General features: G+C 36.9%; 1 protein-coding gene and 1 pseudogene across 1 annotated transcript; one reads left to right on the forward strand and one right to left on the reverse strand.

The window, feature by feature from the left end:
* Positions 1–8,632: 8,632 nt before the first annotated feature.
* Positions 8,633–232,368, reverse strand: ADAMTS20 (ADAM metallopeptidase with thrombospondin type 1 motif 20). Its single transcript, XM_066258150.1, has 39 exons — positions 232,033–232,368; positions 231,075–231,436; positions 199,840–200,002; positions 171,068–171,327; positions 163,285–163,368; positions 162,401–162,525; positions 161,035–161,075; positions 136,750–136,855; positions 134,771–134,917; positions 133,163–133,304; positions 131,226–131,330; positions 125,672–125,817; positions 124,276–124,457; positions 124,045–124,181; positions 120,910–121,027; positions 118,468–118,563; positions 115,514–115,680; positions 115,231–115,360; positions 102,779–102,905; positions 101,006–101,216; positions 100,724–100,888; positions 99,919–100,083; positions 98,244–98,363; positions 97,506–97,613; positions 96,583–96,747; positions 95,964–96,254; positions 94,924–95,085; positions 93,072–93,248; positions 66,628–66,795; positions 57,496–57,669; positions 57,250–57,420; positions 32,918–33,118; positions 32,097–32,226; positions 31,794–31,888; positions 31,615–31,709; positions 30,961–31,094; positions 27,223–27,314; positions 11,122–11,226; positions 8,633–9,410 (listed from the first exon to the last, which is right to left on the reverse strand). The coding sequence occupies exons 1-39, from the start codon at positions 232,121–232,123 to the stop codon at positions 9,321–9,323; spliced, it is 5,748 nt and encodes a 1,915-aa protein (XP_066114247.1). The 5' UTR covers positions 232,124–232,368; the 3' UTR covers positions 8,633–9,320.
* Positions 232,369–241,741: 9,373 nt separating this feature from the next.
* Positions 241,742–241,874, forward strand: LOC136327739 (U2 spliceosomal RNA; annotated as a pseudogene).
* The last annotated feature ends 46,484 nt before the right edge of the window (positions 241,875–288,358 follow it).

The following is a 288,358-nucleotide window of genomic DNA, read 5'->3' on the forward strand; positions in this document are numbered from 1 at the left end:
ATTCTTTAATGGTATTAAGCAAGGGTTCATGAGTAGGAAATGCAGTCTTTGTCTGAAAATGACATTGTATCACTTTTATTGTTTATATGAGTGTATGATATCAGATTAAACTTCTTTTCCCTGTGCACTTTGAACTTGGTGGTGTGTTTGTGGTTCTTGCTGTTCTGTGTTATACAGCATCTTTGCAAGTCTGTAGTGAGGGAGAGATCTGTATTACCCCAGGCCCACAGAGCAGCTATACCTTTCTAATGCTTGAGCTACTTTGAGGTTTTTTTTCTTTCCATACAAAAACATAATTCATAAAGTTGCCTTTATTTACTCATGTGATGAGGATGTGAGCAGGCTTTGTGTGGTCTTTCTCTATGGCACCATCCTGAGCCTAGATGACACTGACTAGTTACTTCTTTTTGTCTTTTGTATCCTGAATCAACCTGAATCATAGTGCTGTTAGACCTAAACTTACTTTGTACTTGGGCAGCTTCAATACTAGAGAGTAAACATGGTGAGAGGTGGAGGGTGCCTAATTCAGGTGTGATCCTAGCACTTCACAGAGTGCCTAGAGCATAGTAGGATGTAAGAAATGTTTCTTGAATGAAAAAATATTGAATAAATAACATGTTTGCAGAGTGGGAAATCTTAGGTCTACTGATGAAATTTGGTGGTAGTTCAGAGAGTTTCTAGACTTTCTTATTAAGGAGGATAGAATAAAATCTCTATGATTGACAATCATATATTTAACTCAATAAAGAGAAACTATTTATAACTTTCTCTATATTAACAGTAATACTATAATTAACATCATAGCACTTTATGAGAAGCATTTATATTTGTATTTGATATATATTCTCAAATGTAATGGTGAAACAGCTGTCCTTGTAACTGATAGTATTGGTAGCAGGCATGTCACACTAAAAATGTACAGTCAAATATTGTTTTTATTTTTAAACAAGACTCCATGTTTTTAACTTATTAAAATCTATTTAAGATACCCATAGTTGTGAAGTTCATGTCTTTGTTACAAACTTTTATTTAAGAAAAACTCTAAAAGACTCAAGAAAACTATGATGTCCAAGAAAAGAAATTTTTTTTATGTGGATTATGATTTGCCATAAGATTAGAATTAGAAACAGACCTCTGTCTGTACACTATTGAGAGAACTGCCTCTAGCAAAAATGAACATAGATTGATGTGAAGTAGGGCCTGCATAATAATCATTTTCTTGTTTTGTAACTTACTTCAAAATAATGTTCTGGTTAATTAAAGACAAAGTATTAGAGTACATGTGGTTGAAGCCAGGAAAAAGGTCAGTACCACTCCAGTAGTTAGTGTGTTGAAGACTTGCTGACAATAGCAATTCATCGGACTCTTCAGCTTGCTCTACTGGGACAGGATGCTGCCATGAGAGCTCCCACCGCTGCCTCTGGGCCCCGGATGTCACCATACCCATTATCACCATTGGTCAATAGTCTGGATTCCACAAAGCCTCTACTTCTTAAAGTCATTAACTTCTGACTAAAAGATGGTGCTTCTAAATTGAGGGAGTCAAGGTCATATGCCCGTATCATAGCCACAAGAAGGGTCAAGAAAGCTAATATATTAGTTTCAGTCTCTATACTGGGCAACATGGTTCAGCTGATAAGTTGGAGTATTCATGAAACACAAGATAGGTTTGGAGTCTGTGCACCAGAATAAATGACGATTATTTTCCAGTATATCCCTAATGAAATTTTAGAGTAAACTCTCTTTGCCCTAAATTCCATGCAACTTTAAAACTATTTTTACTCGCACCCCTCCCTAAATCCCAAACCTAGGATTTTCCCTCCCTATACCCCAAAGATACAATGCTTTGAGTGTTGGTTCTAACAAAAACAAAACAAAACAAAAATATCTCCACTACTTACCACTTCAGTAGGTTCTGAAAAACAATTGACCAAACTACATACTATGTGATTGCAGAGATTGTGTCTACTTGCTTAACTGTGAAGGCATAGTGTCTGGGCTGGTGTTAGTTTCAATAAATATATGCTGAATAGCTTTGGGAAATTCAACTCTGCTGACTTAATTAGGCCACTAAGCTAGAATCTAGAAAGCTCCATTGTTCCTGGCTAGCTACACCTTTTTAAGAGAGAGCAAAGAGATATCCCATCATGGGATAAATGTGATAAATTGGGGAATTATACGAAGAATTTTGAGTAGGGAATGGTTTTTTTAATTATTATTTAAGTGTATTGGTATACAATATTATGTTAGCTTCAGGTGTACGAATAGTGATTTGACATTTATATACCTTATGATGTCATCATCATACTAAGGCTAGTAATCATTTGTCACTATGCAAAGTTATTTGACTATATTCCCCTTTACCTTTTATACCCATCCCCCACCACCTTCTGGCACACATTCATTAATGTTTTGTTTTGTTTGTTTATTTATTTATTTTTGGATTCCATATACATGTGAAATCATACTATTTGTCTTTCTTGGTCTGACTTGTTTCACTTAGCATAATACACTCTAGGTCCATCTAAGTTCTCACAAATGGCCAAATTCTATTTGTATTGCTGAGTAACATTCCATTGTATATATGTACCAACTCTCTTTATCCATTTGTCCATTGAAGGGCACCTAGGTTTTTTCCATATCTTGGCTATTGTGATTAATGCTGCAATTAACATAGGGGTGCACATATTTTTTCAAATTAGTGTTTTGGGTTTCTTTGGAATAATACCCAGAAATGGTATTGCTGGATCATATGGTATTTTTATTTTTAGTTTTTATGGGGAATCTTCATATTGTTTTACATAGTGAATGACTGCACCAATATATACTCCCATCAATAGTGCCCAAGGGTTCCCTGTCTTCCACATCCTCAAAACAGTTGTTATTTGTTGACTTTTTGATAATAGCCATTCTGATTGGTGTGAAGTAGTATCTCATTGTGATTTTCTTTACATTTCTCTGATAATCAGTGACATTGAAAATTTTTTCATATGTCTATGGCCATTTGCATGTCTTTTATAAGAAATGTCTATTCATGCCCTCTGCTCATCCTTTGATCAGATTGTTGATTTTTTTTAATGTTGGCTGTATTAGCTCCTTATATTTTGGATATTAACCCTTTATTAAATATATATATTATTTGCTAATATATTCTCCCATTTATTATGTTGTCTTTTTGTTTTGTTGATGATATCCTTCCCTGGGTGGAAGATATTTCAGTTTGATATAGTTCCATTTGTTTATGTTAGTTTTTGTTTTTCCTGTTCAAGGGGACATATCCAAAAAGACTGTTAAAAGTGATATCAAAAAGTACTCTGCCTATTTTCTTCTATGAGTTTTATAGTTTCAGGTGTCACATTTAAGTCTTTAATCCATTTTGAGTTTATTTTTTGTATCTGGTGGAAGAGAGTGGTCCAGTTTATTTGGGTTTTATTTTTTGCATATATCTGTCCAGTTTTTGCAATATCACTTATTGATGATACTGTCTATTCTCCATTGTATATTCTTCCTTCCTTTATAATAGATTTATTCATCATAAGAGTGAGGAGTGATTTCTGGACTTTATATTCTGTTCCACTGATCTATATGTCTGTTTATGTAGCAGTACCATACTGTTTTGATTATTATAGTTTTGCAATATAGTTTGAAATTGCTGATAATTTTTTTCTTTATGTACATCAATAGTTTCTCTATAAATATGCTAGCTTTTTTGTTTTTATTTGCATGCAATATATTTTCCATGTCTTTCAGTGTTTGTGTTTTTCAATGAAATAAGTCTCTTGTAGGCAGCAGATAGATGAGTCTTTTTTTTTTATCCATTTGGTCACCCTGTCTCTTTTATTTGGAGCATTTAGTCCTCTCGTATTTAAAACAATCATTGATAAGTACATACTTATTGATATTTTGCTAGTTGTTTTTCAGTTGTTTATATAGTTCATTTCTGTTCTTTTTTTTTCTTCTCTTGAGCTCTTTCCTTTTGGTTTACTGGGTTTGTTTGGTATTTTGTCTGGGTGTGTCTTTTAACCTTTATCTTAGCTTTTAATTGGCTGAGTTACCATGTTAATTCTGTATTTGCCTTTACCTGTAAGATTTCTTTCTCTTGTATTTCTTTATATCTATTTATGGCCTTTTCTTTCCTGCATACAGAAGACCCTTTAACATTTCTTATACAACTGTTTTAGTAGTAAAGAATTACTTTAGTTTTTGCCTTTCAGAAAGAGTAAATGCTTTTCCCAAGGACACAAAGCTTACTTAGGTGATAGAGCTGGAGTTTACAACCCCAGAACCTACCCTCTACTGCTATATCACTTTCAAAGCTACTTTGTATATTAAAATGAGGTAATGTAGTTTATTTGGCACTTTCTACTAAGCAAAACATATTCACAATCAGTAGCTTATTTAACCTCGTAATTTTTATTTTAGGAAGGTAAGCAAGGCAATGATTTTTCTATCTATTTACAATATTGATGTTCAGATTGTGTGTTTTGTTATGAGAACTCACAACTAGAAAATGTTAGGGTACGTAAAAAAATCAGATCTTCTTAATTATAAAACATTTGGCATTAAACTGTGAAAGAAGCATATCTTTGCTTTGTTTGTCAAATTGAACAATTTCTGTATAGTAAAAGTGAAAGCAGAATGGTGATCTACACCCTCCAAGAACTATTTCTCACTCACATTGAATACTGAAGAGCTTTAATTATATAACAAATAGTTACTGCAAAGTAATATACCAGACACAAATTATACATATAAACTTTTAGAGCTGAAAGATACATTAGAAGTTTGTTTGTTTTTCTTTCAAATCTCTAATTTTACAGCTGAGGAAACAAACCTAAAGTTTAATATTACACTATTTAATATTAATGCTTGGTCTTGAAAACTGGGCATCCACAAGCATTTGCTCCCAATTTAATTTTCCTATATTTAGATCATAAAGATTATTCCCTCAACTTTTCTATTTGTTCCTGGAGACCAAGGAAGGATTTATATTGTTAAGGATGTTCTTAGGTTGAAGTAGTGAAAAGATCACATGTATGTTTGTACAATATAGACATTAATGTTTTAAATTGAATTGAGAAAAACTCAAACACAGATTCCCTGTTGCATTGGAAGCAGTTGCTCCTCAAGCTTTTCAGGAAATTGCAGAAAAAATTATTTTCCATTTTTTTTTCTTTAGCCCACTGAGGAATGGTTAAGAGGAACCAGCAGATGCCACTGTTGTCAGTTGTAAATAAATTTTTCTGTTCCAAATAAAGATGAGTCATTTCAGAATAAAATGTGGCAAGTATAACAAAAATAATCATGTTATCTTAAATAAATGACAAAACTAATGCACAATTGTATCTTATTTATCTTTAAACAAAACATTTAATTAGGCAGTTTACAACTAAAAGTCAAGCTAAATTATTAGAAAAAAATAATGAGTGAGTCATCTACGTTTAAAAATAATTTTACAAATTAGAATGTTGAGTGATAGCTATATTCAACAGCAAAAATACATCCTATCTGATGAGTGGCATCAAGGAATAAATAAAAATCAATTTGGTTCCTTATTAATTATTGTGGCACCATCAAGCTTTGGTATTTAGCAAAACTATATTCAATTATGAATGAGACGTCACTGCAAAATTTGTTTCTATCTTTTATTACCATCATTTTTTGTAGGTGTTAAGTCTTTTTGAAATAATTTAAAACATACATATTAAAGTAGACCAACAAAACTTACTCCCTGAGAAGTATGCATGTTGGCTATTGTTGACTTCTAGTCCAGCCTCACAAATTCCACTCTGGGGCATGACTGAACTCTCCAGGAATACCTGTATCTTCCTGAACATATTCTTAAGATGACTCTTCATTTAAACATTTAAACACACACACACACACACACAAAAACAAACAACCCATAAATCCCACCAAGTAGCTGTAAATTGTGGTTCAAATTGATGTTTTAATATATCTTCTTATGGCAGTGAATCCTAAATATTTTCATTTATTCACAATATTATATCTATACTGTGTAGACCACAGTCTGATAGTTGCTGTGAAAGATTCAAAGTAAAGTCTAGTTCCTGTCATTAAGTGAAGAATATGGTTGAGTAAAAAGAAAGACTTTGCATCTGGACAGTTGTGCACTGTGCTAAAAAGTTTTTGCCGTTACATAAAATGATCTTTAAAATGATGTTTCATAAGGTTGTTGTAAAGATTAAATTAAATAAGAATGTAAAGTGTCTCTCAGTATATGGCATAAAATAGAATCTAAACAAGTGCTAGTTTCTACTCAAATAACTGTCTTGCAGAACAGGTAAGATGCGCGGTCAAAATCCTAATTACTTACACTGTAGAAAACAATAAATGACGTAAGAAGAAATACAGTACCTGAAGAATTAAAATATTTCAAGTAGAATGGGTCACGAAATATTATGGAGGTCACAATGGTAATACTTGAGAGAAATCCAAGTATTTATAGTGTAGAATAATGTGAGGTCATTTAAGTTAGAGAAAGAGTGGGCTATAAGACAAGAACCAATTAACCATGGCACTTACTCCATCATCATTTCTACCACTGGCCTATCAAAAAGAAATTGTGTTTCAATCTATTTAGAAATTAGGTTTTGAAATTTTAACACTGTACCAGGAACACCTTTTTTCTTAAATACAGACTAAAGAATTATGGAGTAAAGTTTATAGGCTGACTACCATGAGATACTCTCAAATTAAGAATAAATATATGTATGCATATATATTTATATATAGACAAATAAACACATATAAAAACAGAAAGTGAGAATCATGTAACAATGTCACAAAATGATAAAAATTCTTGATTCCAGCTAAAAAACATATGGTAGCTATTTGTACTATTCTTGCAATTTTTTGTAAATTTTAAATGATGTCACCATTTATAGATAAAGTTTAAATATATGAAGGTGAATTAAGGACATTCTGATAAATGGAAGCTGGATTTGTGCCAGCAGACTCACACTATAAGAAAAAATAGCATTCTTCAAGCTGGAGAGAAATAATAGAAATTCAGATCTAAAAGAATAAAGAGAGCAGGAAATTATAATTATATGGATATATATACATATATATTTATACATATAAAGAATAGTTTTATATTACTTTAAAAGGCACTTGACAAACTATATAAAAGTGTGTTTGGAGTTTAGAACATTTGAGATAAATTGTGATAGGTTAAGGGTATAAATATATTGCAATCCCTAGAACAATGAACTACCCATAAACTGTATATGTATGGCATATCTTCCTGCTAATATTTGGTCATGTAATTTGATTTGGCCAATTAAATCAATAGATGTTGGTAACCCTTGTATGAACAGAAGTTTTTAACAGCATTGCGAGTTTTTGTCCTCCTCCTGCCCATGTTCCCTTTACCATCAGAAGGGTAAACACCAGACAGCTTTTTCCATCCCAGCTGCAATAATTTGAATAAAAAATTCCTTAGAATTTATAAAGTCATTTTAGAGTTAGACACTTTTTGGTAAAGGATTCTTTTTTTTTTTTTCTGAAGTTGGAAACGGAGAAGCAGTCAGACAGACCCCGCATGCGCCCGACCAGGATCCACCCCGCTCGCCCACCAGTGGTTGATGCTCTGCCCATCTGGGGCATTGCTCTGTTGCAACCAGAGCCATTCTAGCACCTGAGGTAGAGGCCACAGAGCCATCCCCAGCGCCCGGGTCATCTTTGTTCCAATGGAGCCTTGGCTGCAGGAGGGGAAGAGAGAGACAGAGAGGAAGGAGAGGGGGAGGGGTGGAGAAGCAGATGGGTGCTTCTCCTGTGTGCCCTGACTGGGAATCGAACCCGGGACTCCTGCACACCAGGCCGACACTCTACCACTGAGCCAACCAGCCAGGGCCCTTTTTTTTAAAGAAAGAAAATGAAAGCAACGTACTAGTATGTCACACAAATATATTTATTATTTGTTTATAAATTTAAAGACTTTAATTATGATTGAAAACATTTCTAGAAAATGTTACACATTTCATATTAATGTTTGTAACTGTTTTAAGGCACATAGTGCAAAATACTTTATTTCTGATACAGAGGTCCCTAAATGTTTAACCATATTGGCATAAAATTTCTTTAGTACCTTAGATGGTACAATATACCACTAATAAATGTTTGGAAAAAAACTTTGTGGGTAAAATTAATGTACTCTTACTGGCAAAAACTATTAGTAGATTCAGTTTTGATTTACAGAGTAGGGTTCCATAGAAAAATATTATTTGACTCTGATTAATTTAAAACTACATTATTCTATAACACAATTATTCACCTGAAAACTTCAATACCTGAGAATTTGTTATAAATATTTAATTTTGCTATCTTCTCTGTTCTGGATTTGTGAAACCTTAAATATAAAATATCTTGAACATCTCTACTAAAATGTTTGCACCTTTAAAAATAATTTTGTTTATTGAATCTTCAAAATTTTAATAATTCTCTCTTCTCTATTTGATCAGTAAAATACAGTACAAACATTTGAGAAATAGATTTTTAGGAGTAGATATATACATATGTAAGAGTTATAAAGACATATAGAACCTAAACATATAAAAATAACAAATGGCTCTTATAAGTACAATTAAATTAGAGGTAGGTGTTTTAAGTCAAATTCTACTATATTATATCTTCTTTTGTATTATACCCACAAAAGTTCTTTAGTATTTAACCCAAGCACTCATTTTTAATACAAAGTTATACCACATTTTTAGGATTTTTAAAATTTGAAGCACCACAATCCACAATTAAAAATTAAAAGAAATATAAAACAAGGTATCTATGCTGTATCAGTAAGTATAATGGCTATGTGTGTTTTGAAGTAACTACTGACTTAATATTTACCTGAAATTAAATAATGTTTATGGTAGTTTTAAATAAGCTCATTTTCATAATTTTTACTTGCTCTATTTTAACAAATAGAAGAAGCATTTCATTGTACAGTAGGCTACTGAGTAGAGATTTATATGTGTAATTTATAGGTATAATTGTGGTCTCATCTAGGCTGGTAACTGCAACGTTATCTTGGCATAATCCATTCAAACATCCCTGTATATTCTACCATAAATTTGTCCTTTAAAAAAATATCCTGATTAGAGTAATATATCTTAAGTTAATTTTGAAAGCCATAAAAATTTAGGCAGAGACTTGACTACCTAATGAGCACCCTGAAAAAGAGGCACAGACATTTTAGACATGGAGATCTCAAAAAATGAAGAGTAAAGAAATGAGCACCAGATATGTGCAGGTTCCAAAGGCTAGCAACTCTTTGGGACGTGCTTCTCACTTCTGAATGGTCAGATTACTTGAATTGGGAGACCAGTAGTCAGGTGAGGAACACACTTTCCACAAAACCCGCCACATCTGCCATAGATCTTGGTTCCATCCTGCAAATAGGAAGAGGCAGACATATAGGAGAATCTGACACCAGCTGGTATCTGCATGTATAAAGCAGCAAAAGTAAATGCTTTGAATCATGTGGCTGAAATCATTAGTCAAAGTTTACCATAACAATTACATTTAGGGTCAAAGATTATGGCATTTCAGGATTGGTTAAAATTGTTAGTTATGGCAATAAGACAACCAATATTCCTATTAGCTTTTTGATTGTTTTAAACCATGCTATAGTTTATACAATTTATCTCAATCCACATATTTTTCATCCAGGTATCTATTTGCTTTAGTGAGTTTATTTGTATAAACAAAATTTATAAAGTTGTTATACAAACTTGACTTTAACTGTATACAAGTCATATTCTACCCCATTAACTTCAAACATCATATTGGAGCCTACAGAAAAGTATAGAAAGGGGGAAAATTGGACTGAAGCAGTAATTATAATTAGAAAAGAACTAAAAGAGAGACGATTTTTGGAAAGCAGAGGCATTCACTGAGGAATGGATGATCAGAGGTGGGGGCTCAGGATAAGAGAGACTTTCTTTAGTCCAGAAGCCAGGGGACTGAAAACATTTTGATAGGATGCAGCAAAAATAGTTTGAATCCTGTAGTTTTTGGAAAGTAAGGTTATTTTGTTGTTGCTGTTTTTGCGGTTTTTCTTTTAACCTAAAGAGGGAGGGTTCCTGGAACATTTTGAGATGAATGTTTTAAGATCAGGGGCTTTTGAAGCTGACTTCTATTTCAGAATATTTTTTAACTCTCGAGAATCTGATAAGCAGAAAAGAAGGAAATGGTAGTAAAAATTCCAATTTACATACATTCCTACCTCAATTGTTTAAGTAAAAACTTAACCTTGATTAAATTTACTGGCAAATGAAAACATGTTTGCCTTTCCATCTGTATATTTGGGTTTCAGTTTTACACCGGACATCAGATTTCAGGAAAGATTTTTCATGTGCAACATTTTGATTAATGTGGAAATTCTCAGTTAATTAAATAATTAATCTTTAGAATAGAAATTAAATAGAAGCAAAAGGAATGATTGTATGAGATATTCATAACTACTGGTGACCTCAGCCAGAGTTCAATCTTTACATTTAACTAAAAGATATCTAAAAGCTGAACAAACTGTGTCAGAATATTTCATTGAGCTCTCTATATTTACACTTATTCAGGATATCCTTAATTAATATATTCCCATTTTCTACAATAATAGATTAGACGTAAATATACCAAAAATAAAAAGGCTTTTGTTTTAAAAGCCTACCACTTATTCATCTACAAAACAAAAATTAAATTCTTTAATTATTAAATTACAAATAGCTTTAGCACTATTCCATCATTAAAGCAAAGCAGTAAAGTAAATAAACCAAAAATTTACCTCTCACTTTAAAGGTTTATGGATTTCAATATTTCAAGGTATAGCTAAAAGCACTGCCTCCTTCTAAAGTACATGCATTTCAAGTCATTAGCCCCAAACTTGAGCTAGACACAAGCTATATATCCTGGTCTTGGTATTTCATGTTTAGATACTATAACCCATATAAGAATTGGTATGTACATAAAGCCTATATATGTACATATTCTATATACCTCATTAGTCACTGACCTCATGACTCTAAATATAAGGGAGAGAATCTTTAATGCAAGCTCACAGCACAGAAGTATTTCAAACAGGCTTTTTGGTCCAGCAAGACTTACTTGTGATCTATGGATAACGACAGAGGCATAGCTTCCCTGAGCAAGCCACTTTGCTGTGCTGGATATCTTCATCCCAGTTCCTGCCAGATTGATGCTGAACTGTCCCTGGGTTGTAAACAAAACAAAACAAAACAAAAATAGATGGAGTTTATAAAATATTTAAGACTGTTCTTGGTTGGAAACACCTGAATGTGAATTCTATAAGAAAGAACTTAATTGCTTTTTAAAGGTCTTCTTTCTTAAAATGAATGTGTATTGATACAACCTTGCTCTAAAAAAACGAACTGGCTGAATTTTTTTTAATTTGATTACAAATAAGTCTTCTCATACAAGAGAAGTGAATTAATACTACATAACACTGTTCAAAAGTAATTTGGTCCAACCTTAGGATGCTAAGACTTGCCAGGTAGAGAGCCAATGTTCCTATAGCAATAGGCAAGTCCTGACAGAAGGGATGTTCATAGGGACTAATATTTGACTTTAACATTTCTCTGGCTTCAGTTTTTGAATTCTAGTTGCTAACTTCCTTAATAAGTTACACCTGCTTAATGAATTTTGTAGAACTTCTGTTATGGTGCCTTTTGTATTAACAGTATTACTCCCTAACCCAGTACACGAAACAACTATGTGGTATTATTGTTCCAGCTGTTACATCCTTTTTAAGTACTTGACATTTAAGTGGATGTGATGCCACATGATTTACTCACATGGTGTGTGAGCCCCCTAGTGGCGTTATGAGCTAATTCTTTTCAAGACAGAACCGTTGAAGTCAATTTCAGACTATCTCCATTAAAACTTAAACTTTAAATATCTTAACTGAGAAATGCATGACTAAAATGGATACAATTTGTCCACATTTACATGATCTTATAATACAGAAGTCCACATTGAAAAGTAGAAGTACTTAATGCTAATTATGTCCACTGCCAGTGTTCAATATACGTACAAATTCAGAGATATTAAGACATTCTTAAATCACATCACAATATCCCATGGCTAAGGCTTATATGTCTTGAGCAAGACTGATAAACACTGAGGGTTATATTATGTGAATGAAAATATTACCTTGTCATGAAAGCAAAGACTAAATGCATTTTAAATATATTTATAATATGAATTATTACTATTGCTAAAAATTACATATCAATTAAGTTGATTAATTTAGATTTCTGAACAATCTTATTTAAAACAAAAATAGAGATTCAAATACATTTTAATATAATGATAACATATGGAGAATTTTTACCATGACAGAAATAATTTGTTTTAGATAAATTCCAAAGAAAATATCTTATGACATATATAATTTGGTTATGATATTTAGAATATGACCTGCATGTTTGCTTCATTGCTGTATTCTCAGAACCCAGAGGATGGACTAGGTGCATAAACATTGTTTTTGAATGGCTGAATTAAGTGCAGCATTAAAAATGTAAATACATACACATCTAAACCTGTCATACTCCGCCTGACCAGGTGGTGGCGCAGTGGATAGAGCGTTGGACTGGGATGCAGAGGACCCAGGTTCGAGACCCCAAGGTTGCCAGCTTGAGTGCGGGCTCATCTCCTTTGAGGAAAAGCCCACCAGCTTGAACCCAAAGTCGCTGGCTCCAGCAAGGGGTTACTTGGTCTGCTGAAGGCCCACGGTCAAGGCACATATGAGAAAGCAATCAATGAACAACTAAGGTGTTGCAACGTGCAATGAAAAACTGATTGATGCTTCTCATCTCTCTCTGTTCCTGTCTGTCTGTCCCTGTTTATCCCTCTCTCTGACTTACTGTCTCTGTAAATAAATAAATAAATAAATAAACCTGTCATACTCCATAATGAATGACAATAACACTAGATATATTAAAATTTTATACTGATAAATAGAATAAGAACTATTTCTAAGGATACACCCTATTATCTGATACCTTGTCAATCAGATACAGGCTATGCACTGTTTACCTCCATCTAATATAAACTAATAAATAGACTTCTCTCCAAATAACATGTATTGAAAGCGGAAATATATTCAGTGATGTAGGTTGCCTATCATCAGTCACTCACTGCGTGTCCAGATAGGCCATGTAGTGTTTTCAAAACCAAATACTTGATTCTTCTATTTATTATCTACTTTCCTTCTCAAGGTTGCTTTGGAGTATTCAAATATATAGACATTGTCAGTGAAAGGAAAAAAAGCTGACTACTAAGAGACTTAGGTCATCATTAACACAGATGAGCCTAGAAATAGGTGTTTTTCCATTTCTCTGGACTAATTTTCATTAAATTATGTCCTTGTTAAAAAGTTAAAAAGCCATATCATACAGTTTCAAAGAAATGGTAAAGCACTTCACCTAAAATTTGGGATGCTATTGCGAGAAGTAAAAATTCTTTTCATCATTCAAAAGTAACTAAGTGTCAGACAAGATGTCAAGTACTGTGGGAGTACAGAGGCAGAGCTCAGTATAAATCTGATAGTGAAAAACATTGGTGGTTGCCAGGGGTGGTAGTGAGGGTGGAGGAAATGGGCAAGGATGGTTAAAAGGCACAAACTTCCAGATATAAGAAATAAATTCTGGGGAAGTAATATTCAGTATGATAACTATAGTTAACAATACTGTATTGTATATTTGAAAGTTGCTAAGAGAATAGATCGTAAAAGTTCTTGTCACAAGAAAAAAGATTTTATATTTATGGGAGGTGATAAATGTTAACTAAACTTACTGTGGTAATCATTTCACAACATATGCATAAGTAAATCATTATGTTGTACACCTTAAGCTACTAAAATGTCATGACAATTTTAGTAAAACTGGAGAACAATCAATCTGATAATGGAATAGCATATGTGTATAAATAAATGCAGTGTAGAGCAGTCCAGGTGCCATGAAAAGGACACTGGTACATTCCTACAAAACTTTAGAAGTAAGAAATGATTGAATAAATGTATTAATTACTTCCATTTCAAATACTTTATTTAATATTAAAATGTATACCTCTTTCAACCTAATCTTTAACTTGAAAAATTATTTCAACATAGAAACTGCTTTAAAAATGATTTTTTTTAAAAGTAGTATGAAATTTACCTCCTCTCAACATTTTTAGAAGAGGCCACTATAAAGTAAAATTTTTAGCATTGTTAAAATGTTCATACTACCCAAAACAATGTACAGATTTGATGCAATTCCTATTAAAGTACTGGTTGCATTTTTCACAGAACTAGAATAAATCAAAAATTTATATGAAACCAGAATGAGCCTGAACAACCAAAGCAATCTTGAGAAAGAACAGCAAAGTTGGAAGTGTCATACTACCTGATATCAGACTAAACTCCAATGATACAGTAATCAAAACAGTATGGTACTAGCATGAAAACAGACACATGAATCAATGCAACAGAATAGAGAACCCAGAAATAAACCCACAGTTATATGGTCAATTAATGTATGACAAAGAAGGCAAAAATATACAATGAGATAGTCTCTGTAACAAATGGTATTGGAAAAACTGGACATATACATACAAAGGAATAAAACTGGGTAATTTTCTTACACTATATATAGATATATATAAGAATAAACTCAAAATCAATGAAATACTTAAATGTAAGACCCGAAACTATAAAACTTCTAGAAGAAAACATAGGCAGTAAACCCTTTGACATCAGCAATATTCTTAGGATATGTCTCCTCAGGCAAAGGATACAAAAGAAACAACATGCAGATGGGACTACATCAAACTAAAATTTTTGCACAGTGAAGGCAACCATTAACAACAACAACAAAAAAGACAACCTAGTTGTTGGGAGAAGATATTCAATGATGATATATCTAACAAGGAGTTAATATCCAAAATAAACTTGTACATCTTAATGCCAAAAAGAAAAAAGAAACACAAACAATCCAATTTTAAAATGTGCAGAGGAACTGAATACACATTTCTCCAAAGAGGACATACAGATGGCCAACAGACATATGAAAAGATGCTCAACATTACTAACCACCAGACATATGCAAATTAAAACCACAATGACATATTACCTCATACCTGGCAGAATGGCCATCATCAATGAATCAAAAACAAATGCTGATGAGTTTGTGGAGAAAATAGAACTATTGAATACTGTTGGTGAAATTGTAATCTGATACCATCATTATAGAAAACAGTATGGAGTGTTCTCAAAAAGTTAAAAATAGGACTACTATATGACCCAGCAATTTCACTTTGGGTCTTTAACTGCAGAAAGCCAAAACACTAATTCAAAATGATTTCATGCACTCCTACGTTTACTGCAGCATTGTCTACGATAGTCAAGGTACATCGATAGATGAATGGACCAGGAAGAGTTGGTACATACAAACAATGGAATATTGCTCAGTCATAAAATAGGATATTTTGTCATTTGTGACAATCTAGACGGACCTAGAAGAACAAGTGGAGTAAGTCAGAGAAAAATAAATGCCATATAATTTCACTTATATGTACAATCTAAAAAACAATAAACAAATAAACTCATAGACAGAGAACAAATTGATGGTTGGCAGATGGGAGGTGGTTTAAAGGTTAAAAAGGGTAAGGAGATTAAGAAATATAAATCGCCAATTATAAAAATAGTCACAGGGATGTAAAGTATAGCACAGGAAATACAGTCAGTAATATGTAAATAGACGTCCCTCGCCAAGTCTCAGTTCACTTTTTGTGGTCTCACTGTGTCATGGATTTTTAAATTGTATATATCTCATTTTGTATCACAGATTTTTCACTATATCACAGGATTTTATGTTATATAGATATTTTATAGATTATTATTTTAATTATTTTTGCAGTAAAATAAGCATTTTCTAGCCTAAAAAAATAAAAACAATATAAAAATACATTAAAATATTAATTGAAACATATTAAAAGAATATTAAATCAAAATAATATATGTAGCATACAGCAGATGAGTAGACAAAGATTCGCACGTGTGGAAAATGCAGCTACAGCCGATTCCACTTGACTAGTTTCCCCACGTGAGATCATACACGGCACACTATTGGCTGATGGGTGGGAGGCGACCAACCAGAGCACCGTGTTCTGTACATATGAATAATAAAATAAATAAATATAAGGTTGCTACTTTGTGGGTTTTCGCCTATTGCAGGGGTTCTGGAACCTGACCCCCGTGATAGATGAGGGACCACTGTACTAGATACAGTGTCATATGAGAACAAGACTTACTGGTGAACACAATGTAAGGTATATAAACAGCTAATCACTATGTTACACTTGAAACTAATATAATATTGTACATCAATTCTAACTATAAATAATAAGAATTTTAAAAGTAGAATTCTGTTAGCCAATTATAAAAAAAATTCAAGGAAATAAAGTATTTGCATTTGAGCAAGTGGCTGCATCAAAGGAAAAAGTAGTTATGGATATAAGCTAGAGGAGAAATATACAGGTTAGATGCAGGTTTAATGTTCCATTTCTTTGCTTAATTGTTGGTTCGTATGTACTCATTACATCATTATGTTTTACAATTTTAAAATATGTTACACATATTTTATTCTAAATGGGATCTAGACCTTTAGAGCTAATGTAAACAATTGATTTCAAAGATTTATAAGAAAAAAATATATTTAAATAATTACTCAAGATTTTTAAAAAGAATAATGTTGAAGGACCAACACTACCTTATTTTCATACTCATTATAAAGGTATCATAATCCAGACAGTGCTGTTGGTGAAAAGAGAGACATACAGATCAACTTAAGATAATAGAGAGTCTAAAAATAGGTCCATAAAAATATGTCACTTGATTTTTGGGAAAGGCAACTAAGGGGAGAAAACATTGCATTTTCAACAAATGGTGTTAGGATAATTAGATGTCTGTCTGCAAAAACGTTCTCAGACTTCACACTCAATCATAGGTTTAAATGTAAAACATTACCATAAAAATTTTTGAAGAAAACAAGAGAAAATTTTTGTAACTTTGAGTTAGTCCTAAATATGATACTAAACATAACCCATAAAGAATAAATAACAAATTAGACTTCATTAAAATTTGAAATTCTTCCTCTTTGAAAGACACTTATGAGGAGGAAAAAATAAGGTTTAGACCACGAGAAAATATTTGCAAATATTATACCCAACAAATAAAATCCTCTCAACTAAACAGTAAGGAAACAACCTGATTTTTTAAATGGGCAAAAGACATGAACATACACTTAACCACAGAGGTTATATATGAGATGGCAACATAAGAAATATGCTCAATACCATTAGCCCTCAGTGAAATGTCAACTAAAACAATGAGATACCACTGAAGATGGGGAAACAAACAAAAAATTTGGCAATTTCTTATAAACATACACATACCATCTAACCCTACAACCTTGCTCTTAGGTGTTTATATTAGATAAATGAAAATGTATGTTCACACAAAAACCTGTACACAAATGTGCATATCAGCTCTATTCATAATCTCCGAAAACTATAAACAACCCATTTTCTTCCCAGTGGAAGAATGGACAAACTGTAGGACCACAATATAACATCCATATGGTGGAATTAAAAAGGGTCAAATTACTGATACACAACAACACATATGAATCTTAAAGACATTATGTTGAATGAAAGAAGCCAATCCCAAAAGTTTACATACAGCATGGTTCTATTTCTATGACATTTATATGACATTCCAGAAAAGGAAAAACTGTAGTAACAGAGACCAAAGCAGTGTGTACCAGGATTATGGTGTTGGTAATATAAATCTGTACATATGTTAAAACTGTATACCAAAACTGCAATTTTACTGCATGTTATTTTTTAATTATTTAATGTGAATGGGTATAACATCTATTTAAAGAAAAATATTTTCCCATCAGATTGTAAACAACACCCAACTGCATGCTATATGATAGAGACACCCTTAAAAGAAAGTGATTCAGGAAGGCTATAGAAACATCATAATAGAGAATTATAATATACCACTTTTAGTAACAAGACAGATCAGTGGGCAAAAATAAGGAGAAAGATAATCTAAATAACATAATGGAAAGCATAGATATTATGGATCTCTTTATATATAAAACTCTACACCTGATAATAAAGAATACAGGTTCAAAATACCTAACAGTGGGCTCTGAAGACTCAAAATGATTGCTGGCCATGATCTACCAGCACTGGCTGAATATGCCTATTTCTCTTGCTCTTATGTAATCGATATTAATTACAAAACAGCTAAAAAGATACACTTTTAAAAAAAATTGTAGCTCTATAAAAAACACCAAACACTTTACTTCACTTTTTATATATGTATTCTGAAGTCAAATCACACTCTTTAAAATTCATCTTATATTGCAATGTGGCAAAGTTTATTTTCCCTAAAGAGTGCCATATGTGTCCCTTCTCTTTTTAGCATTCATGTCCCGGGGTGCCCTGTCATATGCAAACACACAGGATGTGGTTTTGATGAATCCCAAATAACAGAATAAGTTCTTTCTGTGACATCAAACATCTGGAGAGTTTTCATGCAAATGTTGTGTAACTTAACACAGAATCTGGTTTATATATTTGACAGAACATCTTTAAGAATACATGGCAGTGTGTATTTTTTGTAACAGTAACCTCAGGCAGAATACAGAATGAATGAGCATAGCTCCTTTTGGCAGCGTATACCTATGCTTGATAAAATCTAATTTTGGAACTAGAGCTTTATACACCACAAATGGCTAGAGAATTATTGAGGGAGGCATTGCACCTTGTTGGGTAGAGAGGAGTATTTTATTACTGTACTGGTTCTGCTTCTGACTTTCTCAAGGATCTTGGACAGGTGTTAACATAGAGTGTCTGTTTCTCCAACTATAAACTATAATTATGTAGTTTATAACTAGATAACTTTTTCAAGATATTGTAGGGGGAAAATGCAGTTATGTGAAAATTGAAGAAAAAAAGTTAGAAATTAATGGAAATAGCTGTCTTAATTAAAACCTGATTGTCCAGGACCTCTCATTCAGATTACATGTACATTATAAAATATTCTGTTTATAATAATTGGCTTCTGTTAAGATACTACCTATAATGAAAGTTTACTAATGAGATAAAAGGAGTTTTGATTCCACATAACAGTTATGATTTACTTGTATACCAGTCTCCTGTGAATTTTATTGATGTCTCATTGACCAGATATTACTCGATGCAACATGTAATGAAAAGGACCACAGTCCCAGAACTTGGTGACATTTTCAAAGTGATGGCACCTGTAGATCTTGTAGCTGATGCTTCATATCTTTAGGTGGCATTCTCAATCTACTTCTCTCTAATTACATCAAGTAAATGACCAAAAGGCATAAATTAGAAGGAGGAAGAGATGTTGGATTAAGTGACTAGAATTGACATAGGTTGGTCAATTCTGAAAAATGAATACTCTTCATTTAAGAGGTCAAAATGAAAGTTATTTTAAAATATCCATATGTGAAGTAAAAGATTTAGAATGCTATAAGTTTTATATTATCTATCCTTGACTTTAGAACAGGTGTCCAACAACATGGATGGACCTTAATAATGTTATACTGAGTAAAATAAGTAAATCAGAAAAAGCTAAGAACTGTATGATTTCACACAAAGATGGGATATAAAACTGAGACTCATGAACATAGATACAAGTGAAGTGGTTACCAGGGGAGAGGGCAATGTAGTGGAGGGGGTGGGGGAAGGGTGTAAAGAGGGAAAAATATAAGGTGATTAAAAATGATTTGACTTTGGGTGATGGGTACACACCATAATCAACAATTCAAATACTATAGAAACATTTACCTGAAACCTATGTGCTCTTATTGATCAATGTCACCCTGCTGAAGTTAATTTTCTAAATAACTTAAAAAATAAAAAAAAAATAGAACAGGAGTCCAAAGACAGACAGTATAAGACTTCAGAAGGGGGAGTTTAGAGTGGGAAGGACAGTCTTGGGAAGGGAATTGTATAGAAGATGTAGATCAGAGTCACCATCTGGAAGGCACATCAATCATCTGGTAGACCAATATAACTGAAGTAGGAAAGGAGAAAAATGGACATGAGTAGAGATAACTAGGCTCAAAGATTGATATTCCTCTGCAAATTAGCTACCTTTAAAAGTGTAGCCAGTTAAACAACCATAACTAGTAAAAATCATAAGATAGAGTAACCATTTAAAGTCTCTGGAAATTGTCCTAAGGTTACATAACAAATGGAAAAATATTTATGCAAAAAAAAAATCTATGAACTCAAGGTGAAAACAATGAGCCTCTGTTACATTTGAACAATGACCTATGCTCTCCTCCCCACCCTCACCTGGTACACAACATGATAGTTACACTGTGTATGTGTGTGTGTGTGAGACAGAGACAGAGAGAGTCAGAAAGAGGGACAGATAGGGACAGACAGACAGGAAAGGAGAGAGATGAGAAGTATCAATTCTTCACTGAGGCACCTTAGTTGTTCATTGATTGCTTTCTTGTATGTGCCTTGACTGGGGGGCTACAGCAGACTGAGTGACCCCTTGCTTAAGCCAGCAACCTTGGGCTCAAGCTGGTGAGCCTTCCTCAAACCAGATGAGCCCGTGCTCAAGGTGGTGACCTCGAGGTCTCAAACCTGGGTCCTCTGTGTCCCAGACCAATGCTCTATCCACTGAACCACTGCCTGGTCAGGCAATATAGTTACACTCTTGATGGGTGCAGCTAAGAACACAGGACTTTATTTCCCCTGATCCTTATTAGAGCTAAGTGTTCTCACCGGGAGCAGCAAGCCACCAGCACTTCTCATACCGACATGCTACAGAACATCTATTATAGGCAAAAATGACCAAGACTCTGAAGCTCTCTTTTGCCATTCAATCCTTACTCAGAATAGAAAAGCTACCACAGGCATAGAAGGCCAAGAACAAAAGGTCTGAGTCATTCCCATTTAATTAACTATTAGAGGAGAGACTCCATGTTGAGAAGGCCAAGCCAAGAATACCAGGGGCTACTGCCATGACCTAATATCCTGCTTATAGAGTGGGGGTGTTACTGAGAGGTAGGTCCCACCTCTAGATACACAGAATCGGTCCAAATTGCTTCTATGGAGGAGAGTCGAGTTGTAAGAACAGACAGTTCCATAGCATTTCCTAAGGGGACTGAGTTTATTTGGGACAGAGCATGGGGAAGTTTAAGCCAAAAGGTGCTATTGTAAATGAGATTTTAATGGTGTACAGTTAATGGAGCAACAAGAAAAGTGGTAGATCATATTAAAATTTAACAGAGAGAAACAGGGAAAGGGACAGCTAAAAAGCCTTCCTCTTAAGGTCTGACGTGACTCTAAAGACCGGCCTCTAAGACCAATCTGGCCAAAGAGCTTGAATTAAGATCAGCTCATGGAGTAGTTTAGCATAAAACAATCATACAGCAATTAGTGAAAACTAAGAGTTAAGTGCAATATCCACAGAGGCAGATCACATAGAAATTTAGCAGGGAGTCAGGAAAAGTAAAAATCAAAGAGAGCCCAACTAATTTAAAAACAAAAAAGAAAACCTGTCATTCCACAAGAATCATGGTGACCATGTACATGCCCAAAGCTGCACCTTCTGAAAAGCAATAACAGAGACTGCACACATCAAAGGAAATAGATGTCATTGAAACAGTCCAGCCAAACAACTAAATAAAAATAAGCTAACAAAGAAAAAGTCCTAGAGGATAGGAAAGACTTAAGTGTCTATTGTTCTAAAATATATTATCTAAAATGCCCAATTTTAAACAAAGAGTTATAAGACATGCTAAGGAACTAGAGAGAATAACTCAAATATAGGGTAGAAATACAACAGAAACAAATTTTGAGAGGCTTCGGATGTCAGACTACACAGATAAAGACTTCAAAGCAGCTATTATAAATATGTCCAAAAAACTAAAGAAAACCATACTTAAAAAAGTAAAGGAAGGTGTGATAGTGTCTCATCAAATAGAAATATCAGTGAAGGGAAAGAAATTATACTTACAAGAGGAGCTGAAGGACAATTCTGTCTGAGTTAAAAAGTACAATAACCAAACTAAAATTTCACTAGAGAGGCTCAAACAGTAGATTGAAGTTGGCAGAAGAAGGAAATCAGCAAACTTAAAAAAATATTAATAGTGGTGATACAATCCCAAGAACAGAGAAACAGAGGGACACCATTAAATGCACCAATATATGCATACTCGGAATACCAAAAGGAGAAGAGAAAAAGGAAGGAAAAGTGTATTTGAAGAAATAATGACTAAAAACTTTCCAAATTTGGTGAAATGCATTCATCTATACATCCAAGAAGCTCAAGAGACTCCAAACTGGGTAGACAAAAGAGATCCACATTCAATATGCCACAGTAAAGATGTTGAAAGAAAGAGAAAATCTGAAAGCATCAAAAGAAAAATTACCACATATATGGAACCCCAATAAGATAGTGTACTTCTTTATTTAGAAGCCAGAGGATAGTGAAATGACAGGTTTAAAGTGCTGAGATAGAAAACCTATAAATCAAAAATTTTATAACAAGAAAATCAATCTTTTAAGAATGAAGGCAAAATAAAGACTTTCCCAGGTAAGCTAAAGTGAGAGGATTTGTTACAAGTAGACCTGTTTTACAAGACATAATAAAGGAAAAATTTTAAGTTGTAATTAGGTAACACCAACTATTAGTACAAATCAACACAAAACACCAAAGACTACTGAAAGGTAATTATATATAAGCAACACTATAATTGCATATTTCACTTAACTGACTTAAAAAGCAATATTACGAACCAATATGTACATAATTATTACGAACAAATACGTACATAATTATATTATTGACCTACAATATCTAGAAATATATTTGATCATAATGGCACAAAGGAAGCAGGTAAAAACAAAGTTGTTTTAGAAAAAGAAAATGGCACAGCTTATATCAACTCTACAGGAAGAAATAAAGAGAATCAAAATGTTAAATAAAAAAGATTCATTAAAAAACTATGGATATGTAATTTTTTCATCTCTCAACCTCTAAAAAACATAAATTCATATATACAGTATTAGTATAAAAATGTACTCAATTTGTTGCATATGTACAGAGTATATGTTTAACAAACATAATACAAAAAAGGGAGAGGAAATAAAGTATATATAAGACTAATGTTTTGATATTTCACTGAAATTACATAGTAAAAATCTGAAGAAGATTGTAATCAGAGTTAAATTGCAAGCCCTCAAACAATCATTAAGAAATCAATTCAAAAAATAAAAATTATTAAGGAAATTAAAATATTATACTAGAAAACATTCACTGAATAAAAAAACAGTAAAGAAGGAACAGAGAAGCAAAAACAACATAAGACATATAAAAAACAAAAATTAAAAATGGCAAGTAAATATCCAGATACATCAATAATGACAATGAACAATTATAAGGCAGAGATCCAAGAAAAGGCTCTCTATAGGACATAAAGATACAAATAGATGCTATCCAGAAACATACATAGGTTAAAAAAGTAAATGTGATGAAAACATATACACCATCTATTATAAGCAAGCCAAGTGGCCATTTTAATATCAGATAAATTAGGTTTTAACATAAAAATGTTGCTACAGTTAAAGAGGAACGTTTTATGATAAAGGAAAAATACCTTAGAAGATTATGACAATTATAAATATGTATTCATGTACAACAGAATCCCAAAGTAAATGAATCAAATACAAAGTAAATAAAGCAGTAAGACTGAAATGAGAAACAGACAATTCAACAATAATAGTTGCAAAGTTCCAGTGTGTAAAACAACTAGGCAGAAGACCAATAAAGAAGTGGAAGAGTTAAACCATACTTGAACTAACTAGGCCTGACAGACTTCACCCAACAACAGAATATACATTCTTTCCAAGCACATGTTGAATGTTTTCCAGGATAGCCATATGCTATGCCATAAAACAAGCCTCGGTAGATTTAAAAGGATTAAATATTACATAGTATGTTCCAACCACAGTGGAATGAAAGTAAAATCTAAAAAGAAGGAAATTTGGGAATTCACAAATAAGTAAATAAAACACCACACTCTTAAATAACCAATAGGTCAAATAAGATATAAGTAATAGAAAATATTTTAAGATGAATGAAAATGGACACATAATATATCAAAACATCATGGATGCAGCAAAAATGGAATTGTGTAGCTGTAAATGCCTATACTGAAAGAAAAAGGAAAGATCACATAATTAATAACATAAGCTTTCCCCTTTCACCTAATGACACTGGGAAAAAAAGAACAAATATAAAGCAAGCAGAAGAAAAGAAATGATAAAAAAGAGTGAAAATTGATAAAATAAAGACTAGGTTAATAAATAAAATTTAAAAATCAAAAGCTATTTTTTTAAAAGAACAAAATTGACACACCAAGAAAAAAAAAGCAGAGACTCAAACGATTAACATCAGGAATGAAAGAATATGATTGCAAATCTTAAGGGATATATGAGAATTATAAGAGAATGATATGAACAATTGTATGCTAACCAATATGACTTTGATGAGATGGAAAATTCCTAAAAAACAAACTACCAAAACTGACTTAAGAAGAACTAAAATGAATAGATCTACAATAAGAGACTGAGTTACTAATTAAAACAACTTGCACAAAGAAAAGTTCAGGCACATATTGCTTTGCTGATGAATTTATAAAACATTTAAAGAATTAATTCTTCACAAACTTAAAAAAAAAATAGGAGGGAAGAAATGCTTTTTTATTCATTCTACAAGGCCAGTATTTCCCTGATATCAAAACCACACAAGAATAGTACAAGAAAAGAAAATTGCAGACCAATATTTCATGACTACAGATGAAAATTTTCAACAAAACAAAATCTAGCAACATATAAAAAGGACTATACAGCATGACCACATGATATTTCCCCCAGGAATACAAGGTTGTTCCCAAATACGAAAGTCGATCAGTGTGATACATTATATTACAGTTCTATAGGAATGGACAAGAACCACAGGGTCATCTCGACGGTTGCAGAAGAAGCATTTCACAAAATCCAACATTCTTTCATGGTAAAACCACTTATAGAAGGAATAAAAGGGCACTTTTTCAACCTCATCAAACACTCTCAATTAACAGACTTTATGATAAAAGGACTAAATGCATTTCCTCTAAAATCATAAGGACAGACTGTCACCACTTTTATTTAACATTGTACTCGAAGTATTAGCTCGGGCAATTAGGCAAGACAATGAAATAAAACGTATTCAAATTGCAAAGGAAAAAGTAAACTCTCTTCATTTGTAGATAATGGTATCATTGTATATATAGATAATCCTAAGAATTCCAATAAAAAACTATTGCAACCAGTAAATGAATTCAGCAAGGTTGTAGGATACCAGAAAAATTTATAAAAATATAGGTAAATTTTAGTGATTTATTTGTGCCTCAGATTTGGGGCCTCTTTGTGGGCAACCCGCCTGCCAAAAGCCTTCTTTACCTTGAGCTGGAATCTATGACCCTTATGATGCCTCCTGAAGTAACACACACTGACTTCACTCTTGTTTTATGGAGCTTTTTAATAATTTAAAGATAGTTAGCTTGACCAGGTGGCGCAGTGGATAGAGCATTGGACTGGAACACAGAGAACCCAGGTGCGAAACCCCAAGGTCTCCAGCTTGAGCATGGGCTCATCTGGTTTGACCACAGCTCACCAGCTTGAACCCAAGGTCACTGGCTTAAGCAAGGGGTCACTTGGTCTGCTGTAGCCCCCTGGTCAAGGCACATATGAGAAAGCAATCAATGAACAATTAAGGTGCTGCAACGAAGAATTGATGCTTCTCATCTCTCTCCCTTCCTGTCTGTCCCTATCTGTCCCTCTCTCTGACTCTCTCTCTGTCTCTGTCACATACACACACACACACACACACACACACACGAAGATAGTTATAACCTTCTACTCCTTTTCTGTTCACCTTTTTTATTTTCCTTATGTGATATAATTTAAATCCTCTTTTTTCCCTCTGGTTGCTACCTACTCCTAAAGTAAGAAATTCATTTTCCCAAAAGAAATTTTTAAAAATAAATATAATATTTCATTTTCTCATTTGACTTCAATATTGTTTTTTTGGTACCTTATATTAGATTGTTTAGAAATCGCCCCATACTGTACATGACTTATGATGAACTCGTGCTTAAATAAAATGCATAAGTGTTTCTTATGGCATTGTGAAAGTCTATTTGCATTTCTAGACCCAAAACATGTATTTATTCCAATTATATTTTCTTTATTTGATTCAGCACATAGTTCAAGTATATTTTACCTCCTTTAAGTCATCCTCTCTAATATAGAAAATGCCCTAACATAGGCATACCTCCTGTGTCATATAATGAAAATTGTAAATGGGAAATTCCAAGAACAAAGGAGTAGGACAAATTATTAGCTACTATTCTTCAAAATGATATCAAATTATAATTACTACCTCTTTTGCATGATTTTTTAAATTAGCTAGAAAACTACCTAATGATGTAATATTCATGTAAGCTTTACATCTTTCCATCCTATCATAAAAATGTCCATGTGGACTTAAAAAATCTTTTTAAAAATGAGTTAGTACATTTTTTCTAGGAAGCATACTCTACTTTGGAAATCACTGGTGACATAAAAGGGTGTATGTAGACAAGTCCAGAAATAAAGGATTAAACCACAAATAAAGAAATGGAAATCACAGATGATAGAAAGTTATTCTGGGACTGTTACTGACCCATGTCACTAATATAACTGGTGTTAGCAGCAGTGTAGAAAGTCACATGTTTGTGATCCATCCCTACATACTCATTCATTTCCATGGACTAAGTGGAAACATTAAAAATAAAGCATCATGGAAGAAGAAATAGGATTTGAACAACATACAAGTCTTGTTATTACACCTTTCAAACAAACTCAATACTGACCCCTCCAAAAAATGCCTTTCCTCCAAAGCTAACTATAACTTTTGAAATAAAGTTTATATAGGAAGTCCGTGTTTTCTGTTTATTTATGTTTCTTGCAATATTCTGATCAAGAAAATGAAAGAAGAGAAATAGTATCGATTTTTCTTTCTCAGTTCAGGAGAAATAAACAAATATGAAGTACCTGTGGGCACCTGGCAGCACTGTAGCAGTCTCCAGCTGTGGCAAACGGAACTGCTTTCCCAAACATTGTCTGAGCAAACAGGAGGTCTGTAGCTGGAATATAGGAAATACAACTCTTTAGCGCTGAGACACTGTATGTTTTCCGACCTTCAGTTCAAAACATGGTGTTCATATGCTCTTAGATACATTTATATAATTCAAAATTTTAAGCAAAAATGCTGTAAAATCATAGTACATAAAATAGACCAGGCTCTCAATAAATAAATTTTCTTTAATATAAAAGTATTCATTTCATAAATTGTCCTTAAAAAAAATGGCAGGCGCAACTTTAAGTAAGCCAGAAGTGTTTTAAACTAAGTAAGTGCTTTATTATGTTTTATATCATAGTGAATATCTAAAATAGATAAAGTGAGGTCAGGAGCAAAATTACAAAAAAATTATTTAAATGTAAATAAATTATTACAAAGTAACCCACAACTGTTTATAGACTACACACACACACACACACCTTAACAATCAGCTGATCTAATAATCACTTATTCATGCTTGAATCAATAGTATCCCAACCAATGGTTAGTCAGTGGCTCTCACCTCCACTAATGTTTCGAACCCCCTCACTTTTTAAGAGGACTACAAGACTATTGCATGCTACCATGATGGCAATCCCTAAAGGCAGCAATTACAGAAATATGATTATATCTCCAAGGACAGTTTCCAAAACAATAAGGCTTTCTATGGTATGCTGGAGTCAGCTATTACCAAATCATGAGAACCAATTGTGGGTGTCTCTTCCCAACTCCGTATACAATGAGCCCATGTTGGTAACTAAAAATTGGCCATGGTGGAAATTACATACACCATGGAAATTGGCATATACTATAAATCAGACTTCTTTTTCCCAGTTAAGAGCTGGTTGTTAAGTATTTATCCACACAGTACTCTTTTGTATGGCACTTATGATGGGTAGGGCTGGGGCAGCAGAGACCCAATTTTTAGATCATCCTTAATATCTCTTCCATCATTATCTGGATGACCCACAAATAGCTTTGACATTACATATCCAAAGTACCAACATTACATACCCAAAGCTAAACGCATTATATTTTTCTCCAAACATTTTGCTCCTGATGGATTTCTCATCTCACTGAACTATATATATCATCATACATTTATTATTTTGGAAATCTTTCTAAATATTCCATGTTACTAATCTTCTGTCAGAAAATCCCACGAAGTTTACCTCTTTAATACTTCCTAACCATGTTCTTAATTTAGGCCCTCATCACTTCCTATATGAATTACTGCATTAGCTTCCCGATTATGTTCAAGTAGAACAGAAAGTGCAAAGGTGAGGTCATGGTTGATGTGTTCAAGAAACAGCAAAGAGACAAATGTGTCTGGAGCTGAGTGTGCAAGAGGGGAGTGTGCAGGGAAGGAGCAGACAAGTAATGGAGGTGAGAGGCCATGATGAGTTTTGTTGACCGTTGATAGGATTCTCGATTTTACAGTGAGTTAGAGAGGAAATGTTTGGGGAGTTCTGAGCAAAGTTCAGGGTTGTTAAAGATCAAATAATATGTTTAAAAAAAGAAGAAATGAGATGATGTATAATATATGATGTGGCTTATGTTTCTGTGGAGAAGAGAATCTAGGTCAGGAGGCAAAGAAAGATGAAATGGAACCTGAATGCTATGAGAGTAAACAAGAATACCAGCCAGCAGGTATAATAAACCAGGTGAAAATATCTTGTGTACTTGGACCAAAGCACATGAGGAAGTGAGAAGTGAGATTTGGTGTCTTAGCTAGAGCTGCCCTAACAAACTACCATAAACTGGGTGGCTTAACAACAGAAATATATTTCTCACAGTTCTAGAAGCTGGAAGTCTGAGACCAGGGTGTCAGCACGGTAACATTCTGATGAGAGTCTCCTTCCTGGCTAGCAGATGGTCGTCTTCTTGCTATATCCTTACTTGGCACAGATAGGTATCTTTTCCTCTTTCCGTAAGAGCACTAGTTCCAGCATGAGCTCATCTAGCTCTAATTACCTCCTTATGACCAAATATCATCACAAGGGTGATTAGAGCTTCATCATATTAATTTTGGGGAATATAATTCAGTCCACAGCAGCCTGTGTGTTGACGATTCACTGGACAGAATGTGACAATGGATTGCACGAAGGTATGAGACAAAGGGAGGATTTAATGATGTTACTAGATTTAAGCTAGAGTAACTAGAAAATTATAATTGCCACTTACTGAAATGGTAAAAAATTAGGATAGAATAAGTAGTTGGAGGAATATACTGAAAGTTCAACTTTAGATAACATTGAGTTTGAGCTGCCTATTAGACATTCACATGGATATGCTGAACAGGCTATTTAATACTAGAATTTAGGGTAGCAGTCCAAACTGGAGATAAACATTTGGGACTGTCATCCAATGGGTGGTATTTGAAATGTATAAATTGAATAAGATCCCTTAAGCCTGACTAGGTCCTGAAATTCTCTGATATTCAGTGTTGTGAAAAATGAAGAGTAATTAGCCAAGTTGAGAAACAGAATGAAGAAAGAATGGCCAAAAAAGGAAGAAAATAATGAGAGTATGGTATCCTGAAAGCCAAATGATGCTGATGGGTCAAGTTAGATGAATGGTTTAGAGATTATGTATTCATGTTTTCATTATAAAAAACATTTTTTGTTTCTTTTTATGACTTACATACTGTCTTAGGCATTGATGATTCAATTGTGATTTAGAGTTTCTACTTCTAAAAACAAGTTCTTTGCCTTTTCCTGTAGATATGTGACCTCCAGGATGGCAGGGTGCTCAGTGTATATTAGCTTTCATAAATGTTTGTTGGTTGGTTTGTTTTTAGCAAGAGATACAGAGACAGAGGGACAGATAGGGACAGATAGACAGGAAGGTAGAGAGATAAAAAGCATCAATTTTTCATTGCGACACCTTCATTGTTCATTGATTACTTTCTCATACGTGCCTTGACCAGGGGGGCCACAGCAGAGCGAGTGACCCCTTGCTCAAGCCAATGACCTTGGGCTCAAGCCAGAGACCATGGGGCCATGTTTATGATCCCACACTAAAGCCAGTGACCCCGTGCTCAAGCTGGCAACCATGGGGTTTCGAACCTGGGTCCTCTGCATCCCAGTCTGACACTGTATGCACTGCGGCACAGCCTGGTCAGGCCATAAATATGTTTTGACTTGACCATAAGTTGCTTCCCAAAAGGCAGCAGGTCCACAATCTGAGATCTCTGAATGGGACTTTAACCAGCCACCATGCCAGTTATCAACTGGATGAAACTAGGACAAGTCACTAAACTTCTGTAAATGCATTTTAATTGCATCAACTATAACGAGTAAATTTATGGGAAAATACTTGACAAATTATAATTTGAAATTACTTTAAACCCTGCAAAAAGTTTATATGGTTATATTGAAATACTAACTTTATTCTTAATGTAATTGGGGATTTTAAGGTAGAGGGTCATATCTTAGAAGGACACCATGTATCTTACCACTGTCAGTACCACTACATTTTTATTAAAGGTCCCTAAGGTTTATGTCACTGTAGAGAAAGTATGTAGCTAATAACTTAAAAAAACAACTTACGTAATTATTGCCCAATGATAGGCACCTTGCTATAGCATATATTATATATGCCAGCATATTGTTGGACTTTCATTAGCAAAGAGAGGCTTTTCATTTCACAAATAGAGATTCAGCACTTACTTTTAATTTGCATCGAAGTAAGATCAATTCTAATTTTGCTGAAAACAGTATGTCCAGCAGCCAGGTAGTCATTTTTACATTCACAGTCTTGCCTCCTACTTCCATTAAAAGGACACTCATATGGGTTTTGTAGTCTGTAACAACATTAGAATATTTTTTAGCACTAGATATAGCTACCAGCTCACAATGTAGGTAAACTTTGAAAGTGGAAGATAAAACATACACTCTTCAATATGGCAGTCTCTACAAGTTCAATGAATAAGAAAAACTCACTCAAGGTTAACACATACATTATCAATGAGAAATTCAAGAGCATTGAAAAACAATTCAACTCTAGTCCTCCTAGCTTTTGTTACTGAAATATGATTTTTATGAAAATGCACATAGGTCTTAAATTCTCTCCTCTTCTTCTCCCACTGCTCATTAACAGTATCATTCTTAGTCTAACTCTCTGTGAGTACATGTTAATACTCAAGTATTTATGTTTGAACAGACATGGTCAACATCTAACATAAGTCCTAATATGCTCATCTGCTTCTAAATTACTTGTCCCACTTGTGAGCTACTCAGGTATCACTCTGAATGCTGAAACATCTGATTTTCTTAAAGGACCATAAAAAAAAATGCACTGATAAGCCAAAACACATCTCATACCTAAAACCATACACTTCAGAAAAGTTGTCTTCTTCACCTTTGACCAATGATATATATTCCTTGGGGTTCTCCAAGTTCATACCTGCACAATAGACCTATAAAGGGAAAATGCAAACACCTAGAAAAGCTTTTTCAAAGGCAACAATATTAAAATTAAATGGGAACTGTTTTCATAATACCTTTATCATTCTCCCCTCAATGTTAAGGTAATAGTCACCATCCTTGGTAATGTTGTTTTTCCCTTGGAGTTCTTTGCAGCTGATAAATGTTTCACCTTCAAGGACAAGTGAATACAACTTAACAATAATGAAAAAATTACATACACAGCATGAATTTAACTCAATCACACAAATATTATACTCTTAAAAAATAGGCACTTCATTTTGTGCATGTGACTACTACAGATGTTTATTTTCAAATTTTACTTAAAACTTCTCAGGAACACTTAGGTATTAGATAGATTTTTAAAGTCTATTACTTACACTCATTGACATAACATTTCTTTTGCACATCTGGCTTTAAACGCTTTAAACATAAGTCACTGGACAGACCATTTTCAGCCATGCATTCCACTCTTCTCTCCATTACCCCAACTCCACAAGTCACTGAGCACTGCAAACAGAATAAAATTTGAAGGTAAAGTATATAACAGATAATAAAGCCAGTAAATTCATATTTCTTCTCAGGCTAGCTCCTTTCAGAACAAACTGATGATCATTAGTGACTAGACCTACTGCAGATACAAAAGTACCGTAGAGATTGGACGGTCACAGGTGGGAGGAATCTTTAGGCATTAGCCTGAATCTGTCTTTTCTCAGTTATTGGCTCCTTTTTATTTACTTTGTATAATTATATCAATAGTATATTATAAATGCTTGATAAACATTAATGTTGGTATTTAAGGCTACTTAGTTTTTTCCTGTTGTTATATGCTTTTTGCAAAGCAATATTTACTTGCTTTCTATTCATTACATTGGAAATGGAATATAGTGCAATTAATTTTTATTACATATTAGATTTATTTACTTCTTCACTTAACCAATAATTTTTTTTAAGTATCTACTCCAAATGCAAGCTACTGTGTAAGGCTCTTTGAGAAATAGACGTAAGTTGCAGTAAGCATAGTAAGTTATAGTAAGCATAGAAAAAGAGCTAAGATATTTATACAAATAACTGATGAAATGGTTTTTAGGCAACAATGGTATGAAACAATTCTGGGAACTAGTTAGATATGCAGATACTTAGGCATCCCACACCTAGAATTCTCATTCAGAAGGTTTTCAGTTCATAATTATATACTGACCTTGCTCCATTTACCAACTTTCCAAGTGGCCATATGCAAACAGCTCTTAAAATTGCATTTGTAAACCTGAGGTGAAGGCAGAACAGGACATTCTCGATAGTCTATAGGCCAAAGCTGTTGGAGCTTATATAGCTCAGTAGAACGAATCTCAATGCAATATGTAACTCTCTGTCGGTAACTAAATCCACAGTTACCAGCACACTGAAAAAGAATTACAAGTGGAGACAATATTCTTAACTTAAACAGGGCCTAATTTTACCAGGTATATGCATATACATACATACATATATATACACATAAATATATAAATATAAATATGCACATACACATAATATGAATGTTATCCCCACAATAATACTATTCATTAGCTTCACTTACAGATGAGTAAACAAAGGATAAGAGACACTAGATAACTTTCCCAGAATTGTACCAATAAATGCAAAGATTCATATGTCCATAGCCAGGCTAGATTGTCTGTTTGTGGTGCCTGTGTCTTTTTTTACCTATTATCCTATTAAGTCCATCTGAATTGAATGAAAATTTATATCCCAAAAGGCACAGCTTTGGAGAAACAAAAGCTATGTAAAGGTTCTTACCTGAAATAGGGTACATTTGTTAGGGAACAGCAGAGTACTGACCAGTGAGTACATACACGTGAGGACACCAACTGAGGCCAAGGAATGAACCAATCAAAAGACATAGAAGTTACTCCATCTGGTACTCACATGGGATCAGATATAGTCTGGTCCCTCTAGTCCAGTGGTCGGCAAACTCATTAGTCAACAAAGCCAAATATCAACAGTACAACAATTGAAATTTCTTTTGAGAGCTAAATTTTTTAAACTTAAACTATATAGGTAGGTATATTCCTTATCAAGGTAGTGCCTGCACGTGGTATTTTGTGAAAGAGCTGCATGTGGCTTGCGAGCCGCAGCTTGCTGACCAGGGCTCTAGCCAAACTGGCAAATCTTATATACATATATTCTACAATCTGTAGCATACTCAGAAGGGTCTTGGTACCATAAAGGGGAATAAATTAACCCTAGGCTAAACAAGGCACTGATATCTGTAACAAACCTAAAGATTAAGACAAGAAAAGATCAAACTGCTTCCAGACAGAATAACTACATTCTAGAACAAAGATCAAAATATATGTATCAAAAAAAATCCAGTAACTGAAAAGATAAAATTCATAATGTCTGACATGCAATAAAAAGTTAACTGGCATACAAAGAAGCAAGAAAATATAGCCCATAAAAAGGAGAAAAATTCATCTACCAAAACACACCCAGAGGGGTGAGTAAATTGACAAAGGACCTCTGAAAATTTTTTCCTTCATAAAAGCAATGAGAAAACTGGCAAGATTTGTCAGAATTAACTTTTTCAGAACTCTGGAAATTAACCAAAGGCTTGAAGCAATCTAGGAAGCATTTATTCAATAAACAAGGCTGGATCTCAGAAGAAGGAGCTTGGTCATGGTTTAATTTGTCCTATGCCCATTCTCCCTCACCAGCTCCATAGTAGCTTTGAAAATCAAAAACCCTGCAAATATGGTGGAACCAGCAGCCTGGCAGCCACCACAGGGACAGAACAAGGTTGGACATCTTTCAAAGGTTCCATTGCAGAGACATGTCTTTATTTGAACTGTTTGGTGGATTTTTAGATGACCCCACTCGCAAGGCTGTCTTTATTCAACTTAACTAGAACTTACCCACTATTAAAAATCTTTTTTCTCCAGGGACATTTGTTGAATTGTTGAATTAAAGACCATTATTTAATTCTGCAGCTTCCAGAGGAGGTAGATCACACTTGGGGAAAAACAATAGGCTAGCTAGCCAAAAATAGAACTTAAAAGGAAAAGCTGGGGAATGAGATGTTCATGAGAGCTTTGAAAAGCTTCAATATATTCATAGGACGCTATAGAAGGCCAGGGACAGGCATAGGGTTGTGTACATGTCCAGGACTGTACACATGCTCAAGAAACCTCTGAAAATGGCCTCCTACACTTTCACCTCTGGCCAAAGTCAAGGCTCTGTATAAGTAGGACCTTAGGTTAAAGAAGAGTTGTCACTTGCCTGATTGATTGATAAAGGTTCCTACTCAAGCACACAGAAGCACCCGGCAAAGGTTGGAGATCATTGGCTCCAGGTAGCTAAGGGAATCACTGTCCAATCATCAACTGAAAACTAATCAAGCAGAGCCTCCAGTGACTATGTATGATAAATAATTAAGTGAATTCCAGAAAGTTACTAAACAAACAGACAATAACAAACAGCAACAATATTAAATCCTGGGGGTTGGGGGGCATAATCTGCATAGACCCCTAACAAGTAGAGATTGAATTCATAATCAAAAAGCTTGCCCTGGCCCATTGGCTCAGCAGTAGAGCATCGGCCCAGCATGTGGAAGTCCCAGGTTCAATTCTCAGTCATGGCACACAGGAGAAGCACACATATGCTTCTCCACCCTTCCCCCTTCTCCTTCCTCTCTGTCTCTCTCTTCCCCTCCCACAGCCAAGGCTCCATCCATTGCTGCAAAGTTGGCCCGGGCACTGAGGATGGCTCCATAGCCTCTGCCTCAGGTACTAGAATGGCTCCAGCCACAATGGAGCAATGCCCCAGATGGGCAGAGCATCGCCCCCTGGTGGGCATGCCAGGTGGATCCTGGTTGGGCACATGCGGGAGACTGTCTGACTGCCTCCCTGCTTCTAACTTTGGAAAAATACAAAAAATAAAAATCAAAATTAAAAAACTTCATAAAAGGAAAAACCAGAGCTTCACTGGTGAAGTGCACCAAATGCTTAAAGAACCCTTTTTTCAAAACTCTTCCAAAGAAAGAAGAGTAAGGAACATTCTTAATTCATCCTATGAGGCCAGTATTTCCCTCATACCTAAACCAAGCAAAGACATCATGTTATAGTAATATGTTATAGTAATTAAATATATAAAAATAATTAAAATATGGAAGATATATAGAAATGTTAGGATATAATACTAAAAGCAATTAAGGAAAGTGAATAAGGCTATGCCATCTGGAAGGAATTAATCTAGTATGTACAGATAACATAGGCAGACTCTGTCTTTTGCTCAGGGCCCAGTTATTGTGTGTGTAAAGTTATATATAGATAAAAAGTGGTTTGATGTCATCACTCTGTAGGTTAACATAAACAAGAAGCTTCCCTAGGAACATCTTAAAAGTGGCTTGATGTGACATTTTGGTAGATTACCATAAGAAGGGCTCCCTGTGAGGAACTTCCAAAAAGCTGGTTTGGGGTGATAATTCTGTAGATTGTCACCTATTTCTGGCATAGGCCAGAAAAACTACTAAAGCTAAGGGGCTCACCTGCTGTGGTAGTTGCCCAGACTCCAACCTTGAACTTGGTCTGTCTCCACGCTGCTCTGACCAAGGACAGCCAAAAGGAGCATGATGACAGGGGCCCTTTAAGCTGTACCCAGGCAAGCCAAAATGATTTTTGAGTAATAAATTGCCTGTGTGAGTCTTGCAACTAACTTGTGTGTTGGTCATGTCTTTCCTCTGGTGGCAGTTGGTCTCAGCACTGATAAGCAGAATCCTCACAGCCACCTCAAGAGTAGTCTCAAAGAGGCTGCCAGCCCTACTGTTAAGCTGGAGTGTCCCACTGTGCAGGGAAGTTGAATTGAGGATGACTGATCAATTTAGAGCCCGGGCTCTACTGGTATACATCACATAAAAACTACAGACCAATATCTCTTATGAATATAGATGCAAAAATTTCCAGAAACACACAAAAAGGATTGTACACCATGACCAACTAAGATTTTTTTTACAGGAATGTAAGATCATTTCTATATGAAAATGTAAGATTATTTTCTATATGAAAATAAATTAATGGAATGCATTTATTCTTCTTATAGAATAATAGGTGAAAACCACATCAGGATCTCAAGAAATGAAGAAAAAGCATTTGATAAAATACAGCACATATCATGAGGTAAACACTAAGCAAAACAGAAATAGAAGGGTACTGATTAAGGGAATCTACAAAAAAAAAATCTATAATTAACATATTTACGTGTGAAAACTGAAAGCTTTTTTCTAACAAGCAGAAATAAGACCAGAATATTTGTTTACACCACATCTATTCAACATTGTTTGATTAAACATTGTTCTAAAGGTTCTGGCCTGGGCAATTAGGCAAGAAAAAGAAGTGAGAGGCACCTAGAATTAAAAGAATTAAAATTATCTGTATTTGCAGATAGCATACTTTTGTGTTCAGAAAGTTCTAAATAATCCACACACAAATAAGAATTAGGTCCAATAAATGTGTTCAACATGCAAAAATCAATTCTATCTCTATTTTACATTAGCTGTGGCCAATCATAAAATGAAATTAAGTGTATAATTCCATTTATAAAAGCAAAAAGAACTAAGTATTTAGGAATAAACTTAACAAAAGAAGTGGAAATTCATTTGTACATTTAAAACTATAAAACATCCTCTCATAGTATACCCATGCCAGAGTAAACTGCAGCCTTGAACCATTGCCTGGCTGCCTTACCTGTGGGCTGTGAGCACTGAAGAGGTTGTACAGTGTAAAAAAGAAAAAAAAAAAAACTACAAAACAACCTTGAAAGAACTTAATAAGACCTAGGTAAGCAGAAAGACACTTTATGTTCATGGATTGAAAGACTTAAGACCTTTTTCAAATTGCTCAGGATCCAATGCAATCTCTAACAAAATCCCAGCTGGCTTTTACACAGAATATGACAAGTTGATGCTAAAATTAATCAGGAAATGTAGGGGACAAAGAATAACCAAATAATCTTGAAAAGGAACAACAAAGTTGGTTGCCTCACACTTCCTGGTTTTAAAACTGACTATAAAACTACTGTAATGAAGACTGTGGTAATGATATTAGGATAGAAATATAGATCAGGAATTGAACTAAATTTAGAAATAAACCCATATATTTATGACCCATGATTTTTGACAAGGATGCTAAGATAATTCAATAAGGAAACAGTCTTACACAAATTGAGTTGAGATAACTGGGTAGCCACATGCAAATTGTTAAGTTAGATCCCACCTCACATCATATACAAAAATGAATTTGAAATGTATCAAAGACCTAAATGTAAGAGCTAAAATGATAAATTTCTTAAAATAAAATATAGGCATGAATTGTGACCTTTAATAGTAGTTTTTTCAGATATGATACCTAAGTACAAGCAACCTAAAACAATAGGTAAATTTGACTTTATCAAAATTAAGAAAATTTGTGCATAAAAGACACTACCAAGAAAGTGAAAGGCAACCCACAGAATGGGAGAAAATATTGCAAATCAAGTAACTGATAGAACTTGCTACCCAAAAATCTATAATTACAACTTAACAATAAAAAGATAAATCACCCAACTTTAAAAAAAGGCAAAAGATTTGAAAAGGTATTTCTCCAAAGAAGATATACAAATACCTAAACAGCACATAATAAGATGCTCAATATCTTTAGTTCATAGATAAATTGCAATAGAAACATACACCATTCACACCCACTCAAATGGGTATGCTCAAAATGGTGGACTCTAACAAGTGTTGATGAGGATATGGAGAAATCTGAATCCTCATACATTTCTGGTGGGAATGCAAAGTGGTGCAACAATTGTGGAAAACGGTTTGGAGTTTCCTCAAAAAATCAAACATAGAACTATCATAGTACCTGGTAATTCCACTACTACTAGCTATATGTTCAAAAGAATTGAAAACATATATGCACACAAAATCTTGTACACAAATATTCTTAACAGCATTATTCATCATAGTCAAAACATAAGCCAACCGAAATGTCCATCAACTTAATGTACAAAATGTATTATAGCCTTCCAATGGAGTCTACTCATTCACAAAATGGAATGAATTACTGATAAATTCTATAATATGGATGAACTTTAAAAATATTATGCTAAGTGAAAGTTGCCAGATACAAAATGTCACATATTATATAGTTCCATGTATACAAAATATCTAGAACAGGCAAATCCATAGAGGCAAAAACCTGGTTATCTGGGGTTGGGGGAAGGACAAAATGTGGAGTGACTACTAATGGGTATGAAGTTTCTTTCTGGGGTGATAAAATGTTCTAGCATTAGATCATGGTAATGGTTGTACAACTTGTAACTATACAGTGGTACCTTGACACATGAGTTTAATTTGTTTCATGGCCAAGCTCATGACTCATTTTGCACGTTTGTCAAACTGAATTTCTCTGTTTAAATTAATGAGAATGCAATTAATCCATTCCAGCCCCCAAAAACCATACTAAATTTTTATTTTATATGCTTTTAAATAAGAAAATGTACTTTATAAATAACAAATACATTATACACACACACACACACACACACACACACACACACACACACACACACAAGAGAGAATGTAAAAAAGTAAACTGGTTTATAAAGTGTATTTACCTTCAAGGTCAGGTGAAGATGCTGGTGGAGGGGAGGAGACTGGCAGAGGAGGTTTTCATTTCATGTGATATCGCTTAACATAACTTACTCTCTACACACTTAACACTACATTTAATTGCAAAGTTTAACTTACACACTACTTATGATATGTAACTTTATTGCTAAACTTAATTGCTATTTTTTTTACTTTGCTTAATTATCATTGTGTGGCTTCCTTCTCCTTCCCTTTCTCCTTCTCTGCTATTTTTTTTTAATAAATTTTTATTAATGTTAATGGGATGACATTAATATTTCAGGGTACATATATTCAAAGAAAACATGTCTAGGTTATCTTGTCATTATTATGTTGCATACCCCTCACCCAGAGTCAGATTGTCCTCCGTCACCCTTTGTCTAGTTTTCTCTGTGCCCCTCCCCCTCCCCCTAACTCTCTCCCTCCCTCCCTCCTGCGTCCTCCCTCCCCCCACCCCTGGTAACCACCACTCTCTTGTCCATGTCTCTTAGTCTCGTTTTTATATTCCACCAATGTATGGAATCATGTAGTTCTTGTTTTTTTTCTGATTTACTTATTTCACTCCGTATGATGTTATCAAGATCCCACCATTTTGCTGTAAATGATCTGATGTCATCATTTCTTATGGCTGAGTAGTATTCCATAGTGTATATGTGCCACATCTTCTTTATCCAGTCTTCTATTGAAGGGCTTTTTGGTTGTTTCCATGTCTTGGCCACTGTGAACAGTGCTGCAATGAACATAGGGCTACATGTGTCTTTACGTATCAATGATTCTGAGGTTTTGGGGTATATACCCAGTAGAGGGATTGCAGGGTCATAAGGTAGTTCTATTTGCAGTTTTTTGAGGAACCACCATACTTTCCTCCATAATGGTTGTACTACTTTACATTCCCACCAACAGTGTATGAGGGTTCCTTTTTCTCCGCAGCCTCTCCAACACTTGCTATTACCCGTCTTGTTGATAATAGCTAATCTAACAGGGGTGAGGTGGTATCTCATTGTAGTTTTGATTTGCATTTCTCTAATAACTAATGAAGCTGAGCATCTTTTCATATATCTGTTGGCCATTTGTATCTCTTCCTGGGAGAAGTGTCTGTTCATGTCCTCTTCCCATTTTTTTATTGGATTGTTTGTTTGTTTGTTGTTGAGTTTTATGAGTTCTTTGTAAATTTTGGATATTAGGCCCTTATCTGAGCTATTGTTTGAAAATATCAGTTCCCATTTAGTTGGCTGTCTGTTTATTTTGGTATCGGTTTCTCTTGCTGAGCAAAAACTTTTTATTCTGATGTAGTCCCATTCATTTATCTTTGCCTTCACTTCTCTTGCCATTGGAGTCAAGTTCATAAAATGTTCTTTAAAACCCAGGTCCATGATTTTAGTACCTATGTCTTCTTCTATGTACTTTATTGTTTCAGATCTTATATTTAGGTTTTGATCCATTTTGAATTCATTTTAGTACACGGGGACAGGCTGTAGTCGAGTTTCATTCTTTTGCATGTGGCTTTCCAGTTTTCCCAACACCATTTGTTGAAGAGGCTTTCTTTTCTCCATTTTGCGTTGTTGGCCCCCTTATCAAAGATTATTTGACCATATATATGTGGTTTTATTTCTGGGCTTTCTATTCTGTTCCATTGGTCTGAGTGTCTATTTTTCTGCCAATACCATACAGTTTTGATTATTGTGGCCCTATAATATAGTTTAAAGTCAGGTATTGTAATGCCCCCAGCTTCATTATTTTTCCTTAGGATTGCTTTAGCTATTCGGGGTTTTTTATAGTTCCATATAAATCTTATGATTTTTTGTTCCATTTCTTTAAAAAATGTCATAGGAATTTTGATGGGAATTGCATTAAATTTATACATTACTTTGGGTAATATGGCCATTTTAATTATATTTACTCTTCCTATCCAAGAACAAGGAATATTTTTCCATCTCATTGTGTCTTTCTCTATTTCTCTTAGCAATGTCTTGTAGTTTTCGTTATAGAGGTCCTTTACATTCTTTGTTATGTTTATTCCAAGGTATTTTATTTTTTTTGTTGCAATCGTGAAGGGGATTATTTTTTTGAGTTCGTTTTCTAATATTTCATTGTTGGCATATAGAAAGGCTATGGACTTTTGTATGTTGATTTTGTATCCTGCGACCTTACTGTATTGGTTTATTGTTTCTAGTAATTTTTTTGTGGAGTCCTTTGGGTTTACGATGTATAGGATCATATCATCAGCAAAAAGTGATACCTTTACTTCTTCTTTTCCGATATGGATGCCTTTTATTTCTTTGTCTTGTCAGATTGCTCTGGCCAGAACTTCTAGCACCACGTTAAATAAGAGTGGAGAGAGTGGACAACCCTGTCTTGTTCCTGATTTAAGGTGGAAAGTCCTCAGTTTTACGCCATTTAATATGATGTTGGCTGATGGTTTATCATATATGGCCTTTATCATGTTGAGATATTTTCCTTCTATACCCATTTTGTTGAGAGTCTTAAACATAAAATTGTGTTGTATTTTATCGAAAGCCTTTTCTGCGTCCATTGATAAGATCATGTGGTTTTTGTTCTTTGTTTTGTTGATATGGTGTATTACGTTAACCGTTTTACGTATGTTGAACCATCCTTGAGATTCTGGGATGAATCCCACTTGATCATGATGTATTATTTTTTTAATATATTGTTGTATTCGATTTGCCAGTATTTTGTTTAGTATTTTAGCATCTGTATTCATTAGAGATATTGGTCTGTAGTTTTCTTTCTTTGTGCCATCCTTGCCTGGTTTTGGTATGAGGGTTATGTTGGCCTCATAAAATGTGTTTGGAAGTATTGCTTCTTCTTCAATTTTTTGGAAGACTTTGAGTAGAATAGGAACCAAGTCTTCTTTGAATGTTTGATAGAATTCACTAGTATAACCGTTTGGGCCTGGACTTTTATTTTTGAGGAGGTTTTTAATAGTTTTTTCTATTTCCTCCCTGCTGATTGGTCTGTTTAGGTTTTCTGCTTCTTCATGACTCAGTTTAGGAAGGTTGTATTGTTCTAGGAATTTATCCATTTCTTCTAGATTGTTGTATTTGGTGGCATATAGTTTTTCATAGTATTCTACAATAATTCTTTGTATATCTATGATGTCTGTGGTGATTTCTCCTCTTTCATTTTGGATTTTATTTATTTGAGTCCTGTGTCTTTTTTCCTTGGTGAGGCTTGCCAAGGGTTTGTCGATTTTGTTGATCTTTTCAAAGAACCAGCTCCTTGTTTTATTGATTTTTTCTATAGTCTTTCTGTTCTCTATTTCGTTTATTTCTGCTCTGATTTTTATTATCTCCTTTCTTCGACTGGTTTTGGGTTGTCTTTGTTCTTCTTTTTCTAGCTCCTTAAGGTGTGAAGTTAAGTGGTTTACTTCGGCTCTCTCTTGTTTGTTCATATAGGCCTGAAGTGATATGAACTTTCCTCTTATTACTGCTTTTGCTGCATCCCAGAGATTCTGATATGTTGTATTTTCATTTTCATTTGTCTGTATATATCTTTTGATCTCTGCACTTATTTCTTCTTTGACCCATTCATTTTTTAGAAGTATGTTGTTTAGTTTCCATAATTTTGTGGGTTTTTCCTCCTCTTTTTTACAGTTGAATTCTAGTTTCAAGGCTTTATGATCAGAAAAAATGCTTGGTACAATTTCAATTTTTCTAAATTTGCTGATATTGTCTTTGTGGCCCAACATATGGTCAATTCTTGAGAATGTTCCATGTACACTAGAGAAAAATGTATACTCTGTTGCTTTGGGATGAAATGTCCTGTAGATGTCTATCATATCCAGGTGTTGTAGTATTTCATTTAAGGCCACTATATCTTTATTGATTCTCTGTTTGGATGACCGATCTAGAGCCGTCAGCGGTGTATTGAGGTCTCCAAGTATGATTGTATTTTTGTCAGTTTTTGTTTTAAGGTCAATAAGTAGCTGTCTTATATATTTTGGTGCTCCTTGGTTTGGTGCATATATATTAAGGATTGTTATGTCTTCTTGATTCAGTGTCCCCTTAATCATTATGAAATGACCATTTTTGTCTCTGAGTACTTTTTTTGTCTTATAGTCAGCATTATCAGATATGAGTATTGCTACACCTGCTTTTTTTTGGGTGTTGTTTGCTTGGAGTATTGTTTTCCAGCCTTTCACTTTGAATTTGTTTTTATCCTTGTTGCTTAGATGAGTTTCTTGTAGGCAGCATACAGTTGGATTTTCTTTTTTAATCCATTCTGCTACTCTGTGTCTTTTTATTGGTAAGTTTAATCCATTTACATTTAGTGTAATTATTGACACTTGTGGGTTCCCTATTGCCATTTTATAAATTGCTTTCTGTTAGTTTTGTATCTTGTATGATTCTTCTCTTTTGTTTTTCTATCGTTTGTTTTTGTTTGTTTGTATTCCATACTTCTTTCTTCTGTTGCTACCTTTTTTAAGTCAAGTGTTTTTGTGGTGGTTTTTTCAAGGGTGGTTACCATTAAGTAATGAAAAGGGTACCTACCATATTCATTGTAGTACCCTTTCTTATGAGTATTTCTGCGCTTCATCGTCCTTTGCTACTGTTAATCTTCATCCTTTCTCCCCCTTTTTTTCTTTTGTTGTCACAGTTTAAGTTTGGTTTTATTGTTTTCTTGGTGGAGCTGTTACTTGTGGTTTTGTTTTCTTTTGTTCTTTGAATCTGGTTGGAAAACCCCCTTTAGTATTTCCTGGAGTGGGGGCTTTCTGATGATAAATTCTCTCATCTTTTCTGTATTTGTGAATATTTTTATATCTCCTTCATACTTGAAGGATAGCTTTGATGGGTATAGTATTCTTGGCTGAAAGTTTCTCTCTTTCAGGGCTTTGAATATTGGGGTCCACTCTCTTCTAGCTTGTAGAGTTTCTGCTGAGAAGTCTGATGATAATCTAATAGGTCTTCCTTTATATGTTGTATTCTTCTTTTTCCTGGCTGCCTTGAGAATTTTTTCTTTGTCATTGGTTTGTGTCATCTTCATTATGATGTGCCTTGGAGTGGGTTTGTTGGGGTTAAGAAAACTCGGTGTTCTGTTTGCTTCTTGAATTTGAGGCTTTAGTTCTTTCTACAGGCTTGGGAAGTTCTCATCTATTATTTGTTTGAGTATATTCTCCATTCCATTTTCTTTCTCTTCTCCCTCTGATATACCTATTATTCTTATGTTATTCTTTCTGATGGAGTCAGACAATTCCTGTAGGGCTTTCTCGTTTTTTATTATTTTTGAGTCTCTTTCTTCTTCTCTCTGTTGTGCCTCAAGTTGCTTGTCTTCTATTTCACTAATCCTATCTTCTATCTGGGCTGTTCTATTAGCTAAGCTTGTTATCTCGTTTTTCAGTTCATGAATTGAGTTTTTCATTTCTGTTTGATTTGTTTTTATAGTTTCAATTTCCTTGGTAATATATTCTTTGTGATCGTTGAGTTGTTTTCTGATTTCCCTAAATTGCCTTTCTGTGTTTTCTTGTATATCTCTGAGTATTTTTAAGATTTCTATTTTAAATTCTCTGTCATTTGGCTCCAAGGCTTCCAGTATGTTAAATCTTTTCTCCATAGATCTTTCCACATCTATTTGTGTTACCTCTCTATCTTTTGTATCCATAATATTCGATTTCCTTTTTCTTATTGGCATCTGAAGGTGGTCTTGTTGATATTGTTAATTAGAATTAATAAAGAATAAAAAGGGGGAAAAAAAAAAGAAAAACACTCCACACTCAAAAAAAGTAATGATTTATTATTTTCCCCTTTTTTCTTTCTTCTCCTCCCCTCCTCTCACCTCTTTAGGTAAATATTGTGATGACCTGTGAATTATATTATGCTAAATGGAACAAAAACTGCCTATAACAGAGGGCCTGATTTGGGGTGAAGAGTTCAAGGGGCAAAAAAGGGAGTAGGGACCTACTAAATGCAAAAAAAAAAAAAAAAAAAAAAGGAGGATATCTTAGACAAGCATAAAATGATTTGCTTGTAAGTGATGGTCGACTAAGAGATATAGTGAGAGGGATAAGAGGGAAACTGAAAAAAGGAGAGAAAAAATAATATTTAAAGAAGAAAAAAATAAAAATAATAAGTAAAAATCTGTTGTATTAAGTGGAGTGAAGACTAAATACAATGGAGACTTTGGGTTGGGAGGAATGCTAGTGAGTTAAAAAGCAATGTAAAAAGTACCCAAAATGCCACAAAAACAAACAAACAATGGAAAACCAAAAACAAAAGCAGAAAATAAAAGAAAAAAAAAAAGAACAAACAACAACAACAACAAAAAAAAACTTGAGTCCCAAATTAAATAATTTGTTCGTGATTGAGGATTAAATGAGAGGAAAAGTAAAAGGAGAAAAGAAGGAACGAATAGAAAGGAAAAAATAAGAAAAAGAGAGAAACGAAGGAAGAAAAAAAGGAAAGGGGAAAAAAACAAAAAGAAATCAAAAGGGGAGAGAGTGAGAGTTAAGGGTTTTGGAGTGTAACCCTAAGGGAGAGTAAGGATGAAGAAAAGAAATAAAATGTAACACTCATGGGTAGTGTAGTTCAAGAAAAGGGTAGCATAAGATGGGCAGAGAATAAAAGGACCGAGATGGAGGAAATACAAATAAAGGCAATAAGAAAGAAGAGAGAAACAACAACAACAAAGAATTAGTGGAACAAGTTATAAAGTCTGTGGATTTTTCTTGATATTGAGAGGTTAACTTCTTCCTTTTTCTTTTCTCTCCCTCTTCCTGGTCGGTGACTCTGTACCCCAGGTTCTGCCCCTGTGTCACGCTTAGGTAGGGATTTGCAGTTGATGGGATTCTATGGCAATGTCATATAATTGGCTTTAGTCTCGCTGGTAGTCAAGGCTTGTTGGCGTTTGTAGAGTCCAACAATGAGAGAGAGTTTGCTTTCCTGGAGTTTCTCCCCTAGTCTCCCCTTTCTGAATTAGCAGCCTGGTGATCCAGCTATGAGGCTGCCACTGCTTCTGTCTGGGGAGTAAGAGGCTCAAAGAGCTGGGAAATCCCCACTCTATCCTCACTCAGCCCAAGGCTCTGGGTAAGGCTCTGGCAGTCAGAGCCTCCAGCGTAATCAGGTGGGGCTGGGAGTCAATTGTTGTCAAGGTGACTGTTCAGTGCCTACCATTCAGTTGGACCACTCAACCCAGGCTTTCCACACTTTGTAGCCTGTTTTGGCTGGAAAGAAGATGCACTATTCGCTGCTTGCTATATAGATCTTAATATCTGCCAAGTCCCTCTTGTTAGGTATATCCCTGAATATGGAGGCTCTGTCAATCAGATATTGCCCCCGCCCCTTTAGCGAAAGGCACTGAAAAATGTTATGCCTCTTGTCTTGGATCACTGAACTGGGAGAGATCTTATCAATTAGAGCCCCGTGGGTGCGTAGATTTCGTGGGTTAAGCTAATTTCAGTGATTGGATCCGCAGCTGTGCTCCAGAGAGTATTTCAGGTTGCCTGCGCGCCCCTCGCCCAACGCTTGATTGTTAGCTCGAATGGCTGGGTGAGGTGCCCCGTCCACGGAGAGAATCTCCTGACTAGGAAAGACAGGTTTGGCACCCCTCCCGGACTGTGGCACGGGGCGCGCGCGGCTTCTCAGAGCACGCCGGTGGTTGCCGGCACTCCCCGGGACGCGGGGGCTCGGCGCGCGCGGCTTCTCAGAGCACGCCGGTGGTTGCCGGCACGGACGTGGCGGCTCGGGGCATGCGCGCGCGCTCGGCTTCTCAGAGCACGCCGGTGGTTGCCGGCACGGACGTGGGGGCTCGGGGCGCACGCGCGGCTTCTCAGAGCACGCCGGTGGTTGCCGGCACTCCCCGGGACGCAGCGGCTCGGGGCGCCTGCGTGTGCGCGCGGCTTCTCAGAGCACGCCGGTGGTTGCCAGCACGGATGTGGCCGCTCGGGGCGCGCACTCGCCCGCGTGCGGCTTCTCAGAGCACACCGGTGGTTGCCGGCACTCCCCGGGACGCGGCGGCTCGGGGCGCCTGCGCGCGCGCGGCTTCTCAGAGCACGCCGGTGGTTGTCGGCACTCCCCAGGACGCGGCTGGTGGGGGGGGCATGCGGCTTCTCAGAGCACGCTGGTGGTTGCCGGCACTCCCGGGGACGCGGCACGGGCAGCTGCACGTGTGGGTTGACTCACCACAGGCGTATTCCCTCCTCAGCAACAGTCCTTTTGCTTTCAGTGTGTGTGTGGAACTCCGGGATGCTCCTAGGATAAATTTTTCTGTTTCTAGTTGACAAATTTGTTGAGATTTTGGGGAGATCTGTTGGACGCGCTGCTCACGGCGCCATTTTCATGACGTCACTCCCTCTGCTCTTTTCAAAACTTTTTGGCATGAAAACACCTTCTCCAACAACATTAGCATAACAATGAGCCTCCCTGAGCAGGAAGGTAATTAGCAATTGCACAAACAGCTGCCCAGAGCCATTTTTAACAATAAAAGTGAGGTATCTCAGAAAATACAAATTTTACAAACTCAATTGCCCAACAATCATCATTTTCTTCACTGACATTTGGCCTTTTTGCCACACTTTCCTTGCTTTCACTTTGAGGCCATTTCAACAAAAACCTTGTTTCTTCCTCCCCTTCAGAACGTTCAGCAGGCCATCTAGTGGAGGGTGGCAGAAGCTCGTGATTCAAATATCTGCTCATGACTTAAAGGAAAATCCCACAAGTGACCGCTTGTCTCTCAAATTGCTTGTGATTTAAAGTGCTTGTGTGTCAAGGTACCACTGTACTAAAACTCCCTAAATTGTAAATACACATGTTTAGGGTTAGAATTAGGACAGAAGAACATTTAAAAGTTATTAATAACTCCAGTTTGTTCAAAAAGTTAAGTAAAGTCATGGAAGATATAAAAAAAGTCGAAATCAAATTTCTAAAGATGAAGATTACACTGAGATGAAAAATACACTAGATGAAGCATAATGGCAAATCAGACATCACAGAAGAAAAGATTAGTGGATTTAAAGATGACTATATAATGAAATATTATTCAATAATAAAGAGAAATACATTATTGATACATACAACATCAAAATACTTGTACAGACAAAAATAGTACATACTGTATGATTTTATTTATATAAAACTCAAGAATATAAATTAATATAGTGACAGATAACTAAAATAAAAACAGATTAGGTTACCTATGGGATGAGGGAGGGAGAAGGAGCAGGAGGGCAAAATTACAAAGCAACACAAGGAAATTTGGGGTGGTGGTGATAGAGATGCTATTTTAAATAAAGTACTGACTTTATGATGTATTCATATTCAAAACCTATCAGGCTATACAGTTTTAAATATGTGCAGCTAGCCTGACTTGTGGTAGTGCAGTGGATAAAGCATCAAACTGGAATGCCAAGGTCACAGGTTAGAAACTCCAGGCTTCTGGATCAAGGCACAAACGAGAAGCAACTACTAGGAGTTGATGCTTCCTGCTTAACCCCCCATTCGCTCTCTCCTTTCTCTAAAATTAATAAAATAACATCTTTAAAAAATAATTTTTAAAAATGTATAGCCTATTTTTTGTCAATTATACCTCAAAAAATGTTTTTAAAAAGCAGGCAACTCGAGAGTGATGTCAGAGAAATAGCGCCGTGAGGGGTGCTCCTGATATCTCCCCTTGAAATTTCAACAAATTCAATAACTAAAAACAGAAAAAAATCTCAGGAGCAACTGAAATATAAACACATCAGACAAAGGTATGATTGGGCATAAAGGTGGCTGAATATATAATCCACTCTGAAGGAAATAAGATGGAGAACAGAGTACTCCGCTTTCTTCACAGATCTGAGGAAGGGCCACTTTCGTCTGGAACTGAGAGAAATAGAGGATCTGGGTAGAGGGAAGAAGCTGGGATAGGGTGGATGATCAAGCAGAGGAGAGAGCGCACTGGCTCGGCCTGAGATCGCAAACATGGGGCCTGCATAGGTGGCAGGCTCTGACAGAGGTTGCCTGTGTGGGTTGCCCATGGAGGCCAGCGCTAGAGTGGCTTTGTGTGTTCCCAGGTCCATGATCACAGGCAGTGTGCGAGTGGCTCCACCTGGCGCCTCTGGCATGGGCACGCGCATTCACAGGCTGTAGAGCTACACCTGAGGTTATCAGCTATGGACATCTGCGTGGACTATAGCCAGAATTTCTATGTAGTCCTGGCTCCCCAACCAGTAGCACAGAAGTGCACAAGAGCTGGGATCCCTAGCCCTGGACCTTTCCAGGTGGGGCACCTCCTCGAGCAGATACAAAGTGCATTCCTGCATTTCCAGCAGGAATGTTGACTGAGATCACAGGCATTGTGCGCCTAAGTGGGCGGGAGCAGATCTCCTTGTGCACTGCAGAAGTCAGGGCTGGGCGCACACGCGGATTGCTGCAGGCTACCAAGCAGGGCACAAGGGAAAAGCCTGTGAAGATTAGACCCGCAGAGCGCTGAGGCATACTAGACATGCCCGGGGGCCCTTAAAAAGTCGCTTGATCTGCAATTGGCAACCAGCCTGCCGCACGCTGAGATGTACTAGATCTGTCCACCGGCCCTTAGAAAGGTGCCAGACCTGCAATCAGATCCCAGCCCTGCCTGCTTTTTGCTGGTGGCTCTGGTTGGCACAGCCTTACCCGGAACTGTGCTTTGAGTGGTACTGGAGGAAGGACCTGGCTGCTCTTGGAGCCTCTTGCTCTGCAAGCAGTGGCTGGGGCAAACCTCACAGCTGAGTCCCTAGGATGCTAGCTCAGGAGGGAGAGACATGGGGAGAGGCACCTGGAAAACTGAGTCTCCCATTGTTGGAGCCTCCAAACCCTAACAATCCCCGCCTACCAACGAGACTAAGGCCCAGCCTATGTCATTGCCATAGTGACACAACAGCAAATCTCTGCTCAAGAGCCCCACAGGAGCAAAACCTTTAGTACAGCATCACTTACCAAAAATAAAAAGAAGATACATCTCAAAACCAGGAAAAATTACATTTTTTATAACTTTCTTTTTTTTCCATTTTGGTCATTTTACCTTCTTTCTGTTTTATTCTTTCTTTTTCCTTTTGAACTTCATTATTCATAGATGTTACATTTTTCATTTTTCATTCTTGTTTTTTTAATGAGGGTTACATTTCAAACACCTTAACTTGTTTTTTCTCTTTTTTTTCTTTTTCTTTATCTCTCGTTTGATCGTCATTTATCAAAAATTATTTTATTTTAGGTTCATATTTTTCTTTGTGGCATTTTGTGTGTTTCTTACTTCATTTTTAATCTGTAATTCTCCCTAAATTCTGGCTCTCTATTCTCTGTAGTTTTTGTTCCACTTACCATAATAGAATTTTTATTTATTCACTGTATTTTTTCAATTTTTATTTTGTTTTTTAAATTATCTCTTATTAGAGTTATTAACAATACCACTCTTAAATGCCATTAAGGAAAAAGAAATCAAATATCATGGATACAAAAGACAGAGATGTAACTCAGATAGATGATGAAAAATCTCTAGAAAAAAAATTCAATTGCTTGGAAACCTTGGAGTTAAATAATGGAGAATTAAAAATTGAAATTCTAAAAATACTCAGGGAAATACAAGAAAGCATGGAAAGGCAATTTAGAGAGCTCAAAACACAATTCAAGGAACAAAAAGAATACATCCACCAAGGAAATTGAAACTATAAAAAGGAACCAAAAAGGGATGAAAAACTCAATAATACATGAACTGAAAAACAAGGTAATAAGCTTAGCTAATAAAACAAGCCAGATAGAGGAGAGAATTTAGTGACATAGAAGATAGGCAACTAGAGACACTACAGAGAGAGAAAGAGAGAGACTCATAAATTTTAAAAAAGCAGAAGCCCTACAGGAATTGTCTGACTCCATCAGAAAGAGCAACATAAGAATAATGGGTATATCAGGAGAAGAGAGAGAAAATGGAATGGAGAACATATTCAAACAAATAATAGATGAGAACTTCCCAAGCCTGTAGCAAGAACTGGAGCCTCGAATTCAAGAAGCAAACAGAACACTGAGTTACCTTAAGCCAAACAGACTTACTCCAAGACACATCATAATGAAATTATCACAAACCAATGACAAAAAAAAATGCTCAAGGCATCCAGGGAAAAAAAGAATACAACATATAAAGGAAGGCCCATTAGGCTATCATCAGATTTCTCAGCAGAAACTCTATAAGCCAGAAGAGAGTGGACTCCAATATTTAAAGTACTAAAAGAGAGGAACTTCCAGCCAAGAATACTATATTCATCAATGTTTCCTTCAAATACAAAGGAGAAATAAAAATATTCACAGATACAGAAAAGATGAAGGAATTTATCACCAGAAAAACCCCACTTCAGGAAATACTAAATGGGATTATCCAACCAGATACAAAGAACAAAACAAAACAAAATCACAAGTAAAAGCTCCAATAAGAAACAATAAAAACAAGATTAATCTGTGACAACAAAAACAAAAAAGGGGAGAGGACAAAGATTAACAGTAGCAAAGGAGAATGGAGTGCAGAAGCACTTATATGATAATGTATTACAATGAATATGATATATATATTCTTTATTACCTGATGGTAACCACCCCTGAAAAAACCACTACAGAAACACATGGCTTAAAAAAGAAGAAACAGAGAAAAGAAGTAGGGAATACAACCAAACAAAAACAAATGACAGATAAACAAAAGAGAAGAGCCAAACAAGATACAGAGCTATCAGAAAGCCATATATAAAATGGCAATAGAAAACCCTCAAGCGTCAATAATTACATTAAATGTAAATGGATTGAACTCACCAATAAAAAGACACAGAGTAGCAGAGTGGATCAAAAAAGAAAATCCAACTTTATGTTGCCTTCAAGAAATATATCTAAGCTACAAGGATAAAAACAAATTCAAAGTGAAAGGTTGGAAAACAATTCTCCAAGCAAATAAAATCCAAAGAAAAGCAGGTGTAGCCATACTCATATATAACAATGCTAACTACAGGACAACAAAGGTAATCAAAGACAAAACAGTCATTTCATAATGATAAAGGGGACATTGAATCAAGAAGACATAACACTTCTTAATATATATGCTCCAAACCAAAGAGCACCAAATATATAAGACAGCTCCTGACTGACCTAAAAATAAAAACCGACAAAAATACAATCATACTTGGAGACCTCAATACACCGCTGACAGTTCTAGATCATTCATCCAAACAGAAAATCAATAAAGAAATATGAGCCTTAAACAAAACACTAGAACAATTGGATATGATAGACATCTACAGGACATTTTATCCCAAAATGCCATTTTTCTCTAATATAAATGGAACATTCTCAAGAATTGAGTATATGTTGGGCCACAAAACTAACATCAACAAATTCAGAAAGATTGAAATTATACCTAGTATATTCTCTGACCATAAAATTTTGAAACTAGAATTCAACTGCAAAAAAAGAAGAAAACAACACCACAAAAATGTGGAAATTAAACAACATACTTCTAAAAAATGAGTGGGACAATACAACATATCAGAATATCTGAAATGCAGTAAAAGAAGTAATAAGAGGGAAGTTCATATCATTATAGGCTTAAATGAATAAACAAGAGAGAGCCCAAGTGAACCACTTAACATCACATCTTAAGGAACTAGAAAAAGAAGAACAAAGGCAACCCAAAACTAGCAAATAAACGGAAATAATAAAAATCAGAGCAGAAATAAATGAAATGGAGAACAAAAAAACTATAGAAAAAATCAATAAAACAAAGAGCTGGTTCTTAGAAAAGATCAACACAATTGACAAACCCTTGGCAAGACTCACTAAGGAAAAAAGAGAAAGGACTTGTATAAACAAAATTCAAAATGAAAGAGGAGAAATCACCACAGATATCATAGATATACAAAGAATTATCGTTGAATACTATGAAAAACTATATGCCACCAAATTCAACAATCTAGAAGAAATGGATAAATTCCTAGAACAATACAATCTTCCTAGACTGAGTCATGAAGAAGTAGATAACCTAAACAGACCCATAAGCAGGGAGAAAATAGAAACAACTACAAAAACCTCCTCAAAAAAAAAAAAGTCCAGGGCCAGATGGCTATACTAGTGAAATCTAACAAACATTCAAAGACTTGGTTCCTATTCTACTCAATGTCTTCCAAAAAATTGAAGAAGAAGCAATACTTCCAAGCACATTTTATGAGGCCAACATAACCCTCATACCAAAACCTGGAAAGGACAACACAAAAAAAGAAAACTACAGACCAATATCTTTAATGAAAAAAGATGCTAAAATACTAAACAAAATACTAGCAAATCAAATACAACAACACATTAAAAAGTAATTCATTATCATCAAGTGGGATTCATCCCAGAATCACAAGAATGGTTCAACATACGTAAAACAGTTAACATAATACACCATATCAACAAAACAAAGAACAAAAACCATATGATCCTATCAATAGATGCAGAAAAAGCATTAAATAAAAGACAACATCATTTTATGTTTAAAACACTCAACAAATGGGTACAGAAAGAAAATATCTCAACATAATAAAGGCCATTTATGGCCCTGGCCGGTTGGCTCAGCGGTAGAGCGTCGGCCTGGCGTGCAGGGGACCCGGGTTTGATTCCCGGCCAGGGCACATAGGAGAAGCACCCATTTCCTTCTCCACCCCCACCCCCTCCTTCCTCTCTGTCTCTCTCTTCCCCTCCCGCAGCCAAGGCTCCATTGGAGCAGAGATGGCCCAGGCGCTGGGGATGGCTCCTTGGCCTCTGCCCCAGGCGCTGGAGTGGCTCTGGTCACGGCAGAGCGATGCCCCGGAGGGGCAGAGCATCACCCCCTGGTGGGCAGAGCATCGCCCCTGGTGGGCGTGCTGGGTGGATCCCAGTCGGGCGCATGTGGGAGTCTGTCTGACTGTCTCTCCCCGTTTCCAGCTTCGGAAAAATACAAAAAATAATAATAATAATAAAAAAATAAAGGCCATTTATGTCCTACCATCAGCTAACATCATATTAAATGGCAAAAACTGAAGACTTTTCCTCTAAAATCAAGAACAAGACAAGGTTGCCCACTTCCTCCACTCTTATTTAACATAGTTCTAGAAGTTCTAGCCAGAGCTATCAGACAAGAGAAAGAAATAAAAGGCATTCATATTGGGAAAGAAGAAATAAAGGTTTCACTTTTTGCAAATGATATTAATCTGTACATCAAAAACCCAAAGACTCCACAAAAAGACTATTCGAAACAATAAACCAATACAGTAAGGTTGCAGGATACAAAATTAATATACAGTAATATAAATTGCCTTCCTATATGCCAACAATAAAACATCAGAAAATGAACTAAAAAAATAATCCCTTTTAGGGTTGCAACAACAACAAAAAATACCTAGGAATAAACATAATAAGAATGTAAAGGATCTATATAATGAAAACTACAAAGCATTGTCAAGGGAAATTGAAAAGGATACAATGAAATGAAAAAATATTCCTTGTTCTTGGATAGAAAGAATAAATATAGTCAAAATGACCATATTACCCAAAGCAATATACAAAATTAATGCAATTCCCATCAAAATTTCAATGTCATATTTTAAAGATATGGAACAAAAAATCATCAGGTCTATATGGAACTCTAAAAAACCCTGAATAGCCAAAGTAATCCTAAGGAAAAAGAATGAAGCTGGCGGCATTACAATACCTGACTTCAAATTATATCACAGAGCCACGATAATCAAAACAGCATGGTATTGGCAGAAAAAAAAAACATTCAGATCAATGGAACAGAATAGAAAGCCCCAAAATAAAACCACATATATATGGTCAAATAATTTTTGATAAAGAGGCCAACAAGACACAATGGAGAACAGAAAACCTCTTCAATAAATGGTACTGGGCCACTTGCAAAAGAATGAAACTCGACTACAGTTAGTCCCCTTGTACCAAAATTAATTCAAAATGGATCAAACACCTAAATATAAGACCTGAAACAATAAATTACATAGAAGAAAACATAAGTACTAAACTCATGGACCTTGGTTACAAAGAGCACTTTATGAATTTGACTCCAAAGGCAAGGGAAGTGAAGGCAAAGATAAATGAATGGGACCACATCAGACTAAGAAGCTTTTGCACAGCTAGACACAATTGACAACAAAACAAACAGACAGCCAACCTAATGGAAGATGATATTTTCAAACAACTGCTCAGATAAGGGCCTAATATCCAAAATATACAAAGAACTCATAAAATCAACAACAAACAAACAATCCAATAAAAAAATGAGAAGAGGATATGAACAGATACTTCTCCCAGGAGGAAATACAAATGGCCAACAGATATATGAAAAGATGCTCATCTTCACTAGCTATTAGAGAAATGCAAATCAAAACTACAAGGAGATACCACCTCACACCTGTTAGATCAGTTATTATCAACAAGACAGGTAATAGCAAGTGTTGGAGAAGCTGTGGAGAAAAAGGAACCCTCATTCACTGTTGGTGGGAATGTAAAGTAACACAACCATTATCGATGAAAAGTATGGTGGTTCCTCAAAAAATTAAGAATAGAGCTACCATATGACCCAGCAATCCCTCTACTGGGTATATACCCCCAAAACTCAAAAACATTGGTATGTAAAGACACATGCAGCCCCATTTCATTGCAGTATTGTTCACAGTGGCCAAGACAGGGAAACAACCAAAAAGCTCTTCAATAGAGGATTGGATAAAGAAGTTGTGGTACATATACACTATGGAATACTACTCAGCCATAAGAAATGATGACATCGGATCATTAACAACAACATGGACCTTGATAACATTATACTGAGTGAAATAAGTAAATCAGAAAAAAACTAACTACTGTATGATTCCATACATAGGTGGGACACAAAATTGAGACCCATGGACATAGACAAGGGTGCATTGGTTACCAGGGGGGAGAGGAAGGGAGGAAAGGAAGGTGGGGAAAGGAAGGGACATAAAGAAAACCAAATAAAAGGTGATGGAGGACAATTTGACTTTGGGTGATGGGTATACAACATAATGAAATGTCAAAATGATCTGGAGATGTTTTCTCTGAATCTATGTACTCTAACTGATCAATGTGACCCCGTTAAAATTTTCTAAATAAAAAAAAAATTAGGCAACTAGACACTTGAATCCATGTTAACAAAATAAATTAAAATAAAAAAGAAGCCCTGGCCGGTTGGCTCAGCGGTAGAGCGTCGGCCTAGCGTGCGGAGGACCCGGGTTCGATTCCCGGCCAGGGCACATAGGAGAAGTGCCCATTTGCTTCTCCACCCCTCCGCCGCACTTTCCTCTCTGTCTCTCTCTTCCCCTCCCGCAGCCAAGGCTCCATTGGAGCCAAGATGGCCCGGGCGCTGGGCATGGCTCTGTGGCCTCTGCCTCAGGCGCTAGAGTAGCTCTGGTCGCAATATGGCGACGCCCAGGATGGGCAGAGCATCGCCCCCTGGGGGGCAGAGCACCGCCCCTGGTGGGCGTGCTGGGTGGATCCCGGTCAGGCGCATGCGGGAGTCTGTCTGACTGTCTCTCCCTGTTTCCAGCTTCAGAAAAATGAAAAAAAAATAAAAAATAAAAAAAATAAAAATAAAAATAAAAAAGAAGCAGGCAACTCTGTTGGGCCAGTTTGCCAAACTGTTCCTGGTAGCTGGTTTCACAGTTGGACTAATTGACACTTCAAGACTACACTTAGTTTACCATCCATGTTGCTCTTATTCTATTTGTACTATCCAACTCTCAGTGGTTTTGTGCCTTAGATTAATACGCATACTGTTATCTGCCCACATATTCAAATTAAGACTCATTTTTCAACTCTGTGAAATTTTAGACTCAGGTTTTCCCAGGAGCAAATATTCTGCACTTCCTTTCTTTGTCTTACCTGCGATGAGTCTCCTGTCATCACAATATACTTGCAGGGAAGGTTCTTGCACTTTTTGACTGAAAGAGGTCTGGTTGAAGCATCACAGAAACTGTCATTCACTTGAATGTTTTGGGCATTCATGCACTGCACTTGCCGATGGGTCTCTTTATTCTTACATGATGTTAAACACTAGAAATGCAATGACAAAATGTGTAACACATAACTTTATGCAGTGTCCTTGAATGTTTCCTTGCCAATACTCACATCTGACCACTCTCCTGCCACCCACTGGTACTGGGTGCAGTCCTGACGCCAGCACTGCCTCTGAAAATAAGGCCGGGCAGACCAGTCACACATTTCTTCAGCCACCCGACCAACACCTCTCAGTCTGCAATACACATTCCTCTGCTGGACTCCAGAGCCACAGGTCACAGAACACTACAAAGAGGCCCAAATGATTTGAACAATTAGCTAACAAATATTAAACTATGTCAAAATAGCAAAACAGTGTCATGACAGACTTCCTTGTTTCATTAAAACATAGCTTGATATTATCAATATATCATGCATTAGGTAGGAAATACATGCAATAAGCATCTTTAAGATTGTCTGGTGTGAAGCATCTATACAACAAATAGGTTTTATTTTGCAATACGTACCTAGTCAAATCTTTTGAAGACTATGACAGGCTACATGACATGTTATACCAAACACCCAGCCCAATTAATCACATGCTCTTCTGACTTAAATGTACTTAGTATCTATCTATAAAACAACACAATAAATTTATTTTACTACATGGCTTTTATCTTTTTTTTTTTTTTTTGTATTTTTCTGAAGTTGGAAACGGGGAGACAGTCAGACTCCCACATGCACCCGACCGAGATCCACCTGGCATGCCCACCAGGGGCGATGCTCTGCCCATCTGGGGTGTTGCTCTGTTGCAACCAGAGCCATTCTAGTGCCTGAGGCAGAGGCCATAGAGCCACCCACAGCACCCGGGCCAACTTTGCTCCAATGGAGCCCTGGCTGTGGGAGGGGAAGAGAGAGACAGAGAGGAAGGAGAGGGGGAGTGGTGGAGAAGCAGATGGGCTCTTCTCCTGTGTGCCCTGGCCGGGAATCAAACCCAGGACTCCTGAACACCAGGCTGATGCTCTACCACTGAGTCAACCAACCAGGGCTACTACATGGCTTTTAAACATTACTTAGATCCTTACACTGTACCGATAACCTCCCTTAAAGAAACACTAATTTCCAAGACTGTGTTGTATTCATCTTTATACCTGCAAGACCTACTATACTTTGGGGATCTATATAGTTATTTGCTAATTCATTGGTTCCTGATTGTATTTCAATGGACAAGTTTTGAGAGGTTGGTTGTGTAAACAAACTTAGACAAACTTGTCTCAACTGCTCCAGGTCTCATTTTTCTTACTGTACAATGAAGATCTTGTGCTATTTGAAAAATTTTATAGACCACGTCCCAGACATTTATTTCTGGCAACAGTTCTACAATGGAGGCACCAACCAGGGTTGAGGACCTGAGAACCAGAGATGTTAAGTCACTTGCCTCAGCTGCTGCCTCTAATTTGTGGTGAAGCAGGTTAAAGCTCCGTTCTCTCTGATTCTACACTTTGAGGCCTACCTGGCTGCCCCTGGTGATAGGAAGGGAGGACATGGCAGTCTCAGAGGGCTCTTTCAGATCTAAAATGCCAGTTCATATCACAGCTTGACCACAACCAAGCTGCAATACCAACATTAATAACGTGTGGAGAACATCCCATGGTATTTATTTGATTTGTGAGTTTGTTTTTATTTATACTCTGTTATTCCAGAAGGGATTGAAAGTCACATTGAGTGGTATTCTGGGACTCACCATTGTTGTCAACTGTGGTATTTATAAGGGTAAAAAATACATTCTTCACTAAGTTTTCTACGTCTACAGGAGTTCCAGAGTAAATAATATGTTTTTCCACAACAGTAAATATGATATATATCTGCAGAATATGGTTTTACCATGAATGAACATTAAAATCCTATAAAAGCTAAGTTCACCTGGTAGACTCAAATTCTTCTCACAGACTGTTACAATATTTTTATTCTAAAGGCACTTTAAGCCTGACCTGTGGTGGTGCAGTGGATAAAGCGTCGACCTGGAAATGCTGAGGTTGCCGGTTCGAAACCCTAGGCTTGCCTGGTCAAGGCACATATGGGAGTCAATGCTTCCAGCTCCTCCCCCCCTTCTCTCTCTGTCTCTCTCTCTCTCTCTCTCCTCTCTAAAATGAATTTAAAAAAAGATTCTAAAGGCACTTTAAAATTGTTTTCTACCTTGTGTGTATAAGCAGAAACTGACTTGAAAGATATTTTTTATTTTTTTAATCCATGAAGAGTATTGTGCATATCTACACAGCTTATGTTCACTTTCATTTTATGCTTCCACAGTCAAATTGTGCCAACTCATTGACTGTTTTCACAAAAAAACACAGCTCCTTTATACTAAGACAATAATAATATATTGTGTGCTTTGAGTAGGACACAATATTAAGTAGACTATAAAATATCTGTATGTAGTTGAGCTTATCTGAGCCTCTTGTGAAAATGTTTAGAGTACAAAATAAGGTTCCTACAAATATTTTCCAGGATAATTTAAGCAATATAAATTATATTTGGAAAAATTTCTGCCTTAAACCTGAAAAAAATAATTCACAAAACCCAGCTTAGAAAGTTTTATCAGACAACGTAATTTTCTATAATTCCATAAACGATGACGGCGTATTGCTCCTTTGATCACGCATTTGATCATGCATTTAGAAAAATCCACTGAGACTCTGCATAGCTATGCCTGGTGGGCCTCTTCCCAAAAAGGAAACAAAATTGACTACTGTTTTGTTTTTTTAGAGATAAGAGTATAGAAGTATGATGCAATTTTAGATTTGGACAGATAGTTTATGACTTAAATGAAATACATACTGTATTTCTTATCCTGATCTCATTGATAACCCTAATCGCCAAATCCAATAAAAACTTTTCAAACCTTTTTTTAATTTCACTGACCACTCCATAGAACCATTCTGGCTTCTGTGATTGAAATCCCTCCGGTCCCAGAGCTCTCTCTCCTCTTCTGAGACGGCATCTTCTCGAAGTTCTTACCTGACTCCATTTTCTGTGTTCAGCCTTGAAATGTTAGGATATCTCAGGATCTATTTATAACTTACTTCTCTTTACAAGCTCAGAGCTCTCTCTGAGCAATTTCTTCTACGTACCAGTAATTTCTAAATCTGTCATCTCCAACCCTGATCATAATTCTGAGCTCTACACTTATGTTTTTTACATATCTACTAGCATTTTTTATGTAATCATGAGAATTCTCCTGTGTTTTCTACATGACTATGTCAAAGTCACCTCAAACTCAACATTTCCAAAGCAGAACATATTGCCTTTGCCCAGGCATGCTGGGAAAACGTGATCACCTACTCTTAAGTCAAGTGACCTACTAGAAGGCCCTCCCAAGGTACATCTCTAACCCCTCATATGTACTCATATTTAATAGCATTTAAATTTTTATTTTCAAAATTTTGGTAACAAATGTGAAGCCATTGTGAGGCTATAGTTACAAGCATAACATGTATAGTTATTTGGAATACACTAACACACCAACACTATATAACTTAATTCAAACAGAAAAAGTCAGCCAAATATCCCACGTAAACATAAATATACTATAACATTGCAAAGACTGGCATATTAAAAACTTGATAATGGAAGCAAAGGTGAGTTTTAGCTAATTCATAGGTACTATCATCAATTTAGCTATATGGTAGAGCAGAGAAAAAGAAATGTTAGAACATGCATTGCAAAAATAAGTACATCAAGGCTGACTGACTCTGCTATTTAATAAACAATTATTTAAAATGCAAATAGTGACTTCTCTCTTGATACATTGTGTATAATTTCTTATTAATGGAATAAGGTTTTGGTTTTATTATAGTTGATTATTTGTTACTATGGTTTATTTCAAGTGGATCAACAATGTAGTGGTAGTATTAGCCGTAGTAGAGCATTTTGAGTTAAAAACACTCTAGGAATAGCTAATCCCAATTTTTCTTCAATTCGGAAATCTCTTTACACTCAGAGTGAATGAATGACCATCAAACCCACACATACTTCGATAGCGTCAGTCTGGGTACGTTCACGATATCATGAAAGCTGTTATTCCATTTTGGCAAATACTCTCTTACACTGAGCAGACATATTTTTTAAACTTTTACCCACCATCCAGAATCTTTCCTCCTTACCGACATAAAACAAATACATATTCATTTTCACATGAGAAAGTATGGTGGTGTGGCCTGGAACTGTGACAGCTATTTTATGACCATTGAGAATTGGTCAACAGAACTACAGACATGTCAATCCAGCTCCCTTATATTGTGGAGCTGCTGAATCAAACCTAAAACCAGCAACCTTCCACTTTCCAGACAATAAATTTCTTTGCGATTAAGCCACTAATAATCAGGGGTTTTTCTACTTGCAACAGAACTGACCCAGAATAGTTGTCACCATTTGATTGTGCTTCTCTGGGGATCTGGTCATTTGTCAGGTCTTTTCTTATAACCTGGGTCCCAGAATAGGCACTGCTCCAAAACTCTGACCAAGATTATTGGTGCCAAAAATTTAAATAATAATCATCTGTTAATGTAGCCTAATGTGTCGCTAGTGATTTGAGCAACTACATCATATTTAATATGTAATAAACTAAACCCTCATTTTCCCATAACCTGTAACACATACATCTTTGCTCAACAGACTTTTAAACATAAATGTGCAATGAATTCAGCACAACATAGCAATTACACTTCTGTTGATGCATTATTAATACAAGGTGGGGCAACAGTAAGTTTAAAGTTGTTTGTATGGAAAATATAAGAATAAACTGTTTCATGTACTCACGACTGTAAACCTACATTTGCCCCACCCTGTATGTAGTGCAATAACCGTTTGCAATCGGTGACTTTGTATTGTAAGAGGGGCAATATGTTGCTAAGGTAATAAAGAATGAGCTATGTACAATGATAAGAATGAAACAATTATGACAGCAACTACAGTAAAAAAAAAGTTCCAGTAGACCCCTGTTTATATGTCTGCCCTGCCTCGCCCACTTCCTGGCTTATGACCTGCACAAGCTAGTTAACCTCTTAACTGTAGTTTCCTCATCTGCATAATAATGTGATAGCAGTGATGAGGAATACAGAAGTCTCTTACACACTGTCAGGAAGTGACTGTCCCTTTCTGCTCCATTCTTATACTCTTTTTTTAAATCACTTTTCTTAGATATAATTATTTCTGCCTTGAAAAGTTTTTTTATACATTCTGCAAACCAAAAGTGTTAGTCATCTCAGGCCACTCAAAGAACAGCTACCTTGAAGTATCAAAAACGTTGGTACAGTTCATAAGCAGCATAGGAATGACAAAACTGAACTGCTGGCACTAGCTAAGAAGGATTAAAAAGCCCCAGAGCACAGATATCCTCCCCTCCTGGGACTCCTGCCTGCCTTCACTGTATAACAAAACTTAACCTAAGTGCAGAGATGAACGTTCTAAGTTCTTGGTCAGGGGTTGTGGGGACTTAATTGAGATTTACTATCTTTTTAGATTATAAAATATATATATATATATGGGTATGTGTAGATTATTGAAAATATAGAAATACAAACTTATGTATGTAGGTACTTTGGAAATATAAAAATTATCAATTACGGAAATAGAAAATCACTTAAACATGCTAGCATTTAGCATAGTGTTTTGTTTTGTTTTTTCCAAACTAGGGGCTTTGGAAAAGGGGGGCACTGGCCAGTAGATTTGTGAGATTTTGGAACTTGCATCACTTTTGGTTTCAGCTCTAATCTTAAAATACTAGAAAAAAATAGATGGGTCTTAGAGAAGGGGGACCAGGTAAACGGCTGACGTCACATGATTCTAGTTTCAGGAGGCTGTTCTTTACTTATTCAGTAAGATTTTTAAGGTATCTTTCTGTCTAGCAGGTTTGCCAAGATCAATGAGAATTCTGGATTTTTTTTTCAAGTAAAGATTATACTGGATGGCACACTGAACCAAGTAGATGAGACATGAGACAGTGAAGAATCTAGCACCATTCTAGCCTTAAAGACATGAAAGTACAAGTGAAACTGGTATTCCCAAAGAGGTAAAATTAAGTCGAGAAATATAACATTTTTGGTTCCAGAAAGGAGGGGATAGTTTAAAAATAATACTTTTCGTATTTAATTTGCCAGTAAAGGGATACCTCTGGACACAGAGAACAAATGGCCTGTATAGCAGTTTTTGTTCCTGTTTAGCAGCAGCCATTAAAATGCATTACTAAATCCTTTCATTAAAAAAACGATATCATGTACCAAATGAAGAGTGTTACTACTTCAAAATTCATTTGAGCACCTCCATGGTCACAATTTGCTGAATGAGTCTTTCCATTTGAGGTATAATGTAAAATAGTAGTAAAATAAAATTATTTTATAGTGAGTGATAATATTAAAGCAATGTTACAATTTATGCAGTCGGAACAAAGTAGCAACCTGTGATTATCTCCTAACTACCTCTGAAATTATACTTCTGTTGAATATATTATTATATGTAGTGCAATGACAGCCTGCATTTGTTAATTAACTTCATGTGGGTACTTTTTATAGAATAAATCAAAAGCCAACGACTTCACAAATGGTCATTTGTTTCTGGCAGAGATTTGGGGACTGTGTGGGCGTATGAAGCTAATTTCTGTGACAAGGAAAACCAATTCAAAGAGAAGAAAGCAAGCTCTGTACAAAAGCATCTGTGTTTTCATAGTCTTTGAATATTCATATCTGTATCTTAGAAACCCCTGAAATATGTTCCTTGAGCGCATCTCATAGAATTTCATACTTGGTGGTAAGCCAAGACCAATTTGTTAGCACTGATGATTGATTCACTGTTGTGGGGCTGGAGGTCAAGCTTCAAAAAGTGTCCCTCCTGAATACCAACCACAGCAGCTGCAGCAAGAGTCCTGGAGATCGACAGGGACACTGGTGGCGAAGAGGCAAAAACCCTCTCCCTTCCACTCCCCTCCCCCTGCAGCTCTGGCCTGAGGTCAGAATCAGGAGGTAGCTGCCTCTTGCTGGGCTCAGTGCTTACAGTGTTCCACCCTCTGGGGGAACTTCCTTCGTCATTATTCTGCCACATCTTGATCCAGATAAAGTAAGGCCAACCCCCACTTTAAGAAAATGCCAAATATCACTAATACCTTATAAGGTGGCAAGTCCTTTTTGCAGCTAAATCACAGTATTCAAAGTAAGAAATATTAAGCTAGATACTAAGCTAAGTGCTCAGTGAAGAAGACAGCCATTCTCTCTGAAGTGGCTACATTCATGCTGAGGAAATAGCATGCGTCAGGTTTCTGACTTACCACCTGAAAGACAATGGGAAGTCATAGAAGATGCCAAGTGACATGGTCGTATTTGAGTTCTAGAGTTCATACTATATGCAAGTAAATAATGGCAAAGATACAGGTAAGGAGACCATTGTACACCTGGGCAAAAGTGATGATGAACTAGACAGGGGTGGTTGCGAAAAGATTCAAGAGTTACCTGATAGAATCAAAGGAACCTGCTGAGTGACTAATTGTGGGGTCAAGGGCAAAGGAGACAGGACGGTCCTGTATCTCCTGAACAACTTAGTAGGCAGTCATGGCATTCGCTAAATAACACAGGTTAGGAGATCTTTTAAATCATGACTTCTGCTAAACTGTTCAAAAACGGTGTTATTTACTAAAGTTAAACATAGAAGCAAATGCTCAAGAATGTTTTGTGAGATAAAAAACAGAGCTGTGTTTGCCCCGACTTTTCAGTCAGATGTTAGCCATGCTTCTCAGTGCCTTCAACTTGACAGAGGCCGCCTCTTCTGCGGAGGACCCCAAGGCACGCGCTGCATTTGGGAGCTTTTTTGTTCAAAAACAACGCATTGGCACTGTGGCACTCAAATGCTGGTGCCCTGAACTCAGAGCAAATGGTGATGACTTAGAAGCTCAGGGCAACTGCACTTTTTCTAGCTCTTGTCTGCACCACTGTTTTACTAATAAACATAGTTCCAATAGCAGACAGAGACAAGGACATTCTCTCAGCAGAAAACAGGTTTCTTTTCCCCTTTCTTTTCCTCTTTAATGGAGAAGCACTGTTGAGAGCAGCCAGAATGCTGAATTGAAAGCTCAGTCCCAATGAAATCAGGACTCAAGAAGTTATTCTAGTTAATGTTTCTGCCTTCATTCATGGCCTTGACTCATATTTCCCAAGCTAGTCTTTGCTTGACAACCACATTGAGGGGCGTGCCTCCCCTCATTTAGATCTTTGAGCTTACTTCCCTGAGTACTCCAGGGCCAGAATCAGTCACCCTTCTTTCCTAAACTGAGTTCTCAGCCTGGATCTCACCTATGAATTGGCTTCATTTTTACTGATTTTTTCTAAGTGTGTGTGCATTCTAGCCTAAGGGCTGGGCATCTAGTTCTGACACCTGTCAATCTCCAATTAAAATTCTTTCTATAACTTAACAGTTCTTCTCCAAGATGCAACATTAGCTCAAATCCAAGACTTCGGTGTGGAAACAAGCAATTACTAAATACATCATAGTATTTTACTGTTAGAATACCTGAAGCAATATTATAATCATCATTACCCACACCAGTATTCAGCAACAGGATTTCTTTTTTTTTTTTTTTTTCATTTTTTCATTTTTCTGAAGCTGGAAACAGGGAGAGACAGTCAGACAGACTCCCGCATGCGCCCGACCGGGATCCACCCGGCACGCCCACCAGGGGCGAGGCTCTGCCCACCAGGGGGCGATGCTCTGCCCATCCTGGGCGTCGCCATATTGCGACCAGAGCCACTCTAGCGCCTGAGGCAGAGGCCACAGAGCCATGCCCAGCACCCGGGCCATCTCTGCTCCAATGGAGCCTTGGCTGCGGGAGGGGAAGAGAGAGACAGAGAGAAAAGCGCGGCGGAGGGGTGGAGAAGCAAATGGGCGCTTCTCCTGTGTGCCCTGGCCGGGAATCGAACCCGAGTCCTCCGCACGCTAGGCCGACACTCTACCGCTGAGCCAACCGGCCAGGGCAACAGGATTTCTTATAAAGTTTACAGCCACAAAAAAGTTAAATGACTAATTTGTTATTTAACTATAGACTTAGCAAATACATATGTTGACACTGTACAGTATTAATTCAGAGATTAGTGCAAAAATGTTAACAGAATAAAGCATATTTTACTGGAATAAAACTGTCAAGGTTATTGAAAACATAGAGAATGAATTAAGATATTTTTTAAATGCAAAAATATACATATAATGATCAAATACATCACATACCTCCTTCCATCTATTGGCTTTCCATGCAGGGCATCTGACAGATCTACAAGCTTTGTGAGTTCGAGGTTTCTGTAGGTGACTGCAATATTTTTCTTCTAATTTCCCTTCAACTTGGTCAATACAAAACACCTCACGGTACTTTAAACCTTTACCACAAGAAGCTGAACACTAGAAAACAAATATGAATACACTTGATTCATTTTATCTTAATTTAAATTTATCTACAAGGAGTATACGGTGAAGCAATCAAAACATCACTGCTTTGATATTTTCATTAAAAGAACTTTGATATTTCTAAATAGACAGAATTTAAATGTTGCCAAGCTGTCCTGGATCGATGTTGATATCATAAGGTATTCACTTATTCTATTAAAAAGTATTGACTAAAAAAAAAAAAATGGTATTGACTACAGTATACTAGGTACTTTTCCGGCACATAAATGCTTTCAGATCTTTTAAGATTAAAGACTATCTGAAATTAACTCCTGTTTTCACACATAATCCAACAAAAGTTGCTTTCAATTCTATATAGTCACCACCTCTTCTATTTTTAACCCCATATGCTTTTTCACACTGCAAAGTATGTTTGAGATGTTCAAAAAATGCAGTGATCTCTCAATGCAAGAAACCATGATTGCGAAACCTGAAAATGTATGTTTTCAAAGTGCAATTCAGTTCGCATTTGTTTTTTTGCATCATTCTAGAAGATGTATCTCTCTCTACCATCAACCTTCCAATATGGTTTGTAAAAACACACACACACACACACACAAAACTATAATCTCTGTAAAAATAGAAGTGAAACAATGATTTGAATTTATTTTTTCAGCCCATTGCCATTTTATGAGTCCAGGGCAATGCAAGAGCTTGGGCTCTGGCATTGAATACCAGCTCTGCCACTTACTAGCTGGGTCACTTTAGGCACATTCATCACCTGTCCAAGCCTCAGCTTCTTCAATTATAAAATGGGGAAAATATTACAGGTGAATTCTGAAGATCAACATGAAATAAAAAATATGGAATGTCTAACTCATTCCTATCATATACGGTACAACTTCAGTAAATATAAACTTCCTCTTTTATTTTCTTTCATATAACCTCAGAGAGGATGTTAATTGTGAGCATGATATATATACTGGGGGAAAGTTAAGCAAATTTCAGACAAGTCCTCTTATAACTCTGAGACAGTGTACACATGTGGTTTCATTTAGAAACATATACTGAGTTCTGAGAACATTAGATAATATATTATGCATTTTGTTATGAGTTCCAAGGCTGTTAGACAGATACAGATTATTAGATGCTTAAAATATTTTAAATTAAAAATGTGGGACTAATTTACCTTTTTTATATTACCTGCAATAGTAAATCCCATTTGTGTAGCTGATTTAAGGCAGTGTCTTCATTATTAAGACTTATTGTTATCATATCTGAGATGTTCTCTTCTTATTAACAAATACAGCCTGTATCCTCCACTTAACACACTTAAGTCTGGGAAGACCTATACAGGTCTTCCTAAACTTTATTAAATGTACATTCTTTCCTGCTCCTGACTGTTTTTCAGATCTATCTAGATGTTCTACTCCTTTTGGCTACTTAGCATAGGTAGGCACTTTTCTGTTTCTTTACTGTTTATTTTTCAAAGGCTATAACATATTTTATTCCAAAAACATCATATATCCTCAAGTATCAAGTATATACTACCAAGGAGTATACATACATATTTACACATAGAAGACTGTTTTTTTCCTAAGGTGTATTTTTTTTTCTAACTCTTAATTGTGACAATTTAAACAAAAGAAAATGAATTACGCTTCCTGTTATCCCACTTAAAAAGTAATAATTATTGTGAATATGCATTATAGCAATACCGTAGTACTTGTGAAAATGAAGAAATATTTTATTCATTATGGATTTTATTTTTTACAATACACCAAGAATTGCAGATTCATTAAACATCTCTTGCTTTTGCCCTTAATTAATCTTCAAAGTGCTTTTAATCTAAATGCCACATACCGTCTATTACATGAATAATGCCAGAGTAGATCTTAAATATTAAACCCAATAAAAATCAGAACAAAACATTACAAGACACTGAAGACTGTTAAAATGATACAATAAAAATATAATGGAATTAAGAAATTCATGGAAACTAGTCATTTTTCTCTGGGATATTTCATAAGGACTAAAGGGGAAAGTGGTATTAAACTGTCTTGGTAGGTTTGTTCATGAACAAAGATGTATGGTTCATATATTTCAATATGCCTTATTGCTCATGTGTCTATTTTGTACAATTCTGAGTTCTTTTAACAGTGCCAAGAATCCAGGATCACTCAGTAAGTATGCAGTAAATTGTTGATAAGAACAACCAATTCTTTTACAAAACTGTGTAACAGAAGAAGAGACATTAAAGATTCTAGTCCAGAATTTAGCAGTGTTATTTTCTCTAGAAGCAGTACCTGTAAATGCACTGTAAACTTAGATACTGTAATACACTATCAAAGTTAAGATTATTCTTCACAAAACTGTATCTTCTAATTTGAGGCGGTTTTGATTCTTTCTCTTCTTTGTTATTCTAATCTGTAACCAAGACTATTCAATATAATTTAAACATACTGCTTTTATTCCCTCAAGAACTAACAACGGCTCTCTATTGTCTTTAATAGTAAAAATCAAAAATTATACTCTTCCTTACTTTCTTGATCCACCAAACTTCAGTCAACATTCCTTTCCAACCTTACTTTGTTACTTTCAAGCATGCAACCTTTGCTCTACTTAGGCATAATATAATCACTTCTCTTTAATGGGACATATTCACTTAACAACAGTGCCTTATTCATATTACTTCCTTTGGCTTCCACTAATCATTTCCCCTGGTGCTTTCTAAATCTTACTTACCCTTAAGCTCTGAGGCAACCCCATCTAGGGTAAACACATATCAATCTTTCATTTCTCTGAACTCTTCTGTCTGAGGCTCACTCCGTTTTTAGCACTTCATTATTTTCTACTTTTGTCACATGCTTTATCTACCCAGACTTCTAGAGGTCAAGAACCTTTTAGATCACCCACAAAGTGGCAAGTACAATAAATATCAGCTGATTAATTGATGTTGATCCTTGGTATAAGCAAGTCTTATTTGTTTTTAGTAAACTATAAAATAATTTGTTAAAACACTTTAAAATCCATGAAATATATTTATTGGTTGATGAAAATTCAAGTTCCTCTAGGAAAGACAAAAAAAATACAAAATGAAAGTATCATAACATAAATTATGCCTTTGATTCATTTTTAAAGTAGAGCTCTCTTTCCCCAAGATCTGAAAATAAGTATATTATCGTGGATGATTAAATCCATGTAGAAATTTAAGTAAAAAAGAACACGTTGTATGAAGAATGTATATTAGTTGGAATGAGAGTGTCTTGGAGTAAATAAATAGTGAAATGTTACCCTCCCTCTCTCAAAGCACATCACAATCTGAGTTGCAAAAGCTCCGCAAAAATAGCCCATTTAGTAGAGATACCCAACATGTCAGTTCCTCTCTCTGCTACCCCAGCATTCTTTTCCCCCCCTAATTTATTTCCCTGATACCATCCTATTCCCTTAAGTTTTATTAATACTGTATAATTCATTTACAGCATTCTTTTGCAAATAATTTTTCTTAAAAACCAACTCTATTATCCTTAGTTGACATAGTTTTAAACTCTTAGATTTTTTAAATTACTACTATGAAACAGTACATATACAGTTCAGAAGTGGTGACATTAAATACAAGTAACTTACATTGACCATTCCTATAAACTAGGTGAAGACAAATGTATATTAAAAAAATACAGAGCATTTAAAACAAATATAGAATTTACAAGCCCTAAAACTATAATAGACTCTTCTGTTATGCAGATTGGTGAGAGTTGAAACCACTTGTCTATTCTAATATGATTAATTTTGAACAAATCTATTCTTATTTTGAAGTTTTGTTGTATATAATTACAGAATAAAATTACCAGTACTTCTGATAGTTGAGATGTGGGTTATTGCTTTGTTTACATATATGACTACTGAAGAAGAGTAAATGAACTGACCTAATTTGTGAGACCCTAGATTAATTCTGGAAATTTAAGTTGCTAAACAAAATAATAAAACTTATTTACCTCCAATTCTAGAAAATACAAAATCTTGGGCAAGATGTAGACTTTTTATAAACTATTTTATTTATCCAATTTTCTTTTTCTTTTTTTTTTTTTCTTTTTTTTTTTGTATTTTTCTGAAGCTGTAAATGGGGAGGCAGTCAGACAGACTCCCGCATGCACCCGACCGGGATCCACCAGGCATGCCCACCAGGGGTTGTCGCTCTGCCACAATCAGAACCATTCTAGTGCCTGAGGCAGAGGCCATAGAGCCATCCTCAGCGCCCGGGCCAACTTTGCTCCAATGGAGCCTTGGCTGCGGGAGGGGGAGAGACAGAGAGGAAGGAGAGGGGAAGGGATAGAGAAGCAGATGGGCGCTTCTCCTGTGTGCTCTGGCCGGGAATCGAACCCAGGACTCCTGCACGCCAGGCCAACACTCTACCACTGAGCCAACCAGCCAGGGCCATTTATTCGATTTTCCATCCTCCCTGACACTGATGGGAAACTAGTAGGTATGTACCCTAATAAACAATAAAATAGCCCTGAAAAGTATCTATTGCACTATACCTTACTGATGCATAAACTGCCTTTTACAGAGTTTGCAAGCTGGGTAAACATAGGTAATTAATTTAACCTCACTAGAACCTCCATTTTTCATATGTAATATTAGTAAAATAACTCCTACTTCATAACGATAAAGGGAATTAAAAAAAAAAGAATGGCCAAACTCATAAAACTCTAAAGATAAGGATGCCCATTCTCACCACTTTTAATGAAAATAGTTTTGAAAGTCCTAGGCATAGCAATTGGATAAGAAAAAGAAATAAAAGACATCCAAATTATAAAGGAAGAAGGAAAACTGTCCCTATTTTCAGATGACATAGTGCTGAATATAGTCTATATATAGAAATATATAGTCTATATATTTCCATCAAAAAAACTATTAGTACTAACAAATGAATTCAATAAAGTTGTAGGATACAAATTAATATTCAGACATCAATTGCATTTTTATACACTACCAACAAAAGATCAGAAAGAGAAACTGAGAAAACAATCCCACTTACAATCACATCAAAAAGAATAATATACCCAGGAATATAAGGAGATGAAAGTCCCCTTCTCTGAAAATTATAAGATATAATGACAGAGACTGAAGAGACAATCAACTGGAAGAATATACTATGCTCATAGATTGGAAGAATTAATATTTACTCAAAACAATCTATAGATCCAATGCAATCCCAATTTTTTTAAATGGCATTTTTTACAAAATTAGAATAATTCTAAATTTATATGGAACCATAAAAGATCCTGAACAAGTAAAGCAATCTTGATAAAGAAGAACAAAGTTGGAGGTATAACACTCTCCAATTTCAAACTACACTATGAGCTATTATAATCAAAACAGTATGGTACATAGATCAACAGAATAAAAGAGAGTGTCCAGACATAAATGCATGCTTATATGGTCAATTACTCTATGGAAAAGGAGGTGAAAATGTATAATTGGGTAGAGGCAGTCTCTTCAATAAATGGTGTTGGGAAAGCTAAAAACAGATACTAAAAAAAGAAAAAACTAGACCATTTTCTAACACCATACTCAAATATAAACTCGAAATGGATTCAAGACTTAAGTGTAAGATTTGAGACCATAAAACCCTACAAAAAAATAGGTTATAAACTATTTGACATTGGTCTTAACAATATTTTTTAATATCCTCTAGGGTAAATGCAACAAAGCAAAAATTTTTTTAAATGGACTGCATCAAACTAAAAAAAAAAACCTTTTGCACTATAAAGAAAACATCAACTAAACAAAAAGAAAACTTATTGAATGGGAGAAGATATTTGCAAATGATATATCCAATAAGGAGGAATTACCCAAAGTACAGGGATGAGCTAAAGTCAGTTTACAGTTATGAGCACATGAAATGGAGTTTATTCTATTATTTATTATTGTATTATTTATTTGTATTACAACTGTATAATAAAGAACTCATACAAGTCAACATCAAACAATCCAATTAAAAAATGGGCTGATGTCCTGAATAGACATTTTCCAACAGAAGACAAACAGAGGCAAACAGACATATGAAAAGATCCTCAATATCATCAGGGAAATGCAAATAAGAACCACACTGAGATATTACCTTGCACTTGTCAGAATGGCTATTATAAAGACAGAAGGAAGTGTGTTGGCAAGGATGTTGGAAAAGGGAACCCTTGTGCACTGTTTTTGAGATTGGTAGAGCCACTATGGAAAACAGTATGAAAATATCTCAAAAAAATATGAAAAAGAACTACCATATGACCTAGCAATCCCACTTCTGGGTATCTGAAGATATCCAAATCACTAATTAGAAAAGATATATGCATCCCTATGTTCATAGTAGCATTGTTTACAATTGTCAAGATACGGAAGCAACCCTAAGTGTTCATCAAAAGATGAATGAAGAAAATGTGGTATACAGAATATTACTCAGCCATAAAAAAGAACAAAATCTGGCTATTTGTGAGAACATAGATGGACCTAGAGGGTATTAGACTATATAAATAAAATAAGTCAAACAGAGAAAGACAAATATATATATAATTTCACTTACACATGGAATCTAAAATAACAAAACTAGTGAACAAAAGATGAAAAGACTCAAAGAGAACAAATTGATGGTTGTCAGATAGGAGGCAGGTAGGGAAATGAGCGAAAAAGGTGAAGTACAACCCGCCAATTATAAAATAAGCGACTGAGATGTGAAGTACAGCATAAAGAATGGAGGCAGTAATATCGTAATAACTATGCATGGTGCCAGATGTATTGTGTTGATCACTTTGAAAGATATGTAAGTGTCTAATCACAATGCTGCACACCTGGAACTAATACGATATTGTTAATTGACAAGAATTTAAAAGTAAAGGGTTAAAAATAACTAAATGAGCAGAGGTCGCTTAATCATTCAAGGTAAATTAATCAGAACTAGAAGTATCTTATAACAATAAAACTACTGCTCCTAGAGCCTGGCTTGTGGTAGTGCAGTGAAGACAGCCCCAACCTGGAACACTGAGGTCGCTGGTTTGAAACCCAGTCAAGGCACATGGACAAGCAACCAATGAACAGACAAGAGTGAAGGAACTACTTCTCGTTGCCCCCCACCCCGTAAAATCAATATATAAAATCTTTTTTAAAGAAACAAACTGCTCCTTTAACATTCTTCTATTTTTGCTGATAAGGAGAATATTTAATATTAAATAGAATATTTCAAATTGTGATAATACTTTTTGTAAACATTTTATTTAATATTGTTTACTCACAAACTATTTCATGGATGGTTAAAAATTATGGCATTTAGTTTTTCACCTATCTTAAAAAATCTAACTAGACAAATATTTTTCCCTCTTAGCCATATGACTGAATTCTAGTTTCCTAATATTGCTATTAAACACAAAAAAAATGACCATAAAGAAAATAATAAACCGAGGAAAAATAAGTGATGTACCATTAATCAATTTCACTTGTTTTCAAAATACTTGGAATTTTCTGATTGCTTTTGCAAAACATAACTCTAATAAGTCATATAACAATCAAGTGAAGAAAGAAATTTATACTTTGTTTCTAGACATGACATGTCATAGGTCCATGTAAGGCCAAGGGCCGCCACCATCATTGTGGCCATTCACATGCAGGTTCTCATTGAATTCAGACAGGCGGTAAAGAAACAGTGGAGTCAAAAAATGGTGGGCCATTCCTTTATTCAAGACTCGCACCAACTGATGAGCAACACATACAGGGAAAAACACTTCCCTTTCACACTCAGGACTCCCAAAGCCACTGACACATTCTCCCGTTCCACAACCAGGAGAATCTTCTCCGTTTTTTTCCCTAGAATCAAAGTCCTCACCAGTCTCAGCAGCACTCACAAAAGCCCCTCACCTCTGGTTCTCCATTTGCATATCTTCTCCCTTCTCTCTGCACAAACTGCAAAGACATGGTTTCCTCCCTTCTTCTTTTCAAAACTTTCTGGCACAAAAAACTTCTCCTCCAGCAAACATTAGCAAGACAATGGCCCTTCCCAAGCAGAAAGGTAATTTGCAATGTCACATATCACATACCTGACACTGCCCAGTGCCATTTTTTAACACTAAAAGTGAGCAAAAACATACAAATTTTACAAACTCATTTGCCCACCAGTCCATAGTCACCTGTTAAAAGCATAAAAGCTCCCAACCAGGTGGCAGGGTGTCATATCTATCCGACTGCTCATTGGATGACAGATACTAGCCAATTTCTTCAGACAACCAAGGAAAACCTACTACCAAGTGACACAAATTCACACAAATTTTGCTAAACTCACAGAAATGCAATCATTACACAGTACAAATCTAAACCTTCTCATCACCAACCAGAAATTTTCATCTATAAAATGCAAATAAAGAAGCATCAATTTACAATGTATAAAATGAAGTGGTTTTAATTTGAAAACATATTCTAATAGGTAAAGCTTAAGTATTGAGTGTCTCTCTTGGGTAGTTTGAAAGGATTGCTTTCCTTAGTCTATAGGAAATTCCCTAGTCTTTAGGAAAAGTCCAAAAGTATCAATGAATTTCTCAATATAGAAACGTTATTATTTTTACGGAGTGAAATAAGTAAATCAGAAAAAAACAAGAACTACATGATTCCATACATTGGTGGAACATAAAAACGAGACTAAGAGACATGAACAAGAGTGTGGTGGTTACCAGGGGTGGGGGGAGAGAGGACATGGGAGGGAGGGAGGGAGAGAATTAGGGGGAGGGGGAGGGGCACAGAGAACTAGATAGAGGGTGGGGGAGGACAATCTGACTTTGGGCGAGGGGTATGCAACATAATTTAATGACAAAATAACCTAGACATGTTTTCTTTGAATATATGTACCCTGATTTATTAATGTCATCCCATTACCATTAATAAAAATTTATTAAAAAAAAAACTAAAAAAAAAACTAAAAAAAAAAGGAACGTTATTATTTTTGCTTTGGTCCTTTTCAAAACTGAGCTATTTTATGCTGCTGTAGCAAAGTTAAGTTTTTTTAATGGAAAAATTTTAATCGTAGTTATTTTGCTGAAGATTTTTTTAATGAAATGTTGGTTGGTGCTTATGTTAAATGTCTTTATAATACTATTATGAAACAAAAAAATGTGTCTATGAAATGACATATGAAATAAGGAAATGAGTTTCAGATCAAAACAACCAGAAATTAGATACTTTGAAATATAACACTACTGTTAATGTATTCACATGTGCTTATATGTGTTTTATTTTTCTTTCTGATTTTTTAAGAACCCTTTACCATTCTCTAAATAAAAAGAAGTTATGTCTAAACCCCAGGAACAGTATGGGTTTTGAAATCTTCAGGAAGCTAATGATACCTACATATATAAGAGAAAGCCTTACTATAGTAAAATCTTAGAAGCTTTATAAATCTACTTTGTAATTAAGGGCATTCTCTACAATGGTGGAACACTATTTTAATTTGAACTTCTCAAGTATTAAGAGAAGTAAAACATTAAAGTAGTTAGAATAGAGTAAAATAACCAGAGTATAGTAAGGTATTCCTGTTTAAACAAAACAAATACAAAAAAGGCAAAATATGCATATTAAAAGTAGAGTGTCAACTCTAAAATACTATTGCTACTGTTCCTTTAATTCAATGCATATGTGCACGAAAGAGTAAGATACTAAATCTATCAACAGGGACCCCATTCATAGTATTTCCTGAAAGATTATACTTAGATTTTTAAAGTTTAATGGAGTTTGAAAATGTTCTTTTTAACCTGTTACAGACATCCTTTAAGTATATAGCTTTAATAAACCAGATATCTTTTGGTTTTAAAAATATTTACTACTAAAATATTTCATTCTATTGCATTGCATCTGGCTATATGTAAATTTGCATCTTCAGACATTTAAAATTTTTTAAGTCAGATTCATTTGCAAAAAATGCTGATTTACAACCTAAAGGAGAAAGAAATACATGCTTACCAAGAAACATATCCTGTCAAATTTATTACATTCATATCTTTATGGTTGCTAATAATTTCTATTTTATGTTTTAAAACTTTTAAGTGTATATATGTATATTTATGTACACACAATAGATTTAAAGTTTTAAGTTAGTCAATGCAATATGGCTTATTCAATTAGAAGTTATATTTAAGGATAATATACTATAATTTAATTGTTAATATTTTTTAAATGAAGACTTTGGAAAGTTTTGTGATCATTATCACTTTCAAATATAATATAAAACCTGAATGAAAGTTGCAATAACTCATGCAAGTACTTTATACAGAAATTTTTACTGATCATACAATATTATTTTCTACACATAAAATATTAGAAAACCAGAGTTAAGTGATAACTACTCAATTATTGGATTACTTTTGTTCAATAGTAATGTTTGATATACAATCATTACAAACCTACACAGTATTGAACTCAGGTTTATTTTGATAGAAGCAACAGTAAATGTGATTTAAATTCAAAATGTTGAGCACAATCTGTAGCAAGGAATACTCAGGAAAAACTGCTATTAGTTTGAAATTTGTAATTTATTCTTTTACCTTTCTGTTTAATTGTATATAGTTTGTTTGAACTGTAAAGGGGTGGTGCACATTCAAACTCGTCTATAAAATCTGCTGAGCAAGTGGCACACATCTAAAGAGTTCTTGTTTGAAGTTTTTATTGACTCATTGAGTAACAAATTTGGGAGGCCATTCCTGTGATTTTACTTTTTCTGGATGTCCTTATAGAAAGCACAACAAATGGGATTCATAAGACTGTATGTGTATGGCATGTTCCCTGATGACAACCCCACTCCTGTCTTATCCCCTGGGAGCCTGCATCCAGAGCCCAGAGCATCTGCCGTCCCGTATGGACCAATTCTGTTCATTGTGGGCAGACCGTACAAAGGTAAACAGGTCAGAAAAATAGCTAAAGCATACCTTTTAAATTTTTGAGGGTTGTGGGTTGTTTTTCTTTCTTTCTTTCTTTCTTTCTTTCTTTTTCTTTTTCTTTTTCTTTAAGGCAACATTACTATGGTAACATTTACAAAATCTTTAAAATCAAGTGCCAGCAGAATTTACCATTTCAAGTTCCTACAAATGTTTTTGTATTCACTGTGGGAGTTCACAGAAATAAAGCCAAGAAGTTTGCTTTTAAGTAGGGTTCTAAAGGCCTGGGGAGGAGTATGCACAGGGAACTCTCAGATGAGAAATACAAAATGAGCTCTGTGAGTGCTTCAGTGACGAAAAGTCAGAGTGGAAGTTAAAATACGCATCGCACATATTTATGTCAATTTATCATATGCAATATAAGGTTTCAGGCAAGAATGTGTTGGGGATTGATGTACTATTTCAGTGAATTTAAGCTAATTTTAAATTTATCTTAAGATAAAAATAAATTAAATAATTATGTTAAAACTTAAAGTGGGGCTTCATATTTTTGGAACAGAGATTTACATCTGACTCCCAGCTGTCAGTAGCTGATCCACAGTTTTCTCACCCTAAGGCGGCAATAATAATACCTATACCTCCGTGTGGGTATGAGGTTAGAGGTCCTGTCTGACAGAAACAGTGCTTAACTTTCCAACTGCATATTAAACCCCCGTTCCCCTTGCTTTTACTTCCTTTCCCAAATGCTAAGAAAATATAGTAAAAATATAACCTGTGGCATGCGTATCTCTAATAAACACTTGAATGGAACATGGGGATTCTCATACTCTGAGAATTCATTCAGTGGTGAGATAACCTGTTTACCTAGATGGTGAAAACCAAATCACACATACATTAAGTTATTTCTAGAGTGGGGATAAGGTAGAAAAAGTGGAATAAAAGGTGAATAGATATCTGGTTTAAAAAAACAATCAGTTTCAGTTAAAAACAATGAAGTGACTAACCATATTATTTATTTCTCCTCCTCGATTTTTTTAACTCAAAAAAGTCAAAGTAAATATAATAGATTTCAATAACATAAGAAGATGCAAAAAGGATACAATGAATGGAGATCGGTATGAAGCAAGACGAACTTGTACCTGCAGCAGCTCTGAAAGGCTCAGTCGGCACCCGAATGTGTGGAGGGCCGTGACTGCTCCTCTCCTCTCTAGCCAGATTAGGGGCCTGTCTCCTGGAGAAATTAAACTGCTTAGGTGTGACTTGGGGACACTCAGGTAAAGTAAGGGAATTCTTCACATTGAACACTTGACTAGTAGTCTCTCTGCCCATGCCCCCTTCCTCACAGGCAGGGCAGTAAGGGGTCCTTCTCTGAGAAACTGGGTCTCTATGAGAAAAGAACTTAAGGGGAAATGATCAGTCACTCAACTCTGTCCAAATGCAGAGTTTTCAATTAATTCTCTAGTGCTTTACTTTTCAGTAGGAATGAGCTGCAGAGGATCATCAACTTTTGGAGAAGAGCTTCAGCAGGAAAGCCAGAAGAACACTTCCCCTCACCCTGAAGAAAGGGGCAGAGGAATAAAGAAGCAATTAAAAGAACATCCCCCTCTACCAAAGAAAACAACTGTAATTAATGAGAGAATAGATGTATGACTAAAACAAGATTAGAACACTGTGACCCCCAAAACCATAAGAATGCAAGAAAGTCTTTAAATAATTAAAAATATTATAACTGCCCTGGATGGTTGGCTCAGCGGTAGAGTGTCAATCCAGTGTGTGGACGTCCCAGGTTCAATTTCCAGTCAGGGCACACAGGAGAAGCAACTGTCCACTTCTCCAACCCTCCCCTTCCCCTTCTCTCTCTCTCTCTTCCTCTTCCTCAGCCATGGCTTTATTGATTTGAGCATCTTGGCCCTGGGAGCTGAGGATGGTGGAGCCTCTACTTCAGGTAATAAAAACAGCTGGATTGGGAGCAGCCCCAGATGGGCAGAGCATCGGCCCCAGATTGGGGTTGCTGGGTGAATCCTGGTTGGGGAGCATGCAGGAGTCTGTCTCTGTATCTCCCCTACTCTCACAAAAAAAGAATAAAATTATTATAACTATTATAAACAAATAATTCGGTAGACGGTTTAGGTATTGACAGTTCCCCAACAATAAAAACAAATGACTGAGATGTAAAATAGTAAAATAAAAAGAATTAGAGAATCAATCCAAGAATCCCAATAGTTAAGTGGAAAGCGTTCAAGAAAGAACAAAGAAAATATCTGCATAGAAATTTTCAAAGAAATAATACAGCCAATTTCTTAACACAAGTCTCCTTAATGAAAAGACCTACAGACTGGCTAGCACTAAGTCACTTCATGAAGTATCAGAACAGTAGGGATCAGCTGCAGTGGCACAGGCGTGGAAACAAGAGCATGTATCACAGACTGGGAATCAGTCACTAGACTTCAGAGTAACTGAGAATGCTAGAAACTAAGGCAATGCCTTAAAAATTCTGAGGGAAATTATTTTCAAGCTAGAAAACCATAATCAGCAAAGTTATTAATTAAATATGAGGACTGACTAAACTCCTTTCCAGATCAGCACAGATGGAAAAATGTGCCTCCCATTTTTCTTTTTAAATACAGGAAAAAGAAGTTGCTATTTCTTCTAGGAAAACTATGTGATATTCATTTTGAGCTGAAACTGATTATACATACATACATGTATGTATGTATGTGTATGCATATATAATATACATATACATGCATATATATATATATATATATATATATATATATATATATATATATATGAGAAACAGTCACCTGTAATTCTCATTCTGTACCTTGGAGTAAGAAAACATCAAATTTCACAGGGCAAATATTTAAAGACAGCTGTTTTTGTTTTTCTAGATAAATTTATCTGTCTAGTCCAACTTCTTAATTATCCCAACCTCCTTTGTTATGACCCTCTCAAAATGTGGCATGTGGAGTATCATTGTTAGCAAAATATGGTCTAACTGTAAAGAATATAGCTTTAAAGGATATTTCTACCCTTGTTATAAACACAGCACTCAGTATAAGCAATGATGCATTAAATTTCAGTTTTTAGTAGTAACCAGATTTTTTATATGGTTAATATTTGACAAAGGAGACACGAATGGAATAGAGAGAATCTACTCAATAAATGGTGATGGACAATTGGACAGACACATGCAAAAAAAAAAAAAAAGGAAATTAGACCACCTTCTTACACCATATTCAAGGAAATATCTCAAAATTGAATAAATACTTAAATGTAAGACTTGAAACCATAAAACTCCTAGAAGAGAACATAGGCAGTAAAATCTCAAGCATTACTCTAGTAACTTTTTTTCTGATATATCTCCTCAGGCAAGGGAAACGAAGGAAACCATCAACAGAATGAAAAGACAACCCACTGACTGAGAGAATATGTTCACCAATGATACATCAGATAAGGGGTTAATATTTAAAATTTATAAAGAACTTAAACAACTCAACACCAAAACAAACAATCCAATTCAAAATGGGCCAAAGACTTAAATAGACACTTTCCAAAAAGGACATACGGATGGCCAATAGACATATGAAAAGATGTTCAATGTCACTAATTATCAGAAAGATGCAAATTAAAACCACAATGAGTTGCCATCTCATATCTGTCAGAATAACGCTCAGCAATAAATCAGCAAACAACTGTTGACGAGGATGTGGAAATAAGGAAACCCTTGTGTACTGTTGATGAAAATGTGGGTTTTGCAGCCACTATGAAAAATAGTATAAAGTTCCTCAAAAAAATTAAAAATGAAACTACCTTACGACCCAACAATTCCACTTCTAAGTATATATCCAAAGAAACGAAGTTGAAATATATATTATACTTCTATGTTCAATGCAGCATTATTTATAATATGAAGCAACCCAAGTGCCTATCAGTAGATGAGATTAAAAAGCCATGTACATATATACAATAGAATATTACTCAGCCATAAAAAATAACAAGCTCTTACCATTTGTGAAAGCAGGGATGGACCTAGTAAGTATTATGCTAAGTAACTCAGACAGAGAAAGACAAACACATGTAGAATCTAAAGAACACTATAAATGAACAAACAAAACAGAAACAACTCATAAAGAACAGACTGATGGTTGCCAGAAGGAAGGAGGGTGAAAAAAGTAAAGGGATTGAGAAGTACCAATTGGTAGTTATAAAATTGTCACAGGGATGTAAAGTACAAAATAAGAAATATTGTCAAGAATATTGTAATAAACATGTATGGTGCCAGGTGGGTACTGGGATTATTGGGGGGAACACTTTATAAAGTATATGATTGTCTAACCTCTATTTTGTACATCTGAAACTAATACAAAATAATATTGAATGTAAAGTTATTTTTAAAAAATTTAAACCTAGTGTACTTCAGTTGAGAAACTTGTTAAAATAATGTATTTTTTGTGAAGCAGGATAAGAGAAAATTGGAAGTGTCACTCCCAATTTTTAAAATGATACTAAAAAGAGTATTTTAAAAATATTTCAAGAATCACAATTTAATCTTTAGATATGAGTTTATAAAAATATTGTATTGTTTATTCAAATGAGAAAATGCAAGTTTCTGAGGACCTGAATTATGAGGCATCCTTTAGTGGAAGAATATGCCATTCTTTAGTTCTTAAAAATTATCCAATAAATATATTTTTATATTGCTTTTTTTATTATAACATCACATAACTGAATGAAATCCTAAAGTTATTCCCAGACTTTTAAATTTTAGTTTCTGATAAAATTGATTTTCCAAAAGGAATCTGCTTTTTATTATAAGCACAGCTAAAATCTATTTCCCTTCTTAAAAGTTCTCTAGTTTTCCTAAGCATTAAAAAATATATACAGAAACATTTTCCACATCTATAGTCTTATTCATAACATAATTTTCTCTGTATTTTGACTTTTAAAGAAACTATTAAAATCCTCATAGTTTGACAAACTTGGAAGATGTTTAATTCCATGAAACAAAAAAAAAACTTCTAAAGCACCCTATAGACCATAATCATAAAGGGCCTACTATGTCATATCTAAATGAATACCTTATCAACACAATAGAAATTTGGATATTAGGGTTATTTTCATGTATAAATTATGTATCATAAAAATAGCAATACTTTCTATCAGAGTATATTCACATACTACAGTTAGTGAAATGAAATATAAGTGAGAATTCTAAACTCAATGGTGGCAGAAACCACATCTATAAATGTTTACTGAATAAATGAATAAATAAATGCTATGTTGCAAAGATATATGTGCAAATATATACAAAGAATCTTTTAAATATGCAATTTGTTTTATCTGAATGAGGCAGAGTTGAATGATCTTTAGTTTTAAAAAAATACAGAAAGGGAGGCTTTGTGTAACAGATCTCTTTCCAGCTTTTTGTTATTGGTATTCAGATTTTATGGGGTGCCCTGTAGAGGTAAGAAGAGCTCCTCCTGGTTTCATCTAAGATTTGAGATCTTGCCAAGATGAGCAGAGAAATGCTGACATGGAGGCAGGATTCAATATGAGGTACTATTTTTGAGCTTGTTTCCTGTTTTGTTTTGTTTTGTTTTTTTTTTTCATTTTTCTGAAGCTAGAAACGGGGAGAGACAGTCAGACAGACTCCCGCATGCGCCCGACCGGGATCCACCCGGCACGCCCACCAGGGGCGACGCTCTGCCCACCAGGGGGCGATGCTCTGCCCATCATGGGCGTCGCCATATTGCGACCAGAGCCACTCTAGCACCTGAGGCAGAGGCCACAGAGCCATCCCCAGTGCCCGGGCCATCTTTGCTCCAATGGAGCCTTGGCTACAGGAGGGGAAGAGAGAGACAGAGAGGAAAGCGCGGCGGAGGGGTGGAGAAGCAAATGGGCGCTTCTCCCGTGTGCCCTGGCCGGGAATCGAACCCGAGTCCTCCGCACGCTAGGCCGACGCTCTACCGCTAAGCCAACCGGCCAGGGCCTGAGCTTGTTTCCTGAATGAAGAAATGTCAAGGAGTGTGGGAAGTGCTACGCGTGATTATCTCCCCTATTCCTAGATGTGAAAATTCTCCTAAAGCCCACAAATAAACAATGAAGAAGTCTCCTGTCGATGGAAGGGTGTGAACTCTCGGGACATTAGAACATCAGAATAGAGTCAGTTTTTATTACCATGGCAATATAAATTTCCCCTTACTCTTTCAGTCACCTAAAAAGAATATCTTCTCACAGAGTACACATTATCCTTTACACAGTATAATTTGTACATTTTCATTCTCACACTATACTGAATGACCTCCCAAACAGAATGATTAGCTATTAGTGACACAAAATGCTTTCTGGTTCTATCAAGTATACTTGGGTTTGTTTATGGGTAAAATATACTATATTAAAATTAAAATTTTCTGAATACATGTTTATAACCCTCCCCCAAAATATGACAGGCTAGAGAAATGGTCTACTATGGGAAAGCATATTTATAATTTTAATTATTGCATCCAAGTTTTCTTTCACAGAATTCTGACTTCTTGATACCGTATTCTCCACTATATTGTTAGTTATATTTTGGAACTAGTTTCATTTACAGTAGTATTTCTTGCTATTAAAGTATTTCCCCATGTATAAGAAGCTCCCATGTATAAGAGGCACCTTAATTTGGGGGCCTGAAATTTGAAAAGAATGTATTACATAAAGTTATTGAGCTCAGGTTTTACTCATCATAAAATTCAGACAATTTCTCATCACTGTCAAAACTCCCATCCATTAGCTTGTCTTCATCTGTGTCTGATAATGAATCACTGCCTTCATATATAGCCTCATCCTCAGTTCCATCCATGGCATTTGAAATGCCACAACCACTGTATAAGATGCACCCAGGTTTTAGACCCCAAATTTTTTGAGAAACAGTGTATCTTATACATGGAGAAATACAGTAAGTTATCTCATTAAAAGGAATGTCATTTCTTTTGTTGTTTTTTTACAGAGACAGAGTGAGAGTCAGAGAGAGGGATAGACAGGGACAGACAGACAGAAACAGAGAGATGAGAAGCAGCAATCATCAGTTTTTCATTGTGACACCTTAGTTGTTCATTGATTGCTTTCTCATATGTGCCTTGACCGTGGGCCTTCAGCAGAACAGGTAACACTTTGCTCAAGCCAGCGAACTTGGGTCCAAGCTGGTGAGCTTTGCTCAAACCAGATGAGCCCGCGCTCAAGCTGGTGACCTCGGGGTCTCGAACCTGGGTCCTCCACATCCCAGTCTGATATTCTATCCACTGCACCACCACCTGGTCAGGCTGAATTCTTTTTTTTTTAAATAATTTTACCAGCTGTAATATGAACTTTGGGTCCTGATTTATTCATGTTTTTCTCCATACCTAGTAAATATCATTAACACATAGCAACTGCTATATTAATGTCTACTCAATGAATAAACAATGGAAATTCATAAAGATTACAAATCAGAAATTAAAAAATAATTGGAGGATTAATCTTTTAATTAAAATAGCAAAGAAGTAAGTTTTAGCACCTCAAAAGTTATTGTTTTAGGTCATTAAAGATAAATACTATTGATACAAGCCATTAACCATGCTGTCTCCCCATATTTGTCTATTTAAATTCAGAAATAGAAACTCCTTTACTATTGTTACTTCTCTGTAGCTATGGCTGAGACTGAATGACAGTTAAAATATATATATATATATATATATATATATATATATATATATATATATATATATATAAAGAAAAAAGAAACAAACTGTGTAACTTTGTAGAGGTGATACTCTTCAATACATATATCCTACAAAGGACTTATACTTAGGGCAAAAACTGAAATCTTACAAATCAGTAAGATAAAGCGGAAAATCCAAAAAGAAGATGGGCAAAGGACTTCAATAAGTATTGCAGAAAAGAAAAATAGCTGTGGTAATAAAAATATGAAAAAGTACTCAACTTAATTGGGCATACATAATGCAAATTAAAACCACCAAAAAATACCGCCACGCCTGACCGGGCGGTGGCACAGTGGATAGAGCGTCAGACTGAGATGCGGAAGACCCAGGTTCGAGACCCTGAGGTCGCCAGCTTGAGCCCAAGGTCACTGGCTTGAGCAAGGTGTTACTCGGTCTGCTGAAGGCCCGTGGTCAAGCCACATATGAGAAAGCAATCAATGAACAATTAAGGTGTTGCAATGTGCAACGAAAAACTAATGATTGATGCTTCTCATCTCTCCATTCCTGTCTGTCTGTCCCTGTCTACCCCTCTCTCTGGCTCTTTATAAAAAAAATAAAAAAGAATAAAAAATACCACCACACATCTACTAGAATCACTCAGATTTAAGTCTTATAATACCAACATAGACAGGATGTGGAACAATTGGAATTCTCACACACTACCTTAAAACACTGGTAGAATTCACTATACCTGAACCTATGCATACACTAAGATCCTGCAATTCAACTCCTGGCTACATTTCCAATAGATCTGCGTATGCATCTTCACCAAATGACACATGTGAGAAATGTTCATAACAGCATTATTTGTAAGTACTGAATTAAAAAATAATCCCAACTGCTTGTCAACTGGAAAATATTTATATATGAAATATATGAAATATTCATTCAACTTACACAATAATAGATTGCACTGAGAAACTAAAATTTCATACATGATTGCATCTCACAAACCTAATATTGTTACTTTCACAAGAAAATTAAGTTCCATTTAGATGAAGCTCAAAGGGAGGCAACATATCTGTGATATTTGGTGTCAGAATAGTGATTACCTTTTGGGTGATTTAAGGGCATACATGGGCGAATTTCTGGGGCTGCTGATGTTCTTGGTTTGGGTGCAGGCTACACAGGTGTATTCACTTTGGAAAACTGATTAAACAATCTTTCTGATCTCAATTTTGCTAGATGTCACATTTCCAGAAAAGTTGAAAGAAAAAATACAAACTTCAGCTCAAACTGATTTCTCTCATATTAGAATTTTACTTGCTTCAGTGGATCTCATTTCAGATTTTTGATGTGATATTAGTTTATCTACTGTATTTGGATTTTTAGCTCCTTGAGGAATTCCTAGGAACTTTCTATTTATTATTGGATAAGGGACACTGATAAGCAAAATATACTGATTCTTTATTTAGCAGGCTTTATTCAAACCACTTAAATGTTCCATTTAACCTTAAAAAGAATGTCATCTTTAGGTAACCACTATTTCTATTCTAATAAAATAAACTCCAAAAAATGATAAGTAACTTGTCAAAGGTCACTCAGTTAAATAACAGCAGTCAACTCAAACGTAGGTTGTAATCTCCAACTCACTCAACCGCAAGATCTAGGATAGACTTAATATTTAACATTTCAGCAGACATAAGAATATCTTCAAACCCTTTTGGTAAATGAAAGTTTACATTTCTCTTGGTGAAATAAAAATTATATTTTCTTACATAATATTAATATAAAATCAGGTTATGTTCCATCAAATGGGCCCCTGAACCTGCAGTTTGTAATACAGTGCCCTCATGGTAATGGTGTAGCTCACTGCCTAAGTTTTTCACTCTTCAAATGCAAATTTTACTCATCATGTAATGATCATGACTTCTCTAATTTTTCTACTACAAAAGAGTAGTGTTCCACATTTGCTAATTTTTTCCTATGATAGTCATAAAAAACGTGGTATCTAGTAGATAATTTTAAAAAACAGACCCCATCTTTGCCTGGCCTGTGGTGGCACAGAGGATAAAGCGTCGACCTGGAATGCTGGGGTCACCAGTTCGAAGCCCTGGGCTTCCCTGGTCAAGGCACATGACAAGAAACAAGCAAGCAATGAACAACCAAAGTGAAGCAACTATGAGTCAATATGTCTCACTGCCTCTCCTTGCCCCAGTAAAATCAATAAATAAAATCTTAAAAATTTGTCTAGAAAAATCTCGGACAATGGATTTTAAAATATTAATGTTTGACTTGTGATTATATATAGGAACTAAATATGACTTTCTCAAACTACTGAGTTAACACAAATTTATAATAACAAAACTGTAGGGCACCTAAATGCACTAATTTTAACAATGCCTATATATCTTATATAAAGTCTCATCATACAGCACATTGATATTGTAGAATGTTCTAAAATATTTAAGTCTATTTTTTCCAGAGTTTCTAAACATCTGGAAGCATTATGTGTCTGAAAACAGAATTACCATGAAAACATGGGCATTTTCATTTTAATATACAAATATAAAGAAAAATATAGCATATCACCATTTCGTGTCAGGATGTTTTTTAAGAGTTGTTTTAGACAGCATTCTAACTTGCCTCAACATCACCCACTCACAGAAAGTCTCTGTGATTAGCTTATCTACTATACTTATCTCATTAATTAGCTTATCTACTATACTTAAATTTTTCTTAGGTCATACATTTCAAAAGTGTAAGGACCATTTATGTCTCCAAAATTACTTTCAGAGCACCATCTCTAGGGAAAACTATAAATCCATCCATATTTTCCTTTTTAGTGAGGCATGAAATCCACATGTGCAAAGAAGAAAGATGCTGCAACTATGCAAGGGCTACCCTGCTCTTCAGGCATAGGGACGGACTTTGGATGCTGCTCATCTCCTGCCAGGTAACGATAGAATATATCCTCCTAGTTTAGGTTTCTAGAAGTATTCATTGGCAGAATTATTGTGTGGTCAAATACAATCCTCATTACTAATTCTTGGATAACTGTAATCTATTAAGCCTCTAATATACTATGACTATTCAATATTATAAATCACGTGGTTACTGAAATGAGAAAGAAATCCTAATTTGCATTCTTATCATTTATTTATTCATATTCATCACTAAACTACAGGCTCCTTGGATATACAGGATTTGTGCCTCATTCATCTCTAATGACTAGCACAATGCCTGATATGTAGGAGATGTTCATAATTTGGGGGAGCATCAGTGAATGTAGCAGAAGGTTATGGTAATAAATAGAAGCACTTATTAATAACTAAAGATTGCTAGAATAAATTTGAATAAACTAGATTTCCAGCCCATTATTATGCTCATGTGTGTCATTTCTAAATTTACAAAAATAATTACTACAAATGTTGTCAGTGAACATAAAGAACTGACAGTTTCTTGAAAGCATTTCCCCCCCACATGACCCTGTTCTCCCAGCGGCTGCTGGCCTGAGGAGCAATGGCGGCCACTGCAAGTTTCCTCCCGAGTGCATTCCACCTGGAGTGGGAGCTGCTTTGGAAGGAGCAGCCTAACCCCTCTTCTCACACCCTCAATGTTCTTTTGTTACAAAAAAGCTGTTAAAATCAACAAACTACAGATTTACCTGGGTGTGTGCCATTACCACAGACTTACTCACTTCTGGAAGTGTTTCTGTTGCATTCCATATATATATGTTCAGTATATACACTATATTTTTATACAGTATAGCAATTTAGTGTTGTACACACACACACACACACACACTTTTTTGTTTTACAAAATGCTACAGAAGTCTATTCTTTTAAAGAAAAACTTTGGAGGAAGGTGCTAGAATCAAGAGTGTTCAAGTATCAAGCTTTCATTTTTTAAAAACAATTTTCTCATTTTTGTGCAAAAAACAACCTTTAATGGAAAAAAATACTTTTTACTTCTGTTGGATCATCATCAATCTCAGAGTACACTGAAATACACTTTACTTTTCTTTACCAAATATGATTTCATTCTATGTAGGGGATAAAAGCATGTAGGAAAACAAATCACTTAAATGAGACTTTAGTGGGAAAATATAGAGATTAATGTAAATTTATTTTAAGACATTTGTTGAAAGCTTATATTACGTGTAACAGTCCTTACTATATATATAAAAGAGAAGAGAAAAATATAATTTTACTTACCTTTTAAAGACTATCTTGGTCATAAGTACATTTACTTTTAATGTACTAAACAACTTTGTATCATAAATTTTTATTCACTGTTTATAATATTTAAAAGAAAAGTAGAAAAGGCCTAGTATTTAAAATTTGTCAGCTAAACAACAAATCATATATTTTTAATGCCAATGTTAGTTTCCAACAAAATTATCTAAAAAATATCAGCAGCTTACACATATACTAAGTAAAATTATAAAAACATGTACTATTCAGTAAGTAAATGTTTAATAGAGAAATGAACAGTTGTTATTTAAGAAACATACACCACTAAAAGAAAAGAGGCATGTGTTACAATACAAGACCTGTTCAGTGACTTAAAACATTTTAGGTATTAATCCAAAAAGTAAAAATACAACATACACATATGAATTATGCAAAGCACAAAGCCACAACACATCATTAATAAACAGGGGTTAAAATACAATCATTTTACAATGACTAATCATAAAAAATAGTCATTAAATAACAGACATAGGTTAAGATTTATTTATTCCTTTCTTTAATTGTGCTTATAAATTATTACAAAGCTTCCCACAACATGAAGAAAATTTAAATGTACATTAACAACTTTCTTCTTAGTTACATTTTAATAATTTAGGGCTTCATATTTTAATTTTGCTTTAAAATGAAGTGTTCATGAGATTTCATGTCATTCATATATATGTATATGTATACACATACATTCACACATTCTTAATTTTCTAATCTAGTGAACAAGACCTGTTGAAATTAAAGTTTTCCATGAAAGAATATTAACCTGATATGTTAAGAGGTATTCTGAATTTTAGCTAATATGTAGCAACACTGAAAGAGGTAAAAGGTTATATCTGGCTTTAACAAACTTCAAATTCCTTAAATCCTTTTAATATAAAAGGCTAATTTAAGGATTATAACTCGGCATGTAATAAAAGAAATCTAGGAACTCTAATGATATATAGGTACTTCATACATATAAAAGGTAAATAAATAAGTTTGTAAAAATTCTGTTATAAACATTTGAGATTTTTAAAATTCACCTTTAATTTATCAGAAAAATAAAGACTATAGTTCTTCACTAATGCAAAGACTGAATTATTAAGTGAACTCCTTTTGGAAGATGCATGTAGTAGACAATGAGTTATGTACTTCTTTTTTGTAATTTGTGGTTATTATTGTTTTCTTGTTCATTTGTTTTTGTGAGATTGAAAAAGTCACCTATGGAGAGGATTTTAATGAACATTCAAGGTTTTTCACTTATAACCTCATTTACATACAAAAACTAGCATGGTACAAATACTATATATTGAAATATAGTATTAGATATATTCTAACACAATATGTAAACACTGTGTGACACTGTTCACCTTAGCTGGAAAAAAAATTGAATATATAGAGAAGATTTATAAACCTTCAGTTGTTTTAAAATATTAAACAAAGAGTTAAAAACTTTTTAAACTAACTCCAAATGAACATTTGTAATTATAATATTCTATAACTATAATTAATTTCATGTTAAATTTAAAAAGCATTATAAACTTTATTAAATAAAACATAAGTCAGCAAAGTTTTCCCAGAAAGGGCCAAATAGTAAATATTTCAGCTTGGAGGGCCACTCAGTCTCTATTACAAATAGTCAACTATGTCTTATAGTCCCAAAGTAGCCATAGATAACACAAAAAAATATGCATGACTGTGTTCCAATGAAACTTATTTACAAAAATAGGCATTGAGCCAGATTTAAGCCATTGGCCATAGTTTGCTCATAGAAAATCTGACTCAAAAACACTTAACTTTACACACTTTAATACCTAGCGCAAAGCAAGAGATGTTAAGTAAATGCTTAATGCTTTAAGAATTAATGAAGTCGTGAATGAGCTGGGAAAATAAAACATTTGTGCTCAGAAGCAAATGACATTACAGTTCAATCTCTTCTAGTGGTTAGGGGTCTGCTTTCCTAATTAGGGCAAAATTCCAAGAAGGAAACCATAGCCTTATTAAGGCTTTCAAAATAAAATCGATAAAGTGAAAGAAAATATAACAGAGGTACAGTAAAGTGAACTTCCCATCTAAGATGGCTAACAAAAAATAGTACCTTTGGGTGGTGAGTTTCTATAGTCTTTCAAATCTCTCCAACTAAACTGTAAACTCCATAGGGGTAAGAAATGTATCTTTATTTTCTCTGTAGCAGACTGCCTAGGATATAGTAGTTGCTTAGTAAACAACTTATGAAGTAATCATTTGGATGCTTTTTATGGCAAAATATGTCTTTTGTTAATTCCCACAAAATGATGGTTCTCTCAAGCAGCAATTATATTCAAGATCCTCCTATAAAGTTAAAATGCTCTGCTGTTTTCTATCAGTCACAATTTGGACTATAAAAATAAATTCCCACTTAAATTAGAACTTGACCTACTTTTCAAATAGCAGAAGTGGAAATTTGGTATTACATATCATTGTAAAGCTTTGACTTGAACAAATAAAAACAAGTGTACACATCAGGGTTGGTTATAAATCCAGAGTTATAATTATTTTCCAAATGAAGATCTATTTAGTTTTATAAATTTAATTATAAATAGATTATAGACTCAAGTCAGTTTTCACCTGAAAGAAGTATACTTAGTTTTCATGATTTAAAATATCAAAAGTGACCAAAATGCTAATTTCAATATATACATATATATATATAAATTAATTATTTTTCAAAACCAGGTTATTTGAAAAATGCTAGAAAAAAATAAACCACTCACAAACAATATTTATGAATTTTTTTCCATGGCTCCAAAAAATAAACAAAAAATTTAAAACATCCCCAAAACACAGTAACTCCACACAGTGGAAGAAATGACAATTCATATAAATTACTATGTAAGTCATACTTTTCCATGATGTAGGTAACAAACTGTAAACAATTAATTTACTTTATGTATGTAAATTTCTCTATCTTTACTTTTATATAATATTTTCACATTTCCAAACAAAATACTAAGTTTAACAATGATAAAAAACAAAGTTTTAAAGAACGTCATTTGCTTTTGTATCAGTTACTGGACATGACAGACAAAAGAAAGCCACATACAGTTATACACTCAAACAAGACAGACTGCATTTGCCATTGTTACAAGCACAATGTTAACATTAGATACAAATGTATGTAGTAAACATTTCCAATTAAAGAGCAAGCCAAAGATGTACTAGAGTAAAATATTTCCATTAGAATAGTACTATGGTTCAAAATTCACTTGTAAAAAATAAATACATATAAAACTATTATAATACAGAACTTGAAATTGAATGGATTGTTCTTTCAAACTGTCAAATTTAATAACACAAGCCATGATGACCAACAGTCTGTTTAAAAAATAGTAAGATATACTGTGTGCATCACAATTTATAAAATTTATAGAAAGAAGGAATTTAAAAAGACGTAGTAAAACAACAAAACAAAAACGATAAAAATAAGAATACTATCGTACCGATTTCCATGGTCCCCGATGCCATGATACATCATCAGGGCAAGCATGCACATGACATTGAACCACACTAGGTGGCTTGTTTAAGATTTCACAGTTTTGCTCCTGTGACATTTGACCATTGGGAAATTGACATATTACAAATCTTGATTTTATTCCTCCTCCACATGTCTGTGTACACTAAAAAGAAAATTCAACAATTTGTGGCTTTACAGAGAATATATTGCTTTATTCAATGTTTAATTTGTAATTAGTAATGCTACAATTTAAAGATTATCCATTTTTTATAATTGTCAACATTTCTTCTTGAGTAAAAGATATATCAGAGTATCACTTTCATGATTTTCAAAAAATAGATAAAATTTTGAGAATTAGTACCATCAGATTATTTCTATAAAATATCAAAGGTCTATAATATAGACTCTTGGTAGGTTAAGGACCTGGCAGGTTAAGCCAAAACCAGAACTGATTTACTTAATAAGTATTTACTACATAATGACCTATCAAGAGAATATTCTGTGGCCATGAAAGCTGATAAATAAGGCATATCTAAATTTATAGACATAGAAAGATGTTCAGGACATTTTGCATAAAAGAGCAGGTGGCACAGTAGCATGGGTAATCGACCCTATTTCTAGACCAACACAGAGCAGAAGTCTGGCAGGAAATCAGTATGTTAAAAGTTCCTGGCCCTGGCTGGTTGGCTCAGCGGTAGAGCGTCGGCCTGGTGTGCGGGGGACCTGGGTTCGATTCCCGGCCAGGGCACATAGGAGAAGCGCCCATTTGCTTCTCCACCCCGCCTCCCTCCTTCCTCTCTGTCTCTCTCTTCCCCTCCCGCAGCCAGGCTCCATTGGAGCAAAGATGGCCCGGGCGCTGGGGATGGCTCCTTGGCCTCTGCCCCAGGCGCTAAGTGGCTCTGGTCGCGGCAGAGCGACGCCCCGGAGGGGCAGAGCATCGCCCCCTGGTGGGCAGAGCGTTGCCCTGGTGGGCATGCCGGGTGGATCCCGGTCGGGCACATGCGGGAGTCTGTCTGACTGTCTCTCCCCGTTTCCAGCTTCAGAAAAAATAATAATAATAATAAAAAAAAAGTTCTTATCTCTAGATAATTTTTTTGTATTATAGTATTTGAATTTTCATAATAAACATGTCTAAATTCAGAAATAAAATGTTACTTGATATTTATTAGCACCTGGTCAGAAGTGCATCTTTAAAAAATGATTTCCAAATTTTCTATGAAGAAAATATTTCCTAAAAATCATTAAGCAAAATATGTATTTGACTAATTAAATTAGGTGGTTTATTTTATCATCCAATGCCAATATGTCTTTCTTATTCTTTCTCGTTTATAATATAGGTGAGATTAGTATTTGTTATAATGATTTTTAAAAATTATCTTCAAAACAACATAACTAGAAAAACACCAGGACACAAAGAAAGTGCTCAATAATCGTCAACTGTCTATTTAAGAGACTCATCAAATGAATAATGAGTATTCAGTTCAGTAATAAGATATAAACATGGCCTGTTTATCAATCTAATTTTCTATCTCCATAGCAATCCATTTTTCTATGAAATTAAAACACTAATATACTAATTTGAAAAGGGTGTTCATAGACATATTGGCTAGCCTTATTAGATTCTGTTTAAAAATCTAGAATATTCATTTCCTGTCATGAATGAGTGATATATACCCTGACAGAATAGCTAAAAGAACATGGTTTTACTCACTTGATTAAAAAAGAATCTTTCTGTATAGAATAGTGAAGATTATTCAACAGGAATAGTAAGAAGTGCTTAACTTTCGGCCTTATGGGATGTCATATCACCTCACAAGTTAAGAAATACTCTGACTTACTTCTCCCCAGCTTCCATAGTTCCACCGCGGACAAGGTCCAGAGTCACAGTGCTTGGACTCCGGGGGTTTGGAGGCTGCATCACAGTAGTGGGCACTTTGTCCATTTTCATCCTGGCAGACCACAACTCGACGTTGAGTACCGCCGGCACAACTGCTCGAGCACTGACAGAGATAAAACACAAACAGCAGGTTCTACGTCACGAAGTTACATGATGAAAGCAATTCACATTTTGACTCACATTCAAACTCCCCACATTAAAACAGCCCTTGTTGGAATCATCATTTGAATTGAGAAAACCTGTCAGAACACATGAGTTTAGGGGCTCCATTAGAATTTGATGAAAAGGTGATGTTTTAATAAGAAATTCACCTTTGTCCTAAGTAAAAAAACAATTAAAGCTTTAAGGTTTTAATATGAAGTCATAGTATTAACTTAATTTTTAAAAAATTTATTGATTGATTTTTAGAGAGAGAGGAAGGGGGAGGGAAAGGGAGAGAGACAGACAAGACAGACAGAAAGATCAATCTGTTCCTGTGTGTGCCCTGACTGGGGATCAAACTGGCAACCTCTGAGCATCAGGATGATTCTCTAACCAAACTATCTGGCCAGGGCAAGTTATTTAACTTATATATCAGTGTTTCTCTTTATTCCGTGTAATTAAGCTCATGTAAAATATAAACTACAGTTGTATCTTCTGTAGTTTTATCATTATTTTATACCAGCTTGCTACATTGCTATCAATTTCTAGGTTTGATTTTTTTTTTTCAGAAATCTTTGTAGTCTTAGATTTTCTTTGGCTTTTATTATAATGGGCTGTAATCTGATTGTTTTCAAGGGCAATCTCTGTAAACAAATGTCACAGTATTCAATAAGAATTACGGGGATTTGTTATCTGTCAAGACTTGCTTAATCCCTTTAAGATTTAAACTTGATTTTCAGGTAAATCTAGCATTAGAGCACTTGATGTTATTACATACCTATCCATTAAAACACTGTAACAAAATTACAGAATTAATATAACACAATAAAGACAGCTTACTGATCCCCATGGTCCTGTTCTCCATTGGTTTCCTCTGATTGCTGGCTGGACCCCCCACTTTTCATTATCTTCTGGTTTGTGAGTTAATGGAAAACTCCTGCCTGGAAAACGGTTTGGCTGCTCAGAGGAACTCGGAAGGTTGCTGTAAGTGGGTGGGCAAGCTGCCACATTACATTCTTGTTCTGTCGAAGGGCGAACTTCAGGGTCACAGTAATTCTCATTAATTGGTTGATGGTACTTGATGCATAAAACTTGTCGATTTGTTTTTCCATGGCCACAGGATGCTGAACACTGATCACACAAATTTAGACATTTGTAACATAATTAACTACATTATACTAAATAGTAAATATTTTAATTTTTCAACATTTCAATTATAGTTAACAATCGCTATTATGTGGGTTTCAGATGTATAGCACAATGGGCTAGACATTTACATAACTTACACAGTGATCCCCCCATATAAGCCTAGTACCCACCCAGTACTAAGTAATACCATACATGGGTATTACATATTCCTGATCATATTCCTTATGCATTTTACATCCCCATGACTATTTTGTAACTGCCAATTTGTACCTCTTTATTTCTTATCATTTTTTTCTCCCAAAATACTTACAGGTGACCAGTTCCCTGTTTGCCACTCTCCACAAGGGCTAAAACAGACAGAGATTTCGGCAGGTCGAGGTAAATGTGCACAATATGATTCATCTGCTATCCCATCAAGAGCATCACGACAGCTTACATAGCGGGCTTGATTCCCTCTTCCGCAAGACGCGGAGCACTGAAAAAAAACCGAATCATACCAAGGTGTTACATAGTACCTCTCCTACTTCCCTTACACATAACTGTTGCTCAGATTTCTAAAACATCAAGTTTCTTGAAAAGTCAAGTTGTAAATGACATCATCTGGCATCACTTTTGAGTCAACAACAGGGCCATGAATATCCCACTCAGTCAGATCATAAATTTCACAAATCTAATATTTATGGTAATGAGAACAAAACACTCAACTTCTTAGAATACAGATTAGTTATTTGCAAAATTAGAGATATGGGAAAGCATTTTATATAAAAAGAATGTTAAGATATTTAAAATACCTTTGAAGATTTAAGTAATAGAGTAGATAAGAACCCATGTGCAAAGCTTTAAAATATACTACACACAGTTAGAGCAAAACATTCAATTTAGAAAAACATGAAAATGTCAGTAGTTTAAATAAATGCTGATAAAAAGCTTCATATTACATTTGCTTCTCATAACAACCTGTGACATACTGTATTATCCCTATTTTGTAGACTGGAAAACAAACCCAAAAACTGAAGTTTTTGGCCCAGAGACACAGAGTTCTTAAAAGGCACAGTAGGATTTGTACATTAAATTATCTAATACCTAATTCTAAATCCCCAACTCCTTCTATACCATCAAAATACCTGAGAATGAATGCATACATTAATTTGGTAAATCTGTAGCAACCATTTTGTTGATGTCTAAAAGTCTCCAATAATAAAAAAACTGTACCTCTCAAAGAAATTCACTTACTGGAGTCCAAGAACCATGTCGCCATTGTGCCGTCTTTCCATTGGGAACAGCCGGTAATAGAGTGGCCCCAAGTTTAGGGATAATTGGGCAAGGTGTCACTATGCAGTCCTGTTCAAAAGTAAAATGAACTAATAAAACATCAACTAACTGATTACTCTTGATGTATATTAAATCCTGTACTTTATTTCTTCTTCTACGTATCTAATTCAGAACAGTTACACACTCATTTGCAAACAAACAATATAAAGGTTATTTTTTGTTTTTTTTATTTTGTTTTGTTTTTAAAATTACAGAGTACCTTTAAGAGCTTGAAGTAGATAGTATGACTCTGAATCTGAAAGTTTGGGTCATTTTCTCTGATGGTTGAAAAGGAAAAGAGCAATAGTTCTTTAAAAATATCACTGAACTAAAACATTCTGATTGAACATAGACACTACCTTAAATAGTATGACACACTTTAAAAGTTCATGATATTCATAATAGATACCGTCTTCCATAGTTCAAAGGATGAAAATATATGTTAAATGACTGATACAATGGCAGAAGAAAAATTTTAAAAAATCATTGCTAAAACAAGGCTGGCAAAACCAAAAACAATACTTTCTCTCTCATGTGCATGCACATATATGCGTTTTTAAGGCACAGAGTGGAAAAACTACACGTGGATATAGTTTTAACACATCAGTAATCCTCTTGTTCTACAAATCTTTTTCATAACTATGAAGAGGTGTCCTTTACCTGCCTGTCACTAGGGCGACTAGCTCGATGGCACGCTCTGTCATCCCACACTGCACTTAGCAGCTCATTGACACACTGAACAGCACGCATCTGATACCCATGTCCACAGGTGGCTGAGCACTGGGAAGACAGAAGCAGGTATGAAACACACTTTTTTGAAAATTATATAAACTTAATTATTTAATGACTACACAGTTCATATACTTTCGGTAGATTTTTTTTAGTCTTTTACACCAGATTCCAAACTATTAGTAAATTTGCTCTCTCTATACATTTATTCAAGTTTATATAGATACTAATAAAATACTGAAGTTAAAATGGACAGTTATTACTGTATGTTTAAAAGTGTCATGGAAAATAATCAATAGAGACCTGACATTTTGGAGGCAGAGTCAAAGAATTTAGAGAAACTAAATACTTTTCAAAATATACCTGGTATATGTATGTCATTTTAGTATGCAAAAATAAATGAACTGAAATAGGGTGTTGGAGGAAACAGACAGGTGGAGAAAAACAAACAAGTGAGTCCTAGAGTAAATTAAGCCTCAAATATCACTAGTGGCAAAATGACAAGAGCTCAAGCTGTGCTCCTCCAGGCACATCATGACACAGCGAGGTTTCCTGGGAAAAAATAATGCTGGGAAAAAGACAGCAGGAAAAGAGGAGACCAAATATGAGATCGACTGACTCCCTAAAATAAGCCAGAGGTATGAGTCCACAGGAGGTGAGCAAGGCTGTTGAGAACAGGACATCACTCATCCACAGGGTCGTCTAGAACCAGAGGTGACTCACTGGGGCACACACACTTGAGTAACTTCCAAGGAAATAAAAAAGGGCCTGACCAGGCGGTGGCGCAGTGGATAGAGCGTCAGACTGGGAAGCGGAAGGACCCAGGTTCGAGACCCCAGGATAGCCAGCTTGAGCGCGGGCTCATCTGGTTTGAGCAAAAAGCTCACAAGCATGGACCCAAGGTCACTGGCTCGAGCGAGGGGTTACTCAGTCTGCTGAAGGCCGTCGGTCATGGCGCATATGAGAAAGCAATCAATGAACAACTAAGGTGTCGCAAGGAAAAATTGATGAGTGATGCTTCTCATCTCTCTCCGTTCCTGTCTGTCTGTCCCTATCTATCCCTCTCTCTGACTCACTCTCTGTCCCTGTAAAAAAATTAAAAAAAAAAAATTTTTAACAAGGAAATAAAAAAGGAAGAACATCAGACGAAGTCAAAGGGAAGATGAGAAAAGGTGTCCCCTCAGCTGTGGCCACCATCCACAGCACAATGAACTGCCCACCCATATCCAGCCTGGCCAAGGCTCATCTGCAGATTCCTAGCTTCCTCTTTGGCAAACTTCTAAATAGTGCCTATTCTAAATACAGTAAAGATCATTTAGACACAACATGAAAATATTTATAAACAAAGCCGATAAAAGCGTAAAATTGGTAGCATTTTTATTAACAGAAGTTCAAAAGCAAACCAAAAATATTTACCAGAGCAAATTAATAGCACTACTGAGAAAGTTTTGCAGATAAGTGTTTACCGTTTCAGTGGTATTTTTCCAATAAACCAATCCATATTTAGCTGCATCCACTAAAAGAATGAGTATATGACAGTGTTCGTGCTATTCTGTAAAGATGGAATAGATTTTAAAAATAAATGAAAACCTTTTCATATACTCACAGAACCCCATGGTCCTACTTGCCAGGAAGCACATGTATGCAGCTCACACGGTCTCAGAGCTTCGGGCTTGGAACCTGGGTCACAGAAGCCATCACTCAAATGCTCTTCATTTAGTTCACACCACACCTGCCGCTGCTTTGTTCCTTTCCCACATGTAACAAGACACTGTAAAAACACAACTGGTCATTATTTATTTTCAATATTAATCAATACTATGCCTACAAAATGATACAATGATTAATTTGCACATTCAAATGCAGCTGAAAGACCATTCGAAGGCCACTTTCCCTTCACTCTTCTAGAAACATTCACTGAATAAGATCAGCCTCCTAAATTTGCTGCCCAAATCCCAGTTCAACATCTGTCTTAGAAACAAAGGTATAAAAATAACCTTAGAATTCTATTTATCTCAGGATATTGTGGACAGTGGGACTTTCTTATGAAAATGGTTATAGATTAAACACCAGTTAAGATTACTGTTAAGGGGGGGAGGGAGTTAGGAGGAGGGGGGGAAAAGGGGTGTAAATGCGGACACAGAAGTGGGGGGTGAGAGTGTTATATTCAGTGGGACACTTGAATCCATGTTAACACAATAAATTAAAATTAATAAAAAATTTAAAAATAAGCAAAAAAAGATTATTGTTAAGCAGATATTGTAAATATTTTAAAAGCTATTTTTATTGCCTTGATAAGGTTATTTACAAAATAATAAATTTAAATAGTTTTGAAATGTATCAAGTCTTAGATTGCAAAGCTTTCCTACACAATATCAGAACAGTTCTAAACCTCATTTGTTTAATGTTACCTCACTCCACTCACTGGTAGCCCAACTGGGACAGGAAAATTCATTGCAATTTTCTACCGTCACTTGGGGACGCTCTTGGCATTCTCTGTCAGCAAGATGGTGGCCAAAGTTATTTATGCAATAAGATTCTCGAGACCTTTCCCCTCCACCACAACTCCTGGAACACTGATTAAAAACAAACAAACAAAAATTGGTGATAAATGGAAAAAAAGTATAGAGTAACAAATATTTAATTAGAAAAAAAAGAAGTAACTAGTCTTAAGTAATACTTTTTATTTGTACCTGGGACCATTCCGAATAATGCCACCTTGTTAAAACACAGTCCCCATGGCAGAGTTCTCGGGTTGGCGGTTTAAGTTGGTCACTGCAATAGTGGTCATCTACTGGAACAGTCTGTCCTTTATGAATGGAATACTTCATGCAGTGAACATCCAAGGACCTATATCCTTGACCACACTGGGATGAACATTCACTTTTGCCAATGATGTGCCACCTCAAAGAAAGGATGTTATTCCATTTAAGAGGTGCGCCAATTAATGCAATTTAAAAATCTAATTCAGAGAAGCTCATATATGTGATTCAATTTTTAACATTGTGTTAGAGTTGATAAATAATCCATCTAAAAATACTTCATATATCATTGAATTAGAAATAAAAAGTTCTTAGAGATCATATAGCCAAAACTTTCAGTTTATACATGGGAAAATAAGGCCCAGACGTGTTGTGTATTCAAATGGCATAAACACTTGGTTTTTCTTATTAGAAATATTACTTTATTCCCCCTCAAAAATTTAACTTTCTCTCCAAATATATAAAAATATAGCTGATCTCAGGAAAGTCAGAGGTAGGGAGTGGAAACTCTACCTATTGACTCTGGCATTTGGTGATGGCTTTGGAAGTATGTGGTATATTCAAGAAACTCCAAGATTTGCCAAAAAACCTTTGAAAACAACTGGTTTAGATCAAGATTACTCAATTATTTAGTGGCAATAATTGGATAAGTGTATAACTGAATATATTTGACTTGTAATCAGGTAGTGTCTCCCTATGCAAACCCTCTACTGTTATGATAAGAGAATACTGAGAATCTGACTAGATAAAGCCTTTAAAATTTGGCAAACTAGATTTTTGTAGAGCATAATACATTTTCTTATTAATACATGGGATCTATTTTTAGACATATTTTCAGAGAAAACATTTTTTTCCACAAGTAAAATCTGCTCGTTTGTATTAAATTATTCCAATTATAGTCTGGCAATCGAACAGGCAATCAGCATGTACCGATGTAACAAAGCATACAATTCATGAAGTTCATTTCCATCCCAACAGTATCTCAAGGGTTTCATTGTTCTTCTCTCCACTTCAATGCAGTGATACAACTTATACAGGCAGTTCTACCACTAGGCTTTCACTATGTTTTCAAACACCATAAATATGTAAAAATATTCATTCTTGCTGGGTGAAGGAGGTTCTGGCCATCCCTGAATGTTAACTGTCACCTGCTAGATGGGTTATTTTTCTTAACTTCACTTTAAGACTAATCACACAAAAAAACCTAATGACAAGAAATTTAAAAGTGCAAACTTCCCTGTTATGGTATAGGTCACATTCCTTAATTTCAATGGACAAAATATTGATAAAATTTCTTTCACTAATCCTCTAACTTTAAAAGTTTATTGGTTCATTAGTTAAATGGGAATTAAAGAATCATGCTACAAAATTTATGGTTTCAGATCTTTAAACCATGGATTTTCAGATTACAGTTTAAATGTATAGGTTTTACAAACAAATTAGTTTCTATTTCCTACTCAAAATATTGAGTCCCTACACGGGTATTTAGCAAATACTATGAACAAAAGTTCAAACCAACAGCTGAATTTCACAGTAAGTTAGTGAGCCTGAAATTTCATAATGGCAAGGGCAGAGAATAGATATTTATTACATGTCCACTCTGTGCCACACATTGCACTAGATGCTTTATATCTTACCCCATTTATTGACTTTAACATGGTTACATTATTACATTATACACTGGTTACATTATTTCTCTTTTACCTTAGTTCACAGTCTGTATTGCACCTTTCAGTCACAAACAGGGGAAGCGGTAGGTGGTCACATCTTTGATCAGACACTACCATAAGATCACTCTTATGTACACAGGTAATTTTTCTTCTATGAAGACCTTGGCCAAAGGCAAATAAAAATTAAAAATAAAATTCATGTAAGTAGATGTTTCATAATTATTTAATTCTGCTAATAGGCTAAAAGATTCACTAAGAAAGAAAAAAAAAATCTGATGCAGCATACAAAAGGCACTAGCATATAATCTAGTCAGGGATGACTCTCTAATAAAAAATAAATTTAATCCTGAAAAACTAAGGAGTTTGCTTAATGAAAAGTGGGTCAGGTGTGGATGGAGAAGACAGAATTTAGTACAGCTAGATGGAGTGGTTGTTAGTGGAGAGCTGAGCGGCCTGGCTTGGTGCTGATGCTATATGGCATACTGTATTATCATTCCCTCATTATTTATTCCCACTTCCCTATAAGAGAACCGCACATCTCCACTTACTACAATGCTATTGTAACTTCCTATGGCAGGAGTATACTTCCCTGTCCATTGACAGTAGGCTTATGACAACTCAATGTACAGGGAGGTGACCTATTCCAGCTCTAGGCAGAATCTCTAAAAGCCAAAGCATGCTTCTGCCAGTCTTTCCCTTCCCCTGTCTCACAGACTGACAGCCTTTCCCACATGGGCTGATCTTTCAGCCTGGAATCATGAATGAAAAAGGCATGGACAGACAACAAAAAGATCAATGGTTGTCATAGGTTCAAGAAGGGATGGAGAAAGGGATTTTTTTTTTTTTTGGAGGGTGAAAGTATTCAGTATGAACCTGTAGTAGTGGATACATGTCATCATACATTTGTGAGAACCTATTCAACAAAGACTGAACCCTAATGTAAAGTAGGGCTTCAGTTAATAATAATGCATGAATTGTATCAAATGTGCCACAATGATACAAGATGTTAGTAACAGGGACACAGGGGTAGGGAGTGGGTAAAGGGAGAATACAGGAAATTTCTGTACTTCTCAATTTTTCTATAAACCTAAAACAGCTCTAAAAAATAAAGTCTATTGATTTTTTTAAAAAAATGACACGGACACAGATACCAAACAAATAAGAGTCATAGCCAGTTAAGCAGCCAACACATATATAGTATGAGCAAGAACTCATACAGTAGATTCCTCGGCTCATTCTAAACCACTGAGTCGGCAGGTGTTTTTATGCAGTATAACCACAGCAAAAGCAAAGCAAACTAGGAGAAGTGGTTATAACAGGCCAGAGTAGATTAAACTCCACTCTTTCTGCAATGAAGAGATAGGAAAGAGTTTAAGCAGTCAGTGACATGATCAAATTTTAGTTCTATCCACGTTCAAGGGTATACCTCCAGCTAGCCAAATATGAACATGCATGTTTATCTCCACTCATTCCTAAATACCATCTGAAATAACCATGAGGAATTCTGAAAAGGCAGAAACCTAATAGAACACAAGGAATGAAAAAGGAAAACACAGTAGGCAAGAAAAGGAAATTCTGAATATGAAAAGCGGATGGAAATAACATTTAACAAAGCCAAGAAAGCCGAAACCAAAGCCTGCGGGGGGGGGGGGGGGGGGGGGGGGGGGGGGGCGGTGAATAGGGGAAAAATGAATAAGAAACAAACACTTCATGTCACAGAATTCAGAAGGTCGAATCAGAATCACCAGGTTCCTCTGAGGCAGTGGGTGTGTGAGGGGAAGGCCTGACACAATGCAGGACTGACCAGGGAGTATTTACAAAGAATGGCGAGACTCCTACCCTTCCACTTGAAAGCAGCTCTGTCCAATCAAAACCGAGTGTCAGCCACACATGTGATTTTACACAGCCTTAGCACTCACAGTAAAAAGTAAAATGATACAGGCGAATATCCAAATATGATCATTTCAACATTCTAGCAATAGAAAAATTATTGATGATATATTTTACATTCTTTTTTAAGATTAAGTCTTCAAAATCTCTTGTGTATTTCCTTAATAGCACATTTCAAGAGACTAGCCACATACGTCTAGCTGCAAAAAAGGTGAACTTCAGGGCACAGACACAGCTGAAGGAAGCTGGGGAAGCACTACACTGAAAATAGGAGAGTTAAGTACAAGTCTTCATAATGAACAATGAGATCCAGGCTCACTGGACTTTCTTCATTTCTCTTTAGCTCCAAGCCAACTTTTATTTTCCCCAGACCTCTCATTGACCTCCCTCAGAAGATGGGAGGATTCCTCTCTTGGGAGACTGTTGGTCAAATAAGTTTGTAAAATATGATTTTTATGTTTGCTCACTTACAGTTTGCATTGCAGGCTGGACAGTGCCAGTATATGTGGTCTGTGAAACTACAAAATTACCTTCCTGCTTGGGAAGGGCCATTTTTTTCCTAATGTTTGCTGGAGTAGAGGATTTTGCACCAGAAAGTTTTGAAAAGAGCAGAGAAGAGAAGGAGAAGAAAGAAGAAGCCATGTTTGCAGAGTGAGACGAGAGAGAATGCAGGATGCTGAGGAAGAAGCCATGTTGGCAGAGAAGGAAGAAGGTGTGCAGATGGGAAATCAGAGGTGAGGGGCTTTGTGAGCTCCACTGAGGCTGGTGGGGCCTTTCATTCTAGGAGGAACAAGATTCTCCTTGTTGTGGAACTGGAGAATGTGTCAGGGCTTTGAGAGCTCTGAATGAGTGAAAGGTGTTTTCCCTGTGTGTGGTGCTCATCAGCAGGTACAAGACTTTAATAAAGGAATGGCCCACCTTTTTTTGGCTCCATTGTTTCTTTCTTGTCTGTCTGAATCTAATGAGAACCTGCATGTGCATGGCCACAATGGTGGTGGCCCCTGCCATACAAGAGACTCTTCAGCCCAAGAGAAAAAAATCACCTGACAATGACATTTGGGGCTTCTCCCCACAATGACACATGAAAACAATAAATACTGACCTAATTAGTCAATTAAGAAGCCCCTACTTGACTTGTCTGATCTACACAGTTCAGTATTTTAGTCTTAAATATGGAAAAGCAGAAAAGGATTAGCAGACATTTTAGGAATGCTATTAATACAAAAGCAACCAAAATAAAAACAAAATAGAACTAAAATGAAATAGATATGTCAGGAAGCAAAAAAAACCTTACAGACTATGATTAATACTCTCAGAGACACAGATATTACATCCATAAAAAAGTATTATTTTTGAAAATATTAAGAAAATAATGTAAATAAGGAGAAGAAATTAGAAAATAAGTGATCAATAAGGAAATTTAACATTCAAATAATACAAATTTCAGAAAGATGGGAGAGAAATGTAATGTGACAAAATTACCAAATAAATAATGTGATAGATTTTCTCAAGTCAAAGAATATGTTTCCAAATTGGAATGGCACCCTAACAACGTAGGAAAATAGATGAAAGGAATAACTACATCAAGGTACATTGTCCTAACATTTCACTTCATAAAACTAACTATTCTAGAGAGGACAAGATGGAGATGGAGTAGGCGGACGTACCAACTTCCACCTCCCAGAACCAAAGTGGATTACAAACTAATTTTAAGAACCATCATCTGGAAAAACTAACTTTGGACTAAACTAAGAGGACTCTTCAACCAAGGTACATTGAAGAAGTCACGTTGAGACTGGTAGGAAAAGCGGAAAGGCATCCCGGAGAGACTTGCGTGGTGGGAAGTGAGTTTAGCAGAGATGGGAGGGTCCTGAGTCTCAGGAACAAAGCCCCAGCCTGCAGCCCCAGATCCTAGAAGAGGCGTATGGACAGTATTTAGTTGGAAACAAGTCAGGATACTGTTTGTGAGAAAGAGACTGATTTTTCAGACCCAGGATTCTTCTTAAAGGAACCATGCAGAAAACCTCACTCACAACCACTCACCCAGGGGTCCGGGGGATGGGAGAGGAGAGGACCGGAGCAGTGGGAAGAGAGTGTAATCTAGGCGGCACAGGGAGAAACACTTTGAAGGACAGCCACCCTAACCCCTAGGTGAGTCACTCCCCAAATCTGAAGTAAATATTCCCCTGGAAACAGCAATACAAGCAAAGGGAAGCAGGACACCAGCCAAACAAGCTCTCCCATGGACTTAGAGCAAGGTCGTTTAGAAGGAGGGAGCTTTCTGGACTACAGTATATTGAGTGTTAGGGTCTGAGCTGCAGCTCCCCCACCCACACGGCTGAGGGCTCACCTGAGGGCAGGCAGCAGTGGGACGCGAAAGCACGGTTCCATTGGCAAGGGCGGAAGCCGGCTGGCCACAACTGAAGCCCAGGTGTGAGCTCTGTCTTGCCAGGCTGGGGTGGAGGGGACCCACGAAAGTGGTCAAGCCCAGCTGCAGGCCGCCTGTAATCCAGCCTGCGAGGGAAGGACAGGAGCCCCGGAAGGGGCGGAGACCCACCCTTGAGCAAGGGCATGAGCACGCAGTCTCGCCCAGCCGCAAGAACTGAGGCTTGCAGCCTGAAGCACTAGCCAGCTCCTCCCGCGAGGGTGGAACAAAAGCCCAGAACAGGCAGAGTCCAGTGACTGAGCAAGGGCACACAGTCCTGCCCGGCCTGTGGAGCCAAGGCTTGCAGCTGTCCTGCGAGTGAGCTCCTCCCGCAGGTGTGGGGCGAAAGCACGAAATCATGCAGAGACCTGCAGGTGAGCAAAGGTGCTCACCCCTGCTCTCAGGGCCAAGGCTTGCGGCCAGGCATGGCACATAACCCAACCCACAGGGGTGGGGCAAAGGCTGAGGCCACCGAGGCTTGTACACCCAAGCATGTGATCACATCTCCTCCCATAAAGGAGAGGCAGAAACCACAACAACAGCCCCAGTGGGCTGGCACCGGCAACCCCTGTACCTGAATGCTCTAGGCAGCAGCAGCAGAGGGGATGGCGGGGCTGCAGACAGACCACACCTAGGGAACACAGAGGCCACACTCAGTGGACTCCAGTGGCCAAAACCTTCTTTACACAGACAAAATGGGAAGGCAGAGAAATGCAACACAAATGAATCAAGAGAAATCCCCAGAAAAGGACCTGAATGAGTCAGATATAACCAAATTACCAGATGCACAGTTTAAAATAACAATTGTTAGAATGCTCAAAGATCTTAGAACAATAGATGGTCATTACAAACACTTAAATTAAGAGATAGCAAATATATAAAAGGACATTGAGATAATAAAAAGAATCAGTCAGAAATGACAAATACAGTATAAGAAATAAAGAACACAATGGAAAGAATTAAAAGCAGGATGGATGAAGCTGAGAATCGAATCAGCGAGTTAGGGGACAAGATAAATGAAGGCACAAAAGCAGAGCAGAAAAAAGAAAAGTACTTAAAAAGTCTGAGAAAACTCTAAGAGAGCTCTGTGACAACATGAAGAGAAATAACATCTGCATCATAGGGGTTCCTGAAGAAGAAGAGAAAGAACAAGGGATAGAGACTTTGTTCAATCATATTTTAGATAAAAACTTTTCTAAACTAATGCAGGAGAAACTCTCACAAGTTCAAGAAGCACAGAGAAGTCCCAAAAAGACCTAAACCAAGACACATCATAATTAAATTACCAAAGCTAAGGGATAAAGAGAAAATATTAAAAGCTGCTAGAGAAAAGAAGGCTATCACCTACAAAGGAGCCCCCATAAGGATGACATCAGAATTCTCAACAGGAACACTTGAGGCCAGAAGGGAATGACAAGAAATATTCAAAGTAATGCAGAACAAGAGCCTACAACCAAGACTACTTTATCCAGCAAGGCTATCATAAAAACTGAAGGAGAAATAAAAAGCTTTCCACACAAAAGAAAACTCAAGGTATTCACTACAACCAAACCAATGCTGCTAAGGGGCCTGTTGTAAACAGATCAAAGGGGAAAAGAATATATCAAAAGAGAAATACAGTTTTAAAGAATAAAATGGCAATAAACAACTACATATCAATAATAACCTTAAATGTAAATGGATTAAATGATCCAATTAAAACATATAGGGTAGCTGCGTGGATAAGAAAACAGGACCCATACATATGCTATCTACAAGAGACACACCTTAAAACAAAAGATGCACATAGACTGAAGATAAAAGGATGAAAACAATATTTCATGCAAATGGAAATGAATAAAAAGCTGGGGTAGCAATACTTATATCAGAAAAAATGGACTTTAAAACAAAGGCTATAGTAAGAGATAAAAAAAGGTCATTACATAATGATAAAGGGAGCAATCCAACAGGAAGATATAACTATTATAAATATCTACGCACCTAATATAGGAGTACCTAAATATATAAAACAGACTTTGATGGATTTAAAGGGCAAGATCAACAGCAATACTATGATAGTAGGGGATTTCAAAACCCCACTAACATCACTAGATAGATACTCAAGAAAGAAAATTAACAAAGAAACAGCAGACTTAAAGGACACACTAGAACAACTGGATTTAATAGATATCTTCAGAACCTTTCACCCTAAAGCAGCAGAATATACATTCTTTTCAAGTGCTCATGGTACATTCTCTAGGATTGACCACATGTTAGAACTCAAAAGCAGCCTCAAAAAATTTAAGATTGAAATCATATGAAGCACTTTCTCTGATCACAATGGCATGAAACTAGAAATCAACTACAACAGAAAAACTGAAAAATACTCAAAAAGTTGGAAAATAAATAGAACGTTATTAAATAATGAATAGGTTAACAATGAGATCAACAAAGAAATAAAAAAAATTCCTAGAAATGAATGATAATGAGCATACATCAACTCAAAATTTATGGGACACAGCAAAAGCAGTTCTAAGAGGGAAGTTCATAGCATTACAGACATGCCTCAAGAAGCTAGAAAAGCTCAAATAAACAACTTGACCCTGCATCTAAAGAACTAGAAAAAGAACAGCAAGTAAAGCCCAGAGGTAGTAGAAAGAAGGAAATAATAAAGATCAGAAAGGAAATAAGTGGCACAGAGGCTAAAGAAACAATACAGAGGATCAATGAAACCAGGAGCTGGTTCTTTGGAAAGGTAAACAAGATCTATGAATCTTTAACCAGACTCACAAAGAAAAAAAGAGAGAGGACTCAAATAAATAAAATTAGAAATGAGAGTAGAGAAATAACAACTGACACAACAGAAATACAAAATATTGTAAGAAAATACTATGAAGAATTATATGCCAAAAACTACACAGCCTAGATGAAATGGACAAATTCCTTGAAACATATAATCTTCCAAAAATAAATCTGGAAGAATCAGAAAACCTAAATAGACCGATTACAAAAATGAGATTGAAACAGTTATCAAAAAACTCCCAACAAAGAAAAGTCCTGGGCCTGATGTCTTCACAAGTGAATTCTACCAAATATTCAAAGAAGAACTAACTCCTAACCTTCTCAAGTTATTTCAAAAAATTCAAGAGGAAGAAAGACTTCCAAACTCCTTTTATGAGGCGAGTATAATTCTGATTCCAAAACCAGGCAAAGACAACACAAAGAAAGAATATTATAGGCCAATATCCCTGATGAATTTAGATGCTAAAATCCTCAACAAAATATTAGCAAACTGGATCCAACAATATATGAAAAAAATCATACACCATGATCAAGTGGGATTTATTCTTGGGGAGGCAAGGCTGGTACAATATTCGCAAATCAATCAAAGTGATTCATCACATAAAAAAAAAAGGAAGGAGAAAAACCACATGATAATTTCAATAGATGCAGAAAAAGCATTTGATAAAATCAAGCACCCATTTATGATCAAAACTCTCAGCAAAGTTGGAATACAGGGAACATACCTCAACATGATAAAGGCCATCTATGACAAACCCACCGCCAACATCATACTCAATGGGCAAAAATTAAAAGCAATCTCCTTAACATCAGGAACAAGGCAGGGGTGCCCCTTTTCACCACTCTTATTCAACATAGTTCTGGAAGTCCTAGCCACAGCAATCAGACAAGAAGAAGAAATAAAAGGCATCCAAATTGGAAAAGAATAAGTAAAACTATTGTTATTTGCAGATGATATGATATTGTATATAGAAAACCCTAAAGTCTCAGTCAAAAAACTACTGGACCTGATAAATGAATTCAGCAAGGTGGCAGGATATAAAATTAATACTCAGAAATCAGAGGCATTTTTATACACTAACAATGAACTATCAGAAAGAGAAATTAAGGAAGCAATCCCCTTCACTATTGCAACAAAAAAAATAAAGTACCTAGGAATAAATTTAACCAGGGAGATTAAAGACTGGTACTCGGAAAATTATAAAACATTGATAAAAGAAATCAGGGAAGATACAAACAAGTGGAAGCATATACCGTGCTCATGGTTAGGAAGAATAAACATCATTGAAATGTCTATATTACCCAAAGCAATTTATTAATTCAATGCAATACCAATTAAAATACCAATGACATACTTCAAAGATATAGAACAGATATTGCAAAAATTTATATGGAATTAAAAGGGAACACAAATAGCCTCAGCAATCTTAAAAAGGAAGAATAAAGTGGGAGGAATTACACTTACTGATATCAAGTTATACTACAAGGCCATTGTACTCAAAACAGCCTGGTACTGGCATGAGAACAGGCATATAGATCAATGGAACAGAATAGAGAACCCAGAAATAAACCCATACCTTTATGGACAACTGACATTTGAGAAAGGAGGTAAGAGCATACAATGGAGTAAAGACAGCCTCTTCAACAAATGGTGTTGGGAAAATTGGACAACTACCTGCAAAAAAATGAAACTAGACCACCAACTTACACCATTCACAAAAATAAACTCAAAATGGATAAAAGACTTAAATGTAAGCTGTAAAACCATAAGCATCTTAGAAGAAAACATAGGCAGTAAGCTCTCTGACATCTCTCGCAGCAATATATTTGCCGATTTATCTCCATGGCAAGTGAAATAAAAGACAGGATAAACAAATGGGACTATATCAAACTAAAAAGCTTTTGCACAGCTAAAGACAATAAGAACAGAATAAAAAGACAAACTACACAATGGGAGAACATATTTGACAATACGTCTGATAAGGGGTTAATAACCAAAATTTATAAAGAACTTGTAAAACTTAATACCAGGAAGACAAACAATCCAATCAAAAATGGGCAAAAGAAATGAATAGACACTTCTACAAAGAGGACATACAAATGGCCAATAGGCATATGAAAAAATGCTCAACAATCACTAATCATTAGAGAAATGCAAATTAAAACCACAATGAGATATCACCTCACACCAGTCAGAATTGCGCTCATCAACAAAACAACACATAATAAGTGCTGGCGAGGATGTGGGAACCTTCCTGCAGTGCTGGTGGGAATGCAGACTGGTGCTGCCACTGTGGAAAACAGTATGGAGATTCCTCAAAAAATTAAAAATCGAACTGCCTTTTGACCCAGCTATCCCACTTTTAAGAATATACCCCAAGAACACCATAGCACTGTTTCAAAAGGAGAAATGTACCCCCATGTTTATGGCAGCATTGCTCACAATAGTGAAGATCTGGAAACAGCCCAAGTGTCCATCAGTGGACGAGTGAATTAAAAAGCTTTGGTACATATATACTATGGAATACTACTCAGCCATAAAAAATGATGACATCAGATCATTTATAATAACATGGATGGACTTTGATATCATTATACTGAGCAAAATAAGTAAATCAGAAAAAACTAAGAACTATATGATTCCATACATAGGTGGGACATAAGAATGAGACTCAGAGACATGGAGAAGAGTGTCATGGTTGGGGGGGTGAGGAGAGTAAGTTGGTTTGGGAAGAGAAGGGGCACAAAAAAAAACAGTTAAAAGACGATGAAAGACAATTGGACTTTGGGTGATGGGAATGCAGCATAATCAAATGTCAGAATAACCTAGAGATGTTTTCTCTGAACATATGTGCCCTGATTTATCAGTGTCACCCCATTAAAATTAATTATAAAAAAAACTAAACTATTCCATCCACAACAGCAAGTATCACAGGAAATCAGTGAGTTGCCAGAAAAGGCGGCTTTCAAAATTGTAAAGAAAAATTATCTAACTTAGAATTTTATACTAGCTAAACTATCAACCCAAAGTGAAAATAGAACAACATCATTATCAGCTATAAAAAGTCTCAAAAGACTACCTTTTTCATGAAAATTCTAGAAACTATGTTCCATCCAATAGGGGAAATAAGTCAAAAAGAGAAATTCATGGAGTTTAGAAAACAGAAATCCAACACAAAAGAAGTCGAAAAGATTTTCCTGGATAATAGTGAAAGTAAAGCACAGATGACAGCCATGTAACAGACCTGAAAAGCAACACTAACTAGAGCAAGAGAAAGAAGACTATAGTAGCAACAGATGAAGAAAAAGTGAAGATTATATTATATATACACACACACACACACACACACACACACACACACACATTTTTTTTTTGGGGGGGGGGGGAGGAGGAGAGGCAGAGAGAAAGACTCCCACATGCACCCTGAATGGGATCCACCCAACAAACTCACTAGGTGACGATGCTCTGCTCATTGGGGCCGTTGCTCTGTTGCAACCAGAGCCGTTTTTTAGTGCCTGAGGTGGAGGCCACAGAGCCATCCTCAGCGCCTGGAAACAACTCACTTGAGCCAATCAAGCTTTGGCTGTAGGGGGGTAAGAGAGAGAGAAAGAAGGGGGAGGAGTAGAGAAGCAGATGGTTGCTTATCCTGTGTGCCCTGACTGGGAATCAAACCCGGGACATAACACATGCAGGGCCAATGCTCTAACACTGAACTAACTGGCCAAGGCCAAGTGAAGAAAATTTTTAACCGATATATTAAACCAACAGACAAAATTGACAGCTCTCACCAGATGTTTGGGGACTGATAACTTTCAGTACACAGAAAAACAAGTAAATAAATAAAACTGAAGAAATTTTACTTTAGAGATACCGAAAGTTACATACAAAACAGAATATTAATAAATCATAGCATCACAATGTTGTAAAAGAATAGTTCCTTGTTCAAGAGACCTCTCCTGGTTAAGACTAACAAACTATCTCCCCAAGTCTTGTCCAACCCACCATTTTAGATCTTGTTCTTCTTTGCTTAGTATCGCCACATTTTAAGATGTTCCTTCCTTCGCCTGTTGCATGGATTTTTTCCTAGCTTTCCACATCCATTGCCACAGATCAACTTACTCTCTAAATCCTCAAAAGCTGGTCTCTGTTCCCAAAACATCCATTTTCTCCTACAAAGCTTTTCTAAGGTCTTTCTGCCAAAATAAATTCCTTCTCCTTCTTTGTTCTCAAAACTTTGTCGCTACTTCTTGCATTTATCTCAGTTGGCCTTGAGTCACGCATCTCATGCTTCCTCCCCTGAGACACTGCCCAAACAGGAACACCTAGTTCCCACACAATCATCTGGGCACCACAGTACCACCACCACTTGACCAAGTCTGGGCCTATTCGTAATGGGACACCACAATTCCTCTGGCACCGAGTTCAGTTTGTTAGACTGTTTCTCACATTTCCATCATCTGTGTTCACTGCTTCTGGCCACCCACCTTCTCTCAGCTCCTTTCCACACTGTTCTTAGTAGCATCCTCTCCCCTACCCCACTGCTCCCCTTATTCCCAAGCCTTTCCTCTGCTCCCCATGGGAACTACGTCTTCAGGCTACACATACTTCCCTATACCTTCAGCTTTAATCTACCCACAAACTGCTCCCTGTGCCTTTTCGGTGGTCCTCTCTGTTATAAACTAAGGTAATCTACTCAGCTTCTGTTTCACCCCCTAGACTTTAAAACTTGAATGCAGAATCAATGTCTTATTAATAACCTGAAACAAAGTAGTCCCTCAATAAATGTTTACTGACTTGAACAAACAGTCATACGCCATTAAGACCTTAATAACAGATCGTTAAGGTCTTCAGGCTTTTCATTTTCATTCCCTACTGTAAACTTCCCACTTTCCACTGCACTCCATTCAGAGACTTATGCCATCAGCCCAAGTGTGTGTGTGTGTGTGTGTGTGTGTGTGTGTATTTTTTTGTTGTGTGTGGCCACAGAAGGAAAATAAAAGAATGAAAGAATGTTCGGTACTCCAACACCGAAAGAAGGACACAGGGGCTGGGAAAGTGTGTGGAGGGGAGTTACTTCACTGGGAAAAAGTATCCAAAGTGAGAGAGAGTTTCTGTGATGTGTGAAGGAAAATGTGGAAAGAAAGTAAAGGAGGGGTAAAGCAAAATATTGAAATGGGTGGAGATAAACAAGGCTGTTAAGTATGAAAAACAGAAAGAATGACTAGGAGAAAAGCAGAAAGGGAAAAGAGAGGAGAGCTGTGCATGTCGCTCTGGTGCACACGTGTGTGGGCAGTGGGGAGAATCCTGCCAGGCAGCAGAAGCCAGACTTAAAAGTACCCCAAATTACACTCGCACGCACACACTTTTGCCTCTTTCAATACCAGTGTACCTTGACACATTTTGGTACAGTCTTGCCATGGTCCATATGGATCCCAGGTGAACAGGTCACCCTTCTCTTCCATTGGGATGTTGAACGAATAATGTACATCAGGATTATATAAATTACCCACACACAAAACCTCAATAAAAATACAAAGAGCATACAATTAATTCATAAAAGACATATTCTTACAAGATATCCTTTTATATTTAATAATAAATGCAAAGCACTTAACCATCACAGTTTACTAATATGATTAATGCTGTCTTATTAATGACTACTAAGAATTTACCTGCAAAACAAGTTCTTCTTCTAGCCGATCAGTACTGTTAATTCTTTCAATTGAGTTGTTTGAACCACTGTATTCAAAAATAGCTCCTTGCACATTGATTTCTTTTTTTGACATACTTACAACAAAATTTCCATTCAAAAGAAAGTTCCCTTGAGTGTCAGATAATGCTGTAAAAGAACAGTACTCATGAAACAGCAAAACCAGTCACCAGCACAGAAAAGTTTCTGATTTTTAAAATTCAAATCCTTTTTTGAAATTAAGAATGAAAATGTAAATTGATATTGAGGCAATACGCTTTATTTTATTATAATGTGGTATCTCATCCAATAGAAGCCAAAAGCCTCAGCACATCAGCTAAAGGTGTTAAAACAAATGCAACCTCCACTTCTCCATCTGAGGCAGGTGTCTTCTACATGTCCTGCAGCTTCATGAGCGATACAAGGGAAATGGGAAAACAGAAGGAAGTCGTGGACCAGCCAGCAGATTGGCTAAGACAGAAGGAAGTCGTGGACCAGCCAGCAGATTGGCTAAAACAATCCTGGCCCTCAACAGCAAACAAAAAAGAGCAGCTACAATGTGGCGACATCCTGTTTTCACTTAGCTTGGAAGGAATACACAAAGCTTGAAAACACCACGGCCCAAAACTGTTTTTTGAACTCTAGGGTCAATCTTTGAAAAGGGATGCAATGACTACACGATTTTCTATATAAATGTCTGGATCTTTTTCACGGAGAAGTATTCTATTACTGTGTGTAAATTTAAAGTACTGTGCTTTTTTCATGTGCAAGAGGATATATGATACTTTAAATTTTATACTAATAAAAACCCCATATTGATCAAATACTTCTTGCTTGCTTTACTTATATTATACTTCTCAGTGGAACAATAACCTGTTGGGAAAACGTTTGTTTGGTCTTCCAGGGAACCCCACCCAAGGCGCACAAGTTACCTGTGGCTAAACTTCTTAATAAATACTGCACCCCTCGAAAAAGCAGCCTTGAAATAATTATTGCCAAATAAGTTTGACATTTCTGTGTCTGTATGGACTACTATGACTGTATATATTACACTGAATCGAATAAAGAACCAGTCACGTTCTACATTTATCCCACAAAATGGAAATTCCTCTACATAAATCTGCACTTTAGCAAAAGTGGATAAGCCTATTTAAGGGAGTATCAGTTACATTAAAACTAAGGGAAATAAACAACTTTAAGGAGAAAAACTGTATACATTTCAGTACTTTTAGTTACCAAAGCAAATTTCATAAATATATGTTTTATAAATCCAGTCGAATGACTTCATGTTTATTTTGCTCATCTAAACTTTTTTTTAAAATTTATGTATTGACTTTAGAGAGAGGAGAGGAGAGAAAGACAGAAACATCCATCTGTTTCGGCAGGTGCCTGATCGGGGATCAAACAGCTAACCTTTGAGTATCAGGACAAGGTTCCAAGTAACTGAGCTCTCTGGCCAGGACACTCGTTTCAATTTAGATTTTGATATTGTCACTAGCAGTTGTCTTATTTTGAGACTTTATTGGTGAACACTTCTAATTTCTAAACTTGGGAAGAACCTGTTTTCCGTTCCTAAGAAGATAAAAAGATCTACATTTGAACCTAAGGTTGACATATTAACTGAATGTGAAGATAAAATATTTACACTTGATTTTTAAAAAAAAAATTAAAAATATTTATTTCACATAATGAAAAGAACATCTTTCAGTAATGCACTTTTAAAATCCTTTGAGTTTCCTACATTTGGGGCATCCTGAGAGCAATAGGTGAGCCTCACCCTAGGAAAACCACCTTCATGATCATAGTATCTCCCTGCCAGGTAAGTTAATTTTCTTTGAAAAATTTTTTTGCATTTTTATATAGGTGCAATTTACATAACATAAAAGTAATCATTTTAAAGTTAGCAATTCAATAACATTGAGTACATTCACAATGTAAAACTACCACCTCTATCTAGTTCTAAAACTTTTTCATCACTCCCCACAAAAACCCTGCTTTGCTCCCTCTACATTTGACTTGATAACGCCAGATGTAATAATTCCTGAGATAAACTGTCCATTTTAGATTCCGACCCTCAGTTATAAGCATTGATTATTTGAACCAATATTTCACATTTCATTTATGGGAAGCAGGTACTTTCTGAAATGTAAGCACTATTGCACCTACTCTAACTTGGTGAATTATACAAAAGTAAATATTAAAGTATTTTTTCAGGCAGAAGGAAAAGGGTTGTAAAGCATTCTTTGGACCTAAGTAAAAGTCCTTAAAACCTGAAAGCTAATTTCTAAAAAAAAGAAAATATATACTCTAGAAAGAGCTACAATACAAGGTTGGACAAAAAGTAGGTTTATAGTTGTCCACATGAAAAATAATACAGTAATTAATAAATAATAATACAAGGATAAACTGTTTTTCATACTCACAAGTGCAAACCTATTTCTGCCCCACCCTGTATACTATGACTATATTCTTAACATCTCAAAATTTCAATCCATAGTTCTTTTGTCTTTCTTTAACATAAGAGCTTTTAAAAAACTGAATTTAAATGCTTTTGCTACATAGTAAAAAGAAAAATTTAAGAAAATATTTTAAAACATCTAACCTCGAAAAAGGTCTGTAATTAATTTTAGATTTAAAGACAGAAGATGATTTTAGGCTAAATACAAATGCAACTTGAACTAATATAACTTGAGTTATCTAAAACACTCTCATGGGAAAAAACTTAAATTTACTTTTCAGAATTTAGTTCCATATTTTTCAAATAGGATTCAGAAGAAAACTCGGATCTGAAGTCAGATGACTCAAGCTCACTATGAACTGAAATTGCATGTTTTTTCAAAGGTCCCCTCTTGGCCTCCCAAGAATTTACATCAACCGCAGACCTCCACGAAATCATTCATGAACCACATATTGGTGCTGTTTACTAGAAATGTTTACCAAGGTAATTGTCATCTTCTGGTTTTCCAGAATAGCTGTGCTGAAGAATATCAATGTTTGTTGCTCCTGCGGGAATCTTTACAACAACATTATAGCCTGCAATATAAATTTATACATGTTAACTTTCACAAAAAAACAGATGGTTCAGAGACTATTACTACTGAATGACTGAAAATTTTCAAAATATAGTCAAACGTAATTTCATTTTATCTTTGATAAATGATACCAGTGTTTATTCTTTTTTAATCAATGTCTTATACAAATTACTAAAAATTGAGAAAAAGTGGTTGTTGTCTGGAAACATACAGAGTTTGGAAATTTTAAAGTACATTTTCTAATTTGTTTTACTGCTAAAAATCTGAATCTAGAATAAGAATGAAGTTAGTATGATAGCTTCTGAGATATGTAATATACATATCTATTTTTAAATTTGACTATTAAATTTTATAACCCTTAATAGTTTTTTTTAAATACAGGATTCCAAATGCTAGTCACAAATCCAAAAGATATCAAAACAGTTGGTCATTGCTATATGTGTACACAGACTTCGTAAACAGCACAATAATGTGAGTTAATGAGAAGCATATATTTCTTAAGCTTTTAGTTTCTAATGCAAGCAGAAATCCCTACAGCTTCCCTCAAAATTTTACATTATTTTTTAAGTCTACTAACAAATTGTCAAGAGAAAAGTAAAAAATTTACTGGAGAGAAATGAAAACAATATTTCTATTTAATGGGACCAAATTCGCCCACACTGGCACTGCTCAAAAGATGAGGAAACACTCTATTAAATATATATTAAGAAAGAACGGAAAGTTTTCCCTATGCTAAAAATACTTATGTTACATAGTTTTCCAAATATTCTCATTTGCTCTAGTGATATTAAATCTAAGTTTTTCCTTTTCCTTATAGGATTTTCCCTTCTATTTAATACATGAAAAATAGGAGTTGAAATTTTTCTTGTACACTCACTTTGATAAATATGGAATAAATTTAAAAGAAAGTTTTAAAGGGCTTAAATTAGCAAGTCTGATATAAAATTATCTTGTACATTTTTAGAGCAGCCTTATGCCTCTCTAAGGCATCACATTAAAATTTAAGATAATAAATGTTCTGATGATTCTGTATACTCTATACGGATATGGTTGTAGATTATCAGCCTACATAAATCATTTTAATTCATGATTATTTTTTTACTATAAAATATTCCTATAACCTTCACTAATTGCCTTCGCATGTATTTTTCAAGAAAGCAATTCCTAGGCATAGCAAAAGTGACAAGATGGAGGGTTACCACCAGGGGGCAGTGATGTGACAAATGTTATTCAGACCTTGCAAATGAATGGAACATCTTTTTCATTTGCAAACTAATTAACTCATACATAGTACTATTTTGGCAAGGTTAAATATATTATCCTAAATTAGTGCATGTGGTTTTATACAGAAAAATATCTTTTTTAGTGAATACAGATCAGACTTTGATAAATGTGTGCCACTGGTTATAAAAGAAGATCAAATGTGTATGGCTCCAATGAAATAATGAATCATAACAAAAAAAAAAGGTCAACTCATTTAGTAACTAAAATTTGTTAGCACCATCAAGTATGAAATGCACTATACTTTTAATATAAATAAAATGTAAATATTTTTACATTTTACTGCTTTAATTGAAGTAATTCATACTAACCTAAACAGTGAACACATGAATATAATTTAAAGCTGAACAATAAAACTGTAAAAAAATACACTTTTATTTTGCAAGGAAAGTTTTAAAGGGCTTCTTTTATTACCACAAAAAGAAAAAAACATTTCCAGGAAATTTTTAGAATGGAAAGTATCTGCTATATTCCCCTAACAGTTTTGAAGAAAAATAAAATCATGGCCAAATATCAATTTCTGTAATCTTGATACTTCCTGAAAAATCAAATGTAATAATGATTCCAAATCCACATTTAAGTTGATGGTTTCATTCTTCACTTTCAATAAATATTGTCAATAGATCATCAATAAAAAAGACAACTAATAGGCCAGGCCACGCCAAAAAAAATGTTTGGTTTAAATAATGAAAAATAATTAAAAACAAGTTTCCTAGAAACATTTCTAAGTATATATATTAAAGATGATAGGAACAGCAGTCAGAACACAACAGTGACAGGGCAGCTATTTACACATCATTGTCAAATAGCAGTGGATTTACTCTAATAAATGCAACTAATAAATTTTAAAAATCAAATTTGCCTTGAGCTGGTAAATTCATTAAGTCAAGGATACATCTGGCCTAAGATTTAATCTTTTATATTTGGGAAAATTTAGTAATCATTTTTAACTAAGGGTATAGAATAGACAAAACAATAACAAACTATTACTATGTTGCCTTCATTATATACACCATTACTACATCAGATAAAAGGGAAAAATCCTCAAAACAAAGACACTGCTTACCATAATGAGCGCTATTGAAGACCCCTGCCATTGTCCTGCATGATGAATTATCCCCACCGCACACTCCACATTTATCTCTCCTGGCTTTGGAGTTTAACACATGATCACAGCCAGCTTGCTTCAAAATATAAAAATTAAAATCAGTATTATAAAAATGACTAATGATAAACATGATGCTTTATAAAGTTCCTTTCATAAACATTCTATTAATAGATTTGATACGGCGTGAATTTTCTATCTACTAATCCTGTTATGTGTGAATATGTTTACACATCTGTTCACATGGTTGAAAAAGCAGTGGTTTTCAAATGGTCATCCATATACCCTCTGCATCAAAATCACATGGGTGCCACTTAAAAAGACAGAGTCCCAGACTTTCTGGATGTAAACCTTGCAGATAAAACGTAAAAATCCACATTGCAAGGAACGATGACAACAATGATAGTGATTCCTATGCCCATCATCTGAAAACCACTCTTTAAAGAAATATCATTCAAAAGGGACAATAAGTATGCCTATGTATGTAACTTTAAAAATGCTTCAATTTTTTTATACTTATGACATTAGAACTCTAGGAATAAACCAAGTACAGTTGAAAGAAACAGTTTATTGATCCACAAGCAATATCCACCATAATAAACAATGTTTATTAAAAGAATATATAAATGGCCCTGGCCAGTTGGCTCAGTGGTAGAGCATCGGCCTGGCACGCAGGAGTCCCGGGTTTGATTCCCGGCCAAGGCACACAGGAGAAGTGCCCATCTGCTACTCCACCCCTCCCCCTCTCCTTCCTCTCTGTCTCTCTCTTCCCCTTCCGCAGCGAGGCTCCCTTGGAGCAAAGATGGCCCGGGAGCTGAGGATGGCTCTATGGCCTCTGCCTCAGGCACTAGAATGTCTCTGGTTGCAGCAGAGCAACGCCTTAAGATGGGCAGAGCATCGCCCCCTGGTGGGTGTGCCGGGTGGATCCTGGTTGGGCGCATGCGGGAGTCTGTCTGACTTCCTCCCCGTTTCCAACTTCGAAAAAATAAAATAAATAAATAAATAAATAAATAAATAATACATAAATAAAGATGGAAGGAAAGGGTCTGCTCCAGGGGTTTAGCAGAACAAGTGCAGGTGGTGTGCCCTGCCTAGGCAGCAGTTACTTTTACTCCTCTGAATTTAGTGACCAGCAAGGTAGTGACCAGCAAGGTACTTTATAACCCTCATGTATTTTTATACACAAGACCAATATTTCCAAAATGAAAATTTCAACCAGATATTTTCTGAAAGTAGTATGCATCTATATGTTCAGGTAATCATTTTTTTTTTCATTTTATATTGAGTTTCTGCTGTTAACTTAGATCAAACAAGCTTTTCAGGCCACTGAGTTTCCTTTTTTTCTAGTATTTAAGGTATTTCTTTTTTCTTTTTTTTTTATGTGTGACAGAAATAGACAGAGAGACAGAGAGAGGGACAGATAGGGACAGGCAGGCAGGAAGGGAGAGAGATGAGAAGCATCAATTCTTCATTGCAGCACCTTAGTTCATTGATTGCTTCCTCATATGTGCCTTGATGGGGGGGCTACAGCAGAGCAAGTGACTCCTTGCTCAAGTCAGCAACCTTGGGCTCAAGCCAGCAACCTTTGGGCTCAAGCTGGTAACCATTGGGTCATGTCTATGATTCCATGCTCAAGCCAGTGAACCCGCACTCAAGCTGGCGACCTCAGGGTTTCGAACCTGGGTCCTCTGCTTCCCAGTCCGACGCTCTATCCACTGCACCACCACCTGGGCAGTCTAAGGTATTTCTAATATATGTTATTTTATATTTCTTTGAACATCTCATTAGCACTTTGTGTGCAACACCTTTTATTACCTGGGTAACTAGTTATAGACATTTGGTTATAGTGAGAACTTGTTCTTATGAAATTCTATTTCTTCTATTAACCAATGAAGGAGTTTACGAAGTCACATTTGTATTCTCTAGACAGCATTTACTAACTTAGTTTTCAAATTCATCACTGATTTTTAAGATTGCCATGTGCAATGTGAGTGCTTTAATTCGGGGTCTTATCGACTCTCACCTAGAACCCTGTTAAATGGCCCACCTATCTCCAATCTTCTAACCCAGTACATTCTGAAGATTCTAAAATGCAAATAAAATCACATCTCTTGCTCAATTCCAAACCTTTCTAAGGATCTACAAGGCCTTCAGGAAAAAAAAATATGTAGAACCACCACCACTTTGTCCCCACCTCCAACCCTGGTCTCCTACTTCCTTAACTTTGTAAAACCTACTACTACTCATCCTCAATAATTAGCTCAAGCCTCACACCCTCCATGAGCATTATTCAACTCCTTTACCCACCTCCCCATAAATAAAACATTCATTTCTACCTAACTCAATATCCCTGAGCCACCTTGCAAATGACTTGATAGCACAGCATTGTAATTATTTACCTACCTATTTCCCTCACAAATCTGTAACCACCTTGGAGGTTAGTACTCTGTCCCACTGTTTTTTTGACACCCAGTAAGTACTCAGTAAATGTTAGATGCATGTACCCAAGAAGTAAGAGACAAAATGGAAAGAGAAAGGGAGGATATCACCACTTCTAACATAGAGATGGGGGGAGGGTGGAAGGTCACTAACAGAAGGTTACATTCAAAGGATCAAAAAGACTTTACAATCTTTTTGTTCTCAACTCTTTTTATCTTTTTAGAAAGTTCACCTCATCCCTTATGCCAACCAAATTGGCAGACTTACCTTAATCATTCCTGATTACCTTAAGTTATTCCTGATGTCAGAAAATCACCTAGTTAACAAAGTCTCCTAAAGATACTACTACAGATAGTGTGATTATCACTAAAGGTTGAAATCCACAAGAATGTATTCTAAGTAACTGAAGTAAGTCTTCCGAAAATCACTTTTTTCTTATCTTTTTTTTTACATTTTTTTCTTTTTATTCATTTTTTAGAGAGGGGGGAGAGAGACAGAGAGAAGGGGGGAGGAGCAGGAAGCATCAACTCCCATACGTGCCTTGACCAGAAAGTGCAGGGTTTTGAACCGGTGACCTCAGCATTCTAGGTCAAAGCTTTATCCACTGCGCCACCACAGGCCAGGCCTGAAAATCATTCTAAATATAAGTTTACTTACCCGACACAGGCCTTGAACACAGATATCATTAGTTTCAGTTCCACAAGGGGTACCATCGGCAACCCTATCCTTTAATTGGTAGAAGTTAGTGGTTCCAGCAACCCGACAATAGAGTTTACAGCGATCTTTTATGGCGACTGTTAAGAAAAAGTCAAAATTTTGGTGTGCAATAATACAATTGTGTTCCTATGTCCCAAAAGGATTCACATAAAAAATATTCTAATTACTTACTCCCACTGTACTTTGGAAGCCATCGCACATTAGGGGAAAGACCATTGATGTTGAAATGTTTACCATCAAAATCAGAGCACTGCTTCTCACGAAAGTCTTGCTTGCCTTTTGGACATGAATCAGTATTACATGACCGAAATTTCATCCTGCGGCCCACACAGTACTTTCCTCCGTTTCTTGGCCTAGTCAAATTCATTACAGTTTAAAGCACATCAGTAAAATATTATTTCTGCCACATACTTCTAAAACTGTTCCATCCCTTTCCAGGATGTCCCACTAGCACTTTGTGTACAACAGAAGTATGTAACATGGTTTTAAAGCAATTCTATGGCTAATACACTAAAAATATCCATCTTAGTGGACACTGTGGCCTAGAGTGCAGAAATTGTATCTTATTCATGACTTGATTAATTAACAAGGAGCTCACTATGACGGGAATTTGGTTTAAAATTTCAAAAACTGATTTGTTCATTTTTTGGAAAAAAAGACATAGTGAGCCAAAAATGATTAAAAAAAGAAAGATAATGCCAGGTTAAATAAAAAAAAATACATATGTGTCTTTGTTATATAGTATATCCAATTTATCACTAAAGTCACAGAGTTTCATTGTATCAATCTATATCCATCCATCTCTACTTCAATTTATGCTGGAAAATAAAAACTCTTTTCTCAGCATTGTTTAATATAAAAACTTCTAGCATAATTTATCTATTCTAAAGTTGAAAGAAACTCAGATTTTATTCAGAATGTCACTTTCTGTATTAAAAATTTGTATTAATATGACTTTAAGAGAAAAGTATCATATTGCTTACCAATTTATATATTACATAACAACAGAAATGTTATTTTTAAATCTTTATGGAATCTCTAAGTTCTTTTAAATAATGAGGAGGGGAGCTACGCTTCAGTACTTATTCAAGTTAAAGACATAGATGCATCTATAACACAAGAAGCAAAGAAAGAATATATGACTTGTCAAATTATACACAAAACAGTAAAAAATTGGTAATACGACTACATATTTTGTCCAGGAGAGCCAAAACATAGTTAAAAAGAGATAGTGGCTTTCAATAGAAATACAATAAATGTAAAATTTTTTTAAATGCCATTATATTTCTGTCATTATTTATAGATATTTCTCAAATTCATACTAAATCAGAAAAAAAATGGCTGTCTCAACTAAGATTCTAAAGATTATTTTTAGCTATTCAGGTACTATTCTTTCTTTAAGGTATGAATCTACCAAGATAGAAAGTAATATGGCTTAAAGTTCCAGAAGTTTTCTAAATCTCAGAAACTTACAGACTGACCTCCAGTTTAGAAGTGAATGAAACTGATGTTTAGTTTCTGGTGCCTTGAGATAATCTTAATTTACAGTGACATAAAAAAGACATACTCGGGGCGATTACAGAGCCTGGCTGTGCTTTTGATTCCACCTCCACATGTTCTTGAACAAGAACTGTAAGGTCCCCACGGTCCCCATTCACCATCTACAGGACGTGTTTCCATTTCTTTGTTTACACATAGCCCGTGGTGGCAATGCTATAAAAATAACACACAAAAAAGTGATTCATGTATATCTAATCAGAACATCATAATAACTATAATAGCAGCCTAAAGATCAGTAGAAGAAAAAAAATGTATACAATCTAAAGCAAAGTGTTAATTCTGATATGATTACATTTAACACCATGTTATGAATATTTACTGAGTATCGACTGAATAAGAAGATCTATGGAATGCAAAAAGAATTAAAAATTTCCCTTGCCTTTGATATTTAGTATTCTTAGGGGAAGGAAGACCTACACAAATGGAAAAAACTTAGTAAAATAACAAATATTTTTAAAAAGGAGTCAATTATTTGATTAATGCATTATGTATCCAGGCTTTTTTTAATGCAGTTATCTATCATTCTCTCACTCTTTTAGCTAACTTTCTACTGTCCATCCAAAGTCTCAATGATCACTTTCTTACTTTCATCAAGAAAATGAAAACTTGCAGAAGAATCTGCCGGAATCCCCCATCACCCCTTCTACTCACCCATCAGCATCTGTGCCCAGTACTCACTCAGTCTTCCTATTTGTAGACATAAAAAAATCCAGGATCCTAGCCAAAGTCAATCCTTCCACCTATCACTTAATCTCAGCCTTTCTCACTGCTCAAAACATCACTCAACAGTTATCTCACCCCCCCCAACATCATCATTGTTCCACTGTCTACACCATGAAAATAATATGGTTCATGTACTGATGCCAATCTATGAACTAGTCACTGTCAGTCTATGAAGAGATGAGCACAGAAATTGAGGGTACTTAGAAGCTTTTGTAAGACTTTTACAGAGAAATTTTGTTTATTAAAGTCATTAGTTTAAAAATTAGCTTACAGTTGTTTTATTTTTAATTTTATTTTTTATTATTAACATTAAGTTTATTATTTAAAACATTTCTTAAGTGTACAGTTCAGTGGTATTAAGTATATTCACATTGATGTACCACCATCTCTCCAAACTGAAATCTTCCATCTTCCCAAACTGAAACTGTATATCCATTAAATAATAATTCCTTATTCTTCCCTCCTCCCAGCCCTGACAACCACCATTCTATTTTGTTTCTAGGAATTTAACTACTCTAGATATCTCATATAACTGAACTTATGCTGTATTTGTCTTTATGATGGCTTATTTCATTTAGCATAATGTCTTCAAGGTTCACATACTTAGCATGCACCAGAATTTCCTTCTTTTAAAAAGGCTGAATCTGGGTGGTGGGCACTGAATGCAATATACAGAGGATGTATCACAGAATATTACACTTGAAACCTATATAATCTTATTAACCAAAGTTACCCCAATAAACTAAATTTTAAAAAGAGACTGAATCATACTTCATTCTGTGCCTATACCACATTTTGTTTATTCATTCATCTCTTGATAGACAGTTGGGTTCATTCACCTCTTGGCTACTGTAAATAATGCTGCCATGAACATGAGTGTGCAATTATCTCTTCAAGACCATGTTCTCAATTCTTTTGGATATATAACCAGAAGTCGTATTGGGTCATAAGGTAATTCTATTTTTATTTTACTTTTTTGAGGAACTGCTATTCTTTATTCATTTAAAAAAATGGCTTACATTTTGAATGTCTTCTTTCATTTAATTTTCCTAGTCAAGTATATTTATAATTTTGGATAAAAATAAAGATCAAAAATATTTTTTTAAATGACTGGTCCTTCAGTAGAGAGAGTTTGAAAATACTCCACTAAAATATTATCATTAATATATACACATATTCGTTTCTCCCACCTTAACAACAACAACAAAAACAGTTTCTTAGCACTCACTTCCCTCACCAGCAACTGTGTCCTGTTTCTTCATGAAAAGGTTGTTTATGTTCATTGTCTAACACTCTCTATTTCCTCATAGCCCCACATTAGCCAAGCTTTTATACCCCAACCTCCATGAATCTACTCATGCGTAGATCTCTAATGGCCTTCACAATGTATTAACCAATGGCCAGTTCTCAGAATCTGTTTTCTTTGACTTAGCAGTATGCAACATACTAATTATTCTTCTTGAGATATTATTTTTCTCTTAGTGTCCAAGCCTCCACACTCTTGAATTTCTTTCTTCTTTAATGATTACATTTTCACAGTTTCTTCTGCTGTTTCTTCTTCTTTCTAACCTCTTAATCCTGGAAAGTCCCCAGGCTCAGATCCGACCCTTTATTCTTCTCTATCAATCACTCCCAGTCCAGATCTCTTTTCTGAACTCCAAACTATATATACAACTGTTTCCTCATCTTGACTTGACTGTCTAATAAGCATTTCAAATGTAGAAACCTCACATCGCACTCCTGCCCTGCCCCTTCAAAATCTCTTAAATTGATTTCAGTTGATCATATAGCAGGCCCTTAATAAATCCTATAGGCAAGTTTACTAACAAAAAAATTATTTTGTCCCCTCAATTGGAACAAGTCATTTTATATAAGAAAGCCACATCAGGAGTGAACAAAAACAAAATCTCAGAATGTATTATGTGCATTAAATTTGGCTGGCATTTTCCAGAAATACTTTAATAATCCCTGCATACACTCTTGTGTGTCTGAGAGATCAGAACATGAAAAAAGATAAAATGTTACACTATTCACCATGTAGTAAAATCAACTCAGTATCCAATGGGTTCACCATGAGCATAAAAATGAATTTACTACCAATAGCATTTAACAGATCATATCACATGTAAAATAGTCACAAGATAAATGGCCTAAAGAGGAGTGTTAAGACAAAGTTAAAGGACATTTGTTCAAAATTTTCCTTGAATAAAAGGTCTATGTAATACTGAATAATGCTAATGTTAATGCAATATAGGCTCACTACTTTCAATTAATTTAAAAAAGAAAATTTATATCTATCCTGATCTATAAGTTGTTACTACAAACACCACCTATGCTTTCAATCTACATGGGCTTTAAAGTAGGTCTCAGTATCTCATCATATTTACCTTAATTTCAACAAATCAATGCCTACCATACCACATCATTGACAAAATATTCAAATGTCTAATAAGCACATGAAAAGATTCTTAAGACTGGCAATATTCAGGGAAATGTAAATTGAAACCACAATGAGATTCCATTTTACACCCACTAATATAGCTAAAACTTTGTTAAAACACTCACAATATCAACAATTGGCAAGGAATGCAGGGCAACTGGAACTTTCAGACACGGTTTGGAGGAATCTAAAATGGTACACATATTTTGGAAAATTGTTTGGCACTCTCTTATGAAGTTAAACAAACACCTACCCTATGACCCAGAAATTTTACTCTAGGTATTTACCCAAGAGAAATGCAAACATATGCCCATAAGAACATCTGTAGGAGGATGTTCATAGCAGCTTTACTCCAAACAGCCAAAGACTGGAAATGATCCAAATGTCCATCAACAGGGCACTGGATAAACAAATTATGGTACATTTGTACAGTCAAATTATACTACAACATAAAAAAATAAAGTACTGATGGATACAATAATATGGATGAAACTCAAAAACATTAAGTTGAACAAGAAGTTTGACCCAATTCCCACACGCACACACAAAAAGGTATACTATATATAGTTCCATTTATATTAAATCAAGAACAGACTAATCTGTGGAGATGGAAACATGAACAGGAGCTGTCTCTGGAGAAAAGGAGAATTTTCTACAGTCAAAACTGAACTTTCTTAATAGGAATGTTGGCTATGTGTACATCTATATTTCATAAAACCTATCAAAATATACACTTAAGATGTGCATTTATATCTCAATTTTTAAAAAAATGTTTATGTCCGAACTGGACTTAGATTGTGCAACAAATTAGTTATCCATAGTATATCTCTTGATATTTATAAATATATCAATTACTATTTTAGCCACATAATCAAGCCATGGATATCGCAGCTTTAAAATTTTTTAAGGTGCCTGACCTGTGGTGGCACAGTAGATAAAAGCATCGACCTGGAACACTGAGGTCGCTGGTTCAAAACCCTGCACCTTTCTGGTCAAGGTACATATGAGAGTTGATATTCTAGCTCCTCCCCCCTTTATCTCTCTCTCTCTCTCTCTCTCTCTAAAAAATGAATTAAATAAATAAAAATTAAAAAGATTTTAAGACACTAAAGCCCAATCCTAGACTTGAATCAGGTGAACATCTTAAAGCAAGTCTTCTTTCTAATATTAACAGTCCAGTATTCATACTTCTGAGAGGTTTTTTTCCCTGCTCACCCTCAGACAATCAGGAACTCTCACAAACGCCACCCCCTCACCTTCCAAAAAGCTAAGTATGAGTACTAGTCACAAGAAGAGAAAAAATAGTCTGTTTAATAATTCTTACTGTCAAAATAGAAATTTTAGATCATGTTCAAATTTTTATATTCAGTTCCAGCTTAAATCTATGAATTGAAGAATTCCACCGGAATTTTGAACCTAAAATATTTTGAGTGTAAAACCATTTCAATGAGTGCTTCAGCTACTGCAAAAATTGCTGAAGTTCCAAATAAAACTTTCATAATTCCTTTGTGATGTGAGTGATACTCACGGAAAACATGCCTTTCGATGGAAAAGTGATACAAGAAAAGGGCAGTGGCTGGTACAAACATGTCAACGAAGCAACTGATGGTAAAGATACAAGTTCAACCAGTACACTGAATTTAATTTTAAATTTTTACTTTTGTCTACTATGAGTTTAGGCAGCATTAGCCAACCCATCGCCAAGAAGTGTTCCTTTTGCACTGGGTAGCTCAGAGGAAACCAACACTAAAACTTACTCAGTACAGACAATACTCACTAAACTAAGGCCAGTATAATGTGACTTCATGCTGGAGCTCCAAGTACAATCTGATCTCATCTTCACATACAACACGTTTTATTTTCATGGTGAGCCCTATCTCTCGACATCATGTTGGCAGATTTACATAAATTCATGACTGATGTTAGAATGGTGAAGATGTAGTACGGTAGGCAGTTTATTGTAGGGATATATTTTAATATGTTTAGAACTAATAAGATCCCAAGGAGATACTTAAAACTCTCAGCTATACTTAACTGAATTTTATAAGAGAAAATGTATGAAATAGTACCATCCTTGAATTTGGGGATTTCCTAAAATATCAAGACCTTTATGTCTATATTCATTTTTAATAACAAAACTATAATATACTTAGATAACTATGTACAAGGAATGATAACCATATGTAACTTTAATATTTATCTGCTAGGTTTTGAAAAAATGGTGAAATTATACTTTTTAATCTGCTAAACACTATCCTACAACAAAAATACTGGCAATAATATTAATACAACTAGCAGAACAAAAGTTGACAGCAAATGACGAAGAGTGCTGAAAGGCAGAGAAATCACATCCTTGGATAATCTCTTGATACAAGACTCACCCTTGGAGAAAACCTACCATCCCAGGACCACAGTTGGTTCCGTCTGCCAGTGGCATGTGTTGAGTACGACAGCCCTTGTGAACCCCTTCTGCACTTGTGCACCAGAGACGCCTGCATTGTTTCTGCAGAGTAACCAGAGGCAGGCAAGCAAGAGTAAAAAGAATGCCACAACCACAGGGGCAATTCAACAGAATGCCTCAGTTCATAAACTGATCTTATGTAGTTCTTCATTTCATGGCCAGAGTTGGAAATGACCAGCAAAATAGCTTTACTAAGTGAGGCCTAGCCATTGATTTTCTTCTAAATATATAAAATGACAGCATTTAGTTTTGTTTTGTTTTTTAACTTTTAGGTTTTCATCATACATTGAACAACAGGAAAGATGAATGGGAGTGGAAATATTCAAAATTATGTGAGACATTTTTCTCTCTTTGCAAGAGATTTTTCTAAAAGACTTTTTGTTGTTAAATGTTATTCACAAGGAGTTTCCAAAAGCCCCGCTTTGATCCAATGGTGGAATGTATGAATAATGTGCATAGAAATACTGTGTAATGTATACTGGTTTCCTATTTTGTGAATATAATGCAGACTTTCAACTTTTCAACAAAGGGTTCTGAAGTTTTCACAAGAAACAAAAATCCATAAAGGTTCACAGGAGCTATACCCAAGATAATTCTTTTTCCGAATTTAAATCCAAAGTTTATTTAGTGTCCAAATCGGGTAGGAAGAAGAAATGTATCTTTTATGTAAAAAATTAAGGTAAATCATCCCCCCTCAAAAGTGGACGTTTAAAGCCTTATTAAAACTTGAAACTATACATTTAAGATTTTAGGAATCACGTGAACTATGTGGAGTATGCTGTACATGTCCCTGCACTCACTGTTAGGTAACTTTCATCCGTTCATTCAACATTCAGTAAGCATTTATCCTATGGCACCTAGTAGGTGGCAGACCCTTAACTGAACACTGGAGATACGTATATCTTCATTTACTGAATAAATAAGGTCACATTTCTGGTCCAATAATTCTCACAACCTACTACTGTATCTATCCTATGGAAAATCCTTAAAATAACTGATAAAAAGTTCAGTGAAAACTAAATAGGCACCTAATTTCATTCCTTTTGATTCAAATCTATATAAATTAAAATATAGTCTATTATATTCCTGGGTCATTTAATACAACTCATTATCAAAATATAAAAAGACTCACATAATTTTCACCCCTATCCCCCAAATAATATCATTTGAAAGTAAACATTTAAATCCCTTTAATTTTCAAAACCTCTTGTGGATGTATTTCTAAATGGAAATACCTTATAGGATTATGAGGGTCAACAAAGATAATTTTTAAGTACCTAACATGTGCCTGGCATGAGCACTCAATTAATTTTCATTTCCCCCTTTTTATAACCCCTTTCTGACAAAACATCAAATTTTTTTCTGACAAAACATCAAAGTTTTCTAACACTTAAAAACTTTTTTTTTTTTTTTTGCATTTTTCCGAAGCTGGAAACAGGGAGGCAGTCAGACAGACTCCCGCATGCGCCCGACTGGGATCCACCCGGCATGCCCACCAGGGGGCGATGCTCTGCCCATCTGGGGCATCGCTCTGTTGCATCCAGAGCCATTCTAGCACCTGAGGCAGAGGCCACAGAGCCGTCCTCAGCGCCCGGGCCATCTTTGCTCCAACGGAGCCTTGGCTGCGGGAGGGGAAGAGAGAGACAGAGAGGATCGGGGGAGGAGTGGAGAAGCAGATGGGTGCTTCTCCTGCGTGCCCTGGCCGGGAATCGAACTGGGGACTCCTGCATGCCAGGCCAACGCTCTACCACTGAGCCAACTGGCCAGGGCTAACACTTAAAAACTTTTAAGATACATTCAGTTCACCTTCTGTTCAAGAGAATATATATAACTTCATAGTAGTTTTCAAACAAAAGGAAAAAAATCTTTCTTACCAAATAAGGACACACTTGTGATCCAGGACCAAACATAAGTTCACACTGCTTGTTTACATCATACATTAATCCAGGAAGTTGTGAAGACAGATCATATATCCTTCCATTTGGTTTGTCAAGGAGGCAGTCCCCATGACCAGTACTGTACCAGTAACAGAAAATAAAATATTGTGAATATATAAATATATGTCAGTATAAGATTCTTTTTTTAAAAACTTTTATTTATTGATTTTAGTGAGGGAGGGAGAGAATGTAAGGGGAAGTGAGAGAGAAGGGAAGAGAGAGAAGGGAAGAGAGGGAGGGTGAGAGGGAAAAGGAAATGGGAAGAGGAAGGGGGGAGAGAGAGAGAGAAACATTTATCTGTTTCTGTATGTGCTCTGACCAGGGATCAAACCTGCAAGTTCTGTGCCTCAGGACAATGCTCTAACCCAGGGGTAGGGAACCTTTTTGGCTGAGAGAGCCATGAACGCCACATATTTTAAAATGTAATTCCGTGAGAGCCATACAACGACCCGTGTATGTTACACATTATCCAATAAAAATTTGGTGATGTCCTGGAGGACAGCTGTGATTGGCTGCAGCCACCCGCAACCATGAACATGAGCAGAAGGAAATGAATGGATTGTAATACATGAGAATGTTTTATATTTTTAATGTTATTATTTTTTTATTAAAGATTTGTCTGCGAGCCAGATGCAGCCATCAAAAGAGCCACATCTGGCTCACGAGCCATAGGTTCCCGACCCCTGCTCTAACTGAGTTATCTGACCAGGGCCATATAAAATTCATTAACACATTTTCTGTAGTTCTGTACTTCCAAAGAGAATGTCAGTATTTTTTTTCATAATTTAAAACCTAGTTCAAATCAAAGTCAGTAAGAAATCTTCACAGTTTGCAAAGAACTTCTGATGTGTTCATCCCCATTTGAGACCCACTAGATCCATGAGGTAAAATTTTAAAAAAAGAACAATGACAAATCTAATAGAATATTATTTATGAAACAAACACTCATATGCTGATCACACTATACTTTTGATCTACCTTGTTATCCAATAATAATGCCTTATATCTAATGTCCAAAAGAAGTCAAAATGCAAAAGTAAAAACAAGTTTGCAAATCATTTGAGAAGATACATTTTGGTTTTAAACAACAACAACAAAAAAAGGAGTTTCAAAAAGTATTGTGCTATTTCCACACCTCAAAGAGGTTTTCTTAAGAAAGGAGTTTAATACAGAGTCAGGAATGGCTGTGTGGGGAGTTTGCATTTTGGTCTCACCACTTCCCAGGATGCGGGACTGTGGACAAGTCATTTAATCCCCCTGAGCCCTAAATCACCTCATCTGGAAATTAAGAGTGATAATATCGACCTTGTAAATTGTTATTAGAGTACATAACATACTGAAAGGACTTAGAAAAGTGGTAAATGGCAAGGGAATAGTAAATCTGAACTGCAACCCCTCAAAAAACAACCATTTGTCCAGTAAATGTAAGCTTACATTTAAACAATGAAAAACAAGTAAACAGAGGTTGAATCACTTTACACACATTTCAAATTTTATAGTCTAATAAATGACAATTTAACTAAAGTAATATAAAATCAGACTTACTCTAGGAATTCAGTGATATATTTCTGACTACATTTTGACCAGGTCCAAGGACTTGTATGGTAATTTAAAGTTGGAGCCATCACATGATATTGATGTTTAATTCCAGTTTCCTTACATTTAAAACTATCATCATGTGGAACATTAAATCTAAAAATAAAAGAAAAAGACACTTTAAAAAGAATACTAAAATAAGTATACGGCAGTAGTAACAAATCTCTTATATTTGTATTGTATTATAACGTAAAATGCAGATAAGTCTGGTTATATCAAAATTTGTGCTCTTGATCTCTCCAAAAAAGCCTTATAAAACTAGGTTACCTTCATGTTAAGTAGCACAGACTCTCTGAGAAACACTAAATTATTACTTTCAGCAGCAGCAGTCTGTTAATATGGTATCTGAATCCAAACAATCTAAATTTTTGGATTTTGGCTCACCTCATTACAATATGGACAAAGCATTCACACAGAAGTACAGGCAGTTTTCAACATGCATATATTAGATGTGTGGAAAGATTAGGTAAAGGCAATACCACACTACATTCCAGACCACTGATTATTGGTATAATATCAAAAGGACTTCTTTAATCACTAATCATATCATTCTATTATATCCACCTATTTTATATGAAACAGCCTAACAGCCTAAGTTTCTAGTCTATAATCAAAATGGGATGGTCAATAGACTGCAATAATTAAAAAACAATCTTAAAGGCAACCAAATCTTCACAACAAGAGCAATATTAAAAAATTAGCTGGTCAGCAACAGATCCTATTCATTCTTTTGAGGACCCAAGTACAAACCCACAGTTAAGAGGAACATTAAAACTACTTTGCAGAATGAAATCTGTACTTAAATCAGTCTTTTGGTTAAACTACTTACCCATATACTAAAGACACTTAGAGAGTTTCTCAGGAAAAAAAAAAATGTCTAAGATGGTACTTTCTGCAAGAACAGTATTCTAATCTAAACAGCAAATAGTGCTTTTGCAATGCATCTATGGCCCTCAGTTATGCCCCTGATCCTATCCCACACCACAAAAAACAACTTAAAATGCTGAATGAGCATCTTGCTGGTGCTCACATGAGATACAACCATCCAAAAAGTGAAGTGAAGAGAAGAGGCACTAGTTTAATAAAAATAATCTCCACTTGGAATTGTTCTAGATGAATACTCTAATTATATCAAGGCATGATCAGGAAAAGAAAATGTAGGCAACTCAAGCCTCAACTCTTTAAAAGCCATGAACCAAGAAAATCCAGGTATTGGGGTTGGTGGGTGGAGGAGGGTGAACATTGGAATCATTTTTCATAGGAGAGTTGTATAGGGGTTTCTGACTTTTCAAGGGAGCTCCAAACATATTATTGAAAATCATGGCCTCCATTCTTACAGCATAGAAACCCAGTAGAATTTTTAATAATGTAGCAACAAACAGGAAAACCCCAATTTTTTACAAAAAAAAAAGAAGAAAGAAACAAAAACAAAAAAAACCTATGGATTTGGGAGAAAAACTTTTTTAAAAATCCTTTAATTATTAAGAAATTCCCACATACTACATTCTCTGCTGGGACTCTGAGCTATAAGAGCAAGAAATGAGTTGGTATTACAAATATTTTTTGGGAACTGCCCATAAACAGAAGCCCCTGTAGGCCCTCCCATAAGATGGTAGAGGACAGTACCTGATCATGTATAGTATAACAAAGGATGGAGGCCAGAAGTGCTTGTCATGTAATCCAAAAGAGTAAATGAAATAAAAGAGTTCCCCAGTTCTAGTTCTTTGCTTAGTCTGTTAATATGTGCAGCCTGTCTGACCTAACATAGATCACACACAAAAGCCAGAGTTAGCATTTCAGGGATAAAAACTACACTAAAAATATTTTTAAAGACTTGAAGGTGCTAATTATTCAGTTGAAGATGGAATTTGAGGCATGCTAAACAGAATGAATAGAAGGCATATCACTGAGGTAACAGCGGTACTTACACATGTCCAAGCTCATGGGCTATGGTGAAGGCCGCACTGAGTCCATTTTCTTCACTAATAGAGCAGCTTCGTAAAGGATCACACAGGGTACCTAATTCTGCTAAACCTGAAAAATTTCATATTTGTATTTCATCAAAATGGGGAATGCCAAATCATAAAATAAGAACTAAATTTTAAACCATCTACCATTCACATGACTGCTTAGAAATGAATACATGGTTAGCTATTAACAGCACATAAACATTTAATAAGGTAAAGAAAAAAAAACAGTAATTAATCTACAGTTGAAGTCTTTCCAACAAATTCTTGCATTTCTTTACTAAAGAAAATAACCCAAGAATGTGGGGTGAGCAAACAATTTTTATAAAACAGGAAAAGAAAAATAATATTTGTTTGGAGGAAGGATAAAATTTTAGACCACATTAGTGTAGAGTGTAAGAAAGGTAATAAATGAAATTGGTAATAGAAAAACTAATAAAGATACAGCATAGGATGCTATAATCTATTAATTTTAATTTTTTTTAAGTTTTCAGGTGGCATATAATTATTCAGTTTTCATAATAAATAAATAAATACAGCTGGGGCAAAAGTAGGCTTATGTTGTTTATATGGAAAATACAATACAAGAAAAACTGTTTTATGTACTCATAACTATAAACCTACTTTTGCCCCACCCTATATGCCTAGAATGGCTCCTGGCATTTATATATGTTAAATAAAGTATAATTATGGCAAGAATTATTGCAAGCACTTAATTTTGTTACTGTTTCAGCAATGGAAAATGTATCATATGTTAACATATATAAAGAATACTGTGCAACTTGAATGTGCTGCTGAAATGTAAAGATAGTATGAACCAGCTGAACGCCAAAAACAACAATAATTATAATTAATAGAGTCCTTTCAAAATAAACTAGAATAAGAAATCCAAAATAAGGGTTCATTACAATTCATATTCCATCAAATTTCATTTCATTTATTTACTTTTTAATTTAACATAATACCATAGCTTTTACTATTACTATCCTTCAATATTTGCTTGTAAATTTAACTGGTTTCCAACGATTCCTTTTATTAAAAAATTTTCATATATAACAAATTTCTTACTGTAAAGTTTTTGCATTTAGAAATGTCTTAATATAGGTAGGTTTGTATTATCTGCTGTGTTTTAGCTCTCTACTTCTATAAATTCTTTCATTCATAAAAGCTAAAAACAGACATTGCCCTAGCATTTAAGGTAAATAGTAACAGAGTGGTTTTGTAGTGCTTTAAAAGAAAGAGAATTTAAACTAAGGAATCTAAAAACGCTGGAATAATTCTGACTAGTAAATTTATTTCCCAAAACTTTAGCATACAGGAAAGATTTGCTCTCTTTCTGACCCCGTGACCAAAAAATACTTACTTGGGTATAGTCCTCCCTCCCCCACAAAGAGTCTTATCTTAGTTAGGATCAAGACTAAAAGCAAAGAAGAAAAGAAAAATTCTTTAACAGTCCTCTGTCCCAAGTATGAGAGAATTACTGTTGTCTGTATGATTATAAAATTCATATTATATGTGATATTCTTTAGTCAGTTTTAGTCAATATATTGAATATTTTTCATGATTATTTTGCTAGCCTCCATGCCTTCATTCATACTTTTAATCTGTCAAGTGGCTCAAATTCGAATATATTTATTTTCAAGGACATGGAGATATTTGTAACATGACCGCCATTACCACCCACACTTTGTTTCTTGCTTAGGGATCCATTCTAACCTGACCATTTTATTTACATAACAAATCTGTGAAAATATGTACTGCAAGTGGATAAAGACTAAGCTAAAATATGCCCATATACAGGCAAAACCAACAAAAACTGAAGTGAATGTGTAGCATTGATACTAAGCAGCTTGTTGATGGTTTGTGCCTTGGTTCCCTCAAGCTGGTTTTATGTTCTCTAAAAGCAAAGATAGAATAAAGTAGCAAGGGCCCAAATTTAGAACAAGTTTTTTTGTTTCTAAGTGCAAGAAGCCACACAGTCATCTAATCTAGACATCTTGAAGAAGAGAAGTAATTTTCAACCTACAGTGTGTCCATAAAGTCATGGTGCACTTTTGACCGGTCACAAGAAAGCAACAAAAGATGATAGAAATGTGAAATCTGCACCAAATAAAAGGAAAACTCTCCCAGTTTCATACCTATTCAGTGCAGTTCGATGTGGGCTCACGCACAGATTTTTTAGGGCTCCTTAGGTAGCTATCCCGTATAGCCTCTACACTGACTGATGGCCTACCAGAAAGGGGTTTCTCCACCAAACTGCCAGTTTCCTTCAACTGCTTATCCCACCAAGTAATGTTATTCCTATGTGGCGCGTCGTTATAAATGCGCAGATATTCATGTTGCACTTTGGTCACGGATTCTAATTTAGCGAGCCACAGAACACACTGAACTTTCCTTTGTACCGTCCACATCTCAACTGGCATGGCCGTAGGCTGCTCAGCTGTATACATGGTGTTACGTCATCATCTGCGCATGCACACATGCTGCCACATCATCCTACAGAAACTGGGAGGGTGTTCCTTTTATTTGGTACAGATTTCAAATTTCTATTGTCTTTTGTTGCTTTCCTGTGACCAGTCAAAGTGCACCATGACTTTACAGACATACTGTACTTTGCAAAACATGCTCAGAGACTGGGGCCACAGTTCCTGCAAAAGGAGGTATAGCAGGAAACCTAGTAATTATTACCAACATTCTGTTTGTCATTAACAACTCTCCTTAGTTTGCCACTTGTCCATATATTTTAGAAAAAAGATAAAATACTAAATCTTGCATTAATACAAAAACATGCAACCTTGAGAAAATCATTTATTTTCATCTATAAAATTAGAATAGTTGTTCTTAGTTCATAGATTTGTTGTAAAGACTGAATTAAATCATGTAAAACCTTATTATAGCATACAATATATAAAAAACATTCAGATATATCAGCTATCATTATTATCATTACCCTTGACCCAACAAAGAACAACAGGAACACTTTTCATAGTTTGTTTCTAAACGTCACTATGATTTATGTGCACAGGGGTGGCTGAAAACTACAAAAAAATGAATGGGGACTAGGAGACCACCCACTTCCACATAAATAACCCAGAATGTCTAGCATTTAATCATGTGAAAAGTAGTAAGATGTGACAACAGGGCACAGATAATGTAAGAAATATATTCAACAGGTTTTCATTAGATAATTGATAAGTATACCTAACAAAGCCAGCCAGAGAATAGTTTGCAGGGAGAAAAGAATGGGATCTGTTGTAATAATTAGAATAGCAGGTGTCTATTTTTACATTTGTAGAAGATTAGAATTTCTAAGGGTCCTCCTAACACAAAGGAACTAGATCATTAATAAAAACTACTTTTTAAATGAATATTGACCTCGACCAAGTCCCAACCTCCAAAGTCTAACACATATTCTCTCCCTGCCCTCTCTCATAAAACATGCATGTGTGTTCACACATACACATTTATACCTAAGCTAAATTCCAACAGGTAAGTAATGAACAGTAAGGAAAGAAAGTACTCTGAGGGGAAATACGGATTAAAATAATATGATCCAAAGATTAAGAGGAAGCTTCAAGGTACAGCAGGATCAGATCCTGAGTCTTCCACATTGGGTCAGGAATCCTTGTTAGTAACACTCTTTGGATAACAGCAAAAACAATAGAAAATCCTCTCTGAAAGAAAGCACATTTTTTTAAGTAGTTCACCCCTAATCTCATGGATTAATATTAAGTAAATATGAGCTTACAATCAAAGATAGCCAAACACACAAACAAGTCAACACATGAGAAAGTTAGCAGAAACCACATATTTGGCCTTCCACTATTTAAGATATGGAAACTGTCAGAAACGGATATAAAATTACTCCAAGTGAAAGGTGTAAGTAAACACGAAAGGCAACTACAAATATGAGCAAACATAAAAAGAATGTAAACATAATGAACACATATTTTAAATAAGAACTAACTAGCTCTATTAAAAAGAAAAACAGGTTGAAATGGAAAAATCAGAAGATGGGTTGAAATACCAAATTAGAAGCAGCCAAAATAAGAAATAATAAAATGCATGTTAGAGCTCTTTGGATGACACGTGAGGAGAAAAAGAAATGAAAGCACAGAAAACAAAATGAGAAGACCTAATACATATATGATTTGGGTCCCATGAGAGAGTAGATAAAATACAAGGACAAATTTTGAAAGAAAAAATGTTTCTTTCTTTAAAGATATTAATCAATGGATAAAGGAATCACAACATAGCCAAAATAAAATAAATAAAAAGAAATCTATATTATGGCACAATTTTAATGAAACTGCATTACATCAAAAAAAAGAGGATCTTAAAAGCAGTCAGAATAAAAAACAGATCACCAAAAAAGCTGCAGCTAAACAGACTACAGATTTTGAAATAGCAAGAGATAAAAGACAATGCAATTACAAAAAGAAAAAGAAAAAACAAAAAAAGAAGAAAAAGGACAAAATAAATGACGTCAGAGAAATGGCGCCATAAGGAGCGATACCGATAAATCTCCCCAAAAATTCAACAAGATCTTCAACCAGAGACAGTTGGAGCCTTGGAGCCTCCAGCAGTTCCACACTAAATGCAAAGGTATAATTGAGCAAAAAATTGACTAAATATATAATCAACCCAAAGGAAGTAAGACAGAGGAAGAAACACTCTGCCTTCCTCACTAACCTAAATAAGGGCTGCTTTCACTGGGAACTGGGAGTATAGGAACTGAGGCGGGCATAAGGTGTGAATAGTACCAGACTGCAGCACAAACGTCCGAACCAGGCTGTGGCACGAACACCCAAGCCAAGGAAAAACTGTGCTTTTGGCAACCCAGTCAACACAAGCTAACGCTCGCGCCAAATCCAGACAAAGAAAAACAAGGGGGGCAGCCATCCACCCCTATCTCCTGGTTCTGCACACGCAGATAGTGGTCAAGAGATTCCTCCTAGAGCCCCGGGAGTGGGCGCCCGTGTTACCAGACAGAGGGGCAGAGTCAGAGGCCTTTGCGTGGGCTGTAATCAGTGTCTCGGGTCGCCCCTGTGCCCTGAAAAGCAGCGCGCGGGGAGTGAGCAGGAGTGAAATTCCCTACGCTCATACTTTTCCATGTGGGTGGGGCATCTCACCCAGAGTGAGAGGTGGCCAGTGTGATATCCAGGTCAGCGAGTGCGGAGAGTGGGCAAGAGATTTCCCCAGGAGTGGGCGCCCATGTAACCGGACAGAGGGGCAGAGTCAGAGGCCTTTGCGTGGGCTCTGACCGGAGTCTCGGGGTCGCCCCTGTACCCTGAAGAGTGGCGAGTGAAAGTGAGATTCTCTATGCTTGAACTTCTCCAGTCGGGTGGTGCACCTCACCCAGCCATACAAGCTAACAGACCCATGAAGGATTAGCTTAACCCACAGTCTGCTCGTCTCCCAACTGACCTACGTGACCCTAACTCTCAAGATCTCTCTCAGGTCAGTGATCTAAGAGGTGAGATATTTTTGGTACCTCTTGTTATGCTATGCACGTAGGGGTGGGGGCAACCTCTGATTGGCAGAGCTTGCATACTCAGGGCTATATGTTAAAAAGAGGGATTTGACAGCTTGTAAGTCCTCCTGCTTTGCAAACAGTGACTAGGGCATCTTCTACCCAGCCAAAACAGGTTACAAAGTGCCAAAAGCCTGGGGAAAGGGGTCCCACAGAGTGCTGAGGCATTCGGGATGTGCCTAGAGGCACATAGAAAGGCACCTTGAAAACAAATGGCTCCCAGCCCCGCCTGATTATGCTAGCGGACCTTACTGATTGAGCCTTACCCAGAGCCCTGTGCTGAGCAGGAATAGAGTGAGGATTTGGCAGCTCTTTGAGCCTCTTACTCTCCAGGCAGAGGCAGCAGCAACTCCATAGCTGGATCATCAGGCAGCTAATTCAGGAAGGAAAGACTAGGAGAGAGGCTCCGGGAAAACAGACTCTCTCATTGTCAGAGCCTGCAAATGCTAATGAGCCTCAACTGCCAACGAGACTGAAGCCCAATATATGACATCGCCATAGAGATTTATCAACTGCAAACCTCTACCTAAGCATGCCACAGGGGCAGAACCCCGGGTACAGAGTAACCGACCAGGAAGAGGGAGAGAAAAGAAAGAGCAAGAAGATAACCTCTCAAAATCAAGAATAATCCACAGACTTTATAACCTATCCCATTTTATTATATTTGTTCATTTGTTTCTCTTATCTTCTTGCCTTGATTATTTTCTTCCTTTTCAAATTTGGTCGTTTAATTCTCTGCTGGTCTTACTATCTCCTCTCCTTGAACTACACTACCCATAAGTGTTACATCTCCCATTATCTTTTCTTCTTCCTTTCTCTTTATGAGGGTCGCACTCCAAAACCCTTAACCCTCTCTCTCTCCCCTTTTGTTCTTTTTTTCTTTTTTCTTCATTTTGGTTTTCCTCTGTTTTTCTCCCTCTATATTCATTGTTTTCCTTTCTCCTTTACTTTTCCTCTCATTCAATCCTCAATCACGAACAGATTATTTTATTAGGGAATCAAATGTTTCTTTGTGGTGCTTTGGGGTTTTTTTACTTCGCTTTTTTAAATAACTAGCAGTGCTCCCAACCCTGGCTCTCCATTTTATCTAGTTTTTGCTCCACTAAATACAATAGTAATTTTTTTATTTTTTTTCCATTTTTCCTGTTTCCCTCTTATTCCTCTCATTATATCTCTTAGTTAACCATCACCTAAAAGCAAATCATTTCATTCTTGACCCAAATTTTTTCCTTTTTTGCATTTTGTGGGTCCATACCCCCTTTTTTTGCCCCTTTATCACTTCTCCCCAACTCAGGCCCTCCATTATAGATAGTTTTTTTGTTCTATTTAGCACAATATAATTCACAGTTCACCACAAAATTTTCTCAAGAAGAAGGGGAGAGGAGAAGAGTGAAAGAAAAAAAAAAGAAATAATAATTTTTTTTATTTTTTTATTTTTTTAACTTTTTATTTTTTATTAATTCTCATTAGTACTATCAACAAAACCACCCTGGGATGCCATTAAGGAAAAGGAAATCGAATATCATAGATACAAAAGAGAGCTCTCTGATAGCACAGATAGATGAGGAAAAATCTATGGAGAAAAAATTTAATATATCGGAAATCTTGGAGCTAAATGACAGAGAATTTAAAATAGAAATCCTAAAAATACTCAGAGATATACAAGAAAACACAGAAAGGCAATTTAGGGAGCTCAGAAAACAACTCAATGAACACAAAGAATATATTACCAAGAAAATTGAAACTATAAAAACAAATCAAATAGAGATGAAAAACTCAATTCACGAGCTGAAAAACAGGTAACAAGCTTAGCTAATAGAACAGGCCAGATAGAAGGTAGGATTAGTGAAATAGAAGACAAGCAACTTGAGGCACAACAGAGAGAAGAAAAAAGACACTCAAAAATTTATAAAAAATGAGAAAGCCCTACAGGAATTATCTGACTCCATCAAAAAGAATAATATAAGAATAATAGGTATATCAGAGGGATAAGAGAGAGAAAATGGAATGGAGAACATATTCAAACAAATAATAGATGAGAACTTCCCTAGCCTGTGGAAAGAACTAAAGCCTCAAATTCAAGAAGGAAACAGAACTCCGAGTTTTATTAACCCCAACAAACCTACTCCAAGACACATCATAATGAAACTGGCACAAACCAACAACAAAAAAAATTTTCAAGGCAGCCAGGGAAAAGAAGAATACAACATATAAAGGAAGGCCCATTAGATTTTCATCAGATTTCTCAACAGAACTCTAACAGCTAGAAGAGAGTGGACCCCAATATTTAAAGTTCTGAAAGAAAGGAACTTTCAGCCACGAATACTATACCCATCAAAGCTATCCTTCAAATACGAAGGAGAAAAAAAAATATTCACAAATACAGAAAAGATGAGGGAATTTATCATCAGAAAACCCCCACTCCAGGAATTACTAAAGGGGGTTTTCCAACCAGATACAAAGAACAAAACAAAACAAAACCACAAATAAAAGCTCCACCAAGAACACAATAAAACCAAATTTAAACTGTGACAACAAAAACAAACAAATAAAAAGGGGGAGAGGACAAAATTGACAGTAGCAAAGGATGTACTCACAAGATAGTGCATTACAATGAACAGGGTAGGAAACCTTTTCATTACTTAATAGTAACCACCCTTGAAAAACCACCAGAGAAGCACATGATTTGAAAAAGATAGCAACTGAATAAGTTGAGAGTAATGGCGGAGTAGGAAGCGATACCGATAAATCTCCCCCAAAACTCAACAAGATCTTCAACCAGAAACAGAAAAACCTATACTTGGAGCTTCCAGATTCTTCGCAATACACCCAAAGGTATGATTGAGTGAAAAATTGGCTAAATATATAACCAAACCCCGAAGGAAATAGGGAGTAAGAAATGCTCCGCCTTCCTCACTAACCTAAACAGGGCGGCTTTCTCTGGTAACTGTGAATATAGAAACTGAGGCGGGCAAAGGGGGTGAATAGATCCAGGCCGCCGCAGCAAAAACGGCCGAACCAGGCTGTGGCTCAGAGATCCAAGCCAAGGAAAATCTGATCCTGTGGCAACCCGGGCAATACAAGCTAACACTCGCGCCAAACCCAAACAAAGAAAGACAAGCGGAGCGGCCATTTTACCCGGTCTCCTGGTCGGTGCGCAGTTAGTGGAAGAGAGATTTCTTCCTAAGCCGTGGAAGTGGGTGCCCGTGTTGCCCCACGGAGAGGCAGGGTCAGAGGCCTTTCTGTGGGCTGAGGGCAGAGTCTCTGGGCAGCCCCAGCGCCCTGGGAAAGCCACGCACGGGAGGGAGTGAGAACTAATCCCAAGGGTGGAGATTTTCCGTGCTGGAGGCTGTTTCACTCAGAGGGAACCGCGGCCGGCCTCATATCCTGGTTTGCGCGCGCAGATAAGGAGTGAGCGATTCCTCTGAGTGCCTCGGCAGTGCGCGCCTGTGTTATCGCACAGAGGGGCAGAGTCAGGGGCCTTTGTGTGGGCCAAAGCGGAATCTCGGGCCGCCCCAGCGCCTTGCAAAAGCTGCACATGGGGACGGAGCGAGACTCAATTCCAACGCTGCAACTTTTCCCTTCGGTTGGGGGTTTCACTCAGAGTGTGAGACTGCTGGCCGGATATCCTGGTTGCAGACAGTGAGTGAGAGTTTCCTCCAAGCGCCCCGGAAGTGGGCGCCCGCTTGTGTTACCGGATAGAGTGGCAGAGCCAGAGGTCTTCGAGTGGGCAGAAAGCCCGCCTGATTATGCTAGCAGCTCTGACTGACTGAGCCTTACCCAGAGCCCTGTGCTGAGTGGAAATAGAGTGGGGAGTTGCCAGCAATTTGAGCCTCTTACTATCCAGGCAGAGGCAGCAGCAACCCCATACCTGGACTATCAGGCTACTAATTGAGGAAGGAAAGACTAGGAGAAAGGCTCCAGGAACACGGACTCTCTCACTGTCGGAGCCTATAAATGCTAATGAGCCTCGACTCTCAACGAGAATAAAGCACAATACATGACATTGCCATAGAGACTTATCAACTGCAAACCTCTACCTGAGCGTGCCAAAGGGGCAGAACCCGGGGTACAGAGTCACCGACCAGGAAGAGGGAGAGAAAAGAAAAAGCAAGAAGATAACCTCTCAAAATCAAGAATAATCTGCAGACTTTATAACCTATCCCATTTTATTATATTTGTTCGTTTGTTTCTCTTATCTTCATTCTTGAGACTTTTTTTTCCTCCTCCAATTTGGCCGATTAACTCTCTACCGGTCTTACTCTCTCCTCTCCTTGAACTACACTACCCATAAGTGTTACATCTCCCATTATCATTTCTCTTCTCTTCCTTTCTCTCTATGAGGGTTGCACTCCAAAACCCTTAACTCTCTCTCTCTCTCTCCTTTCTTTTTTCTTCTTTTAGTGGTTCCCTCTTTTTTTCTCTCTCTCTCTTTCTTTTCTCCCTCTATATTAGTTTCTTCCTTTCTCCTTTACATCTCCTCTCATTCAAACCTCAATAACAAACAAATTATCTTATTTGGGACTCAAACCTATGTTTGAGGCATTTTGGGAGGTTTTTACTTCACCTTTTTAACTCACTAGCAGTGCTCCCATCCCTGGCTCTCCATATTATCTAGTTCTTGTTCCACTAAATACAATAGTAAGTTTTTAATTTGTCCCCCCATTTTTCCATTTTCCTCTTATTCCTCTCATCATAACTCTTAGAAAACCAACACCTAAAAGCAAATCATTCTATTCTTGACCCAAATTTTTTCCTTATTTGCTTTTTGTGGGTCCATACGCTCTTTTTTTTTTCTTTTTTCTTTTTTTTTTTTTTTCCTTTTTTTTTTTTTTCTTTCTCTCTTTTTTGCCCCTTTATTACTTTTCCCCAATTCAGGCCCTCCATCACAGGCATTGTTTGTTATAACTCACAGTCCACCACAAGATTTTCTCAAGAAAGAGGGGAGAGGAGAGGAGAGGAAAAAAAGAGGGGGGGAATAATTTCCTTTTTTAAAAAATTTTTATTTTATTTTATTTTTCTTTATTTCATTATTAATTTTTTGTCAAGAAAAACAACTCTTTTCGATTTGTTATTTTTTTATTTTTTTAAACTTTTTATTCTTTATTAAATCTCATTAATACTATCAACAAAACCACCCTCAGATGCCATTAAGGAAGAGAAAATCGAATATCATGGATACAAAAGAAAGAGAGGTAACACAGCTAGATGAGGAAAAATCTATGGAGAAAAAATTTAATATATTGGAAACCTTGGAGCTAAATGACAGAGAATTCAAGATAGAAATCCTAAAAATCCTCCGAGATATACAAGAAAACACAGAAAGGCAATATAGGGAGCTCAGAAAACAACTCCATGAACACAAAGAATATATGTCCAAGGAAATTGAAACTATAAAAACAAATCAAACAGAGATGAAAAACTCAATTCACGAGCTGAAAAACAAAGTAACAAGCTTAGCTAATAGAACAGGTCAGATAGAAGAGAGGATTAGTGAAAAAGAAGACAAGCAACTTGAGGCACAACAGAGAGAAGAAGAAAGAGACTCAAAAATTAAAAAAAATGAGATAGCCCTACAAGAATTATCTGACTCCATCAAAAAGAATAACATAAGAATAATAGGTATATCAGAGGGAGAAGAGAGAGAAAATGGAATGGAGAACATACTTAAACAAATAATTGATGAGAACTTCCCAAGCCTGTGGAAAGAACTAAAGCCTCAAGTTCAAGAAGCAAACAGAACTCCAAGTTTTCTTAACCCCAACAAACCTACTCCAAGGCATATCATAATGAAATTGACACAAACCAACAGCAAAGAAAAAATTCTCAAGGCAGCCAGGGAAAAGAAGAATACAACATATAAAGGAAGGCCCATTAGATTATCATCAGATTTCTCAGCAGAAACTCTACAAGCTAGAAGAGAGTGGACCCCAATATTTAAAGTCCTGAAAGAGAGGAACTTTCAGCCACGAATACTATACCCATCAAAGCTATCCTTCAAATACGAAGGAGAAATAAAAACATTCACAGATACAGAAAAGATGAAGGAATTTATTATCAGAAAACCCCCACTCCAGGAATTACTAAAGGGGGTACTCCAATCAGATACAAAGAACAAAAAAAAACAGAGCCACAAGTAAAAGCTCCAAGAAGAACACAATAAAACCAAATTTAAACTGTGACAACAACAAAAAGAAAGAGGGGGAGAAGACTGAGATTAACAGTAGCAAAGGACGATGGAGTGCAAAAGTACTCACAAAATAGTTCGCTACAATGAACAGGGTAGGGACCCTTTTCATTACTCAAAGGTAACCACCATTGAAAAAACCACCACAGAAGCACATGAGATAAAAAAGATAGCAACAGAGGAAAGATTTATGGAATACAACCAAATAAAAACAAAAGATAGGAAAACGAAAGAGAAGGATCAAACAAGACACAAAACTAACAGAAAGCAAGATATAAAATGGCAATAGGGAACTCACAAGTATCAATAATTACACTAATGTAAATGGATTAAACTCACCAATAAAAAGGCACAGAGTAGCAGAATGGATTAAAAAAGAAAATCCAACTGTATGCTGCCTACAGGAAACTCATCTAAGTAACAAGGATAAAAACAAATTCAAAGTGAAAGGTTGGAAAACAATACTCCAAGCAAATAACATCCAAAAAAAAGCAGGTGTAGCAATACTCATATCGGATAATGCTGACTACAAGACAGGAAAAGTACTTAGAGACAAAAATGGCCATTTCATAATGGCTAAGGGGACACTGAATCAAGAAGACATAACAATTCTTAATATATATGCACCAAACCAAGGAGCACCAAAATATATAAGACAGCTACTTATTGATCTTAAAACAAAAACTGACAAAAATACAATCATACTTGGAGACCTCAATACACCGCTGACGGCTCTAGATCGGTCATCCAAACAGAGAATCAACAAAGACATAGTGGCCTTAAACAAAACACTAGAGCACCTGGATATGATAGACATCTACAGGACATTTCATCCCAAAGTGACTGAGTATACATTTTTCTCCAGTGTACATGGATCATTCTCAAGAATTGACCATATGTTGGGCCACAAAAACAATATCAGCAAATTCAGAAAAATTGAAGTTGTACCAAGCATATTTTCTGATCATAAAGCCTTGAAACTAGAATTCAACTGCAAAAAAAAGGAAAAAAATCCCACAAAAATGTGGAAACTAAACAACATACTTTTAAAAAATGAATGGGTCAAAGAAGAAATAAGTGCAGAGATCAAAAGATATATACAGACTAATGAAAATGACAATACGACATATCAGAATCTATGGGATGCAGCAAAAGCAGTGATAAGAGGGAAGTTCATATCGCTTCAGGCCTATATGAACAAACAAGAGAGAGCCCAAGTGAACCACTTAACTTCCCACCTTAAGGAACTAGAAAAAGAAGAACAAAGACAACCCAAAACCAGCCGAAGAAAGGAGATAATAAAAATCAGAGCAGAAATAAATGAATTAGAGAACAGAAAAACTATAGAAAAAATTAATAGAACAAGGAGCTGGTTCTTTGAAAAGATCAACAAAATTGACAAACCCTTGGCAAGACTCACCAAGGAAAAAAGAGAAAGAACTCATATAAACAAAATCCAAAATGAAAGAGGAGAAATCACCACGGACACCGTAGATATACAAAGAATTATTGTAGAATACTATGAAAAACTTTATGCCACTAAATTCAACAACCTAGAAGAAATGGATAAATTCCTAGAACAATACAACCTTCCTAGACTGAGTCAAGAAGAAGCAGAAAGCCTAAACAGACCTATCAGTAGAGAAGAAATAGAAAAAACCATTAAAAACCTCCCCAAAAATAAAAGTCCAGGTCCTGACGGCTATACCAGCGAATTTTATCAAACATTCAAAGAAGACTTGGTTCCTATTCTACTCAAAGTCTTCCAAAAAATTGAAGAAGAAGCAATACTTCCAAACACATTTTATGAGGCCAACATAACCCTCATACCAAAACCAGGCAAGGATGGCACAAAAAAAGAAAACTACAGACCAATATCTCTAATGAATACAGATGCTAAAATACTAAACAAAATACTAGCAAATCGAATACAACAACATATTAAAAAAATAATACATCATGATCAAGTGGGATTCATCCCAAAATCTCAAGGATGGTTCAACATACGTAAAACGGTTAATGTAATACACCATATCAACAAAACAAAGAACAAAAACCACATGATCTTATCAATAGACGCAGAAAAGGCTTTCGATAAAATACAACACAATTTTATGTTTAAAACTCTCAACAAAATGGGTATAGAAGGAAAATATCTCAACATGATAAAGGCCATATATGATAAACCATCAGCTAACATCATATTAAATGGCACTAAACTGAAGGCTTTCCCCCTTAAATCAGGAACAAGACAGGGTTGTCCACTCTCTCCACTCTTATGTAATGTGGTGCTAGCCAGAGCAATCAAACAAGACAGAGAAATAAAAGGCATCCATATCGAAAAAGAAGAAGTAAAGGTATCACTTTTTGCAGATGATATGATCCTATACATCGAAAACCCCAAAGAATCCACAAAAAGACTACTAGAAACAATAAGCCAATACAGTAAGGTCGCAGGATACAAAATTAACATACAGAAGTCAATAGCCTTTCTATATGCCAACAATGAAACAACTGAGAAGGAACTCAAAAGAATAATCCCCTTCACGATTGCAACAAAAAAAATAAAATACTTAGGAATAAACATAACAAAGAATGTAAAGGACTTATATAATGAAAACTATAAACCATTGTTAAGGGAAATCGAAAAAGATATAATGAGATGGAAGAATATACCTTGTTCTTGGCTAGGAAGAATAAATATAATCAAGATGGCCATATTACCCAAAGCAATATACAAATTTAATGCAATTCCCATCAAAATTCCAATGATGTTTTTTAAAGAAATAGAGCAAAAAATCATCAGATTTATATGGAACTATAAAAAACCCCGAATAGCCAAAGCAATCCTAAAGAAAAAGAATGAAGCTGGGGGCATAACAATACCTGACTTCAAACTCTATTATCGGGCCACGACAATCAAAACAGCATGGTATTGGCAGAAAAATAGACACTCAGACCAATGGAACAGAATAGAAAGTCCAGAAATAAAACCACATATATATAGTCAAATAATTTTTGATAAAGGGGCCAACAACACACAATGGAGAAAAGAAAGCCTCTTCAATAAATGGTGCTGGGAAAACTGGAAAGCCACATGCAAAAGAATGAAACTGGACTACAGTCTCTCCCCCTGTACAAAAATTAACTCAAAATGGATCAAAGATCTAAACATAAGACCTGAAACAATTAAGTACATAGAAGAAGACATAGGTACTCAACTCATGGACCTGGGTTTTAAAGAGCATTTTATGAATTTGACTCCAATGGCAAGAGAAGTGAAGGCAAAAATTAATGAATGGGACTACATCAGACTAAGAAGTTTTTGCTCAGCAAGGGAAACTGATAACAAAATAAACAGAAAGCCAACTAAATGGGAAATGATATTTTCAAACAACAGCTCAAATAAGGGCCTAATATCCAAAATATACAAAAACCTCATAAAACTCAACAACAAACAAACAAACAATCCAATAAAAAAATGGGAAGAGGATATGAATAGACACTTCTCCCAGGAAGAAATACAAATGGCCAACAGATATATGAAAAGATGCTCATCTTCTTTAGCTATTAGAGAAATGCAAATCAAAACGGCAATGAGATACCACCTCACACCTGTTCGATTAGCTGTTATTAGCAAGTCAGGTAATAGCAAATGTTGGAGAGGCTGTGGAGAAAAAGGAACCCTCATACACTGTTGGTGGGAATGTAAAGTAGTACAACCATTATGGAAGAAAGTATGGTGGTTCCTCAAAAAACTGAAAATAGAACTACCTTATGACCCAGCAATCCCTCTACTGGGTATATATCCCCAAAACTCAGAAACATTGATACGTAAAGACACATGCAGCCCCATGTTTATTGCAGCATTGTTCACAGTGGCCAGGACATGGAAACAACCAAAAAGCCCATCAATAGATGACTGGATAAAGAAGATGTGGCACATATACACTATGGAATACTACTCAGCCATAAGAAATGATGACATCGGAACATTTGCGGCAAAATGGTGGGATCTTGATAACATGATACGAAGCGAAATAAGTAAATCAGAAAAAAACAGGAACTGTATTATTCCATATGTAGGTGGGACATAATAGTGAAACTAAGAGACATTGATAAGAGTGTGGTGGTTACGGGGGGGAGGGGGGAATGGGAGAGGGATAGGGGGTGGGAGGGGCACAAACAAAACAAGATAGAAGGTGACAGAGGACAATCTGACTTTGGGTGGTGGGTATGCAACATAATTGAACGACAAGATAACCTGGACTTGTTATCTTTGAATATATGTATCCTGATTTATTGATGTCACCCCATTAAAAAAATAAAATTATAAAATAAAATAAAATAAAAAAAATAAAATAAAAAAAAAAGATAGCAACAGAGGAAAGAAGTATGGAATACAACCAAACAAAAACAAAGAATAGAAAAACAAAAGAGAAGAATCAAACAAGACACAAAAGTAACAGAAAGCAATGTATAAAATGGCAATAGGGAACCCACAAGTGTCAATAATTACACTAAATGTAAACGAATTAAACTCACCAATAAGAAGGCACAGAGTAGCAGAATGGATTAAAAAAGAAAATCCAACTGTATGCTGCAAGAAATTCATCTAAGCAACAAGGATAAAAACAAATTCAAAATGAAAGGCTGGATAACAATACTCCAAGCAAATAACATCCAAAAAAAGCAGGCGTAGCAATACTCATATCTGATAATGCCGAGTTTATCTCAGAGACAAAAAGTACTCAGAGACAAAAATGGTCATTTCATATTGATTAAGGGGACGCTGAATCAAGAAGACATAACAATTCTTAATATATATGCAACAAACCAAGGAGCACCAAAATATATAAGACAGCTACTTATTGACCTTAAAACAAAAACTGACAAAAATACAATCATACTTGGAGACCTCAATACTCTGCTGACAACTCTAGATAGGTCATCCAAACAGAGAATCAATAAAGATATATTGGCCTTAAACAAAAGACTAGAGCACCTGGATATGATAGACATCTACAGGACATTTCATCCCAAAGTGAAAGACTATACATTTTTCTTCAGTGTACATGGATCATTCTCAAGAATTAATCATGAGCTGGGCCACAAAAATAATATCAGCAAATTCAGAAAAATCAAAGTTATACCAAGCATACTTTCTGATCACAAAGCCTTGATACTAGAATTCAACTGCAAAAAAGAGAGAAAAAAACCCACAAACATGTGGAAACTAAACAACATGCTTTTAAAAAATGAATGGGTCAAAGAAGAAATAAGTGCAGAGATCAAAAGATATATACAGACAAATGAAAATGACAATACAACATATCAGAATCTATGGGATGCAGCAAAAGCAGTGATAAGAGGGAAGTTCATATCACTTCAGGCCTTTATGAACAAACAAGAGAGAGTCGAAGTGAACCACTTAACTTCACACCTTAAGGAACTGGAAAAAGAAGAACAAAGACAACCCAAAAACAGCCAAAGACAGGAGATAATAAAAATCAGAGCAGAAATAAATGAAATAGAGAACAGAAAAACTATAGAAAAAATTAATAGAACAAGGAGCTGGTTCTTTGAAAAGATCAACAAAATTGACAAACCCTTGGCAAGACTTACCAAGGAAAAAAGAGAAAGGACTCATATTAACAAAATCCAAAATGAAAGAGGAGAAATCATCACAGACATCATAGATATACAAAGAATTATTGTAGAATACCATGAAAAACTTTATGCCACTAAATTCAACAATCTAGAAGAAATGGATAAATTCCTAGAACAATACAACCTTCCTAGACTGAGTCAAGATGAAGCAGAAAGCCTAAACAGACCAATTAGTAGGAAAGAAATAGAAAAAACTATTAAAAACCTCCCCAAAAATAAAAGTCCAGGCCCAGACGGTTATACTAGTAAATTCTATCAAACTTTCAAAGAAGACTTGGTTCCTATTCTACTCAAAGTCTTCCAAAAAATTGAAGAAGAAGCAATACTTCCGAACACATTAAATGAGGCAAACATAACCCTCATACCAAAACTGGGAAAGGACAGCACAAAAAAAAGAAAGCTACAGACCAATATCTCTAATGAATACAGATGCTAAAGTACTAAACAAAATACTATTAAATCAAATACAACAATATATTAAAAAAATAATACATCATGATCAAGTGGGATTCATCCCAGAATTACAAGGATGGTTCAACATATGTAAAACGGTTAATGTAATACACCATATCAACAAAACAAAGAACAAAAACCACATGATCTTATCAATAAATGCAGAAAAGGCATTCGATAAAATACAACACAATTTTATGTTTAAGACTCTCAACAAAATGGGTATGGAAAAAAATATCTCAACATAATAAAGGCCATATTTGATAAACCATCAGCTAAGATCATATTAAATGGCACAAAACTGAAGGCTTTCCCCCTTAAATCAGGAACAAGACAGGGTTGCCCATCTCTCCGCTCTAATGTGGTTCTAAAGGTTCTAGCCTTAGCAGTCAGACAAGACAAAGAAATAAAAGGCATCCATATCAGAAAAGAAGTAAAGGTATCACTTTTTCCAGATGACATGATCCTATACATCAAAAACCCCAAAGAATATACTAAAAGACTACTAGAAACAATAAGCCAATACAATAAGGTCGCAGGATACAAAATTATCATACAAAAGTCCATAGCCTTTCTATATGCCAACAATGAAACATTTGAGAATGAACTCAAAAAAATAATCCCCTTCACGATTGCAACAACAAAAAAATACCTAGGAATAAACATAACAAAGAATGTAAAGGACCTATATAGTGAAAACTACAAAGCATTGTTAAAGGAAATCAAAAAAGATACAATAAAATGGGAAAATATTCCTTGTTCTTGGATAGGAAGAATAAATATAATCAAGATGGCCATATTACCCAAAGCAATATACAAATTTAATGCAATTCCCATCAAAATTTCTATGACATCCTTTAAAGAAATGGAACAAAAAATCATCAGATTTATATGGAACTATAAAAAAACCCGAATAGCCAAAGCAATCCTAAAGAAAAAGAACGAAGCTGGGGGCATTACAATACCTGACTTCAAACTATATTATAGAGCCACGACAATCAAAACAGCATGATATTGGCAGAAAAACCAACACTCAGACCAATGGAACAGAATAGAAAGTCCAGAAATAAAACCACATATATATGGTCAAATAATTTTTGATAAAGGGGCCAACAACACACAATGAAGAAAAGAAAGCCTCTTCAACAAATGGTGCTGGGAAAACTGGAAAGCTACATGCAAAAGAATGAAACTTGACTATAGTTTGTCCCCTTGTACTAAAATTAATTCAAAATGGATCAAAGACCTAAATATAAGACCTGAAACAATAAAGTACATAGAAGAAGACATAGGTACTCAACTCATGGACCTTGGTTTTAAAGAGCATTTTATGGATTTGACTCCAAAGGCAAAGGAAGTGAAGGCAAAAATAAATGAATGGGACTACATCAGAATAAAAAGTTTTTGCTCAGCAAGAGAGACTGACAACAAAATAAACAGACAGCCAACTAAATGGGAAATGATATTTTCAAACAACAGCTCAGATAAGGGCCTAATATCCAAAATATACAAAGAACTCATAAAACAACAACAAACAAACAATCCAATAAAAAAATGGAAAGAGGACATGAACAGACACTTCTCCCAGGAAGAAATACAAATGACCAACAGGTATATGAAAAGATGCTCATCTTCATTAGTTATTAGAGAAATGCAAATCAAAACTACAATGAGATATTACCTCACACCTGTTAGATTAGCTATTATCAACAAGACCGGTAATAGCAAGTGTTAGAGAGGCTGTGGAGAAAAAGGAACCCTCATTCACTGTTGAAGGGAATATAAAGTAGTACAACCATTATGGAAGAAAGTATGGTGGTTCCTCAAAAAACTGAAAATAGGCCCTGGCCGGTTGGCTCAGCGGTAGAGCGTCGGCCTGGCGTGCGGGGGACCCGGGTTCGATTCCCGGCCAGGGCACATAGGAGAAGCGCCCATTTGCTTCTCTACCCCCCCCCCTCCTTCCTCCCTTCCTCTCTGTCTCTCTATTCCCCTCCCGCAGCCAAGGCTCCATTGGAGCAGGGATGGCCCAGGCGCTGGGGATGGCTCCTTGGCCTCTGCCCCAGGTGCTATAGTGGCTCTGGTCGCGGCAGAGCGTCGCCCCTGGTGGGCGTGCCGGGTGGATCCCAGTCGGGCACATGCGGGAGTCTGTCTGTCTCTCTCCCCGTTTCCAGCTTCAGAAAAATACAAAAAAAAAAAAAAAAAAAGAAAATAGAACTACCTTATGACTCAGCAATCCCTCTACTGGGTATATACCCCCGAAACTCAGAAACATTGATACGTAAAGACACACGTAGCCCCATGTTCATTGCAGCATTGTTCACAGTGGCCAAGACATGGAAACAACCAAAAAACCCTTCAATAGAAGACTGGATAAAGAAGATGTGGCACATATACACTATGGAATACTACTCAGCCATAAGAAATGATGACATCGGATCATTTACAACAAAATGGTGGGATCTTAATAACATTATATGGAGTGAAATAAGTAAATCATAACAAAACAAGAACTGCATTATTCCATATGTAGGTGGGACATAAAAACAAGACTAAGAGACATTGACAAGAGTGTGGTGGTTACTGGAGGGGGGGCACAAAGAAAACTAGATAGAAGGTAACAGAGGACAATCTGACTTTGGGTGATGGGTATGCAACATAACTGATTGACAGGATAACCTGGACATGTTTTCTTTGAACATATGTACCCTGATTTATTGATGTCACCCTAATAAAATTTAAAAAAAAAAAGGACAAAATAAAGAAGGACAAAACTCATGAACACAGTAACAGTGTGGTGATTGCCGGTTGGGAGGGTTGAGGAAGGTATGGGGAGATAAATGGTGATGGAACAAGACTTGACTTGGGGTGGGGTGAACATATACAATATCATGCAGAGATGTGTTGTAGAATTGGAACCTGAAACCTGTATAGTTATGTTAACCAGTGTCACCCAATAAATTCACTTTTTTAGAATTAGGTAATTAATTATAAAAAGAGATAATGCAATTACATACTCAAAATACTGACATAAAATAACTGTCAACCTAGAATTGCTATTTAGAAATATAGGTAAATTAGGATATTTCCAGAATAAAATGGAAAATGTTTCATGAATATATCTTCAGTAAAGGAACTTTTAGTCTATTAATAGGGGAGGAAGGAGAATGACCTCAGAATCAAAGTTTAAGATATAAGAAAAAATTATGAAAAATTTGTGAAAATGGGCACAAATTTTAACAAATATTAAATATAGAACATTACCCTTTAATGCATAAAGTCTACAAATGATAGAATATAGACAATATTATGTAAAGCAGGAAGAAGTTGAACAAAGTTTAAGTAATCTAAAATTGTTTAGGAGAGTGTTTTAGACATTAAATATGTCTAAGTACAAAGTAACCTCAAAGTACAAAGTAACATCAAAAAATAATAAAATAGTATATACAATTTTCAACCTGCAAAGAGAATAAAATAAGAAAACTAATTTTAAGACATAAGTACCCAAAGAAGGCCAAGAAAGTGAAGGGAGGGAAGGGAAGCACAGTACAAAACAAGATAAAGAGAAAGCAAAACCAAAAGGGTATACAAGTCACTATATAACAGTAATTACAACTAGTGTAAGTGGACTAACCTTGCCAATTAAACAAAGATTATAGATGTTATTTAAAAAATATAATTATATAGTATTTTTAAGAAAAACACCTAAAGTATAAGTACATTGAAACTTGAAAGAAAAGATGTGACCAGCAAATACTATAGAAAAGTTGGGGTAGCTACATTATTGTCAGACATTGTTTTAAATATATAACTATACTGACTTTTTTATTTACAAAGTATTATTAGATACAGAATCACTACACAATTTTAAAAGGTTCAATTAAAAATTATATGCACCAAAAACAGACAAAAATGAAAAACTGTAAGACTATATGGACAAAATGATAAATACTCATGTTTTAAGTTAGTTACCTAACAAGCAAAATATCAGTGAATATATAGCTGATTTGAATAACACAATTAGCAAGTTTGATTTAACAGACATAGAGAACCCTGTGTACCATAGTTAGAGAATATACATTCTTTTTAAAAATACATGGAGTATTTTTTATCCACTGAGCCAGCAAACCCTTGCTCAAGCCAATGACCTTGGGCTCAAGCCAGTGACCATGGGGTCGTATCTATGATCCCACTCTCAAGTCAACAACCATGCACTCAAGCTGGTGAGCCCACACTCAAGCCAACAACCTCAGGGTTTCAAACCTGGGTCCTCAGCATCCCAGGCCAACACTCTATCTACTGCACCACTACCTGGTCCATGGAGCATTTTTTAATCAACTACATAGTATATCATAGAGGTAATATCAAAAGATTTCAAAGAATGGGTAACATATAGATCATGTTCTCCAACTAAAATGAAATTAAACTAGAATTCAATAAAAAGAAAGTTTTAAATGCTTCCCTAAATAATAAGTCAAAGAAATCATGATAGAATCTACACAGAATTTCTTATAATTTTGAAAGACATGAAAAAAACCTATCAAAACTTATCGAATACAACAATATAACACATTTAAGTAAATTGACAGTCTTAATAAAATTAGAAAAGAAAATATTCTGGATGCTAATCAGCTAAGCAGACAAATTACATTAAAAATAGAACAGCAAGAATAAATTGAAAAAAAATAAAGCAGAAATTAATGATAAAAAAACAACAGATAAAAAGCCAATAACTGGTCCTTTAAAGAAACAAACATAGCTGACCAGGCGATGTTGCAGTGGATAGAGTGTGGCCTGGGATGATGAGGACCCAGGTTCAAAAGCCCAAGGGCGCCGGCTTGAGCGCGGGCTCACCAGCTTGAGCAGGAATCAGAAACTTGACTCCATGATCATTAGCTTGAAGTCAAAGATCACTGGCTTGAAGTCCAAAGTCACTGGCCTGAGCAAGGGGTCACTGGCTCTGCTGGAGCCCCCAGGTCAAGGCATATATGAAAAAGTAATCGATGAACAACTAAGGTGCTGCAACCAAGAATTGATGCTTCTCATCTCTCTCCCTTCCTGTCTGTCCCTATCTGTCCCTCTCTCAAAAAAAAAAAAAAAAAAAAAGGGCCAAATGCAATAGACATAATTCCAACTCAAATTATTAGTAATCATGGAACTGAAAATTATTTCTGCAATAGAATATATGACATTCAGATTGGCAAAAATAAGCAATCTGAAGATAGCTTGTGTTGATAAGGACATAATCAAAAGGATATTTCTAAAGGTGTAAATCTGTCTGACCACTTTAGAAAATATTTGGGTAAATCTTATAACACTGACATTAGCACATTCACTGACAGCAATTCTAATCATAAGACTGTGCCATAGCTCTTACAGTAAAGTTCATAACAGAACACAGTTGGAATCAGCCCAAGTATTTACTGACAGGATACAGAATATATGAATCACAGATAAAATATTATACTGCGGGCCCTGGCCAGTTGGCTCAATGGTAGAGCGTCGGCCTGACGTGCAGGTGTCCCAGGTTTGATTCCCGGCCAGGGCACACAAGAGAAGCACCCATCTGATTCTCCACCCCTCCTTCCCCCTCTCCTTCCTCTCTGTTTCTCTCTTCCCCTCCCGCAGCCAAGGCTCCATTGGAGCAAAGTTGGCCCGGGCACTGAGGATAGCTCTATGGCCTCTGCCTCAGGTGCTAGAATGGCTCTGGTTGCAACAGAGCATCGCCCCAGATAGGCAGAGCATCGCCCCCTGGTGGGCGTGCCGGGTGGATCCCGGTCGGGCGCATGCGGGAGTCTGTCTGACTGCCTCCCGGTTTCCAACTTCAGAAAAATACTAAATAAATAAATAAATAAATAAATAAAATATTATACTGTGGAGAAAATGCATAAACTACAAACTACAGAGCTCAAAAAGAAACATCAGTTTATTTTAGAAACACATACATATGTAATAAAACATCTTCAACAGATGGAAGGAACTGGTACATACAAAACTCAGCAGTATTAGCTACCTCTTGGGTAAATGCTAGGGAACAGAATAGGATTTAGCACAAGCCATACAACAGTTTAAATAATCTAGCTCTTAAATCTAGTGGTGGATTCATGGGTATTTATTTTATTATTTTGCTTTAAATTGGTATATGTTATTAAGTATTATTTTTATAAATCAAATATTATAAACTAAAACACTTTAAAATATGTCAAGCTTTGTACAGCAATTAATATTTAGTAATTGGCACATATTAGTTCTTATTATTCTTTAAAATTTATAGAAGTAGAACCAAATAATAGTGACAATTATAATCATTAATCAAGATGATTAAAATGTAAAAGAATCTAAACATCATCTTAAATAATTCAGTAAACAATTATATAGGCTATATTTAATTTATAAAGTAACTTACCTAATGTGTCACATTTCTCTCTAGCTCCACAAATGTCTTCCCTTAAAAAAAAAAAAAAGATTTTGAAGCATTTTCAGAAAATATTTTTGCAACAAGCCAAAACAAAGATAAAGAAGTTTGAAAACTGTTACCACAAACTGACTTCTCAAATCCAGTTCTTAATAAGCTCTCAATAAATTTAAACCTAGAGCTGTGTTTATCAGTGAGCAAGGTGCTAAATAAAAGGGATTACTGTAAATTGTTGAAGCTTAACCAAGTTCAATGAAAAGGTGTCTACCTTTTCACTTCTCCTCCTTCACTTAAACACATATGTAACATAATTTACTCATTATGAACCTCAGCAATTATTCTCTGCTGCAAAATAATGACATTCTTAGATGTTACCAAATTATTTAAGTTTTTTTGCTTCTTCCTTACTTAGTCCCCAGGCATTTAACTTGACAGTTCTCTTGTCTTTTTCCTTCTGGTCTCCTCTTATAGCCCTTTAAGGTCTCTGTTGCTCAGCCTCTTAACTACAATCTGGGGCAGAACCATGGACTGATAATAGAATACTATGTATAAAATTAAGTCAATTCTGCTTTAGTTTTGCAAAGAGATTACTTGTACATGAATAATGATAAAGTACAAAGATAATGTCCGCAGTTACATATGGACTAAAGGTTTTCATTTCAGGGTAGAAAGCTGAGATTTCACCAATTCTGACCAAGTAAGAGATTTATTTCCTTTGAACAACGAAACAACAAAAAATACCCAACGGAGATTTACATATTCTGATAGCATCAATGTTGCTGAAACAAAGGTGTGAATTAACGATGCACAGTGGTGCTTGTAAAATGGATCACCATTTTTTAATAGCAGAAGCTGTTTTTCATATAACTAAATAAGTTTGAGAAAAATCTCAGCAAAAGCAGCCTGGTAATTAAGACACAAACTGAGCATCAAAACAAGAAACAGATTTCTTTCTAAAGTAGAAGGACCACTCTTATGAGATCATCAAATAAACTCAAAAGCTCTCCTTTTCCAAGTGATCAAAAGCTTCAATGGGAAATGAACCAAAACTGGTCTCAGTTCTCTAAGTTAATTTCTAAATATTTTTCCTAATTCTCTTATTCTACCAGTAAAATAATAAGATTATTTTGTTTAGGTCATGCCACTACTTAACCTAACATTGCTAATTTCCTCAGGAATCAACTAGTATGCTGGTCTGAAAAAATAGAAGAAAGCTTTTATTCAATAATACTTTGTGTAATACAAGTTCTCCTAGAATACTGTTGTCTATTATTGATAAAGAATTAAGGTAACCAGAAGTATCAGGAGAAACAGGGTAAGCAACTGCAGTTACAAGTGTTATATTCTAAAATTTTACCTAGTGATAAGAACAGCAGTATCATGGTGGGAAGGGTGAGCATCATCAAGAACATTCTGAGTCTGCTGCCATAAACAAAAGTTGTGTAATGTGGTAGCTGCATTAAAACTGATGACTGGTCCTTCCTGTGCAAAAAGTATACAATTCAGTATTATGCCAAACACAGATGGCCTCTTTTCTCTCAAAGTTTGTCAACGTCCGTGCAATTTATCAAATAGCATTTTAATAGGCAAATGAAGTGGAATTATCTCCCCTTTATATCTCAAACACATTTTAGCAATACCTAAAACATTGTGATCAAACAGAATCTAATTAGACCTTCTAAATATAACCATCCAGCATTAAGATAAAAAACTACCTTCTAAAAATTACCATATTTTAAATCCTTCAACAATAGGATTATAAAAGTAAATACCTGGATGTTTTTAAGCTTAAATTTTTTAATTGTTTATTAACGCTTGTTACTTCCTCTGCTGTTATTCCACTTTAGTTCCATCACAAGAGAAGTTAACTTCACTCCTTTCCAAAATCAAGCTTTTGAAACAAATTTTAAAAGTCTCCTGTTTCTGCCTGATCTGTGGCTGTGCAGTGGATGAAGCATTGATCTGTAACGCCGAGATCACTGGTTCGAAACCCCTGGCCTGCCCAGTCAAGACACACACGAGAAGCAACTGCTTGCTATGAGTTGATGCTTCCTGCTCCTCCACCACTGCCTTTCTTTCTCTCTCTCTCCTGCCTCTAAAATCGATAAAATCTAAAATAACAAAGGTATTTCATTTCTAATAAGTTTCATAATCAATACACACACATACACGCACACACACACACACACATGCTAGGAGCCTAGAACGACTAAGATTACTAATTTTAGAATTGTTTCTTACCTGTTCATTATGAATCACAATTAATTTTACAATTACTATATTTATAAGATTTCCAATACTTGAATCCTTGTAGATTGCTGCAACCTGGAAGGAAAAAAATATATAAAAGAAATATTTCTTTTCAAAAGTAAATTGAAACCACTCTGAGAACATCAATTCTCCAACCGCACATTGCAATCTCCTAGGGAGCTTTTCACATCCTGAAGCTCAGGCCACATCTCTTACCAATTAAGTCAGAATCTCTAGGGGTGAGACTCAGACATCAGTATATTTTTAAATTGCTCAGAATTTTTAATGATTCCAATGGGAAGCCAACTCTGAGAAGCAGTATCCTAAATCTTGCCACTGAGATATGTCCATGTATCAGTAGTATCCTTATCACCTAGAGCTGATTAGAAATACAAAATCTCAGACTCCATCCTGGACAAATGGGTCCAAAAATCTGCATTTTAATAAGATTTGAACATGCATCAGAGCTTGGAAAATACTGTTCTGGATGCTTCAGCAAGAAATTCACTTAATTCTGTATCACAACCCACAATTTATGTGCCCACAATACTCCATAATAAATAGGTTTCACCTATTTTCTGGTAGTTTTACCTAATCTCTTCTGCCATGGTTGCATATTGCCAATTCTGAGTATGCTTATGATTTTTAATGTTGAGCATGACTGGAACCCATGGAGATGGATTCATCTAGAATCCCATACAGAGCCACAGAAGAGGTTATGGTCACAACCTGGTTCTTAATCCTCCCCAATTGAAGAGCGCAGTCCATGAGGCACTCTGCATGGGCTCAGTTTGTGATTCATAGTTAAGGTGCCATCCAGTTCACTAATGTATATCCTCTCTTGTTGCCATCACAGAGGTTACCTCTGCAGTAGGAGAGTCTTCCATGGCCAATGCCTCTGCCTTGAACTCCACTTCTCTCAGTTACTTAGTAAACACTCAGCATCTACTCCTTGCTTTGTTGGCTATTATTGACATAGTCACTAATCTTGTGGAGAATGCAATTTGCTAGAAGTACCAGTAGTGGAGCCAAAGCTGCTTCAGCACAATGAATAACATAACTGCTTCTGCCGCTCCCTGGGCCACACACAGTACTACCAGAACCAGAGCCAAGTGTCTCGAGAGGCTGCCACTGCAGGGTCAGCCCAGGCTTATACATGCCAGCACCTTTCCTATTGTTTCAGCAGCACAGCCACAAACAGAGTCTGTCATCTTTCCTTGAAGTGATGCCTTTGGCTCTGAGGGTGGCAGTTTCTGGCATGAGTGGTGGTCGCCCTGGTCGGTTTGACAATAAGTTAATACGAGACCAATCAGATGATTGGTGATTTCAAGCACATCTGTTAGCACAGCAGTACTGCTCCCTTTAAAGTGAGAGCTCTGGAAATCTATAGCTGAATCAATCAATAATCATTTTCCACACAACTGTTAAAAATATATCTACTGTATGAGAGAGAGAGATCCATATTTGTGAGTTTGGAGTTACACTTTGATTCTGTGATTTTAAAATTTGCTTTTCTAAGTCAAATTACAAAGTAATAGTGCACCTCAAATGTATGCACAAAGGCCTTTCCCCCTAAAAGGAAAATGCTGGGAAGACTATGTCACAGGTAATCCTGCATTCCCAGTGCTCCAGAATCAAGAGCGAAAGCACGCTGAAGTACTGAAAGGGCTTCTTTCTCTATTCATTGCCTCAAATATGTTGACTACAAATGACAATCTGGATGTTATAATACCAGCTATAAAATACACAACCACAAAAATATTTTCAGTTTCAGAAGGAAACAGATGCTGAACCTTTATTAAAAAGTGACCAACCTACTAGCTGGAATTTGGAAACATATTCCCACCGTTCTGACAGCATATTTTTTAATATATAGCACAGCACAATTTCCTTAACATCTCATGGAAAAGATAGCTCCATGCAATATGGATAATTTTATAAAGCAGGTTCAAATTCTAACTAGCACATCTTGATCATACCGACTGATCACGCTGCTATCAGGATTAATTAAAATGGCATACAAAAAGAATAAGACCAGAGCCTGCGTCATAAGTATCAATGGTAGTTGTTATTACTACTTATGTAACTTTTTCATACTAAAAGGCATGTGATACATAATGTTAATTTTACTACACGTGTTTTAAATTAGTTATCATATCATAGTATACCCAAATGTAAAGCAAAGGATCTAAGAGCATCAATTTATTTCTTTCAATATTTATTAAATATCTACCACCTGTCAAAACCTGTGTGTGTTGCTTTCTAGAGATAGAGATGAATAAGGCATGATCTCTACCTTTAAATTCAGTCTTCCAGGGGTAAAAAAACACAAAAACTAATGGTTCAATGTAAAGAATTCTTTATACACATATACTCCCCAAACCTTTCAGAATGATATTTAAGCTTTTATATTAAAATGATGTTTCTTTAAGGTCATCTTGCTCATTTAATTGTGTGCACCTATTATTGTTTTATATATTGACCTTTATAACCTATATGCTCATACTCAAGATATGTATTTTATTGTATTTAAATGTTTAAAATGCTATTAAATAACCATTCAATTAAGCTGACTTGGGAGTCAGGCAGATCAATGATCACGTGGCTATAAAGCTATGTAATATTGTTATATATTACTGTAATTGCATTTTAGTGTGCTATGTATTAGAATTTTTATTGATATAATTAAAATGTATTTAATCCTTTATTATTTCAGTGTGTGTTTCCCTGATATATAGAGTTTGTATTTCTTTACAGGTCTCAAATAGTAAACACTAATTCACAGACCGTTAGTGAAAGGTAAAGAAATGTATGAATTATACTGTTTGAATATCTTCAAGAAAATTCTAGGCACAATACACTGCATGCAAAGCATGAAGAAAATTACTATCACCATTAACTGATCAACCATTTTGAAATAATTTCTATATAGAGTTTCAGCAAATTTTCATATATGACATCATTAGAGACTACCTTCACTTTTTTATTATTTTAGCCCTTCTTAAAATTGAGAGAATTGACATAAACTGTATTAAGTTTTTGTGTACATGAAACGTATTTGCTTAGATAACTTGATATATGTATATATTACAAAATAAGTTTAGATAACATCACATCACAGTTATAATTTCTTTTTCTTATGAGAACCTTTTAGATCTATTCTTCTAATAACTTTCAAATATTCAATACAGTATTGTTAACTATTGTTACTGTGCTGTACCTTACATCCCAGAAATGTTACCTTATAACTGAGAGTTTATACCTTTTAACTATATTTACCTTCCAAGTCATCTATTAAGAAACTGATTTTTCTGACCTGTGGTGGCGCAGTGGATAAAGCATCGACCTGGAAATGCTGAGGTCGCCAGTTCGAAACCCTGGGCTTGCCTGGTCAAGGCACATATGGGAGTTGATGCTTCTAGCTCCTCCCCCCCTTCTCTCTCTCTGTTTCTCCTCTCTCTTTCTGTGTCTCTCCCTCTCCTCTCTAAAATGAATTTTTTTAAAAAGCACCTCTTACCTAAGAGTGTGCCTTATAAAAGAAACTGATTTTAACAAGTAAACAAATTTTGCTTAGAAAGATCACTACTCTTGTCTGACCATTTTGTTTATAAGTTAGAAAACAACATTCCACATGTGTACAAAGTAAATACCTGCAAAGAATTAAGAATAAGCCAAACTTTGAGTTGAGGAAGGGAAAGGTAACATAAATGGTCTTAAGTATGAAGGTAAACCATTTTTTTATTTTAATGTGGTTAAAAACCTTCCCATCCTGAGTAACATCTGTAAAAGCAACTCAAAGAACTGAAAGCAATGATTAAGTCAGTGCAATGCAAGTGAGGGTTTTTAGTGGATAAGCATCTCTAAATACCAGTAACTACAATTTAATACATAAGCCTCATTCCTAATATCACATGGTGCTCCTTTAATTTACATTGGTAAATCTATGACAAGTTAAATGTTATAAAATCAAACCTTTGTAAGCAAAATGGAATGTAGAGGCTTTGAGATAAATATTTTCAATATTTGTTAAATAGAAAGTCACCAAATATCAAAATGAATCTGTTGAAGATAGTAATTGCCTTAGTCTATGCATGCCTTGGTGGTTTAATAATGCACACATCAATGCCATTTCAGTGTGGTTATGTCACCTAAATTCTCTTAGAAGCTTTGGAATAGTAAATTGAACATCCCCACTCATTTAGCACTTACTTCAGTAGATACACTATACACCACAATTGTGTTTTTCCAAGCTAATTTTAATGTTAATTCCAAAACTCTCAGACTAGAGATCACAAACCTATTTTTACATAATTATAGCACTCTAAAATGTGAATTAAATCACACATATTATTTTTATATCTCTGCACTTAGATATTGTTAAATTGTTGAAAGCAAAGAAAAACGTTAAAATAGCACAATTTTTACTTTGTGCAGGATGGGTAAGGACAGGCAACCTCTCTAATTTATAACCCATCAGTCCAATGCTGAAAGTGCTCAGCAGTTTATCCCCCCTGTACCTGGAGTTCAACACAGAAAAACTTCCTCCTCACTCTGTCTTTTCCTTAAATGGTTCTCAATCATATTCCAAGTCTAAAGCACATTTTCTTGGGGTTTTTTCCTAAATTACTATGACCAAGAACATTATCAATATCCTGAGTATGTTTGAATAAACTCAGTTAACGTTTTCTTATAAATTAGGACAAAATAGGTAAAACTTGAATTGGCCCCTTCCTCAGCTGCAAACACCTGGGGTCACTTAGGTGGAGACAGCATTCCTCTTACCTCTTTAGAGCAATTTTGGAAATGGACTTTACAAGTGGAGACAACACTAGTCGGACTACAACATGCAATCTCTCCATAGTGTGACCAAGTGTCCCAGTCTGCCTAAAACTGAGGAGTTCCCAAGGACATAAGACTTTTAATAGTAAAACTAAGAAAGTCCCAGGAAAAACAAGTGTCACTTTTTCTCCAAGTTTACTCTCATCCTTAACTTGTTGATATCTATAAGTATTAGTGATGATCACAGTTTTTCACTAATAAAATAACCATATATGTACAAAACCCTAAAGTCTGCTGACTTTCTTGTTATCTAAACATCACTTCAATGAAAGAGAAAAAAAGAATGGAAGAAAACACTAAACCTGGGCAATTTAGAAGTCATCTGAAATCTGACCTCTGAGAAGGGAAAAAAAGCACAAACCAAACCCAAAACTACTTGAAAAGAGAGAGGCTTACCCTCTTCCATTTTTCCTGCCTTCCCTCCCCCGTCTCTGGAATGCACTTCTCAGCCCTGCTGCACTATCTACCTCCCTGTGAATGAGAGCTTAACAGGACCCAGCCCACTGCACTGACAAACCTCCTGTCTTCCATGGTCATTGGCTCCCCTCATAATGGGACTAAAACTTTAAGAAATGCTACGTGGTCTGTTGCTTCCAGCAATCTCAGAAGCAGATTTACTTTTCACAAAGTGAAAAGGTCTGCTTTTGTCCTAAACTCTGGCTTTAAAACTCTCATGGACAACTTCAGTTATCTCAAGGTAGGCCACAATATCTTCTAAATGCTGATTCTATTAATAGATTTTTAATGTGAAATACAGATAATAAAACTTTTTGGAAGATGGCATTATTACCCAAACTGCATTTAGCTCTTCCAAAATTACCCTTGGAAAATTACCCTTGTGTTCTATTACTCCTTCTACTTAGGATTTCCAAAGCACTGATACCAAAGGTATCAATCATTTCACATGCTTCCAAACCTGTTGTGCTTATAAAAACCTATTATTTTCTTTTAGTATCACTACCCCTCCTCCCTAATTTTCTTAATGAATATCATTTCCTTTAAATACTTAAAATTTCAAAACTTATGCCACAGCGTTCCATATAATTGATACAATTTCCTACATATAACTGACATCTTTCATGTCAATGTTCTCATTAGAACCCCTTTCATAATCACCCAAATCAAGATGATTATATATCTAGATAATTATATATCTAGAAAATTAGTTCAGATTCAGAAGTTTAAAAAAAAGAAGCATCAGGATAAATGTCTACATATAACTCTGTTGTCATTTTAAAAATTCAATTCAATTAAACAAAACAAATAGATGTCGGTATCAAACAAATTTCAGGAAGTCATTTTGGATCATCTCTTTTTTGTCTATTATGTCACATGTTCTGAAAAAAGTACTACCTTTATTAACCATTCATTTTTTTCTTTCAAAAACTGAGTGCCCACTTTGTACCAGACACTGTGGTTAGGCAATATAGACCATATATACCAAGCACTTATAAGAAGATAAACATCATTATTATGTAAAAAAATAATGGGCTTTAGGATCTTTAAGTCACAATGAACTTAAATGGGGATTCCTAGCTAAGGGAAATTTCCAGTGGCCTATAGATGTGTCCTGGACAAGTCTTTTCAAACAAGAACCTGAATTCCCTACATGTGAGTAAAGGTTTTTCCAGCTATGAGATATATTCTAATACCCTGAATCTGTATTAATATGTGACCATATAATTCATCAACTAAAACAGGATAAAATACTTATGAGCATGAAAGGGAGGGAGTTTTCAGTAATTACTCCAAAATAGCAGGCTTAGATCTAAAAATATCCCAAACAGTAGATATATGTGTATATACGTATACATGTGAATGTATACGTATAATATAGACAGTGGTGAAATTAAAATAATTGACCAGTTTTTGCCCTAAGGACCGTTTTAAGTATAAAAAAAAGATATACCAAAAGGTAGTTTATTATTTCATGCATTTAATGCTTAAATAAGAATAAAAGAGGTACACAAAATTAGATTATGTTTTAAAATATTAACAAAAAATATTAAATAATACCTGACCAAAAACAATAAAACTGTTATTTAAGATATTTCCATATTGCTTCTTGATTGGCATCCTCACTTGAAATTTTTTTCACCTATGGACGGAATGAACATGACTACAGGCACTTAGAATACACTGTTGCGCAGATGAACGTTAAAAAAGAGTAAGACATGTAAATTTGTGATTTCCACATTGAGCAGCTGCCCAGGCGTCCACCTTTGAGAGAACCCGGATTACCAGTGTCATTTTAACAACTGGTTCACTGAACTCAACAATAAATTGGGTATCAGTTCTGCAGAAACGGTGTGAACCGGCTGAATCCCACCACAGGATGTAGAATAATACCACTAACACAGAAATGGTGCTCTTCACTGGCAGTAGAATTCTCTTCTATGGATACGGGCACCATCACAGCACCACAGAGATATTAACATCAGACCGTACATCCCAAGTTTGCCAAAGCAGCTCGATTAGTAATAGCTTGTCCTTTTGTCCCCATAAATACACTTATAACTTAAAAGTATCATGCATTCCAATTTCTGATTTGGCCAATGTATCAGTAATAAAAATAATATACCCTCGCCTCTGGCAAAAATAGGGTACAATTTTTAAAATTTGGATTTCAAGGGCAAAAGAGCAATGCTACTAGGATCTTCCCTGTCACTAGGGGGCAGAAACCATTCATCTGATGAAGTAAATCAAGTGTTTTCCACAAGTGGCTTCAGAGATTTTTAAATGTTTTAGAAAGGTGTCCAACTAAGAGAATGGGATATTTACTATACATCTAATTAAAGTAAATTTAATTATTTTTGCCTTAAACGTAGATACAACTCATTTACCTCTTGAGTTTGGGAAATGTTTAAAATTAAATGTGAGAAAAATATTACATCAAACAATTTTGGAAATATAAAGGACTTGTACAGTTACTTACAATGGATATTAGAGTTAATACATAGTGCTGCAAATTCTGTCCATGATGCTGAACCATTTTAGCATCTGCTGTCACCATAACTTCCACATATCTCGGATATGATAAAAAACGTTTTTTCCTGGAATGTAACTGACTTCTTTGATTTTCCAGTGATATGTTTTTTGAAGGGTGTCCTAAAAGTATTTCCTTTTTTATATTGAGCTCTTCATTCATGTTGCTGTGGTTATGAAAAGGTAGCGTGGTTTTCTTTATTTGACTTTCTGGTGGGCAGGGAGGGAGAATAAAATGTGCAGTCATTAAATTAAGTGACTAAAATATGAAACAAAAAGAAGTAAAAAATATTTAATACTTACATAGCTTCTTCCAGTGTGAAACAATAAAAGCACAAAAAAAATATTATTTAAAACAGTGTTATACAGCATTTTCATGAGTAAATAAAATTCATATTTTCATAGTACTAACAAAACTGTAGCTAAGTCTTATTTAAACAATTGTAACTACTCAAAACCATTAACCACTGCATAGAAAATAAAAATAAGTCAAGGAGTTCCTATGTTTTTTTAGTAGGTGAACGGGGCCCTCAATTTACTGATGGCATTTAATCTCACTACAAAGTAATCATACTGTGTAGGATAAAATGTTATAAAATAAAAAACAAGTTTTGTTACACAATATGTGAAGAACATAAAAAATAACAGAAAATCAACCCATATAAAAATAGGTAGCTTTTCAAACCCAGAAAATCAAATGTTGATATAAATTTTATATTTGATTATACAAAATGCCTGATGCTTTTATGTTTTCTTATTTAAATACAGCACTGAAATTACTGAACACTGGAGGTTATTATAGCAACCACTTTTAAGTCCCATGCATTTACAGAAGCCATTTCTAAATTCTTGATAATCTGTGCTAATAGAAAAATCCATAGGCAGAATGAGTACTTGATCCTATTTTCCTTCTTCAGTGTGTTCCTCTACTTTTCTCTCCTTTCTTATTTTTCTCTGCTAATTTAATAACAATTGTTTGGTGAAAGTATTTGGAAAAGAAAAGTGAACCTAAAAAAATCAGGTAAGAAGAAATAAAAGTTCCTGGATACATAATAAGCCAAATAATGAATTCCAAAACAATCAAGACTAAGTTGTAGTATAAGAATTAGACTTAAGACTGTATTTTAATAGAGAAAGAATTAATTTCATTTTAAAGCAGAAATCCTACGGTTGTAAGATGAAACTAAAGTTCCAAATATTGTTTCCACAGATGAAATTTTTTGTCTAATTCTTAAAGCCATCCTGCCTTTTAATATTACTATGCTTTTGGATTTTAAATTTCATTCCAGTAAGAAATTCTCGAAATTTGGCAAAATGAGCATACAGTGCTAAAACTTTGTTTTACCATTCTTTTCTCGTGGGGTGATTCACCCAGTAAAATACCCATGACCAATTATTGGACCCTTAAGACAATCACAGCTGTACTTATAAATACAAATCTCAGCACTATCAGGGCAACGGTCAATATTCATGTTTCAATTTATTCATTCCCCTATTTCATTTATTCAAAATAGACATTTATTAAGTACCTTCTGTATGTTGGGAAACATTTAAAAATTAAGGCACAAACAGCACCTCATTTAGTTTATACTCTAGTAAAAACAGATAATAAATAAGCACATATTTAAGGATAAAATTCACTTAACTTTAAGTGCTTCAATAACAATTCCACCGAGACAAAATGAATCTACCTACCCACATGGCTAAAGTGTACCAAGTACTGGTACAACCACTTTGGTAAGCTCTCTAACAATTTCTAAGTGAAGCCAGACATGTATCTTCCCCATGACAATGTAATTCTACTCTTACATATTCACCTAAGAGAGGAAAAACATATGTCCATAAGAAGACTTGTACCAGAATGTTCATAGAATATAAACCAGTGGAACAGAACACAGAGCCAGGAAATAAACCCTTACATATATGGTTAAATGATATGTACCATAGGTGCCAAGATAATTCAGTGTGGGAAAAAAAGTCTCTTCAAATGGTGTTGGAAAAAACTGGATATCCACATGTAAAAAAATGAAATTGGACTGAAATCATTCATAAAAATTAAACTCAAAATGGATGAAAGCCCTAAAAGTAAGACCCAAAACTCAAACTCCTAAAAAAACAGAGGAAAAGCTTAATAACATTGGATTTGGCAATAATTTCTTGGATATCACACAAAAAGCACAAGCAACAACAACAAAAAAAAATGAAATGGGACTACATCAAATTTGTAAAAGTCTGTTTAAAGTCATTCAGAGTAAAAAGAAGACCTATTAAATGAGAGAAAATAGCCTGTCCAGGCTGTGGAACAGTGGACAGAGCATCGGACTGGGAAGCAGAGGACCCAGGTTCGAAACCCCAAGGTCACCGGCTTGAGCACAGGCTCACCAGCTTGAGCATGGGAGCATAGACTGACCCAATGTCAGTCTTCAAGCCCAAGGTCAGTGGCTTGAAACTCAAGGTCACTGGTTTGAAGCCCAAGGTCTCTGGCTTAAGCAAGGGGTCACTCACTCTGCTGTAGCCCCCCGGTTAAAGCACATGAGAGAAAGCAGTCAATGAACAACTAAGGTGCCACAATGAATAGTTGATGCTTCTCATCTCTCTCCCTTCCTGTCTGTCTGTCCCTAACATTCCCTTTGTCTTTGTCTTGCCCCCATCCCCTCAAAAAAAAGAGAAAGAATTTTTTTTTTTGTATTTTTCTGAAGCTGGAAACGGGGAGAGACAGTCAGACAGACTCCCGCATGTGCCCGACCGGGATCCACCCAGCACACCCACCAGGGGCGAGGCTCTGCCCACCAGGGGGCGATGCTCTGCCCCTCCGGGGCGTTGCTCTACCGCGACCAGAGCCACTCTAGCGCCTGGGGCAGAGGCCAAGGAGCCATCCCCAGCGCCTGGGCCATCTTTGCTCCAATGGAGCCTTGGCTGCGGGAGGGGAAGAGAGAGACAGAGAGGAAGGGGGGGGTGGAGAAGCAAATGGGCGCTTCTCCTATGTTCCCTGGCCGGGAATCAAACCCGGGTCCCCCGCACGCCAGGCCGACGCTCTACCACTGAGCCAACCGGCCAGGGCAAAGAGAAAGAAAATATTTGAAAATAATATATCTGGTAAGGGGTTAATATCCAGATTTAAAAAACACACACACACACAAATCTACAACTCAACAAAAACAACAAAAATGAGCAAAGAACTTAACTAGATATTTCACCAATGATAATATACAAATGGCCAATAAGCAAATTGTTGGAGACTGCAAGACAGGGTCCTTGTGGTTTAGATTTTTGGGGGACCGAGGTGTGGGGGACTGGCAGTAAGCTGACAGTCTGCCCAACCCCACACCTCACTTGCTTGGCTAAGTTGCTAAAGGCTAAGTTCTTCCCCACACCTCCATGTTAGCTGTGATACTGGATTATTTCTACTTGTCCTATCCACCATGTCCCTCGGAGAGACTGGAGGCAGTTTTCTTTTTACTCTTTGTTTTGTGAAGTTAAGATGTTATGCAGGGTAGAGGGTTTTCTGCACTTGGAAGAATTCTTGGGTTGCTTTGGAAATGTGACTTTGTATCAGAGATCTCTTTGATTTGCTAATGACTTTGCTCTGCCCTATAAATAAAGCAGTTTGAGGGTTGAGACTTGCTCTTGCAAGCTATCAGTGTTGCAGAGACCTCCCGATCACATCCTTTTTCTATCTGAGCTTATTTCTTTATTCTGCACTATTCTTACTCAGGACCTAGACAATTACTAGCTGTGCTGGTCCACAACAGCAAATAAAGAGATGCTTAACATCACTAAATCATCAGAAAAATGCAAATCAATACTACAACACAGGTATCACTTCACACCCTTTAGGATGACTACTATTAAAGCCAGAGGCCTTGGACAGTTTGCTCAGTGGTTAGAACATCAGCCCAGCATGTGGAAGTCCCAGTCTGAGCACACATGAGAAGCAACCATCTGCTTCTCTTCCCCTCCCTCTCTCCTACTTCTTTCTCTCTTCCCCTCTCATAGCCAGTGACTCAATTGGTTCCAGTGTGACCCCAGGGACTGAGGATAACTCCATTGGTCTGAGCATCATTCCCAGTGGGGGTTTCCAGGAGGATCCCAGTGGTGGCTCATGTGGAAGTCTGTCTCTCTCCCCTCCTTTCTCAAAAAAAAAAAAAAAAAAAGGCCAGAAATGAGTGTTGGTGAAGATGTGGAAAAATTAGTCCTTGCAAACTGTTGGTGGCATTAGAAAATGGTGCAACTGCTATGAAAAACAATATATAAAGGTGCCTCAAAGGATTGCAACTAGAACTACCATATGACCCAGGAACTCTGTTTCTGAATATATATGCAAAAAAAATTAAAAGCAGGGTCTTTTGTGTGTGTGTGATAGAAAGAGAGAGAGACAGAGAAAGGGACAGATAAGGACAGACAGAAAGGGAGAGAGATAAGAAGCATCAATTCTTTGTTGTGGCACCTTAGTTGCTCATTGATTGCTTTCTTATATGTGCCTTCACCAGGGGGCTACAGCAGACCAAGTTACCCCTTGCTCAAGCCAGCAACCTTCGGTTCAAATTGATGAGTCTTGCTCAAACCAGATGAGACCACACTCAAGCCAGCGACCTTGGGGTCTGGAACCTGGGTCCTCCGCATCCCAGTCCAACGCTCTATCCACTGCACCACCATCTGATCAGGCTGAAAGCAGAGTCTTGAAAAGATATTTGTATACCCATGTTCATTAAATTATTCACAACAGACAAAAAGTGGAAGCCACCCAAATGTCCATCGATGGGTAAAACGGATAAATGAAATATGATATACATACATACAATGAATTCGGCCTTAAAAAAGGAGAAAATTCTGTTACATGCTACCACATGGGTTAGACTTCAGGATATTGTGCTATATAAAACAAGCCAGTCACAAAAAAGATAAGTCCTGTATGATTTCATTTATAAGGAATCTAAAATAGTAACATTTTAAATTGAGTGGTTGGTTGCCAAGGGCTGTCAGCATCTGAGAAATCTCCCAAAGTCTGTTCTGCCTGAATGCTAAGAAATCAACTCTCTCTCCAGCTCACACTAGTAAGTAAAAGGGAACACAATCCAATTAAGGAAGCACTGGGGCTTGAAGGAGTCAAACTGTCAAAAGGTCAGCTAGTAGAGATGGCTCTGTGCTAGAACAATAAAAGAAATAAGGACTCCAAACTAGAATAAAAACGTTAAATGAAATATGTAGGGAAAAAGTTTCTAGAACAAAAATACATAAATTTCAAATTTAATTCTTCAATTCTGGAGGAATTAATCAATAGAAAAATAAAAAAAATAACTAACATCAGAATCCGATGGACATTAACAGGATACAAGCAACTTGATGCAAACAAATTTAGAAACTTTTTCTAGAACATTTCTAAAAATATACAACAATCAAAACTGACCCACAAAATATTAGAAAGCCTACACACCTTCATATTTTTACAATTGAATCTTAATCAATTATTCCTAAAAAATCCAACCTCAAAGTGCTTCACCAATAATCATCACTAAACGTTGAGTGTCTATCTCCCCTCCTCTCAAAAATAAAACAACGAAAAAAGTTTAAACAGCAGTACTCTCTCAAATACTTTTAAAAGAATTGAAAAGAAAAAAACAATCCCAAACTTTTTTCATGAGATTTTTTAGAAGATGCTGCAACAGAGTATCTTCATGATCTTGGGTTTAAAAAAAAAAAAAAAAAAAAAAAAAAAAAAAAAAAAAAGAACTCCTTAGAACACAAAAAAATCTAACTTTTATAGTCTTTATGACTATTCATTTGAATAAATGAAGACTTCAAACTTGTGTTTAACATAAAACACCATTACTGGAGTAGGAAAAGGCATCTGCAATAAATATAAAAACAACGAAGAGCTTATATACAGATTATATAATTAATTACAAATCAATAAGAAAAAAGACTAAAAATAAATGAGACAAATATTTCACAAAAGATAAAATTCAAAGGCAATAAATGTATAAAATGATGTAGAAAATTACTTATAATCAGAAAAATACAAATTAAAACAATAAAACATTATATACCAAGTCAAGTGGATAAAATTAAAAATACTGACAAAACAGGTATTGAAAAATAATGTGGGGCACTGGAACTTCTCATATTTCGCTGGTAACAGTAAAAATTAGCATATTTGCTTTGAGAGATGTCAGTGAGGGAGGAGAGAACACAGGTCACACAGCTTAGAGCAAAAGGGAGAGAGTTATGGCTTACCATCAACTTTTCTTGTTTACTTTTAAATCTTAATGACTGTAGGTGTGCATATATAACTCAAAAATAAGCATATTACCAAAGAAAAACAGAGATACTCAGTAGAACTTCCCATTTTGAGGGGACAGATGATTTTAAAGAAAGAGAGTCAGCAAAAGTAAGAAAATGGGGGGGGGAGAAAACAACATTAGAGCATCATTAATATAAATAACACATATTGCTTACTGTAAATCAAATCCATTTCTGGTAAATTTACTTGTATTCACTCATTTGTATAACATAAGCACTATTGCTAATTCCATTTTACAGATTAGTAATCTACAACATAGAAATCAAGAAACTCACAAACACAACTGATCATTATTGGAGCTGAAAATAAAAGAGAACCAAACTAAATAGATGGTTTATTATAATAAAGGTGAAATACTTCAACACAAGACAGCATGAATTTTGTCACTCTCATAAGTAAAAGGTGATAAAAATAAATACAACAAATTTTAATGTAGTTGAAAAGAAAAATTAAAAAACACATTTTTTGCCCTGGCTGGTTGGCTCAATGGTAGAGGGTCAGCCTGGTATGCGGAAGTCCCTGGTTCAATTCCCAGTCAGGGCACACAGGAGAAGCGACCATCTGCCTCTCCTCCCCTCCCCCTTCTCTCTCTCTTCTCTACCCACAGCCAAGGCTCAAATAGTTTGACAAGTTGGCCTGGGCACTGAGTATGGCTCCATGGCCTCGCCTCAGGTACTAAAATGGCTCAGTTCCCGAGCAACAGAGCAGCAGCCCCAGATGGGCAGAGAGCATCGCCACTTAGGAGGTTTGCCGGGTGGATTCTGGTTGAGGCACAGGTGGGAGTCTGTCTCTTCCCAGACTCTCATTTAATTAAAATAAAATACATTTTTACAAATACATATGGCTGCAATTAACTACATGGGAAGAAAGCAACAGATGACAAACAAGATTTAGAATTATGGTCACCTTAGGTGATGAAGAGGCAGGTGGACAATATGGGAAGGCATTTGGGAGAAGTATGTGGCTGCATGTTGGTTTTATCTACGTAGTATTTCATATTGGCTCATATATTCATGATATGTATAATATTATCAAGTTATTAGCAAATAATATACAAAACTAATTCTATTAAAACAATATGACAGCTAGCCTCGCTATTGCTTCAATAATGCTAGCTAAAGCAGGAAGACAATGAAACGAAATATACAAGTATAAATATTAGAAAATTTTTTCATGATTTTGCAAATCAACAGCTTCTATAACTAAAAACTACAAGAAACTCAACCTAAAACTTTTAAACCAACAATCCTCAACACAAGAATAACTAAATAATGCAATACTATGTAGCTGTACTATGTAGCTATTAAAAAATAAATTGGGTCTATGTGTTGTGATATGAAAAGATGTCCATGATGTGTTTTTAAATTTAAAAAAAAATGTAAGTAGCAAAGTAATATGTATAGTATAACCCAATTTTTTAAAAACCTTCCAAAATAATACAAATATATATTCATAAAATTATGTAATGAACCAAAAAGGTATGCAAGTATACACCTCAAACTTTCTGGCTGTATTAGATAGGTATAAATGAAGAGAGGGAGAAGAACTATAAAACTCTTTAACATCTCAGTGTTCTTTAAATCATTGCAATGAACTTGTTATTACTGTAATTTTTTAAATTATACTACAGTCGTCCCTTGCCATATCACGGTTCACTTTTTGTGGTCTCACTGGATAGCAAATTTTAAAATTGTATATATCTAATTTTGTATCATGGATTTTTCACTATATCACAGGATTTTGCAGTATCTAGGTATTTTTATATATTTATTATTTTAATTATTTTTTCGGTAAAATAAGCATTTTCTAGAGTGCAGAAAGTGTTTATAAGAGTGTAGGAAAGGTTAATAACAGTGTGGGAAAGGTGTATTAAGAGTGTGGGAGGGTTTATAAAGCCTTAAAATATATGTAAATAATAAAATATATATAAGGTCACTACTTCATGGCTTTTGCCTATCGCAGGGGGTTCTGGGACCTAACCCTCGCGATAGACAAGGGACCACTGTACTATTTTTTTTAAAGCATCTGTAACTATTTTCCAGGCTAACCATTTATTATTACCCTTTTTTTGTTTATATTTAAGCCAAGTAACAAATGATGAGGTGACCTTTCCAAATATCCTAAATAAATGAGCATATTCAATTCAATTCAATTACATCATTTCTATGCAACACTTGTCTTTCTAATTATGTTCCATCAAGTCAAATGCTAAAATAATGTCTGGTCATTTAGTAATAACAAGTGTATTATATCCAAAACTAATTTAGATCAAACCAAACCATCAAATCATGAACATCATGCAACACAGACAATCTGAATATAACCCTTATTATAGCATACTGTATTTTGAAATGCAAGAAAATTGTTAAAGCTAATAATCCACAGAATATAAACTACCAAAAATTGTTAAACAATAATGTAATTAGAAACACATAATGCTACTTAAATGCCCCATACTTTGGGAAAAATTTCCTTTGACCAATTCTCTAATACATATGATTAATATAATTTTAAAATAGATTGGCATTTATTTAAGAAAAAAAAGGAAAAGAAACCAGACCCTCCTGTTATCTTAGTTTTGGGAATCTGTGGTCCTCTACACACACAGTTCAGAAGTAGTTTATTTGATGCACTGTTAAGTTTAGCTGACAACCATTCCATAGCAAGAGTTTCTTGATAACAAGGGCAGTTTGTTGATTCACATTCTAGTATGAGCTTCTTATCTCATTGCAGATGGGTTCTTCGATGAGTTTGGGTCTAGCATACCACCATTAACATGAAACAGCTAGCAGCCACACTCTCCTTGACCAAGAATCTGGTTGGCCTGCTTGAGCAAATTTCTTTAAGCTTCAATAGGATCATGTGCTAACTTTGAGTAGAATTACAATGCATGAAATGAGATTCTTAATTGTACTATGTCACAGGGTGGTACTCTAAACTTGGCCTTAATTATCCATCATCAGCCTGGGACTGAGCTAGACTCTTGACATTAGAACTGAAGACTATATAACTCTAACCATCTTCATGCTTCTGGCATACAGATGTGATGACAGTGTTAATAACTAACATAACTGATTACTTATATTAGGTGTAGGCAACCTATTAAACAGTTTTCCTGCACCTCTTCATTCACATCTCACCATTATGGAAAGACATTATCACTAACATATCTACTTCACAGAATTGGGGGCAGGGGGAAATCCCTGTTTTGGCAAAAAAAAAAAAAAAAAAAAATTTAGTGAATGTATAGTAATTAGAGACCTATAATTCTACTTGAAAATCCTACCATAGCCTCATATTCAAAATATACAAAAAATGTACAGAAATTAATATCATTTTCATCTCCTATTCCAAGTTTCCCTATTTCGACTACTATGAGCAATATCCTCTAATATCCATGACACATTAAACTGTATACTACCATTGGCTCTTCTTTATCTTTGCTATTTCTCCTTCAAAATGTTCCTAGTATTGCACCTGTTGTCACAATGCCCTTGCCTCTAAACTCATTCAAGTCTTTTTCACCTGTAATTAGAATCATAAATGCAAAATTAGACAGTCTCCCAAAGGGTCCTACTACCTTTAATCTCTTATCCCTCCTAGTCATCCTTTATTTATATCCAAAAAAAAATGATTTTTAGGAATATCCCTTCTTTTTTTAAGGAATATCCCTTTTATCTCATCCTTACTCAAAAATTTCTATGGGCCCATATTGCCCACAAGATACATACCAAGCCCCTGACAACCACCAGCCCACCATTAAACATACTCATCACCAGTCTATAAACTCTCTAAACACTGAGAACACTTTTGGAGGGCAATGTGTTCTGCTCTCATAAGTTCTCAATAAATGTTCATGAAAAGAAGCAGAAAGGATTAAAAGAAAGCAAGGAAAAATGATGGAAAGTTGGGATGGAGATTGAAGAAAAGACTATATTGAGGAACAAGGCAAAAGAACTTCAAGGTAAGGGTGATATTAATTTCAATGTACAATAACATACTTAAAAGATGAAGAGGTTGCCTTTGACTTTCCTGATATCAAGTATGAAATTCACTTTGGCCTCTATACAGAGGCTAGAACAATACTCTATTTGGCCAAATGAGAAAACAAGCTTTATACTTGTCTAATAGCAGGTAACCCCCCATTCTAAATATGAAGGCACAGAATCAAATGAAGTATATTCTAGACCATCAACATTTCAAACCACTTGTTAAATGCCCAGGAAGACTCCCAACTCAAAGAACTGGGTGTGCTTTGAAATAAGAGTGATCATATCAGATATATTATAAAATCTAATTTGTTTTCTTATGATTTAAACTGTTTTATGGGTTTATTATGTCCTAAGTTGCCAAACTGAGTTTTGTTACTAATACTACTATCGTCAACAACAAACATTACTTAATGAGTGCTCGCTCTCTACCAAGTGCTGGTACACTTCACATAAGTAATCTCCTGTACTATTAACAACTCCATAAGGTAAGTACTATTATTCTCGCATTTTATGCATGAAGAAAATGAACAGGAATGTTAAGTAAACTGCCCAGGGTCACATAATAAAATATAATTTGGAACCTATTAGGTTTTTACAACAGTAGTATTCTATGGCAAAAACTTCTGAAAATCTATAGTCCTCCATGATTTGTCAATAGTATTAGAACTCTAACTCACCATTTCAAAGACATTCACAAATTAATAATTAGAACTGCACTTACTACTACTAAGTTTGGAAAAGACTGTGGACTTGCCTGTGGCCTGCTGAAACTTGAAACATAAAAGAATCATTACATCATTAGTCCACACTGCATCCCTGAATCAGTTACTATTACAGTGTGCATTTTGAAACAGACATGTGACACCCAGGTTACATGCTATTTCATCAGCCATCAACTAAATAAGTGGCATAACAAAGAAATGAATTCAGATTTCCTCAATATCAATTATTACATCTGAATGCCACATCACATGACTCTTCTAAAGGTCACATATGGTAATACATGCAGAATGTTAAGAATTTAGTAACCAGGATCATAATGGAAAATGCTGCCTCCTACAAAACTAAAAGAGGAACTAGCTACTCAAATTCATTAAATATGGGTCTATTTCTCCATGCATTACAAAAATATAGAGCTGAATCAAGACTGGATATAAATGCAGCTAGCTCTACATTGCATAGACTTGAGAAAGATCTGGTACTGTCCTTTCATTCTAGCGCCCCAAAAAGAAAAAAAGGAGGGCACTGGAAAACCCATAAAATCACTCCCTTTAATCCTGCATCCAGCAAGAAATTCTAGTCTCTTGCTAACTGTGCTGAAAGGGCAAAGAGTACATTGGTCAAGTATTACAGAGTAAATACCCTTTCTTCCACATTCTCAAGAAGCCAACCCATGGGGATTGCTCTAAAAATCTGTAAGACATATTTTCCTAATAAGCTCAATCAAGGATTTTTGCACAGATCATGAGTTGAAAATAAACACACATCCATTCATAAATTCAAAGCCTTTAACATTTCTTTCTCAGTGGGAAGGAATATTCACTAAGTGTCTCTTTCCATCTTTTGGCTTCCCAACCTCTACACATGAAGAGTACAGAAGAGAAATTGTATCCCTTGGCCTTTTACAAAGTACTTTTCCACATAGTCAAATCCTATCCTTTGTCAGGAAATCTAAGCAAAATGAGACTAAGACAAACTAACCAAAAATGTAACACAAAATTCAGAAGAATTTAGATAGACAATTATATATTTTTTTAAAGATTTTTTATTTATTTTTTATTTATTTATTCATTTTAGAAAGGAGAGAGAGACAGAGAGAGAGAGAAGGGGGGAGGAGCAGGAAGCATCAACTCCCATATGTGCCTTGACCAGGCAAGCCCAGGGTTTCAAACCGGCGACCTCAGCATTTCCAGGCCGACGCTTTATCCACTGCACCACCACAGGTCAGGCGACAATTATATATTTAACAATGTGATATATAAAACTCCCACTCTTATCATTTCTTGAAAAGATGCTTAAAAATCTTAGAAGGTAAATGCATTCCTTAAAAAAAAATCAGTTATTCAGAATTCATGTTGAACACATATCTAGTGAACTTATTTTGCAAGTGTGGAGGGCTGCTGGTTAGAATATAGCATAACACTATTAAAATTGACACAGTACAGAACTCTGCCTTATCAATCTTATCTTGCTATCTTCAGAAGAGTCTTCAGGGCAGTCCACTTCTAAACTATATCCACTTACTATAACTTAACAAACAACATAGAACTCCCTTTGTTCTCCAGACTTTTACATGAGTTGCTCCTGAGTTAGAAGAGTTCGCACAGTATCTGTTGATCTGCCTCCTGTATGTGTAATCATTCCAAAAATGCTTTGAGGTCATTTTAAGTATAAGCACTCTTAAATCCTGCCAAAATGCAGTTAGTTCAAAGTGAGAATTTACAAATATTATAACTTATTTTCTCTCTTTCAATTCAAGTACTGGTATAAGATTTTTTTTCTACACAAAGTAACTTGTTGAAATGAGCATGAGCATTTGCTTCTTTTATTATTAACTATAATTTTTTTTATTGAATATTTTTGAAAAAGTTATAACAAAAAAAAATCTACAATGTAATCTAAGCTTAGGCTTTAACTCATTCTTTATATTCCTGCCGTTATAACTGACTCCTCCAGGCTCTACAATTCCTGAAAACAGTTTTTGACTGAAAATAGAATTCTCACGTGAAATACTCCTCTATTAATATTTGCTTAAAATATTTTCAAAAATAAAAGGTATCTTTCCAATTAAATTTAACATTGAAAAACTTAGGTCTAATTAAAGCCATTTACCAAATGAATATAAACTGTTAAAGGTAAAACCACTATGTGGTATCTTACTAGTACTTAAATATCTTTATCATGGAATCAGTTTCCATTCACATCAGTTTTATCAGCTTTTATTAAGTCCACTATTTTTAGTTTTGGACAAAGGTGTAAAACAATCAAACTCTGAGATCATTAATAGATCGAACTCTTATTTTCAAGCATGTATTTTTAAAAAAAATTACCGATTGGTTTTAGTACGAAAGAAAGGAGAGAGAGAAACATCACTTTGTTGATCCACTTATATATGCATTTATGGGTTGATTCTTTTTTTTTTTTTTTTAATTTTTTTTTTATATTTTATTTATTAATTTTTAGAGAGAGAGGAGAGAGAGAGAGAGAAGGGGAGGGAGGAGCAGGAAGCATCAACTCCCATATGTGCCTTGACCGGGCAAGCCCAAGGTTTTGAACCGGCAACCTCAGTGTTCCAGGTCGACGCTTTATCCTACTGCGCCACCACAGGTCAGGCATGATTCTTGAATATATCCTGACCAGAGGTCAAACCAGCAACCTTGGGGTCTTGGGTCCACATACTAACCAACTGTGCTATCCAGCCAAGGATCACAAGTAGGTGTTTCGTTATTTGACTTTATGCTACATCTCAGAATAAAACACAACTTATTTTTTAAAGATTTTATTTATTCATTTTTTAGAGAGGGGAGAGAGACAGAAAGAGAAAGAAGAGGGGGAGGAGCAGGAAGCATCAACTCCCATGTGTGCCTTGAGCAGGTAATCCCAGGGTTTTGGACCAGCAACCTCAGCATTCCAGGTTGACACTTTTATCCACTGCGCCACCATAGGTCAGGCCATAAAACATCACTTTTTAAAAGAATGTTCCATCAATCTTACTTAGCACCATATTAATCTAACATCAGCTCACTAGATATGTGTTCATCTGTGTATGTGCAGAAGAAGTTGCAGGCTGCAGACTAACAGGTCAGACTAAGGGAGTTTTCCCTTCAGTGTCCTGGCTCTCTTCCAAGGAAGGAAAGCCCAAGAAGCAGCCTCCTTGGAGTAGGTCCAGAGGTCTGGATGTTCTCCACATGAACTAATGTATCTGTCACCTGACCTGGCAATGGGCCCACCTCTCACACCAGCAGTAATGACATTCACCAATATGAACCATCACCATCCCTTTGCCGTTTTCTCTGGCATTTGTACTCACTATAAGAGTAGCTCAGTCTCATGTCTTTAAATAGGGCTGCTTTTGAATGCTGCAATGCTGAATCAGATTCTAATTGCAAATAATTAAAATCTTTGCTTCCTCTTCACAGGGACAGCATCACATGGCTAAGCAATAGGAGCCAAAGATTAAAATTTACTTCACTAAGCATTCATAATTAAGTTGTGTTTGCTAAACCAACCAAAAGAAAACTGTAAAATGAACTATATGGCTGATTCATGATTTAATACCTTAGATAGAAAATTCTACATTTATGGCTCTTCACAAATATATTAAATAATTTTCACTTCCATCCTCCACCTGAGAAGTAAATCTAAAAGATTAAGTATATAAAAAAATGATGATGTCCTTAAACAATTCATATACTATGCCATTTTAACCATTCTTGTCCAACATGCATTCATCTTCTTCGCTCTTTGCCTATACAATCAGGAAAAATTTTCAGACCAAATTTAGTCATGAACATATCAATAAATGTACAGACTCTAAAGCAGAGGTCTCAAACTCGCGGCCCGCCGAACAATTTTTTGCGGCCTGCAAACTAATCCACAAACTACAGTTTCTGGTCGTTTTGTGACACTGAAAAGTGTTACGTAACAGTTGCCTTTTGTAGACCTAGTGCGGCCCGCTGAACGGCTGTGATCTTGCTCTGCGGCCCACATGCTGAGTTGAGTTTGAGACCCCTGCTCTAAAGAAAATATTACCAAATCCATTCTGGTAAAAAACACAAGATAGACTTACCATTTGAGACCAATTGATTAAACAAAGAAAATAATTACACAACTACTTTGGTATATGCAGAGAAAAAAAAACTTGATAAAATTTAATATCATTCGTGTGTGTGTGTGTGTGTGTGTGTGTGTGTGTGTGTATATTAGTGAGAGTGAGAGAGAGACAGACAGGAAGGGAGAAGATGAGAAGCATCAACTCATAGTTGCAGTACTTAGTTGCTCATTGATTGCTTCTTATACGTGCTTTGACCAGGAAGAGGGGGGCCCTCCGGCCAAGCCAATGACCCCTTGCTCAAGCCAGTTACTGTGTGCTCAAGCCTGCAGCCTTTGGGCTCAAGCCAGCAACCATGGGGTCATGTCTATGATCCCACGCTCAATCCGGCAACCTCAGGGTTTAGAACTTGGGTCCTCAGTGTCCCAGGTTGACATTCTATCCACTGTGCCACCACCTAGTCAGGCCATAATAAAAATTGTTAAGCTAGGAATGTAAGGAAACTTAATCATATAAAGATATAAAGGGTGCCTACGAAAAACAACAGACATAATACCGGTACATATTAGAAAAGGTTGAAAGTTGAAAGCTTTCCTTCTAAAATCAGTGATGAGACAAGGATTTTCATTTTTGCCATTTCCATTCAATGTTGATTTAGAAATCCTAGCCAGTGCAATAAAGAAAAAGAAATAAAAGACTGAAAGATTGGAACTCTCAATATGACTGTTCATGTACAAGAGTATCTATTAGAATATATGAGCAAATTTGCTGAATATTAAGTTCAATATTTTAAAAATTCCTTCATTTTTACTATTCTACATATCCCAAAATTTAATGTATCACTTTTTTTAAATGAAGGTTTTCACAACAGGATTAGTCCTCAACAAGGAAGGCCTAAAGATAGTTCATCTAACTGTCCTCCCATTATCTTAGCTTTATAACTTTTATACATGCAAATATTCTTGAACCTATTCCAATCAGCACAACATTTAAGGTTGCCAATCATTCGAAGTTTGCAGAATTCAACAATCAGCCCCAAATCCTGTTCTTTGAATTTTCAACACCACTTAGCCAATTAACTAGTCCAACATTTTTGAAAATCTTTCATTAAAGCTTTGGGACACACATTTCTCAGTTGTCTCACTACCTCTCTGGCCTCTACACTTCAACATCCTATCTTTTTCTTCATCTCCTCAGCTGCTAAACATTAGCATGACCCATGGTTAACTCTTGGACATTTTTCTCTTCTGTATCTAATCCATTCCCTATACATTTCAAACAACCTTATATCTTTAAATATCATTTCTATTATCTCAAGCTCAGACCTTCATACTGACCTTGCAACTCATATATTGTATTGTCTACTTGTCTTTTCTCCATTTAGGTTTCTAATTGGTATCTCAAACTCAAAATGTCTACAATCTACTGCTGATATACCTTCCTAAACTTGTGGTCCCCACAGACTTCCTCATCTCAGTAACAACTGGATCCTTCCATTTGCTTTGAGAGGGGGAAAGAACCACCTTAGAATACTGTGACAACTCTCTTACTCAACCCTGAACCTCTGTACCCACCCACCCACCTATCAACCTGACCATCAAAATGGGCCCTGGCCGGTTGGCTCAGTGGTAGAGTGCCAGCCCAGTGTGTGGATGTCCCAGGTTCGATTCCCAGTCAGGACACACAGGAGAAACATCCATCTACTTCTCCACCCTACTCCCTCTCTTTTCTGTCTCTCTCTTCCCCTCCTGTAGCCAAGGCTCCATTGGAGCAAAGTTGGCCCTGGTGCTGAGGATGGCTTCATGTCCGCCACCTCAGGCACTAGAATGGCTCCAGTTGCAAGGGAGCAATGGCCCAGATAGGCAAAGCATCATGCCCCAGTGGGCATGCGGGGTGGATCCCAGTCAGGAGCATGCAGGAGTCTGTCTCTCTGTCTCCCCACTTCTGACTTCAGAAAAATACAAAAGCAAAACAAAAAAAAACATAGTGTCAGGCCCCTTCTTACAACCTTCATGGCTACCACCATAATTCAAGACCTCATCATATCTCAACATAATTCTTTCACTATCCTTCTAACCCTCCCTGGTTATGCCCTTGTTCTGCTAGTCTTTCCTCCATCCAACAAAATGAGCAATCCCTTTGAAATGTAAGCTGATCATGTCACTCCTCTGCTCAAAACCCTACAGTGGCTTCCATTGTTAGAGTTACAGTCAAAATTGCTATTGTGACTTACAATGTCCTATGTGTTGAAGTGGATTTACCATGAACCTAAAGTAGCTTAAAATTCTGGTCTCTCAGTTACAAGGACCCTTTCCAAGGCCTTGGATGAAATGCTAAGACTTCCATATTCATAAGTATTCTATTCTTTTTCTTAACCCTGCTAATGTGTTTAATTTTCAGGCCCACACCTGGGTTCACCCATAACTACATGATCTAGCCTCCCACTACCACTATGGCTTCATCTCCTGATGCCTTCTCTCCCTCCCTCACAACATTTGTACCTGTACAGGCTGGCCGTGAGTCAGACATGTTAAGCAGGCCCCAGAACCTCCATAGTTCCAGTGAAGGAAGTACTCTAATAACTTACAAATGAATAAACAAATGGATAAACAAATCCATGTTGGGACAAAGTTGAGGACTCATCCTCCAGAGTTATTAATGTGGAACAAGAACAGGGTCTCCTCTTAGCAGTCAGCTTTTTACTTCATGTATTCAATGTCCAACCCCACCCCAGAATGTGAAGCAGGAATAACCTGTACACATGTCTGCACCCCACTCTTGTGTTCCTTCTTCTGGACCACCTTGAGGTGGGAAACAAAGGAAGGCTTTTGATTTATTGACCCTATACCATAAATTTTCTCTTTCCTGTTGAAGACTATGACTGAGTTCACCAGGGCTAGTAGCAGACATACTGAAGAGACAGCTCATGCAGAAATTTCTTCCATTTTCTAGTTACACAATCAGATTTTAAAAGTCACAACCTAAATTCTGCCTTGGCCTTTCGATTTGCACTCTCCAATTAAAAAAACTAAAACTAAGAGGTAGTCATCTGGTAATTCCAATATCCTGCAAGATATGCAAAATTATAAAATACTGCAGCAGTGAAAAAGTGAGTTAACTGAAAATTCTGAACAGTTTTACAATAACAGTTCGGGTTCTATTTCTTTTACCATAGTCTGTATTTCAGTGACTAATAATATCTCTAGTCTTCTGTGCATTCTCTCTCTCTCTCAAAACACAGTTTAACTGTTAACCCATTAAACTCAAAACATACCTGTCTTCCACTGCTTCTCAGTTGTTGGCATCTCTTTTGCAGTTGAGGCCAAAGGCTCCTCCAACGTAATTCGCTCAAAGGGCCCTCCAACATAATTTTTTCAACATCGATATCATAACTGTCCACTCTTTTGTGCATGTTCTCATTTTCTCTAGCCAGCATCTATTCATCTTACTTCCCACAACAGTCCCTAATTTTTCTTTGGATACCTACCCCCACTCCCCATTCATTCGTAGCCTATAGTTTGTTGCATTGACATGACCCCATGAGCATGGTGGGATGGTGGGTGTGGCTGATTACTGCTCTGCCTCCAATAACAGCAGTTAGCTGAGGCCAAACAAAATAGTCATCAGACCCTATACCAGGACATTACTTTGAACTACTGGGGGAGATGACCTCTAGCACCCACTGGACTTGTGTCAAGTTAAAGCCTAAATCCTTTAACAGGGTTTAACAGAGACCTTTATAAGTTTGCTCCTGCTTACCTCTACAGCCTCATATAATCTTCTCATCTCCTGGAATTTCACACTTCTTTTTTTGTCTTAAATTTTCCACTCCAAGTCAAGTCTCCCTCTATCACCATCCAACCCCTCCACTCTCCTCCCCCTCCCCCCCCACAAGAGGTTTCCCTCCTGTAACCCCCCTGCTTTAAATAGTTTTAGTTCCCTAAGTGCTTCAAGTCCTTTCCCATCTCCAGGTGTTAGCACACGCTGTTGCTTTTATCTGGAACATATCTTACCCTCTCCTCTTTCCCTGACTAACTAACTACTCATCTTTTGGGTCTTAGATAATAAGCTTTTTCTAGAGTAAGCCCTCTCTGACTTGCATATCTGAGTTGATTGTCCTATGAGATCCCAAATCATCTTTTCAATGAACACAACTGTCTTACACACCTGTGAACAGAAGAGTAATTCTGGCATTAACAATTCAACTCTTTACACAGCAGCTATATTCACAATAGTAGATACTGTAAAAATGTAAAAATTAAAATGAAATGTAACCTTTTACTTTAAAGAATATAAACATAAAATCTTAACACTAACAGGTGGAATAGCAGAGGCATATAAATAATTTTAAAACAATGCAAGATAGTGTCAATTATATGCAGAATAAATAGTATATCTCCTAACTTGTTAGTCTTTGGCCAGTGATTCCAAGCTTAATCTTATAAAATTATGAACAGGTACATTAACCACAGGAGAATAAATAAGATGCTAATTATAAAACAATCAAATAGAAATTTTCAGTAAAGCAAGAGTCTGTAATAAGGTACAATTGGTTAAAGAGCTAAAAACTAATGCCTCCATTCAGACTTTAATCGCTAAAAGTGAAGAGCACATTCAATATTAAAATAAACATTTAGAGCAAAGGATTTTTTTTTCTACTTGAGGAGACATCTCACTGTGGATGGAAAAGATTAAGGAGAAATTTCTTAAAGAATATGTGACTTAAGAGCATGAAAGAAGCCAAAGGAAATACAAGAGAGTAGACAGATCACTGAAGGGCAAGCACTGTTGTAAGAAAGGATAAAGGGAGATGCATTCAGTTCTAGCAGTGGAGGCTAACATCGCCTCCAGAAAGAAATCACAGGAGCTTTACTAAGCTGCAAAGGGACTCAGAGCCCTACAAATGAATTTCAAAACAGGGGTGGACTAATATAAAGCAAAGACAGAAAAAATTCTTAATGGAGGTAGAACAGAAAACAAATGTACTATATATTTCAAAGAAGGCTTAATAGTCTCAATCCCTCCTCAAACATAGACTTGATAAGTACATGAATCAGAATAAGTTGACATAGGCAGACAAACAATTATAATTCTTAGCAACAAAGGAGAAGCTTTAATTGTACAAACAGTGAGAGACAATCAAATCGGAACAAATATGAAAGTGCTCTGATACCGTTGTATTTAGATACAACATAGCTTATTCTTAAATTAGAGGTTGTGAGTATGGTATAGCTCTTCCTACACGTCAAGATTAATAATTCTCTCCTATTCATGTATAAACAGCAGAGAGAAAACATTAAAAAAGGACTTGCCTTCAAAACTTAAAAAGAACCATTATCTCTACCTGCAAAACATCCTCCAGTTTAATGATGAAGTATGAAAAAGATAAACCTAGTATAAAGAAAAAAATATATAAACCTAGTATAAAGAAAAAATATATAAACCTAGTATAAAGAAAAAATATATAAACCTAGTATAAATAAAAGAAGGTTAAAAAGAGGCGTGAATTCTTCAGAGCAGGCAGGTCATCCTGCTGGAAAGGAATGTTACCACACCTAGAATGTAAGGCCTTCAAGTTGGCTTCCATGTTATATATTTTTGAAGTGCACCTGATCAGATAAACAAACCTCTGGTTTCTGCATTTTTGTCCCCTTTTATTCATTTGCCCATTTTACACAATTCATCCAATGTGGGAACCATCAACCTCATTAGAAATAAAACTAGATAATAAAATCACAAATAAAATAGGACTTCAGAGCTCTGGGACATTGTCACAGACAGAATGACAACACAAAGCAAACATGATACACAGAAGATTGATTTTTTATCTTTGTAATGCATTATTAAATGTTTTTCACTATTTTTATCTTTGTAATGCATTATTAATGTTTTTCACTATTATGAAAAACAGCATAACTGGCAAAATAGGTCAGCTAATAAGATAACCCTGTATGCATGGAACAAATAACTATCACACCACCACTAGGTTACTTCCCCTCGCAGGAAACATTAGTAAGTTGAGGATGAGTATATCTCACAGAGTTACTCTAAGGATCCATGAGATATGACTATGAAGAGTGCTTTGGCCTGACCAGGTGGTTGCACAGTGGCTGATGCATTAGACTGGGACGTGGAGGACCCAGGTTCAAAACCCTGAGGTTGCCAGCTTGAGCGTGGGCTCACCTGGTTTTAGCACGGCTCACCAGCTTGAGCCCAAGGTTGCTGGCATGAGCAAGGGGTCACTAGGTCTGCTGTAGACCCCCCAAAACCCCGGTCAAGGCACATATGAGAAAGCAATCAATGAACAACTAAGGTGCCGCAATAAAGAATTGATGCTTCTCATCTCTCTCCCTTCTGCCCGTCTGTCCCTATCTGTCCCTCTCTGTCACAAAAAAAAAAAAAAAGTTCTTTGACAAGTACAGAGATTTCCATAATATAATATGAAGTACTTCTAATACCATAGAATTCACAATCTCGTTTTATACTATTTTTAGGTCAAATTTCACATGTACAATTTTTCTCTGGTTTGGGACAAAATGTAACTTAAGAACATTACTAATACAATAAGACTAAAAATAGCTCATTAAGAAAATAAACTACTTTCATGCACTTTGGAATACTGATCAACAAATAAAGCAAAAGAGTAGACCTGAGTAGCTGAGACAGATTTGTTATGCAAACCTAAATCAGTCTCCCCTAGTTAATAAAAAGATTTTTTTTCAAATATTAACACTTAAGTTTCCACTATAGCAGGTGCTTGATTTAGACAGAAATTTGGACACCAAAAGAAAAAGGGTTTCTTTTGGGGGTATGTATAAAGAGGGAGGTGGAAGAGAGAATGTTTTCAGATTAGATGTACTAACACTAGGATGTCACTGGGTCATCCAAGAAACATGAATGTCAGGCAGTTGTAGACCTGAGATTTCATCTTAAAACAAGCTAAAGTTAAGTCATTTTTAAAATATCTATCATTTAAATTAGTAGTTAAATTAAGGAAGTAAAAATATAAATCATGTAAACTATTTAAAAAATGGTGCATGCTTGACCAGGTAGAGGCACAGTGGATAGAGCATTGACCTGGGACTCTGAGGATCCAGGTTTAAAACCTCGAGGTTGCTGGCTTGAGCACAAGAACACAGATATGACCCCATGGTTGCTGACCTGAGCCCAAAGGTTGCTGGTTTGAACCCCAAGGTTTCTGGCTTGAGCCCAAGCTTGCTGGCTTGAGCAAGGGGTCAATGCCTCAGCTGGAGCTCCCCACCCCCATAAAGGCACATATGAGAAAGCAATTAATAAACAACTAAGGGGCCGCAACTATGAGTTGATGCTTCTCATCTCTCCTCCTTCTTGTCTGTCTGTCCCTGTCTGTCCTTCTCTCTCCAACAAACAAACAAAAAGGTGTAAGCCTGACCAGGTGGTGGTGCAGTGGATAGAGCATCAGACTGGGATACAGAGGACCCAGGTTCGAGACCCCAAGGTCACCAGCTTGAGCGCGGGCTCATCTGGCTTGAGCAAAAGCCCACCAACTTGAAACCAAGGTCGCTGGCTCCAGCAAGGGGTTACTCGATCTGCTGAAGGCCCATGGTCAAGGCACATATGAGAAAGCAATCAATGAACAACTAAGGTGTTGCAACGCGCAATGAAAAACTAATGATTGATCCTTCTCATCTCTCTCCATTCCTGTCTGTCTGTCCCTGACTATCCCTCTCTCTGACTCACTCTCTGCCTCTGTAAAAAATAAATAAACAAAAAGGTGTAAAATGGTGGTCCAGAAGAACAATTTAAAAATACTTAGAAGATGGGAAAACAAATTCTTCTTTCCAAGGCGGTAGTTTTGTGTCTGTCACCTTAGTCAAAACAAATCCTACGTACATTTTTAACATATGCCTTTCCTCTGCCTTTTGCTTAGTAATGTTTACCTGAAACCTATGTACTCTTACTGATCAGTGTCACCCATTAAATTTAATTTCCTAAATGAAAAAATAAAAAATAAAAGAAGATGAGAAAGCAATAACAACTATAAAAAGAAATGGAGCCTGACCTGTGGTGGCGCAGTGGATAAAGCGTCGACCTAGAAATGCTGAGGTTGCCGGTTCAAAACCCTGGGCTTGCCTGGTCAAGGCACATATGGGAGTTGATGCTTCCAGCTCCTCCCCATTTCTCTCTCTCTGTCTCTCCTCTCTCTCTCTCTCTCTCTCTCTCTCTCTCTCCCCCCTCTCCTCTCTAAAATGAATTAAAAAAATAAAATAAAATAAAATAAAGAAATGGAAAAAAATAGTAAGAAAGAAAAGCAGCAAAGCTGGAAGCAAAGTTTGTCAGAGAAGCCAAAGAAAGGAAACTTCTATTAGGAGGAGTTGGTCAAGAGTAAGAAATATTCCCCTAAAATGAAGTAACAGTAAGACAGAGATTGTTGCTTCTGGCAAGTAGGTCATAAGTGATCTTTGAGAGTAGTTTTAACAAAGAGTGGCCAGAACAGTGGAATCTCTAGCATCATTTCTATATATATTTAGAAGTTTGAGCTAACCCTTAAAAACACCATTAACAAGTTATTGGTGAAAAACATTGGCCATGGCCAGGGCCATATTTATAATTCTGTCTTTAAATTAATTGATGGCACTATCTCCTCTGCCCATAAATTCATAAAATGTTTTAAGTGGCAGGGACCTTAGCAATCATTAAGTAAGAGATTGCACATTGGTAGCTAACAAGACAAATTCAGCTTTCATGTTTCAAACTATTTCCCCCACAATGTTTAACTTCTCTCTAAAATGCTAAAGATCTGGTAATACAGATCCCAATGTATCCCAATGATATATTCCAAATGCATCTTTTGCAAGAAATATATATATTCCATTGGCCTATGGCTACCTGGATGTCCCAATGACAGCTCACTTCACTCCTTTCTGTTAACTGCTGGGACCCTATACCTGTGAGGTATCTAAGTTTAGAAACCCTAAACTTGACATCTATATAGGAAACATTACATCCATTCACCATCCACTGCCTATACTATATTAAGACAGAGAAGCCGAGGTCTCAAAATCAGTAACTGAGCCTTAAGAAGAACAGTATTCCCTGATTCTCAGGTCCCTAAGTGAACTGTGGCCTCTGCTGACATTAACGATGTCCAAGTTGCCCAAAACAGATGCTGATTAAATCATCATATTTAAACAAGAGAGAAATAATCTGTATATAAATATGACTTCATTAAAAAGACAGTTCTCATGCATTCACAGAAATATCCAAATAGATTACCCACACACACACCCACACACAAAAATCTTTACCATCTCTAAGTTGGAGAAAAACTTTAACAAAATTATCTTCAACTTATTTATGTGCACTTTACTTGTTTGACATCTAAATCCTTTGACAAGATAACCGCTTTCTTTGTTTCAGTCTCCCCGGCCTTTAGTATCTTACATTCAAACCAGTAACTATCTTTAAAAAATAAAGCTGGCAGCTGAGTAATACAATTGTAAGAGATCATACGATGTCTTTAAAACTGCTTTGTCTCCCCCATGCCTGTGGGGTAGCCTACAAAATCTTTCAAGTCCTTTGAGGTCTGCCTCTGGGAGTCCTCCCAGCCTCACCTTCCCTTGCTTCCCACGCCCTTCTCCACATACATACATCAGGACTCTAAAGATACAACTGCTATCCCCGTTCATCTGTAGGTTTGTTCTAGCTAACCTTGCCAGATTTTGAAACTGATTTGTCATCCATTAATCACTGGACAAAACTAACAGCCAAAGTTGTTTATAGCCCCTCCGCCCCTCCCGCCGTGCAGGTTCGTGGGCACACTAGAGCCATGGTACGAACTCTCCAACACAAAAACCAGCATCTGTGTTTTACTCTTGGTCCAACAGGTGACATCCTTCTTCACAACTTCCCACCACTCTGGGAACAAGGCTTCTGCCCTGCCTTCCCCTCACTCCTCCTGCCTCCTAACCATCGGCCCCATCTGGCCCCGTGTGGCGTGGCAGGTCTCCTTTTTCTCTTGGGCGCTGCAATAAATCCTTCTTTCCAAGGCGGTAGTTTTGTGTCTGTCACCTTGGTCAAAACAAATCCTGGGTACATTTTTAACATATGCCCTCCCTCCGTCTTTTGCTTAGAAAGGGCCTACAAATCCTTTGTTTTGTTGCATTGGAGAATATGCGGTTTACCCATCGCCCCTTTGATAAAACCCAAGGCAGCTTGTTGCTCAGCCCCTTGAGCTACATGCCATATTACTCCTAATACAGTTAGGGGGGCTTTGGCCCAGTTTTGTAAAATTTCTGTGCTTGTAATTTTTTATACCCAAAAAATTCTGGGCTTCGAGAACCTGAACTAAAGAACATCTCAATTTACACAGTACAATCCTTTATATGTAGAAGGGACTCAAAGACTAGAAGACTGATGATATTTTTAATTATAAAAAGCATAGAAAATTTAAAGTTGGTCAACATCATCTCAGACCCACTGAAAAATCTTTTTCACTCACAGCAAGTCCTCTTCTTCCTTGATCTGCAAACATTCCCCACTCCTCCCCCATGGCCCTGATATGAGGGGGACAGAGTGGCAGTGCCTGGAAGCAGGGCTCGCCTCTCCTGAGGAACACAGACCAGCTCTGATCTGCTCCAGGATGAGCCATAGCAGAGCTACACTGAACAGAATCCAGATTTTTTTTTTATACCTGTCAGCCTTTACAGGGTATCCCTCCCCTAGGCTTTTAATTTTGTTTGTGTGGGGAGAGGGGGTGTTCATTTTTTAGGTTGTATGTGTGTTTTGCCATTTCCACTGTATATTACTAAGACTATGTCCGATGTCTATGAGGAGGCCTCGCATTCTCAACCAGGTATGGCTACCAAGTATAACTTGTGACTCCAAGACACATGGTGAAATCTGATGCTGAAAATAATTATCTAGGCCTTGGCTGGTTGGCTCAGTGGTAGAATATTGGTCCCAGCATATGGATGTCCTGGGTTTGATTCCCAGTCAAGGCACACAGGAGAAGCGCCCATCTGCTTCTCCACCCCTCCCCTTCTCACTACTCTCTCTCTCTCACTCTCTCTCTTTCCCTCCTGCAGCCATGGCTTGGTTGGAGCAAAGTGGCCCCAGGCACTGAGAATAGCCTCTGCCTCTGGTGCTAAAAAGAGCTTGGTTGCTGAGAAATGGAGCAACACTCCAGTTGGGCAGAGCATTGCTCACTAGTGGGCTTGCCAGGTGGATCCCGGTCAGGGTACATGCAGGAGTCTGTCTTTGTTTCCCCTCCTCTCACTGAACAAAAAAAAAAAAAAGAAAGAAAGAAAATAATTAATTATCAAAGCTGAAGCCACTATGAAGTGCAACATTTTAGGGCCATAATAAATTAAAACCATCAATAGATAGATATTTTAATAACTTTTGCCTCTTAATCCCTTTGATTCATATGCTATATTTTTAAGCCCACCTGTTTGAAGAATTCTTCTGAAGGCTTACCTATAGAATATATAAGATCCTGAAAAATATTTCTGACCAACATCATGTGAATTAGGAAAAATACCTTTGATAATATTTTACTAAATACATTCAAAACTCTATTTTTATGGACAAAATGATGATTAGCACTCAATTACTTAGGCCATTAATTGATTGCCTCTTGTAGTGATTAAAAACATGTATGGTAAATGTACCTAAAAATGGAGGTAATTTAAGAACTGAAAAGAAAGATACTACCTTTAACATTTTAGTAGATAAATGTTATGGAAAAATATATCATGAATAAAAGAAAACTAAACCTCACAGCTTTCTACTTGCCTTTTTGTAGTTTGTATAATAAATCTTTCATATAAAAATTTTTAAACAAAAAAGCCTAGTTTCTCTTGAACCAGGTTCTTTCTGATAATGAAGACTGACTGTGAATGCAAAACCCTGCATATCATTGTGTGAAACTTTATGCATTCAGAGTGTCTACTTGGTGGTTTTCTTCTTAAGGACCTAAACAATTCATTAAACAAGCTGCTTCTGAATGGCAGATCAGAGTGAGCATAAGCTGCCTTCTGTAGAGGTCTATTGTGAAGCTGCACTCATTTGTGTTTTCTTTGAAGCCATAAAAATGAAACCCTTATGCTCATATTAAAAGCATAAGAAAGGCATCTATTATGTCAATAGATTTAAAACACGGCCTTAGACACAGTGAGAACCACTCCAAAATGGCACTCTTACAATAGCAAAGGTTAAGAAGTGCACTCCCAGGGAAAACCTTCAAAGGCCTACATATCATTATATCCCAAAACAGATGGCATCTCAGTACTTGGAACTATAGTTTATGGACACCTACAATCTCAAATAAATCCTTTCTAATGCAACTCTTTTGTCTAGATTTTCTACTTTGATGATAACTGCAGGTGCCTTTCTCCATTCTTCATAGAATGACACACAATGATATGGTGAAGATTCATGTACATATGTGGACATACATTTTTTTTTGAGAGAGAGAGAAGCAGGGAGAGAGAGACAGGAACATTGAGCTGCAGCTGTATGTGTCCTGATTGGGAATCGAACCAGCAACCTCTGTGCTCCAGGACAACACTCTAACCAACCAAGCTATCAGGCCAGGGCTCAATTTATTTTTTAATTGGTTAATTTTTTTTAGGGAGACAGAGAGAGGAAGAGAGAGAGGGGTGAGGGGGAAGGGAATCATTCATACGTTGTTCCAGTCACTTGTGCATTCTTTGGTTGCTTCCAACATGTACCCTGACCAGGGATCGAACTCACAATCTTTGTCATTTGGGGATGACGCTCTTAACCAACTGAGCTGGACACAATTCTAAATATGACTTCTATTTAAGAATTTAAGAATTGAAAAGAAGGATACTACCTTTAACATGTTAGTAGCAACACATTTATACTTCAAAGGTATCTATGATTTCTAGGTTCGAATCTATTACAAGTCTTTAATAGTCTGAGTTTCAGAGAAAAAAATGATGAAAACATACCTCTCTCATATTGCTAAAATATAAATTAATAAAAACCACTTTTCGAAACAAGGTGAAATTACCTAGTATCTATGTATATATTCTGGAGACACTCTCAAATACAGGAAGGGGCAGGGCAAGAATATTCATAGCAACATTGTTTAGAATATTGAAAAACTGCCAACAACCCAAAAATTCAACAGGAAAATAGACATATGAACTGTGATATATTCAAATATTGTACAGTAATGAAAATGAATGAACAGCTGCTACATATGCACCAATGCAGATGAACCTCACTCACCACTCATAGCAAAATGGGTAAGTCACAGCCAACTATACACAATGTTTCATTTATATAAAGTTAAAAGCATGCAAAATTGAACATTTTGTTATTTAGGTTTGTTTTATTTAATTATCTAAAATTCTGCTGATAAAAAATTAAATCATACTAGTGTGACTAACACATTGAAATTAAAACTTTCTATGGTTATTGGCTACAAATCCCATATACTTAGTATTTTTTTGGATTTAAGTTCAGTCTGCTACAACACAATTGCATACAGACATTAGATGATTTCTAATGGGTCAAGAAAGTTTAAAATATCATATATTTCAATATTTAAAGAAAATATGCAAATTCTAACCCATAAAAAGAGTACTCATGGGTTAGAGTCAAATAGAATCATAATTTAACCCAAATACTTTTCCTTGATAGTTTACCTGAAACGTCACAAGGCTTATGTGAATGAAGAAAAGAGTTCCTCTTTAATTCCTGTCTGTATATAAGATGTGGCTTGTTATGATCATCTTCATGTTCACTCCCATCTGCCTTCATTATAGGTTCTAAGAAATATTCACCATCATGTGCTTTAAAGGTTCCCATCTGAAAATTTAAAAAAATAAAAATTAACTTTCTTTGAATCACTAACAGAAAGTACACCGTGCCATAGATTAAAATAAGCACACAGAAGACAGCCAGGAGTCTGTTCACTGGCATCAGAGAATGTCGTCAACTGAACATGAAGTTTCCTTTTCATGGCTCACCCTTCTCTCTCAACTCTTAGTATAAAGTCATGAATGACGGACACAATTCCAATGAGCAGAACTGAGGTGACAGGCACGTCAGGCATAAAGAATGGCACAGGCAACAGCATCAAAATGACGAAAAATAAAACTAAAAAATTCTAGCATGTTCTAGAAATAAGAAAATCTGTTTGGCTTGGTCTATGTAAGGTAACAGTGTGAGACAAGATGTGAAAGGTAAGCTGGCCTGACCAGGCGGTGGTACAGTGAATAGAGCATTGGACTAGGACGCAGAGGACCCAAGTTCAAAACCCCGAGGTTGCCAACTTGAGCGCGGGCTCATCCGGCTCGAGTGTGGGGTCACCAGTTTGAGTATGGGATCACAGACATGACTCCATGGTCACTGGCTTAAGTCCAAGGTCGCTGGCTTGAGCAAGAGGTCACTTGCTCTCCTATAGTCCTCCCCCCACTGCCCCAATCAAGGCACATATGAGAACACAATCAATGAACAACTAAGGAGACCAAGGAGCCACAAAAAATAATTGATGCTTCTCATCTCTTTTCCTTCCTGTCTGTCCCTATCTGTCCCTCTCTTTGTCTCTGTCACCAAAAAAAAAAAAAAGGTAAACTGGGATCAGAAAAAAAGAGTTGGTAAATGTGATGCTAACAATTTAGAATTTGTAAGCAATGGGAAGCCATTCAAGAGTTTTCACAGAAACCTGTCTTCTGAATTCCAGAATCCAATATCTAACTTACTATTTGATACCTCTACTTAGATCACTAGTATCATTCACAACCTTAACATGTCCAAAGCCAAATTCTTGATTTCTAGTTCAAACCTACTGTTTCTGTGAAACTCTCTATTTCAGTAAATGGAGACATTAAATTTCAGATTGCTCAGGCCATAAATCCTTAAAGATAAATCAATGATGGCTCTTTCTTTCACATCCCACATCCAATCCACCTTCAAATCCTGACTGCTCAACCTTTAAGGTATAACTGAAATGCAACCATTTCTCCCAAATTTTACCATTACATCCATATTCTCCTTCCCAAACTGAACCAGTACCCCTTTATCATCTGGTCTCCACAGAACAGTCACAGTAATTTCTCTTAAGTCTCTATATCACATTGCTCTAAAAAAAAAAAACTAAAAAAAAACTAATGACTTTTCAAATTAACCTATAAAATCCAAAGTTCGTACAATGCTCTACAATGTCCTATGTGATTTGCCTACCCTTTTCAACACCCATCACTCCAAGTACACAGATTGACCAGTAGTTCTGACTTCTCCCACTTGCAACTTGGCTCATTCTAGAGCTCGACTCCTTAAGGTCTTTGCTATTCCTAAAACACAACAAGAATACTCTCACCTCAACACCTTTGTTCCTACTAAACTTTCTGCCTCAAATACTTCTCCCTGGTGGCTATCACCTTTCACGTCTCTGTTTAACATTCATTACCCTAGATAAAATGGCACCCAACCAACTATCTTGATCCCTTTTATCCATTTTCATTTTTCTTCTTAGCACTTACCACTACTGGACATGATTTTATTTATGTCTGTTTCTTATCTGGCACTATCCACTAAAATCTAAGCTCCATGAGCACAGAGCTGTGCCTGCACTCTTCAGGCATGCCTCTCCTGCCTGCCACGTACCGTACCAGATGTTGGGTAACATATATTAATGAGTAAGACCTGCAAGGTCTAGAATTTAATCTAGTAACATTTTGTATCATGGATGGCAGAAAGAAAAAAATAAAACATTCTAGCAGCTGTAACACAGAGGCTATAACCCAGAAGAAAACTAACAAAACTTGAATTATGGTGACACTGATGATGGGAGGACAGCTAGAATAAAAAGGTTACAAGACTCCAGAGCCTAAGGAAAGCAGAAAAACAGATAAAGAACTTATGATAGAGATACTTTTCTGAGAAAATATAATTTATCAAAATATCTCCAGAAATGTTAAAAATCTAACAGATCCCTTTCTACCCACCAATGGAAAAGGTTATCAGAGTCCATACCACAAAACCTTTTGGCCTTGAGGATTTCACAGAGAAATTCCACCAAACCTTGAAAGAGTAGATAATTCCACTGTTATCTAAACTGTTTAAAATATTTTAAAAATAAAACATTCAAGTTATTTTTATGAATCTAGTGTAAACTTATAGCAAAACATAATAACAACGGCACCAAAATTTAAAAATATACAGGACAAGCTCATATATGATAAATGTCCTAAATTGTATCAGCAAAAAGAATTCACCAACATATGAAGAGAATAACATATGACAAGATGGAGTTTATCATAAGAATATATGATTCAATACTGGGAATCTATTAATATAATTAATTATCATTTATACAAATAGAAAAAAATCACATGGCTTTTGATAAAGTGCAATAAACATTTTGATTTTTTAAAGGGACCAATAAAATATAATTAAATGGATGCTTCCTTAACAGGGTAAATTATATCACAGCCCAGAGACAGTATCATAAAAAATAAAGACACATGCAGGCATTCCCAGATAGGTCAGAAATACAAGGATACTCAAGGTCACCTATAACAAACAGAATTAGATAAGAGATTAGAAAAATAAAAATACTGGACAAGAAGAGTTAAAACACATCTTCATAAATGATATCAGTGCATAACTTAAAATATAAAAAATAACTGGAAAACTACAAATACTGAGTGAACTCAATGAGATAAAATAAACAGGCTTCAATAGTTTTCACATATGAAAAAAACAACTAAAAGGTTTTGGAAGAAACAATTCCGCTAACAAATTAAAAGATTAAAAGCCCAGGAATAAATAAGAATTTTTAAATTTTCTGTAAAATGTTAAAGCACAACTACAAAAGAAAACAAATGGAATCACTTGCCTTGTTCTTTAATAGTAGGCATCCCCAAATGAATCTATAAACATGAAATCCCAATTTAAATAAAATACCAACAGATTTTTAATATGTAAACTGTTTCTAAAGTTCATATGGAAAATAAATTAAAATAGCCAGATAATTTTAAGAAAACAATGAAGTAGGATTAGGACTACAAGATATTGGAATATTATAGCTACATTAAATACTCCAAAGCTGGTACATGTGGACCAACAAACCAATGAACTGAATAGAAAGGCAAATGATAAATCTTATATCATACAGAACTTATTATTACATATGGACACCATCTCAAATCAGTGATGTAACAGCATTGCAACAAGTAGGAACACATCCAGAAAAAATAGAGTAATTTAGATACATCCCACAGAATAAGTTCTAAAGGATCACTGTTGTAAACTTTTTTCCATTTTTATTGAATTTATTGGGGTGACATGGGTTAATAAAATTATTTAGGTTTCAAGTGTACAATTCTATAATGCATCATCTATATATTGTATTGTGTGTTCACCACCCAAAGTTGTCTCCTGCTCCCACCTTTTATCTCTTTTCCCTCTTCCACCTCCCTCATCCCAATGATGCAAACTTCTTAAATAAAAGCACAACAGCACCCCTAAATAACATGAGAATTCTTTCATTATCTTGGAATGGGATGTGTCATTCTAACCATGACTCAAAACTCAAAATAAAAACTAAAAAAAAGGTAACCTTCCCTCAGGAAAAACAGAAATTAATAGTAAACTTGGAAACCATTTTCACCTATGAGGCTGGAAAATTCTACAGTTTATAACATAACTCAAATATATGTCTGGAAAAACAGGCACTTTCATGCATTGCTATCAGAAATGTAAATTAGCGCAACTTAGACAATATCTACCACAATTACAAATATATTTGCCCTTTGACGACACAGCAATTCCCCTTCTGAGAATTATATATAGTATCTGAGGATATTATAGATACTGTACATTTGCACAAATGTGAGATAACATTCACAGACTTATTAACTATAGCTTTGCTTTTAACAGCAAAATATTGGAACCCATTCAAAAGCCCACTGATAGGGTCAATTTACATAAACTATGGTAAAGTATACACTAGAATATCTTATGATTATAAACAAAAAAGAATAAACATTCTATATAGCAATATGAAAAGACACCTCCAACACAATTATTAAACCAAAAATAACATAGTAAAACAGGATGTATAGTTCACTACTACTTGTGTAACAAAGGAAGAAAACAACTAAATATTTCTATTTGCCTCCTCACTACTAAAGAAAATCAAGAAAGATTAGAAACCGTACAGGTAGAGACAGAGGAAAGTAGGTGGGTTCAAGAATGACTAAGGGTAGCATCCTTCATATATGCTGCTCCCTCTGCCTAAACTATTCTAATCCCCACACTTCATCTCATCCCGTGCCTCAGCCCTCTCCACCTGGCTTGCTCCACCTGATTCTTCAAGTCTCAGTTTAGATATCAACTATCCAGAAAGGTTTTCCTTGACCAGCTACCAAGGTAACCACATCTCTAGGCTCACTCCTGAAAATATATTACTTTGTTATATTACTGTTTGATTTCTTCAGAGAACTTATGTTGTATTTATATATTTCTTTACTACTTATAATTATTCTCCTTCATTAGATCAGGGACTTCATATAGGCAGAGAGCTAACCCTGAATTTCCACTGCTTAAAATACTACCTGACACACAGCTGGCACAGTACAGGGTGAATACTTGAACCATGAAAAGCTATTAGTTCCTACTTTTTGAATACTCGCTGGTATTGAGCAGGAGGAGGATACAATTTTGGACACATAGGCTGGAGCAGAATATGGAGACTCTTGCATGCAAGATGTCTTAATCAAGAGACTCCAAGCCCTGGCCGGTTGGCTCAGCGGTAGAGCGTCGGCCTAGCATGCGGAGGACCCGGGTTCGATTCCCGGCCAGGGCACACAGGAGAAGCGCCCATTTGCTTCTCCACCCCTCCGCCGCGCTTTCCTCTCTGTCTCTCTCTTCCCCTCCCGCAGCCAAGGCTCCATTGGAGCAAAGATGGCCTGGGCGCTGGGGATGGCTCTGTGGCCTCTGCCCCAGGCGCTAGAGTGGCTCTGGTCGCAACATGGCGACGCCCAGGATGGGCAGAGCATCGCCCCCTGGTGGGCAGAGCGTCGCCCCTGGTGGGCGTGCCGGGTGGATCCCGGTCGGGCGCATGCGGGAGTCTGTCTGACTGTCTCTCCCTGTTTCCAGCTTCAGAAAAATGCAAAAAAAAAAAAAAAAAAAAAAAAGAGACTCCATAAATTTGGGTGACAAAGTTACATTCTCATTAACCTCTAAGTGAAATATAGCATTTCTTCAGCTGTAACGATAGTAACAAATTCCAGCAATACTGCCAGTGCAAAGCAGATATTTTCATCACATAAAGTGTTTGAGATCTCAAAATATTGTTTGTGCTCAATATTAAGGTAGTTATTAGCTCTCCCATTAGATCTTATTTGATGTGCTAATAAGTAAAAATTTATATAACTATTTTTAATATCTTGATAATTATATTTCCATTTAATTGATTTTGTATTTTATCTTAACTACTTTAAAATATTCTGAGAAGGTTCCATTTTCTTTTTAACAATAAGGTCGTGTTAGGGTTATTTTTTCCTTTTTTTAAGAGATACCAGCAGGGAGAGAGATGGGGAGAGGGGAGAAATGAGAAGCATCAACTCATAGTTGCTTCACTTTAGTTGTTTATTGATTGCTTCTTGTATGTGCCTTAACTGGGAGGCTCAAGCTAAGCCAGTGACTCCTTGCTCAAGCAAGCAATCTTGGGCTCAAGCCAGCGACCTTGGACTTTAAGTTAGCAACCTTAGGATCACATTAATGATACCGCACTTAAGCTGGCGACCTCATGATTTCAAACCAGGGACTTCAGAGTTCCAGGTCAGTGCTCTATTAACTGCACCACTGCTGGTCAGGCTGAGAAGGGTTCCAGTGTTGAATTATTAAAGGGTTTGAAGAGAATATTAAATAATAATGTGCAGTTATGGGAAGACCAGAAAGGGAGATGTTTTAGCCATCAAGGTATGAACTAGGAAAGGCTTGCTTCTGTTGGTAGTCAAGAGTGGGAAGAAGCCCTCATAAAGGGTCAGCTTTTGTAGATAGATCCCGTTTTCTAGTCTGGTAAGGTTAATCCTCAAGGGTAGACATTTATAATAATAATAGGTAACTTGAATATATACAGAAGACATTATTTATACACATTCTTAATCTATTTTAACCCAATTATAACTTTAAGTTCTATTATTCCTCCTTTACAGGCAAGACAAATGAGGAACAGAGGTTAAGTAACTTGCCCAAGTCGTATATCTAGAAAGTGACAGAACCAAAATATGAAGGCTGATGGCCTGGCCTCAGAATTCATTTCTTAATCTGTTACACTGACTAGTGATCATATACAATTTTTATAGACCCAGCAAAATAGTTGATAAATATTTCATGGATACCTATATTACGTGTCCAGCACAGTTCTAGGTGCTAGAGACACAGAAGTGAACATGAAAAATCCCTGCCTTCAAAGAATTTATCCTTATCTAAGAAAAGACAGACAGTAAATAAAAATATAGTAGGCCAGGTGGCAGGTAATACGTGCAATGGGGAAAACAAATAGATGGTGACGGAAGAAGATTGGACTCTGGGTGGTGGGTACACAATGCAATTTACAGATGATGTACCATGGAATTATATACTTAAAACCTATATAATCTCATTAACCAATAAAATTTAAAACGTTTTAAATAATAAAGCAAGGAGACAGGTGGTGTGGGGAGACTGAATCTAGACTAATGAGGAGACGGCCCTGGAAAACTCTTAAGGAGCAGTGACTGAAAGGCCCAGTGACTGAAAGCTTGGCAGGTTCCAGGGACTGAAGAGTGGGGCTGAAGCTGTGCTCTCAGGGGACATGCAGTAGAAGCAGCTAGACAGGCAGGGACAGTTACACTCATCATGCTTGACATAAAGAAGCACTCGTCACACTTCAGAATATAGATATACTATATATATTCATCCACATCTAAAACCCTGCAATTTTCCACACAGACAAGGATACTTTGGTGAAGAACCGATTTAGAAATGAGTACGAATTATGGAATTATATAATAGATGCTGCGATAAACACAGCATCAGTCAATGGGGCCTCATTTTCATCTCTTAATTTTAAATATCTTAAAATTATTTAAAGAAACCATTGCTTTAAATTCATTGTAAATAATAAACACATTTTAAAAGTCATTTAAATGATTGTGGCAATCATAGTCATAAACTTCTGTTTACATTCATAAAAAATTATTGTATGATCTATGTCTCCTCAAAAGGTGACAAAGCCTTTTCTATTTTTACAGTTCCAAACCTAAAAAACATTACCTGAAACATAAAAAACACTCAAAACATACTTGTAGAAATGAACATTTTTCTAACAAATAGAGTAAAATACCTATATTTCCCCCCGATAACCTCTAGAAATCCCCCTTTCTTTTTTGAACATTCTTAAGTCATAGTAGTTTGGAGACTTGTCTGAGATAGTTATGTAATTTTATTCCAGTGCTAAAAAGTAACATGTTTAGGCACTCCTGATTGTATAATGTGCTAATGTGTTAAATTACACTTTAAAAAGCTTAACAATGGAAATCTCATTATAACAAAATTATAGTCTTAAAATAAAAAGCTATATATATATTCAGAATTCATTTATTTATTGCATGCTTTTCAAGTGGCCTATAAATACTCTAGCATATTTGATTCTACAAGTGCCTGTTTTCTAAATATAACTACAACCACTTCTTTCCAATTTATACCAAAATTCCAGCTTTCTCTGCCTTCCCAGAAAGATAATTTCAGCTATACTTATAAATTTCAAAAACATGGTTTCGAAAGCCAGTAGTAAATGGACCATAGAAAATCACTTTCTGCCTTTTTTTAAAAAGCATGCTGAAGATGGGAAATTCGATAGCATCTTGGTAAAAGATACAAATAGACATGAGGCAATCTATCTAAATCCACTTAGAAAACTACTTTGAAATAAGGTGACACTTTCCCAAGAATATTGAAAATATTTATACCTGGAAAAATGTTGTACTCCTTTAAATCACAACCCGACTATGAAGTACTTCTATTATAATGTTCCAATAAAACTGCACATGGGTCCAAACTGCAATCCCACGTGGAAAGAGAATATATTTCTATCCAGGAGCCATCAGCATTTCCTTGTAAGTTGTGCTAGACCACCCTAGTCTGCTAAGAATATTGCCTTTATAACTTATAGGTCTTTTCTTCATCAAAGCCTTTATGTTTTAAAATACTAAGTTTAAAAATAAATGGTAAATAATTGGTCCTCTGTATTAATCAATGAAAGTATTAAAAGAACTTTATTTCTACCAATTTTTCTGTAATACACTCTATTGCAGGAACTTTCTGTTCAAAGAATAAAAAATAAGAGCTCTGTCTAAAGGTGCCTAAGGAAGCACTTAATTTTTTTTTTAACTTGGAAAAGAACCTGGTAAGGAATTGGAAGACTTAACAGGTGGTTCATAGTATTATACTTAGGTCATGCCATATTTTCAACCAACTGCCTTATCTACAGATGGGCACTGCAATTTGATTCATGAGAAATGCCAATCAAATTCCAAACATTTTTTTTAATGACTATTAACAGCAGTAAAACTAGTTTTCACTTGGGCAAGGGTTTCCCAATTATTTGGAGCAATGATATTCTATTTGCCAACTGTTTTGAAAGGCAGTAAGTGATTGCACAACTGGTTTTAATTTACTCTCATAGGCCAAAATTTTTATATGTTTAGAGGATTTTCATACAATTGTTTTTTCCGAAATGTTTTAATTTCAGTACTGTGGCATTCATCCATATTTTTTTCCATTCATCCATATTTTTTCCCCCAAATACATGGCAAACACATGTATTGTAGCAACAAACAATAATGTACTCTCAGATTTCATTGAAGGGTAAAAACAAGTACAAAATATAAACCGTTTGGACTCTTTTCCCAAATCATTTACAGTTATTATATTAGGTAACTAGAGAACTACATTCAAAAACAAAGTACTAATTGAACAAAGCAATTAGAGCCTATTCTGAGAAGATATTTTAGTAACAAATTGTTCCCAACTAGTAATTAAATTGGATTTTCACTTAAGGGCTGGATCACTGGTAATTACTACCATAAAGACTAAAATATTTAGTTTTTCGATCTTTAACTGTGTCACATAATGAGAATCCATGTGATGTAATTTGAAATAAGAGAGCCTAAGTATGAGTCTTGAGTTTGTACTAATGGAACCTTGGACAAATGGCTTTATATCTTAAACCCTCAAGTTCCATAACTTGTAAAACAAAATAGAAATAATTCTATCTACCTAATTTCTTGAGAAAGGTGATGTATGTTAAAATAATGTCAATAACTGTTTTGAAACTGAACATATTTTTAAATAAAATAAAAAATTCTCCACTAAAAACAGATGTTATAACCACCCTTTCTACCCTGGGCAAGGTAGAACTGTTATGTAAAAAAGGTCATGAAGAGTAACTCAGATTTTTTATTTTGGAGTACCCAGTTCAGTGTAAAAGGTTTATCATCTGACAGTTTCTCATTAAAACACCACTGGTCACACCTAGAAAATACTGTACTGTATATAAGCACACTGAGTGAATGAATCATATGAAGAAAACATAATTGGCTCCAGAAGCCTAAAGCAAAAAATTCATTGTAAGATTTTTGAAAAGATGAGTTTCCTCTCCTCTAGTAGCATTCTTTATTCCCTATTCCACAGCACAATTCCAGACCTCTAGTACAAAAGTGAGAGGAGGTAACAAAGAGGACATGAACTACTGATCCCTCACAGAAAAAGATACCGCTCTCTCTCTCTGACTCCTTGCCCATGAAGATCAAGAGAATAAGACAAAGGCTTGAGACTCATTTACCTAAGATTAGATAGCAAATGACTCAGGTTCAAATAGCATCCCAGCAATGGCAATAACGAGAACTATATCCTGTAATAGTATTTTCTTATAGGCAGTGAAATGTTTTCAAAGTTATATAAACCTGACCAGGCGGTGACGCAGTGGATAGAGCATGAGACTGGGATGAAGAGGACCCAGGTTTAAAACCACAAGGTTAGCGGCTTGAGTGTGGGCTCACCAGGCTTGAGCACGGGCTCAAACCAGCTTGAGCATGGGGTTGCTGGCTTGAGTGTGGGATCATAGACATGACCCCATGGTCGCTAGCTTGAACTCAAGGTCACTGGCTTGAAGCCCAAGGTCACTGGCTTGAAGCCCAAGGTTGCTGGCTTGAGCCCAAGTTCACTGACTTGAGCAAGGGGTCACTAGCTCTGCTGTGCCCCTCCATAGTCAAGGCACATATAAGAAAGCAGTCAATGAACACCTAAGGTGCTACAACAAAGAATTGATGCTTCTCATCTCTCTCCCTTCCTGTCCCTATCTGTCCCTCTCTCTGTCTCACAAAAAAAAAAGAAGGAAAAAAAAGAAAGTCATATGACTTTCTCACTATAAGTGGAGAGAGCTGTCAAAGGAATGGCCACATTCTTGTGGGGGTCTAGGTAGTAATTCTCTGGACAGCTTCTCCTAATCTCTTACTAAAATTTCTGTGAAGACATAAAACGCAAAGTAATTACTACAACTGGAAATTTAACAATGAACTATTAAGAACTAATTTGTAGGCATATGATGGGAACATGTTCATGTTCATATTATGGTCAAATGTTACAAGTCAATATTACGTCAAAAAATATAACACCTATGGGGACACAATGCCATATACCTGCCAGACATTTGTCATGTTTATAGCATATATTATCCTAATCTCTTTTAATTTACAGTTATTTTGACATATGGTACTCTTCAATCATTACTTAGGTAAACATTTTTTATTTGTTATGTATTTTTCACTGCCTAAAGGTTACAATATATGTAATGTTGTTCTATATCTTCAACAGAACTGTAATTTTATTTGGTTTACCAATAAAACGATAATTTAGTGTTTAGTTTTTCCTTTAAGAGATTCTTCGCATTCACAGATTTAACCTAAGTGCCTTTAGACTTTGGCAACTGTAACAGTAAACTTGAAGCAATTATCAAAACCTGATCTGCCATCAGAAGCTAAAAGAGGTTTTGGGGGGGATTATACAGGGTGGGTTTACAGTTGTTTATATGGAAAATAATGCAAAAATTAACTGTTTCACATACTCAGAATTGTATATATACTTTTGCCACACCCTGCACTGTCAAAGAAACAATGAACCTGCACTAAAAATGTCTTGACTGCTTTTGTTGTAACCTACAGACTCTCAGAATTATACCAGCATTCTTGAGTTCCTCCTGAAACTATTTTATATGTGGCCATGAGGATGGGTAAGACCCTTCCAAAGAACAGAATCAGGAATCTTGGTAACTGGACTTCCCAGAAAGATGAATCAAAGAAGACAATTAAGGAACACTCCTCCTACCAGGTCAGTGGGTCTCCATAATCCCTCCCCAGAAGCAGTCTAGAATTGCTATAAATCAGTAACTACTATCTCCCCTTCTTTCTGTAGGAAGTTAAGATTAGGATTGCAGTCATGCTGATCATGCTGTACTGTGTCCTGAAGGAGGTACAGAGAATGTCTTAATAGTTCCATTAGTTGCAAATCCACAAAGAGCTACATTTGAATTTTATGAAGAAGACTGTATTACCCAGAAATCCTGGAATTTGAGGCAGAGACACTGCCCCTGTGGGGTTATCTCCTTGGAGACAAGATGTTTGATATATAGGAAGAGAGACAGAGGGATATTCAATGAAAAGAAGGGCAGCCTGTGGTAGAGAGGTTTGGTGATCATCAGCATCTGTTCTCTTCCTCTTGGACATATCACTGTCCCTCCTCTTCAGCCTTTTGCAACAAGGTAGCGCCAGGCAACTAGTTTTCATGAGTAGACTGTACACAGAAGTGTGTCTCCTCTGAACTGAGGCAGGCAAGGCTCAATACAATATTTCTTCTCCATGCTCTTACTATGATAATAAAGTATTGATGTAGCTCATGAATATTTTTAATAAATGTAATACTCTTATAATAAAAATATTATGCAACAGTTTCTAAAGGTGGCTAATATGTAAGTGACTGATAAATACTTGTTGAAAAAGAAGGAACAATCTGTATCTTCCTTTAAATATTAATATAAATCAAACAGCTTAATTAATTGTATTTTATGGAAAACAGTAGTTATAAGCAAAACAAGAGCCCATATGAGCACACTTCACTTAGCTATTATCTGAAAAAGATTTAATCCATACAAATTTAAGTATATCAAAATACTTGCTAATATATTTTTTCTGTATTGCAGGACTTATGTAAAAAAGAGCTAGCTTAATTATTTGGCACATATTAATAATAGCTGCTTTAGTTCATTCATTCATATATTTTTTGAGAATTTGTATATGCTGTATCCAATGCAAAAACAAATGACTATCATCCCTACACTTAAAATCTACAAATGAGATAGGAGTATGGACAAGTAGCTATAATTCAATATATTATGCATAAAATATCCAGTGGTAAAACAGAAAGGGCTAGTCAGCTGTATCTGGAGAATGAGGAAGTGGAGAAAGGCTCAAAATAAATATGGAAGGATGGGTAGCAGTTTAAGGGAAAAGATATTCCAGACAAAGAGTAAATATAAATTTGAACAATTATGAAGATTAAAGTAAACTTGATAGTATAAAACATGTTTCTAGAATTATCTCCTTCTTGATACCTGTTTCTCTGCCATTACCATTCTTAGTGAATGGCCACAGGATCACTCAGTCATTTAAGTCAGAGTCATAAGAACTATTTGGTCTCTCTTCTTATGGTCCAAAATTCTACTAGGTCTTCTAAGAGATGGATCAAGTTCAACACTATTGATATTTTGAGAATTCTTTGTTGTAGGATTTGTGCAGTAGGTCCAGCTCCCCAACCCCTGCACAATTGTAGCACCTGAATATGTCTCCAGACATCACCAAATGTCCCCTGGGGGTGGGGCAAAACGGCCCCCAGTTGAGAAACATTGGTCTATAGCTGTGCACCTTCCATAGGCACCCACTCTTCTTCACCACTGAAACCACATCACCAGTGGCCTTTCATACCCAAAGGAGACCACCACACTGGTCCTCTCACTGCCTCCCTTGTCCCCTAACACAGTGTTGCATAAGGAAAGACCCCTCCAAACACAATGAACTAATCCACCACCTGCAGTTCAAGCCCTCACCCTTCACAATGCATTTCATGACTTAATCTGATTTCAACCTCCCCCTTTACCCTACTTTTCAGCTGCACAGACTCAAAAGAAGCTTTTAAATTCTCCTATCCACATATTTATTCTTCCCTCCAAGTCTAGTTAAGAAGCCTTCTCCAACACAGGTCTCATAACATTCTTAATCACTCCTTCCTTAAAGTTCACACAGCACCTTTTGTACTCCTTGACTATTTTCATTGTGTTTGTGAAAATTTCCCTTAATAGATGAAGAAAAAAGTCACACAAGTTCAAGAAGCGCAGAGTCTCATAGAAGAGGAACACAAGGAGGCCTACACCAAGACACATCATAATTAAAATGCCAAAGTTAAGAGCCAAATAATACTGAAAGCTGCAAGAGAAAAAGCAGTTAATTATCTATAGAGGAGCCCATATAAGGATTACATCCGACTTCTCAACAGACATACTTCAGGCCAGAAAGGATTGGAAAGAAATATTCAAAGTGATCCAAAACAAGAACCTACAACAAAGACTTTTTATCCAGCAAGGTTATCATTTAAAATTGAAGAAGAACTAAAAAGCTTCCCAGACAAAACACACACACACACACACACACACACACACAACTCAAGGAATTCATTACAACCAAACCAGTACTGCAAGAACTGATAAGGGGACTGCTGTAAAAAGAGTAAAGGAAAAAATAAAAGAAATTGAGCAAAAGAGGACTGTAGATTTAAAGAATAAAATGGCAATAAATAAGTATATATCAATAATAACCTTAACTGTAAATGGATTAAATGCTCCAATCAAAATACATAGGGTAGCTGCATGGATAAAAAAACAGGACCTGTACATATGCTGTCTACAAGATACCCATCTCAGAACAAAAAATACACATAGACTGAAGTGAAGGAATGAAAAAAAAGTATTTCACACAAATACAAATGAAAAAAAAGTTGAGATAGCACTTATATCTGACAAAATTGACTTTAAAACAAAGTTTATAATAAGGGAAAAAGAAGGTCACTACATAATGATAAAGGGAGCAATCCAACAGGAGGATATAACCATTGTAAATATTTATGTGCCTAATATAGGAGCACCTAAATATATAAAGCAGATTTTGATGGACATAAAGGGCAAGATCAACAGTAATAGTATAATAGTAGGGGATTTTAATAACCCACTAACATCAATGGATAGATCCTCCAGACTGAAAATTACTAAAAGAAACAGCAGCCTTAAATGAAACACTAGATTTAATTGATATCTTCAGAACATTTCACCCCAAGGCAGCAGCATATACATTCTTTTCAAGTGCTCATGGTCATTTTCTAGGATAGATCACATGTTAGGACATAAAACAAGTCTCAATAAATTTAAGATTTAAAGCATATTCTCTGATCACAATGGCATGAAACTAGAAATCAACTACAATAGAAAACTAAAAACATTCAAACACTTGGAGGCTAAATAGCATGTTATTAAATAAGCAAGAAAAATGTGAAACAAAAAAACCTAACCCTGCACCTAAAAGAACTAGAAAAAGAACAACAAATAAAGCCCAGAGGAAGTAGAAGGAAAGAAATAATAAAGATCAGAGTGGAAATAAATGACATAGAGACTAAAAAAATACAAAAGATCAATGAAACCAAGAGCTGGTTCCCTGAAAAGGTAAACAAGATTGATGAAACTTTAACCAGACATATCGAGAAAAAAAGAGAGGACTCAAATAAAATTAGAAATGAAATGGAGAAGTAACAACTAACATCACAGAAATACAAAGGATTGTAAGAAAATACTATGAAGATCTATAGCCAAAAAATTGGACAATCTAGGTGAAATGGATAAATTCTAGAAACATACAATCTTCCAAAACTCAATTGGAAAGAATCAGAAAACCTAAACAGACCAATTACAACAAATGAAATTGAAACAGTTTTAAAAAAAAACTTCCAGCAAACAAAAGTCCTGGACCAGATGGCTTTACAGGTGAATTTTACCAAACATTCAAAGAAGAAATAATGTCTATCCTTCTCAAGCTATTTCAAAAAAGTCAAGAGGAGAGAAGACTTCCAAGCTCCTTTTATGAGGCAAGCATTATCTTCATTCCAAAACCAGGTAAAGACACTACAAAAAAAGAAAACTATAGCCCAATATCCCTCGTGAACATAGATGCTAAAATTCTCAACAAAATATTAGCAAACCAGATCCAGCAATACATTAAAACATCATACATCATAATCAAGTGGGATTTATTCTTGGGAGGCAAGGCTGGTACAATATTCCCAAATCAATCAATGTGATTCATCACATAAACAGAAGGAAGGAGAAAAATCACATGATTATATCAATATATGCTGAAAAAGCATTTGATAAAATCCAGCACCCATTTATGATCAAAACTCTCAGCAAAGTGGGAATACAGGAAACATACCTCTACATAATAAAGGCCATCTATGACACCTTGACAGCGAACATCATACTCAATGGGCAAAAATTAAAAGCAATCCTCTTAAGATCAGGAACAAGACAGAGGTGCCCCCTTTCACCACTCTTACTTAACATAGTTCTGGAAGTCCTAGCCGCAGCAATCAGACAAGAAGAAGAAATAAAAGGCATCCAAATTGGAAATGAAAAAGTAAAACTATCATTATCTGCTGTTGACATGATACTGTACATAAAAAACCCTAAAATCTCAGTCAAAAAACCTGATAACTGAATTTGGCAAGGTGGCAGGATATAAAATTAATATTCAGAAATCAGTGGCATTCTTATATACCAACAATAAACTGTCTGAAAGAGAAATTAAGGAAACAGTACCCTTCACTATTGCAACAAAAAAAAATCAAGTACTTAGGAGTAAATTTAATCAAGGAGGAAAAAGATTTGTACCTGAAAAATTATAAGACATTGAAAAAAAAAATCAAGGAGGATACAAACAAGTGGAAACATATACCATGTTCAAGATAGGAAGAATAAACATTGTTAAAATGTCTATATTACCCAAAGCAATCTATAAATTCAATGCAATTCCTATTAAAATACCAATGGCATACTTAAAAGATATAGAATATTCCAAAATTTTATATGCATCCAAAAAAGAACACAAATAGCCTCAGCAATCTTGAAAATGAAGAATAAAGTGGGAGGTATCACACTTCCTGATATCAAGTTACACTACAAGGCCACTGTAATCAAAACAGCTTGGGCCTGACCAGGCAGTGGCACAGTGGACAGAGTGTCAGACTGGGACATGAAGGACTCAGGTTCGAAACTCTGAGGTTGTCAGCTTGAGCACAGGCTCATATGGTTTGAGCAAGACTCACCAACTTAAGCCCAAGGTCGCTGGCTTGAGCAAGGGGTCACTAGGTCGGCTGTAGCCCCACCCCAGTCAAGGCACATATGAGAAAATCAATGAACTAAGGTGCCGCAACAAAGAATTGATGCTTCTCATCTCTCTCCCTTCCTGTCTGTCCCTCTCTCTCTCTCTCTGTCTTTGTTACCAAAAATAAGTGAATAAAAAAGTTTGGTACTGGCATAAGAACAGGCATAGAGATTAACAGAACAAAACAGAGAACCCAGAAATAAACCCATGCCTTTATGGTCAATTGATATTTGACAAAGGAGGTAAGAGCACACAATGAAGTAAAGACAGTCTCTTTAATAAATGTTGTTGGGAAAATTGGAAGGTACATGTAAAAAAATGAAACTAGACTACCAACTTACCCAATTCACAAAAATAAACTCAAAATGGATAAAAGACTTAAATGTAAGTCACGAAACCATAAACATCTTGGAAGAAAACGTAGCCAATAAACTCTCCAATATCTCTTGTAGTATTATTTTTGCCAATTTATCTCCACGGGCAAGTGAAATAAAGGAAAAGATAAACAAAGGGAACTATATCAAACTAAAAAGCTTTTGCACAGCAAAAAACACCAGTAACAAAATTAAAAACAACCCACACAATGGGAGAATGTATTCGCCAATACGTCTGATAAGGGGTTAATAACCAAAATTTATAAAGAACTTCTAAAACTCAACACCAGGAAGGTAAACAATCCAATTTTTAAAATGGGCACTGACCAGGCGGTGGCGCAGTGGATAGAGCATCAGACTGGGATACAGAGGACCCAGGTTCGAGACCCCGAGGTCTCCAGCTTGGGTGCAGGCTCATCTGGTTTGAGCAAGGTTCACCAGCTTGAGCCCAAGGTCACTGGCTCAAGCAAGGGGTTACTCGGTCTGCTGAAGGCCCATGGCCAAGGCACATATGAGAAAGCAATCAATGAACAACTAAGGTGTTGCAACAAAAAACTTATGATTGATGCTTCTCATCGTTCTCCCCATACCTGTCTGTCTGTTCCTATGTATCCCTCTCTGACTCTCTCTCTGTAAATGAATGAATAAATAAATAAATAAGTTATTTTAAAATATGGGCAAAAGAACTAAATAGACACTTCTCCAAAGAGGACATACAGATGGCCAATAGGCATATGAAAAAATGTTCAACATCACTAATCATCAGAGAAATGTACATTGAAACTACAATGAGATACCACCTCATACCTGTCAGAATGGTGTTCATTAACAAATCAATACACAATAAATGCTGGCGAGGGTCCAAAGAAAAGAGAGCCCTCCTGCACAGCAGAGAATGCAGATATGTGTAGCCACTGTGGAAAATGTATGGTGTTTCCTCAAAAAATTAAAAATGGAATTGCCTTTTGACCCTGCTATCCCACTTTTAGGAATATATCCTAAAATACCAAATCACTTATTCAAAAGAAAATTTGTGCCACCATGTTTATTGCAGCATTATTTAGAATAGCCAGGATCTGGAAATAGCCCAAGTGTCTGTCAGTGGACGAGTGGATTAAAAAGCTGTGGTACATATACACAATGGAATACTACATGGTCATGAAAAAGAAGAAAATCTTACCTTTTGCGACAGCATGGATGGACCTGGAGTTTATTATGCTAAGTGAAATAAGCCAGGCAGAGAAAGACAAATATCATATGATCTCACTTATATGTGGAATCTAATGAACAAAGTGAACTGAGGAATGGAATAGAGGCAGAGATAGGGTCACAGGGAGCGGAGGGACAGCTGTCAGAGGGAAGGGGGATGAGGGGATTGAATCAGAGAAAAGTGAAGGAATTAATGAAATTATATACACACACACACACACACACAACACACATAACACACAGATAGAGAACAGGACAGTAAAATCCCCGAGGGAAGGGGGGAGGGAGTTAGGAGAATAGAAGAAAAGGAGGTATAATGGGGGGCACGGGGGTGGGAGGTGAGGGTGTTATATTAAGTTGGACACTTGCATCCATGTTAACACAGTAAATTAAAAACAATAAAAAAGCTTTTAAAAAGAAATCAAAACACAAAAAATAAATAAAAATTTCCCAGATTAGACAAAAACTAGTAAAGACACTGATAGTTTCCATACAATTATTTCTTGTCTGAACAAGTAGTATAGCAACTCAATAATCAGTCATCAGAGAGCATTAGTGTCTGACATGCTGCAGAATGGTTCATGTAAAAAACTTCAAAAAAAAAGAACACACAGCCACTGCAAGCTGCTCTTGAGAATATTGTATAAGCCAGATGCAATGTCTGGTTTTGTTACATCTGGAAACTGTTCCTTTCAACCAAAAAGATTGCACTGCTTTAAATCCCACCAAGAAATGGTGAACTTAACTGTCTTAGAAGTAAGGTTGGTCCCTGAGAGCCTTTGGGAGAAGGGAACCTACCAGGTAATATGAGAAGAGGGTGAGTAGAGCGCAGGGGTCGTGGCCTCTACACAATTTATACATGCTGTCCTGACCAGTATACTCCCTAAAATACACTAACATCAAATACTGATCTCTACTTTGACAAGCATGTACCAACATTATGAGAAGGTCAATACTATAACCATGAAAATAAAGTTTAGAGTTGAATATATGAATATTAAGACCTGATATTATATATTCTGTATCAATGTACTCAACGAACTGAAAATAAAGTCTCATTAGCCAGTACATTATTTACAGGTAATTTTAGAATTCAGCTCCATTTTCATATATCTACCATAGACTCTAGAAATGTGTAAGTACATTTCTATTCAAAAATGTTTGAATTATATGATAAATACTATACTTATGAGAAAGAACAAATATTGTGATTTTAAAAAACTAAACATTATATACACATGAAATAATTTCTGGCAGACTCTTAGCCCTTTCTGGTTCTTGGACCCAAAGCACTTACAAAAACTAACACTACTAGTTATGGTTCAGTGATTTAATGAAAGAGAAAAACATGCAAAGACAAAGATTTCTAAAAGTGGAAACAACCATATAGAAATAAAAGAAAACATTAGTTCACATGTTTAGGGTTAAAGCAACATTAACAACTAAATAGAATCTACATATATGTCGGGGTGTCAATTTTCTAAAATGGTTGATATTTTGAAAATATTAATTTGTTTCATTCTTTTCCTCTAAAAGCCACATTCCTTCACAGCCACTAAAAAAAGGAAAGGTACATGCTACTCAAGTAGAAAGCTGGAAGGGAAATGAGTTGATAAACAAGATGTGAAAGAGGAACTCAAAGGTGTCAGAAGAAAAGGGTGATAGAGGCAAAGGAAACAGGTGGAAAGATGTATTTGTGCTCATTTCTCCACTGGGGAATCAGGATCTTAACGGACAGAAGGCATTAAGATATTTTAAGAGGACAGCCAAAAGAAGCGTTTCAGCATGCTATGTGTGATTCAGGGAAGGCATCCTCTGAAAGAGTCCCCAACACATACACACACATATGCACGCACGCAAATTAGAGGTATGGCATGGCAGAGTTTGGAAAAGGGAGGAACCGAGTGCCCCTTGACTTTCAAATGCCATGGAGGGTGTCAGACCCTTAGAGGGTTCTGGGATCTGACCAATAGCATTGCCAAACCACCCCACATGGGGAGGGTGCTAAAGCAGGAGCCAAGTGGAATACAGATCTGAGGGCTACATAATGAACGCATTAGCCAGATAAGAAATCAAATAGGTATTGCAGCTAGAACTCAGAAGAGTATGTAACACCAGTGAGAGTTCAAGAGATGGTAAGTCAGTGAGCCCAAATTGAGCAAAGAAAGGCCACAAGTTCTCAGGCCCAAAATTTAGCTGCTGGTACCAGAAGGCTACAAAGAGACTAATGCACAAAAAACATCAGAAACTAGAACTGGAGAACAGTGTGATTTTCCCACCTTCTTCCCAAATGATACAAAGATCTCAGAACACTTTATGCCCCTATATGGGGTCAGTTTTCATCACTAGTTACTGAATGCTTAAATCCAGCAACGTATTAAGAAAAACACATATTAGCAGGAAAAAAATAAGGAAATTACATGCTCATTTCAATATATTCAGGAAAAGCATTTGATTAAGTGTGATATCCATCCATAATTAAAAGCAAAACTAAAATAAAACAAAGAACAAAAAACAAAAAAAAGAGAACTTATCTAAGTTAGTAAGACTGATTCTAAAACTTCTTCAATAAACATCAACCATAGGATTTCATGGACTGACAGAGGTCAACGTTAGATCATCAGAGCCACAAACACAAAATCCCAAAGATGAGTTGGGAAGCAAATAGAAACATGGACAGAAGGCCAGCATTATTGACCTCTGGGGTATTGTATCAAGATTGACCTGCAAACAATTCATCTGGACCAGGTTGTGGGTACCACAATTTTTTATCTGGATCTAATGTCTGAGACTAAAAAGAGGAATCTGATATAAAAATTGGACTCTAAAACCTTATCAGAAGTTCTGCTATTTGATGAAATTATTAATCTAATAAAGTTAATGACATAGGGTAGAAATAAAATATACAAATATATATGTATATATATACATATATCTGTTTTAGTGCTAATATCAAAAATGAGAAAGATAAAAAGTCACTAATCTTAATAATTTAGACTTATAATTGGTGATAATCATACTACTAAATATCAGGATCTTTAGATCCTGATAGCTCTAATTATTTGTTGTAATATTGGAAATTTTCTATCTCTCCCATTACTGAGATCCTCAATGTAGTCTTACAAATATAAAGAAATTAAGATGACGTGCGGAGGACCCGGGTTCGATTCCCGGCCAGGGCACACAGGAGAAGCGCCCATTTGCTTCTCCACCCCTCCGCCGCACTTTCCTCTCTGTCTCTCTCTTCCCCTCCCGCAGCCAAGGCTCCATTGGAGCAGAGATGGCCCGGGCGCTGGGCATGGCTCTGTGGCCTCTGCCTCAGGCGCTAGAGTGGCTCTGGTCGCAATATGGCGACGCCCAGGATGGGCAGAGCATCGCCCCCTGGGGGGCAGAGCACCGCCCCTGGTGGGCGGGCCGGGTGGATCCCGGTCGGGCGCATGCGGGAGTCTGTCTGACTGTCTCTCCCTGTTTCCAGCTTCAGAAAAATGAAAAAAAAAAAAAAGAAATTAAGATGAAACAGTTACATAGGTATGAAAATAAGTTTTTAAAATGTGAAATCAAATTAAATTCTGATATATCAATAAGTATCTCAAAAGCAAATTGTATACATAATCAGAATAATAATGCATGGTAACTTGGGCCACTATATCCAAACTGATAGTGACAAGAAAAGATGAATTCCTGTTAAGACTTAAACATTTCCAACTGCTTTCTGATTTCAAAAGGGGATACTGAATAATTTGAACTATGCCAACATAACATTATGAATCAATGTGAGCAGAAATGTCACTCCTAATAATGCTTCCCATCTGGAATGTTTCTCCATACCGCAAAATACTAAATCAAGAAAACATATTGAGATTCTAAGGTGACTGTAGAGTAGGTGGAAGCTACACTCACCTCCTCCCAGTGACAAACCAGATTTACAGCTAAATTGTAGTGCATTCAACCTGAATAACCAACTGAAAAACAGAGGAACAGGAGTATTAAAACCAACAATTTACAGAAGCCGCCACATAGAGACTGGTAAGAAAGGCAGAGACTCAAGTGAGGCCACGGGCCTGTACCCATATGTGGCAGCTGTCAGTAAAGTATCTCAGCTGCAAAGGTTCCCCCAGAGAAGCAGGGGATCTCATCCTCACACCAAGATATCCTACCCAGAGTACCAGGGCCGAGAAGAGGAGGAGTCTGCACAGTATTTGGCAGTCAAAAATCAGTGGAGATTCTGTCCACCTGGAAGAGGGAGTCACTAGAAACCCAGGTGCTCCCTTAAAGAGCCAAGACATGAGAATTTGCTCTCAGACACTCACCCAGAGCTCCTAGAGAGGGAAGGTGACTCAGAGTGCATGGGAGTCATAAAGAAAAGATATATGTGGTGTGGCCCCAGGAGGGATCTGGAGGATCAGCCACTGAGGTCCTGGTCCTGAGTTCCTACATCACCCTCAGGTGCCATCTTCCTAGGGTGGTGCATCCTATCTGTACAGTACACTAACCTGAACCTCCAACTACTGGCAACACCACCCTGGCCAAGCATGAGTCCTGCAGAAACATCTCTTGGCTACACCCAACAGGGACCTTTGGTGTGCTTTCTTTCTGGAGAAGCTTGAGACAGACACTCATTATGCTGTGTGGCTGTGGAATGGAGGTAAGTCTTGCCTCCATCCTGAAGGCATGGCATGCACCACCCCCAGTAGGAGACTTCTTTAATCTGTCCTCACAAGCCCCAATGTCCCCACCCTGCTAAGCTCAATTCCAAGCAGGAAAGGGAGTGCTTATTAGAGCTCTGACCTTCAGAGTACATCTCTCTTAGAGGGTTCTTCTGCCTGGGGCTCTGACAGGGTCTGGGTTGTATGGCTGCAGAGCAGGAGGCATGCCAAATACTTGCCTTCCTTCTGAAGGTTTGGCTGACACTACCCTCAATGGAGACTCTTGATCTGTCCTCCTAGATCCCATAGTCCCACCCTGATGAGCTTGCTCCCACAGTGAGGACAACTGGCCACACCCAACCTGAATCTGCAGTATACTCCTGGGTAAGCTAGAGTTGGAAACTCTGGCAGAGATTGAGTGGTATGGCTCTGGAGTAGGGGCTACTTTCTCTTCACTGAGTGCCTAACCATACTGCATCTCACTAGGGGAATAATTAGCCTCATCCTCCCAACCCTGGTCACCACACCCTACCAAACTCATGCCTTGTGAAAGGGTTATTGAACGACAAGATAACCTGGACTTGTTATCTTTGAATATATGTATCCTGATTTATTGATGTCACCCCATTAAAAAAATAAAATTATTAAAAAAAAAAAAAAAAGAAAGGGTCTGTTTGTCGAGGCCACCCTGGGCCCACTCTATAGTCTTTGTTCAAAAAGCTCTGGAGGAAGTCCAGGCAACATCAGGGGCTAGGGGAGTAACCAACAGTTGGAGGCAAATCTCAGGAAGCCTTGGACCTCTCACTGGTATTCCTCCCAGTGCAGAACTGGAGGAAGCTGCCCCTTGTGCACAGGTTGGACCCTCCCATGGACATACATGCCCAGTGTAAAGCCAGCAGGCAAGGCCAGGGCCACCATCAGAGCAGCCCAGCCCATGCAGGTTCGCATTGGATTCGGACAGTCGGCAAAAAAACAGTGGAGCCAAAAACTGATAGGCCATTGTCTTTAATTCTAGCTTGCACCCAGCGGGCAAGTAAAAATACACACTGGGCTCCAAAACCCACTCACATTCAGTGCTCACAAAGCCACTGACTTATCCGAGTTTCCTAGAATCAAAGGTTTCTAGCTCACCAGACTTATTCACCTCTGTTCCCCATCTCCTTCCTTATCCCAAATACAAACTCTACACAAACTGGCATCTCACTCGGCACTCCGCCATCTTGGCTGCTTCTCTTGGCCTACTCCACGTGGCCTCCTTCTGCTGTTCTCTGCTCTGCTCTCTCCTCTAATGATAACCTCAGGAACCAAGAGCGCCCCAGCTCCCGTTCTGCCCCTATTTTATAGTGTAGCTTCACAACCTTTAATCCAATATACAAAATAGGGAAGTCTCTAATACAAAGTCACTTTCTGAGGCATGATAGGATTGTACCGCCCTACATCAAAAAGGGTGGGAAAGGCTTAATCCCAAAACCAAGCCCCAGGCTACAAGGATTCTCAACACACATTAATATCACCTGGGCGATGGCCTCACGTGGGCAACGTCATCTTTAACAAAGTGAGCATAATATATTTTATCTGCCCAACACCCAGTATAGGGAGCTACAAAAAATGAATAGCATGGTAGCACCAGACAGGCAGCCTGTTGAGCAGATAAAATGTATTATGCTCACTTTGTTAAGGTGGCGCTGCCCACGTGGAGGCCGTTGCCCAGGTGATATTAATGTGTGTCTCTGTGGGCAGGCAGAATCCCTGTAGCCTGGGGCTTGGTTTTGGGATTAAGCCTTTCCCACCCGTTTTGATGTGGAGTGGTACAATCCAATCATGCCTCAGAGAAGTGACTTTGTATTGGAGACTTCCCTATTTTGTATATTGGATTAAGGGTTTGGATTTCTACACTATAAAATGGGGACGGAGCGGGAGCTTGCTCTCTTGGTTCCTGGGATGATTAGCATGAGAGAGCAGAGGGAGCAGAGCAAAGAGCAGAAAGAGGCCATGTGGCCAGGAGAAGTAGCCAAGATGGCGGAGTGCTGAGTGAGATGCCAGTTTGTATAGAGTTTGTATCTGGGATAAGGAAGGAGATGGGGAACTGAGGTGAATAAGTCTGGTGAGCTAGAAACCTTTGATTCTAGGAAACTCGGATTAGTCAGTGGCTTTGTGAGCACTGAATGTGAGTGGGTTTTGGAGCCCAGTGTGTGTTTTTTACTTGCCTGCCGGGTGCAAGCTAGAATTAAAGACAATGGCCTATCAGTTTTTGGCTCCGTTGTTTCTTTACCGACTGTCCGAATCCAATGCGAACCTGCATGAGCCAGGTGGCGGCTATGATGGTGGCCCTGGCCTTAGATACTGGCTTTACACAGCCCAAGGCAGATTACACACAACATCTGATGTGGAACTGTACTGGAACCTTACACAAGTATATCCAGAATCAATACAAGCAGTAGTAAGCTTCAGACCACATCAGAGCTTGACACAACTAGCCACACAACCAGCATATGCAAAAGAGATTCCAGCAGGCACCAGACCCCTCTGGGAACAATTCTGCCTTGGAGAGAGTAGAGGAAGCCCCTGCAGAGTGACTCATACATAGTGATTGAGGACTATCCTTAGAGCCAGCCAACCTGAGGGTGAACTCTACCCACGAACAGACCAACAGCATTCAAGACTCAACTACAACAGGAACCGGGTGCACATAACCAATACAAACAACATACATGAAGCACCTAGTTACAGTGATCTGAAATAATGCACCAATGAGCCCCACAAGATACCTACATCATAAAGTCATCATAATAAGTTGGGAAGTAATAGAAGATCTACCTAATACATAAACACTAAAAGGCAGACAATATGGTAAGATAAAGAATTATGCCCCAGCCTGAGCAGAGGGTGGCACAGTGGATAGAGCATTGGACTGGGACACGGAGGACTCAGGTTCAAAACCCCGAGGTCGCCGGCTTGAATGCAGGCTCATCTGGCTTGAGCAAGGCTCACCAGCTTGAGCCCAAGGTCGCTGGCTCAAGCAAGGGGTCACTTGGTCTGCTGTAGCCCCTGGGGTCAAGGCACATATGAGAAATCAATCAAAGTACAACTAAGGAATCACAACGAAGAATTGATGTTTCTCATCTCTCTCCCTTCCTGTCCATCTGTCCCTATCTGTCCCTCTCTCTGACTCTCTCTGTCTCTGCCAAAAAAAAAAAAAAAAAATTATGCCCCAAATGAAAGAAAGAAAAATCCCAGATGCAGAGTTAACTTTTTCTTTTCTTTTCTTTTTGACAGAGAGAGTCAAAGAGAGGGACAGATAAGGACAAACGGGAAAGAGAGAGATGAGAAGCATCAATTCTTCATTGCAGCATCTTAGTTGTTCATTGATTGCTTTCTCATAAGTGCCTTGATGAGGGGGGCAACAGCAGAGCTAGTGACCTCTTGCTCAAACCAGCAACCTTGGGCCCAAGCCAGTGACCTTAGGCTTCAAACCAGTGACCTTTGGGCTCAAGCCAGCGACCCCGTGCTCTAGCCAGAGACCTCGGGGTTTCGAACCTGGGTCCTCCGCATCCCAGTCCAATGCTCTATCCACTGTGCCATCGCCTGGTCAGGCCAGATACAGAGTTATAAACAATGGCTATGAACATAGAAACCATAAAAAAGAAACAGTCAGAAATGAAGAATCCATTATCTGGAATGAAGAATACACTGAAAGGAATCAACAGCAGGTTAAATGAAGCAGAGGATCAAATCAATAATTCAGAGGACAAGATAGCAGAAAACACCCCATCAGAATGATTTTTTTTTAATGAGAAAAGTCTAAGGAACCTCTGGGACATTAAGCATAACAACATCCATATTATAGGGATACCAGAAGGAGAAGAGCATGAGCAAGGGATCAAGAAACTGTGTAAAGAAATAATAGCTGAAAATTTCCCTAACTTAGTGAAGGAAAAAAACACACCAGTCCAAGAAACACAGAGAAACAAGATGAACTCAATAATTCCCACACCAAGACATTTCATAATTAAAATGGAAAAGGTTAAAGCTAAAGAGAGAAACTTAACAGCAACAAGAAAAAGACAGTTAACTACAAGAGAGCTCCCATAATTCTGTCAGTTGATTTCTCAACAGAAATACTTCAAGCCAGAAGCAACTAGAATTAAATATTCAGTGATGACAAACAAGGACCTACAATCAAGACTTTTTTATCTAGCAAGGTTATCATTTAAAATTGAAGGCAGAATAAAGAGCGTCCCACACAACAAAATAAAAAAACTAAAGCAATTTATTACCACCAAACCAGTATCACAAGAAATGTTAACGGTCCTTATTTAAGAAGAAGAAGGAAAAAAATAAAGGAACACGGGTGTAAAAAGTAAAACGGCAATAAATAAGTACCTATCAACAAAAAATTTAAATGTAAACAGATTAAATACTCCAATCAAAAGACACAGGATAGCTGAATAGATAAGAAAACATACCCATATATATGCTGTCTACAAGAGACTCACCTCAGAAGAAAAGATACACACAGGCTAAAAGTAAAGGGATGAAAAAAGACATTCCATGCAAATGGAAATGAAAAGAAAATAATCTGGGTAACAATAACTGTATCAAACAAAACAGACTTCAAAGTCAAGGCCATAGCAAGAGACAAAGAAGGACAATTCAACAAGAAGCTATAACACTTATAGACGTATATGTACCCAACATAGGAGCAACTAAATAAAGTAATCTTGCTGGACATAAGGAAGAGATTGACAGTAATATAGTAGCGAATTTTAACACAAACAGATTTAAGTCTCAATAAATTTTAAAAGACTGAAATTATATCAAGCATCTTCTCTGACCATAATAGCATGAAACAAGAAATCAATCACAAGAAAAAAAAAACTGAAAAACACACAAAGACAGGGAGGTTAAATAAGATGTTACTAAACAATGAGTGGCTTAACGAGGAGATCAAGGAAAAAATCAAAAGATAACTGGAAACAAATGAAAATGAGAACAAAACAACCCAAAATTCTATGGAACACAGCCAAAGCGGTCCTGATAAGGAAGTTCACAGCATTTATTACAGGCACACCTCAAATAGCAAGAAAAATCTCAAATAAACAATCTAACCCTAAACCTAAAACCAGGAAAAGAACAACAAAGCCCAGAGCAAGTAGAAGGAAGGAAATAATAAAGATTAGAGCAGAAATAAATGACAGAGAGATTAAAAAAAGAAAAAGAAACTATGAGCTAGTTCTTTGAAAAATAAAATTAATGCATCTTTAACCAGACTCAAAAAAAAAAAAAGAGAGAGAGAGGACTAATATTAATAAAATCAGAAATGAAAGAGAAGTAGTAACAACTAATACTATCGACATACAAAGAAAAGTAAGAAACTATATGGCAACAAAATGGACATTTTGTACAAAATGGATAAATTCCTAGAAACATGCAATCTTCTAGAATGAAATCAGGAAGAATCAGAAAAGCTGAATAGACTGATTACAACTAATGAAATTAAAGCACTAATCAAAAATCTCCCAACAAAGACAAGTCCTGGACCAGATGGCTTCACAGGCAATCTTTACCAAACATTTAAAAAGAACACCTATACTTCTCAAACTATTTTAAAAATTCAAGGGTGGGAAGACTCCTGAACTCATTGTATGAAGCCAGCATTATCATAATTTCAAAACCAGATAAAGACACTATAAAAAAAATTATAGGTCAATATCCCAGATAAACATAGATGTTAAAGTCCTCAACAAAATATTAGCAAACCAGATCTGGCAATACATTAAAAAGATCATACACCATGACCAAGTGGGATTTATTACAGGCATGCAAGGTTGGTACAATATCTACAAATCAATTAATGTGATACATCATATAAGCAAAATGAAGGATAAAAATCACATGACCATATCAATAGACGCAGAAAAATTATTTAATAAAATCTAGCACCTATTTATAATACAAACTCTCAGCAAAGTAGGAATAGAGAGAACATACCTCAACATAACAAAAGCCATGTATGACAAACCCACAGCCAATATCATAATCAATGGGCAAAAACTAAAAGCTTTTCCCATAAGATTGAGAATAAGACAGGGATGTCTGTTTTAACCACTTGTACTCCATGGAGTACTGAAGTCCCAGCAAAAGCAATTGGGCAATAAGAAAAAACATAATAATATATGCACCCTGATGTTCATTGCAGCATTGTTTACATTAGCCAAGATCTGGAAACAACCCAAGTGCCCAGCCCATCAGTAAATAAGTGGATAAAAAAGCTGTAGTACATTTACACAAAGGAATACTACACACAATTTAAAAAAAAGGAATTGTTGCCTTTTGCGATGGATGGATGGACCTGAAGATCATTATGCTAAGTGAAATAAGCCAGTCAGAGAAAGACAAGTATATATGATTTTACTCATATGTGGAATCCAATGAAAAAAGTTAACAAAATAGAAACAATTATATATACAGAGAACAGACTAACAGCTGTCAGAAGGGCAGGGGGTTAGGGGACTGGGTGAAAAAGGTAAAGTGATTAAGCAAAGAAAAAAAAGAAAAACTCAAACAATATAGTGATCACCAGAGGAAAAAGGCAAGTGGGGAAGGTGGAAGATGGCAAAGTGAGGGATAAATGGTGCTGGAAAGAGACCTGACTTTAGGTGGTGAGCACATAATGCCATATGCAGATGATGTCTTATAGAATTGTACACTTGAAACGTGTGAGGTTTTATTAACCATTGTCACCCCAATAAATTCAATTTAAAAAATACTGACCATGATAAATTTTTGGAAATATAGAATTTCTCAGACAAATTAAACATTTTGAAAGGTTCTATGAAAGAGTATTTTTCTTTCCATTTATATATATGTGTGTGTGTGTATACATATATACATATATATACATATATAGTTAGCCATGTAAGTATGTATTAGTGTGCTTCTGCCATTCTGATGTTGCAAACATTTTACATTCATCCACAACAGAAAGAAAACTGAAGGCATTTCATGTAAATATAGCTCAAGATAACAGAAAAAAAGTCAAAGAGACTTCCCAAATTTACTCAGTAATAACCAACATTCACACCCATGAAGACATCTTACATCAATTAACCTGAGAGGAAGTATTACATGTACAGTAGGCTGGTGAGAACTATTATCAATTTTTTTACTTAATCAAAGAATAGACAGTATTGATGCTCTGCAACTGTTCCTCTAAAATTTGCTTTAAAAACTAAACTACTTGAGAACACCAGAATACTGTAACCAAAGTCTTAGTGGTTGTCTCTTCCTGAACATGGAATTATAGAAAAATCAATGATGAAGTGAGCTCATATGTTTTAATAGAAATGTTATCTACCTTGGGTTCTCTCCAGACTGCTGAAGAACTTTATGGCAAAAAAATTTACAACCTGTTTTAGAGGGAGAGGAACAAAATACTGGATTCTGTGTTTTATTTAATTTCCTCTCTCCATGATAAGATGTTTTTTTCTTTTTCTTTTTTAAACAAAGTCTCCATCTTTTACTCTTGTAATTCAAATGACCATTTGCTGGCACCAAGCCATTGTAGATACTCTACTACATTTTCAAATGGAATGTCTTTTAAACAGATTCAAATTCTTCCCTATGCTGTACTTCACAGATCAGTGACCATCCACATACTATGGAAAATCAACTCTCCCTTTTCGTTATATGTCTCTTCATTCTTTTCTTTCTATCATCCTAAAATCAAGGAACAAATTTAAGTAAATGCAAGGGGTTCAGCTTCAACAGATGGTCAGGAATGGATGTGTCTAAGGGAAACCAACTTCACTCCAGCAGAGGGCTTGGGCCCCTCCCTAACTTAGTAACATAGCCTCTGTTTGACACTTTCAGGAATCACTGGGCTCTTCACAGTAGAGTCCATTTTGCCCAGCAGGTAGACATGCTGTTCTTTCCAATGCGCTCACTACAGGAAGGAGTGGCCTCTGGCTTGGGTTCATCTAGGTGTTAATCCCTTCAACGACCCACTCCGATTTCTTGGATCACCAAACACCAATTGAGAAAAACCCATTGCATGGCTGGCTGCCTGAACGGAGCCCTTGACTGGATCCCAAGGAAGTCATAAGGACCCAAGGAAGCTTACCAGGCCTCCACAGAGGCTGAAGACCGCTGTGTGATCCTCCCGAGCATTGACCTGGCCGCGGTAGAAGCAGTGGCGCAGGTCTGGAGGTGCCGCGTTGCCTTCCTCTGCCCCGCGCTCGGGGGCTCCCAAGTGCACCTCCGTGTAGCCGGCGGCCAGAAAGGCCGCGTCCGCGCTCAGGTTAAGCAGGAACAGCTGCCCGTAGGCGCTGATTCGGTAGTGGGTCCTGAACGGCGTGGGCTCCAGCGCCTCGGAGCTGCGCTTCCTCCGACTGAAGTGGTGGCTCTGAGGGAACACTTCGCCGAACTCATTGACCCGCGCGGGGGTCACCACTTCGTACGAGGCCAGTGTCTTCACCAGCGCTTCTGCAACCACAGCGATATGGCCATTGAGCCCCCACCCCCACCCACACACACACGTGTTTCCAACTCCCAGCCCCAAACTTCTTCAACCAAACATCCCCGCCAAAGATCCAAGGTCCCAAGTCCCGATACACCCCGGGGCGCGACAAATGCACACAGGATGGCGAGCGCGCGCACACACACACGTGCGCTCTGTGAGTGCTCTGCTTTCCCACACCCCCGACTTGTACCACCCTCGCCAAGCACAGACCCTGACACCCCTGACCCTGAGCAGCCCACCTCCTTCCCCCATCACTCGTCCCTTCCCTGTCGCCGCCAACTCGTCCAATACGGGCGCACGCGCCACCCTGCCACACGCGCCCCCACCGCGTGGTCCCAGGAGGGAGTCCAGTCCCCCGCGCACGAATCCTTGAAACGTGAAGCAGCCACAACCTCCCGGGATGCTTGGGAGGCCGACCAATCCCGGGGTCTCAGAAGCTCCCGCACAGCCAGTGTCCCCACAACGGGCTAAGCTGCTTACTCCCCCCACTGCGTTCGGCTGTCCCATTCGGGCCCCAAGCCCCCACCTCGCCGCTGAAGGCGCCGCGCGGTGACCTTACCTTGCCTGGGGTGAAAGTGAACTTCCCAAGACCTGGTGATGAAGAGCGAGAGCTGGTAGAGCAGCCCCGTCAGCCACTTGGCCACCCGCATGGTTCCACCCGGGAGATCCCAACCCGGGAGGCCAACCCCAGTTAGCCGGCTACCCCCGCGTTCCGCTGCCTCTCCTCCTTCGCGCTCGCCGCTCTCCGCGCTGGCCGCCGCGGCGCCTCAGCAACCTCCGGAGCAGCAGCCCCGGCCCCGGACCGGCCGGTCTCGCCACACCGCCAGCCTCCGCTCCCTGAGCCGCTGCTTCATCGCACTGCAACTCCTCAGCCCCCTCCTCGCTCTGGGCAGCCTCGCTCTGCTTCCTGCGCCAGCACCGCCCTCAGAAGCCCTCTGCTTAGGTTCAGCTCCGCGCGAGGAAGCGACTCGACCCAGCAGGAACGGTGCCAATATAGCCACCCCGAGTCGGGCCAGTGCGGGGCAGAGCCCGCCCCCAGGGGCCGGGCCCGGCCAATCAGCGGGAGGCGCGGCCCAGGCTCGCCCTCGGGCGCGCAGCCCACCCCCTATCCTCCAGCCCCCCGCGGAGTGCGGTCCCCGCGGGTTCAGGCTGTGGGAGTAGCCCGAGACCTAGCTGGACACCATCCCGGTACCTGTAAAACCAAAGACTGGTGGTACAAGCTGCAAAGCGGAGGTCGAAGGATGATAAGTGTGTGAGGTTTTCAGTGAAATAACAAGCATTAGATGGAAAGTTTCTGTTGTTTATGTTTCACGGTAACTTTAGGCTTCTCAAACAAGGTAAAATAAGTTACAGCGGGAAGGTCTTGTAGGCAGAGGATGCTACCAACGAAGCTTAATAACCAGGCCTCATTTGCAAGAGCCCCTGGGTTGTCCTAGGAGTTGTTGGATGTTTCCCCTCAAGTACTGAGAAGCTAGGATTGCTATCAGCAAACACTTCTGAGTGGGGATTTCTGGAAATTGTCTAAAGAAATTCGAAATTCGAAGGAAAAAGGCTCTCAGTCTCAAAAGTTACTTGCTGTAATTTTGTTCTTTTAATATTCATTGTTTGTATTTAATGGGTATATAAAAGGGCCCAAAATACCATAAACGTTGAGCCCCACAAAACTTGTATCTGCCCCTGCTTGTGAGTCAACATTTTTATTGGCTTTCTGCTGATAGTTTTACTTTTTTTTAACTGATCATATTTTAGTCATATGTAATATCCGAATGGCCCCCACAATTACCTACTTAAACAATTATTGTAACTCTGAATCCACTTGTGTCACCTGGTGTCTGTGAAATTGGAAGGACCTCAACAGAAAGCAATCACATTTCAGAACTACCTTCTCATTTCCTAGCATCACCTGTTTGATTTGCAGGTTTCGTCATTGTTTCTCTCTATAACTAGTATGAAAACACAAGAGAAGGGAGTAGTCAGATTGCCTTGACATCCAACCAAGGGGGAGATAGAAAATGAAAGAAAATTTGGAGGGATATATGGGTAAATCTTCACAAACACAAAGGAATATACTCTCAATTTAGTCCCTGGCTGTCCTTTCTTCTCTGAGCGCTCGACAAGGAAATTTCTGTTTGCTTTGAATTGACCTAGGTGGCATGCTTCTGTACTTTTACATCATGCACTTACTCCACCTCTTGTTCCCCACAAACATGGAACAATCTTATTCAGGGAAGGAGAGTTTCATCTTACTTTGACCAAGGAGCTTACCAAGCTTGGATAGTAATTCTTCCACAATCAATCCCCTACTTTTGTATCCCTTCCTCACAAGGGTCATTTCACTCATTACAGAATTACAGGCTCCTACTGGCGTTTTTCTGTGTTAAGTGTACTGTTGCCCTAAAGAAAACAAAAGCAGACTTTACCCACACTTGTCTATTTAGTGGTTATCTTCAGTGCATTATAATTTAGTCATTTTAATTACATTGCAGCTCCAAATGCAGCTCTGAATGCATCTTTACAGTAGGAGCCATGCCTTCCCCCATGCAAATAACAGAAAATAGAACTGCACCTGTTTAATTGGCTATCTGACTGCTGGCTACAGGCAAAATAGATATTTCATTTCCATCACTGAATGTCATTCAAAGTAGTATTTGTAATGGAGTATTTGATTTTCAGCCTGCTTTAACTATTTGAAAACACTGTTCAAAGAATAGAGTTGTTTATTTCTTTTTCTTTTTAAAAATAATGGGAAGATGTATGGGATGAATATGATATGTCATTATAATCTTTACAATGTTTAGGAAAGAGCACTATTTCCCTCATTTCATAGGAGATAAATGTTACCTTTCCATATCATATCTAAGTAAATAAGGTGGAGTTCCACAAATCCTTTCTGACTCCAAAGTCTTTTCATTATACTAGACTATAACTGTTAGGATATTCCCATTGTTTCTCTCTCCCTTTCTCATCCCCTACTAATGTCAGCAATAACCTAATCTATGTCATTCAAATCAAGCAATTTCTCACAATGCTCATTACAGCTACCACTTATAAAATTTCATGAACAGGCTCAGCACTCTACATGGCACTTCAGAAATGTTAACCTATTAAGTTTGAAATCCCCCCCCCATTACTAACATAAAGTAATTCACTCAGATCACATAACCAGTTAAAGCAAATCTCTTTGTGTGGGACAGCTGTGTTAAGCTTGCTCGTGGGGTTACCAGCGTAGCAGCGTGAAGTTGTATGGCCTATATAAGGTGCTTGCACTCGAGAGAGATTGGAGATCGTGGATGTGTGGATTGCCTGCCTGCCAACCAGCCAGCCTGCTAGCCTGCTGCTGTGAAGGGCCATTTTGCTCTTTGTTTGCTTGAGAGACAGTTTCCCCTGCCTGTGTGCTTGTCCACCTTTGTGATACTTTATTAAAAAGAATGGCCCAACCCTTTCCAGCTCTGCAGTTTTTCTACCATCTGCCCAAATCCACTGTGAACCTGCCTGGCCTCAGCCACCAGCATTACATATGGCATAGCCGGCAGGATTCGGAGCAGATGGGTATGGAGCCACAGCCACCCTTAGAGAGGTGGGGTAGAGGACTTGTCATTGTTATGGCTCCCCATGTCTGTCCTTTTGGAGACGGTGGGCTGGCTTTTTTTTAAAGCCCTATGAGAGGAAACCAAGAGCTCTGTACAAGAGGTAGCCTGAGGTCGAGAGCTGCAGGGTGAGTGTGGACCCAGCGGCAGCAACAGTTTGAACTTGTGTGAGCGCTGGAGGAGGCTGAATAGGTTCATGAGTTGCAGTTTGTCCTGGAAGATGAATGTTGGCAGCAGCAGCTGTTGGAGGAACAACTGCAGGTTCAGCTTCAGACCAGCAGCCAGCAGCTGCAAGAGCTGAAGATGGAGCTGTGCTGGCGGAGTGGCTCTGAGTTAGCGGGAGCGGGCATTTCCAGCTCCTCTTCTGAGGATGAGGAGGCTTGGGCTGAAGCTGCCATCTACACACTCAGAGCTTGGCTAGTGGTCGTCCAGAAGGTAAAAACCCAGCAGCAAAGAGTACCTATTGAGCCCCTGGTAGGTTTGCTGAGATTATGGGGAGTAGGGTGGATGGCACCATGCTCTCTGGAGCAGAGGTGGAGAGGTAGGCCACTGTTGCCATGTGCTCCTCCTTGGGGCAGTGAGCTGCTGTGATGGCAGGGATGGGGGGAGGCCTGAGGCCCTATGTGAGCCTAGTTTCCTGTAATGGAGCTTTACCTTGGTGATTTGTACAGACAACTGGGCTGTCTATCATGGACTGACTCTTGGACTGCAACCTAAGGGGGACACCAGCTCCCTTGTTGGATGGACATGCCACCTTGGACAGTATAAGAGACCCTGAATGGGGAGGGGCAGCTCTTATGGACACCCTCCTGCAACAGGAAGCTGCTCTAACCCAGTTGCAGAGATGCACTAAGGACATTTTTGGTTTCAATGGACATGGCCCTGGACTGTACAGGCCCCCCACCTAAGATGAGTGGCCTTGTTGGCAATATGTGGTGAGGAGTTGGAGGTGGGCCTCCAGTTACCTCCCTGGGCAGAGCGCTCAGGGAGACATTGTGAAGGGCACCTTTGTAATGGTCATTTTTGGAATGTATGTAATGTACCTATTGTGAGGCAAGCAACCCTAAAGGGGTGGAATGTGAGGCAGCTCTGTTAGGCTTACCCGCGGGGTTACCAACTGCAAGCACTTCGCCTGATTGGTGCATGGGTGTGTAGCAGCACATGTGTAAAGCCTATATAAGGTTATGAATGCTTGCACTCCAGAGAGATTGGGAATTGTGGATGAGTGGATTGCCTGCCTGCCTCTGTGATGGGCCATTTTGCGATTTGTTTGCCTGAGAGGCGTTTCCCCTGCCTGTGTGTTTGTCCACCATTGTGAGACTTTATTAAATGGAATGGGCCAATCCTTTCCAGCTCCACAGTTTTTCTACCATCTAACTGAATCCAATGTAAAACTTCCTGGCCTCGGCCACCAGAATTACACTTTGGTTTTCATTTCTATACTTATTTAAAAAAAAAAAAAAAGATTGTACTTGTACTTTTGTAACCAGCAACTTAGAAAATGAAAGCCGTATTTATATAAAATATAATTTTGCTTAATTTATTATTCTGACAATAATCACTATAAATAAAGCTATACTATGTGGTTGGCACAGTGTAAAAAAAGTATTTCCAATTTTTCAAAGCAAGAATATGCTTACTATATTCATTATACACAAGATAGTTCTTGTTTTATAATCCTAATTCTATCATAACTAGATGTGTAATTTTCAATAATTTATGTAAATTCCATAACCTTATATTTTATCAGTTATAAATGGAAGTAATAATAATTCATGCAATTGTTAAAGTGATTAAAAGAGATCACACAAGTAATATACTTGGCTTAACACTGGACAAAATATGTGCTCATTTCATATTTGTGCTGATTATGATTGATATTCCATTACCAAATATTCATACCAAAGGAACAATTATTTGTATACAGACTGCTTTTCTAATAATAGTAGCTAGGAATGATCTATCTATCTAGCTACTATCTAGCTAGAATGATCAATCTTACTGTTTACTTGAGAGTAGGAAATTTTCTGAGACACTAGACTTTCAGTGTTAAAATTTGGGAAGTCCTGTGCAAACTGGGATGAACTGGTCACCCAAGTTCAGGGTCTCTCAACCAAGGCACTATATTGACTTTTTTTGATTTATGTGATTTGTTGTTATGGGTACAGCCATGTGCATTGTAGAAAGTTAAGCAGCATTCCTGGCCTCTACACACTTGATGCCAGTCCCCACCTGTGTTGTAACAACCAAAGGACATTTTCACACTGTCAAATGTCCCATGGGAGAAAAATTGGCCCAAATTGAGACCCATTGACCTGAGGGAGAAAACTGGGAAATGGTAAATGCACACAGGAGATTTGTCAGGAGATCTCATAGATGCCGCTCCACTTTTAATTACAAATGGCCAATGGTTTAGTAAGTCTCTTAATATGTTGTAGCAAGTGTGGGAAATTACTTATCGTTGTAATTAAAATGGTACAAGCTGTAGTCACTGTCTTTGTTTTTGTATTCAGGATCTCATGAAAATGAGCCACAAAGGAATGAGGTAGCAACAATACTGCAAGTGGAGGACCCCAATCTCTCCTGGATTCAGGTGCCTTGGAGAGATCAGCTATCCCATTTATTAAGCAGAAACATGACATCATGCATGAGAAACTAACCAGCAAAACACAGTACACAATTTTATTATTTAGTTTTGCAAAACTGATTAGATTTCTCTTGCCCTTTCTGAGACATAACACCACACAATCTGCTGTGTCTGATTCCTGACCTACAGAAAGCTCCAGCTGGGCTAAGCATCACGGTCTTGAGCCTTCTCTGGACGCGACTGCCTTCAGTCATATATGCTTGGGCTCAACCTTCACATCCTCAGGATGGGAACAGAAAGTCACTCGGTGCTTTGGCTTTCCTCCAACATCTCCCCTCTTTTTCTTAAACTCAATCTGCAACATTATGGTATACAAGGAGGCTCGTCCTCCAGAACGACACAAGTCACTTCTACTCTTTCTTCAGACTAAGCAAATACAAAAACATAAAACAACAATGACAATTAATGTGCTTATTGTAGAAGCTCCTAATAATTGCAAATGTTTAACGGTTTAGTTCAGATAATTGAATACAGATAATACTACTTAATAAAGTGTGCTAGAAAGCAATTTCAACTTTTCTCTGCAAGTGTCATTTATATCTTTTTTAGAGCCTTATCTATTAAATATATTTCAGGCAAGTTTTGCCATTGTTTCTGCATCTGAACAGGGATCCAGACTCCTGTTCTGGCTTTAAGTATAGACAACAGAATCAACAGATTGATTATATATAATTAATAGAGGAATCGAGACATGTATGAAAAGGACAATTCACACAGGTAATGAGATTAATTGATTCATTCCAGAACACAGGACCAATCATGAACATATAAGGTAGGCATACATAAGTCTGAAAGGTCCACCCTTGTAATATATATAGAATAAGGTGATGTGACCCATTTTGTATAGTAGGTAATCAACCATGTTATTTTATCTTTAAGCAATATTCTCCTGCACCTATACAAATGAGTAATCCATCTGAGCCCATAGTATAATTTGATGTAACCTGTCCTTCCTCTTCAGGCCTTAAGGGTCCACGGCTGTCAAATGGTCATGGAAGCCAAATAATTATTAACATAAACAGAAAAAAGGGGTGTCTTTCCAATGAACAGGTCTATTTAAAGGAGGATTAGGAATATAAATCCAATAAAAATAGTTCCACTTACTGTTATAGACACAAAAACCAACATTGCCAGAAACAGAGTCAAGGATGTTTTTGGAGTCTTAGTCCCAATTAAAACATTTTCTGCCTCCTGCCTGGGTAAGTTTCTTCAGTTGCCCATAAGTGGGCTGTTCAGCTTTTTGTGTTGCTGTTATCTTCACCTTCACTTCTCCGATAACCTTTGGCTCTAGGTTTAGTCTCTCTATTTCTTCTTCTGGTGGCTCAAAGATGTTAAATCTCCCTCTCTTTCACTTCCAACTCATGCCAAGGCTTCAATTTTCTGGAAGGTATCTACTGGTTTCCCATATCTGTGGAGATAAGAGCAAATCCTTGCCCCCCTATTTTGCCCACGTTGCTGTTGTAAATCAGCAAACTGTCCCTGTTCAAAAAACTCATCTTGTGTAATATCAATATTAGCAGGAGAGTTAGCGTTAGCATTCCAATTAGCTTGATTATGAGCCTGATTCTCCCACCAAGTTATAAATTGTAAATATTTCGCTGTTGAAAGAACAGTCCAAGCTAACATCTCCCAACAACAGAAGGAGGAGACAGAGGCCAGTTATCTTAGTCAGTTTTGAAAGGATTAGTACCATGTTGAACCTCTGTGTCAGAATGTTAAGTCACTCTTTTTGCAGGATGCGGCCTGACAAGCAGCCAACTGCCTGAAGCACTTGAGATAAATTTTTGAAATGACTTATTAGGGCCCTGCTTAATTTTGCTTAATTTCTTTGTTTCACATATCTGAGCACATCTTTACACACAAACAAGACACAAGTATAACACAATACTTTGATTAATCCTAATACTTGAATTACTATTTGACTTCTAACTCTGAATATATCTCACAATGCACTAACCAAATTAGCAAGTCTTAAGGATTCACATTCCATTCAATTTAAATTTAAATGAGTGCTCTTTACAAGTTCCAATTTTAAAGCAAAATGTAGAGATGAAACTATTTTTTCAATATAAGAGCAGACATCTTCAATTTTTGCATGCAAGAACTTAATTCAGACCTTAAAAAATTACATTTTAGAGAACATCAAACAAAAACTAAACAAACTAGAATCAGCCAAACCAGACAAACCAGAGAGAAACCCAGAATTTCAGAACACAATCAGACTAGAAAGATACCTGCCTAATCTTAGGGCATTTTCTGACAGAGACTAAAGATGGATGGGACTAATCAAAATCTCTCCAAGACAAAAAACAACTCACAGCCACTGAGAGATTTTGTAATTGGATCCATCAGGAGTCCCCCGTCTAAGTTTTCAGGCAAAGAATAAGAAAGAGGCCCTGGCCGGTTGGCTCAGCGGTAGAGTGTCAGCCTGGCATGCGGGGGACCCGGGTTCGATTCCCGGCCAGGGCACATAGGAGAAGCGCCCATTTGCTTCTCCACCCCCCCCTCCTTCCTCTCTGTCTCTCTCTTCCCCTGCCACAGCCGAGGCTCCATTGGAGCAGGGATGGCCCAGGCACTGGGGATGGCTCCTTGGCCTCTGCCCCAGGCACTAGAGTGGCTCTGGTCATGGCAGAGCGACGTCCCGGAGGGGCAGAGCATCGCCCCTGGTGGGCGTGCTGAGTGGATCCCGGTTGGGCGCATGCAGGAGTCTGTCTGACTGTCTCTCCCTGTTTCCAGCTTCAGAAAAATCCAGGAAAAAAAATTAAAAAAAAAAGAATAAGAAAGAAACAAAATGATAGTTCAGAGGATTGTATCTAAAACATTAAAGAAAATCAGGCCATAACCGGAAAAGCTATAACTTTCCTAATACCCGAGTTTCCTATCCATTCTCAAATTCTATAGCTGCTACAACTGGCAGTTTAGGTTGACCATGCTGAGACCTCTCCTCCACCCCAAATCCAGCTGAGCAGCAAACAAGTTAATAAGTTCTGATAACCCACTACCATCGGACCAGCCTTTTAAAGGAATGATTTCTCCACTCTGATGAGCTCTCCAGAGAAACTTCATTACTACTCTCCACTGTCATAAATTAAGTAAGTTTTTTCCTGTGGTGGTAAACCAATAACAGTGCCTTCTAACTAAATACCATAGTTCATGTAAAGTTTCTTTCTTAACTTTGACTTCGGGACTATATAACAATCTCTTAAGCAACTGCGAATAGGCATAGACTTTGTAGTCACCTGATGGGGAATTCCCAATTGCTCCACTATCCCAGAGTAGGGACTTACCTGTCCACATGAATCCCTTTGGTTCCTTTGGGCTGAAAATTAGAAGCAGTCTTGAAGACTTATTTCCTCCTCATGTTCCCTGTTCAGGTGCCATTTGTTGTTATATTCAGGATCTCATGAAGAGGAGCCACAAAGGAATGAGGTAGCAACAATACTGCAAGTGGAGGGCCCCAATCTCTCCTGGATTCAGGTGCCTTGGAGAGATTAGCTATCCCATTTATTAAGCAGAAACATGACATCATACATGAGAAACTAACCAGCAAAACACAGTACACAATTTTATTATTTAGTTTTGCAAAACTGATTAGATTTCTCTTGCCCTTTCTGAGACATAACACCACACAATCTGATGTGTCTGATTCCTGACCTGCAGAAAGCTCCAGTTGGGCCACGCTTCGTGGTTTTGAGCCTTCTCTGGATGCGACTGCCTTCAGTCATGTATGCTTGGACCACTTCCTCAGGATGGGAATAGAAAGTCACTTGGGGCCTTGGCTTTCCTCAAACAGTGTTAATCATTTTTATACCATTGTGTTGTTTCTGGGTATGCAGGGAAGAATCAAATTCCTTTTCCCAACCACTTTTACACTCTTTTCTAATTTTTTATTTACTTATCTACATTCAGTACCATAAGTTAAGGACAATGTGAGGAGAAACTATAGACAGTCTGTTTGAGGAGGTATCTCCAACACCAAATGCTTGTCCCCACTGAACAGAAATAAATTAAGTATTCATTAGATAAGCAAATACATCGCTTCTCGGCCTTTTGGCTAAGATCAAGTGTAGATAAGCAAGTACTAATATTGAAATTTATATAACCAAGGAGAATTAGGCAAATTACCAGCAATCTAATCATTTCTGTCTTTTAATTAGGATATCTTTACCATTTACATTTAATATAATAATGTTTACAATCAAGTTTATTATCCTGCTATTTGTTTTATATTTTTTTCTATTCCTTTTTTCTTTTTCTGCCTTTTTTTGGATTACATGAATGTGTTTTGTCATTCCATTTAATCTCCTTTGTTAAATATAACTTTCTTTTGTTATATAGGTGGTTACCTTAGAATTTATAGTATATTTTTTAAATTTATCTGTCTACCTTCAAGTGATAGTGTGCCAATTCAATATCTTTCCTCTTACCTTGTGCCATTCTCACCATACATTTAACTTTTGTTTATGTTATAAATTCCATATTGCAATGCTGTCATTTTTATTTAAACAGTTATTTTTGGCCCTGGCCAGTTGGCTCTGTTGTAGAGCCTCAGGCTGGTGTGTGGTTGTCCCAGGTTCAATTCCCAGTCAGGGAACACAGGAGAAGTGCCCATTTGCTTCTCCACCCCTCCCCCTCTCTCCTCTTTCTTTCTCCCTCTTTCTCTCTCTCCCCCTCCTGCAGCCATGGCTCAATTGGAGTGTGTTGGCCTCAGGCACTGAGGATGGATCCATGGCTTCTGCCTCAGGCCCTAAGAAGAGCTCAGTTGCTGAGATGGGTAGAGCACCGCCCACTACTGGGCTTGCCAGGTGGATCCCAGTTGGAGTCCATGCAGGAGTCTGTCTCTGCCTCCCCTCCTCTTGCTGAATAAAAATAAAAATAATAAAATAAACAGTTATTTCCATCTGGCATCATTTTCCTTTTGTTTTTAACATTTCTTATAATATAGGTGTGGTGATGATGCATTCTTTCAATATTTGTATGTTTTTAAGTCTTTTTTGACTTTTATTTTTAAACCTTTTTTTTTTATGGGTATAGAATTCCAGGTTAAGGTGTTTTTTCTTTTAGTACTTTAAAGTTTTTATCTACTCTCTTCTTCCTGAGTTTTTTCTAAACAAAAAAAAAATTGTCGTTTTTATCTGTTGTACATAGGATATTTCTTATTGTAATTGGTTTTTAAGATTTTTCTCTGGTTGAACAGTTTTATGCAATTGTCTTTATGGTGGGCCTTGTGATTTTTCTCATGTTTCTTGTGTATAGAGTTCATTGAGTTTTTTTGGGACTGTGATTTTATTATTTTTATCAAAATTTCAAAATTGCCTGGCCGGTTGGCTCAGCGGTAGAGTGTCGGCCTGGCATGCCGGGGACCCGGGTTCGTTTCCCGGCCAGGGCACACAGGAGAAGCGCCCATTTGCTTCTCCACCCCCCCCTTCCTCTCTGTCTCTCTCTTCCCCTCCCGCAGCCAAGGCTCCATTGGAGCAAAAGATGGCCCGGGCGCTGGGGATGGCTCCTTGGCCTCTGCCCCAGGCGCTAGGGTGGCTCTGGTCGTGGCAGAGCGATGCCCCGGAGGGGCAGAGCATCGCCCCCTGGTGGGCAGAGCGTTGCCCCTGGTGGGCGTGCCGGGTGGATCCCGGTTGGGCGTATGCAGGAATCTGTCTGACTGTCTCTCCCCATTTCCAGCTTCAGAAAAATAAAAAAAATAAAAAATTTTCAAAATGGGAGGCCATTATTTTTTTAATATATTTTTGTTACCCTCTTTCTCCTCTCCTTCAAGGACTCCAATAATATACTTATGAGGAAACATGAAATTGTCCCACAACTCTCTGAAGTTTTGTTTTTTTAATCCTTTCTTCCGTTCTGTGTTTCATTTTGAATAATTTTTATTGCTGTCTTTAAATTCACTAATCTTTTGTCCTGCCATGTCTAATTTGCAGTTAATCCTATTTAACTTAACTTTATCTCGTGTATTATAATTTTATCTCTAAAACTTTAGTTTGGGTAATATTTGTTACCTTATGTGTTTCTATATAACTTTTTAAACTTACAGGATAAGTTTAAATAGTTATAATAATTAATTTTACAGGATAAAGTTACAGGATAAGTTTAAATAAGTTATAATAATTCTATTAATGTTTATTCTGACATATGGTTCATTTCTTGGTCAGTTTGGATTGGTTTTTTTCCCATAGGTGTTGGTCATATTCTTCTGCTTCTTTGAATCCCTGAGAATTTTTTGACTAGGTGTCACACATTGTGAATTTTGCCTTTTGGAGTGCTGGTTATTTTTGCGTTCTTATACATCTTCTTAATCTTTGCTCTGGTGCAAGTAGGTTGCTTAAAACAGATTCTTTCTGGTCTTGCTTTTGAAGTTTATTAAGTGAGGGTAAAGCAGTGCTCAGTCTAAGGATAATTATTCCTACTGCTGAGGCAAAACCCTCTGTCTATTTTACCCAATGATCATGCATCAAAATGTTTTCATTCTGGTTAATAAAAACAGATTCTATTCATAGTTCTGTAAGAACCTAGAGTAATCCTTCTAATTTTTTGAGTGGTCTTCCCTATTCTGGAATTTCTTCACATGTGTGCATACTACTTTTAGACTGATATGTTGCATAATATTTAAGTAAAGTCATCCCTTACCATATCACAGTTCACTTTTCATGGTCTCATTGTATTATGGATTTTAAAATTATATATATCTAATTTTGTGTCATGGATTTTTCATTATATCATGGGATTTTGCAATATACAGGTATTTTTATATTATTTTGGCAGTAAAATAGGCATTTTCTAGCATAAAAATTGAAAACAATATAAAAAATATTAGTTAAAACATATTAAAAGAATATTAAATCAAAAGAAAGCCTTAAAATATATATAATAATAAAATAAATATAAGGTCACTACTTGGTGGATTTTTGCCTCTAGCAGGGGTTCTGAAACCTAACCCCTGTGATAGATGAGGACCACTGTATGACAAAAAAATCAACATCATTTTAATATTGCTATATATATTGGGATAGTTTACATTCACCTCTTGGAAATAGCTTTCATTTTAAAAAAGAAAAGAGCTTAATCTGTGATTGCACAGTGGATAACATCTTGACCTGGAATGCTTAGGTCACTGGTTCAAAACCACAGGTTTCCCTGGTCAAAGCACATATAGGAGTTGATGCTTTCTGCATTTTTTTCTCTCTCTAAGTGAATAAATAAATAAATAAATCTAAAATAAAATTGTGAAAATATAAAGAAGGAAAGAAAAGAAAAAAATGGAAAATGATAACTCCCAGATCATGTAACAGCTACCATACCCAGGTGAGTTATGAGCCATGTGAAAAAAAAGTAAAGAAAATATTCAGAATGAAGCAGTAAGACTTAGCAGGGGTAGATATCAAGTAACAACAGAAAAAAATATACGTATACATTTTCTGAAAGTGAGTACGCATTCTGTTTTGTGAAAGCTATAGTCCGTGTGTGGAACATCAGAGACTTGAGTAATGAGCAGATCTGTTAGCAGAAGTCCTCCTGGATGTTGTTTTCCAATGAAGTAGAACTGAGCTATGCAAATAATACCAAACAGGAGCCAACGTTATAGGAGGCACTGGTCTCTGTGGCAGCAGAGAAAGAGAGCAGCTAGTAGGTTACTCTATATCTCTCAGCCTCAACAAATACCTAATTCAGAAAAACTCAATTAATTCAAGAATGAGTCTTGATATTTTATTAAAGCATTGCATACAATAAGTACAAATGTACTATAAGAAAATAAATGTAGGAAAGAGCATCAAAACTTATGTATGGGTGCAGCGAAACACAAGAAAAGTTGTTATGAAGCAGATAAAAGTTTTGGGTTAAAAATAAGATTAGTTTTCATCCAATAAAAAAATGGGAAGAGGACATGGACAGACACTTCTCCCAGGAAGAAATACAAATGGCCAACAGATATATGAAAAGATGCTCAGCTTCATTAGTTATTAGAGAAATGCAAATCAAAACTACAATGAGATACCACCTCACCCCTGTTAGATTAGCTATTATCAACAAGACGGGTAATAGCAAATGTTGGAGAGGCTGTGGAGAAAAAGGAACCCTCATTCACTGTTGGTGGGACTGTAAAGTAGTACAAGCATTATGGAGGAAAGTATGGTGGTTCCTCAAAAAACTGCAAATAGAACTACCTTATGACCCAGCAATCCCTCTACTGGGCATATACCCCAAAACCTCAGAAACATTAATACGTGAAGACACATGTAGCCCCATGTTCATTGCAGCACTGTTCACAGTGGTCAAGACATGGAAACAACCAAAAAGCCCTTCAATAGAAGACTGGATAAAGAAGATGTGGCACATATACACTATGGAATACTACTCAGCCATAAGAAATGATGACATCGGATCATTTACAACAAAATGGTGGGATCTTGATAACATTATACGGAGTGAAATAAGTAAATCAGAAAAAACCAAGAACTGCATTATTCCATAAATTGGTGGGACATAAAAACAAGACTAAGAGACATGGACAAGAGTGTGGTGGTTATGGGGGGAGGGGGGAGAAAAGGAGGGAGAGGGAAAGGGCAAGGGGGAGGGACACAAAGAAAACTAGATAGAAGGTGACAGAGGACGATCTGACTTTGGGTGATGGGTATGCAACATAATTGAATGACAAGATAACCTGGACATGTTTTCTTTGAATGTATGTACCCTGATTTATTGATGTCACCCCATTAAAATTAATAAAAATTTATTTTAAAAAAAGATTAGTTTTGAAGTAAGAACTCAAAGCAGAAAGAACTCATGGAAGACATGTTAAGGCAATAGGAAGAAATAAAACATGATCTAGCCCTGGCTGATTGGCTCAGTGGTAGAGCGTCGGCCTGGCGTGCAGAAGTCCCGGGTTCGATTCCCGGCCAGGGCACACAGGAGAAGCGCACATCTGCTTCTTCACCCCTCCCCCTCTCCTTCCTCTCTGTCTCTCTCTTCCCCTCCCGCAGCGAGGCTCCATTGGAGCCAGGATGGCCCGGGTGCTGGGGATGGCTCCTTGGCCTCTGCCCCAGGCACTAGAGTGGCTCTGGTCGCAACAGAGCGACGCCCCGGAGGGGCAGAGCATCGCCCCTTGGTGGGCAGAGCGGCACCCCCTGGTGGGCATGCCGGGTGGATCCCGGTTGGGCACATGCGGGAGTCTGTCTGTCTTTCCCTGTTTCTAGCTTCAGAAAAATACACACACAAAAAAAAACCCAAAACATGATCTAGCAGAACTCCAGAAAGAATTAGAGGAGAAAAGGGCACCTCAACAAAATAAAATCAAAATTGAGTACGGCATAAGAAATAATAAAAAATAAAAATAAAATAATAAGGAATGTGGGAAAAAATGGAAGAAATGACCACATTGAAATGGAAAGAAAGAGATGAAGAAAAGAAAGAAAAAGGAAAGAAGGGAGAAAAGATGGAAAGGAGGGAGGGAGGGAAGAAGGAAGGGAGGGAGAGAAGAAGGACGGAAGGAAGGAAGGAAGGAAGGAAGGAAGGAAGGAAGGAAGGAAGGAAGGAAGGAAGGAGGGAAGGAAGGAAGGAAGGAAGGAAGGAAGGAAGGAAGGAAGGAAGGAAGGAAGGTAGGAAGGAATAATATTAGGGAGAAAACATTAAATAAAAAAGATATGCATTGGAGATGCACATACACATATTTGGTGTGGCCCCTTAGAAAAACAAGAATCCAACAAATGTAAAGCTGTAATTTAATAATGTTTTTTGTTGAAAAATAAGACCTGAATCTACATATTGGAAAGCCTTAAAAGAATTGACCAAGATGAATTAACATCAAGATAGTTCTTAGTGAAGCTATTGGGCTTTAAAATAAAGAATTTTTTAGGCAGTCAGACAAAATGTTATTTATAAGGATAAAATAATTAGTCTGACCAGGCAATGGCACAGTGGATAGAGTATCAGACTGGGACACAGAGGACCCAGGTTCAAAACCCCGAGGTCGCCAGCTTGAGCACAGGCTCATCTGGCTTAGGTGCAGGCTAACAAACTTGAGAGTGAGGTTGCTGGCTTGAACATGGCATCATAGACATGATTTTATGGTCACTGGCTTGAGCCCAAAGGTAACTGGCTTAAAGCCCAAGGTTGCTGGCTTGAGCCCAAGGTCACCTACTTGAGCAAAGGGTCACTCAATCTGCTGTAGCCCCTGGTCAAGGCACATATGGGAAAGTAATCAATGAACAACTAAATAAATACATGGCAGTTATAAACATATTACTTCATAGCATAGCAACCACCTCCATATTGCAGAAATTGTAATATATGTAAATACAGGAAAGACTAGATTAGTAGTAGCAGTTTTAAATTTATATCTATCAGCTCATGAGAAAGAAAAAGAGCAAGAATATATAAGACCTAAATAACATAATTAATAAAATAGTATCTTTTTTAAAAAAATAGTATCTTGAAAACAAACCATATATATGTCTTTGTATAACATTCAGGACTTGGAAGAAAATATATAACCTTAAAATTTTAGATTATGTTTTTTTTGTGTCATTTGATTTTTTGGTGAGAGAGACAGACAGACAGGAAGGGAGAAAGATAAGAAGCATCAATTCTTCGTTGCAGCACCTTAGTTGTTCATTAATTGCTTTCTCATATGTGCCTTGACCAGGGCCTCCAGCTGAGCTAGTGACCCCTTGCTCAAGCCAGCGACCTTGGGCCCAAGCCAGCAACCATGGGGTCATTCATGTTTATGATCCCACGCTCAAGCTGGCAACTCCGCACTCAAGCTGGTGACCTCAGGGTTTTGAACCTGGGTCCTCTGTGTCACAGGCCGATGCTCTATCTATTGTACCACTTCCTGGTCCGGCAAATCAGTATTTTAAAAGAATGAAAATTTAAGTTAGAAAATAATTCAAATATTAGAAAAATATTAAAGGAAAGCAGAATAAAGGAATTAGTAAAGTTAGAGTGAAGCTATGGTCGGATGACTCAGTTGGTTAGAGCATTGTCTCAAACTGCAGAGGTTGCCGGTTCGATCCTTGGTCAGGGCACATGCAGGAGCAGACTGATGTTCCTGTCTCTCTCTCTATCTCCCTTCCTCCCTCTCTCTAAAATCAATACAATAAGCGTACTTTTAATAAAAAGAAATGTAAAGATATTTTAAAAAAAGACAGAGGAAATGAAAGAGTCAGAAAACAAAGTATGGGCCCTCATATTATGGTAATTTGCCACAGAAGAAGGAAACTCAAAAATCTTCTTTAGAAGTTAGTCTGTAATAGATGAAGCATAAAATAAGAAGGTACTCAGTATATCCTAGGTTTGTTTTTTGTCATGGGTGTTGAGGGTGAGGTTTCAAAAGGAGGAACTAGACATCTTACCCACAGTTTACATAACTGAGAAGAATAAACTACTTTTTCAATGGGACCACTAAATAATAAACTAATAAATAGTAACAAAAGCAGTGTGTAAAAAGATACACACCACAGCGTCAGTGATGATATTTTTGGACAGTAAATCATTAGTAATAGCTATTCTCCACTTTTTCTCCCATGAGTATGTATTCCTTAAGTAATAATAATTAAATGGTGATTTAATTATAAATATTTAATAATAATATATTTATTATATATAATTATAATATATAATATAGTTGTATAATAAATATTAATATAGTACTATTTAATAGAATGTATTTTCAAATAAGTTAAATTAAAATTTGATAATAAGTTAAATAAAATGTTATTTTCTACTTTACAACATACCCAAAAATTAGTACCAAACATTAATGGCAGATATAAAGCATAAGATAAAGCAATAGAGCTTTTTTATTTCTTTTTTTTTTCTTCTTTTTCCAAATGAGAGAAGGGCAGATAGAGAAACAGACTCCCACATGCACCCCTACTGGGATCCACCTGGCAACACCAGTCCAGGGCAATCAATACTTCACCCATCTGGGGCCATGCTCACAACCCAGCTAAAGCCTGAGGTGGAGACTCCACAGAGCCATCCTCAGCGCACGGGGCTGATGCACTTGAACCAGTTGAACCATGGCTGTGGGAGGAGAAGAGAGAATGAGAGAGAAGGGGGGTGAAGAAGCAGATGGTCACTTCTCCTGTGTACTCTGACCAAGAGTAGAACCTGGGACATCCACGGGACATCCACACACTGAGCTGACACTCTATCACTGAGCCTACTGGCCAGGGCTGCAATAGAACTTTAAAAGAAAACATAGGATAATGTATTTATGATTTTTAGTAAACAAAAGTTTCTTTAAAAAGATACAAAAGTATCAACCAAAAATGATAAACTGGATTGTAGTAAAATTAAGAATTTTCATATATCAAAATATACCATTAGAAGAGTAAATAATGTGAAAGAAATTATATGCAATTTATATATATTATAAAAAGTTTCTAAATATATACAAGTAAAAACGATACAAGGAATTATAGTAAACTCAAGAACTTCTACTCAAGACACTGTTAAGAGAATGAAAATTATAGCAGAAACTATTCGTAATACATTTATCTCACAAAAATTTCTATTGAGAATATATTAGGGAAAAATTCATTCAAATATGACAACCAAACAGAAAAAAATAGTCAAAAGACTCACAAACACATTTGGTAAATGAAAATATCAAAATAGCCAATAAACATAGGAAATGTGCTCAACATCATTTGTAATCAAGGAAATGAAAATAAAAGACACAATTATAAATTTATCCATTTTACCAGACACCCACAGAATGGATAAATTTGAACAAAAGATAATACTACACTGCTCATAAAAATTAGGGAATATTTTATCACTTCATATTCATTCTGAAAGATCTCCTAATTTTTATGAGCACTATATACGATAACAAGGACATGGTGCAAAGAGAGCTCTAAGACTCTGCTGGTAAGAATGCGAATTGCCGCAACTGCTTTGACATGTGCATAGTGTATAACTCCTTTGCATACATAGTCTCACAAGAAATGCACCTATAACTTCAAGAAGAGACATGTACAAGAATGTTTACAGCAGCACTTTGTGATAGCCCAAACTAGAAACTACCCAAAAGCTAATCTACAGTAAAAATAAAGCAACAAATTGTGGAATATGCACCCAATGGAATTCTAGACAAAATGACAATATAGAACATACAACTATACATATGCAACAACATAAATGAACCCCACAAAAATGCCCTTTAGATACAGACTCAGACCCCTCCCCCCCCAAAAAGAGTACATACTACGATTCAATTCTATATGCAATGTACAAAAGTAGGCAAAATAACTCAATGTCATTAGAAGATAATGACTAACCCTTTGGATAGGGAGAGTAGAGTTTAGAGTAAAGATGAGTGGGTTTCTAAGATGCTGATAACATTCTGTTTCTTGATCTGGGTTCTAGTCGTACAGGTGGGTTTGAGTTGTGAAAGTCCATGCACCTGCATTCTTATGTTTTTCATATTATGTATCAGTTTTCTATGTATATGTGTGTCTAATACCATAACAAAGTTTTGGTATTAGAGATCTTACTATAAGTTTAAATATTTTACTATAAAATTTAAATATTTTACTATAAAAAAACACTATTTTTTTTACTATATGGAAAATGTTTAAAAGAAGTTCAGGGTATTAAATATTAGATGATCTGTTGGGGGGTAAATATCTATTTCCAGACAATTTAATTCAATAACCAGAGTCCATAACTAGAATCTTACAAACCAAACAATCAGAAACATTCTGGCAAAAATATCTTCCATGGTTATTATCAGTCGCTTAACCATATATTCAATTTTTGTTTTAAAAAGAAAAAGAAAAGACCGGGTTCCATTCCTGGCCAGGGCACACAGGAGAAGCGCCCATTTGCTTCTCCACCCCTCCGCCGCGCTTTCCTCTCTGTCTCTCTCTTCCCCTCCCGCAGCCAAGGCTCCATTGGAGCAAAGATGGCCCGGGCGCTGGGGATGGCTCTGTGGCCTCTGCCTCAGGCGCTAGAGTGGCTCTGGTCGCAACATGGCGACGCCCAGGATGGGCAGAGCATCGCCCCCTGGTGGGCAGAGTGTCGCCCCTGGTGGGCGTGCCGGGTGGATCCTGGTCGGGCGCATGCGGGAGTCTGTCTGACTGTCTCTCCCTGTTTCCAGCTTCAGAAAAATGAAAGAAAAGAAAAAAATAAAAAAAAATAAAAAGAAAAAGAAAAGAAAAAAGCATATATATTATTCCAAAGAGCATATTTATATTTAATTAAAATATATTGCTAACTACATAGTATTTAACCCATGAGTTAGAAAAGAAAGGAAAGGAAGGAGGGAGGGAGGAAGAGGAAGAGAGAGGGAAGGAAAAAGAGAAGGAGGGAAAAATGAAATCTAATAACTTTATCTTGATCTCTTAAGGGATTCATGAATGATTCACGGGTTTTCTTTTAAACTATGTAGTGCTAAATTTACTCAAGAGAATGTAGAATCCCTGTGGGTCTAATCATACTATTACATTGTATTTGTAACTTTTGACCTTTTATACTCTACTTGCATGTTAAGGTCCATAACATGTTGGTTGTACAAATATTATAGAATTATTTGATGATATTTTTCTGACACAGTAAATTCACACTGAATACATCAATTGACTCTATATACAGAGTAATGTTAGTAGTCCATGAAAAGTGAAATATAAAATATAAGAGTCAACTGCTTTAAAAGGAAATGTTTTTCTAAACAATTACACAATTGTTTCTGTTAAAATAATCTTATACTGTAATTCTGTAAACTATAATTGACTGAAGTGTCTTGCTTCTGAAAATTGATATTTTGGTCATATGTTCTTGATAGTTTATGGTCTAAGACCCATATAAATAAAATGCTTCCTTCTAGACAAAATATTTAATAAGTAATATAGTCTGCATTTTATTTTGCTAATGAGACAAAATTCTAGCAATTTCTTAGGTTTAGAAAAGATCAAAAGAATTATTACCACTAAGGTTTTCTAAAATTCTATTTATTTAATTATTTTTTAATTTTTTTATTATTAATTTTAGTTCAGTGACATTGATAGATCAGGGTACATATGTTCAGAGAAAACATCTCCAGATTATTTTGATATTTGATTATGTTGCATAGCCCTCACCCAAAGTCAAACTGTCTTCTGTCACCTTCTATCTGGTTTTCTTTGTGCTCCTCCCTTCCCTCCACCCCCTCTCTCTCCTTCCTCACCCCCTCCCCCTCACCCCCCACTCCCATTACCATCACATTCTTGTCCATGTCTCTGAGTCTCATTTTTATGTCTCATCTATGTATGGATTCATATAGTTCTTAGTTTTTTCTGATTTACTTCTTTCACTTCGTGTAATGTTATCAAGGCCCATCCATGTTGTTGTAAATGATCCGATGTTATCATTTCTTATGACTGAGTAGTATTCCATAGTATATATGTACCAAAGTTTTTTAATCTACTCGTCCACTGACGGACACTTGGGCTGTTTTCAGATCTTTGCTATTGTGAACAATGCTGCCATAAACATGGGGGTGCATTTCTCCTTTTGGAACAGTTCTATGGTGTTCTTGGGGTATATTCCTAAAAGTGGGATAGCTGGGTCAAAAGGCAGTTCAATTTTTAAATTTTTGAGGAATCTCCATACTGTTTTCCACAGTGGCTGCATCAGTCTGCATTCCTACCAGCAGTGCAGGAGGGTTCCCTTTTCTCCACATCCTCTCCAGCACTTATTCTGTGTTGTTTTGTTGTCCAAAATCCTATTTTAAGACAATGATTTACTATATTTAGGAAAAGCAAATACAGCTTTCTTTTAAGGAAGTGTTAAATTGAAATTGAACACTGGCATTTAACCGGTAGAACTTTTTGCTAGGAAAAGGAATAGCAAAAGGTCAGAGACCATGGCTACCAGGGCTTGAAGTTCACCCCAGTGACATTATTGAATGTCAAATAAAGTGGAATACCACCAGGATGGGGAGAAAATATGGCAAGGAACCTTTAGCAAGTCAATGAAGGGAAGGATGGCATCATCCCAAGGGCAGAAGAAGGAAAAGTGCTCTATTTCTGTCCAGCTTAAATTATAAAACTCTGGAAGCATTGGGAGGAGCTAATAATACAAGTCTGTTCTAGCTGGGGAGGTACCTGGAAATGTTTCAGGGTAACATGATGATGGTTGAATGATTTAAATATAAGACTCTAGTCATGTGTTTGCAAAGAACCAAATAAATGTCTGCACTCAGGAGAATGTGACAGTGAGCAAAAATTTATCTCAGCTTTTTTATTCCAATATGATTCACCACATTTTTCAAAAATTATAATCATTTATTTTAAAAATAGTTTTTCTTCACTCACTTAGTTTTAGATAAATGCAAATTTAAAATTTAGCTATTCTAACTTTTCCTTCTTTTTGAGATGATGCTAAGAAAAAAGATTGTGATATCCAAAACAGAAATGTGGCTTAAATGTAGACCAATTATCATCTCTTAACATCATCTTTTCTCCGTTCTTTTAGAAGGAAACAAAAACTCTAACATGCACACTAACATGCCATCTGGACTTAGAAATTTGAAAGTATCTAGATCCCCATTTCCTTTAATAAATACAAAGTAAGGAATGATAGGCCAAGTTATCTATTTTTGACAGTGGTTTTCTAGGATCCAGATCAGAGTTTAAAAGCTTCAAATATTTATTAATTATTACTATTTATGCTTTGATTCATTTAATGTAAACTATAGTGAAGGTAGGAGGAGCAGGGTTGGGAGCCTGAGCTATGGGTAAAATCACCATGGAAACCACATCTATGACTAATCAGTAAGAACTGGCAGGCATCATTCTGTAATTATTATTACAAAGCCCCACATATGAACTTATTTAAATCCCCTCTCACTATGCCTCTCTTTTGATTTAACATACTAATATTCAGGGTTTTACTTTTTCCAGAGTAGTTCCTAAGTGCTATATAACCACAAATCCCCACCAGCCCTTCTTTCAAAACTGGACCGCAACATCTCGAAGAAATCTTTTCTCTCTTGTTCTCTCCTTCTCCCCCCCCCCCCCACTTTCCGAATATTTTCTTACTCTTATAGTAGAGGAACAAGAATAGAGGTATGCCCACCCAGTTCATCACAGTTCGGATTGGAAAAAAGAGCTATTAGGATGGTTCCTTCAGGATGTTGTCATAGAAAATCAGGATACAATGTTGAAATATGAGACAAAAATAGGTTATTTAAGAGTCAAAGATTTTCTAAAAAGACAGGCATACTCAACTATGGAGGGGGAGAGGTCAAATAAAATGAAGAGTAATAAATACCTATTGGATTTTACAGAAAAGATATTATTGATGACCTTGGTGAAACCCTGAAAGTGGACCAGGGTGTGAGAAGGTGTAAACTGTGAGCTCAGACACCTCTTTCAAGTAACTTCATTATGTGGAGAATGGTCTCTGAGAGACACATTGTTGAGAAGGGCTTGTGGGTTTTAAACTTTTAAAGACAAATGTGTCTTGAGCATATTCAAATGCTGATGGGACAGAGCCAGTCAAGAGCAAGAAGTTGAAGACTGAGAGAGGAAAAGGGAGCAGGATAGGTTCCTGGGAAGTGGTGGATAGACTGGTCTGGGAATAAAACCTATCCAGCTGGTAAAAGGGGGGCAGGGTTATCATTTAAGTAAATATGTCAGTGTAGTAGCAGGAAGTTGAGGGAACTCTGCTTTCAGACTTTTGTTTTCTCTGTGATGTAGGTAACAAAATTACCTTTTTAAAGCAAAAGTCAGGGAAAGGGGTAAGAGATGTCAGGTAAATTGACAAATTTTGATGAGGATGCAAAGGGACATAATAGGGAAGAATATTCAAGATGGTCAGAAGTATTGAAAAGGCACCGAAGGTGGGAAAAGTTTGTAGTAACACTAGACTCATGTTTAGACTATTTTCTTCAGTAGAAAATAGACTGAGAAAAAATAAATGGCCTTCTATGGATTTCTAAATTTATACTACTTACTGAAAATTACATAGATTTGCTAGCCTTTAAGACCAATTTAAATGCATGAATACTGAAACATCCAAAGGGCACCCAAGATTTCTCAATTTCCAGATAATATCACCTAATGAGGCCAGAGATCATGTCTTTCTGGAATTGTATCTCAAGGACCTAACAGGGCCAAGTCCATGGCAGACTTAATAAATGTTGATAAATATCTGAAATCAATACTAAGTGAATAGATTTCTTCAATCCACCATGAAGAAACACTGCTGTCTTGTGTTTAGGACAGAAGAAATCAGTATAAACTAAAAAGAAGGTAAACTACTTACTGGCAAATTGCATATGGAAAGACATAAATATACTGTCAATGTGTTAGTTTTTTGGGAGAATATGTATTTAAAAGAGACTCAAATATACTTCCTAAGAGGAGATTATTGTACTTAATTCATGTATCAGGTAAGCAGTAAAAGGAGGCAGTAGGCAAATGACAAGGCTGACCTCAGGAAATGAAGTCAGTGCAAATACAGATTTCCTTAATTGATGGTCAATGGACTTAATCATAAAACCAAAAATAGCAGTAATTATTTATTATTAAATAATATTCTGGGGTATTTATTATGTGTCATGTCCTGGGTTAAGTACTTAGATAAATTCTTCAATCTTCACAACAACCCTTAGAGACAAGTATTACTATCATTAACATTCTGTTTTTCATATAAGGGAATGATATTTTGGTGAAATAACTTGCTCATGATTACTTATTAGATGAAGTGCAGAGCTAATATGGACCCAGTTCTCCCTGTGAACAGAGATCACAATCTTCACCACACGTCTTCCCATCCATCTGTCAAAACTTTATTTGTCAAATGTAGAAAATGAGGCCCAAGGAATAAAGTGGGTTGTCTATATTCACACTCTCCATTAATTGTCAAACTATAAATTGAACCCAGTTCTCTTCATCCCCAGCCCAGTAAAATCTTGTCTATTTTTGAAAACCTTAAGTCCAGATACATTAGTTCCTAGTATTTGAAACTTCATCCAGCTCCAATTCTTGACTCATTGAACAAATTTTACCCTTACATTAACATTTAACACTTTTGACTGAACTTAAATGGATCTATTTTAAAGCATCACTTAAGTGGAGAGTATAATTTGAACTCAGATATTTGGTAAAATTATGTCTTACTACTCTTCACTATTTCCTCAATATTATAATGTGAGAGTAGTGATAAGCAAAAAACACTATGAAAAAATTTGAGGTTAATAAAAAAGAATTTGGGGACACTAAAAATAAAAAAGTAATAGTAGCTAGATATTAGAATGGTCAAGCAATACCTAAGCTCTTTAAATTTATTAATTCCTTTAATGCTTATACTATTATGTCACAGGTAATGCATTAATTGACATTTGCATTTTCTAGTTGAGAAAAAATGAAGTACTGAGAGTTCCTATTCCACAGCTGGGAAGTAGCAGACCCTAAAATGGACCTCCTCTATCTGGCTCCACAGCCCACACTCCTACTAAGAACCTTTCTTTTCAAAGTCACACCTACGAAATATAAAAGGATGTTAAATAGGACTTCTCTGATTTTCTTGAATTTTCAGCTGAGGCTTCAGATCTGAGGTCAATAAATAACAAGTGTCATGTCTATGATCTGAAGGACACACCATCACAGGACTTACTAAGAGATTTCCGGCTGTTCCGAAAGCCATCCCTTGGAACATCTGTGGAAAGTAAGGCTAGAGATATGTTAGGGGGAAATTCCTTCTGCGGGTACTATTAAGATGAATTCTAGTGATAAATGGCAAGGAGGAACCTTTGGATAGATTGATGGGGGTGGCATACCCATAGGGAAAGTCAACTGGCACTTCATTCCCCAACTGGATGCTTCCTAATCTGCATAAACTCCTAGGTACATCCTGGGCTAATACAAGAGTGAAGTATGAGTCCTTGAGAAAATGTAGCTAATCCATGGAGTTTGGAGGGCACAGAGTCTAGATATGGAACTCACCTGAGCAGTCTGGAGGCTGATATATGGCGACCAGGTGAATAGAGAGAAGAGGGCAGCAGCTTTCATTTCCAGAGTTTGGCAGAACCTGAATGCCTGAGTTCTGGTGGACCAGACAAATTTCAATGAAGTAAGCCAGATTCTAGCCTAAGAAAGATGTCTGCCTAGCCACTGCCTAAGATAAGCTGAAGAGATCTGACAGAAAAAGACTGGGTGAGGTCTACCTTCAGGACAGAAGCCTGAAAATCTGAAGGTTGCCCTGAAAGGTAAGCTGGAGAGAGCATCACCCATGACAGGGAATGGCACTCTATGGAGGTCCTTAGACCAATGGGGATGGGTCTCAGAGGCAGCCACAAAAGAGCCCTCCATCAGAGAAGAACAGCATTTGGGCACATGCCTTAGAGGAAGCACCAGCAGCCAGATAACAATAGTAAAAGTCCAAGAAGAGCAGACCTTGCCTTCCTCCTGACCTCCGAAATTGTGTCCTCATCCATTTCCTCTGAGTTTAAGCAAGTTAATTAATTGGTTTAATCTCCACCTGTTTCTTAGCTGGTCACATTATCCTCAATCTAGCAGTTATTTATCCAACATTTCTATTTATATATATATATATATATATATATATATATATATATATATATATATAAATCTATTACTTTGCTTAGGGTCTTTCATGATACTTCAGTATTCAGGGATGGGATTCACTAAACATTTCCAACATATAAATGTTTTAGCTAACATTTGGGCCTGCTATGAAGGGGAAATCTTTAATGGATCTCTGAGAATATATTGTGGTCTCCAACCTTCTGTGGCTGCATACTTTTATTTCCCCAAACTACTGTGGATGTCACAACTCTCTGCCTTGTACCAGTCTTTTCATCTGAAATGTTCCATACCCCCAATCAAAACCCAACTCGCCCTTCAAAGCTCAGCTCAAATATCACCTCTTCTTAAAATTGTTACCTGATTCCCCCAGTTGGAATCAGTTAGTCCTCTGTCTGCTTTCCCCTGACCTTTGCTATATTCTTTTGGTTTTGATCTTATTTCATTCTGTTTCATATTATAGTTAGTCATGTAGCAAAAGAGTGCAAGACAAAGGACCAAAATTTATATTCACTATGAATTTCCAACATATCAAAGAATAAGTAAAAGAGAACTTGGAAGATTCTAGTTACATGCAAGCTCCAAGAGTCTTCTTGGAAGAGCAATGATTGAGACCCTTGAGAAAGCCCAGGGTCAAGCCAATATCCTGACCTGTGGAAAGTAAGGTCTTGAGAGGAACCCAAGTGATCAGTGTGGAGGGATTAGGACTTAGTCCTGGGGCACTAGCAAAAGACTTGCAAATACAGAACTTGAGCCATCAATAGCAAGGAATACCAGCTATCAACAATTGGATTCAGAAGCCTCAGGTGAGAAATTTTAAGAAATTGAGCCTAATCAAGGGTTTTCATCTCCAAGGCACTACAAAGAATGTTATTTGGGAGCCAACAGAGAGTTATTTCATTGAAAAAAAAAAGATTTCTTACCAAAGCTGACTATCGAAGTGATAGAAAAAGAGAAAGTTATTGTCAAGCATGAGAACATGTGCATAATGTCAAAGGAAAGTGTACAAACCCCAAGTCAGAATCTGGCCAGCCAATGTAAGCTAGGGGCAAGGTGAGCAGCGAAGCGTGTGGGGTCAGTGTGCACAGCCCAATAGGAAATGGGATCAACGGGCAGCCGTGACTGTGAACTGTCAGAAGTGGCCTCTGATGAATTACAGAATTAATTCAGAATTACAGAAACAACCTCTTGTGGCTGCGGGGGAACACACTTTAAGCCACAGCAAACATGTGTAAACAACTCCACCAGGAGAAGGGATTTAGATTTGTCTTTTAGCCGCTACTTACTCCTATATTCTAGCACAGGAGAGATGTATGTCAAGTGTTACAGTTGTAGACACTGAAGAAATGCCTATTGAATAACTAATGAACACATTGTCATCTTCTATAGACTCTCATTATCAATTCTAGTGGAAATTCTCACTATATGCTTAATTTTTCATATAGTAGACATTAATATCTTTGTCTCCTGAACATGCCCCCTTCCCTTCCTCTGGGAAATGCAAGTCCTTCTCTGGGGAAGCTGATCTTCCTCTGCTCTAATTTCTTGACACCAGTGAGGCTGCTTCACAGGCACATGAACCAGGCTTGCCCTTCAAAGGGTCCCATTGTTTCAGCAACAGGGATTGGCACAAGAATCAAACTTGGTTAATCAGCATTATTCCACAGAAATGTTATATACAGAAGCATGGAGAGAAAAACCCTCTATTTTCTCAACGTCATAAGCTATCATGTTTACAACATTGAAGCTGCTGCTCCCAGCTCTGGTCACCATCATATGGAGAAGCTTGTTTGAAGGAGGGGAGAATGAAGACAAAGACAAGCTTAGCAGTATGTGTGTGTGTGTGTGTGTGTGTGTGTGTGTGAGAGAGAGAGAGAGAGAGAGAGAGACAGAGACAGAGACAGAGACAGAAAAAAATAAAACATTTTTTTCTGCTTCATTAGGAAGTAGTCATTATATTTTCCAGTTTACATTTTCTTTATTAGTATGTTCATGCTGTTTAAACAGAAATTATTTTCTTAAATCAGAAGAAAACACAAACATATAATAAAACACATATTGGGAAGCCACATGTAAATGTTTATCTCACTTAGCTGACCCAGCCTCGCCAGGCTTGCCTATTTTAGTCTGTTTATTTCCACTCTAGCACCATGTGTGACACTAATGAAGACTCTAGCTTCATAGTCCATATGCTAGAAGCTGCATCATTTTCTGTAACACTCTGGAGTCCCACTATCAATATTTAAAGCATGTCAAGCTTGTTATCTACAAAGGAGATTCAGGGCAAGAGAGCTTTCAAGCTCTCCTAGAACATTAGAGTGGGGGTAAGAGTCATTATAAAATCATAAAGCTTTGTAAAATCCAGGCTGACATCTTATTTTAGAAGTTGTTTTTGATTTTTCTCATATATCTTTCTTTCTGTATCCTGTTTCTGTGTAGTCTTGCTTAATAATTTCTAAGAGAGTTCACCACTTTTATTCTTAAAACCAAAGAATTTAAGGTAGAGGGGAAAAAAACAGACAAAAACTAGGCAAAGAATAAAATGTTAACGAAAACTAAATCGCATCTGTCATGAACCACCAACAGATTTGAAAGTTGAATTATTCAAGGCGGCAAATTTTCTGGATTCCAGCTCTATGTTGCAAGAATTGGAAACAGATAACAGAGGCATTGTTATATAGTTTTCACTGCCAGCCTTCTGCTGCCACCACAAAGCACTCCAGTCTCTGTCCCTATTGCCAGTCAGCAAGGACCTTGCATGGAAAGTAAGAAGTAGACTCCCTGGTTTTGTTTTTAAGTGATAAAGATGCACCTTCAGACTTTTACAAAGAAGTTACTTCATCCAAAGTTTTACCTGGTCATTTGTCTAATAACATATCAGGTAAGATTTGCTTCAATAATTTTTTTCACAGTTAGGCACAATCGCAAATATAAAGACTGGATATAACCAGGCAGATACTTTTGAAAAATGCATGCAATTCCCTTTAGTTTTCTCTGACTTATCTTTACATTGATAGTCCCCATTTATTCAAAGTTCATCTAAATCAGGGGTAGTCAACCTTTTTATACCTACCGCCCATTTCTGTTTCTCTGTTAGTAGTAAAATTTTCTAACCGCCCACCAGTTCCACAGTAATGGTGATTTATAAAGTAGGGAAGTAACTTTACTTTATAAAATTTATAAAGCAGAGTTACAGCAAGTTAAAGCATGTAATAATAATTATTTACCAAGTACTTTATGTCAGATTTTTGCTAAGTTTGGCAGAATAAATCTTTATAAAACAACTTACTATAGTTAAATCTATCTTTTTATTTATACTTTGGTTGCTCTGCTACCACCCACCATGAAAGCTGGGACTCCCACTAGTGGGCGGTAGGGACCAGGTTGACTACCACTGCTCTAAATGATAGAATTTCTCCAACTTCAACTTTGTCACAAAGTTAGAGGCCTCTTAACTCCTTCCTTTTAAAAAATAATCAGGATTTCTTTTTTTTTTTTTAAGATTTTATTTATTCATTTTAAAGAGGAGAGAGAGAGAGAGGGAGGGGGGAGGAGCAGGTAGTATCAACTCCCATATGTGCCTCGACTGGGCAAGCCCAGGGTTTCTTTTTTTTTTTTTATTTATTTTATTTTTTTATTTTATTTTATTTATTCATTTTTAGAGAGAGAGGAGAGAGAAAGAGAGAGAAGGGGAGGGAGGAGCAGGAAGCATCAACTCCCATATGTGCCTTGACCGGGCAAGCCCAAGGTTTCGAACCGGCAACCTCAGTGTTCCAGGTCGACGTTTTATCCCACTGCGCCACCACAGGTCAGGCTAGCCCAGGGTTTCAAACCAGCGACGTCCACGTTCCAGGCCGATGCTTTAACCACTTTGCCACCACAAGTCAGGCATAATCAGGATTTCAACAAAAAACAAGTTAACTGTTCTTTTTAAAGAAATCTGTCCCTTTTTTTAATTGTCTCCCCTTACTTCAACAGGACTTTATGGGGTTTAGTTCTTATGTGAAGGCAGACCTGTCTCTGTGTGATTGGAGGAGGTCTGCCCACCATACTTCTTTTATCTCCCCTCAGATTACTTTGTATGGGGTCCTGCATCTCTGTCTAGGAACAGTCACTCTGCAGGGAAATGCCCAAAAGAAGACGGGGGAGCTAGCGAGGACCAGTCACTGTCCGGAAGGGAAGACCCAAGGAGAGAGTATCATGGCGACACCCAGCAAAGGAATAACTGAAAAGGAGCGGGTAGTTTTTCTTCAGACTCAAGTGGTGTAGCAAATGAGAATGCACTACTACAGAGCCTGGCAAAACAAACTCTTGCCCAAGTGTTTCCTTCCTTTCTCTCCTCCTTCTATCTTCTCCCTGTAATAGAGAACAAGACTGATGTGGGACACCACTAAGAACACAAAAGACTCATAAATGTCTGCACTTCCAACACCAGATCGGACTTGAGAGAACTCAGGACTCTGCTTGCAGCAAACTTGTTCTAGACAATGCATGTCTAATGAAATAAGTTTGGAAGGACGAAAAGTTCCCACTATATCTCTCAGCTAAAATTACATACAGATGCTGCTCAGTGCCTGTATTAACTTGTAACTGTGAACAAATTATAAGGTTTTAAGATCACAGAAAAGTTTTTGAAGTTGAAAATAACCACCATTACAGACAAAATAACCTGTCACTTCTTTTAGAGTTCAGGGAAATAAAATGTTGGTAAGAAAATAAAACATTCTGGCTCTGTGCCAGGACATAACATTATGGTCTCTTATACACTTCTAAAGTGCTTATCTTAAGTGTCAGCAAGTGGCTGTTTGTTTAAATCTATCTCCCTTAAAAATATTTAAGATCTTTTTGATTGACAAAATGGAGTGCCTGTTGTATATAAGTTTATATGTTAACTTTGCTCTAAAGGAATCGCATCCAAACCTTTAGTTCATCTGAATCTAATTTGTATACATTGCAAAACTCACCCACAAATCATGAGAAAAATATTTTATACATTTAATGAAAGGAGCGATAACTATCTGCATATTAATTCTGCAATGGGACTATAATTTTCCTAATTTTCATTATTTGAAGGAAACAATACATAGAGTATAGAATCTATGTACGGTAACTTTACATTTGTCTACAGATACTATATCTTATAATAATAAACATTTTTAAGAAATATGTAAGTTCAGAAAAATGTGGCCTAATTATAATTTTATTCTGTGGTCTTGAGAGTAGTGGTTTAATCATAAAGAATTAATAACTGATATAAAATTTAAAGGGAACTTCCTTTTACCAACACTGGTTAATCAGAAAATATGCAGTATTAGCTCTCAAAGAGGGAAAAAAAACCCAGCTCTCTTGAGATTTCTCATCTGCAGCTGGATTCTACAGAGGTCTGCAAATCAGAAATGAGTTGCCCCAAGGTTCAACCCAAGCTTTTTCTTTGAAGGGCACACTGAGGGTAAATTGTTGAGCCTAATTATTATGCCACTTCAAATACACTCCTTCAGCTGGATCGGTGGAGCAAAGCCATCTGTACCCAGGTTCTGCATCTCAAACATCTACCCTCCTGACCCTTCTTAGTCCCTCTTCCTGCAGGCCAAGCCATTCTGGCTTTTATTTCCTTTATTTCGACATTTCTACTCTCAAAGAGGAAGAACTAATGAGAAAGAAACTACACCATGGTACCAAATGCTCAGCATATATTGATAGTCAGATAGATTCTATCACACCTAGTTTTAAACTGTGCTTTGTTTTAAATCACAGAAATCAGGAAAATAATTTTAAAATTGTAATAGCAATATAAGGCCTAATACAATATGTCAAATATGCCATAAAATTCAAAGTCTAGGAGTACCTTCTGAAGAATAGAATTCCTATATCACACCATGTAGCATATGTATCATAATTTAATTTGTATTTTACAAAATTAAAAAAATGTATTTTACTTTACATTCTCAGCACCTAGTGCAGTGCCTGACATACTGTGGAACTCAATGCTTTGGGCTATTTTGGAATCATGTTAATTGGTCTGAATGTCAGGAATTTTAGGTGCTATCCTGCTCTTAGAACTCTGTGTAACCTTGAGCAGTTCATGTAAATGACCTGTTCCAAACCACTTGTTCCCTAATCTGTAAAACAAGGAAGTTGAATCAAATCTATTTCTTTTTTTTTTTTTTCATTTTTTCAAAGCTGGAAATGGGGAGGCAGTCAGACAGACTCCCGCATGCGCCCGACCAGGATCCACCCAGCATGCCCACCAGGGGGCGATGCTTTGCCCCTCTGGGGCGTCGCTCTGTTGCATCCAGAGCCATTCTAGCGCCTGAGGCAGAGGCCACAGAGCCATCCCCAGCGCTCAGGCCATCTTTGCTTCAATGGAGCCTTGCCGTGGAGGGGAAGAGAGAGACAGAGAGGAAGGAGAGGGGGAGGGGTGGAGAAGCAAATGGGCGCCTCTCCTGTGTGCCCTGGCTGGGAATCAAACCCGGGACTCCTGCACGCCAGGCTGACGCTCTACCGCTGAGCCAACCAGCCAGGGCCTCAAATCTATTCCTAATATTTGGGATAAAAACCTATTCAGTAGATTTTTCTTTCTTCATGCCTCCCAAATCTCAGGTCCCTGGTTCCCTCTGCACAACACTCAGAATGCTGAAGCTATCCACACCCTGATTTCCTCCAGGTGGAGTTCATGTTGTCCCAGTGAGACCACTCACTTCCCATCCCTCATTGATTTCAAGTCACTCCCTACTCAGATCCATTCTACTCTGCCATCACGATTATTTTTCTAGAATACTTATCTAGATTAACAACCTCACCCAAGTCCTTTTAAAGATCTTAAATTACTCATTGTTATCTTTTGTCTTTTCTTTCTTTCTTTCTTTCTTTCTTTCTTTCTTTCTTTCTTTCTTTCTTTCTTTCTTTCCTTCTTTTAAGAGAAAGAGACAGACAGAAAGGGAAAGAGACAGGCAGAGAGAGAGATGAGAAGCATCAGTTCATAGCTGCATCACTTTAGATGATTGTTGATTGGTGATCACACATGCCTTGACCAGGGAGTTCAAGCCAACCCAGTGACCCCTGGCTCAAGCCAGCAACCTTGGGCTCAAGCCAGCGACCTTAGGCTTCAAGCCAGTGACCTTTGGGCTTCAGCCAGTGACTTTGGGATCATGTGAGGATCCTGTACTCAGCTGGTGAGCCTGTGCTCAAGCTGGATGAGACCACACTTAAGCCAACAACCTTGGGACTTTAAACCTGGAACCTCAGCATCCCAAGTCAGTGCTCTATCTACTGTGCCACCACCAGTCAGGCCAAGTCATTATTATTTTAAGGACAAGTTTCACCCTACTTAATGTAGCTTACAATGTTTCACAACCAGGATGTAAACCTGCCTTTTTAGCCTCATCTCCAACCAGTATATCTTACTTCAATACACCATGATTTTTGTCACTCATTATCTTTGCTTTCGCTACTTATTTTGTCTAGACCAGTCTCTCTCAAAAGCCTCCCTACTGCTGCATCTACTCCTGCCAAGCTTTTACTTATTCTTTAAGATCCAGATTAAATATCCCCTTCTATATTTAGCTTTCTCCATAGTAAAATTAATTGAATCCTTTGTTCAACATTAACTGAGGATCTGTGTATGATATCATACTACATACAAGTATACACATGTGTCTAACAAATTCTTGCCCTCAGTGAACTTTCAGGACTAGTAAAAAACACAATCCTATAAAGCAATAAGTACCACTTACTTATTATGTTAGTTCTATGACAGAACTCTGTACCCAGTGCAGTTGAACACAAAGAAGAGAAAGGATGATCAGCCCTTCCAGAGAAGAGGGGAAATGAGTCAAGAAAGGCATCAGAGAGAAAGTAATTCTTGAGATGAATCTTGAAAAGTCAATAGACATTCAATAGGGGATAAATAATAATCAAGAGGTGAGGGAGAATCTATTCAGTCATTTAATTATTCATTCACTCAACACTTATTGACTACCATGGTATGTCAGGCACTGTAGTACATGCTGAGAACATAAGTAAAATACTTTATTTTATAAAATACAAATAAGTAAACAAATAATTATTTTACAGTGGATATATAGACAGCCTCTAAGATAGCCTCCTATAATAAAAAATCTGACTCCAACTGCATTTCTGATGTTTCACCTCTGACAGCTTTCATGCCCTAATCTCTCCCTTTCCCTTTTGCTTATATCAGGGCAAAACAACAAGAAAACCTTAGAGGTTCATCCATTGTTGCTGGTGGCAAAGTTCAAACCATCCCAAACCCATTTCCACAAGAGCCTTCACTGAAAGCCTAACCCTTCACCATAATAAAAACCAAGACCATCATATTATCTCCTTTCTCAAGACATAGTAGAACTGACCAGGTGGTGATGCAGTGGATAGAGCATCAACCTGGGACACTAAAGACCCAGGTTTAAAACCACAAAGTTGCCTGCTTGAGCACCTGATCACTGGCTTGAGCGTGGGATCATAGACATGACCCCATGGTCACTGCCTTGAGCCCAAAGGTCTCTCTCTGGCTTGAAGCACGTCTCTGACTTGAAGGCCAAGGTAACTGGTTTGAGCTCAAGATTGCTGGCTTGAGCAAGGGGTCAATGGTTCTGGAACCCCCTGGTCAAGGCACATATGAGAAAGCAATAAATCAATGAACAACTAAGGTGCCAAAACTGTGAGTTGATGCTCCTCATCTCTCTTTCTTTCTGTCTCTGTCCCTGTCTGTCCTTCTCTCTAACTTTCTCTCACATGCCAAAAAAATATATATATATTTATATATATTACTTATATATATTTAATATACATATTATACTGGCTTTGTGCTTGTCTTAATTTCTTTAAAAAGTCTCATTATGTGAGTAATCATGTTTATACCATCTTGGTGCATGTGTGGCATCATCAGTCTCAACATGTAAACCAGTTATGGGTGGGGGTGTCTTGCTCTCCACAGGGCAACCATAGAACAAATGTCAGCCATCTCAGCTTCCTGGCATTCATGGCCTTATATATAATCCCATCTGAGTGATGTATCCTATCACTTTTAAGTAATAAGAGGAAGGTAATCCTCTGGGATTAGATTGTAAAAAGACTCTGGCTTCTCTTTGCACATTCACTATTGCTCTCTTCCTTGCTTTGATGGACACTTTCTGAGGTCCACATAACAAGGGACGAAGGGAGGCCTGTGGTTTAGCTATAGAGAAATCAAAGCCTTCAGTTCACGAGCCTCTATAGAACTGATTCCCACCAAGAGCAATGTCAGTGAGTTTTGAAATGGACCTACCACCAACTGAACCATCATATGAGACCACGGCCCTGACCTTGTAGGAGACCCGAGGATAGAAGACCCAGTTAAGCCATGGCCAACTTCTTAACCTGCAGAAACTGTGATGTAGTAAATGTTTGTTGTCCTAAGTCACTAGGTTTGGAGGTAATTTGTTAAACACAAATACTTTGGGGTGGTAGTAGGGAACAAGTGGCTAACCTAACCTAGACATTATGAATAAAACATGGAGACATGAGAAGGCTGGCAAATGTATAAAATGTAGGTGCTTAAAATAATTCAACGTGTCTACACTAGAGAGTGTGAGGAGAGTTCGTCTCCAGCTCGGCCTGGAGGGATACACTAAGCATGATGTGAGAGTGCCTCATAAGGCCATGTAAATGGCAGAAAATCATCACTGAAGAATTCTAAAGAGCATGACAACATGATCCTATGTATGAATGTGAGTGAGCCTGTGCTGTGTTCTCCCTCAGATTCCTTGACGTCTGGACAGATTGTGAGGGCCAGTGGCCCAGGCCCTCAGTAGTAGGTTTCCAATGAGTAATCAAGAAACATTCTGGAAAATAAGTTAGATTGACAAGAGTTCTAGACTTCATTGAGTCACTGCCAGAAAAGCAGTGGTTTTCACCTTTGTGTGCAGTGACTCTGCGATCATCCTTCCCAGCCCTTATGGACTGATGCCTGAGCCCTAAGGAGAAAGAACTGCTGCAACAAGCAACGACTCTGAAAGGACTGTTTCACACAATTGCATGAGAATCTCAGATCCAAAGGCAATATCCTCAAATCAGCAGCAGTGGAGTCAGTAGCTTTGGCAGGAAGAAAGGAACTGGCTGCTTTGCAAGGGCCTGGGTACCCTACACATTGGACACCAGCGCTGGCGCCAGTGCCCTGGCAAGGACTCCTGAGTTTTCAGCAGAAGGCATTACTCTTTTTTTTTCTTTAGGAGCCAGAACAGATGAGAAGAAAAAGAGTGAACAACAAAAACACTACTTCAGAGCACTCATTCATGAAATATCATCAGCCACCCAGGCTCCCAGATTTGGAGAAGAATTAGAGAAATCCAGAGATTCCCCAATGGAGGGAGAGCAGTAAAACAAAAACGGAATGCTCTTTAGAACAATTTACAGAAAAATCGACCACATAGTACAGCGTTCTCATATGCACACCATCTGCAGATTTCCCTATAATTAACATTTGCTTTAGTATGGAAACATTTCTTACAATTAATGAATCAATATTGACACACAATTATTAACTCAAGTCCGTAGCTTGTTCATATACCCTTGGTAATTTCCTGATGTACTTTTTCTGCTCCAGGATCTCATCTAGGGTACCACATTATGATTATTTGACATGTCCCCTTAGGCTCCTCTTGGCTGTGACATTTTCTCATATTTTCCTTATTTTCAGTTACCTTGACAGTTTTTTGTTTTGTTTTGAGACAGCAACAGAGAGAGAGATGGAAAGAAGGGTAAATAGGGACAGATAGACAGGAAGGAAAAGAGATGAAAAGCATCAATTCTTTGTTGAGGCACCTTAGCTGTTCATGGATTGCTTTCTCTTATGTGCCTTGACGGGGGGGGCTACCGCAGACCGAGCGAGTCCTTGCTCAAGCCAATGACCTTGGGTTCAAGCTGGTGAGCTGTGCTCAAATGAGATCAGCCTGCGCTCAAGCCAGTGACCTCCAGGTTTTGAACCTGGGTCCTCTGCATCCCAGTCCGACACTCTCCATCGCCTGGTCAGGCAAGTTACTTTGACAGTTTTGAGGAGTATATTATATGAGTCCTCTCTGCTGGAATTTTTCTGATGTTTTCTCATATTAGACTGGGTAATGTGTTTAGAGAAGAGAAATACTAGTTTGATATGATATTGAGCTCCTTTTTTATCTCTATTCTGCTTTGGCCTGGGAAATATACAATGTATTACACTTGTCTTTTGGAAAGATCATCACCGTAGAGGAAATATAGAGGGAGGACAAAAACAAAGCAGCCTGACCAACCTGAAGACTATTGCAACTATTCAGATGAGATACAATATGGATATGGGCTAAGACAACTGTGGTGTGCAAAGAGTAGGAAGGAAAGGTTAAAGATACATTAAGGACTTAGAAATAGCAGAACTCTGTAACCAATTTTATATGTGGACGGGAGGAATCTGCACAAGCGATTGAGAAGAAATTACTAATATGGAGGAAGAACCAGAAGAAGCCGTGAGCCAAAGCCAAAGGAAGAAAAGGCCTCAGGAACGCTGTAGTAAGTCAAATAAAAGAGGACCAAAATGATCTTTGGACTTGGATATTAATAGGGTTGCTAGTCAGGAACAGGAGTATAACTGGAAGGGCTAAAAAGTAAATTGGATGTAAGAAAAATAAAAATAGTGAGTGTCAATACTTCTGAGCATTCTGATTATAAAGGAAAAAGGAATGGTCAGTGTAGAAGCTAGAAGCTGGAGACATTCAATAAATATATGAGACATGAGTACTTATTTGTAGACTACATAGGGTGAAAGAAACCAGTAAAGACAGATTGAAAATATGGCAAAATGAAAAATTGGTCTTAGAGGAGATGAAAAGAGGGTAATAATAGTTACACACACTGACTATTTACCGAAACTTTCAGGCACTGGGGTAGGGCTTTGATACATTCTTTGCATTAATCTTAACACTCTTAGGGAGTAAGTGTTATGATTACCCTCAATGGAGAAACTGAGGTACATAGCACTGTGAGTCAAGATTTGAACCCAGGCAGAATAGCTCCACTTGCTTAATCACTACTGTATATTGCTTTTCCAAAGCCTGGGTGGTAGCCTGCCTGGAACAACAGCAGAGACATCTGTGAGATGGAGGGGAAGCAATAAGTGTGGGTGGCACATGGTGGTTGCCTAATAAATATTTGTGGAATGAATGAAAGAATAACTGAGTGCAGATATAGATATAGAACTATAAAGGCAGGAAGTTGATGGAGGTCACACTTTATGGAGTTGATTACATCACCCTCTATGAATGTGTAGCACTTCATACGTGAACTGTATAGCACTTGTTTCATTTTATTACAATTCTATGTTTCACCTCCGTTTCTTCACTTATCTGAACTCCACTCCTTCAGCAAGAAGAGAGTCTGAGGCTGGCCTATCCTTTGAATTCTTTAAGCTAGAACTGGAAAAGCTTCAGAAAATGTCAGAGGCAAGGAACAAGAAAGACTCAATGAAATCCAATAAGCTGAAAATCAAAGGTCCCCAAACAGATGGGAGGAGCAGAAGCAGGTTTGGAATTCAAGAGTGTGGAGCCAGGTTTTGGAATCCTGGGAGTCAAGAGCCAGAGCAGAGGCCTGGAAGAATGATCTCAACAGATGTCGCTTTCTGCATCTTACTTTTAGCTATCAGTCACAGTGATGAATGGCCAAACTGCCTAGTTTAAAGGGTTGCCATGGGTCAATACCTCCAGGTAGTGAACATCTTGGGGTCATGGGCTATGTTTTTTTTTACCTATAATTATGTCCCTAGCATCTGACACACTTTGTGGCATACAAAATGTGTGGAAAACAGTGACAAGAATGGAACACTAATCATTTGTGGGTTTGCACTAAAATCTTTATTTGGAGTTATTAGTAACTATTTAACTTATATCTGAATTTGAACTTGATAATTATGTTATAATGTCACTTGAATTTGCAGTAGGTCCCTGACTTATCATTGGACATTACTAACACATATAATATATAGTCTATTTAAGATGATAAATGATTACCCTTCAAAGGGAACAATAATAGAATCATGATTCATAAATTTATTAATCATTCTTTCTAATTGCAGACAGTCACAGTTTTTTCAGACATTTTTACTGAATACATATGCAACCCAGATGCCTCTCTCTAGACTTCAGGTTTTCCAAGTGTAAGAATTGGGTCAGGGAAGTAGAAGTGATCAGGATTACACCTTATAAAGTTGTGGAAGCTGGTGAAGTTTCTGAAAAGCCATTGTTTCTGCCTCTGGTGGCAGGCCTGAAGTCACTGTCAGTCAACGGTGCAGACAATCTGGGTGTGAAGTGGAGAATGTGTGAGGACAACTGGGTGCCTGAAAGGACAAACCAGAAATCAGAGTACAAACCAGACCCACATTCAGTGGTGGGATTCAGATGTTTCGCACCAGTTCGGCAGAACAGATACTTGTGTTGTTGTTGAGTTTGGCAAACCAGATGTTAAAATGGCACTTGTAATCAGGGTTCTCTCTAAGGTGGGCGCCTGGGTAGCCGCCCAGTGTGAAAATCACAAATTCACATTCCTTATTCTTTTTTAATATTCCTCTGCACAACAGCGTATTTTAAGCGCCCGTAGTAATGTTTGTTCCATCCATAGGTGAAAAAAATTTGACAGAACTATACTTGTAATACTTACTTATGTATTAATTTCATTATACCTTTGATGAAATACTACATTTTTAATTCCCTCATGTTTGTTACTTCAGTAAACAAACATATAATATAAAGAGTGCCAAACAACCAGGGGGTGACAAGCTGTCACTGAAAATACCTTAAATAATAGTTTTATTGTTTTCTGTCAAGTATTATTTTAATATTTTTTCATTAATATTTTAACACTCTTTCTTATAACAATGTAGTTTTGTGTACCTCTTTTACTGTTCTTATTTAAGTATTCAATGCATGAAATAATAAACTACCTTCCAGTATATCGCTTTTTCATACTTAACACAGTCATTAGGGCAGAGAACCAGTTGTTAGATTATTTGGATCCCACCACTGCCCACATTTGTCTCTCACTGTCTCCAAACTTGAGATGAAGGTGACCTGAGGAAAGGGCTCATCCCCTTCTCCATGGAGATGCACTGCTGCCGGGCGCAGAACTCTCAGAAACTGAAGACAGACCTGGAGGGAGCTAGAGGAGCCACAGGCCAGCTGGCCCAACACCAACAAACCAGGCTAGCGGATCAGCAGCAATGTGCCCGGCCTCACCAGTGTCTGGCTCCCTTCACAGACCTTAGAGCAGAGTTGCAGCTGCTTCACCGATGCCTTCCAAAACACAATCTTCTCCTTTGGCAATACAAACCTGGAACCACACAGAAAAGCGAATTCTGGGAAGTGTTCTTTTCAACTGGCTCAGTTGACACACTATAAAACCATCCTACTAAGGAATGCTTACATGCTCTGAAGTTTGTGTTTGCCCCTTACTCAGGACCTTCTCTCCTCCAGAGCTTTGCAGACAACCCCTGCTTCCCTTCCAAGTACTTTGCCAACTTGTTGGGAAAGTGCTCACATTTTCTTGCTTCCACTCAAGGGTAGGAACAACTTAGTCTCTGCTAAAATTTTCAATACGTTGGAGTAGTGGAAATAGGATGCAGCACCGGAAGTGGCTGAGGCCTTCTACTTCCACCCACCAATGGGACACACTATATGTCAATGTCACCTTCGGTTCCTAGTTCAACCACCCGTAGTTCCAGAAATGGAGAAAGATTTCAAATTTCTAGCTCCACTAGATTCATACCCAGCTTCCATATCTACTTCTGCCTTCCCTCCCTCAAAGCCAATTGGGAACATGACAATGGGAACACACATTCCTTCAGGGAGGAAACCCCCTCCTGCACCTGCCATTGTGTGGTTTGGCCCCCCATGACCCAGACAAGGAAATAACAGTGCTTGACCCAGCACATTTGCCAAAGCCAGCTAAATTAGTTTTAAATAACACCCTTTGTGGGATGCCAAAGTGAAGTCAAGGTAGTGTTGTTCAATGTGTAGCCTGGTTAGTTTGTTAGCTTTTCCTATAGTCAGATGAAAAAAATCAAGTCTGTAGTTTTGTCTGCTGCAATCTAGTCTAATGGCCACCTAACAGCAATGTTTGAGCAAAAAGAAAATAATTTTCTCCTCCTCCTCTTCCACCTGCTCTTCCTCCTTCTTATTTCTCTCCATCTCATACTCCCCTCCTCCTTGCCCCACTCATCCTCCCTCCTCCTTCCCCCTCTCATCCTCTTTCTCCTCCTCTTCTAACTCCATCTTCTCTTTCTCCTTCCTTCTTTTTTCTCCTCCTCTTCCTCCTCCTCTTTCTTCTTCTTCTTCTTCTTCTTCTTCTTCTTCTTCTTCTTCTTCTTCTTCTTCTTTTCTCTCTCTCTCTCTCTCTCTCTCTCTTTCTGTCACACACATAAATACACACAAACAAACATACATACTCTTCCCAAGAATAATCAATGCTTTTAGGCACTTGGCAGCTTAAACAAGATTTCATGGGACAGAAGAAAGATTCTCTTTGGCATGGAACAATCCCACTAATAATTACCAGATACGTATTACTAAATAGAAGCTCTAACCTCCCAGCATTTGCTTTCAAGTTCATGGTTGTTTCATGGTTTTCTCTAAGAACAATAGGTCAATATTGTCTTACACTTGTGTAATTTAAGCTGCACTTCTGGTGATTCCTACAATCTTCATCGCCAAATCACAGTCTCTTCGATTGGTGGACTGACTACTCCACTTCTATATAGAGAACAGTATAAGCAACTTTTAAACAATTCTTTTGTAATTTAAAACTCTTTTGAAGTTCAACCAGACATTCCATTGCCTATACAATCTACCATTCCATGAAGATCATGTAGCATCTCAGTTAATGAAATAGGAATAATAACTCTCTTAAAGGGATATTACAAAAAGAATAAATGTAATTTAGTATATAGTCTCTTGACACAAACTTTAGCATATACTAAGTACTCAGTAAATAGAAGTATTATGATTACATATTACTTATAATCTTTAATTCACAGACATATATGTGTACAAACCCATGTGTGTATGAATGCATATCCTTCTACATCATCTGTTACATATATCAGTAAAAGAATAATTATAATTTCCATATTGAGCACATATGTGAAAGAGAGAGAAGTTCATCTATACAATAGTGAGTGGGAAGTGAAATAAAAGACAGAGAGATATTAACTAAGGAAAAGTTCATTGAAATAAAACAGACATTCTGTAAATTAACTAGCAAAAATCTCATTCATATTCCAATTTGGGGTCTACCAACAGATACACTTGAATAGCCTCTATGACATCAAGTAACCTGAAAAAAGACTGTCTTGACCTTTATTCTTACTGTTAAGACAATACTAAAACTTTTAAGGACAGTGAGTTCTAACAATTTTCCAAGGTTTCTCATAAAAACAGATAATTGTATACTGTCTAATTTTCACCTTATTTTAAGCTATTCAATCATAGCATATGTTTATTATGCTTAAATGTGCAAAGTTGGAACAGTTTAAATTTTTTACTGGCATTTCATATTCCTCAAAGGTTTTTATTGTTTTCCTAAATAAGGCTATTTAAATCACATAAAGAAAATCTCTGTATTTACCATGCTTTTCTCATTTAGTATATTACTGCAAATAATAAATCATTTGACTCATGCTGTTAAGGAATTTCTTCATGAACCCATATTCATTGAATAATTATTGAGACCCTACTCTGTGCCAGGTATTATTCTAGACCCTGGAGAAATAGATACAAGCCTCAGTTTCTGATTCTAACAAATTTATTAAAATCTACTACCAAGGTAGACATATGTTTTTCAATTTCTACACAATGTGGTAAAAAATAAATGCAAAGTACTATGTGATATGAAAGGAAGTAATAAATATTTTGTGATGAACAGAGAGAAATTAGAAAATAGTGGCATGATGAAGGTCATATTTTAATTGGGTATTAAAAGATAAATAAGAGTGACTCAGACAAAAATAGTAGAAGAACATGTTTTTAAGAGAGAGAGAGAGGGACAGACAGAGACAGACAGACAAAAAGGGAAAGAGATGAAAGGTATCAAGTCATACTTAGTTGTTCATTGATTGCTTTTTTTTCTGTACCTTGACGGGGAGTGGGGCTTCAGCCAAGTCAGTGACCCCTTGCTCAAGCCAGCCACATTGGGCTCAAGCCAGTGACCTTGGGCTTTAAGCCAGCAACTGGGCTCAGGCCAACAACCCCGCACTCAAGCCAGATGAGCCTGGGCTCAAGCCAGTGACCTTGGGGTTTTGAACCTGGGACTTCAGCATCTCAGACTGATGCTCTATCCAGGGGTCGGGAACCTATGGCTCGTGAGCCAGATGTGGCTCTTTTGATGGCTGCATCTGGCTCACAGACAAATCTTTAATAAAAAAATAATAACATTAAAAATATAAAACATTCTCATGTATTACAATCCATTCATTTCCTTCTGCTCATGTTCATGGTTGTGGGTGGCTGGAGCCAATCACAGCTGTCCTCCGGGACAGCACCAAATTTTTATTGGATAATATGTAACATACACGGGTCATTGTATGGCTCTCATGGAATTACCTTTTAAAATATGTGGCATTTATGGCTCTCTGAGCCAAAAAGTTTCCTGAACCCTGCGAGTCTATCCACTGGACCACCACCTGGTCAGGCAGAAGAGGATTTTAAGCAGAAAAACTAGCTTGAACAGTAGCAGAGACTGTGAAAAGACCATGAGAGATGAGGGTTAAGGCAAACGATGCCCCTGGATGTAGTGTAAGAAACAGAGGGAAGGAACACAGCAGCTGAATTGAGAAACTCACTTGGAAGAATTTGGACATTGGCAACAAAGGATCCTTTGAGGATTTATTTTCAAAATATTGTTTTAGCTCAAATATTCAAAGAGTGAAGATTAAATAAAATGATATAGAACTCATATTTTTCTAGGTATTTCTCCTTGAACTTGGGCACTACAAAATTTTACTAACTGACAGCCATGTTGGATTATATTTGAAAGGTGTGCTAATGAACTGTATATGAAGGGTTCAAAGCAGAGAAAGGTTAGCTAATCCAAGTCTCGCAGTAAGCTCAGCATAGAATCTTCCTTTCAGTCTAGGAAGGAACCCTAGTTCTCTCACTGCCATTTCACTGTGGAAAGATTTAGACATGAAAGGTCCAGGGGTCTTCTCCTTCCATTTTACTTATTATTAGTGACTGTATCTGTAAAACAATCTACTTAATGATCTATTCCTGTAAAGAATTTCAATGAATATTTAAGATTATATAAGAAAAAATATATTTCTTGGTTGGGAGGAAGGTGAGGTTGCCATCTGCATAGGAAGGATGGAAATAACAGACTTGGACTATTCAAGAGGCTAGGACTGATTTTCCAGAAGACAGTGGGAGCAGATTTGTATATGGAGGTTTATATTGTGGTAAAAAGTGTTTGAATAAATTAAAAATTATTCCAAGAAATATTCAAAACTCTAGAAGCTAAAACTCTTTAAAAAGAACTAATATTGTCAGAGGGAATACAAATCTGAAGTAGACTGACTTCCAAAATATCATCACCAGCTCAGAGAGAAAGAGGAGATAGGAGAGAGCATGACTTTTTGAAATTTCAGAGCTTCTAAGAGTTAAGAATAATATTTTATTAATTTTAATTTTATAGGAAAAATTTAAATATGTCACCTTATTATTTACATCCATTGGTTCCTGTTAATAGAAATAGATATGTTTTGCATAGTTCTTATACTATACATTTAAGTTTGTATTTTTATTCACTATTTCTTCACATACTTATTTTCATGCACAGTTATTTTTAATTCTACAACGTGTTTTAATTAAGATGTCTAGTGGGACCAATGATGTATGTGAGAAGGTATTTTCACAGCCTGCAAATCAAAAGTAACTACTTTTTATAATCAAGCTGAATTGCATCTGAAAGTATATTAGGCCCTTGCCAGTTGGCTCAGTGGTAGAGCATTGTCCCAGCATGTGGATGTCCTGGGTTTGACTCCTGGACAGGGCACACAAGAGAAGCAACCACCTGCTTCTCCACCCCGCCCCCTTCTCCCTTTCTCTCTCTCTCTCTCTTCCTCTCCCACAGTCATGGCTCAAGCAGTTTGAGTAAGTTGGCCACAGGCACTGGGGAACCCTCCATGGCCTCTGCCTCAGGTACTAAAATGGCTCGGTTGCAAGCAAGGAAGCAAAGGCCCAGATGAACAGAACATTGTCCCCTAGTGGGCTTGCCGGATGGATCCCAGTTGGGGCTTATGTAGAAGTCTGTCTCTGCCTCCTCGCTTCTCATATAATTATATATATATATATATATATATATATATATATATATATATATATATGAATGACCAGGAATTAAAAGACCATCTTTTAGTCCCAGCTGTACCTTTAGTATCCCAAGTAGTTTGCTACAAACAATATTTCAGGTATCCACCTACTTTTTAAAAAGTTCACTTTGATTTAAAAAAAATCAAAACAGAAAACCTACATTACTATGTACCTGTTTTTGCTAACCAATAGAAATCTGAAAAAGATTTTCACTTTGATGAAAAAAATGAAGAGCAAAAATAGCATTCAGCCTTTGTATTGCAATGAGCCATATAGAGACAGCACATTCAGCAGTTGCAGTGGCCTCACCAAGTTTCTTCCCAGGAACTCAGCATCTCAGCCTCAAGCCACTATAGCTTTGAACTGTTTTTTTGAGCATCTGTGCTTTATCTCAATTTATTGTGTATATCCATTAGCAAGATGTGTCCTAAAGTACCAGAAAAACCTAAGAGTGTGTAAGGGTGTTGTTATTCTGTGCATAAAACTGGACATAATTAAGCTTTTTGATCATAGGGAACAAAATAAAGACATTGTACGTGTGTTGAACTTGCCTGTGTTTACCATTCATGCCATTTACGTGCAGAGAGAAGACATCTTGAAAACTGCCAAAATTACTATTGGTTCTGCTAGTAGCTTAGTAGTCTCTTTTAGATGGTATCCAGTAATGGGTAAAATGGAAAGTTTATTACTTAAGTGGATTGGTGGATGTGCAAAGCTTGGTATGTATTTATTATGTCATTCCTGCTTTTACTACATGTTAGTGTTAATTTAGGTTTCATGCATTACTTGGTCTGATTTTGTAGGTCATTTGGGGTAGGACTGGAAATGCTCAAAAATTTTTGTATAAATTAATGCTATGCTTTAACACCACGTAGGCTTACAGAAGGTTTCATAAAAATACTCTGCTCTTGGATAGCAGAGAAATGTGAGCTTCCTTCAGACTCCATTTTTCTAACTGTAAAATAAAATGGCTGGAAGCAAGATCTAGCTATCTTCCATGCCCCAGATGCTGAGATCCTGAGATCTAGCATTCATTTATTTATCCACTCATTTCTCTATTCACTTATTTATCCATTCAACTGATATTTACTAAGTATCTTGTCTGTATCAGGTGCTAGAGGTATAGCCCATTGTGATACAGCTGTGGACAAGACCATCAGAAGTCCCTGCTCTCAGGAATTTACACATTCATGATAGGAGACAAACAATAAACCAACAAGTAGAGGAGATATTTTCAGATAGTTACAAATGCCAGCAATTTGATTAGAAATATGTGTGATGAACAAGGATTTGTGCATATTAATGTACAGTGCAGAATATACTTTGCCTGTAATGCTGCGTATTTGAGTAATGTATCTTGCAATTAAATTACCTAGTGGCACAAATAGTAAAAATAAGATGCTTATGTAAGTAGATATATTTATATAATATAAGCTTCTATTATATAGAATCTGCTTATATGATTTATTATATTACATGATATTTAACATGTTCACTATATCATAAACTGTTCTTTATCAATTAGCTGTTGAATTTAGGCAAAAATCCATTTTATAATATAATTTTAATCTGGAACAAGAGAATATTAATATGAAATTAAAAAGATATTTAAGGCGAGGAGACAAAATGGCGCTGGAGTAGGCGGACGTACCAGCATCTACCTCCCAGAACCAATGTGGATTACAAACTAATTTTATGAACTATCACCTGGAAAAACCAACTTTGGACTAAACTAAAAGGACTCTTCAACCAAGGAATGCTGAAGAAGCCACACAGAGACTGGTAGGAAAAGCGGAAACGCGGAGAGGGCTGCCCAGCTTCTCAGAGCGAACGGCAGCAGGGAGAGACTCGCGTGGCGGGAAGTGAGTTTAGCAGAGGCGGAAGGGTCCTGAGCCCCAGGAACAAAGCCCCAGCCTGCAGCCCCAGAGCCCAGAAGAAGCGTAAGGACAGTATTTAGCTGGAAACAAGTCAGGATACTGTTTGTGAGAGAGTCTGATTTCTCAGACCCAGGATCCTTCTTAAAGGGACCACGCAGAACATCTCTCTCACAAACACTCACCCGGGGCTCCTGGAGACGGAGGGAGAGGGGAGAGAACCACAGTAACAGGAAGAGAGTGCACTCTAGGAGGCATAGGGAAAAACATTTTGGGAGATAGCCACCCTAACCCCTGGGACGAGTCACTCCCCAAAGCTGAAGTGAATATTTCCCCCGGAAACAGCAATACCAGCAAAGGGAAGCAGGAGAGCAGCCAAACAAGCTCCCCCGCAGCATTCAAAGCAGAGTCGCATAGAATGAGGGAGCTTTCGGGTCTACAGTAGTGAGTCTTAGGGTCCGAGCTGCAACGCCCCCACCCACGCGGCTGAGGGCGCACCGGAGAGCGGGCGGCAGCGGGAGACAAAAGCGCGGTTCTGCTGGCAGGGGCGGAAGCCGGCTGGCCACCAGTGGGCTCAGGTGTGAGCTCAATCTTGCCCGGCTAGGGAGAAGGGGGCATGCAAAAGCGGCCAAGCTCAGCTGCCGGCAGCCTGTAATCCAGCCTCCGGGAGAAGGGCGGGAAACCCAGAAAGGGTAGAAACCAGCCCCGGAGCAAGGGCAGAGGAGCACATCCCTGCCCCGCCCGTGCAACCCAGGCTTGCGGTCTGACTTGGTAGCCTGCTCCTCCCGCGAGGGTGGAGCCAAAAGCCCCGAAGAGGCAGAGTTCCACTACGAAGCTGAGCTTGGGCAAGCAGCCCTGCCTGGCGGTAGAGCCAAGGCTAGCAGCTGTTCCTTGAGTGGGATCATCCTGCAAAGGCAGGGCGAAAGCTCGGAAACAGGTGGAGATCCGCAGCAGAGCAAAGGTGCTTGCCAGTGCCCTCAGGACCGAGCATAACATCACACACAGGGGCGGGGCAAAGGCCAAGGCCACCAACCCTTGTGCACCCGAGCACGTGATCACAGCCACTCTCGTGAAGAGAAAATGCGGAGGCAGAGAAATACAACACAAATAAACCAAGAGAAATCTTCAGAAAAGGACCTAAGTGAATCAGATATAACCAAATTACCAGATGCAGAGTTTAAAATAACGATTGTTAGGATGTTCAAAGATATTAGAACCACCATAGATGGCCATTACGAAAACCTAAATAAAGAGATAACAAATATAAAAAAGGACATTGAAATAATAAAAAAGAATCAGACAGAAATGACAAATACAATATCTGAAATAAAGAATACAATGGAAGGAATTAAAAGCAGGATGGATGAAGCAGAGAATCGAATCAGTGAGTTAGAGGACACAATAAATAAAGGCACGGAAGCAGAGCAGAAAAAAGAAAAGAGACTCAAAAAGTCTGAGGAAACTCTAAGAGAGCTCTGTGACAACATGAAGAGAAATAACATCCGCATCATAGGGGTTCCTGAAGAAGAAGAGAAAGACCAAGAAATAGAGACTTTGTTCAAACATATTATAGCAGAAAACTTCCCCCAATTAAGGCAGGAAAACATTTCACATGTTCAGGAAGCACAGAGAACTCCATTAAGGAGAAACCCAAAGAAACCAACACCAAGACACATCATAATTAAATTACCAAAGCTAAATGATAAAGAGAAAATATTAAAAGCTGCTAGAGAAAAAAAGACTATCACCTACAAAGGAGCCCCCATAAGGATGACTTCTGACTTCTCAACAGAAACACTTGAGGCCAGAAGGGAATGGCAAGAAATATTCAAAGTAATGCAGAACAAGAACCTACAACCAAGACTACTTTATCCAGCAAGGCTATCATTTAAAATTGAAGGAGAAATAAAAAGCTTTACAGACAAAAAAAACCTCAAGGATTTCACTGCAACCAAACCAAGGCTGCAAGAAATGCTAAGGGACCTCTTGTAAACAGATCAAAGGAAAAAAAAGAATATAGCAAAAGAGAAAAACAGTTTTAAAGAAAAAAAAATGGCAACAAACAATTACATATCAGTAATAACCTTAAATGTTAATGGATTAAATGATCCGATCAAGAGACATAGGATAGCTGTGTGGATAAGAAAACAGGACCCATACATATGCTGTCTACAAGAGACACACCTTAAATCAAAAGATGCACACAGACTGAAGATAAAAGGATGGAAAAAAATATTTCACGCAAATGGAAATGAAAAGAAAGCTGGGGTAGCAATACTTATATCAGACAAAATGGACTTTAGAACAAAGACCATAGTTAGAGATAAAGAAGGTCACTACATAATGATAAAGGGAGCAATACAAAAGGAAGATATAACCATTATAAATATCTACGCACCTAATATAGGAGCACCTAAATATATAAAGCAGACTTTGATAGACTTAAAGGGCGAGATCAACAGCAATACTATAATAGTAGGAGATTTCAATACCCCATTAACATCATTAGACAGATCCTCAAGAAAGAAAATTAACAAAGAAACAGCAGACTTAAAGGACATATTAGATCAACTCGATTTAATAGATATCTTCAGAACCTTTCACCCTAAAACAGCAGAATATACATTCTTTTCAAGCGCTCATGGTACATTCTCTAGAATAGACCACATGTTAGGGCACAAAAGCGGACTCAACAAATTTAAGAAGATTGAAATCATATCGAGCACTTTCTCTGATCACAATGGCATTAAACTAGAAATCAACCACAATAGAAAAATTGAAAAACATTCAAACACTTGGAAACTAAATAGCACGTTATTAAACAATGAATGGGTTAACATTGAGATCAAAGAAGAAATTAAAAAATTCCTAGAAACAAACGATAATGAGCATACATCAACTCAAAATTTATGGGACACAGCAAAAGCAGTCCTGAGAGGGAAGTTTATAGCATTACAGGCATACCTTAAGAAGCTAGAAAAAGCTTAAATAAACAACCCTGCATCTAAAAGAACTAGAAAAAGAACAGCAAGTAAATCCCAGAGCTAGTAGAAGGAAGGAAATAATAAAGATCAGAGCAGAAATAAATGACATAGAGGCTAAAGAAACAATACAGAGCATCAATGAAACCAGGAGCTGGTTCTTTGAAAAGTTAAACAAGATCGATGAACCTTTAACAAGACTCACCAAGAAAAAAAGAGAGAGGACTCAAATAAATAAAATTAGAAACGAGAGTGGAGAAATAACAACTGATACAACAGAAATACAAAATATTGTAAGAAAATACTATGAAGAACTGTACGCCAAAAAACTAGACGACCTAGATGAAATGGACAATTTCCTTGAATCATATAATATTCCAAAAATCAATCTGGAAGAATCAGAAAACCTAAACAGACCAATTACAACAAATGAGATTGAAACAGCTATCGAAAAACTCCCAAAAAAGAAAAGTCCTGGGCCTGATGGCTTCACAAGTGAATTCTACCAAATATTCAAAGAAGAACTAACTCCTATCCTTCTCAAGCTATTTCAAAAAATTCAAGAGGAAGGAAGACTTCCAAACTCCTTTTATGAGGCGAGCATAATTCTGATTCCAAAACCAGGCAAAGACAACACAAAAAAAGAAAATTATAGGCCAATATCCCTGATGAACTTAGATGCAAAAATCCTCAACAAAATATTAGCAAACCGGATCCAGCAATATATGGAAAAAATCATACACCATGATCAAGTAGGATTTATTCTTGGGAGGCAAGGCTGGTACAATATTTGCAAATCAATCAATGTGATTCATCACATAAACAAAAGAAAGGAGAAAAACCATATGATAATTTCAATAGATGCAGAAAAAGCATTTGATAAAGTCCAGCACCCATTCATGATCAAAACTCTCAGCAAAGTGGGAATACAGGGAACATACCTCAACATGATAAAGGCCATCTATGACAAACCCACAGCCAACATCATACTCAATGGGCAAAAATTAAAAGCAATCCCCTTAAGATCAGGAAGAAGGCAGGGGTGCCCCCCTTTCACCACTCTTATTCACATAGTTCTGGAAGTCCTAGCCACAGCAATCAGACAAGAAAAAGAAATAAAAGGCATCCAAATTGGAAAAGAAGAAGGAAAACTATCATTATTTGCAGATGACATGATATTGTATATAGAAAACTCTAAAGTCTCAGTCAAAAAACTACTAGACCTGATAAAAGAATTTGGCAAGGTGGCAGGATATAGAATCAATACTCAGAAATCAGAGGCATTTTTATACACTAATAATGAACTGTCAGAAAGAGAAATCAGGGAATCAATTCCCTTTACCATTGCAACCAAAAAAATAAAGTACCTAGGAATAAATCTAACCAAGGAGATTAAAGACTTGTACTCGGAAAATTATAAAACATTGATAAAAGAAATCAGGGAAGATACGAATAAGTGGAGGCATATACCGTGTTCATGGTTAGGAAGAATAAATATCATTAAAATGTCTATATTACCCAAAGCAATTTATAAATTCAATGCAATACCAATGAAAATACCAATGACTTACTTCAAAGACATAGAACACATATTCCAAAAATTTATATGGAACCAAAAAAGAACACGAATAGCCTCAGCAATCTTGAAAAGGAAGAAAAAAGAGGGAGGTATCACACTTCCGGATATCAAGTTATATTTTAAGGCCATTGTACTCAAAACAGCATGGTACTGGCATAAGAACAGGCACATAGATCAATGGAACAGAACAGAGAACTCAGAAATAAACCCACAGCTCTATGGACAACTGGTATTTGACAAAGGAGGTAAGACAATACAATGGAGTAAAGACAGCCTCTTCAACAAATGGTGTTGGGAAAACTGGACAGCTACCTGCAAAAAAATGAAACTAGACCACCAACTTACACCACTCACAAAAATAAACTCAAAATGGATAAAAGACTTGAATATAAGCCGTGAAACCATAAGCATCTTAGAAGAAAACATAGGCAGTAAGCTCTCTGACATCTGTCGCAGCAATATATTTGCTGATTTGTCTCCACAGGCAAGTGAAATAAAAGACAGGATAAACAAATGGGACTTTATCAAACTAAAAAACTTCTGCACAGCTAAAGACAATAAGAACAGAATAAAAAGACAAACTACACAATGGAAGAATATATTTGACATAGTGTCTGATAAGGGGTTAATAACCAAAATTTATAAAGAACTTGTAAAACTTAATACCAGGAAAACAAACAATCCAATCCAAAAATGGGCAAAAGAAATGAATAGACACTTCTCCAAAGAGTACACACAGATGGCCAATAGGCATATGAAAAAATGTTCAACATCACTAATGATTAGAGAAATGCAAATTAAAACCACAATGAGATATCACCTCACACCAGTCAGAATGACGCTCATCAATAAAACAACAGAGAATAAGTGCTGGCGAGGATGTGGAGAAAAGGGAACCCTCCTGCACTGCTGGTGGGAATGCAGACTGGTGCAGCCACTGTGGAAAACAGTATGGAGATTCCTCAAGAAATTAAAAATCGAACTGCCTTTTGACCCAGCTATACCACTGTTAGGAATATACCCCAAGAACACCATAGCACTGTTTGAATAGAAGAAATGCACCCTCATGTTTATGGCAGCATTGTTCACAATAGCAAAGATTTGGAAACAGCCCAAGTGTCCATCAGAGGATGAGTGGATTAAAAAGCTTTGGTATATATATATATATATATATACTATGGAATACTACTCAGCCATAAGAAATGATGACATCGGATCTTTTACAACAACATGGATGGGCCTTGATAACATTATACTGAGTGAAAGAAGTAAATCAGAAAAAACTAAGAACTATATGTTTCCACACATAGGTGGGACATAAAGATGAGACTCAGAGACATGAACAACAGTGTGGGGGTTACAGGGTGGGGGGAGGAGAGGGAGGGGGTTGGGAGAGGGGAGGGGCACAAAGATCATGGCTTTTCAGCATTTGCCATATTCCCCCCTTAATCTATAGACAGACAGCAAATATTTACGTATGGTGTTCCCACTATAAAGACTGCTGTCTTAGGGACAAATCCTGATAAACTATTTCAGCAGTTCCTCCTTCTTCAAAGACTTATATGTCAACATAGAGCTCCATGTTTCATAGGACATACTCAAGCTCACTCCATGCTCCCTGGTGCTTTAGCACAAGGGAATGCCCCCCCCCTTTTTTTTTTAGTATTTTTTCTTTTATTTATTTATTTTTTGTATATTTCTGAGGATGGGGATGGGGAGGCAGTCAGACAGACTCCTGCATGTGCCTGACTGGGATCCACCTGGCATGCCTACCGGGGGGAATGCTCTGCCCATCTGGGATGTTGCTCTGTTACAACCGGAGCCATTCTAGCGACTGGGGCAGAGGCCATGGGGCCATCCTTAGGGTCCAGGGTGGATTTGCTCCAGTGGAACCTTGGCTGTGGGCGGGAGGAGAGAGACCAAGAGGAAGGAGAGGGGGAGGAGTGGAGAGGTAGATGGGCGCTTCTCCTGTGTGCTCTGGCCGGGAATCGAACCCGGGAATCCTGCACACCAGGCCAATGACTCCAACGGGTCTACCATATCATGCTTTTTACTTAAAAAAAAAAAAAAAATTTACATTTCTTTTGAATGCTGATGAACAGGAGACACCAAATCTTTTTCGCCTGCTAACTACTACCTTCTTTATTAGATCTAGCTAATAACACTGTTCTGTCTTTTTTCCAAATAGCTCCAGATATATGGAAAAGATTTATATAGGCGGAAGGGGATCCTCAAACTCCTCAGCGAGATCTTCTGAGAATGGCTTTTAAGATACCTAGAGGCAGAAAAAGCCCAATAGAGATCAGGGGAACTACCAGCTTTTAGGATACACCCTTAAAGGCTCCAACACCCCAAAGGGTCTCATAGGATGCCATCTGGGTCCTGCTTCAATAGTGGAAAGGAAGGTCATTGAGCTAAAGCCTGCCAGGCTTACACGCCTCTGCTGTGAGGAAACAGGAACACTGGAAGGTGGGCTTCCCCCTCGCTCCTCTAAGGGAGGGTTCAGTCTCTTCCAGCCCTGCTCCAGCCACCTATGACCTAACCTTGCCCAGAAAGCTGGGGTTTGCCACTGAAGGCTGAAGGTGCCCAGGGCCGTTGGCCCCATCTACGACACTGTGGACGAGCCTAGGGTATTTCTTCCAAGAAGCAGGTAAACTGATCTCATTCGCACAAGGGCCACTTAACCATGTTTTGCCTGAATAGTCAGGTTTTTTATTCTTCCCTCAAAGATCTCTGTTGTGGGTGTTGATAGTCCTATTTTCTGCTGCTTTGCTTAATATATAGTGTTTCCTTTATCCCTCCTACCTCAATGCCCCACTCATATTTCAGGCTGAGACCTACTCTTAATTTAGAGCTCTCTTTCCTCCTTTTGCCAACTTGTATTATGAATTTACCTTAGCCACCCAGCTTAGTGTATCCCAAGGTTCTCTTTACCAGGCCACAGTCACAGAGCTCCAGGGAAAAGCAACCTGGTCTCAACTCTCCAGGCAGAGGAGAACAGAAGCTCCATATCCACGCATGCTGCAAATGGCTTTTTCCAGTCTGCCTGAATCATTACCAGCTAGAAGCAGCGGTCATTGGGACTTGGACATGAGCTGCAAAGTATAGAATGGTGACAACAATTCCAGTGCCATGCCGACTTTTCCTGTGGGGAACTTTCCTGGACTCCTGCTCCCTGTGACAGCTCCTAACAGACTGAACTGTGGTTGGGTCGCATTTTTCAGGGATTTGGCATGGTGATGGGGCCAACTTGGACTTGGGGAACATGTTAAGGACACTAGTCATTCATGGATTCTTGCTGTATTGGCCAAGAGTTTGCTTAAAGGCTGTTAATCACTGTAAAAAAAATAGAGGACTGGATGAAGAAGATGGGGCACATATACACCATGGTATATTATTCAGCTAGGAGAAAGGGTGACATCGGATCACTTATAGCGGAATGGTGGAGTCTTGGTAGCATTGTGCGGGGTGAAATAAGTGAATCAGAAAAAAACAGGAACTGCAGGATTCCATACATTGGTGGGACATAAAAGCGAGACTAAGAGGCATGAACAGGAGTGTGGTGGCTATGGGGGGTGGGGGGAGGGAAGGAGGGAGAGGGGGAGGGGGAGGGGTACAGAGAGAACTGGATGGAGGGTGGCGGAGGACGATCTCTCTTCGGGTGATGGGTATGCAACAGAACTAAATGACAAGATAACCTGGAAATGTTTTCTTTGAATGTATGTACCCTGATTTATTGATGTCACCCCATTAAAAAAAAGAAAAAGAAAAAAAAACCCAAAATAAATAAATAAATAAAATAAAATAAAAAGATATTTAAGGCAAAAACAGCAGAAGAGAGGGTCATTCAGTAATTTCTTCTTGGGGCACCATGACAGATCAGAAAATGGGTTACATTTGCAGTGTCCAGAAGGGTAATCCAAAGGTAGAATCAAAAAGACTTTGAAATCTAGGTTTTGTTATATGATTTCCCCTGGATTATGAACATCTTTTATTTTTTCTTTTATTCAATGACAAAACTATTTGTCCCTTTCCATTGCCTACAGAGGACATAAAGAAAAATGGATAATTTCCCTGGGTTTGAGACACTGTTTACTGCTATGTGCATATTGAGTTTACAGAAGAAACATTCACGACTAAAACAATCTGCATATGCATTAACAGTCAAGTAGAGCTTTGTTAGAATAAATTTTGAAATCATGCATAATGTCACTATAAAGATATTGTCTTTTTCTTTTTCTTGTCTTTTTTTTTTTTTTTTTTTTTTTTTGAGAGCAAGAGAGAGACAGACAGGAAAGGAG

This window comes from Saccopteryx bilineata, chromosome 2, assembly GCF_036850765.1.
Source record: "Saccopteryx bilineata isolate mSacBil1 chromosome 2, mSacBil1_pri_phased_curated, whole genome shotgun sequence".
Taxonomy (NCBI): Eukaryota; Metazoa; Chordata; class Mammalia; order Chiroptera; family Emballonuridae; genus Saccopteryx; species Saccopteryx bilineata.

Bases quoted from the DNA above. Each gene is read 5' to 3' on its own strand.
- ADAMTS20 (XM_066258150.1), bottom strand. From the start codon at position 232,123: ATGCGGGTGGCCAAGTGGCTGACGGGGCTGCTCTACCAGCTCTCGCTC. The intron at 131,331-133,162 runs GTAAGAAAGATT...GTTACTCTGCAG, and splicing joins CACAAGTGTGTCCTTATTTG to AAACAATGCAGGCGTCTCTG. The intron at 118,564-120,909 runs GTAAGCAGTGTC...TTTATATTGCAG, and splicing joins CTTCAATAGCGCTCATTATG to GCTATAATGTTGTTGTAAAG.